This window comes from Chionomys nivalis, chromosome X (assembly GCF_950005125.1).
Source record: "Chionomys nivalis chromosome X, mChiNiv1.1, whole genome shotgun sequence".
NCBI lineage: Eukaryota > Metazoa > Chordata > Mammalia > Rodentia > Cricetidae > Chionomys > Chionomys nivalis.
Window position 1 is genome coordinate 62,837,462 of NC_080112.1, and position 288,358 is coordinate 63,125,819.

General features: G+C 42.1%; 4 protein-coding genes, 2 non-coding genes and 1 pseudogene across 12 annotated transcripts; 4 read left to right on the forward strand and 3 right to left on the reverse strand.

Annotated features, from left to right (window-relative positions):
- The first annotated feature begins 528 nt into the window (after positions 1-528).
- Klhl15 (kelch like family member 15) lies at positions 529-48,611 on the forward strand. Of its 2 annotated transcripts, none has more exons than XM_057759073.1 (4): positions 529-564; positions 1,160-1,368; positions 20,788-21,499; positions 43,435-48,611. In XM_057759073.1, the coding sequence occupies exons 3-4, from the start codon at positions 20,795-20,797 to the stop codon at positions 44,542-44,544; spliced, it is 1,815 nt and encodes a 604-aa protein (XP_057615056.1). In that variant the 5' UTR covers positions 529-564; positions 1,160-1,368; positions 20,788-20,794; the 3' UTR covers positions 44,545-48,611. The 2 variants fall into 2 exon arrangements, with proteins under 2 accessions (XP_057615056.1, XP_057615055.1); XM_057759072.1 differs by lacking the exon at positions 529-564 and adding an exon at positions 845-982.
- Positions 48,612-93,784: 45,173 nt separating this feature from the next.
- LOC130867289 (60S ribosomal protein L17-like) lies at positions 93,785-94,353 on the reverse strand. The gene has a single exon (XM_057759083.1). It carries the CDS (start codon positions 94,337-94,339, stop codon positions 93,785-93,787), a length of 555 nt encoding a protein of 184 aa, XP_057615066.1. The 5' UTR covers positions 94,340-94,353.
- Positions 94,354-98,687: 4,334 nt separating this feature from the next.
- Positions 98,688-128,516, reverse strand: CXHXorf58 (chromosome X CXorf58 homolog). Its single transcript, XM_057759075.1, has 8 exons — positions 128,401-128,516; positions 124,823-124,913; positions 121,553-121,647; positions 120,761-120,872; positions 106,977-107,108; positions 102,269-102,498; positions 100,358-100,514; positions 98,688-98,861 (listed from the first exon to the last, which is right to left on the reverse strand). The coding sequence occupies exons 1-8, from the start codon at positions 128,514-128,516 to the stop codon at positions 98,688-98,690; spliced, it is 1,107 nt and encodes a 368-aa protein (XP_057615058.1).
- Positions 114,897-114,997, forward strand: LOC130868743 (small nucleolar RNA U13). Its single transcript, XR_009056558.1, has one exon. It is a non-coding gene; the product is annotated as a small nucleolar RNA U13 (small nucleolar RNA).
- A 2,445-nt stretch (positions 128,517-130,961) lies between the features above and the next one.
- On the forward strand, positions 130,962-216,056 carry Apoo (apolipoprotein O). Of its 6 annotated transcripts, none has more exons than XM_057759079.1 (19): positions 130,962-131,060; positions 142,856-142,963; positions 145,564-145,683; positions 149,164-149,218; positions 153,415-153,510; positions 160,506-160,597; positions 164,267-164,347; positions 177,790-177,855; positions 181,716-182,917; positions 183,062-183,229; positions 183,698-183,800; positions 187,706-187,824; positions 189,082-189,290; positions 189,549-189,600; positions 201,759-201,847; positions 208,718-208,925; positions 210,865-211,020; positions 211,246-211,446; positions 212,504-216,056. In XM_057759079.1, the coding sequence occupies exons 1-8, from the start codon at positions 131,052-131,054 to the stop codon at positions 177,823-177,825; spliced, it is 597 nt and encodes a 198-aa protein (XP_057615062.1). In that variant the 5' UTR covers positions 130,962-131,051; the 3' UTR covers positions 177,826-177,855; positions 181,716-182,917; positions 183,062-183,229; positions 183,698-183,800; positions 187,706-187,824; positions 189,082-189,290; positions 189,549-189,600; positions 201,759-201,847; positions 208,718-208,925; positions 210,865-211,020; positions 211,246-211,446; positions 212,504-216,056. The 6 variants fall into 6 exon arrangements, with proteins under 6 accessions (XP_057615062.1, XP_057615061.1, XP_057615059.1 ...); XM_057759078.1 differs by lacking the exon at positions 201,759-201,847 and having other exon boundaries at positions 212,504-214,388; positions 214,943-216,056; XM_057759081.1 differs by lacking the exons at positions 130,962-131,060; positions 201,759-201,847 and adding exons at positions 132,686-132,761; positions 133,167-133,230.
- LOC130867290 (60S ribosomal protein L11-like) lies at positions 136,795-137,267 on the reverse strand (annotated as a pseudogene).
- A 16,303-nt stretch (positions 216,057-232,359) lies between the features above and the next one.
- Positions 232,360-232,486, forward strand: LOC130868739 (small nucleolar RNA SNORA11). Its single transcript, XR_009056555.1, has one exon. It is a non-coding gene; the product is annotated as a small nucleolar RNA SNORA11 (small nucleolar RNA).
- The last annotated feature ends 55,872 nt before the right edge of the window (positions 232,487-288,358 follow it).

Consider the following 288,358-nt stretch of genomic DNA (forward strand, 5'->3'; position numbering starts at 1 on the left):
AGTTTTTTCATGTCTGGGAAATGTATCTGTGAAATGTGTAATTACTATGCAATAAGCCGAGTGGAACTGTGACGCAACGACCCATTGCAAATTGCCTTATAGAAATGATGTCATTTAGTGTTGCTCTAGTCACTTTTATAACAGGTACTGTTGGCAAAGCTTCCCCTCATCCCATGGTGTGCAAGATGCGAAAAATGGAATTTTCCGGGTTTTCTATCACTCAACTTGCGCACCCCGCGTTCGCCGCAGCGCCTCAGGGCCCACCTCCCGGGCAGGCGAAGTGACACAGTCGCCGGGGGAGGTGCACCGCCGATCCTCTATAGCTCCGACGGCAGTGCTCCGAAGGGAAGTCTCATCGGCTCCGGACTGCAGCGCCCCGCTACCTCTTTCCCTCGGAGCCCCTCCCCAGTCCCCAATACTGTGACAGGCCCGCCTCAGGGACAAGGCGCGCAGCGGGACAATCCTGCCTCTACCCGGCTCCCACACCCCGCTCCCGCTCCGTGGCGCCGGAAGTGACGCGCTTTGGTTCGAAGATGGCGGCATTGGCGTTCGACCAGGGAGAAGGTAAACACCCGGCAGGCGGCGCGCTGGCCCCTACGGGACACCCTTAGGGTTTCAGGAGACCTCTCTGGCCTCCTCTCGAAGCCGTGGCTTCCCACTCCCGCCCGCTCCCTCGGAGAGGCCGGCTTCCGCGTCCTCGACCCCCGTGGTCCGGGCCCCCTACCAACAGCCCCGCCTCCCTGGGCGGGCCCCGGGCGTCTCCCGCGGCCCGCAGGGGGCACGAGGCCCGGAGCGGCCCCTGGCTCGTGGCCCCGCTCGCCCCGCCCCTTTCCCGCCCCTTTCCCGCTTTCCTCCACCCCCGGCGTGGGTGATCCTGAGGCTCCGCGCGCTTCGGGGCAGAAACCCGGAGACATCGTCGCCGACTTCGCTCCTGCTGCTGGCGTTTCTGCCGTTGCCTTCGACCCCCCTCAGCTCTCTCCCGGTTCGTGGCCCTACGCGGGGTGCTCTTGCCGAACCCTGTTGGGGGGTGCCGCGAGCTTCACCCCCCCTCCCCTCCCCGGTAGCGGCAAGTCTGGGCCCCGGCCCCGACGCCAGCCGTGCGCCTCCCGCCTAGCCCAACTGTCTGGACTCGCTACTCAAGCGCTGTCTTCTTTCCCAGGACTGCTTCTGAGGGGATCTCGGGTTCGCACGCTCGCCCCGCGCCGGAGCGCCCCGGCGCGGCCAGGGAGCGGCCCCTTGTAGAGGTCTAGGGAGCCTCCCGAGGTCCGTGCCGGCGCCCGGCGTCCGACCCTCCCACCGTTCGGCCCACCGGCCCGCTTCTTCCTGATGCAGACTGCCGTCCACTAGAGGCTGGACAGGACCCCCGAGGTGCGTAGCCGCCCCTGGCCGCCGGCCTGCGGAGCCCGGGCTTTGCCCGCGGCCCCGAGGAAGGCACGGGCTCCGTGGCCCTTGCTGCACCGGCCGCGCGCAAACATTTCCTAAGACGCTGGGACCCGATTTGTCTTTGAGTTTACTTAAATTGTTTGAAATGTAAATTTTCTTTTTCCAAGGGACCAGAGAGAGAGGGAGAAACAGAGAGAGAGAGAGAAAAAAAAGGAAGAAGCATAATTCAGCCATTTTTTGCAGCACAGAGCTGCAGGTACCATGGTTATTTTCCCCCTAACCGGTTCCTTTAAAAATCCGAGTTGTGCCTGAAATAGAACTGTGCGGATTGTGAGGCAATAAAGCGTGGAATCAGAACGTCTGGGGCCGCCTGGGTGGCTGAGAAAATCCCGTGCAGAACCTCAGTTTCTTATCTGAAACGCAGTCAGTCAGAGCCACATCAGAAGGTAGTGAGGACTATATGAGGTCATGTATGTAAAAATAATCTATAGCTGCAAAGTGTCGTCGCAAATGTAAGGTCATTTCTTTTTTTTTTAAGTACCCTTTGCTGGAGTGGTTAATGTGGCTAACTGTTGCTGCCTCTTAATTTCTATATTATAAGTAAATAAGTACGGAATAGCAAAACAGTGCTGTGATCGATGGCTGTTTAATAGGCACGTTGGCTGGCTTGCCTCCTACAAAATGCTAGCTGCTTCTTTAAAATAACGGTATTCTTTAATTCAGATCTCATGTCACTATAGGGCTTGTCATCTTTCTAGGCCTCTCAGGCCCTTTTCTGACTCAGAATATTTCTTTTGTTTTTCAGAGTTTCTCTTTGCTATCTGATTTTCCGTTGTCATTTTTAAAAGTGTATATGCTCTAATTGCAATGTTTGCTTTTCATGTCTAGGGAACAGGATGACTGAATGCTTCTACACATTTGAAAAATGTTTTTGAAGAGCTTACAAATGCATGCATATTTCTCTAATGCTTAATAGGTCTAGAAATGTGTAATGAATCTCAACATTTTAGTTTTTAATGTAATATTTGTCTAATTAAATTCTATTTTCAATCACAACACTCAGTAGGTGCCTTGAGTCACAGTATGTCAGTGGTAAAGGATGTTAATTAATGCTCTTTACTACTGGTTAATTTGGCAGAAAAATAAGATAATAATATTTGTGGTTTGAAAATATTTTGCTAGAGTTTCAAAACTGTAGGATGTTTTGACTTAAACTAGTCAATAAAAAGTGAAAGGATCATTTTGGAGTATATTATTTTTAGTTGGTGATAAGTGTTTTTTAATTCCCTAGTCTGATACCAGTTGTCTTTCACAGTATGCTTCTGTGTTTTGTAAAAAGACAGAATAATGTAAGGTGGGCAGGATTAATTTGGAAAAGGAGCAGCCAACTTAAAAGTGGCTGCTTTTATATTTTGGATTTTTCCCTTGTCCTAAAGATAATTTTTTTTTTTTTTTTGGTTTTTTCGAGACAGGGTTTCTCTGTGGCTTTGGAGCCTGTCCTGGAACTAGCTCTGTAGACCAGGCTGGTCTCGAACTGACAGAGATCCGCCTGCCTCTGCCTCCCGAGTGCTGGGATTAAAGGCGTGCGCCACCACCGCCCGGCCTCCTAAAGATAATTTTGACTGATCACTACGTTACCAAAAATTTCAGAGTTTGATCTCTGCCTTGTTGTGGGTTATTTAGAGATGAAATTGTGGAACCAAGACTGGCTTGACTGAATTCATGTGTGTTGAGAAGGGGGGAGTCCCAAACTTGGTTTAATGTGTATAAATTGACATTGTGCAATATAAATGAATAGTAAAATTTGTGTTAATAATTTCAAATCGGAATTTTTCTTTACTTAGGACAACTTATATCAACAAATAAAAATACATCATGACAAGTCGAAAGATGGGAGAAAGGAAAAAGTGCTATATTTTAGTACCTTTAACTTGAATTTCCCCCCCTGATTTTGACCCCTCTCCCTATGATGTTGGTGGCCCACCCTCAGGTTTGAGCTTTCAAATTGCAAATGTTTTATGATTGAATGTTAAGTTAGGACAATGAATCTTAGTCTGGGTTGGGGGCATGTTGTAGATTAATTTATTACCAGACATTTCTTTAGAACTAGAATACCATAGCTCCTTTGGGCTTTTTTAAAAACCGAAGAACAACGAAAGCTGGTCATTGGTGAGGGCTTGCAGTAATGGTAATTAATTAGAAAGGTGTACAACTCGGAGAACTCGGGAGGACACTAGCTACGTAATATCATAACCTTAGTCCAGTAACTTGACCTCATATTTTGGATTTTTTTCATCTTTAAATTGAGAGTGGTTATAGAACATGGAGATTTGTGAAGTAAATTTCTTCATCAAGTATTTATTAAACATTTACTATGTGATACACACTGTTCTAGGTGCTGGGGATTCAAGTTAGTAGTAATAGTTTTAACAATTTTTTGTTTTGGATTTTTTTCCAGACAGTTTTTCACTGTAGCCCAGGTTTGCTTTAAAGTTAGGGTAATTCTCCTGCCTCAGCCTCCCATGTACTGGCATTATAGGCATGTGTAACTAACTATATGTGGCACAAAACAAAATTTTTTGAAGAGAAAATTAAAACTATGGTGGCCCATTTCTGTAGTTTTAGTACTAGGAGGTGGAGGCAAGAGGATCAGTTGAGAATCTTCTTCAATAGAGGCAGCTGGAATATGAGACCCTATCTTAAAAATTTTTACTTCAGCATTAAATATACATTAGGAAAAAAATAAAGCCGAGATGAAGATGTGGATTCTTTGGTTGATGGAATAGAGGGATTTTGTAATTTGTATTTATGTTTTGTTTGTTTGCTTTTTTTAGGATAGGGTCTCTGTAATGTAATCTTGGCTGTCTTGGAACTCACTCTGTAGACCAGGCTGGCCTTGAACCCACAGAGATCCACCTGCCTCTGCCTCCTGAGTGCTGAAAAAAGGTACCACCAAGCCCACTGGGTTCTGTTATTTTAAGAGGGATTTGGTACAAGGTCTCATCTAAAGGGATGAGACTGATCTAAAGGGAGTCATAGATACCTGGATAGAGTAATCCTAGGCAAAAAGGAACAAGTGAGGTGAGGCTAATTTTCTAGGAACAGCAGCAACAAAAGGAAGAGTAGAAGGAGCTTATTGTTGCCATTTTAGGAACCAATAGAAAGGCTCCCATAGGTCATTTCCCATAGGTACACCTTGTATTGCTGTTGGCTCAAAAGTAGATGACCATGGGGCTAGAAAGATGGCTCAGTGATTAAGAGCACTAGTTGCTCTTCTAGAGGATCAGGGTTCAATTCCCAGCATCCACACGTTGGCTCACAACTAAATGCAATTCCAGTTCCAGGTGATCCTAGACTCTTCTGGCTTCCATGGCCACTAGGCACTCTCATGGTACACAGACATATATGCAGCCAAAACACCCATACCACAAAATGAAAAAAAAATTTAGATGACAAGGGGGCCAGGAATGGTTCCCCGGATCTTTAATTCAAGCATGAAGAAGGCAAAGGCAGGTAGGTTTCTGAGTTCAAAGCTCTCCAGGTCTACAAAGTGAAGCCCTGTCTCCAAATAAACAACCTTCTCCCAGTAAAAAAATAAGTAGATGGCCTTTTGTTTTTGTTTTGCTTTGTTTTTCTGAGATAGGGTCTCTACATAGCCCTAGTTGTCCTGGAACTCACTATGTAGACTAGGCTAGCCTCAAATTTACAGAGATCTTCTTGCCTCTGCCTGCAAGTACTGGGATTAAAGTGTGTACCAATGCATGTGGCAGTAGATAATCTTTCAAGTTAGAATTTTTAAAAATTATTTTTTGTCTATGTCTTTGTGTATGTAGCATTGTACATATGAAGGTCAGAGGACAATGCAGGAGTTGGTTCTCATCTTCCACCATTTAGTTCCCAAGAATTGATTGAATTTAGATAGTCGGTCTTGGGGGCAAGTGCCTTTACAAATTGAGCCATCTCAGTAGACCAGAATTATAACTATTTTTGGAAGAGGGTGCTGAGGATTGAACTGCCCAGAGCCTCACATGTACCAGGCTAGTGCTCTTTTTTTTTTTTTTTTTGGTTTTTTCGAGACAGGGTTTCTCTGTGGTTTTGGAGCCTGTCCTGGAACTAGCTCTTGTAGACCAGGCTGGTCTCGAACTCACAGAGATCCTCCTGCCTCTGCCTCCCAAGTGCTGGGATTAAAGGCGTGCGCCACCACCGCCCGGCCAGGCTAGTGCTCTTTGACTGAATGACGTTCTCAGCCCAGAACTTTTAATTTCGGAATAATAAAGAGTGAAAAAGTAAAATATATTCTATTTTTTCTTTTCTTTTTTTTTTTTCTTTCGAAACAGGGTTTCTCTGTAGCTTTGGAGCCTGTCCTGGAACTAGCTCTTATAGACCAGGCTGGCCTCGAACTCACAGAGATACGCCTGCCTCTGCCTCCCGAATGCTGGGATTAAAAGTGTGTGCACCACTACCCAGCTTTTTTCTTCTTTTTAATACTTGGAGGTAGAGGTTGAAGCTAGGGTTTTATGTGTTGGGCAAACACCATACCTTTAAATTATATCCTCAGTCCTTCATATTTTTTTCTCTTTTTTGTATATTCAAATGCACATGGGCTGGGTGATGGTGGTGCACGCCTTTAATCCCAGCACTCGAGAGGCAGAGGCAGGCGGATCTCTGTAAGTTCGAGACCAGCCTGGTCTAGAAGAGCTAGTTCCAGGACAGGCTCCAAAACCACAGAGAAATCCTGTCTCAAAAAAACCAGAAATAAAAAAATGCACATGCATATGAGCCACGGCAAGAATGTGAAGGTCAGATACAACTTGTAGGAGTTGGTTCTCTCCTTCCACCATGTGTAGCGAGGGATCAAGCTCAGATCATCACACTTGGTAGCAGGCTCCTTTACTCACTGAGTCATATCACTGGCCATAAGATGTTTAAAAAATACATTTACTTATTTGCTTATTTATTTATTGTATGTGCATACATGTGCACAGGCTACACAGCATGGATGTGGAGGTTAGAGAACTACTTGTAGGAGTAGGTTCTCTATTACCTTTTCCCTGAGATGGTACTCAGGTCGTCAAGCTGCACCACCTGAGTAAGCTCCTTTCTCTCTTTAATATGAGATACCTAAAGTTCATCAGGCTGGGGGTATATCTCAGTGATAGAGCACTTACATCCCATGTGTGAAGCCCTGGGCTCTTGTCTGCAAGCTGTGGGGGGGGGGAATCTATCTGAATCATTGAAGCAAATAAGGTCAGATAGAAAAAGTATCTTTTGTTCTTGATTATTATCTTTGAATTTAGTTAATATTGCATCATGGACTTATAGGAAATCTGTATCACAAACTCAGGAGCTTCCAAAATACTGTGTTAGTTATATAATTCTTGGGGAGAATGAAAATGCTAACAGTGCACGATTTGTGATTTCATGTTAAAATGCAGCTTTGAAGATTTGGGATTTGATTTCCCAATAGAGACTTTTCCTAGAATTCTCACTGGATCCAATCTCTAAAGACCAGGGAAGCTGTTTTCCATGACATCACTCTTGGACTACTTCTTACAGTAAGGAATAAGTAAAGGAGCATTAGAGATGAAAAAAAATAGCATTGAAATGGTTGAGGTTTTTTTTTTTTTCAGTTTTCTTATAATATAGGGTGACTAGATACTAAACATACCTGTAAACTGAAGTAATTTGGGTATTAGGTGCCAGTCTTGAGGCTGGAGGACCAGATCTTTCTAAATTTGCAATTTAGTACTGAGTTAAAAGAATATTTTGATGATGAGAGTTTCAGTATTAAACAAAAACGCAGTCTTTTCTCCCACATTCAGCTTGCATTCTTTCTCAGCTTGAGTGGTTGTATATATTTGAGGATAAAAGGAATGCCTATTAGAGCTCAAAAAAATAAATTCCCCATTTCTAAATTTTCTTTTACCATCAGTGTACTGAGAAATGGCTAATTTGAGATTGTTGAATTAAAAATTATTGGCTAGATTATAGAAATTGTGTGAGATTTTATGATTTGGAAATCTTATCTTTTAAAAAATGCTAAGCTTTCCAAAGCTACAGAGAAACCCTGTCTCGAAAAACCAAAAAAAAAAAAAAAATGCTAAGCTTTTCATTTTCCTTTCAATATGGAAGTATGGCATTTCTTGCATAGGTGTCATTTTTGTTAGAACAATTTGATAGTGAAGGCAATATGGAATCATTTACATTTTTCATTGAGGGTAAACATTAACCTTTTGAAAGTCTAGCTTTTATACTGAACAGCTTACAGTTTTTTAGTTTTCAGGCAGCTTTGAGAGGAATATAAAAACAATAAATGACTACTTATGTCTTAAACATGGAGGTTAGTTGATTTTGAAACATCTTCTATTTAGTTGTCTAGAATTTTGCCTTCAGATCAGAATGGTAGCCTTCTAACTAAAAGGGAAGCATTTAATTTCTATGCCTTTAATTTCCTTGCAATGTTACCCATCAGACTTCTTTCTTTACTGGTCACTAGAGAGTTTGAACTATTAGAAATTTTTGTGATATAAATAGCTTTAATAGTCTTTGAAGACAGGCGTGTGTGTGTGTGTGTGTTTTGTATGGTCACTTATCTCTATCGTCCCTTAATTGATAGTTGAGATGTCCCATAGCCTTCTCTCTCTCTCTCTCTCTCTCTCTCTCTCTCTCTCTCTCTCTCTCTCTCTTTCTCTATTTTCGAGACAGGGTTTCTCTGTGGTTTTGGAGCCTGTCCTGGAACTAGCTCTTCTAGACCAGGCTGGCCTCGAACTCACAGAGATCCTCCTGCCTCTGCCTCCCGAGTGCTGGGATTAAAGGCGTGCGCCACCACCGCCCTCTTTATATCTCTTAAAATTTATTTGGATTCTAAACAAGTTTGGTTTATGTGTATTGATTTTTGTAGAAACTGATACTATGGAATTTAAAAATATTTGTAATTCTTTTGAAAATTAGCCCTCTTAAAGTTATATAAATTATGGTTTTTAATGAAAAATGAGTATCCTCTAGAAAATTAAGATCTTGAAGTCAGGTGTAGTGGCTCATGCCAATAATCGCAGCACTTGGGAGATTGAAAAAGAATTGCTGAGTTCAAAGTCAGCCTGGACTAGGTTGAATCCCTGTCTCAAAAAACAAAACAAAACAAATATTCTTGATAATTGGATTATTGCTGGCCATATGTTTCCAAATCTTTCTATAACATTTGGTTTTATAAAAAGCATGGCAGGTATTTACTTTCTGTGCATTCTTTTTTTTTTTTTTAATTTATTTATTTATTATGTGTACAACATTCTGCTTCCCACACACCAGAAGAGGGCGCCAGATCTCATTACGGATGGCTGTGAGCCATCATGTGGTTGCTGGGAATTGAACTCAGGACCTCTCAAAGAGCAGTCAGTGCTCTTAACCTCTGAGCCATCTCTCCAGCCCCCCTGTGCATTCTTCTTAAACAAAACCTCTGAAAATCATAGAGGAAAGGTGAAAGAGATAACTTCTTGGGCATTGAATTTCAGAAATTCATGTGTGCTGCTAGGTTAAGTGTGTTACCTCTGAGCTACATATCCTAATTCTTAGAACTACTTTCTCTTAGCCCCAAAGCGTTTGAAATATTTTGAGAATAATTTTGACCTTGACAAGTTCTTTCAGGTAACTCTGACCCCAGTTCTCTCTAGACCATATCATATGCCCAAAGACATGAATCAGTCTGTGTCTGTCTCTCTCCCATCTCCCCCCGCTGGTGTGTATGTGTGTGCATATGTATGGGTATGCACTGGGAATTGAATCCTTAATCCAGGGCCCTCAGTCACCGAGATGTGAACTACATCTTTAGCCTCTTGTAGCCTCTGCAGTGCCAAGTTGATACAGCAAGATACACTAGAAAGTATTTCCTTTCTAGTAGTATAAGCATGCCTTGTAATTTAGTCTAATTTAGGTTCATTCCTCTTTTGGAAAAAAAAATCTATTTTAAATTCTGAAGGCCAAGTATAGAATATGTACACATTGGGTTTATAAGCCATAATTTGCCCTGATCTGAAGATCCATTATGAGAGGTCAGGATATAGAGTTTCTGAACATTTAACATTTTATGTGTTAGTAATATTTTTTCTCAAAAGTCCCTTACTGGATATTTTCCCAGTCCTCATTGATCATAGAATTAAATATTTGGGTTTTGTGCTATACATCTTAGAATTATTACTTCTTTCTAAAATTGGTATAATTATTATAGAGAATTTTTATATAAGGTTTTGTATAGTTCCTTTTTAAAAGTCTTTTGCTTTTCTTAGTTATTTGATTTACTTAAATAATGTGTTTTTGTTTTATAGTTCTCTCTTTTTTTGTTTGTGTTTAAACCTTGCCATTCTGTGCTTTTTTTCCTTTGTAGTGTCCAGTGTATTAATTGTGAACAAGTTGGTTTTATTTCACGTGTTCATTTGTAAGTTTGGCTATTTGATGCTTTAAATGTTGATACTATAAAACCTTGCTGTTTAGTAAAATATGCTAGATACTAATGCATTTTAAAATTTTGTTAGCCATAGTGTTTTTATTACAAGAGAAACAGGTAAAACTGTTTTTAATATATTTTATTCAATATAATAAGTATATCTAAGGTAAATAGCAAGCTCAATATAAAAAGATTCTCTTACATTATTTTTTTATATTCGCTCTTTACTTCTATCATTGTTATATACCCTATCTTTTTAACACTTAACTAGATGTGTGACCTCAAAGTCTGTTCATCCATAAACCTTAGTGTCTTCATCTATCAGGTAAGTTACATTTGGTCTGGGTTCTGAGAAGGTGGGCTATGGTTCAAAATGCTCTTGGTAGGGAGAGGAGAAGGTTTCTATGAGGTTAGCAGGATTAGATTTATTATTCAGCTACTAAATAAAAGTGTCAAGTTTACTATTGGACTTGAGTAGGCACCAAGAGAAAAAGGTGCAGTACTAATAGTGTACTTTAGGTCCATGCACTATGCTAAGTGCTTTATGTGCATTAAAATATTTAATTCTCAGAGCATCCAATATTGTAGATTCTATTACTATTAGTATCCTCATTTTACAGATGAGGACATCAGGCCACGGAGACGCTAAATAGTTTGCTCTAAGTCACAGAGCTAGTAGAAGAATAATCACAGTTTGATCTCTTGAGTGTGACTCTTGATCTAGACTTTGACTCGTGCTTTCATTGAGAGACTGTATGGTGTTATCAGTTCATTATGGAGTATTTTATAGTTTTCTGTTTCCATACATGCTTTCCATAAAAGTGTAAGTTACTGATCCTAATGCTGTTAGTCTTATTTGAAAAGTTCATTGAGTTTCCTAGGTGGAAAAAAATTAATGCATATGCCCCAGCTGTCAGAAATTACTTTAGAAGTTAATTTAGATCAGATAGACTTGATAAAAGTATTGGTGGAACTTTAAAAGTAGCTATAGTTTATTTATTCATTTATTTATTTTGTTTTTCAAAATCTGGCTTCTCTGTGTAGCCCTGGTTGACCAAGAACTTGCTTTGTAGACCAGGCTGGCCTCGAACTCAGAGATCACCTCTGTCTCTAAGTGCTAAAATTAAAGATGTGACCACCCCTGCCCAGCTTTAGTTCGTTGTGTTTTGGGTTTTTTTGTTTTTTGTTTTTTTTCCGAGACAGAGTCTCTCTGTAACAAATCTGGCTCTCCTGGAATTCTCTACATAGACCAGGCTGGCCTCAAACTCAAAGAAATCCACCTGCCTCTGCCTCCCGAGTGCTGGAATTAAAGGCGTGCGCCACCACTGCCTGGCTTAGCTTTAGTTTTAATATGTATATAAGAGCATTGCATATCTATACAGTCATATAAAAGCAGAAAAACAAATGTGAATATTATGCCTCAAAAGTTCAGATATTAGCCGGGCAGTGGTGGCACATGCCTTTAATCCCAGCACTCGGGAGGCAGAGGCAGGCGGATCTCTGTGAGTTCGAGGCCAGCCTGGTCTAGAAGAGCTAGTTCCAGGACAGGCACCAAAACTACAGAGAAACCCTGTCTTGAAAAATCAAAAAAAAAAAAAAAAGTTCAGATATTGTCTAATGCTTTCATTTTTTACAGAGACAGAATGATAAGAAATCTTAAGTAACTAACAGGTATTTCTGTGCTAAGACTTACTTAGGACCCTTGGCTGTAAGTAGAAATCAGCCCAGGTAATAAAAAGTAAAACTTTATTTCAAGATTATAAAGATTCCTTTCAGATCTGGGGCCTGGGAAAGCACTCTTTGTACTCTTGTCTAGGCCTTCTTTCTTAGTTGACTGCTTTTCAGTGATAATTAGGCTACAAGTGGATGCCCACGGCTGCTCTTTAACATGTTTTAATTCTGTCATACATTGTCAATGTACACTCCTTTTTCCTTTCTCCTGTCCCTTGCCTTTCCAGATTTCTTGACAAAGTGGTATTCATCTTGGTTCATATTTCCCAGGTGGGTCTGACCATGTGGGATTGGGGCTAGAACCAAAGTGAAGTTTACCTGCTAGGAATTCTAGACAGGCTTGGCAAGAAGGTACCCATTACCCCAGCACTCAAGACAGGCTTATGTCTTCAGTGGTTTTTTTTCTTTTTTACCAGGAAGTTTCCTATTGCTTCATTGCTATATGATATTTCTGCTGTAGTTAGTTGTTTTGATTATTTTCTTTAAAGAATTATTTATTTATTATGTACACAGTGTTCTGCCTGCACATATGCCTGCAGGTAAGAAGAGGGTACCAGATTTCATTACAGATGGTTGTGAGCCATCATACGGTTGCTGGGAATTGAACTCAGGTAGGAAGAGCGTACAGTACTCTTAACTGCTGAGCCATCTCTACAGTCTCCTTGATTCCTTTTTTTGAGACAAAGTATCACACTATAGGCCAGAATGGTCTGCAACTTGTTGCAGTCCTTCTGCCTCAACTTTCCAAGTAGCTGGGATTATAGGCAAAATCCACATGTGGGTCTGGATTACTTTTTAATATCTCTTCCAAGGGGACAATAAACTTGAGACAGGCCTGAAGTGCATAGCATGACAAAACAAAAAATGCCCCCCAAAGAAAGTGTAATGCCTCTTATTTTTGGTGCATAGGGATTGAACCCAGGAAAGGGATTGAATCTGGGGCCTTGCACATACTGAGTCGTATTGCAGTCCACATATCTACTTTAAAATTTTTCATTTTGAGACAGGCAGTGGTGACACATGCCTTTAATCTCAGCACTTGGGAGGCAGAGGCAGATAGATCTCTGTGAACTTGAGGCCAGCCTGGTCTCAGAGCAAGTTCTAGGACTGGCTCCATAGCTACTGAGAAATACTGTCTCAAAAAACCAAAACAAATAAACATTTTCTTTTAGAGGCTGTGGAGAGGTGGTTCAGTGGTTAAGAGCACTTGTTGCTCTTGCAAAAATTTAAATTGATTCCTAAAACCCACATGGTGGCTCACAAACATCTGTAACTCCAATTCCACCCATGTAGTGCCTTCTTCTGAACCAGCCACGTTCATGATGCACATACATACATTTATGCAGGCACAACACTCATACACATAAAATAAATGAACCTTGAAAAAGGGTCTTTTTCCATTTAAATAATGTTTTTCATAAAGGTGAACATATTTTGAAATCTTTTTATATAGTAGTAACTATTGCATACACTGGATCATTTTTTCCTTTCTTAATTTTTAAGCAGTGTTGAAGATTGATATTAGGACTTTGTGCATGGTAGGCAAGCACTGAACTCTAGCCTTTAAAGATGATCTCTCTGATAGGAAATAAAATATATAATAATTTAGGCAATGTCAATAACAGAAACAGTCTAGCCATAGTATATGAATGGTAATGGCTTCTGTTGTTAAATTCTCATTGAATGTGACTGGTGTATATTGATGAAAGTGATATTTGGTAACCATAACCCCGAGAAAGTAAGGAAAGACCAGAATTTTCATCCAGCTTAATTTGTTACTGTGTTTTACTTGAAAATTAGTGTGGTGGTAGCCTTCTACTAATCAGTGATTGTCCAGACACTGTTTTCTTTGAGGTTACTTTTGTTCCTAGTATTTTATTTTGTACATATACCTTCTATTACTTGAAACTTCTGAGCTAATAAACTTTTTAAAATGATTCAGAAAAGCTTAGCAGGGTTGCATACACCATTGAGCCCAGTACTTGGGAGGCAGAGGCAGGCAGGTCTCTGAGTTTGAGGCCAGTCTGGTCTACAGAGTGAGTTCTAGGACAACCAGAGCAATACAGAGAAAAACCTGTCTCAAAACAACAACAACAAATATATTCAGATAAGACAAAATTGATGAATTATATTAGTAAATAGCCTAGGTTTGCCTTGAACCTTCTGTGGTAACTAGACAAAGCTCAAACTCAATCTTCTTGCCTCAGCCCTCTGAACACTTTACCTGCTTACTTTAATTTTTAATATGCAAATTAAAAGTTCTGATATTACATTGTCTAGAACACCCCCCTGCACACTTAAAAGATAGCCTTCTGGGGCTAGAGAGATGACTCAGTGATTAAGAGCACTGCCTGCTCTTCCAAAGGTCCTGAGTTCAATTCCCAGCAACCATCTGTAATGAGAGCTGGTTCCCTCTTCTGGCCTGCAGGAATACATGCAGGCCGAACACTACAAATAATAAATAAATAAACATTTCATTTTAAAAAAAGGATATCCTTCTGTTGTCCTATGTTTTTCAAACAAAACTTCACATTAAAAAAGCTATTTTTAGCCAGGCATGGTGCATGCCTTTAATCCCCAGCTTTTGGGAGGCAGAGGCAGGAGGCTCTCTGCGACTTTGATGCCAGCCTGGTCTATGTAGCAAGCTTCAGGACAACTGAGGCTACAAAGAGACCCTGTCTCAAAAAGTTTTTGTAAAATTTTTGTTTGTTTTGTTTTTGTTTTTTGAGACAGGGTTTCTCTGTAGCTTTGGAGTCTACAGGAGCTAGCTCTTGTGGACCAGGCTGGTCTCAAACTCACAGAGATCCGCCTGCCTCTGCCTCCCAAGAGCTTGGATTAAAGGTGTGTGCTACCACTGCCCAGCTAAATATTTTTAAAGATTATTTTTGCCTGTTTTTAATTTTTGGATAAGGTCTTACTGCGTAGCCATGTTCAACCAGGAGGCAGAGGCAGGTTCAAGACTAGCCTGGTTTACATAATGAGATGCAGGCCAGCTAGGTCTGTATAGTAAGACCCTGCCTAAAAATAAAAATCTGGGCCGGGCGGTGGTGGCGCAGGCCTTTAATCCCAGCACTCGTGAGGCAGAGGCAGGCGGATCTCTGTGAGTTCGAGACCAGCCTGGTCTACAAGAGCTAGTTCCAGGATAGGCTCCAAAGCCACAGAGAAACCCTGTCTTGAAAAACCAAAAAAAAAAAAAATAATAATAATAATAAAAAAATAAAAATCTGGTTAAATTTGTGTAATTTTTAATTAATGGCATACTAAATAAATATTTTTATCTTAATTTTATTTAGTACTTTTGCTACCTTTGATTAGTGAATATTTAATGTGGTAGAATCAATAGGCCTTAAAGAGTTGAGCATAGTAGTCCATGCCTATAACCATAGCTCTCTGGGGAGGCTGAAACAAGAGAATTGCTGTGAACTTAAGGCCAGTTTGGAGTACATAATGAGTTTCAGGCCAGTCTGGGCTATAAAGTATGACCTTGACTCAGAAAAAAAAAAAGACATGGGAGGTAGGGGGCACCTGCAATATGTCTTTTGATAAGATGGAAGATACAAAGAAAAAAAACGGAGTAGGGGAGGATAGGATTAGGATTCTGTTTTAGATATATTAATATTGAAGTCACAAAATGATACCATCCCAAATAGAGTGTACAGAAGTGTCTGCTATGCAATTGGTTTATTATATGACAGAGTGGAGTAAGGATTGAGATACAGAAAGATTGTCAAGATATTGGTGAAAGTAGACCTTCAAAATCATAGGTTTAGCCGGGCGGTGGTGGCGCACGCCTTTAATCCCAGCACTCGGGAGGCAGAGGCAGGCGGATCTCTGTGAGTTCGAGACCAGCCTGGTCTACAAGAGCTAGTTCCAGGACAGGCTCCAAAACCACAGAGAAACCCTGTCTCGAAAAACCAAAAAAAAAAAAAAAAAAAAAATCATAGGTTTAGGTGAGATTGTTTAGAAAGATACAGTGTTTATTTTTTTTATTTTTTTAAAAATATTTATTTATTATGTGTACAGTATTCTGCTTGCAGCACCAGAAGAGGGCCCCAGATCTCACTACAAATGGTTGGGGGTCCCCATGTGGTTGCTGGGAATTGATCTCAGGGCCTTTAGAAGAGCAGTCAGTGCTCTTAACCTCTGAGCCATCTCCCCAGCCCAAGATACAGTGTTTAGATGAGAGAAATGGGGCAAGAGCTGATTTGCGGATGACACCAGTGCTCAAGGGGTTACTTTGAGAAAAATGACCCCATGAATGAGAATGAAGAATGAGTAGCATAGGAAGAGATTCAGAGTAATGTGCTACTGACAGCCATGAGCCAATGGCCTAAGTCATGCTGCAGAAGAATTTAGGAAAACAGAGACCAGGCAATTAGAGACTTTAAAGATTTTGTTAAAAGGTTTTTGTAAAAGCAGTGATACCTTTTGATCACAGTTATATTGCAAAATAGATTAGCAGTTAGTGGAACTGCCTGACACACCACCATGCCAAGAAAACCATTTTTAAATATTTTTAATATATTATTCTTTCAGACTTTTTTTTTTTTTGATTTTTTAGATAGGGTTTCTCTGTAGTTTTTGGTGCCTGTCCTGGAACTAGCTCTTGTAGACCAGGCTGGCCTCAAACTCACAGAGATCTGCCTGCCTCTGCCTCCTGAATGCTGGGATTAAAGGCATGTGCCACCACTGCCCGGCTTAGACTTTTTTTTTTAGTCAGGGTCTGGTGTAACCAAGGCTAGTTTTGAACTTGGTTTGTAGCCAAGGATGACTTTGAACTACTGACCCTCCTCCTTTTGCTTCCACTGAGATTACAGGTATATGTCACCATACCTAGTTCAGACTTTTTTCTTATTCACATTCTTTTGTTCCATGAGCTCAGGCTGGGTTCAATATTGATTAAACAGGTTAAAAAGTCAAGAAGCTAAAACAACATATTGAAGCAGTAGGAAATCTAATGATCATCTTCTCATGAAAGTGGAGGATTGATGCCTTAGTGTGTCTTGAGCACTGCCTTTTCCTCCTTAACCATATCCAGCGTACAGAGAGGTTTCCTGGTTGGCACATACATCCATATATAATGTGCCTGGCAAACTGGTGTTTTTCCTTTCAGTAAATAAAAGGGAAACTATGGTAATAGAACAGTGAGATTGGCAGGTGTTGTCTCTAGAAGGAGAAGATAGGGCAGGTGACAGGAGTCAGATATGTTGCCAATTGCTCCATTGGAAGGGATCTTGTTCAAAACACCCAAGCAGACGAAAATATTGAGATTGGGTCCCAGCATTGTCACTTGGCAGTGTTTCAGAGCCTCAGATGTTGGCTGCTACATCTTTGAATATGTTCTTCAAGCCTGATGTGTAGGTAATGTTTCAGCAGACAGCTCAAACATATAATTTTAAATCATGAGACATTCTAAACTGTTTTCAAAGTGGCTATATTGTGGGGGAATATGGTGTATATCTATAATTCTCCAGAATACAGAGACAGGGTTTTCTGTGTGACAGTCCTGGCTGTCCTGGAACTCCTTTGTAGACCTGACTGGCCTCAAACTCACAGAGACCCATCTGCCTCTGCCTCCTGAGTCCTGGGACAAAAGGTGTGTGATACCATGCCTGGCTTCATTTCTTAACTATGTGGAGAAGGATTTGGGAGTCTGAGACAGGAAGATGCTATGAGTTCAAGGCCAGCCTGGACTGTAGAGTGAGACTCTTGAAACCCTGTCTCAAAATCACCCCTCCTCCAATGGATATAATATTCCAGAGGTTAGTCCATACCAGTTATGTTTAGTTTGGTAACATATTGTGATTGTGTATCAATACTCACCAGTAGGGAATGACCGTGGTGGCACACGCCTCTAATCCCAGCACTTGGGACGCAGAAGCAGGTGGATCTCTGTGAGTTCAAAGCCAGCTACAGAGTGAGTTCCAGGACAGGCTCCAAAGCTACACAGAGAAACCCTGTGTTGAAAAACAAAAAACAGGGGCTGGAGAGATGGCTCAACAGTTAAGAGCACTGCCTACTGTTCCAGAGGTCCTGAGTTCAATTCCCAGCAACCACATGGTGGCTTACAACCATCTATTGTAAGATTTGGTGTCCTTTTCTGGCCTGCAGAACACTGTATACATAATGAATAAATAAATCTTTAAAAAAAGAAAACAAAAAACAAGCAAAGAAGAAATAACTGTCCACAGACACTTAAGAGTAAAAGACAGATCAGCATGGTTTTTGTTTAGTGGGACAAAGAGGCAAGAAAAATGGAAACCCTGACAGGAGTTGTTGATCTGGTATGGGAAAGTGTAAGATGCAAAAAGAGTGATAAAGTTAAGATATGATATGACAAGTGAAGAAAGAGGAAAGATTGCCTCTAGCTATGGTGGTAGAGGTTTATGATCCTATACTTGAAAAGCAAGCAAGATGTCTGAGTCTTTGTCTGTCTTGGGTTATTTGGGTTTTTTTTTCTCTCTTTTTTTCTTTTTTTCGAGACAGGGTTTCTCTGAGGTTTTGGAGCCTGTCCTGGAACTAGCTCTTGTAGACCAGGCTGGTCTCGAACTCACAGAGATCTGCCTGCCTCTTCCGGAGTGCTGGGATTAAAGGCGCGGCTACCACTGCCCGCCTCCGGTTTCTTTCTTTAAAAGGAGCAGTGTTAATTAGGAAGTTGATAGTTTGGATTTCAGATCACATCTTAAGGATTTGCAATGGAATAAGGGAGGGTATATAGAAGTTAAGGAATACTTGGAGGAACTATGACTCAGTTTTTGTGTGGATTGTCTTTTATGAATGCTGAATGGGTACATATAACTCAGCGAGGTACCAGTTATGTGGGAAAGTGATTGATTAAGAGGTGTGTAATAAGAGATAACAGAGGATGGATTTTTATATTATAAAAAAATTCTGAGTTTTATTTAGGAAAAGGATGATAGGAAGTTAAGGAAAGGATTAAAAATATCTGTATGCCTTGAAAGAGTATTTTTAATAAGATGGGTGAAGGTGGGAATAGAAGAATGATGTCTGGAAGGTGGGAATTTGAGGAAAAATATTTAAATAAGGATGGAGAAGGAACTTTGGACCAACATGTGCATGTAAGGAAGTTTATATGTAATTAAGCAAGGTTCTACCGGGCACAGTGGAAGGAATTGTAAGGACATTTACGAATGGAGAAATCCTTAGGAAGCTAGGAGCTGTGTGAGCATGCAAAGAAATGAACAAGATAGAAGATGACATGAGGTGGATGCTAGTGGGAAGAAGAAAATTACTTCAGTTCATAAGCAGAATCAACTAAATTTACTTTTTTGCTTGGACCTAGTTTATTTTTCTTATTTATATTTTTGTAATACTTGGAATTGAACCCAGGGCTTGCATATTAAATATGCACTCTACCTCTAAGCTATGCCTCTTGCCATAGATCGAATTTGGTTGTTTTATTCTTGTGTTTTGAGACAAAGTCTCATTGTGTAGCTCTGGATAGTTTGGAAGTTGATGTGTAGGCATGACTGATCTTGAATTAAGATCCACCTGCCTCTACTTCCTTGAGTGTTGAGATTAAAGACATGCCTCCATGCCCAGCCTCTACCTCATATCTGATTTTAATTGTACCGTGTTAGCTTAATTTTTTTCTTTCTCTCCCTTCCTCCCTCCCCTCCCACCCTCCCTCCCTCCCTCCCTTTTTTAAAAAAATATTTATTTATTTATTATTTATACAGTATTCTGTCTGCTTGTATGCCTGCAGGCCAGAAGAGGGCACCAGACCTCATTACAGATGGTTGTAAGCCACCATGTGGTTGCTGGGAATTGAACTCAGGACCTTTGGAAGAGCAGGCAGTGCTCTTAACCGCTGAGCCATCTCTCCAGCCCCTTCCCTCCCTTTTTTTGAGACTTCCTTTGAGTAGCATCCCTAGCTGTCCTGGAACTCATTTTATAGACCAGGTCTCACTCTGTAGCTGACCTTGAACTCACAGAGATCCACCTGCCTTTGTCTGCCTTCCAAGTGCTGGGAATAAAGACATTCACCACCATGCCTGGGTTTATTTCTTAGCTATGTGGAAATTTGTTTCCTTTAAAAATTATATATTTTAGATATAAAAGCATTCATCTGTTTTTAAAATAAGGTTAATAAGGTAAGTATAGAAGAAAAAGGTCTCTTAAAACTTATTACCTAGGCTCATCGTTTTAGTATATGTTCTTCCAGACTTTTTCCTCATCTGAACAAATACATATGTATTTTATTTTTGAAGCTATACTCAGTATATCATGGTAGCAGCTAATAAACATCCATTGTCAGAATAAGCAGATTTCTACCACCACTCTTACTGTTACAGTAATCTACCATAAGACTGTACCATATTTATTTACTAATCTGTTGTCAGACTTGTTTTTTGTTTTACACAGTATCTTGTTATGTACCCCTAGCTGGCCAGAACTTAATGCCTCTGCTTCCCGAGTGCCACATGTCCCACAAGTGTCAAGCTTTTGTGTATTTTTTTGTTGACAAGGAAGGTCTGTCTTTGTAGCTCAAGACAGGAGCTGGTCTGGAACTTGCTGTGTAACTCAGGCTGGCTTTGAATTTTCAGCAAGCTTTGTTTATCACTCTCCCTCTGTTCTTCCACTCCTCTCCCTTCTCCTTTTCTCCCTCCTTCATCATGCCCAGGCTAGCCTGGAACTCTGGATTTGAGTGATGTTTTTCTTCCAGCCTCTTGAGGAGCTATAACTGCAAATGCATGTTACTGTGCCAGATACTTTATAATAGTTTATTATAAATCCTAGGAAGAAGAATTTTATCTGTACAACTTGGCATGTTTATTATCTAATTACTTTCTTTGGGTGAATTTCTAGGAATTTTCAAGTTTGGTTTTTTTCTGGATATAATTTATTTTCTGTTTTTTTTTTGCTTTTCCTTAACTACATATTTGCATATGAAATATTTTGTATTCCTAATTTTGGAACATGTGTATATTTGATGGATTATGTAAAGTAAGTCAGATGGGTGTGTGTTGTTTGTAAGTTAATAGGTTACTGTTGCTTGATTAATTAATCTTTAGTAGAGTCTCTTCCCCAGGTAGGAACCCAAAAGTATTAGCTTGGAAACTTTCATAGAAGATTGCCTTCTCTCTAAGGGTTTGTACACTTTTGAGACTGTTCCAGTAGACCTAAGATATTATAAAAACTGTTACAGCTCTTAATAATACCTTCTGAATGCATGGTCATGATTAATACCATTTTCTTTAATTACTTTTTTCCAGGTGATTCATGGCAGGGGACGTGGAAGGTTTCTGTTCTTCTCTCCATGACACCAGTGTCTCTGCTGGGTTCAGAGCACTGTATGAGGAGGGATTGCTTCTCGATGTCACATTGGTTATTGAAGATCATCAGTTCCAGGCCCATAAAGCACTCTTGGCCACCCAAAGTGATTACTTCAGAATTATGTTCACTGCAGACATGAGGGAACGAGATCAGAACAAAATTCATTTAAAAGGTCTAACAGCTACCGGTTTCAGCCACGTTCTTCAGTTTATGTATTATGGAACTATAGAACTGAGTATGAATACTGTTCATGAAATCCTTCAGGCGGCAATGTATGTTCAGCTTATAGAAGTGGTGAAGTTCTGCTGTTCTTTCCTATTAGCCAAAATCTGCTTAGAAAATTGTGCAGAAATTATGAGACTCTTAGATGATTTCGGTGTTAACATCGAGGGAGTCAGGGAGAAGCTGGACGCTTTTCTGCTAGACAACTTTGTGCCACTCATGTCCAGGCCTGACTTCCTGTCCTATCTGAGCTTTGAGAAGCTCATGTCTTATCTGGATAATGATCATCTGAGCAGATTTCCAGAAATTGAGCTGTACGAAGCTGTGCAGTCTTGGCTGAGACATGATAGACGACGATGGAGACATACAGATACCATCATTCAGAACATCAGGTTTTGTTTGATGACTCCATCCAGCGTTTTTGAGAAGGTTGGTGCATTTGAAAACAGTAGACAGGACTCCTCATTTAGTTAAAGATGTTGTTATAGATGAGATTCCCAGAGTTGGTTAGGAGTCAAAGTAGTTTTATAAAAATATTTTATATATAAGAAGCTGACTTTGTTATAGCTTATGTATTTAGTTGTTTTTAAAATACATCTTGTGAGTGAAGGGTGAACCAGGTAGGTAGTAGAATAGTTCCACTTTTGAAGTAGTTTTAAGGTTGGCTTACAGTGTGATACAAATATTACAAATTTGCTTTAGCTTTTTATAATATAAACTGGGTTAAGATTTTTTAAAGTTAATATAAATAATCCATGCTAGAATTGACATAGGGGGTATTTACAATTCTACATGGTACTTATACATTAAATGCATTTTGTTATTTAAAATGCAGTAAGGGCACATATAAATAGCTCTTGATGACCAATAGGCCACAGAGTGATTGTCTTCCATATTCTTACTTATTTCTGTTCCCCATTTCACTGTTGAATACTAACTAAATTTATCCTTGAAAACAGTATATATGTCTAAAAACATTTTGACATTTCCAAATTAGTAGACCATAAATCCTTTATGTATATTCATCAAGCATCCATGTGTACATTTTAACATGTAAATAATTCTATTTTAAAATACTTTCTCTAAAACAGCCTTGGCCTTTTTTGTAAGCATCTTCATTTTTATATCAGAGTCTCACTTGTGATCCATTCTTGCCCAAAGGAGAGAGCAGCTTCAGTAATTGCCTAACTTAATTGGTTTCTAATCACATGGTTACCTCTGGGGCTATGTTTACCTCTTGCATCTTTCCTTTCTAGAAAGCACACAAAACTTATTTGACAGACACCCTTCATGTTAAAATACTCAGCTTTAGCTGCTAACAGATCATGTGGAAAAATATAATCTCTGAAAAGGAAGTTTGTTTATGCCATTTGAAAAATAAACAAATTTGTGCCTTTGAATAACACTCAGCAGACTGGCATGTTTTTCTTTTTTCCCTTCTGAACTGCTATGAAATGTCATTATCTTTAATAGAGAATTTTATGGAATTTTATCTCTATTCTTAGAATGTATTAATATGGCAGAAATAATTGAAACTAAAGAATATACTTGTTCAGTAAGAACCAGCCCCATATCAACTATGTAAGCCATTTGCTGCTTATGTTTTGATTTTTTTCTACCTTTACTATTGTTTTTATTGCTCTCTTTCCCTGGGGATTCATGTTTTGTCTTTATACATTAAATGAGAATGCTTTTTCACTACTAAAACAGAGCCCCCTACTCCCCGCATTTCAATCTAGATTGAAGTAGAAAGTATTTCTGAAATAGAAAATAAAATTTCATCTCTTGTGGGACAGAATAATGATTAACTGAGAGCAGTTAATGATTTGTAAATGCTGAGCTGCTAGACTAGTCTGCATTTCAATGATCACTTTCAAAGTAGGCAATTGTTATAGTGGCTAAAATATAGTATTGGGTAGGTTGTTTAGCAATTGAACTTGCTGATTTCCTTTTGCACCTATCGCATAACAATGGTTATCATCATTGGCTAAGCATGTGGTTTTTTCACGATAAAAATATTATTAAGGCTTCTTTCTGAAATTACTTTCTTAGGTAAACTTAAGACCCAGTTGAGAAGAAATTTTTCATTTTTTTTTGTAATACAAAATCTTTCACTTGAATAATACTAGTAAGATTGCCTTAATAGTGTGTGAGATTTATTAAAACAATCCGTGACTTTTTAAATGTTGAGATGCACTTCAATTATGCAGATTAGAGGCCTTATCTCTAGAAATATAACTTGAAAAACCAAACTATTAGGGAGAATTTGGTTGGCAAATACATATTAGATATGGTTTGGCATGGTGACATACACCTTTGATCCCAGCACTTAGGCAGAGGCCAGCTATAGAGAGACCTTGTCTCAAAGCAAAGAATTTAGACATGTATTTTATATTTTAAGCTCCTTGAAAATAGTATCCATGTATTTTTCTTGCAAGTCCCAAACAAGGCCTGTTTTTTTGTTTTATTTTGTTTTGTTTTGCTTTGCTTTTTGGTTTTTCGAGATAGTTTCTCTGTGTAGCCCTGGATGTCCTGGAACTTACTCTGTAGATCAGGCTGGCCTCTAACTCACAGAGATTTATCTGCCTCTGCCTCACTCCTGAACGCTTGAATTAAAGGCTTGCGTCACCACTGCCCTGCTAAAGGCCATTTATTATTATTTTGGGTTTTTCGAGACAGGGTTTCTCTGTGGAGCTTTGGAGCCTGTCCTGGAACTCACTCTGTAGACCAGGCTGGCCTTGAACTCACAGAGATCTTCCTGCTTCTGCCTCCCCAGTGCTGGGATTAAAGGCACGTGCCACCACCTGCCTTGCTCAAGGCCTTTTTTAAAAAAAATACAAACAAACAAACATTGGTTATGTATACCTAGTCCTAGAGTGGGCATAAAAGTGTAAAGCTAAATCCATGCTGCTCCTTATTAGTAAGAGAGTCTCCAGGAACAAGGAGTATAACTATTTTTGATTTGTGGTTTTTACCCCATTTTCTGAAATTTATAAAAATGGATTTTTTTTTCTTCAAGTAGGGCTTTTTACTCTATCCCAGGCTGGGCTTAAACATGTTATAGAACCCAGGTTGGCCTCACACTCAGGATAATCTTCCTGCCCCAGCCTTCTCAAGTACAGGAATTATATACATGTACCACATCTGGCAGGGAGTGTTGGTATGGCCTTATTTTAGCTTTTATGTGTTTTAAATTTTCTGTTGTAAATTTACTTAAACATACAAAAAAGCTGAAAAAAATAGAATGATCACTCCAAAACAAACATAATATGTAAGTTAATAGCTGCTAACATATTTGTTAGATAGGTAGAGATTATATAGTCTTTAGTATGTGTTCTTTTTTCCTTCCTGAACTGGCTCAATGAATGTTGTTGTAGAGCCAGGCAGTGGTAGCACATGCCTTTAATCCCAGCACTTGGGAGGCAGAGGCAGGTAGATCTCTCAATTCAAGGCCATTATACCAGAACTACACAGAAACCAGGTTTCAAAAAAAAATAAAAGAATGTTGTAGGCATTGTAACCATTCATTCCTAACTGTTTCGTGTATCATCTCCCAAGATTAAGGCTATCATCCTACATAACCAAAATACTATTGTTGTACCCAAGAGAATTAACAATATTTCTTTAGCATCGTGTAACATCCAGGTCATTTTCTGTCAGTTCAAAGGTGTCTGTCTTTTTTGGTTGCTTTTCATGATCTAAAATTTAATCAAGATTTGCACAGTACATTTGGTTGTCTTTGTTTTAATTTTTAATTGCCTTTCCCTTTCCTCATTTGTTCAAACATATGGAAAGTTGAATGAATGGTGTAATGAACACTTGTATCACATGTAGCTGTTGCTTTTCTAGCTTTTGAAAATAACTTGTAACTTGTAATTATCAATATACCTCACTCTTAAATACTTAACTGTATTTCTCTGATGAGTAAGGATTTTTCTTATTTAAACACAATACTATTTTTACCTTAGGGGCAGTAACACTAAGACCCATCATCAAATTGCTAATGCATATTCTAGTTTTTGCAGTTGCTTCCAAAATCTACTAGAATCCAGTGTTTTGTATTGCTTTTTGGCCATCATGTATATCTAAGCTTTCTTCATCTACAGCAACCTCCACCTTTCTTTTCTTTCTTTTTTTTTTTTTTGAGAAAGACTAGAATGTGTTTCACATTCTGGATGTATTCTAGATGTGTCTGATTATTTCCTTGTGTTGTTAATTTAGTTTCTTTATACTCCTTGTTTCCTGTTAACAGCTACATTTTAGCGTCTTGTTTTCTTTTTTTTTTTCTTTTTATGAACAATTACAGGAAAATACTATAATGCCAGAGGAAAAACTTGGAAGACCATTTAGTTCTTCTGATTAGGCTTAGAAAATCATCATTTTTTGGTATTATGTTTCCAAGCAGCCCATATCTGTGACTAAAACCAAAACCAAAAATTTTATTCACTCTGTTCTGTGTTCAGTTTCGTTTAGAGTAATAAAATTTTTTTCCTTAAAGAAAAAGTAGAATACTTTGGTTTATTGGAGTTAAAACTATGTGAAGGGTTAAAATTGAAAGAGTCCTTCTAATAAAGAAGTGAGCCTGAGATTTCAGTTTGTAGTATAAGCTTAGTATGCACTATATTCAGTCTCCAGCACGACCCAAATCAGGTGTAACTGACTTGAGTTCCACTGTTCAAAAGATTAAGACAACAAAAAGCGGGATTGGAGAAATGACTCAGCAGTTAGGAGTACTGGGTGCTCTTCTAGAGGACCTGGGTTCAATTCCCAGCACCCACATGGCAGCTCACAACTGTCTGTAGCTCCAGTTCCAAGGGCTCCATGACACCATGGATGCACATGATACACATAGATATGCATTCAGGCAAAATACCCATACCCATAAAATAAATCTTTTTAAAATGCAACAAAAAGGATGTTTATTATCTCAAATTTACTTTGGAACTAAGAATTTTAAATGTAGGACCTAGTGGATACTAGCTAGCTAGGTGTTCTACTACTGAACTACATCCCTAGACTTAAATAATTTTAAGATTGATTACATATTGAAATTGCACTTTGGTTATATTGAGTTAAATATATCAAAATAAAATTTGACCTTTTGTGCTTTTTAAAATGTGGATAGTAGGGCATGTAAAATTTTGCATCTTTTGGCTTTCATTTGTCATTTGGATTATATTTTTATAGTAGAGTGCTGCTCTAAAGTTAAGGAAGTGAGTTTTCATTAGCAACTCTGAATATGCATATAGTAAACTAATTTTCTCATATTTAGCCCCTTCTCCATAAATTTTCATCCTTTGGTTATGGTTATATACAGTTAGTGTTAAAAAAAAAAAACTCCCAGACCTAAAGATTTATAGTGTGTTTGATGAAGATTAATTGTTAATGAGTGTAGCATCTTTCTTTGTCAGGACCCTTTTTTCTGTCATCAGGAAAATAAGCACCTGTACAAAGCTTTGAGAAGAAACTTCTTCCTGTAGTAGTAGCTGTCAGATATAAGCGATGGCATCTTAAGAAGCAAAAGAATGTTTCTCATTGAAGAAGAGCTCTACCTAATAGGATCTCAGGAATCTGAATAAGGCCCTCTAGCTCTGTCCAAATCACTAGGATTACTAGGTTTATTCTACTGCCTTTTCATTCCCTGTAATCCCTTCTGAATTTCTCTCAGCTCAGCACACTGCCTCAATTTATACTGAGTGCTCTGTGAAGTCACCCTTGGCCAAGCTTTCCAGATTTCCTGAGTTCCTCAAAGGCATCTCTACTGTTTATTGGAACACTGAAACAGACACGCGCGCACCCCCACACACACACACACACTTTGTGTGTGCATATTCATGTGTGTGTTTGCCAGGTTGTATTCACTAAGTGCTTTCTACATAGGTATAGAGTCCAAAAGTTATCCTCATTATGTAGGTAAGAAAACAAGTTCAGAAAGGTAGGGAATCTTATTCCAGAACAAGTGGCACTGTCCAGACTGGAATCCAGGTCTGCTTATTTCTCGTGTCAGCCTCTTTCTTAAAGCTGCAAAACTAATCAGAGCCCCTGGAGGTACATAATACATGCTGTTTACCTGTGATTCACCTTTAGTCATTTAGAAGTTGTTAGAAGAATTGGGAAATTCTAAAGTGATAGCATGAACAACACAAACCTAAGAAATTCATAACCCTGAAAGAATATAAGGTATGAAAACACATTTTTGTTATTATTGTTTAATCAAACCTCACAATTTCAGAGTCTTTTTTAAATTTAGATTTTTATGATGTTGGGTGGGGATTATACCCATGTCTTCACATATTTTAAGAAAGCACTTCACCACTGAGCTACATTCCAAGTTAAATCTTGTCTTTTTGAAACATAGTTGTTTAAGTTATGATTTGTTTTTGTGTCGATTCTTAGTTTTGAAACTAGACTATAATTTCAATTTTTACTTAAGCAGTTATCTTTGGCATGCATTTTTTTTTTTTTTTGGTTTTTCGAGACAGGGTTTCTCTGTAGCTTTGGAGCCTGTCCTGGAACTAGCTCTTGTAGACCAGGCTGGTCTGGAACTCACAGAGATCCGCCTGCCTCTGCCTCCCGAGTGCTGGGATTAAAGGCGTGTGCCACCACCGCCTAGCTTTGGCATGCATTTTTACTAGCTTTGATGGCCTTTGCATCTGTTAACAAGAAATAAGGCCTGTTATCACAACGAATTTCAGTAGAGAGTTAAATCATTTAAATTATGCTTTTTGTTTTATTTTTGTTTCGTGATAGGGTCTCATTGGTAACCTAAGCTTGGCTGGAACTCACCATATAACCTAGGTTAGACTTGAATTTAAGACAGTTCTTCCACCTTAGATTCCTGAGTGCTACCATTATAGTTGTGCAGTTGTGAGCCATTGTATCTGGCTAGTCTTGTTTTGGTTTGCTTTGTGGGTTTTTTTTTTTTTTTTGGTTTTTCGAGACAGGGTTTCTCTGTGGTTTTGGAGCCTGTCTTGGAACTAACTCTTGTAGACCAGGCTGATCTCGAACTCATAGAGATCCGCCTGCCTCTGCTTCCCAAGTGCTGGGATTAAAGGCGTGCGCCACCACCGCCCGGCTTCTTTTTTCTTTTTGAAGCAGAATTTCTCTGTGTAACAGCCCTAGCTATCCTGAAATTTGCTCTGCAGACTAGATTGGCCTCAAACTCAGAGATCCACCTGCCTGCCTCTGCCTCCCAAGTGCTGAGATTAAAGGCATGCACCACCACTGTCTGGCTTAAAAAACAAGAAACAATATGGGTCTGTCAGATGGCTGAGCAGGTCAGGGCACTTGTGACCAAGCCTGACAACCCGAGTTCCATCCCTGGGACCTAAATGGTAGAAGGAGAGAACTGACTTCCAAAAGTTATCCTCTGACCTTCACACATGCCATGACTATACATGGCCACACATACATAAATAGATACAATAAATTATCCAGTAAATGCATATTTGGCAAAATACTTTACACAAAAGGCCTTATTTGTAACATTTTTTAAGATTATATATATAATATATAGTGTATATAGTGTTCTGCCTGCATGTATGCCTGCAGGCCAGAAGAGGGCACTAGATCTCTTTATAGATGGTTGTGAGCCACCATGTGGGTGCTGGGAATTGAACTCAGGCCCTCTAGAAGAGCAGACAATGCTCTTTTTAACCTCTGAGCCCCAACAAAATTGTTAAATTATTGATTAGAACACATTTGTTGATTTCTTTAATATAGTGACATAGCAGGAATGGTGGCTCCTGTAATTCTAATATTTGGAAGGCTAAGATAGAAGGATGGCCTAAGTTTGAGGCCATCCTGAGCTACAGTGTACGTATGATATTGTTTCAAAAACCTAGAAAATAAATAATAAAACATAGTCTAGTGGCATCAACATTTTTTTTTTTAAATTTTGATGCTACTAGGAGGTAAGCCAGGGCCTCACACTTGCTAAGGAAATGTTTTTCCACTTAGCTACAATCTTGAGTCCATATTTTAACATCTTTCTTTGAACAGGAGCATCTTCATAAATCATAAATATGCATAAGGTAATGCTCAGCATGCTGTTGACCCTCTAGATATTAATATGAATTAGCTTCAAAATTATTAAGTCCTGTGAGGATAGAGAAACAAATTAGTTCTGTTCTGTATTTAGGGTTTTATAGTTGATTTGATTGCCTGTTTATTAAGAAAGCAGACTATATCTATATAGTCTGCTTTAAGTGAACCCATCGTTCTTATTTCAGACACATTGTTTTATGAACTACCTCATGATATTCAGACTCTGTAGTGTGGTTTTTTTCCCCCTTATTGGTTAAGCATAATTCACTGTCTTACCTCAAAACTGGATTTATATAAAAATTATTTTTTTTCTGGTTAGAACACCCAAAGGCATCTACTCTACCACTGGGCTTTATGATGGGTCGCTACAGTTTTTTTTAAGTGCAATGCTAATGTTTTTAGGAAGGAAAGGCCATAATGTGTATCTGTTGTGTGTACAGAATTTAGAATAGTACTTTTTCTATCACTGAGAATATATTTGTACTTAATAAATGTTTATTTTGGGACTATTTACTTCTTTGGGCTGGCAAGATGGTTCCATGGGTAAAGGTGCTTGCTGCCAAGCCTGATAACCTGAGTTCAATCTCTGGGACGTACATGGTGGAAGGAGAGTGTTGTCCTCTGATCTTAATCCATACACAATGGCACATACATACCCATGTGTATGTAATATAATATTTACCACTTTGACAATTTTGATAGCTTTAAAATATGTCTTTATTAGTGAAAATTCAAGTCAGTGAAAATAATATTTCAGAAAAGCTTTCTAGCACTTTGATATTTTAAGACAGGATCTCATCTAGCCCAGGATGGCTTAACTTTCTTGCCTCAGCTTTCTGAATGATGGGATTACAGGCCGGTGTCATAATGCTCACCTAGAGTTAATGGCTTTAAAAACTATGAAACTGAAAAACTAAAACCTTTAAACTGAGCCTTTAATCCCAGCACTCAGGAGGCAGAGGCAGGCAAATCTCTGAGTTTGAGGACAACTTGGTCTACATAGTTTCAGGACAGCCAGAGCTACATAATAAGACCTTATCTCAAAAACAACAGCAACAAATCCCAAAACAACAAAAACCTGCAAATGGTGGCACACTCCTTTAATCTCAGCACTGGGGAGGCCGAGGTAGGCTGTTGTAATAAGAGCGGCGGGGCTGCGTCCCCGGCACCCAGCTGTCCACATGGCTAGCTTATGCCCCGAAATAATTACACGGAAACTGTATTCTTTTTATCACTGTCTGGCCCATTAGTTCCAGCCTCTTATTGACTAGCTCTTACATATTGATCTAACCCATTTCTAATATTCTGTGTAGCACCACGAGCTGGCTTACCAGGAAAGATCTTAACCTGCGTCTGTCTGGAGTGGGAGAATCATGGTGACTCCTTGCTTGGCTTTTTTTTTCCAGCATTTTGTTTTGTCTACTCCACCCACCTAAGGGTTGCCCTATTAAATGGGCCTAGGCAGTTTCTTTATTAATTAACCAATGAAAGCAACAGATTAATACAAAACCCACCTCCATTTCCCCTTTTTCTGTTTAAACAAAAAAGAAAGGCTTTTATTTTAACATAGCAAGATTATATATAGCAAAACAGTTATCAAGCAAGAATTACAGTTACAATATTTATATCTATTTTATCTTTTATCATAACTAAGGAAAACTATAATAACTAACCATTCTTTAACTCCATCAAAGACTCCAGAAGGATATAATATTACCTAAGTAAACAAGAAGTAAGAAACTTTAAACTCTAGAAATGACAGAGACATCTCGCTGCCTGGACAGTCACCCAAAGTTCTTTTGTACCGTTGGGGCATCCGTCTTTGGCCTTTAGGCCCATAGTGTTTAGCAGACATTTCCATGAAGCAGGAAATTTTAAAGACAGTTTAGTCACTATCTGCTGTGTCCTGTAGAATGTTTCGTAGACTCTTTTATAAATCAGGAACCCCAAAAGACCATCTCACCTTTAGGAAAGTTTAGCAGTCCTTTTTTTGCAGGTTCTTTGTGTCCAGTTTATGCAACAGTCCAGGCATGAGCAGTTTTTTGCCCAAATGGCTATCAAACTCCATAAGGAGCCTCTTTGATGCCCATCTTTCTCTTGAAGTAGATTGGTGCTGTCAGGAGCAGACGTGTCTCATTGTCATGAAAAGCCCTAAGTTATTAAAACATTAAATGCCATATTTTGTAGTCTTTGAAAGATATGAAGAATGTCTATCTAGCTGAAATATATCTATGTACATCTAGAAAATCTAACATGACTAAAAGTTTGACAATTATTGATGATTATCCATTAACCTATATATATTACATTTTTAAATGAACTATACAATCACAATACCTTAATCAAGATTAGAAATATGTATATACATATAACAAAATTGACCTTTAAATCCACACCAATGTAAATTATTCATATCTATATCATATCCCCCTTTAAATGTAAAAGAACATTTATAAACAATATTTGGGAACATGGGCGTAGTTTTTTTTCCAAACTGTTTTTTGTTGAATGGGGGCGCTGTATTTAGATTTTTTATGGTGTAACCTGTGTGTCAGGGTCATCTCAGTCGGCAGTTGAGTGAAGTAATTTTTTGAAGGTGTTTACAGTAACCTTTTAGGAGGGCGTGGTCTATTATACCATATTGGTATAGACACAATCTATAGAGTCTCATCTTTTGTGAAAACAAAAGAAGACCCTCTCCAAAGCATCATATCCTTAGACCCATATTTTGAAATCATAATACCTTTGTATCCATTTTGGTTTAGCTTGGCAGCCCATATAATGAAATGTCTCTCTGTACTTAGCTCCTTCATAGTTAAAAATTTTAAAGAAAACACAATAATACAAAGAATCCAGACTCTCTGAATTTTTTTATTTTTACGTGGCTTATTTTTTTTTTTATTTTTTTTAATCTACGGGCGGCCGGGTGCCGGGGACGCAGCCCTGCCGCTCATATTACAACAGAAGGCAGATCTTTGAGCCTGGTCTACATAGAGTTCCAGGACAGCCAGGGATACACAGAGAAACCCTGTCTCAAAACAGCAACAACAAAAACCAAACAATAAAATACTCGCCCCCCAGCAAAACCCCTACATTTTGGTTTCTCGGGGAAATAGCTCAATTGGTAAAGCATGAGGCTTCAAGTTTGATTCCTAGAACCCATGCAGGAAAAAAGTCTGCCATGATGTTGCACATTTATAATTTCAGCACAGAGGTGGTAGAGTCCTGGTGACCAGCCTAGCTAAATTTGCCAATTTCAGGCCAGTGGGAAATCCTGTCAGAAAAACAGGTGAACACTAGAAGAATGACATCCAAAATTGACCTCTGTTGACCACATGCATATACACATACACACCTGAAAATCAAAGCTACATTTTAAAACAAGCCTAAAGCATTATGAAGTCACCTAGGAACTAGTAGGATTTATGGATGAGGGTTTGAGTATCTAAAGTATGCCTTAGAATATAGTGGCATCAGTGTTCTTCACCAAGCACTAATCCTCCACACAGTTTCTCCATCAGCATTCACAGTGGACTGTTAACATAGTTACTGTTCTTAATCTCATGCTTGTGGTATGATATTCTCATTAATTGACGTACAGCCCATGGGTAAAGTGTAGATCCTGTTATTATAGGTCTGCAATCCCTTCATGTATGTTTTTGGAACATGCAGTCTGATCCCGATACTTGTAATTTTAGCACTGTTAAGTCAAAACTTCTTGAAAAGACTTTGTTTATATCTAATTACTTCGGTTAGAGCTAAAATAAGTGGAAATTTCCTTGTAACCCTCACAGTTTTAGAAACATATGAGAAAAAGTGCTGTGTTTTTGACAGTAATATTTTGGGTATGTATTTGTTTTATACGTGCACGTGTGTATTAAGTGTTTATGTATGTAGGGTGCTTGTGGTACATGCAAAGAGAGGCTAGAGGAGGATGTTGGAAGTCTTCTGTCACTTTGCACCTTAGTTTTTGAGAAAGAGTTTCTCACTAAACCTAAAGCTTGCTGTTTTAGCGAAGTTGACTAGCCCTTGAGCTCCTGGTATCTGCTTTTCTCTGACCCCCAATTCTGGCCAGCCAGCTCCTGGGTGCTGGGGATTTGAATTCAGGTCCCTTGCTTTCATAGCAAGTGCTCTTTTACCCGTAGAGCCATCTACCTAGCTCTGTAAACATATTTCTAAAGAAAGAAAATTAGACATTTGACCAGAATTTCTGGTAAGCTTGAGTTGTGTTGAAAAGTTTAAAATCCTCTTCAGCTATGAAATAGTATTTATGCAGATAGAACACTAAATTGCTTAAATGAACAGTTAACTCATTTGCTCTTTGGAGTGAAAACAAAAATGGGGGGGGGTTTCTTTTGGGAGCCAGGCCAGCATTAAACATACTCTCAGTTACTTTGGTCTCCTTTTTGCTAATCTTTCCTCTCAGACCCCGTAGACTAAGATGCCCAGCATTAATGCATATGCAGGGTTTTTTTTTCTAAAAAAGCAACCCACAGTGTTTTTTAGGCTTTGAAATCTGCTGTATATACAGAGTACTTTTCCCCCTTACCTCTGACTTGGATTCAGTTTAGGCTTATAGTTTTTTCAAGAATGTCAGAAGCCTAGATGTTGATTGCTGTTAGAACCTTGATAAAGGCAGTCAGGATGTTAGGGGTTAGTTAGTATACAGGAACCTATTGAAAACAGGAATTTGAAAGCTCAATCTTGAGCCAGGCATGGTGGTGCATACCTTTAATCCTATCACTCAGGAAACAGAGGCAGGCAGATCTCTATGGGTGCTAGGCCAGCCAGGACAATATGGTAAGAACATGTTTTCAGAAAAAAAATATTTCAGTGTTCCCCTTTTTAATAAAGAACAAAGTCAAGAGAATAAGGGCCTCTTTGCTGATGTGTAAGAGAAGTAACCCTTTTTAATAAGTTGGGAGAGATAATAGAAAACCAGAAAATTAAAAGGATTAAAGGGAGCTGAATATGTAGAGAGCTTGCGCTAGCATGGATTCATCTCCATCACTTTGAAAGAAAAAAGACTAAATGTTAGTTGGGCAGTGGTGACACATGCCTTGAATACCAGCACTTGGGAGGAATAAGTAGGTAGACCTCTGTGAGTTCGAGGTCATTCTGGTCAACAGAGCGAGTTACAGGACAGTCAGGGCTGTTACACAGAGAAACCCTGTCTCGAAAAGCAGCAACAAAAACATCAAATGTCAGAATGACTGGAGAAAAGGTTAGGAGCAAGAAGGAACAAGGGCAATGTTTAGATTTGAGGCCTTGAAGTATTACTATTTTATTGTGTTTTCATGACAGGGTTTCTCTGTGCAGCCCTGGCCATTCTGGAAATCACTCTGTAGACCATGTTGTCTCAAACTCAGATTCACTTGCCTTTGTCTCCAAGTTCTGGGTTTAAAAATATGTGCCACCTCCTCCTGGCTTGAAGTCTTAATTTTTTAACTTATTACCTGAAAATGAACTACATTTCTGTAAGCACTATTCCATGACTTATTGAGAAATTATTTTTAAAATTAAACCTTTTATTTGGCTTGCTTGCCAAATACATTTATGAATAAAATATACAGTAGAGTATATTTCTGTAAATAGAAAAGGATTCCTCATGAATTCTAGAACTTACTTGTGTTGCTTAAATAAAAATTATTAACTTTATTTTTATTTCTTAACTTTCAGATCGTTTATCTTTAATAATCTGGAAGATTTTATATAGAGAGAGTTTTTCGAGACAGGGTTTCTCTGTAATTTTGGAGCCTGTCCTGGAACTAGCTCTTGTAGACCAGGCTGGCCTCAAACTCATAGAAATCTGCCCATCTCTGCCTCCTGATTGCTGGGATTAAAGGCGTGCGCCACCACCGCCCAGCTCAATTATTCAAATATTAAGAACTATTTTAAAATAATTTCCTACCTTTACCATTTCTGACAATGCTCTGTCATACTGAAGTTGTAAGAAAATTAAGCATTCTAAGCACATTTAGTTTGAATTTTTTATAAGTAATCTAGATATGGCTTAAAGCATGCTGGAACATGTATACCCCCAAATGTTAGCACTGTACCATTTTAAGTAAGAGATTGGAGCATCAGCATAAAGCCCTGAAACCAATCCCTCTCTGATACCAAGAGCTGAGTAATCATAGTATTACTACCAAAAGGATTGGCACCTAGTCTAAACTTATTTTTTATCACCGTATTTTTTAACAAAGGGGTTAATAAAAGGCATTTTGAATCCAGCTTTTTATTTTACATAAATCAGTATAAGCTTTAGTTCTGATAAAGCTCAGGGCCTTATGAATGCTAGGCTAGGACTTGACCACACCCTTATCTTTCAAGCATGATTCCATAAAGACTTTGACATGGTAGTTTTCCAATACAACACATGAAGACTGCCCCACATTTTCCTGACAACCAAAACTTTTATCAAACGAGCCAGGTGTAGTGCCACTTTCTAGCACCTGGGAAGCTGTGGTACAATAATTTCTGACAAGTTCAAAACCAGCCTAAGCTACATAGTGAGTTCCAGGCCAGCCAAGATTACATAGTATGACCTGTCTTATTGCCAACCACCACCAAAAACCCAAAATTAACCAGAATGCAGCTGTGGTTTCTAAAAGTAAGGATTTGTTTTAGCACAAGCCCCATGATAGTACTTTTTTAAAGGTGTTTTTCTTGTGAAGATGGGATCATGGTAGAGAAGTGAGAATGAAACTTAAAACCAAGATACAAGCTTACACTCATCACTCTGAAGCTTAAGTTAGCATTTTTGGATGTAGGAAGAGTCAGAAGTGTCTGCTCATGCAACTAGTGTTCCCTGTAAGGAAGAAAATATCTAAAGGAATGTGGCTCAGCATCTCACACTGAAGGAAATATTAATATAGAAGATATTTTTTTGGTTTAGTGGAAATATATTTGACATTAAAAAAATTATTTCATGACTGAGGATAGTATAGTTCAGTAATAGAGAACTTGCCTAGCGAGTGTGGCCTTGAATTTGATCACTAGGACTATTCAAAACATGAAACAGCTTATAGTATCTTTGTTGCTTAAAAACCTTATTTTTAGACTATAGCTAGCTTTAGTAGATATTCAAAATTTCAGATTTTGAGTTAAATCTAGTAGATTGTAGGGAAATGCCTGTTAATATTACAAGTTCATTTTACTTCTCAAAATTTAAGGTAGTATGAACAAGTTACCTTTAAAATTTGCTTATTTAAGCCTGGCAATGGCAGTGCACACACCTTTAATCCTGGCAGTCAGGACTCAGAGGCAGGCATATCTCTGAGATTGAGACCAGCCTGATCTATAGAGTGAGACTATATAGTGAAACCCTGTCTGGAAAAAAATATGCTTGTTTAGCAAATGGATTGTATAACATTTTGAGAAACAATTTTTGCTCTGCTCTAGTTGCTGTTTTTAACATCTTTAAGGAACCACTGTTAGAATTAATCCTGTGTCATATTTCTTCCTTCCCTAACTGTATGCATATATGTGTGCACACAAATTAAATTGAAAATGTTTGAGGAAGAAATGGCCAACTAATAATTCAGACCACTTTTTTTTTAAGAGATGATATGTATGTCCTAGGATTTTCTTATAAAACAATACCACTTTTATAACAAAATTGTTAATGTATGAAAGCAGGAAAAGTGATAATCTTTCCAAGTGTTAAAACAAGACAGCTTTTTACGTTTATGAAAGGAGAAGGAAAGTAATTCAAAACATGAAGATATGTCATTCTTTCTATATTTGTCTTTTGAGAGCACCTGATACATAGATGGCTAAGCTGTTACATGAAGGATGGATGATGCGAGAAATGCCTTTTTTATGAAAAGATGAGTCACATTTGTTTTTGGATAGCTCTCTTCATGAATACACTTCAAAGGGTTTCTTTCATATGGTTTTACCTCTATGCTTTTTTAAAAGTAGAGTGCATGTGTATGTATAAAATCCCTTAGGCCAAGATTGAAATAAGTAATTGGTTGTGCTTACTGTTACTGTGCAATTTTAGAAAAAGCATAGCAGTTAGAAGCTCTGGGAAAAGAGCAAAGCAGATCTAGAACTTGCTTTGGCCAAAAGCAATTGGAATTAAATTTCTTTGGTTGGAAGGTCTTTGAATTAGCTGTTTCAAAAGGCATATATTCCAGTATTGGAGACTTAGGGGTAGAACAGTTTGATTGGGCTTGAACATAGAATTGAAGTAAATTTTGTAAGCTCTTTAGAACCCAGGTTTCAAAAGAGCACAATAGAATGTATGGGGAAGAGGACAGTGAAACTAGAAGATTAGGTAGAAAATGTAAGACTGGAAAATGATTCCCAAAGCAGGTAAGCTGGGCCAATTTGATGAGATCTGTAAGAAGCAGTGTTAGAATGTGGAAGGGGATGTCAGGTCATCTAGCCTAGTCTTCTGAGACACTGGAATCCCTATTTACTGTTCCTGCTGGTAGTCATTACCTCTAGTATCAGAGGGCTTGTTAACTCCAGAGATCCAGTTGTCTTGATTTGGAGCAAATTAGGTACCTTTTAAAACTGATTATTACAAAAAAAGGCTATGACCCTTGTAAAAAAAATATATTCTAACCCATATAAAATCAAATTGGGGTAGACCTCAGGAACTTGCTGGTAGTTGTGTATTGAACACATGTGGATCCCCCATATGTGCTTCCAAATATAAAATAGTTGATTTTTATTTAAGAATATATGTACTGTTCTTTGGTTTTCCTCATTTAACATTTTGAATATCTGTCAGTACATTTTGGGTTCATTTCACATCATACACAATCATTAAAATGATGGTATATACCATAGTTCATTCAACTTTTTTTCTTTGAGATAGGGTCTCTGGTTGGCCTGGAACTTAGGTTTATCTAAGCTCACATAGATCCATCTACTCTGCCCCCCAAGTTCTGGGATTAAAGGCGTGTGCCACCTGAGGTTTTTTTGTCTCTGTTGTTAGTTTCAGTTTTTCTTCTTATTTTTACTTTAAGATGCTTTTTGTTTAATATCTGGTACTTTGTGAAGATTCAGCATTTTACTGCATTCTCACAGTTTCATTCCACTCTTCATAATACTTGCTCTATGAACTTGTTTCTTAGCATCTGAATTCCACATAACTGCTACATCAGGTTACTTTCTCATTTCTCTCCTCAGGGTGTTTTGCAGTTAAGGAGTTAGTGTTATATTTCACAGAACCTCCAAGCCTTCCTAAGCTTCCTTGCAAAGTTCCTGATTTTTTTTTTTTTTTTTGGAAAACCTTGAGAGCTTCCTGTCTAGGATATGAAGCTTTCTCCTTTCTCAATCTCTGAACAAGGCTGCTTTCTGTAAAGTAGTGTTCTATTAGTATATTAGCAGTCATGTTTCAGTTAGGTCCAAAATAGGTTCCTCTCATTTCTGTCTCTCTCTACAGACTAACTTTTAATGTAACAGCTAATGAATTTTGTACATGGGCACATGACAGACACTAAACTAAATCCTTTGCACTTGGGCTATCTCAGTCATCTTCTGCTCCAAAATTAAGAAGCATAGGTGATATCCCAATAATAACAGATGAGGAAACAGGATTAAAGGTTCAAGGTTGGGGCTGGAAAGATGGTTGAATGGTTAAGAATTCTGGCTGCTCTTCCAGAGGACCCAGGTTCAGTTCCCATATAGCAGTTCATAACTGTAACTCCAGTTCCAGGGGATTTGACACCCTCAGACAGTCATACATGTAGGCCAAACACCAATGCACTTTTAAAAAACAAAAGGTTCAAGGTTGTACAGCTAATGTGTTCCCAAATCAGAAATTGAATCCTTAATCTCCATACTGGATTGGTTGTTTAATTACTATGCTGGACAAAATTCTATTATTTAGGAATTTGTGTGGCACCCAGGCCACTGGTTGTGCATTTTAAACCCTTAAATTTGTAAGTTGAGGTTTGTGGTCCCTGCTAATTTACTTTTTTCTCTCTCCTCCCTACTTTCCTTTTCTTTCTCTCTTTCAAGATAGAGTTTCATGTAGCTCAGGCTAGCATCCATCTTCCTATGTAGCTGAAGATGACCCTGAACACCTGGTCTTTCTGACTGGTAGGATGCTTAATTCTTGTTAGTCCATACTTACAGAGTATGAGCTTTTAGTTCCAACAAATCAATAAGGAAACGATAAATGAATACAGCACACTACTAGACAATTTATAGAAAGAGTGAATAAGAAAGGAAAGTAGAAAAACACTCATTTTTACTCATGAAATTTTAAACTATCATGTCTTCACACCTCCCCCAACAAAACAAAACAATATTTCACTAGGTAATCAGTTCAGCTTCCACTTAACCTACTGTTTACTGAATTCCAGGCATGTGCCACCATGACTGGCTTGAAGTAGAGTTTTGATGGTCTTAACTTCTTTTTTCAGGGTTCTGGGAACCAAATCCAGGGCTTACATAGGCTAGGCAAGTTCTATCTATCTATCTATCTATCTATCTATCTATCTATCTATCTATCTATCTATCTATCTATCTATCTATCTATCTATCTAGTTTTTTCAAGACAGGATTTCTTTGTAGCTTTGGGGCTTGTCCAAAAACTCACCCTGTAGACCAGACTGGTCTTGAACTCACAGAGATCCACCTGCGTCTGCCTCGCAAGTGCTGGAATTAAAAGTGTGCGCCACCATAGCCCGGCCATTTATTTTTTGAAACAGTCTTTTCTCATTTTACATACCAGTTCCCACTCCCTCCCCTTCTCCTGACCCCCAACCTACCCCCATCCACTTTGGGACCCATTTTTAAAATGGAAAGGCTCCTTTTTACTTACAAATATGATACATGATAAAGAACCAAAAATATTCGTGAAATTCCAGAGGTAATCACTACTAATGTAAGTAAGCTTATATAAAAATGTATTTAGTTGGTATAGTGCCAGGGTACTGTTGTTCTTCAGAAAAATGAACAGAACATACTGTGAGGCTTTGGGATATAGCTCATTTGGCAGGATGCTTGCCTGGCATTCAAGACCTAAGTTCAGTAATCAGTACCAATAAAATAACTGACTGATCCAGGTGATGATGGTGCACACCTTTAATCCCAGCAGTTGGGAGGCAGAAGCAGGTGGATCTCTGAGTTCAAGGCCAGCCTGCCTGGTCTACTGAGTGAGTTCCAGGAATGCCAAGGTTACACAGGGAAACCCTGTCTTAAAAAACAAACAATAATAATAATAAAATAAAAATAAACGACTGAATATTCTGTGAACATCTTTCCATGTTAAATATGTGAACTAAAATGATAAAGGATTGGGTCTTTTTCGTATTTTTCTTTATTGCAATCATTTGTTCATAGTTTTTATTTGCTGAATTCTTCTACACTTGTTTTAATAGAAAGAATTGAGCTGAATTTGTAATCATTGTCATCCCAGTAAATGATTTTTTTTATTTCAAGACAGACTTTCAGGTAACCCAGGCTGCTTAAATTTACTATGTAGTCAGAGATGGTCTTGCAGTTCTGGTCCCCATGTCTGTTTTCCAAGTGCTAAAATTGCAAGCATGCACTAACACACCAGGCTATCAGTTTTTGCTAAGGACAGTTATAGTTTATTTTCTTTGAGATGAGTCATTAGGTCCAATCACTTGCTAGGATTTTTATCTTTCTGGTTTTTTGATACAGGGTTTCTTTTTGTAGCTTTGGCCATTATGGAACTCACTCTGTAGACCAGGCTGACCTCGAATTCACACAGTGATCCACCTGCCTCTGCCTCCCTAGCACTGGGATTAAAAATGTGCACCTCCACCACCACCTGGCTAGCTAGGTTTTTTCTTTTTTTTTTTTCTTTTTTCTTTTTTTTTTTTTTTTTTTGGTTTTTCAAGACAGGGTTTCTCTGTGGCTTTGGAGCCTGTCCTGGAACTAGCTCTGTAGACCAGGCTGGTCTCGAACTCACAGAGATCCACCTGCCTCTGCCTCCCGAGTGCTGGGATTAAAGGCGTGCGCCACCATCGCCCGGCTTAGGTTTTTTATTAATGAACATATTATTAAAAATTTTTTCTATCCCTGAAGTGGGAGGAAAGGAGGGGAGCAGAGAAAAATGTGTAGTTCAATTTTTAAAAAAAGCCATGTAAAGATGGAAAATACATTAAAAAAAATTCTATTCATCACTTGGGATGCAGAGGTAGGTGGATCTTTGTGAGTTTGAGGACAGCTTGGTCTACAGAGTGAGTTCCAGGACAGCTATGGCTACACAGAGAAACTCTGTTTTGACAAAAACAAATTCTTTTTTTCTAAAGCAGAATGGAAGCTGTATTCCCAACATACTAGAAATAATATGCACTTTAGAGTAAAATTGTCTTCAGATTCTGGATCTACCAGTTTAGTTTTGTAAATAATTTGAGCGAGTAAGTCACATAATATCCTAAGCCTCAATTTTCTTAGCAGAAAATCAGGGATTGTTATTGTTCTCTTACAGGTGGAATAATTTTAACAAGATCTACACATATGAAGTGCCCAGCACAGCTCTTGGTTACCATCTTCTGGAGTTAGACAAGACATTTTGCCTTTGCTAGTCTAGTGAAGCCCATGGAGGGAACCTCCATATCAAAGTGATGGTCTTATTTGCATAAATGAAATGCCTGGAGTTACAAAGGACAACAATTATATTGAATACAGTTGAAACATTTAACTTTGATATCTTTTTGGACTTACCTGGGAGAATTCATGACAGGATGGATTAATGAAAAACACCTAAGAAGAGAAGAGAGAAAGCTCATATACCTGCTTTTGACTTTTTCTTGAACTATCAGTTTGGATTTCCAACAGGCTCCTAGATATTTCCTCCTTCAGCACCCTGCCAGCAATTTTCCTGCCAGGGAAATAAATGCCTCTCCCAAAGCCTAGCTGCTTTTCTCATATCTATAATCCACCACTCATGTAATATCTTAAGTTTAAGTCCACAAATCACATTAAAGTTTTCGCTTTCCTACTCTGTCAAATTAATCATGGTCATCTGTAGAATTGTTTACATTGCTGAGGAAGGCACCCAGGTCCTTGCCACATGGTAGGCAAGTACTCTACTACATCTCTAGCCCTCATCTTAGAATAGTGAATCCTTGTTATTGAAAACGGGATTTTTTTCTCTGCTGATTTCCAACATCCTCTTTTACAAAGTATTTCTTGGCAAATTTAGGTGTGTGTGTGTGTGTATATATATATATATATATATTATATAACTTTTTTTTTCCTAGACAGGGTTTCTCTATGTAACAGCCCTAGCTGTTCTGGAACTCACTCTGTAGACCAGACTGGCCTTGAACTCAGAGATCCTCCTGCCTCTGCCTCCTAAATGCTAGGATTAAAGGGATTAAAAGCATGGACCACCACAGCCTGACTGATACGTTCTTACACCTATATCTAAAGTGCTACTATACAGAGATGTGCTGTACTACTTCATACCTGTCAACTTGACCAATTTATGTATGCTTTAGTTTTTATAAATATATCCTGAGTTCTTTGAGGAAATAAACCATTTCTTCTTTTTTTTTCTGAGAGAAGGTTTCTCTGTAGCTTTAGAGCCTGTCCTGGAACTTGCTTTGTAGACAAGGCTGGCTTTGAACTCACAGAGATCGCCTGTCTCTGCCTCTTGAGTGCTGCTATTAAAGGCATGCACCACCACTGCCTGGCATAAAATACTTCTTACACTTACCTTTCTATCTCCCAGTAGTGCTTAGTATAGCTCTTAGAAGTACTTCCTAAAATCTTGATAGTAGTCATGTTAAAGTAGTTCTACTTCCAAAAACAAAGGAAAAGTTGACCTATTTTCTGCTGGTTTGTTATTTAATAGGATTTGTTGATGATATACTAAATCTTCATGTCAAAAACCTTCTGGGAATTCTGTGTGTACATAAAATTTTCACTAACTCACTACCCTAGCTCTCCAAATGTTGCACTTGAGGTTGTTTCGTGGTATGTAATATCATTGGTTAAGAAAGCTACAGATGAGATCTTTTTCTAATATGAAGCCCTGTTTATGACCTGATCACCACTTGCAGCCTAGGGCCTAACATATAACAGTGTCTGATAATAGACTTTTTCATAAACCCTGTTCTGTTTAAAAATTAACTTATTCCTTAAAAAGAGATTGTTTACTTTTAAAGGCTTGGGGGAACATATATATGTAATTATAAATGCAAGTTACAGAAACAAATACAATGAAAAAGCTTTGTAGAAAACAAAGTAATTTTTCCAGGAAAGAACAGTTTTAGCAAAGGAGTCTTAAAATATCTTGATCATAGTAGGCATTGATAGTTTGTTTAACATTTATGCCACATCTTTTGGTTAAATTCTTTTACTTGTATTCCTAGGTTAAGACATCAGAATTTTATAGATATTCTCGACAGCTACGCTATGAAGTTGACCAAGCATTGAATTACTTCCAGAACATTCACCAGCAGCCCTTGTTAGACATGAAATCAAGCCGTATTCGTTCTGCCAAACCACAAACTACAGTATTCCGAGGAATGATTGGACATAGCATGGTTAATAGTAAAATACTTCTTCTAAAGAAACCAAGAGTCTGGTGGGAACTGGAAGGCCCCCAAGTACCTCTGAGGCCAGACTGCCTTGCTATTGTCAATAATTTTGTATTCCTGTTAGGTGGAGAAGAACTAGGCCCAGATGGCGAATTCCATGCATCTTCAAAAGTGTTCAGGTATGATCCAAGACAAAATTCTTGGCTGCGCATGGCAGACATGTCTGTACCCCGTTCAGAATTTGCTGTTGGTGTTATTGGGAAATTTATTTATGCTGTAGCAGGAAGAACAAGAGATGAGACTTTCTACTCGACAGAAAGATATGATATCATTAATGATAAATGGGAATTTGTAGATCCTTATCCAGTTAACAAATATGGACATGAGGGGACAGTACTCAATAACAAATTGTTTATCACTGGAGGAATCACTTCATCTTCCACATCTAAACAAGTATGTGTGTTTGATCCCAGTAAAGAAGGGACCATAGAACAGCGGACCAGGAGAACTCAAGTAGTCACCAATTGCTGGGAAAATAAGAGCAAGATGAATTATGCCAGATGCTTTCACAAGATGATATCTTATAATGGCAAGCTTTATGTCTTTGGTGGTGTCTGTGTGATCTTGAGGGCCTCTTTTGAATCTCAGGGCTGCCCTTCCACAGAGGTGTACAACCCAGAAACTGATCAGTGGACCATTTTGGCATCCATGCCAATTGGTAGAAGTGGCCATGGTGTGACTGTGCTCGACAAACAAATAATGGTCCTTGGAGGGCTTTGTTACAATGGTCATTACAGTGATTCCATTCTCACCTTTGACCCAGATGAAAATAAGTGGAAGGAAGACGAATATCCTCGAATGCCCTGCAAGCTGGATGGTTTACAAGTGTGCAACCTACATTTTCCGGACTATATACTGGATGAGGTTAGGCGTTGCAACTGATGTCATCTTTCTCCCTAAAAATAAAAAAGGCAAATAAAGCATTTGTAATAAAATAGTTTAAAAGCATAAAGAAAAACCTCACCAGTTTTCCTATCAAAGCCATTGGTCTAATATTGTAAGTTTTCATTCTGTGCTAGCATCTTTTTCCTTTGAGTGGCCTCAAACTCATGCAATAAGTTCAATTAAAGCACTAGCTCTTGAAACTACTTCCAAAAGCAGTTTATACTTCTCCACTTACCTGGGAAGTGTATTTTTCTGCTTTAAACATTTCTTCCAGATGTTAGTGTAGGATTTGTGCATCTTCTAAGAGAAGACCCAGTGTCACTGGATGTGATTTCAGTCTCTATCTGAACTCGTTTTAGACATTGTTTTAGTCTGCTATATGTTTTGGTTTATTATTTAAAAGTTTAAAACTCTTGACCTTTTTGCATGGCTTTTGCTGAAAATGCAAAAATTTAAATTTTCTACAAAAGTTTTTTATATCAACACTATTTCTAAGCTGCCTTCTCTTATCTGCATTGTGTTAGTGAAAGCATATCCATACTCGCGCACATCCTATAAATATATAAGGCATATCCCTTTTATGCGTGATTAGGATTCTATATTTTTAAGCTAGTGCACTTGCACACACAGTTCGCCATACTTGTTGAAATTTAGATGTAATGTCGTTACTGTATTAATGTTTTTAGAAAGTTAAAATAACTGGAGTCCTCATTCAGTATCAAAGTAGTCTATCTTCAGTCCATACTAGTTCAGTAAAATTTGAACTCATATTTCTGAAACATGTATGGATAAAAAACTTTTACATTTTGTTTTCAAAACTAAACATTAATATTTCATATTAATGTATGTTTTTTCTTGTTTGAAAATGTTTTTCTTTGCAGTCTTTTTAATCTTGGTTACCCTGTTTTAGTGAGAATCAGAGTGCTCTGTGTCAAGCTCTCAGCCTGCAGTGTGCAAGCACTTTTAAAGAAAAGTCAGGTAATACCCGACTCCTAAGTAAAAGCCTCGTAAAAGTAAGTGCAACTCCCATAGTTTCTATTCAGTAAGGCTGCTGCAGGTGGTGAATGTGGGGCAGCAACTCTTACACAGTTTGAGTCAGTTTCGACTGAGAGGTGAGAAAGGAGTTATGATGTTACTGGTTAGATCTGCTTGATCACTTTGTACAAAATATTTAGTGGCACTAGAGAGATATGTTAACCCTCAGCGTCTTTCTAGTTTCCGGAAGCTACTAGCATGAAGGATAGTCACCTGAAAGTTTGAAATGAATCTTGAATAGCTGTTTTAATAGCATTTATAATAAATAGTTTAGGATTAACTGCACATTTCAACTCTTCAAATGCAAAGAAAGAAAATATAGCTGACAAAATTAAGAGTGATCCGTGTGAGTGGGTCATTCAAATTGATGCCATTTTCTCATGAGCAGTCTGTATCTGATTAGATCTTACACCGGCACATCCTGCCAGATCTGTGGATTTTGGTGCAATATTGCGATGCCTTCTATATGGCTGCTGTTGTATAAATTTTTCTAGTTACTTTGTTTTGTTTTATTTTTGCTGCTGGCACCATTGAACATAAAATGGAAGTGTGAAATAATGGAAATGTGAAGATTTTGGGTTTTTCTTCCCCTCCCCCCATGCTGCGAATCAGTGTGAATAAGGCCTGATTTTTTAAAACTGTAAATCCAGGTGTTTGAGTTTTAGAAAGTGTCAGGTACACTTTCTAAAGAAAACCTTTTTTTCTTTCAGGAATCAGAATAGTGGCTTCTTTTGTATGTGATCCTTCCATTTTTATTAGGTGGCCTTTCATTTATTTCTGATTTCTGAAAATAAAATTGATATTTGAGTTTTCCTTAGAATGTGGTTAAAGGTTTTTTTTTATTTTAAAAATAAGTTTAATTATTTTGCTTTTTGAAACTATAGGTTAGCCATCTATTTTTTTCTACTAAGAAGTTTATTTGTGTGTCTTTAAAGAAAATGTCTTCATTATTTTTCTTGATATCTTTTGTTGGAAATGACCAAGAAGAGGATATCAGACAGGGTACCCCTATCAAAGGCTTTACACTCCAGTGGCAATTTTCTTTAATTGCTTTGATACAAACTTCATAGTCCTGTGTAGATCAACATCTTCGTAAACAATTGAATAGTCTTGGTCTTCCATTTGGAATATACAAGGCCAAGGTCAACGATTGTTTCAGAAAATTCATGATATCTTAACTTGAACTAATTCTGGGTTCAGCTTCACGTAAGTCATGTCTGACTATAATCTTAGTAGTAATCAGTTTTGAGCTTTAAGACTAGTTGCTATTGCTTGGGTTCTGAATGTATGAGGAAATCATAGTTCTAATTTAGATTATAAATCCACAAATAACTTACATTCCCTTTTAAAATTATGGTTTAATAGCTGCAAGAGATTTATTTTTGTTATACTAAACTATGAAAAATTTTTCATAGAATTTTTTCAAGCTTTTCTGTGCTTCATTTGGAACCACTTTGTCTATATGCATTGTATATGAACAAGACTGTCATTTTGAAAAACTCAGTAAGTGGTTTGAAACTATATGGTTTAACTGTTAGGATCTTTAAATATGTCATCTTCCACTTTACATTTTAAATGGTAGACGTCACAAAAAATAGTACATTTTCTTTAATTGCCTTTTAGTTGGCACCACTTATTTTCTTACATGTCTTTGACCTAAGTTTTGATGTTAAAGAAAATTCTTGCACTACAGCCTTTTCATAGAATACAAGATTCTCGTGTTGAAGGTTTTGTATTGGAAGAAATGCTACTGGTTTCTAAAAGGCAAAGCATTATAGAATGATTAACTTTCTTTGCTAGCTTTTTCTGTGTCCTCCTCATTGCTCTATCTTGTATGAGTGTTACTCTAATTGTGAAATACTTACTGAGCCCTTCTCGTATCTTTTTTAAAGCAGCACCTTTGGACACCTCATTCTGGGAAGCTTGCTTGAGTCACAATAAAGGACACACACACTTGTGTGGGGAAGAAGTGGTAAAATGGAGAGTTTTGTCTTAATTACATGAAACTAAGCTTTAAAATATTTTATAACAAATTATTTGAGCTGCATAATCTAAACATGTCAAACGTTTTGTGGGACTATTTTTATATATGTATATGTGGGTGTAGGTCATAACATTTCAGTTTATAATATAAATTGTTATTTCAGTTTATAAGCTATCTCTCAAAAGAAACTAGCTCTTTTGAGAATACATAATTTAAAGGTTTTAGATCGAAGTAAAACAACATAGACAATAGTGTAAATTAGAAATATTTGAGGGCTATATGGCAGTGGAACTGCTAGTGCCAGTTTTCTTGTTTGCCTACCATGTTTTCAGTTTGTTTGTTTGTTTGTTTGTTTGTTTGGTATTCTGAACATTTTTGAGAGACCATCCATTTGTTTAATTGCATTTAGAGTCGGTTTGGGAATAAATATCTTCTAAAAAGAGATTTATCTTAAAAATTAAAGTCCTGAAAAATTAGTTTATTGAGAGTTTATTACTTCAGATACCCCATAGACATGAACTGGAATAGATAATTCATGGAAATCCCATTCTTTTACTATATCAGTATAGCTCCCAATATTATGTGAATAACATTGAGAATGCCATTAGCTTTGTTCCCTCTTAAAATCCTTGGGTTTTCTTTTGACTTCTTTGGGAACAACTGCATTAAAAGTTACTAATCAGTATATCAGTAAGGATTGGGTGTTTGCTTTCTGAAGGAATGTTCCTAAGAAGTGATCAGAAAGGTTCTTTTCTACCTAACTTGTTTATGCCCTATACTCTTGGGCATAATTTGTCTATAAAAAATATTTTGACCCTTAGGTACCTTTGGGGCCAGTAGTCAAATAATCCTAGAGCCGATATTAAAATCTTAGGATAATTTAAGGTTTGCCTTTTATACCTGTTTTGAAAGCCTTTACATTTTTTGTCAGGTAATTTTTCCCAAGCCGTGGATATAATCTATTCAACATGTTTATGCTATCCATTCTGTTTTTAAATTGAAAAAAAAGTTAAAAGTGTTTATGAAGAAAAGTTTAAATAAAATATTTTTAATCTTTAAAAGTATGTCTTTATCTGATTATTTAGTCTTTTATTTAATCCTTCACATTCAAGTCATTAATAACTTAATAAATAGTATACTTTGTTATTCTTCAACATGCCAAGACAACTGTGATTTCTACCAATGTTTTCAGAAGATTCAAATGAGAACATTAGAGTGAGATGATTTATATTCTTATATGCAATAGAAATGATATAACAAAGCCAAATTATTAAAGGTCTACTAACAAGACTTTTTCAGTTTTACAGAACAGAAATATGAGAACTGAGAAAAGGCATGTGATCCTCAACTTTAGTTGGTGAGCTTTATGTTTTCTCTGACGTTTCTCTCATGGTTCTTTTTAAAAAATAATTTATTTATTTTATATATATTGGTGTTTTGCCTGCAAGTATCTCTGTATGAGGGAATCAGATCCCCCAGAAGAGGAGTTATAACAGTGGTGAGCTGCCATGTGGGTACTGGGAATTGCAGCTCTGGAAGAACAGCTACTGCTCTTAACCGCTGAGCCATCTCTCCAGCCTCTTTCATTGTTCTTAAAGGTATTCCTTAACTTAGAAAATAGGCAGAAAGTAGTCTTAGGTATGTGTGCATGCACACACACGTGCCTTTCACGTGAACTCCTAAGAAACCTCAGCAGGATTCCAAAGGACCTGACTTAGTCAGATCATTTTCTAGCTTTTCTGTCCACCACTTCCTGCGCTCTGTTCCAGTGGCCTTCTTACATTCTGTTTATCTTTCAGTATATTCGTGTCCAGCTTCAAATTGTATTTCTCTTTCCTTGCAAGTCCACTTAATTTATGAAGCCCTACTGAAATGCTTCTGTGATGATTGAAGGAGAGGTCCCCCAATAATCTCGGGCATTTGAATACTTGGTCCCAAGGGGAGGCTTGGATGTGTGGTCTTGTTGGAGGAAGTGTGTCAGTGGTGGCAGGCTTTTGAGATTTCAAAAGACTTGCCATTTTGAGTGTGCTTTCTGTTTCCTGCTTGTAGATAGAAATGTAAGCCCTCAGCTCTTGGCTTCTACTCCACCCACATGCCTGTTACTTCTGTTCTGCCATCATGGAGCCTAATTCTCTGTGACTGTAAGCTTAAAACTCTCATATGATTTTCTTAGGTCATAGTATTTTATCATGACAATAGAAAAATAATACACCTCCCCTTTGAAACTTGTATTTCTACCCAGTGAATTTATTGCTTCTTCTACACTCCACTCATTTGTAGCTCTTGATTTCATTCAGTTTGCACAACAGCATAGTTCAGAATTCTTTCTCCGTGCTTAGATCATAGTCTCCTTGGATATAAATACCATATCTTACTGCCTTGAATGGAAAGACCCTCAGGACTAGCCTGTGCTATGTTCATAGTAAGTGTTCATTGCAGCATGACAGGTTCCATTGTAGGTTACAGGCAAGTGCTATAGGGAGCTAGATGAGTTAGAGGTAACGGTTTCTGGGCTTTCAGCTTGGTTTTCTTTATGTACACACTTCCTACATAATCTTAGCCACACCTATAGCTTCCTTTCAAACTTTAGTTCTGTCACCTGACAAATCCACATTTCTCAACTTAGGGTTCCAGCCAGTTCCTAAGCATTCCTCATGTGTTTCATTGGCATAGTAAACTGAGCATGTTTATCTTCTGGATTAGTTACTTTTTTATTGCTGTGATAAAATACCATGAGCAAAGACAACTTAAGTTATTTTGGCTTATGGCTCCAGAAGGATGAGAGTCCATGGCAGTAAGCAGGGTCATGGTGGTAGGAGCAGGAAGCAGAGAGCTCATATCTTCAAATGTAAGCATGAAGTAGAAGAGAGCAGGTTAGAAGTAGGATAGGCTTTTACTCTAAAGCCCGCCCCAGGAACAGAATTCCTCCAGCAAGGCCATATCTCCTAAACCTCCCCAAACAGCACCACCAACTGATAGCCAGGTGTTCAAATGCCTGAGCCTGGGGGACATTTATTTTTCTAAGTACTGCACTCCTTCTTATATCTGGCCACAATTTTGCCTGGATTATGTGTGCGGCTCTGCCATTGCCTGTGGTAGTTCAAAGCAGAAATCTGCATTGTCCTTACCCAACATGTGAGTTCTCTTACAATCTCCAGGGTTTTTTAAGTCAGTCTTACTGTGTGTCCTAGGCTGACCTTGAATGCTGGGTGACCCTACCTCAGCCTTCTTTGTGTAGGGAGTACTGGTCTTCTGCCACTTTAAACTCTCATCCATCTTCTTAAGCTTGTTTGGTTCACGCTCTCATGGTTGCTATTAGACTTCCTGAATTGTCTTTCTGATCAGCTTCCATATTCTCTTTTATACACGGCTGCCAGAGAGAGATCTCTAAAGGTAAATCTGCTCCTGAGATAGAACATTCTTCAATAATTGCCTTTCATCTTGTGAGAGTACGGTCCCAAATCACTAGTGTGCCATGTAAAACCTTTTTCTGACCTGCCCTCCATATTGGGGATGGAACCCTGCACTTACTAGACAACAACTCTACTACTGAGCTGTCCCCCCAACTCCCTGTTCAGTGTCTTATATCCTGTACTTTATAGCTATGCAAACCTTATGGCTTTCTGAATAGGCTATGTTTTCTTCAAGCCTCATTGCCTTTTGACCCACACCCCACACCTTATCCTCTCTTGGCTCACCCTTTCTTGGTCTTCATAAACCAGTCTTGGTAACAAACATTTTCTCTTTGTTTTAAAACTTCTGCCCTTTAGTCTTCTAATAGCATCTTGTGTATACTTAGGTCTCACCTTTTCTCATATGTGAGGATAACTCCCTTCCCCATTATACCCCTAACTGTACGTACACTAAGGACAGATACTGTCTTTTTTGTCTTCCAAGAATCTTAGTATCTGGCACATGGTAAATCCTCAATAAAAATAGAACCCAGAAAATTGGAGAAGTACCAACAAAATGCTCCCTTTGAGGAGGGAGAGTTGTATTAGAGAGCTTGTCTGCCGAGATTGACTTCCCTACCACTGCTCTCATGTCTGGAAAGCTGATGTGTGCACACTCATCACAGTTGTTAACAGATACTTCCTGGATATCTCGGGATTCCTGATTCAGGCTAAAAATGCCAAGTAAAACAGACCTAAAAGGTGCTTGGCAGAACATCAGTCTCACAAAATGTGGGGTAAGAAAGTGTTCACTGGTCTCAGTACTACTGGGAAACAGCATATACCATTCCTCTTTCTTAGAGAAATTATCAGATTTAGCATTTTAATTATTAAAGGCTCTGAGAAGTTTGCTCTACTCATTCTGATTTTGTTTATGGCCATATAAACTAAATGTTTGATCACAGAGTATTTTTTAAAAAAGGAAACAAACCTTTTTCATTTTACATACCAATCCCAGTTCCCACTCCCTCCCCTCCTCCCATTCCCTTCACCTTCCCCAGAATATTCTTAAAAGTCTAGCTAAGAGACTGGAATCATGGCTTGGTGCTTCAGAACACTTTTTCTTGCAGAGGACTTGGGTTTGATTTCCAGCACCCATGTGGTGGCTTACAATCATCTATAACTCCAGTTTCAGGTTACACATGATACACAGACATAAATGCAAGAAAAATTCTCATAAATCCTTTAAAATTTTTTCTTAGCTGCAGAGTTGTGAAGACAATGAACATATTATCTAGTGTAGGCACTTTGGGTTACAAAATAGGACGACCCCCTGCAGGCCCAGTCAGATTCTACGTCGTGACACCAATATTTGGCCAAGATGACACCACGTTGAGGGTTTCACTTCACAAGGAGGGTCCCACTTTCTCCCTCTAAGAGAAGAATTTGTATAATTTGTACAACTTAAAAGGAGTAGGACTTCAGAGCAGCCAAACAAAGCTCAGCTAATCTTCTCCAAAAGCTGCTACAATAGATGTGTCAAACATTTAAGTCCCCGCCTTGTAAAATTTTATTAGAAGCAATTTTCTCTGCCTTTAAATTTCTTTGAAAATATTTTTAATGACTGTTTGGTGTTCTGAAATATATACTGCAATTTATCTGACCTTGTCCCTAACAGTACAAGCTATATTTTAAAGTTCTTTGTTTCAAGATTGGTAAGATGGTTCAGTGGAAAATGCTTGCTGCCCCAAGTCTGACAACCTAAGTTTGATCCCTGGATCCCACATGGTGGAAAGAACCTTTGACCTTTGCAGGTGTAGCATATAGGTGTACCATGGCACATGCACACCCCCACACGAATGTCATAAATTTAAAGTTATTTTGATTTGTGTCTATACTTATAGCATCTAAACTTCTGGGCATTTCCTTAAAGTAGTTTTCTGAATATGGAATTTAAAGCATACTACTCTATGTACTTCTTTTTGCAGTGCTGGGGATCAAACTCAGGGCCTTATGCATACCAGATAAGAGTTCTATCACTGAGCCATATCTTCATGGCCCCGAATGAACTCAAGAGTCCCTTACAAATAATTGCTGGATTTGCCTCCAGAAAATTGTGGAGTATTATACCCATATTAGTATTGGATAATAACCTGATTGCTATATCCTCACTGATACTGAATACTGTACTTCAAAAAGAAAAAAATGGATACCAATAGATGAAATTTATATTTTAATTCCAATTCTAATCACTCTCCTCCTCTCCTTCCACCTCTATTTTGAAATAGGGTCTCTCTATGTAGACCTGGATGGCCTAAAATTCGGAGAGATCTGCCTGCCTCTGTATCCTGACTGCTGGGATTAAAGGAGTGACATCAGGTTCAGGGAAAGGGCAACTATGATGATCCCAGGCCTGTGATCTCAGTTACTTGACAAGCTGAGACACGAGGAATGCATGTTCAAGGCCTGACTGGGCAATTTAGTGAGATCCTGTCTGAAAACACAAAAAGGACTGGGGATGTAGCTCAATGGTAAAACACTTGCCTAGCATGAGCAAGGACTTGGGCTCAGTTCCCATTAAAACACCTGCCACCACAACCCAAGTAAGATCCATTTTGCTAATGAGGGTGTGTAAGCAACAACAAATAACTGAAAATAAAAAGTGATAGAAGAAAAAGCAGCCTGCTGTGGGAGCTCGGGTATTTTAATGCTATTGAAGAAAATGAGGACCAGTTTCACGGAAGAATTGACTCTGTCCTTGGTCATGCGGGACTGACTTTCACTAGGTCATGCAGATTAAATGGTATTTCTCAACAGGAAAGATATGGAAAAAAGGACTGCCAAGGGAGGAAGACAAAAATGCATTGGGAAGTCACACAAGGCAGAATGCTCTGATTGAGACATACACCCCAACCCTAACCTTCTTTAGCCTGCTTGGTGAACATTTCAGATTTTGACTCTGCTGGCAGAAACAACATAAAACAGTGCCTAGCAAAATTTGTTCTGAATGAAAAATATGTCTGGGCTCATTTTAACTCAAGTGTTTAAGAATTTAAAAACAAGCCGGGCGATGGTGGCACACACCTTTAATCCCAGCACTCGGGAAGCAGAGGCAGGGGGATCTCTGTGAGTTCGAGGCCAGCCTGGTCTACAAGAGCTAGTTCCAGGACAGGCCCCAAAGCTACAGAGAAACCCTGTCTCAAAAAACCAAAAGAGAAAAAAAAAAAGAAACAAATGACATTAGAGTTGATCAAATCAATACTAGAAAACTGACAGTGCAAGTATATAGTCAAGATACATTGTAAATGTATAAAATTTTCAAATAAAAAAATTAAAATAGACAGTGGCAAAACCTATACAATTACATTTCTAATCTTAGTTTGGACTTCCTTGAAAAGGGATTTAAAATATGGTTAATTGGAGAGACAATTCCAGGAAGCAGAGGTTGGAGGGTGGGACAAGAGATGGTGTTGGAGAGATGGTTCCACCGTTAGGAGAGCTTGCTTTCCCAATCATGAGGACAGGATTTGGGTCAGAGAACTTGCATAACAACCCAAACATTGTGTGCATTCCTGTCACCTCAACTCTGACAGAGGTGTAGACAGGAGGATCTCTGGGGCTTTTAGAAGTGCAAGTCCTAAGTTTAGGGGGAAACTCCACCTCAAATAAGCAAAAGATAATATGGAAGGATATGTGACATCCTCTGACCTCTGCATGAATGCTCACAGCCACATACACCAGCATGTGCATGTACACACATAAAAATAACATGGAAAACTTTATGGATTTATCTCTATGCAGGCCCATATGTGCCATAGTGTGTGTGTAGGACAGAGGTCAACTTTTAGGAGTCAGTACTCCCTTTGCACCATGTAGGTTGTGGGGATCTAACTCAGGTCATCAGTCTTGGGGTGGCGATCACCTTCACTCACTGATCCATCTGGCTAACCTGCAAATAATTTATTTTAAGATGACTATAGGTCCTCTCTCTCTCTGTCTTTCTTTCTTCCCTCCCCTTCTTCTTTCTCTCAATAAACTCCCCACTTAAGCTCTGTTAAAAAGAAAAAGCTAACTATAGGACAGGAATGAAGGCTGCAAGTATATCATCAGACATTATCCTCTGGAGATCAGTTGGATTCAATCCTCCCTCCTTACCTCAGCATCATCCCATCAGAGAGACTAGGAAGCTGGGATGTTTTTCCTCCAACTCTCATGAGTCATTGATTTAGGGTGGTTCCCAGGGACTGTAAGTCCCCAGCACTTCAGGCTGGGGCTGTGGACTGAGGCAATCCTCAAATGAAGAGTTGAAAAGTAGGGCCAGGTGAACAGGGGTATTGAAGGGCTCTCCAACAGACCCCAGTATGGCGAACATGGTGCCGACAGGTTTTGCCTTTTACCATTCCTTGCCTTGTTAAACCATTAGATTACATTCCTAAAGCTAGCCCCCAAAGCCTATTCCCTTATTTGACCCAAAACACCAAGGTCCAACAATCAAATTTCATTATTTGGCTAACATATCAAATCAGGATTTACCAACCCACCCTAGCATAGATCCTGCCCCCCTTTTCTCCCTAAAAACCCACTCCTGCAAAAACACCTGCTTGCTGCTTGCTTGCTTGCTGCTTGCTTGCTTGCTGCTTGCTTGCTTGCTTGCTTGCTTGCTGCTGCCACCACCGCCTTTGCATCAACCCCCTGCTTGCCCCTCTGGAGTAATAAATGTCCTTTGTGCTGAGAACTTGGTGTCTGGGTGTGTCCTGGATTACTCCCAGTGGACCACCCTCCTTTACAGGTATTATAGCACCACCACTGTCCGTTCCATTTTGTCAGGAGTCACTCACAACTTGACAAAATTTAGGCTGACAAGATTTTTCAAATAGAGAAATTTAGACACAGCAAATTAGCTCACTTCTAAGAAGTTTAACAATTAGTTAAAAATAAAATAGTCAGGTGTGTTGGCACACACCTTTAATCCCAGCACTCAGGAGGCAGAAGCAGATGGATCTCTGTGAGTTTGAGGCCAGCTTGGTCTACAGAGTAAGTTCCAGGACGTCCAGGCCTACACAGGGAGACCCTGTCTCAACAAAACAAAACAAACACACAAAAAAACCAAGGCCTTGTTTGGAACTCGCAATGTTCTGAATACAAGAAAAATATGTTGATACTATTTTCAAGGAGCTTGAAATATAAAATGCATGATGTCTGTAACAAAAAAGTATTTGTGCAGGTTCTTTTGGTTTTGTTTTTAAGACAGGGTTTCTCTGTGTAGCCCTGCCTGTCCTGGAACTCTGCCTGGCTCTGCTGAGATCCAAGGTGTGCACTACCACCCCAGGCTCAATTTGGGCAAGTTTTTTTTTTTAAGTATTTATTTATTTTATATGCATTGGTGGTTTGCCTGCATGTATGTCTGTGTGAGGATGTCAGATTTTGGAGTTACAGACAGTTGTGAGCTGCCATGTGGGTGCTGGGAATTGAACCCCGGTCCTTTGGAAGAGCAGCCAGTATTATTAACCACTAAGCCACCAATTGGGCAAGTTTTAAAACATCTCCCCAGCAACATTTATAGGAACAGGAATTTTACAGATTAAAATAACTTTGGAAAATTTTTCAAAGGATACCAAAAAATACTAGAAATAGTTTCCTTGCACTGTATAGATGAAAACTGATATCAACAAATTAAGTGGATTTGAATTTGTGCTGCCTCCTCCCAGCCTCCCATTTCCCTCCCCCTCCCCCAACTCCTCTCCCCCTCCCTCTCCAGTCCGAAGAGCAGTCAGGGTTCCCTACCCTGTGGAAAGTCCAAGGTCCTCCCCCTCCATCCAGGTCTAGGAAGGTGAGCATCCAAACAGACTAGGCTCCCACCAAGCCAGTACATGCAGTAGGATCAAAACCCAGTGCCATTGTCCTTGGCTTCTCATCAGCCCTCTTTGTCTGCCATGTTCAGAGAGTCCGGTTTTATCCCATGCTTTTTTTGGAGACGGGGTCGGTCTCACTATGTAGCTCTGTCTGAACTGGAAACTTGCTCTGTAGATCAGACTAACCTCCATCTCACAGAGATCTGCCTGCCTCTGCCTCCCAAGTGCTGAGATTAAAGGTGTGTGCCCATGCCTTTCAAGAGAATTATATTTTTATAAAATTCCATGTATAGTGGAGCTTAGTGTGGTGGTGCATACCTGTAATCCCAGCATTAAAGAATCTCAGACAGAATTGCCTCACAGCAAGACCCTGGACCAAAAATAAATTCATCATTGTGAGTCAGGCTGGGTGGGATGGTACATGCCCTTTAACCCAACACTCTGGCAACAGAGGCAGTCAGATCTCTGTGAGTTCAGGGTCAGCATGGTCTACATAGAAAGTTCTAAGCTAATCAGGACAACAGAGTGAAACCTTGTCTCAAAAAAAAAAATAGCTCTCAGGCTTAATACAAGGTGGTGTCATCGATAAGTCCTTTCTTGAATTGCTAGAGGCTAAACATGAAGAGAATTTGTGCCAGAGGGAATTGCATGGGTAAATGTGAGTGAAGAAACATATGGATTGCTTGGGGAGTGATGAATTCCTCACCCAAAGAACTATGGGAGCAGATGTCAAACAACAACAAAACATATTCATGAATATTCCATGGAGCTACAGATGACTTGGTTAAAAGAGGATATGAGGAAAATTGGATTTTACAACCTCCACTAAAGCACTTCATAACTTTCATTAAAATATTCCATGACCTTAGAGGAAAAGATTAAAAGCCTCATCAAAATAGTGAGATTGACAGAAGACATTGTGAAATTGTGAGCAGTCTTGAAATGAGGCTGAAGGCAAATGGAGTTAGTTAAATAGAAAAAGAAATCCATACTTCATGTTATGAGGTACATCATGAAAGAAAAGAGGGGGGCACTTTGTAAGGTGTGTCATTCTTGCTCCAACAGTGTTCTGTTTCAGCCTCGCACCTTCCCTGGACAGAGGACTGGACATTTAGAGCCTCATCATTTAGACTGAACACACTAGGAGACATACTATGAGATTTGTCTGTTACTGCACATTACACCTTTTGCCCTTTCATTTTCTTAGTTTTTTAGTTGAATTTTATTTATTTTATGTGTGAGTGTTTTCTCTGCACATATGTGTGCTAGGTGCCTGCAGAGATCAGAAGGGGGCCTTGGATTCCCTGGAACTGGAGTTACAAAGATGGTTGTGAGCCACCATGTGGATGCTGGGACTTGAACCCAGGGTTCTCTGCAAGAGCAGCAAGTGCTCTGATCAGCCATCTATCCAGCTCTACTCACTATCTTTTAGATGGAAATAGAATAATCCCAGTGATAAGCTAGGCAGGAACTGGGAGTCTAGACTGCAGTATAAAGTAGACTGTCTCATAGCTCACTGCTGTTCCACCACTGGATTAGAGAAGATGGTGAAAAGTGCAAGTTGCCACCAGAGTTAAAATTAAGGGGAAGTGCATAGGCAGCAAGAGTGTAGACTGAAAGTGGTGCCCGGCAACGTGGCACTGGGAGCAACTCGGAAGGCTCGGAAAATATTCCTGAAAAGCATTTACTTTTTCAAGCCAGAAAAAGTCAAAACTGCTTCATAGTTTTCAGAGATTGCGGGGGATGGGCATGATGGCACACATCTTTACGCAGGTGGATCTCTGTGAGTTCAAGGCCAGCATGGTCTACGTAGCCCGTTTCAGGGCTACAGAGTGAAATCCTGTCTTTAAGAAAGATTGCTGGGACTGAGCATGTAGCTCAGCTGGTGGAGTATTTGCCTAGCATGTATAAAACCCTGGCTTCGATTCCCTAACATCACATGAACCAGGCCTGCAATCCTAGGCAGGGGATCAGTTCAAGGTTATGCTCAGCTACATAGGTGTTTTAGTTTGGGTCTGAAATATTCTCCAAAGATAAAGTTTGTTACATAGCACGGGGCCCTTGGGAGGTGGTGAACCCTTTCAGAGGTGGGAATTAGTAAGAGAAGGTTAGATTATGGAGGGGTGCTCCCTTCCCCCTTTTCCCTTGTTTACTTCCTGGCTGCAAGCTGCTTTCTGGCATGGAGGACTGTCTCCCACGGGCCCCCAAAAAGCAGAACTACGTCATAGACCAGTTTCCCTGAAGCCATGAAGCAGTGTAAACTTTTTCTAAATGGACTAGCCAAGTGTTTGTGACAGGAACGGAAAGGGGGATAAAAGACAAAATAGTGTAACATATCTCCCCATTACCCATCATGCTACAAATGATTGTGTCTTTTTAAAAATTTTTTTGCTGTTAAAAACAGTACCCTTCTAGGACAGGCGGTTGTGGCGCATGCTTTTAATCCCAGTAGTCAGGAGGCAAAGGCAAGTGGATCTCTGTGAGTTCAAGGCCACCCTGGTCTACAGAGTGAGTTCCAGGACAGCCAGAACTGTTACATAGAGAAACCCAGTCTCAAAAAACAAAAACAACAACAAAATCATACTTTCCTAAAAAAGAAATATCTCATTGATTAGTCCACCCTGAATTTTCTCATCTTCTAAGTGGGAATCTTGGAACCTGCTTCAGGGAATCATGATGGGTTTAAGATGAGGTCAATCAGGCCAGTGCTTTGCAGTGACCAGTGTTCGTCATGAATACTTTCTTCTTATTGGGTAGTATTGACTTGACTCCATACTGGAGAAGAAAAGTTGACCAAGGTTAGCCAGTAGGAACAAAGTGACAAGTATCTTTTAAAAAAAGATTATTTATTATTCTGTCTGCATGTATGCCTGTAGGCCAGAAGAGGGTACCAGGTCTCATTGTGAGCTACCATGTGGTTGCTGGGAATTGATCTCGGGACCTCTGGAAGAACAGCTAGTGCTCTTAACCGCTGAGCCATCTCTCCAGCCCCCTTGACCAGTATCCTAAATCTGGGAAGGTATTCAAACCTGTGGTTCTCATGTATAGAACACACAGAAGCCACTCTGAGCTATAGCAAGTTTGGGAATCCTTATGAATGTGAGGCAAGCCCTGGATGGTATTCAAAGAGGGGTAAAATTCCAATGAAGTCTGAATTGTACATAAAAGACTCCTAGGTGCCTGGCAACGGAGCGGGTTTTCGATAGTACCACCATGTTAGGGGGAATTTCACATGAAAATCGAGAGAGAGAGAGAGAGAGAGAGAGAGAGAGAGAGAGAGAGAGAGAGAGAGAGAGAGAGAGAGAGAGAGAGAGAGAAAGCAGTCCACGATTTGGTCTGCCCAGGCCCTTGGAGATTTTACCGGGAGATAACTGGCTGGGTAGAAAAACAAGGATTAGAAAGGGAAAGTCAAGCAGAGCCTGTGCTCTGGAGCAGATCGCCACACACTTGGATGCTCACAGGGTCCTGGGCCACTGTAAACGGGCCTCTTGGAACCCAGAGGGTCCAGTCTGGGCCTGAGGGTGGGTGTGTCCTTGTAGCCAGCTCCCACAGAGAGGCCCCAGGTAGCTGCTGCTCTGAGCAGCAAGGGGTTCTGGGATCCTGCAGAGTTTGGCTTCTCTCCCACCCCACCAAGCATGGAGGCTTGTCACCGGTGAGTCACACACACTTACCTGCCAGCAGCTGCTGCTACAGAGATAATGGAGGCCTGGAAAGAACCAGAACCCCTTCCCTCATGTGGCCTGGGGCTGCTTAGCTGCCTCGCCTGTGCCACAGAGACCCAGGAATGTTGGGCCTGCACAAGGAGTCCACCACTCTTGTGATGAATACTGTGCCTAGGGCCAAACCCGGAGGAGCTGCAGCCTTCTGAGGCAGAGGGGAGATGGTGATGAAAGAGATGAGCGATGCGGAGAACACCGAGCTGGCGCCGGCATAGATAGGGGCACTTATTGTTCCAGCTCAGAGCGGGAATGGTGGTTTACAAAGAAGAGCGCCCTGAGCTTCAGAAGGTGGTATCTCCAGAATGAAAGACTTGACATTCCAGGGAGACCTGACTGCCTACACGCAGCTGCATTTCACTACCATTTCATTTTTCTTTTTTGGCTTTTTGAGACAGGGTTTCTCTGTGTAGCTTCAGAACCTGGTACTACGTCTTATAGACCAGGCTGGCCTCGAACTCACAGGCCTGCCTCTGCCTCCTGAGTGCTGAGATTAAAGGCGTGCACCACTACCGCCTGGCTATTTTTTTTTTTTTTAAATTGGGCCAGTGAGATGGCTCGGTGCTTGCTATCAAGCTTTCCAACCTGATTTCAATCCCCAGGGTACATGCGGCAGAAGAAGAGCCTCCTGCAAGTTGTCCTCTGGCCTACACACATGTGCCACCTTTTAAATTTTATGTATGTATGTGTGTGTATGGTTGCACATATGATGGCACACATGTGGAGGTCAAAGGACAAGTTGGGGAAGCTGGTTCTCACCTTTCACTGTGGGATCCGGGGATGACAGTCACGATGAGAGAGAACAGCTGCTCTAATGTCACATGGCAGTGAGTCAGGGAGCGAGTATGCAAACGAAGGCAGGTGGCCTCCAACATGCCAAATACCGCTGCTTGACAGTCACTTTCACCTACTTCTCTGCAGCAGAAGCTTCCAGAAAGAAATGGAGTCACATCTTTTGGGAGAAAGATGTTGTCTGGTGCTGATTTGTAAGGCCTGTCAAATTCTCTCTCACAATTTCCTAATAGCTAGCCTGTTTTCAACACGTGTGTGACGGGCACTGATGGGAAGTGTTGATGCATGTACTGAGTCACCCACTCTCAACTTATAACCCTGGCAGACAGGAATTCTTGCTATTCATGTCCTCCTACTGACGAGAAGCCAAAGGCCAGGGAGGTGACATGACTAACTTATCTCAGAGCCACAGGGGAGCTTAGATAGCCTGAGCCTCTGAGCCCTTTGCTTGTCTCTGTTGCCTGGGTTAAAAAAAAAAAACATTGGTTCACATGTCTTGAAAAGAGTCCAACAAAAATATGCTACAATAATGAAGGATCAAAAAAATGGTCAAAACTTGGGGGAAGTCATGAAAACTACAAAGGCACTTTTAAGAGTCCAAATAACTCATCCATTTCTAAATCTAAAGCTTTATTAGCAAAGAGGGAGGGAAGGATATATGAACTCAACTTGGCTGAATAGTAAGGAACTAAAGGCCACTATTTCACTGACAAGCAGGTGATATAGGCTGGGAGATGCTTTTTAAAATTTAACTATTGTTGCTATGAGACTGTGGTATGGCTCTATGGTAGAACTTGTGCTTCAGCATGTGAGGCCCTAGCTTCAATTGCCAGCATCAAAAAATATTGTTGTTCTGATTAAATTTTTTATTTAGCAGTGCCATAAACTTCTCTAAAAGAAAATGGTGGAGTTGTTTTTAAAAAGTAAACAATAAAGGTTCCTTTTTTGGTAATATTATCAACTCACAGATTCCAACTTGATTGTGTCTTGGCCCACTCCAATTATGTACACTAATGTTCCTGTCAGTGCAGCTGCAGCTATAAGAACCTACTAGATCATAGTAGAATGTGTCAGGAGCTGACATAAATAAGTTTCCAACGGCTACAGCTGCACTGGAGGAGGCTGAGGCAGAAGAATTGCAAGATAAAGGGACATTTGGACTACACAGCAACGCTGCTTTAGGAAACCAACTGGAGCTGGAGAGGTACCTCTATGGGTAACACTCATGCTATGCCCAGCCCCCACATGCAGCCAGATGCACATGCGGTGACAGCCAAGAGATTCTGCCTCTGCAGAAGCTATGTGCCTTGTGCTCGTGGCCTTGTTCTCCTATCTGTGTGCAAAAGTGCTACTCTAGACTATCAGTGGGCCAAGAACATCCAAGCTTGCTTCCCCTCTTTGTATTCGTTAGAGCTCGAGGTACTGGAGCAGCACGATATGTTGCATTGTTCAACTCCAATGTCAGTTGGAACAAACCAGGTTCCCATGAGCAATGTAAGTTCTGCTTGGTGAATGTAGACTATAGCAAACTGAAGACGGTCCCAACTTCCAAACTTCAGCTTTCAGCAGCAAACTGTTTATAGTTAAGGGTCTTCTAGAAGCCACTTAACCAAGCAACAATTCTCATCTGAATGCATGATATCATGTTGATTCTTTGGAGTTTATTCTATTGATCAGTAAGTCTTTGAAAATTGAAGAGACAGAGACGAGGGGGGGGGAGAAGAGAGAGAACAAGGAGCGCATGTCTCAAATAAGGTAAAAGATGGGGATCAACATCCAAAGGAGTCATCTTTTAGCCTCCACTAAAACCATGGCACATGCACACCTGCCTTTTACACACACACACACACACACACACACACACACACACACACGCAGCACTCGCACGCGAGTCTATAAATCTTGTATATGTTCCTCCCAGACCCAGAATGCTTGAAGACTGTACTTACTAGCTCCAAAAGGAATTCTCTATGCCCTCCCAAGTAATGAAGATGATTGATAAAAACAACAACAAAACAAAACAAAAAAAACTAATAAGAGAAAAAACCCATCAAACAAAAGGGCTGTGAATCATTTAAAGTAGGAAAGGGATAAAACCTAGTGAACTTGATGTAGTAGTTTTGATGATAAATGTAAATGCAATTTATCTTAAAAATAAATTTAATGCATTTAAAAAACCAAACCTTACAGATTACATTAGAAAAGTCAGTTCTGTGGTATTTTAAGGAATCCACTGTCACACAAAGGCCAATGTAAGAGAATGAGAAAATATACAAAACAGATGCAAATTATATGAAACCAAAGGTCAAAATATTTAAACTAGTAGAATGTGAGACCAAAACAACCCAAGTAAAATGGCACTGGAATGTATAAAGATAATGTAAGATGGGGATTCAGTTAATAATATGGTTCGTCTGTCTTATTTAATAGCTTCCTTGAAAGAAACCCTTCTAGCAGACAATATGCCTCTTTTTCCTGGTGGCCACACTGCATTTACAGAAACCCAATCATGCTGCTTCAGCACTGGCACGTAGAAAGGCTTCAGGACAGGGGGTATAGCTTGGGGACTGAGACTGTGCTCAGCATACACAAGGGTTCAATCCTTGTACTAAAAAGTCAGAATGATCCCTCCCCCAAACCCCACGCTCACAAGCCCTCAAATATCTGTACAAAGAAAGGGCACATTATGGTAAGAAAGTCAGGCTAGGCATCATAGCAGACAACTCCCAGCAGGGTGTCTGGAGGGGCCAGATGCGGGCTCTTCCCAGGCTGCCTATCTGTAAAGGCCAGGCCAAATGTCTCCTGGCTTAGGACCCACTGATGTGTGGAGAGCATCCTCTGCAAGTGGAAGATTCAAATGAAGGCTTTGCTGAGGTTGTTTCTGGGTTGCTGGTCATATAGACAGATTTCCGCTGTGGAACCAGCAGCTCCCCATCTCCGAGGAAGGCGAGGCAAGTGGGCGGCGGGAGTGGGGGGGGGGGCAGAGCTTCAAGCCCAGGTGCAACTCTTCAGTCTCATTGTTATCAATAAACAATGCTGACAAGCTGGGTCGAACTGCCCTGAAATTCTCTGGACTTTGCTTCCACAGAGACACTATTAATCAATACACGTCATGCTTTGACTAGGAGACAGTGTCAAGCAGGAGCTGTAGCTGAACAGCTAATGCTGTGAATGAGGCTAACAACACTGCGGTTAACCCTTGCAGCATGAGAGCAGGGCACTGGCATCTCAATCTTTATCTCCCCGAGGCTGAAATGATTTCCATATTTGAATCATAACCAAAAGGAAGAAAAACTTGAATAAATATGATGAATAATAAGTAATAAAAATGCAAATGAAAGCAAGGTCCCCACAATATAAGACTGATGAAGAAAAATAAGAGTGGTAATCCCCAGTGTGACAAGCATGGGGGGAAGCAGGTTGTTGTGTGCACTGCGCTCAGGAACATAACTCCACAGACGCTCCCTCCAGTACACCTTTGTGATCTCCATCAAAGTCCTTTTTAAAAAACACATTTGATATGCCAGAAATGAAATAATGAGCATCTCAACATGCATAACCGTTATAATTAAGACTGTGAACCAAAGAGGATTTCTACTGTACACTATAAGAAATACCCCACTGTCCAGGAATATGGGGCTGTCTGAGTATTAGTCTAGGTACTGTTACTCCAAACACTTTTGGAGAAGTCAGTGTTGGAGCACAGCCCTGTTCGTGGCATGTCGCACATCCTTCTAGCCCTGTTCATGGCATGTCACACATCCTTTTCTATTTTTCTTTTTTTTTGTTTTTCGGGACAGGGTTTCTCTGTATAACAGCCTTGTCTGTCCTGGAACTCGCTCTTGTAGGCCAGGCTGGCCTCTACAGCACTTGCACTGCAGGAAGGAACGGGAGCCGGGCACTAGGCTGGAGATTTAAAAACATACACACAGACAGAAACACGGGGACATGAGTCATCCTTGATACAAGAATGCCAAGAATGCCCCTTTATTGTGTTCAGGGGCAGCTTATATAGTGCTCTGGCCACACCCCAGCTCTCAGGATCGTTCAGATCGGGCAGGCTCATCAGAACCCACTCCCCTGCCATCAGGGTCTTGTGCTCAGAGCAGCTGCAGGCTGCTCAGAGCAGAGGAAAACAAGTTGTTTCACTCCAGCAGGCCAAGGGTCTGAGGCAGGCCAAGAAAAGTCAAGGGGTCAGGGGTCTGCAGCCCCCAACAGGCCTGGAACTCACAGAGATCTGTTTGCCTCTGCCTCCCGAGTGCTGGGATTAAAGGCGTGTGCCACCACCTCCTGGCCCATCTCTATTTTTCTACACTAGCAGAAGTCAGAGATTGTGCAAGGCAATAGTTTTCACTGTTCCAGGCCCAAATGATGACAATATTCATTCCATTTTTCCAGTTTCTAGCCAAGAGTGACCACAGGGCCCCCTTCTAGTCAAGGAGATATATGAAGTCTATTGGAGGCTTTCTGTGTTCTTTTTTTTAATAAGTGTGAGCCTTTTGCTTATCTTTATTTGCTTTAGTGTGTGTGTGTGTGCATGTGTGTGTTTGCACTCATGCTTGAGCATACATGTGTGTGGAGGTCAGAGGACAATTTACTGGAATCAGTTCTTTCCTTACACCACTCGGAGTCTGGGGGTTGAACTCAAGTTGTTAGCCTTGGTGGTAGGCATATTCACATACAGAATCATATCAAGACAGAGAAAGCATTTTTGTTTTCCTGATCGGAAAAAAAGGGGGATGAAGCAAATTCTCTCTGTGTTCTCTCTCTCTCTCTCTCTCTCTCTCTCTCTCTCTCTCTCCCTCCTCTCTCTCTCTCCTCTCTCTCTCTCTGTCTCTCTCACACACACACATAAACACACACACACATACACATTAATGGAGCTGGGAGGGATGGCTCAGTGGTCGTGAGCACTTGTTACTCTTCCAGAGAACCTAGGAGCATCCCCATGACAGCTCACAGGCATCTGGAACTCCAGCTCCAGGGGAGCTAATGCTAATGCCTTCTTCTGGCCTCCTTGGGCAATAGCACACACATGGTACAGAGACACACATGCATACATGTAAAATAAAAACTAACCTAAAAATTTTGAAAATTACATTTATTTAGTGTGTGCGTGTGTGCGTGTATGTGCGCGCATATGCATGTGTGCACACATGTGTGCTTGCGTATGAGTCGGAAGGGAGCTGGCAGGGGTTGGTTCTTTCCACTGTGTGGATGCCAGGGGTCAGACTTAGATTGCCAGGCTTAGTTGAAAGTCCTTTTACCCGTTGAGCATTGTCACGGATCCAGGCCATACGCTCTTGGTGCCAGCGCTCATCTGCTGCAGATCTTAGAGTCAGTGAGGAAAAGCAACTATGTTAAGTACAACTTGAAGGGACTGTGTTGTTTGGAGCCCAGAGTGTCCCGTCATTCCAGCACAAATGTGTTTTTCTTTCTTTTGTTCATTGTTTCAGATTTTACCCTTGTGGTGCTTCCCACACTCACAAAATTAACCAAACTTTTCTCCCCTCCCCTTGCCAATCAGTGCTTGTATTAATTGGGCTTTGGGGTACAGCCAAAGAGCTCCCATAGAAACTCAAGGGGACAAAAGGAAGCCCCATTCCATCACACGTGAAGGCTGGAAACACAGAATACATCCTAGGGAAGTTCAGCTAATGAAAGCCCATCCCCAAGGAAAGCCAAGCACGTGCCCTCTCCCGGCGGTGTGGACAGATGGAAACCGCAGTCTCTGATGTTCAACATAACCCCCTGCCAAAACCAGCGCAGTCCTTAGGCATACCCAACAGAAAACTACCAGACTGGAAACAGACTGTTTGGAGATACACGTTCTATCGACTTGAAATAATCACCATAAAGTAAATTGCGATTCTAGTGCTGGGAGGTGGAGATGGAAGGTCAGGAGTGGGGGTGGGAGTGCCATTATTGGATATGAAGTGAGTCAAGGCTAGATTGGGCTGCATGAGATTTTTTTTTCATAAAAAAAAGAATGAGAAAAATGAGACAAAAAATAACAAAACTGAACACTGGCTACTTTCTCACCCTACTTAGAATACCAGAGGTCCTGGGGAAAATGTGGAGAAGAAGGAACCTCTTGTACAATTTTGGAGATAATATAAATTTCCACAGCTGCTGGAGAAAACTGTATGGATACCTTAAAAATTAACAGACTGAACTTCCATATAATGGCACAATCCCACTTCTGAGTGTTTCTCTAAATGAAATGAAATCGGTACAATGAAGAGGCCTCTGCTTTGCTGTACTTGGTGTATACAATGGGTAGTAAATAAAAAGAAGCCAGAGAGCCAGTTTTTTATATATGCCTTAACCATTTGAATAACGAATGGATAAAGGAAACATGCTATATTCACGTAATGTTTCTGGGGTAGTAAGAAGGATGAAATCCATCATTTGCTGCACGCTTGGAAAAGGAGGTCATTATGACAAGTGAAATAAGCTAGGCCCAGAGATGCACCACATGATCACACTCATCCATAACTCTAGTCCCAGGGGCCCTGGCACCTCTGAGGGCACTTACACACACCCCCACATGAACAAAAACATGTCTTTAAAAAAACTTAAATAATACAAATTATAATTCAAATTAGAAACTCACAATAATGCTATAAACACGAAAGAGAAAACTTGGAGAGTTAGAAGATAGTTTTAAAAAATATCACCAGAGCCGGGTAGTGGTAGCGCACACCTTTAATCCCAGCACTTGGGGCTAGATTGAGTTTGAGGCTAGCCTGCTCTACAGAATGAGTTCCAGGACAGCTAGGGCTGCTACACAGAGAAACTCAGTCTCAAAAAACAACAAAACAAAACAAAACAAAAACAACAACAAAAAAAATCAACTGAAGACAAAAGACAGAATGATAGAAACCACGAATCAGAGGTTAAGAGAAACGAGCACGGGAGAGAAGCCCAGTGTGTGTTCTAACCGGCACTCCAGGAGGAAGTAACAGCTAGAATAGAGGAAAAGAAAACGAGTTTCAGAAATCAGAAAAGATCTTAGTCGTTGATATTTTAACATTTATTTATTTGTGTGTATGTGTGTGTATGCACGTGTGTGTGTGACCTCCAGCACAAGCATGGAGGTCAGAGAAGACCTTACCGAAGTCAATTCTCTCTTTCACACCATGTGGGCGTCAGGACACAGCCCGAGACGCTAATCTTCGTACGCAGAAACCAAAGCAGTTCAAAGTATGATAAATAAAATGAATTTGTACTCAGAGTGCTAAAACTTCAGAACATCAAAGATAAGCCAATGATACTGAGAGCTGGAAGACAACGAAACAGTATTCTTGAAGCAACAAAAGAAAGAACTGTTGGCCTAGACTTTTATATTCATTAAGTAAGCTTTTATGAATGATTACATAACAAAGATATTTTCAGCCATAAATAGGTATCATCAAAAAAACTTTGGTGCATTTATTTAATTAATTGTGTGTATGTGTGTGCATGTTTGTGTGTGTGCGCACATGAGCACATATGCATGTGGAGGTCAGAGGCCAATGCCAGGTGTTTCCCTCAGGGGCTCATCACCTTAGCCTGTGAGCCAGGAGCTCTCACTGACCCCGAAGCTCACCGACTGAGGTAGACTGGCTGCTTGGCAATCCCCATGGAGCCTCCTGCCTGTGCCCCGCCCCCAGCTCTGAGGTTATAGGCATATGCTACCTCACCCGGCTTTTTATGTGGGTGTCAGGGCTGCAGATTGGGCTCGCATGCTTACATAGCAAGCACCGTAGCAATTCGGCCCCTAAAAGAACTTTCCAGAACCTTATCCCAGAAGGATAAAGGAACTTCTAGAAGAAGCCTCTGGGATGTAAGAAGGAATAGTGGTCAACAGGACACACAGTCCTTGCCTAGAAAACGAAAGGTTTCTTTCTTTTAGTTTTCGTTGAGTAGGCCCAGCCGACTGTGGATGATCCCACCCTGGGCAGGTGGTACTGCGTTTTATGGCACAGCAAGCCATGGGATCAAGCCAGTTAGCAGCATTCCCCCATGGCTTCTGGTATTCAAGTGATAGTATGTGTGTAGAACTGTAAACTGAAACAGACCGTTTCCTCCCCGTGTTGGCTTTTGCTATGGGGATTATCATGGCAATAGAAAGCACGCTGGGCTATCTCCAGGATCTCTCCACCATGTATGTTATGGTGTGTGCAGTGCCCTCACAGGCCGTCATGTGCTCTCGCTCTCTTTCTCTCCTCTCTCTTCTTTCTCCCCCCACCCCTTCGTTTTTTCCAGACAGGGTTTCTCTGTGCAGCAGTCTTGGCTGTCCTGAAACTCACTGTGTAGACCAGGCTGGCCTCGAACTCACTGACATCCGCCTGCCTCTGCCTCCCAAGTGCTGAGATTAAAGGTGTGCGCCACCACACCCACCCAGTGCAACCCGTGCTTTTAGCCACTAGCAAGGTTAACCTTGCTGACAGCTCTAAGAGTTGATCCTTAACTCAGCTCCGGGTGACAACTTGATTGTAACCTTGTGAGCCTAAGATCTTGAGGTAGCAGGCCCTGAACGCTACCCAGATTCCTGAACCATAGGATTTGTGAGCTAAGAAATATGTGATGTTACAGCTACTAAATTTTGAGCTATTTTCTAGTGTAGTAATAGACAATAAAATATCATTTCTCCCAAAACTTATGGAAAGATTGTCAACAACCCAACCCCAGAAAGGCTTTTTGTAAAAATTTTCAAATGAACTCTAAAATGTCTTTGATAAAGCAAAGGGATTGTAATAGTCCAAACAATTTTGGAAAAGCACACAAAGTTGGAGAACTCAGGAACTGGTCTCGGAAATAAGATAGTGAGAGCTCGGCAAAAGAAAAGAAGCAAATGGTCCACAGACTAGAACAGAGAGGATGGTGTAGACCCACAGAACTACAAAGACGATTTTATTGTTTTCATTGAAAAATGTGCTACATTTTAGTGCGTGTGTTTGTGTGTGGGTGTGTGTGCCACGATATGCACACAGAAGTCATACACTTCAGGACAATATGCAGGAGCAGATCTCTCCCGCCTTGTGCGTCCCAGAGTGTCCACTTCTGCTGTCAGACTTGATGGCAGCTGCCTTTTTCCACTGAGTCATCTTGCTGGCCCCAAAGGCATTTTTTAAAAAGATAATCTCTTTAAGGAATGATTCTTGGACTACTGAGTACTCCTATCTCGCAAACCAAAGAGCTTTGTTGCATACAAACACGAGCAAAATGCTTCAACAAAATTTTAGATGCTTGAGTAAGTGTGACAAATGCCTCAGTGGGCCTGGGTGGGGGAATGTAGATATTTTTCAATTTTCATAACTAAAGAGTATGCTTTTTTTTTGTTTTATTGACACAGGGTTTCTCTGTGTCGCCCCGGTTGTCCTGGAACTCACTCTATAGACCAGGCTGGCCTCAAACTCAGAGATTTGTCTACCTCTACCTCATGTGCTGGGATTAAGGGCGTACGCCACCACTGCCACCCAGCCCTAAACAGTATACTTTCAAACTAGAAATAAAGCTTAGAAATTAAACAAAATCATATTAGAATGAAAGTAGTGTAAAAACCTTACGAGTCACTAGAGGGGAAAAAATAAACACTGGAAACTGGATTATCCTAGCAAAAGTCAAAAGAGGAAGTGAAACAACACATGAGACACAGAACACACAAAAAGATGAACTCGAAAACTGAGTTGTCACAATAAAACAAACGGGTAAAACTGCTTAGGGCTGGAGAGATGGCTCATTGGCTAAAGGTGCTTGCTAGTATCCCACAGGTTCCCTGCACCCATGGTGGGCAGCTCACACAGGCCTGAAACTCCAGCCCCAGGTGATCTGATGCCCTCTTCTGGGCATAGCTACACACAGACACACCCAGATAAAAATTTAAACATCTCTTAAAAATGGGTAAAGTTTTTTGTTTCTCCTTTTATACTTTTTGCGATGAAGTCTCATTATGTAGTTCAGGCTGCCTTCAGACTCCCGGGCTTCCTGCCTCTGCCTCTCAAGTGCTGGGGTTTTAGGTGTGCGCACAGTTGTTCCCTCCACACACACAAAAGACTAGATATGGTGGCATATGCTGTGCTCCCAGCACTTAGGAGGTGGAAGCAGGAGTTTAAGGTCATCCTTGGTCTTGTAGTGAATTTGAGGTCAGCTTGGGCTACAGGAGAGTATGGAGAGAGAGAGAGAGAGAGAGAGAGAGAGAGAGAGAGAGAGAGAGAGAGAGAGATTGAGAGAGAGAAAGGAAGAGAGAAAGAAAGAAGAAAAGGACACACATAAGCAACAAGCAAAGGTCACAAGTATAATTTGGGAAGCTAGACTAAGCAGATTCTGGGAAAAGAAAGCATTATGGAAATTCTTTATAATAGACAAATAGAATTCAAAACAGAAAACATTTAATAAAACAAAGAACTGTATTTTATCATCATATAATGTATAATTCATGAACCTTTATGTACCCTCAACAGTAGCAAAACAAAGAGAGAGGATTAGATTGAAACCCAGCGATGAGAAAAGTCGGAAAATGTCCTGCGAGAGCATTTCCACTCGGTTGCTCGCAAGCCCCTCTTGCTCATTCATGCTCCAAGACACCCTCTTAAGGCTTTGATGGTGACAGAGAATTTACATTTTGCCAGAAATTTATGCACATCAAAATGTTTACTGTTCTACCTTATATGTATGTGTGTACGTGTATATATATATCTATATATCTCTGTGTGTGTATATATTGTGTATATATATTATATGTATATATATTTAATTTTTTTCCTTTGCTGGGAATGAAAACCAGGATGTCACTCATGCTAAGCAAGTGTTCTAGCACTGAGCTACATCCCTTGCCTAACAAGTTTCTATTTGAAGTACTTACAGCAATTTTAAGTGTAATCTAAAGATTCTTTCTCTAATAATCAAAGAGCTTTTATGCTTTTTCTCTGTCTCTCACTATGATGACAAACTCATAGAATTAAAATTTTCTTTCCTTTAGAGCCAATCTTAATAGGAAGTGTCAAAAATATTGCAAATCACTCCATGTGCCATAATATAATATAAAATACCAGGAAATTGAAAATTACTGTAAAACAGTTAATTACTGTTAATTGTACTGTAGATATTCAATTTTCTCCATTGTTTTACTGTTTTCTTGAAACAGGGTTGCACGTAGCCCTGGCAGACTTTAAACTTGATATGTAGCCAAGGCTTGTTTTCAACTCCTGATGCCCCTGCCTCCAGAGTGTCGGGATCATAGGCGTATAGCACCAGACTTGGCTTTGTTTTCACCATTTTTAGCCTGCGTTTGTTTGTGTGGATTTGCGAGTACATTTTATCATATGTGTAGCTTTGTGTACTAATCATCACAGTCAAGACACAGACATGTTCCATCATCACTAAGGAATACTATCTCAGAATTTTGCATTTGCATGTAGTTCCCATTCTGGCCTCCTGTTCTTGTTGCCTGGCAACCACTAATTTGTTCTTCTCCTCTATGGTTTTATTATTCCGAGCATATTATACGGATGGAATCATACAGTGTATAACCTTTTGAGGTTAACTTTTTTCACTGTGAATAATGAGCTTGAGGTCCATGCAAGTTGTTGCCAAAATATCAATAATTCATTGCCGTTGATTTCAAAATACTATTCCAATCTACAGATGTACCGAAGTTCGCCCAATCATTCAGCCACTGAGATAGATTTAGGATGTGTCTAGCATTTTGCTATGACAAGTAAAACTGCCGTGAGCATTCATACACAGTATTTTCTCTGAACAAAGTTTTCTTTGGGATAAATGTTAAACAGTGGAAATATTCAGTCACATGGTTAATGCGTGTTTTAGTTTTGACAGTTTTCCAGAGTGGCTGGACCACTTTCCATTTCCCCTAGCTAGTTATGAAGTGACTCAATCCTTTACACCCTTACCAGTATTATTTTATTTTTTGTTAAGATTTTGCTTTTTAAATTTATTTTATTTTATTTTTGTGTGTATCTATATGTGTAGGTGCCAGAGGAGGCCTGAAGCTGGAGCTACAGACACTGTGATCTGCCATGTGGGTGCTGGGAATCGAACCCTAGTCCTTGCAAAGGTAGCACATGTTCTTAACTATTCAACTGTCTCTCCAGGCCCTAAGAATTTTTTGAGCACGATTTTCCTACAACTCCTCCCCAGATCCTCCCCACTAACCCACTAAACCTGATGTTCTCTCTCTTCCTGCCTCCTCAAGAAAACAAAAACAATCTCCCCGAACAAAAACCAAAGCAAACAAATAAACAAAAAACCAACAAACAAAAATCACCCACCGCCCACCCACAAAACAAAACCCCATGGAGTTAGTTTTGTGTTGGGCATGGGGACTGCCCTGAAGTGTGGTTGATATACCAGTGACACGCCATTGGAGAAAGCTGACTTTCCCTTTGCCAGCGAGTATCAATTGCAAAAGGCTTCTTGGCTGGAGGTGGGGCCTAATGTCTACTCCCCCCTCTCATACTGGGACCTTGTCTGCCTGGAACCCGCGCAGGCCTGGTGATGTGCTGCCACAGTCTCTGCGAGCTCATATATGCGCCTCAGAGCATCACTAGGCTTGCTTTCCCTTGAATTGCCCACCACCTCTGGCTCTTAAAGTCTTTCGGCCTCCTCTCCTGCTTAGACCCCTGAGCCTTGAGGGGAGGGATTTTAGGAAGGTATCCCACTTAGGGCTGAGTGCTCCATCTCATTCCCTGCACATTGTCCTGACTAATCCCCATCTGCTGCAAGAAGCAGCTGCTCTGATAAAGGCAGAGGGATGCTCTGGTCTATGGCTAGAACCATATGTTATTAGAAGTTCTTTGTTGCTGTGTTTAGCAGAATAACAGTAGCAGACTTCCCCCTAAACCCGTGACCTTTCTAGTCTCAGGTTCTCGGCCCCCTTAGCAGTGTCAGGTAGAGTTCTATCTCATAGACTGGGCCTTAAATCCAGTTCAAACCGTGCCTGGCTGCTCCCATAATATTTGTGCTACTATAGCACCGGCGTATCTTGCAGGCAGGCAGCTGGTTCATGTTTCAGGGTTTGTAGTTGGGTGATACCGATGGTTACCACACTCTTCCGGTAGCATCCAGAGTACCTTCCAGCACCGTGAACGCTAGTCAGTAGAAGTCAAACTTTTATTTGAGCACCAATCCAATTCTTCCTGTTCAATGACTTAAGTAAGCCACGGTGTCTCCAGCAATAGCTTTACCGTCAGGCTACACAGGATAGTCAATAGTCTTGGTGACAGCCTATGATGTTTGCGGGGGTCATAGAGCCCCTTGAGCCAATGACTCAATAGGCTATAACCCATTCGTGGCACTAGAGTTTGTATTTGGTGGCATAAGATGTCGGGGCCTTGTTTCCCCCATTATATGGTGACTCCATTTAAGTTCATTTCGTTTATGTACATATTTTAGGGGGCTTCTTGAGCAGCAGCTCCCATATGGGTTTATAAGAGGCGTTTAGTGTTAGTTGTTGTCCTCCCCATAGCCTTCCTTTTGTTTACCCTACTCTCGCATCTGCTCCTCACGTAATCCTCCTGTTCTACTTTCCCTTCATCTCTCTGTACCACTCTACCTTACTCCCCTTCTTCTAATCTCTGCGGTGACTTGGATTGTAGCACACATAAGCATTTGGTGCTATCACTTTTTATTTTGCAATTCTGTTGAGTGAACAGTGAGCTCCTCCTCTGCCTCCCTGCTCCTCTCCCCTCTCTCTCTTCCTTCCTCTCCCTCCTCCTTCTTTTATATATTCAGGAAACAAGTCCTTTGTAGCATTGTGGGGGTATCTACCAGAGAAGACTGCTCAGACACGAGTTTAAACTAATAAAAAGTGTTTACTAGCTAACAGAAAACTACAGTGGGATCCCAGTGGAACCCTGAGCCTTTCTCAGGGTGAGCTTTTAAGCACAAAACCATGTTCTGGATTGACATACTCAGTTAACAATGGAGCAGTTAGCTGAAAACAGAACTACAGAAAACCAAAAAACCAAGGTTAGTGTACTTACAGACTTTCCCAGATCTATGAATTTTTGATGGATTAGGCCTTTATTTTAGTTTTGGCAGGTGGTACTGTCTACGTGTTGAGTTTTACATCCTAAATGGCAGTTTCACCATGGAGTCAGTTATGCTAATGTTTGAAGGCCTTCTAAGGAAGGTCTGGGGGCCTGCCTGTTATGTGCAGATATTTTCCCCTAGCATGTAGCTTGTATTTCCATCCTTTTGATAGGGTCTTTCATTGTACAAAAGCTAATTTTCCTAAAGTCCAATCTATTGACTTCTGTGGATTATCCTTTTCATGTCTTGTCTAAGAAACCACTATAACTCTAGTTCTTGATTTTTCTCTTGAACTTCCCTCTTATAAGTTTTGTAAGCACATGTGTGTTTCAAGACAGGGTTTCTCCGTGTAGCACTGGCTGTCCTGGAACTCACTCTGTAGAGCAGGCTGGCCTCAAACTCAGAGATCCCCCTGTTTCTGCCTCCTGAGTCCTGAAATTAAAGGCTTGTGCCACCACTGCCCTGCTCTTCTAAAAAGTTTTTAAGTTTCTGTCTTATGTTAAAATTCATGATTTAATTTCTTTTTTGTGTACTATTAAGTGTAAATTTTTTTGTGTTTTTAATTTTGCTGATGACCGTCCCATCGGTTCAGTGGCATTTGTTGAAAGGACTACTCTTTCTCTATTGAATTGCTTTTGCACCTTTGTAACAAAGGAAATTGATTTGCGTGCTTATTTTAGTCTGTTTGCAGATTCTCCGTTGCTCCATGGATGTCTGTGTATCTTCTTCCCCTGACATCATGCCATCTAGATTCCTGTGGCTGCAGAGAATGTTGTTATCTGGCGACACATTATTCCGGCTCATTATTCTTTGTTATTCTTTTTTGTTGTTCCTCCCCCTCCTCCAGGTAACTGTCCTGGCTGTCCTGGAACTAGCTCTTGTACACAAGGCTGGTCTCAAACTCACAGAGATCCTCCTGCCTCTGCCTCCCGAGTGCTGGGATTAAAGGCGTGCGCCACCACTGCCCAGCCCTTGTTGTTTTTCTTAGTTCATTCCTTTTTTTTTTTTAAATTGATTTCACCATTCTCATTCCTTTGTCTTTTTCGCAGACCTTTTAGAATAAGCTTGTTTAAGTCTACAAAAAAATTCCTGCTGGATTTCTGATAGAACATGTGTTAAACTTCTATATCAGCTCAGGCAGAATTTACATGCTTGCTAAGTCTGCCATTTCTAAACTGGATTCTTTTCGTCAACATTTAAAAAATTCAGTATACAGAACTATGTATATCTTGTTAGATTTATATCTAGGTAGTTTTTTGAAACATAAAAATTTTGAAACAGGATTCTCACTATGTAGTCTTGACCTATCTGGAACTGTCTATGTAGAACAGGCTGCCTTTGAACTCACAGAGATCTGTTTGCCTCTGCCTACCACTTGGTGGGGCTGATGACATGTGCTACAACACATTCCTGGCTTAAATAGCAATTTTAAATGGCATCGTGTTTTTTTATTTTTATTATCATTTTTCTTCTTTTTTTGAGAGAGGGTCTCATATAGCACAGGTTGCCCTTAAACTCATTCTGTAGCTGACCTTGAACTGCTGTTCTGTTCCTCCTGCCTTCCCTCCCACATTCTCCGCCACACCCAGCTGGGCTTTGAATTTTGACAATGAAATTTCCATAAACTGGACGGTGGTGGCACGTGCCTTTAATCCCTGCACTCAGGATGCAGAGGAAGGCAGATCTCTGTGAGTTCAAGGCCAGCCTGGTTTACAGAGTGAGTTCCCAGACAGTCAGGGCTGTCACACAGAGAAACCCTGTCTAGAAAAACAAAGACGTAAAGGAAAAAGAAAAGATAATCTTGCTGAACTCATTATTCTTCAAGTTTTTTTTCCTCTCCAGTAAATTCCTGAGGATTTTCTATGGAGACAATCCTCTCACCTACCATCTTTCTCCTTTCCGATCTATAATCTTTTTATTTCCATCTCTTGCTTTATTGTAACCATTACAACTCTCAGTACTGTGTTGATTAAGAGGAAAGCATTCGTCTTCACCATTGAATATGATGTTAGCTATAGGATTTATCAAGTTAACAAAGTTCCCCTAATTTACAAAGTGTTTATTATGCATGGGTGTTCATTTTTTTTCAAGTAATTTTTCTGAATCAATTCCTTTAGCCCATTAATATGGCTAAAGAATTAGATTGGAGGGTTTTTTAAATTTAGATTAAAAAAATGCCACATGGGAATGTAAACTTGTGCAACCACTTTGGAAAGCAGTGTGGCAGTTTCTCAGGAAGTTTGGGATCAACCTACCCCTGGACCCAGCAATACCACTCTTGGGAATATATCCAAGAGATGCCCTATCATACTACAAAAGTATATGCTCAACTATGTTCATAGCAGCATTGTTTGTAATAGCCAGAACCTGGAAACAACCTAGATGCCCTTCAATGGAAGAATGGATGAAGAAAGTATGGAATATATACATATTAGAGTACTACTCAGCAGTAAAAAACAACGACTTCTTGAATTTTGCATGCAAATGGGCGGAAATAGAAAACACTATCCTGAGTGAGGTAAGCCAGACCCAAAAAGAGGAACATGGGATGTACTCACTCATGCTTGGTTTCTAGCCATAAATAAAGGACATTGAGCCTATAATTCGTGATCCTAGAGAAGCTAAATAAGAAGGTGAACCCAAAGAAAAACATATAGTTATCCTCCTGGATATTAACCTTCATCAGGCGAGGAAAGGAGACAGAGACAGAGACCCACATTGGAGCACCGGACTGAAATCTCAAGGTCCAAATCAGGAGCAGAAGGAGAGAGAACACGAGCAAGGAACTCAGGACCGCGAGGGGTGCACCCACACACTGAGACAATGGGGATGTTCTATCGGGAACTCACCAAGGCCAGCTGGCCTGGTTCTGAAAAAGCATGGGATAAAACCGGACTCGCTGAACAATGAGGACTGCTGAGAAGTCAAGAACAATGGCAATGGGTTTTTGATCCTACTGCACGTACTGGCTTTGTGGGAGCCTAGGCAGTTTGGATGCTCACCTTACTAGACCTGGATGGAGGTGGGTGGCCCTTGGACTTCCCACAGGGCAGGGAACCCTGATTGCTCTTTGGGCTGACGAGGGAGAGGGACTTGATCGGGGGGAGGGGGAGGGAAATGGGAGGCGGTGGAGGGGAAGAGGCAGAAATCTTTAATAAAGAAATAAATAAATAATTTTTAAAAATGCATGTGTATGTTTGTACGGCATGTATGTGTGTGTACCATATGCCGGGTGCCCATGGAGGTCTGAGGAGGGTGACAGATTGCCCTGCAGCTGGAGTTACAGATGGGGATGAGCTGGCATGTGGGTGCTGGGAATCTAGTGCTGTTAAATCGTTGAGCCGTCTCTCCCGTTCAGCTGATTTTTGAATATCAAACACTTATATTCTGAAACACATCTCTAATTGATCATGGTGCATACAGTTCTTTTTCTATATTGTTGAGCTTGATTTGTAACCTTTTCACAGAATCTTGCGTCCAAGTTCATAAACAATCTTGTGTAAGTTTTGTTTTTTTTTTTTCAAACGACCTTTGTCTGCTTTTGCTATTAGGATGACATTGTCTTCATAAAATGAATTGGGAGATATTCTTTCCTCTTCAATTTTATGAGATAGTTTCTGTAGAGTTGGGGATAAAATTCACCGAATTTTAAAGCCGAGTTAACACCCTTGAAATCACTGACTGGAACCTGTGCTTCACTATTGACTCCAGAGACCCAATTTTTTCTCTCCAGGTTGCCAGAACCAATTGTAGATTTGTTTATCTTGAGGGATTAACTGAGGAATAAAATGACTGTTTTTTGACACAGAGTACAAAGAAGACAGATCCAGAGTAGCCGGAAAAGCCATTTCCTAACAAAATTGACATTTGCTCTGCTCACTGCACTGTAAGCCCAGGAAATGACAGATTCAAATGCAGAGGAGAGAACAAAGCAAAGCCGTAGGGCTGCCGAGCCTCGGGCTGCCAGAAGCAGGGGAGTGAATGCAGGCAAGGCAGCTTCTGGCCCTGAGAAGGTGCAAACACACAGCAGAAACAAAATCGACCTTTGTAGGAAAATGAGGAAATCACCAGGGAAGGAAGTCGAGGCAAGGTAGCCAAGAAAGGAGGTGTGTTACATCAGTAACCACTATGGGGGCTTCAACCTACTTTGCTGGAAAATTCTGAGAACCAGCTCTCACACTCTGAGAACAGGCTCTCACACACTCCAGTCACCCCACAAGACAGAAGCAGCTGGGATGTCTCTGCACCAGCTTCTCTCAGCCTCTGAGGGAGAGCAACTCAAGAGCCGAATTGACCTAACCTTTTTTGTTTTTTTTTTTGGCATGCTCGCATAAGCCCTGGTGCAGGAGACTACCCTGAACAAAGATGCCTAGGGATTGACAGACTGGAAGTCCTCTAGGCAGTAAAGGCCAGGATATCCAGGTAGCCCATTTGCAGCATCATCCACAGCAGGGCTGGAAGTTACATTTTGGACACGGTGAGAGAAATCAGTTTCCAGAGAAATATTTGCATGATATTAGAAGGAAACCATGAATAGCATGATTTAATTTGTTGCAAAAATTACTTGAACTATGGAAATGTATTCCACACAAATGACTCTAAAATGTTTTTGTGAGAAATAATGTTCCTGCCAGACACAGTGGCACGTGCCTCAAGTCTTGGCTACTTCTGGAGAGCTGGGACAGGAGAGCCCAGGAACCCAGAGCTGGAGGGCAGTCTGGGCTACAGGACTAGACAGGTCTCAAAACACAATCCCTTTGATGTTGTGCCTTCATAAGTAGCTTGTGATGGGAGAGAGACTGGCAAGGTGCTGTCGCGGCATAGAGCATTTTAATCTGACTGAAATGGAGGCTGACTGGCTGTATTCACTAGAGCGTGCTTAAAGAGTTACATTCATTTGCACAACATGGCAAAGCACCCTGAATCAGAAAACAAAGACAACAAGCTAAGAATAACCTATGGATTAATATTTAAAGTTTCTGAAGAGATGATGTCATAATAAAACTCTTCAGACAGATAGTATAATGACATTACTCATAGATTTCCGGAAATGCTGAGCCAACATCTTTTAACACTGAAAGCTTATTTATAGAAATCTGTAATAATTATTGATCTAAAATAGGCTTAGATTGTATTTGAGTCTCTAAAAGATTCCATAAGGGAGTGATGTTTTTTACCGTGGCCCATCACATCTTTTCATTTTCGTCTTCAGAAGCTTCTCATCTCTGCGAACGTTGGAGAATTGGGGGAGATGTAATTTGACAGGTTAATTTGAATGCCAAAGATTGTCATAATTTCATATCGCCAGGGAGAAATGAATATTCACTTTTCCCAAAATACAGAAGGAAATGATTTACTCTTTGAGAACTTTAAAAAATGATACACTTGAATATTTTAAGCTTAATGCCATTTCTATGAATCATAGCTGAATATAATACTGTAAATTTATAGACTAGGCTCACACAGTTTTGAATTTTGGGCCATATTCACTTTTTCTTACCTTTCTTGGCCAAAGATGTTGGGCCTCTCATGTTGTTTCTAAACAAAGATTTAAGAGGGAAATGGAAAAAATATTCTCCTGTTACTAAAACCTGATTAATTTTGTATACTTACTAAATTACAGTCATCAGTTTGATGTAAAAATAAGCCATAAGCTAATTTTAAATGAAAGGACATGTAAAATAACTTAATGAGCTACAGGTTACAAAATGGAAGTCTTGAAATTTGACTTGATGTGAATTAACATTTCCTCAAGTTATCGATCATATTCTAGGGACAATTAGCACTATTTAGGGGAGCTGCCCTGTGGTATCGCCATAGGAAGAGGTTCTATAGGATGTAAAGTCACTTACTGCACACCCCCTTTTCACTAAGGTTGGGATTATTTAGAAATGTCCATGATATTCCTTCTTCTCTTCAAAAAAGTCCTTGATTACCTCATTACCAAAAACTGCTCCTTAGGCTGGGTGGTGGTGGCGCACGCCTTTAATCCCCGCACTGGGGAGGCAGAGGCAGGAGGATCTCTGTGAGTTCGAGGCCAGCCTGGTTACAGAGAGAGTTCCAGGACAGCACCCCTCCACCAAAATTGCTCCTCAGAAATTTGCAGTCATTGTTAGTGGTACTTGTTAAGTATAGCATTATCGAACCCACCTTGATAAATAGACCGGCAGCTCCCACATAAATGGGCACGTGGTTATTACTGTCTTTAGGAAGGCATTGCTCTATTGCCTCTGTTTGCTTGTCAGGAATGCCTTGTCTGTTACCGGTTTCACGCAGAAACTCTGACCATTTTCTTTTTCCTTTGCTGGAATAGAGACTTGTTCTGCAGCCCAGGATGTCCTGGAACTCACTCAGGAACTCAGGCTGGCCTAAAATTCAGAGCAGCCCTCCAACCTGGGCATCCGAAGTGCTGAGGTTGCAGGTGTGGGCCACTACATCTGGCTGGAGTTGTCCTCTGAGCTGGAGACCATTATGGTTTGGAGATATTCCCCAAAGGGCCGTATTGTTAAAGGTTTGCCCCCCAGCTGGTTGCACTACTGGGAAGTGGGGCCCAGTGGGAGTAGGAGAAAGCTGATGCACTGGGGGAGGGATATCGGGACCCTGGCACCTTCCTGTCTTTCTTTGTTTCGTGATTGCAATGAGGTAAACAGACCTTTTTTGTCCCACAGTCCTGCCACAGTGCACTGTGCCACCAAGGCCCAGAAGGACAGTGCCAAACAACCTTGGCCTGAAACCTCTGTATCAAAATAACTTTTTCCTTTTTATAAGTTGACCAGTTCTGGCATCTTGTCACAGCAATGAAAAACTGACTAATACAGAGACAGGCTAATGTTATAATGTGAACCACAACAACTAATTCCTAAATCAGTCTTATCAAGTTGCTTGAAATGATGAAAACAGTTTGAAATTATTTCATACCTTTATCCTTTTCAGATATGTAATAAATATTGAATCCATATTTATTCAAATGTGTAATAAATATTGACTGTATACTCAAATATGTAACAAATATTAAATATATATTCAGCAAATATATTTCTGATATCATTTTCCTGGTTGTTTTCATTGCTTTTTTTCTTTTTCTTTTTGTTCTTTTGAGACAGGGTTTCTTTGCATAGCACCATCTGTCCTGGAACTCACTCTGTAGACCAGGCTGGCCTCAAACTCACACAAAGATCCGCCTGCCTCTGCCTCCCCAGTGCTGGAATTAAAGGTGCACAAGGCTATTGCTGTTTTTAATGATGCCGAGGGGTTGGAGAAACGGCTCAGTGGTTACCAGCACTGGCTGCTGAAGCAGAGCACCCAGGGTTGAGTTCCAGCTTCCACATGGGGTTCACAACTGACTGTAACTCTAGCTGCAGGGCATCTGACATCTCTGATCTCCGTGACATCAGGCATGCGGATGATCAGACAAAACACTCATGCACATAATATTTTAGCCACACTGTGGATATTCAAAAAAAAAGTCCAGATTCTAGCAGGGTATGGTGGTGCACATCTTTGATCCCAGCACTGGGGAGGCAGCAGCAGGTGAACTCTGAGTTTGAGGCCAGCTTGATCTAAATAGTGAGTTCCAGGACAACCAGGACTGTGTAGAGAGACCCTGGCTCGATTCTCCTCCCTAGATCCTGGGAGATGCAGCCAGTTAAATCAACAAATTGTAAGGATGAAAAAGAGGTAGGCAGGTGGCACCCGGAGATATGAACACTTGCTGCTCTTTCAGATGACCTGGATTTGGTCGCCAGTACAAGGTACATGGCATCTAACAAGTGTCTGTAACTCCAGTTCCAGGGGATCTGGTGCCCTCTTCTGGCCTCTGCAGGTAGTGCATGCACGTAGTATATTGACATACATGCAAGCAAAATCACTCACTCATACATACAATACACATCTGGCCCGAGAGAGGACTCCAGCAACACCGCCACACCAACCAGGAGTCTGTGTAGTCTGTGTATGCCTGCAGGCCAGAAGAGGGCACCAGACCCCATTACAGATGGTTGTGAGCCACCATGTAGGTGCTGGGACCTTTGGAAGAGCAGGCAATGCTCTTAACCTCTGAGCCATCTCTCCAGCCCCCACCATCCAGGAGTCTGCCGTCGTGCTATTATGATCTCTTTATGACAAGGAAACGTGGTCCTGCTCAGGGCCACGATGGACTGAGAGGGACAAGAAGAGCTACACGCGGGCCTGGGGCAGTGTGGTCCATAAATGAAGGCAAAACCTTCATACACAGAAAATAAAAACAAAATCTTAAAAAGAAAAGCAAGCTGGGCATGGTGGTGTATGGCTTCAGTTCCAGCATTTTGGTGGCAGAGGCAAAATCAGTGGCATGTGGATCTGTGAGTTCGAATCCAGCCTGTTCTACATAGATTCAGGCCAGCCAGGGCTACACAGAGAAACCTTGCCCCCCCCAAGTAAAACAAAACAAAACAAAACAAAAACAATAAGTAAGTAAATAAATAAATTAATAAATAAATTTTAAGAGGTATGCAGGGAACGTCTAGATGAAAAGGAAGTGAAGGCCATATTAAAAAAAAGCTGAAATTAGAGAGCATGTTTGTTATGTATTTATTTTTATGTGTATGGGTGTTTTGCCTGCACATATGCCTGTGTGCCTGGTGTCCTTGGAGGTCAGAAGAGGGCATCAGATTCCCTGAGACGGGAGTTACAGACTATTGTGAGCTGCCACGTGGGCTCAGCGAACTGAAATCTGATCCTCTGTTCTTCATGCAAGAGCCACTCTTAGTCCTAGATACATGCTTTTTGAAACTTCAGGGAAGGGGCTGGAGAGATGGCTCAGTGGTTAAGAGCACTGACTGCTCTTCCGGAGGACCTGAATTCAGTTCCCAGCTCCCGTGTGGCAGTGCACAATTGTCTGTAACTCCAGTTGGGAGGGGTCTGTCGCCCTCTTCTGGCTGCTGAAGGCACTACATGTGTGTGATATACAGACATGCAAACAGGCAAAACGTTCATACACATAAATATAAAATTAATAAATTATTAAAAACTTTTATTTTAAAATATATGTGTGTTCTGGGTGTGGCATCATTGCTTGTCTTAATCCCAGCACTCAGGAGGCAGAGGCAGATGGGTCTCTGTGAGTCTGAGGCCAGCCTGCTCTACAGAGTGAGTTCTAGGACAGTTAGGGATGTTACACAAGGAAACCCTGTCTCAAAAAAGAATGTCTGGCTGGGCCGTTGTGGCACAAGCCTTTAATCCCAGCACTCGGGAGGCAGAGGCAGGTGAATCCCTGTGAGTTCGAGGCCAGCCTGGTCTACAAGAGCTAGTTCCAGGACAGCTAGGGCTTTAACACATGGAAACCCTGTCTCGAAAAAAAAAAAAAAAATGTCTGTAGGTGCCTGGAGAGATGGCTCAGAGGTTAAGAACACTGACTATTCTTCCAGAGGTCCTGAGTTCAATTCCCAGCAACCACATGGTGGCTCACAACCTCTTCTGGTTACAAGTATACACCCAGGCAAAACACTGTATACATAATAAATAAATAAATTAAAAAAATGTCTGTAGAAAGCTATATAAAACAAATGTACAGTTTAAAGATATCTTTTAAATGTCATAACAACCCTTGGCTTTGAAACTTACCTTTTCATGAATTGATTTGATTGGTTTGCTTTTCAGGACTTGATTTGTTCACTGCCTTGTACCCCCAGCCCTTCTTTGGAGAAGAAGCTAGTTTAATGGGCAGTAGCAGCCCCAGGGACAACTTCATACTTGCCCTTCATACATAGGCACAGTCGTGTCTACTAAGGGCCTGAGCAACACTGTGTCGCACCAGGTTTCCTTACCCTCCTCCTCTAGGGCTCCTGCTCCATTCTCGGCTTCTCTCAGAAGCGTGCCTCAGAGACCCCATCAGGCAAGAGCAGAACTGAGTGTAAAAAGATGTGTGGGCATATAGTTTCCAACACGACATCAAACATAGGAAAGAGGTGTCTTGTGTTTTCCCAGCATACCACACTACTGTCATACATTGAAAGTACTTATTAATAACACTAAGTGCAAAGGCCATCATAAACACACAATCATTTAATTTTTTTTTATTTTGTGTGTATGGGTGTAATACTGTATGTGTGCTTGTGCCCCTTGTGTGTAGTGCCCTCAGAGGCCAGAATAAGGTGTCGGATCCCCTGTAACTGGAATTGTACGTGGCTGTTATCCATCACGTGGGTGCTAGAAACCAAACCCGGGCCCTCGGCACGCATGACAAGCGTTCTTAACTGCTGAGCTGTCTTTCCAACCACTGTCTCAAAGGCAAGAATTTGAACAATGCATTTCCATCTGGGAACACAGTGGCTGCGATGGGGAACATGTTTAGTGTGGCTGAGGTTCTGGTTTTATTTTCCATCACCAAAAAAGTGGTGGCTTTTAAGGCATTGAAATCTTTTTACTTATTTATTTTTGTTTTATGTGCATTGGTGTTTTGCGTGCATGTATGTTTGTGTGAGGATGTCAAATCCCTTGGAGCTGGATTACAGCCAGTTTTGAGCTGCCATATGAATGCTGGGAATTGAACCCCAGTCCTCTAGGAAGAGAAGCCGGGGCTCTTAACCCTTGAATTATCTCTCCAGTCCCGAAATCTGTTTCCTGTATAGTTTACTTGGTTACAAGATTTGCAGATTAGTCTGCTAATAATGCCTGTAGTTAATAACTAGCTCACAGAATTCCTGAAAATATAACAACTACCTAACAATGCTAATCATTCTACTTTCTTGTATTTTTTTTTGAGACAGTGTTTCTCTGTGTGTCCCTGGCTGTCCTAGAACAGCCCTAGCCTGGCCTTGAACTCAGAGAGATCTGCTGTGTCTGCCTCCCAAACTCTGGGATTAAAGATGTGCGCCCTGCCACCACCTGGCCTTTGTTGTATTTTTTAAATTTAGTATTTAAATCAAACACATACATATGCAGGAGTGACTGGTGTGTGTGTCTGAGAGAGAGAGAGAGAGAGAGAGAGAGAGAGAGAGAGAGAGAGAGAGAGAGAGAGAGCCACAGCACATGTATGGAGGTCAGAAGGCACCTTTTGAGAGTTGATTTTCTCCTTCCATTATATGAGCCCTGGGAGTCAAACTCAGGTTGTCAGACTTTTTGCTGCAAGTACTTTTTTTTCTGTTGTCTCATCTTGATAAGCCATCATACAGAACTTACACACACACACACACACACACACACACACAAAATGTCGATTTTTTTTTTTTTTTGAGAAAAAGGACTCCTGAGAGATCATGTGCCCCTTTCTGGTCTGTGAGAACCCAGAGAAAAGACATTCTTCAAAGACTGCACACAAGTCCCCCTCCCAGACGCGGAGTCTGTTGGTGCCTTGATCCCTGACTTTGCGGTTTCCACAATCGCAGGAAATCAACGGCTGCTGCTTGTAAGCTACCTGGTTTCTGGTGTCTGTTAGAGCAGCCAGCAAACCAAGTGGAAAGGTCACCTGCATTTTCCCCCTAAGGGGGATAAGGGTCAAACTCTCCTTCCTCCTGGACCTTCCCAACTGTACTGTACACACTTGCCAGCTCTCCAGGTTTCCCATGCGATCATATTCGAATTTCTGTTACAGCAGTGTGGGAATGTTACTTAATGCTCAAACATGTGCTACCATTAGCCCTCCTTTTCTTTGAAACCTTTTCATTTTTTTTCTGAAGTCATTCATTGTCCTATTTTTTTTCATGAGTTTGGTATGTATGCTCTGACTTTCGGTTAGGAAAACTTTTCATAATTAAGACTCCTTAGATTCATGTTTTTGTCTTCCTAAGAAGTTTCTGGAGTCATCTGATTGGCCCAGTGGCATTGTTTTCCCAGCTCGGGGGGGCCCATAGCTCCTATGTTGAGGCTTCTTCCATTATCTCGAGTATTTCCTTCACTTCTCTTGTGTTAGATACCCTAGTTCTTGGATTCCAAGTTCATCTTTCTTTCTTTGTGCTCTGCGGTTGCTGTACCATATCCTCTAGGGTTGTTCGAGAAAAGCAACTGGGGGGTGAAATTGCTCTAATCTTGCACAAGTGGGAAAAATTGCCCTTATTCTATCTTCCCTGAAGTGAGGAGCTGGCTTGCTTTGAAGATTTAGGGGAAATTCTTCTCCTCGGGATTTTCAAGGTCTCTCTTCACCGTCTTGGAGCCTCTAGGGCTACTGGTGAGAGGCCTGCCTCAACTTCTTTGGGTTTCTCCTTCCTGGAAATTTAGGAGGCTGCTATTTGTCTTTTTGTCTGTAGTATCCTAAAATATTACAATGAAACTTTCTGGTTGTTCTCACTGGGTGGTGGCAGCGCAAGCCTTTAATACCAGCATTCCTGAGGGAGACAGAGGCAGACGGATCTCTGTGACATCCCTGTGAATTAGGGGTTACTTGGTCTAAAAAATAGAGTTCCCGGATGGCCAGGGCTACATAGAGGAACCCTGTCTCCAAAAAACAAAGATAAATAAATATAATAAAAACAAAAAATAAATAAAACAAAAAAAATCTAGGTCTTGTTCAGTAATTTACATTGAACTCAAACTTACAATCCTCCTGCCCCAGACTCCCAAGTGCTAGGATTACAGGTTTGAGGCACCATTGCTTTGCTTGAAATTTTGCAGTTTCAATTGCTCCTTACAGAGTTCTCTTTGATTTTAAAATCGTGAAAAAAATTTATTACATTAAAAGATTTATTTTGTGTGCATGCGTGTTGGCATGTGCACACCACAGCCTTGAACTCAGAGATCCACCTGCCTCTGCTTCCTGAGTGCTAGGATTAAAGATGTGTGCCACCACTGCTCAGCAAATACATTTGTTTTAAAGTTTTTCAAGGCAAGGTCTCTCTGTAAAACAGCTCTGACTGTTGTGGAATTAGCTCTGTAGCCCTGGCTGTCCTGGAATTAGCTCTGTAGACCAGGCTGGCTGCGAACTCACAGAGATCTGCCTGCCTCTGCCTCTCAAGTGCTGTGATTAAAGGGGTGCACCACCACTGGCTTGCGGTTATATTTTTCTTAAAGGTTTCTGTATTCAGAGGTTCTATTCTCTCCCAAGTCTCCCCCCCCACACACTGTTTGTCATCACGTTAGATGTTCAATGCCCATTGGCCCGAATGTGACTCAGGATGGTTATGAAGGGGGCCCACAATAAATTGTAAATTTACTAATATTATGAGTTCTTTTGTGGTTTGTATTTGTGATTTGGCCATGTGGTTCTTGAGTGTGAACTCTGTAGATCAGGCCAGAATATCACGCACTAGAAGCTTTCTTTGTCTCCAGCTGTCCAAGGATGCCCGGTTCTTGTGTTTACTTAAGAAGCAGGTCCTCGAAAGCCAGAGCCAAGGCTCTGTGCAGAGTAGAACTTGCTACTGCGTCCTCCCTGGCTGCTTGAGCCATTAGCTGTAGGACTGTCTTTCCTCACACCAGTATTTTGAAGGCTCTTTCCCCTTTCTTCAGGCTTTCTAGAAAAGTCTCTTCTAAACTTCCTAGAGAGTTTAAGTCTAACTCCCAGATTCATGAGTGTCTGTCTGGTCAGAGCAGAGAGCAGGGTATTTATCTGTCTGTCTGTCTGTCTGTCTGTCTATCTATCTATCTATCTATCTATCTATTTATTTATTTATTTTGGTTTTTCGAGACAGGGTTTCTCTGTGGTTTTGGAGCCTGTCCTGGAACTAGCTCTTCTAGACCAGGCTGGTCTCGAACTCACAGAGATCCGCCTGCCTCTGCCTCCCGAGTGCTGGGATTAAAGGCGTGCGCCGCCACCGCCCGGCGAGCAGGGTTTTTTAAAGTTCAGTGAGTGAGCATGGGCTTGATCCGCATCTGATATGGTCCCCTCACTTTAGCCGTACCTTGTCTCTTAAGCCCTCTTGCAGGCAAAAAGTCTATTCTCATGCCCACAGGCTGGACGGCGCGCTGCCTGTCTCAGGATAAATATATTGGTTCCCCAGAGAGGATGTGACTGAGTTCTCCAAATTAGGTGGTTTGCGGTTACAGAAATGAATCAGTCGTGCTTTTTACCTGTGTAAAATCCCAGCTCCGGGAAACTGAGGCAGAAAAGTAGTGAGTTTCCAGCCAGCCTGGGTTACCCTGTAAGAGACCTTGTCTCGAACAACAGCAACAAACGGCAGGCTCTGCAACAACCCCTCAACAGAAGCCACCACCACCAAACCAAACCAAACAACAGAGAAGCAGACTGCGGTAGTTCCGGAGGCTGCAACTGGAAGGTGGGGGCTCCCTCTGGTGGTTTGCGGACGACTGTGAGGACGCTCCAACTGCTACTAATGGAGAATGGATTTGATATTCTTAATTCCTCCTCCTCCCGCTGCTGCTCCTCCCCCTCTTCTCCTTTGCTGCGGAGCGTGAAGCCAAGGGCTGCCAGCAAGTACTCTACTGCTGAGAACCAGCTCCAGCCCTGCAACTCGCTCTTTCTTCTTTTCTGTATCTTTTTGAGACGGGGGCTTTCTATGTAGGCCAGGCTGGCCTTGAACTCACGGAAATACGCCTGCCTCTGCCTCCCAAGTGCTAGGATTAATGGTGTGTGACACCACAACAGGTTCTTCTGTTTATGTACAAAATTAGAATTTTTGTTTTATTTTTTATTTTTTTTTTTACTCGATCTTTTGGCCTTTATTTTTGAGACAGGGTTTCTCTGTGTAACATCCCTGGCTGACCTGGAAACTCATTTGTAGACCAGGCTGGCCATGAATTCACCTCTGTCTCTGGAGGGCTGGGATTCAAGGTATGTGCCACCATGTCTGGTTGATTTATTTCTTTTTATCTTATATGTATGGGTGTTCGTTTTGCCTTCTTGCATTTCTGTGCTCCACATGCGTACAGTGCCCATGGACATCAGAAGAGGGTGTCAGGTCCCCTGGCACTGGAGTGACAGACCTTGCTTGGCTGCCATGTGGGTGTTGAGAAGCAAACTGGGGTCCTTTACCTGCTTGAACCATCTCTCTGCTCCCCAAACTACAACTTTAAAAAGTGATTTATTTTAGTGCTGGCCGTGGTGGCAGGCTTACTTCTGTGCGTTCAGCTCCAGGACAGCCAGGGTTACGCAGAGAGATTCTGTCTCAAGAAATAAAAAATAAAAAAAAATGGTTTGTATTAGATGATTTGTGTGTGTGTGTCTGCATGGGGGTGTGTGTACTTGAGTGCAGGTGTGTGAGGGAGCCAGAGATAGTGTCAGGTCAACCTGGAGCTGGAATCGCAGGTGGTTGTGAGCCTCATGACAGGAGGTCAGGTCCTCTGGAAGAGGGGTACATGCTCTTAATCCCTGAACCACTTCTCCAGCCCCTAAAATACGAGATGTTTAAAAATTAAAATGTTAGGTTAGTATACCAAGTCATGGGTATCAGTGTGGCATTTTCTGGTTGACTTCTGCTTTCATGTCACTTGAATTTCATCACCCTCTCTCCTGACCCCATCGCCACCATTTGAATATTTGTTGCTCATTAGTATTTCTTTTATTCTTTTTTCCTTCTCTTTTCTTCTCTCCCTCCCTCCCTCCCTCCCTCCCTCCCTCCCTCCCTCCTTCCTTCCTTCCTTTCTTTTTTCGAGACAGGGTTTCTCTGTGGTTTTGGAGCCTGTCCTGGAACTAGCTCTTGTAGACCAGGCTGGTCTTGAACTCACAGAGATCCACCTGCCTCTGCCTCCCGAGTGCTGGGATTAAAGGCGTGCGCCACCACTGCCCAGCTCTCTCTCTCTTTCTCTCTCTCTCTCTCTCTCTCTCTCTCTCTCTCTCTCTTTCTAGAACTGTTGGCTAACTATATTAGTCCATTTACTACTTGTTTGATTTTGACTTTTTGGTGTTTAACTTAAGATTCTATTTTTTATTAGTGTGTGTGATTCGTGTGTGCATGCATACGTGTGAGTGTGATGTGTGCATTCCCATGTAGGTGTGGCCATACCATGATGCATGTGTGGAGGTTAAAGGCTAATTATCAGGAGTCAGTTCTCGGATTCTGGGGATCAAACTCAGTTCTCGGATTCTGGGGATCAAACTCAGGTTGTAGGTTTCTGTGGCAAGTGTTTTACACCCTGATCTGTCTTGCCAACCTGATACTTGATTTTTTTTTTTTAGAGTTCTTCATGTGTTTTGCATATCAATTCACTGGTAACTCATTGGCAAAGATATTTTTCCCAGTCGATAGACTTTCTCTTTTCTCTGCTGAGTGTTTTCTTTGCTGAAACTTGTTCGCTTTGTGTAATCCCATCTGTCAGTTGTTGGGATTATTCCTTGCCTGGGCTTGTATTTTAAAGTGTTTAATATGTTTTCCTCTGGTAGTTTCAAGATTTCAAATTTTACATTTAAGATCTATGATCTATTTGAATTGATTTGTGTGAAAGATGAGAGACAGAGACCCAATTTCATTGTTCTATGTGTGGACATTCAACGTTCTCAGCATCATTTGTTGAAGATGCTGGTGTTCTGTTTCTTTTCTTTAACTGAATGAATGATTTTGACACCTTTGTCAAAATAAAGCATCTGTACCTGTTTGTGTTTATTTCTATTCTAGTTTATCCTCTATTCTAGTCCATTTGTTTACATGTCTGTTTTTATCACTATGACTTTGTAGGATGGCGTGAGGTAAGATACAGAGTTAACTGTTCTGGAAACAACCTAGATGCCCCTCAATGGAGGAATGGATAAAGAAAGGGTGGAATATGTACGCATTAGAGTACTACTCAGCGGTAAAAAAAAAAAAAAAAGACAATGACATCTTGAATTTTGCATGCAAATGGATGGAAATACAGAACACTATCCTGAGTGAGGTAACCCAGACCTCAAAAGATAAATATGGGATGTACTCACTCATTAGTGGATTCTAGCCATAAATAAAGGACATTGAGCCTATAATTCATGATCCTAGAGAAGCTAAATAGGAAGGTGAACCCCTCCCCCCCAAAAAAACCATGTGGTTATCCGCCTGGATATGGGAAGTAGACAAGATTGCCGGGCAAAAATTGGGAACTTGGGGGTGGGGTGGGATGGAGGTAAGGGGAGATGGGGAGAGAGAAGTGAGAAGGGGAGGATGGGGAGAGCTCCAGGGAATGGGACAGTTGGGATAAAGGAAGGGTGGATATGGGAGCAGGGAAGTAGATATCTTAATTAAGGGAGCCATTTTAGGGTTGGCAAGAGACTTGACTCTAGAGGGGTTCCCAGGTGTCCAGGGAGATGTCCCCAGTTAGTTACTTGGGCAGCTGATGAGAGGGAGCCTAAAATGGCCCGATCCTATAGACATACTGATGAATATCTTGCATATCACCATAGAACCTTCATCTGGCAATGGATGGAGATAGAGACAGAGACCCACACTGGAGCACTGGACTGAGCTCCCAAGGTCCAAATGAGGAGCAGAAGGAGGGAGAACATGAGCAAGGAAGTCAGGACCGCAAGGGGTGCACCCACCCACTAAGACCTTGTGACTGATCTAATGGGAGCTCACCAAGGCCAGCTGGACTGGGATCAAACCGGACTCACTGAACATGGCAGACAATGAGTGCTGACTGAGAAGCCAAGGACACTGGCACTGGGTTTTGATTCTACTGCATGCACTGGCTTTGTGGGAGCCTAGACTGTTTGGATGCTCACCTTCCTGGACCTGGATGGAGCGGGGAGGACCTTGGACTTCCCACGGGGCAGGGAACCCTGACTGCTCTTTGGACTGGAGAGGGAGGGAGAAGGGGGATGGGGGGAGAGGGAGGGAAATGGGAGGAGGTGAAAATTTGTAATAATAATAATAATAAAATAAAAAAAGAAAAAATATTCTTCTGCTATAGAGAGTCTTTTGTGCTTTCATCTGAATCTTAGCATTATTTTTAGTTCTGTGAAAATGTCACTGGAATTTTGATAAGGTTTGTGTTAGATCTTGGGTTGCCTTTGGTAAAATAGTCATTTAGGAAGTATTAATTCATGGTAAGTCTTTTCCATCTTCTAGTGTCTTCTTTAAATTTTTTTGTTCAGTATCTTAAAATTTCTTTTTAGAAGTCTTTTACTTTTTTGATTAGATTCATTATTAGATAATTTTTGAAGTGATTGCAAATGAATTCTTTTTCCTAATTCCTTTCATGGAAACTTCATTGTTAGCACACAGAAAAGCTACTGTCCTTTTGGAGACTGGGGTCTTACTATGTAGGCCCGGCTCGTCTGGAACTTGCTATGTTCATCAGGCTGGCCTTAAACTCACAGATTCACCCGTCTTTGTCTCCTGAGTCATGGAATTAAAGTCATGTGCCACCACACTGACCTAAAGCTTCTTATTTCTGTGTGCTGATTTAGTATCCTGCTATTTTGCTGAAAGTGCATCATATCTGTTTTTTTGGTGGAGTCTTTGGGATATTTTAAATTTGTGATTATGTCTTATGCAAATACGAAAAATAATTCAACTTCTTCCTTTCCTATTTGGATCCCTTTTATTTCTCTATATTTTTTTTTTTACTTTTATCTGCATTTATTTCATGCTGAATTTATTCCCGTGCCATAAGTTTTTGTTTCTTTAGTTTCTTCTGGGATATCTTTTTCTTCTGTGCAACCTCCTCTTCTGGCTTTGGAACAATCTGTTCCTTTTCAGTGAGGATCATCTCGATGTGGCAGGGGGAGCTCATGTATGGGTTAATCCGGCCATGAGCTCTGTAAGTTCGTCGGCGCATCTTAGGTGCTTTGTTCACCTGGATGTGCTCAATGACCAGAGAGTCCACATCTAAACCCTTCAGTTCAGCATTGCTCTCTGCATTTTTCAGCGTGTGCAGCAAAAATTCCGCACTCTTTTTTGGCCACCGACCCTGTGTCCAGCCCCACTGTTTGGCCTGGGCGCACCTACCGACTCCACCATTGTACCGTCGGAATGGCACACACTGCTTCTTCAAAGTGACATCTTTCAGATACTTGGTGGCTTTTCGGATATGCATACCCTTGATGGCCTGGGCCGTTTCACGGGTGTTCTTAAAGTGAACCCGAAGGTTTGATCCTCTCGATTTGCATGATTTTGTAGGGTTTTCTGGGTCAAGAGAGTAGCGAACCATCTCCACGGGTCACCTCTGGCCGCTTACAGGAAGAGCTTTCTCTATATTTTTTAAACTAATTGCTCTGACTAAGACTTCGAGCACAATACACCCAATTTGTCAGTTCTTGGGATTATTTCCTGTGCCACTGAAGTCCTGTTCAAAAAGTTCTTGTCTCTAGCATATCTTGAAATGTTTTGCTTAAAGTTTCCTGACTCTAAAAAAGATGAAAAATTATTTTAGATATTCCAGGAAGACTAACCCCAAACCCCAAAGCTAGATAAAGTAGGCTTTATTCATATTTAATTCTGAAATTATATATGTATTTAACCACATCCTCAAATAGCATAACGCAAAACCAACAGAATGTGTCAGTCAGCTTTCCGTCTCTGTAATAAGTGCCCACTATAACCAACTGATCAAGATAGAGTTTATTTTAGAAATGTCTGTCTACTGTTAATTATCCCGCTTGTTTGGGGCCTATGGTGGCATATCACAGCAACAGATCACAATGAAATAAAACTGAATCACCTCATGGTCTAGAAAAGAGACAAAGAAGAAGCCAGAGGTCACACCATTTCCTTTAAGCCACTCACCAAATGACCTGAAAACCTTCCCTAGGCCCCACCTGACTATGCAGTTGGGAGGCTTAGGCAGGAAGGTCAGTAGTTTATATAGTGAGTTCAAACCCAGCCTCATCTACATTAGACACCATTTGAAAACTCCAAGAAGCAGGAGAGATGGTGCAGTCGCTAAGAGCATGTACTACTCTTTTTTTTTTTTTTCCAAGACAGGGTTTTTCTGTGTAATGGCCCTAACTGCCCTAGAACTCGCTGTGTAGACCAGGCTGGCCTAGAACTCACAGAGATCTGCCTGCCTCTGCTGCCAAGTGCTGGGATTAAAGGTTTGTGCCGCCACTGCCCCGGCTCATGTACTGCTCTTGCAGAGGGTATTTATTACTCAGCTTCCAGCACCCGGGTTGGGAGGTTCGTAACTGCCTGTAATTGTAGCTCTAAGGGCATCCATCTCCTTCTGCCTCACCTCTGCGCACTCACATGCACAGACAGACACATACGTGTAACTAAAACCACGAAACCAAATACCCACAGTCCCAAAACAGGGCCTAGAGGGATGGCTCAGTGGGTAAGAACACTTACTGCGCTTCTAGAAGAACTGAATAGGCTTTCTAGACCCAAGTCTGAGGCTCACAGATGCCTTTAACTTCCAGCCTTTCAGAATTTGATGCCCTTTTCTGGTCTCTGTAGGAACCACACACACATATACAACCCCCCCCCCACAGACACGCATAATTAAAAATAAAAAAAATATTAAACCCCTAAACAAAACAACAAAAAAAAAAACTAAAATAAGCTGGGCGGTGGTGGCGCACTCAGTTAATCCCAGCAATCGGGAGGCAGAGGCAGGTGGACTTCTGTGAGTGCAAGGCCAGCCTGGTCTACAAGAGCTAGTTCCAGGACAGGCTCCAAAGTTACAGAGAAAACAAAAATAAATTTCAAAAAAATATGGGGGTGGAGAGATGACTCAGTGGGGTAAATGCTTTCTGTGCAAGCCTGAGTACCAGAGTTCAAATCCTCAGTGCCTATGGAAAAGCCTTAGTCATGGCTGGAAATCTCTGTAATTCTAGCACAGTGTGTGTGTGTGTGTGTGTGTGTGTGTGTGTGTGTGTGTAGGTGGAAGGACGGCAGAGACAGGCAAACACGTGGAATTCTCTGGCCAGCCAGCGCCCCCAAATGGTGAGCTCTAGGTTGAGTGACAAAACCCTCTCTCAAAAAACTCAGATGGAGAGTGCTTGAGAAAGACACGTGACATCAACCTCTCCTCCACACACGCACACACGCACACACACAGGAGCATGTCCGCATGCACACTGAAAGGACTGGAGCCCGGGCAGGACACCCCCAGGTCAAGTTCTCAGCGCAAACGAGATATATTTGTCCCAGAGGAACAGAGGGCAGGGAATAAGAGACAAGGACAGGAGAAAGAGGACAAGGGAGAAGGAGAAAGGAACAAGGGGGATGGGGAAAGGATGCTTGCCACAGAGGGTCAAAGGGCTGGGAGGAGACAGATGTAACCCATAGGCGGAGGGCAGTTTGTTTATTTTTTAAAATTTTGTTATTTGTTTATTTTAGTTTTTACATCCCACCTGCAGTATCCCCCTCCTTTCTCTCCTTCCAGTCCCTCCCCCTCCTCCCCTCCTCCCTCCCAACCCCACTCACTCCTGTTTCTCAAATGGCAGTTTATAAAGGGAAAAGGAGAAACCCCATGTTAGGATGAGTTGGTTCATTTTGATTTGACATGTTCACTAGGGCAGCCAAAAGAGGGCTTTTGCTTGCTGAACTTTATTACTTGGATAGCTGGACCTTGGTGTAGCACGAATTCTAATTATTCTTAATACAAACCCGGAGTCAGATATTAGGGGGTGAAAGCTGGGCGATCAGAGAAGCAGTGCAGCCAGCCACTAGAGAGACCTTCGACCTCTACTGAATCCTCAGACCAAAGGGACGATCCTGTCCTCAGACTGACCAACTACTTCAGACTGCACCGCGGGCTGCATCCTCAGACTGCACTGAGCCCTCTGCCTTATACTCCTCTCTCAGCCCAGCCATCTCCCTTCCTGTCTCCACCTCCCCAGTGCTAGGATTAAAGGTGTAGGATCACCTCTCCATGAGCTCTATTTCTCTTATAGACTTGATCAGTTTTGTGTAACCCAGGGTGGCCTTGAACTAGCAAAGATCCCTCTGCCTCTGCCTCCTGAGTTTTGGGATTAAAGGTGCGTGCCACCACTCCCTGGCTTCTCTAGTGGCCTAGCTCTGCACTCTGATCTTCAGGCAAGCTTTATTTGTTAGATTGCAAACAAAGTATCACTACAATAATTTATCCAATGAAATACCAATACAGGCACTCCCACAGATAGAAAGGTACAGGGAAATGAAAGCGGCCATTGCTGAGACTGGACTGTGTGCAGCTCTGCTTTGGAAAGGGTTTCTATGATATGGCTGCAATGGCGTGTGCTCTGGAAAGGCAGAAGTTACATCTAAAGAAATAGGAGGAATGGGTTCTTTGAGGCATAAAGAGTGTGGCCTCTGTCCTGTTTCTCATCTTTCTATGTGACAACTTCCTTAGCTTTGCTATTGCAGGTACTGGGGCTGGATTGAATCTCGTATGCGTTTGACCAGACAAGAGGCTGCTTCCTAAGTTAATGAATGAGTCTATGAGGGATTCAGGAGGACAAATAGCTGTGTTTTATTTGATCAGTGTCAGGACAAATTCTAAAGAGAAGAGATTATGCTTCTTTTGTGGATATCAAATGAGGCTATTTATTAATATTAAAAATACATGCTTATGTTAAATATACTCTAGTGTGACTCATATACATTTCTTCCAATATTTATAATTTAAAAGAGTCTTTTAATAGAGAATGAGATCCTTGCCATGCCCGAGTAGCTTTAACAACCAACCTGTGCATTTGAAATCCTAAGCAAAGTAAGATATTCTATTTTAAGAGTTCCATAAACAACTGGATTCAGTTTAGCTATTGCAGTCTCTAGTAATATTTGATATGATTCAGTAGCTTGGATCACAGACGAAATCAATAATTTGCTCTTATCAGGAAGGCAAATTTGTCAATTCAAAATGAAATGGAGAATTATCGCTCAAAACAGTCTTTATATTTGAAAACTCTCCAAAGCAGACGCTACATTGTGCCCCAGATGCTTGCAGTGTGCAGTAATGATTAGGTATGCTGTGTCATAACAGATTTATCATCATTTTATTATAATTCACAATAGGTCATTCCAGAACCATTCAGTAAAAAACAACGGTAATGGAGGCCGACTCGAGATTAGCCCTTGACATACATGGATCTAATCTACATGGGAAGTATAAAAAGACAAGATCTCCTGAGTAAATTGGGAGCATGGGGACCTTGGGAGAGGGTTGAAGGGGAGAGGAGAGGCAGGGAAGGGAGCAGAGAAAAATGTAGAGCTCAATAAAAATCAATAATAAATAAGATTAGCCCTTTATTCTGTGAATTCAAATATTTGTGGTAAGCATGGCCTGTTCAAATAATTGTAATGAAAAAGATCAACGGTGAATCAAACACTTAGGCATTAATTTGCTTCTCATTTCTTGGACAAAACTGTATATTGCTAGTTTCAGGATCTCTAATGGAAGTAATCAATTCAGGTTAAAAACCATTCCCACCTATGATAATACAAAGGGGCTTCCAAATACATCAGCCATCTGGTTAAGAAAGCATGCCAAAGACTTTTTTCTACTTGGGCTGTTCTTTATTTATAGATAGCCAACAACATTGTCAAACAACTGTGGCTTTGGGTCCACTAGTGTTTCAAAACAATGAAGACTGTTTAACATACAGGTCTTGATACCAGGCAAAGAGTTCCCTTTCTTCTTTATCCAGTTCGGTGTCTGATGAGGAGTCTTCAATTGCCAGGATTTCAAAAGACGGGCTGCTGAAGATGACCTTCCTCTCCTTCCCTTCGAACCTGTCTGCCTGTGCTTCCTGGGTGGAATTACAAATAAAAGCAGACTGTTTCCCATTTGGCTTTCACTACTTTGTATTCCCTATTTTTTACTTAGCTTCACCCTCCACAAATTTTGAGCAGAATTAAGAATATTTTCATGTATTTATTTAATATGTGTGAACGTGAAAACACACAAGTGCCATGGCACAAGTGTGAAAGCCAGAGGCAACTTTTGGGGAGTTGGTTCTCTCCTTCCATCATGTGGAGTCTGGCTCAAACTCAGGTTATTAGCTTTGGTAGCAAGTGCCTTTAGTTGCTGAGTATCTTGCCAGCCCGGCAAAATTTTTAAAAATCACATGGTAGTGCATCAAAACATGTTCATTATAAATATCCCTTCAATGTGGAAGTATAGAGGCAGATTTTATATAGCATAGCTCTTTTATGGTTAAAGAGAACGTCTCCAGCCTATAGCTCCAGCTACTCAGCAGGCTAAAGCGAGACCTGTCATTCGAGCTCAGAAGGAGAGGCCATCTTGGACAACACAGAAAGACCCTATGTCTCAAAAATGACAGAGGTAGGGATAGAGGTCAGTGTATAGCACCTGGGAAGCTCTGCTTTAGTTTTGAGCACACACATCAGAAGGCTTTCATTCTGAGAAAAGCACCCACAGAGACACACTGGATCGAACCTGTGAGACAATAAGTCACTCTTTCCTTTTTGCCAGCTTTTGCTTATGTGGAATTCAAATGGCAGGTGCTTAATAGAATAGTTACCAATATTGTGCAAGAATTCTTTTTGTATATATATATAAAAAGCTTTAGCCTTCGTTTTTATTTAATGTGCCTTGGTGTTTTGTCTGCAAACGTGTCTGTGTACCATGTGCGTGCAGTGACCTTGGAGACCAGAGTGGGGCGCCAGATCCCCTGGAACTGCAGTCAAAGATAGCTGTGAACCACACTGTGGGCACCGGGAATTGAAACAGAGTCCTGTGGAAGAGAACGCCAGTACTCTCGACTGCTGAGCTCTCTCTCCAGGTTGCTTCCCCCACCTTTTTTTTTTTTTTCTGTTTTGAAATAGTCTTGCTATGCAGCTCAGGTGGGTGTTGAGCTCAGTAATATAATCCAGCTGGCCTTGAACTCAGGCTCTCCCTGCCTCTTCCTCCCCAGGACTAGAAAGTGTGTGGATATTTAAGAGCCGAAAATGCAGCTGGGTGTGGTAGTGCATGCTTTTCATTTCCACTCTCAGGAGGCAGAGGATCTCCGTGAGTTCGAAGCCAGTCTGCTTTATACAGACTTCCAGGGCAGGCAGGGATACACAGTCAAACAAACAAACAAACAAACAAACAAACAAACAAACATATAATAAAAGAAAACGGGTGTTACCAGAAAGTAGCTTCCCACTCCCCAGGTATTGGTATGCCAAAGGTGTTTCAGCCTTGAACTTGCATTTCTTTGTGCAAACAAAGTTACGTGTAGGCAGTTTGAAGGTTGTCCAAGCTAGCGAGTGAGTTCCCTGCTAGTTAAATTTGAGTTACCTTGGGGGAAGCCTTGTCTTGTTTAGCTGCCATATAGGCTTTTTTCATTTTTTCAACCTTCTTTTGTGCCTGCTTGGATCGACGGCCTAGATGTTTCGCTTTACCTTGCTCTTCCCAAGGCTGGTAAAAAGGACGGATGGTTGTAATGCATGGGCACCTAGAAGACATTTGAATTAGACACAGAAACAAAAAGAAAGAAAAGAACACAAAGCTCCAGGTAGCTCCAGTGGTGACTCTTGCTAACACACAGGCTTTCGTTTCTATGGTACTGCCCTAACCCTCAGCAGGTCCCAAAGAAACTGCTCCGACTCAATTCCTGCTCTTGGGGGTTTACTTCTGGGAGATCCCAGACTAGGACTTTATCCAAAGATGCTCTTATGAAAATATTTTTCTTCTTCAGTTGATTTAAAATTTGGCTAGCTGTCTGGCTTCCAAATGACTCATTCTTGGATAATCAGTAGCATGCATCCAAATAGCAGGGAGATCAAGGTTATGTATGGCAGTGAGGAAAATGACATCATTTATTTGACCTTGGTGGTAATAGGGTTAAGTTCTATATTCAATGCTCATATGCATGAGCTAGAGAAAATCTATTTCATGATGACAGACTGCGTCTTGAGCCAGGCTATCTGTCTGGAAAGTGCACAGCCTTGACTGTAAAATAAAGGAGCTAAATTACATTGTCGGGCCAACACCTTTCATCTCTGCTCTCGAGAGTCCCCAGTGTGTTTCCTTGCCAGTGTCTTCTTTGTGGTCTAAGGACCATTTCTCATTGCAAGTATATGTGTGAAGACATATTGCCACCAAGTCCCCTTCAGCCTTAGCATCGCTTTCTCTTTCTTAAGAAAGACAGATTAACTTGTAAATAAGCTGGGCCGAGTGAGTCTTAGTAACGGACATTAAAAGCAATCTGATTGGAATAATAGCGTTCTGTCCCTGTCGTTTCAGCTTCTAATCCATATATTTTGTTACAACATGGTCGTCCAAAATATGAATCGGTTTGCTTGTTATTGGTAAGGAAGGGAATAATGCCACTGCAATTTATATACAACTGATCCTAGGCAATGGGAGCCAGGAGAGTGAGAGTCCAATTCGAGCTTTCTTTTCTTTTTTTTTTTTTTTTTTTTTTGGTTTTTTCGAGACAGGGTTTCTCTGTGGTTTTGGAGCCTGTCCTGGAACTAGCTCTTGTAGACCAGGCTGGCCTCGAACTCACAAAGATCCTCCTGCCTCTGCCTCCCGAGTGCTGGGATTAAAGGCGTGCGCCACCACCGCCTGGCCAATTTGAGCTTTCAACAGGAATGAAAAAAGCCTTCAGCTCTGTGCCGCACAGAGGAAAAAGCCTTCAGCTCTGTGCCGCACGGAGAATGCGAGCCTTTTTGGCTGTACTTAGGAAAACAAAAATATCAACAGTTGCATGCAGGCCCCTCTCCCCAGAGAGGCACACTTAGCCCCGGACTCACGCTACTGTGGCCCACCACTTCCTGACCCAGGTTGCACCAAGTCTTATGTTCTCTTGAAAGCAAGCGGTGCTGGCCTGAGGCTTCTCTTCCAGCAGCGGCTGCGGCTGCGGTGGCGGCGGCGGCGGCGGCAGCAGGAGCAGCAGCAGCAGTAGCATCTCCGTGTGTGCCTGCTTCAGTGACAGCGTCACCAGCAGCTCCTTACCACTGCACTGCCTTCACATTTGCCGGGGCATCCCGAGGCGCCCGCCTGGTGGCACAAGTCACCACCTCAGTACCAACTGGCCTTTCTGTTAGTGTTCTGCTTACAAAGCTGCATACATTTGGGACCATCTTCCCTAACTCAGGCTTTTCCATGTGCCCTGTGGTTCTCTTTAGATCTACTGTGTTTCAGCAAAGGAACATTTTCAGGAATGCTTTTAGTACTGTAAGCTCTAGAGAAATGGTCTCTTACCTAACTTTAGAAACAACCTCTAGCTGGTGCTGGCGCATCGCCTCTGTTAGTGGCTTCTGCACCAAATATTTCATTTCTTTTTGTAAACGGTTCGAGATGACTCCGGACTCTGCGTAATCAATGATGTCGTACATCATCATTGTCTTGGGAATGCTTCCGAGGTTTAATCTTCGCCACTGGTTATTCTTGCCGCCAGATGATGCAGGGGTATCATCCAGAAGACTGCAGTACTACATGGGGAAAAATGCAGAATGTGCAGTGGTTAGAGCTCATCTCCAAACGCTGCCGACAGCTCTCTCCTATGGCTTTTATCCCAGCGGGACATTTCCGTTATCTGTGTGTACCTTAACTCCCTTACTGGAAGGCAGGCCCCATGCCGTGAAGCTTCCGTTCCCCCAGCCCCACGTTCTCTAGATATTTCCCTAACACAGCAACACCGGCACACACTGTTTTAGGGATAATGAGCTAATCTCTGGTGCTAAGTGGAGAATTTCATCATCTTTATTTGTAATACTTGTAGGAATCTCGCTTTGCTTTTTTTCCAATTTAAAATGATATCAAGCAAACAATTTAAAAACACAATTTATATATTCAATTCAACAATATAAATGTGTGTTTAAGAGATAGGTATAGGGGATTAGGAGCTAGAGTGCTAGGATAAGGCTTTTAGGGCCTACTACATACTCTCAAACTTTCGTGTGCACCCACTTTCACATGCACTCGAATGCACACACACACACACACACACACACACACACGTACCCATGTGGCATCATGCAGAAGTGTCCTCTGCCACCATTTTGTTAAGTCATACCAGGCTCTCCCCAAGAAGCAGCCGATTCCAATTCTCACTGCAAACCTTTGCATAAAGCAGACTCTGCAGCTGGATCTTCAGTTCACAGCCTACTGCACTGGTGACAAGTGCGCAATCATCCTTAGTGACAAGTCATGCCCTGTCTCTAAAAATATCAGTGTTTGCTCACTGTGAGTCCAGTAACGAGTTCACATACAGACAGCAAGTACGCAGTTCCGTGGCCTTTTTGTCTCACGATATTTAAGCCCATGTGACATTTTACAAAAATGGATAATCACAAGAGGGAATTGGGGGCCGGAGAGCCGACTCAGCGGTTAAGAGTATATGCTGCTCTTGGAAAGGACCGGAGTTAGGTTCCTAGCGCTCGCTGGTGCCAATTGGCTCACGACCATCTGTAACTCCAGCGCCCTCTTCTGGCCTCCGCGGACACCTGCACGTACGTGCACACAATCTTGCCCCACACACGATTAAAATAAAAATGACCTTTTTCTTTTCAAAGACAGACTTGGCCAGCAGAGAAACCAAACGTGGTATCCCTGGAAGAGAAACTGGAATCCAGTGCAAAGTGAGTTGGAGAAGAAACGGGTGGCTCTAAGAGGCCGCTAGGGCTTAGGGAACTGGAGATGTTGCATCGCCAGAGGGGCTTGGAGAGGGTGAACCACCAACATAAATGGTTGTGATCAAATGAATGCAGTGGCTCTGGCAGAAAAAGCTTCGTTCTTGGGAGAAATCTAACAGAGTTTGCAACATATACAAGACGAAGACTAAAATGTCAGCAGCCGAGTCAAACTTAGGAGTGTGAGAACTGACAAAGACACAGCAAAGACAGTTTGGACCCCACTGCAACTTCCACGAGAACAAGGTCAGCATCCTTCCAAGGGCTCTTTAGGTGGGCTGAGGGTAGAACTTAGGGCCGTGTGCATAGTGCTCTACCCTTCGACCTCTACATTTTTTTAAATTTATTTTTGAACACTAATTTTTAAAAATATTTATTTTTTTTATTATGGATACAGTGTTCTGCCTGCATGCTTGGATGCCAGAAGAGGGCGCCGGATGGTTGTGAGCCACCATGTGGTTGCTGGGAATTGAACTCGGGACCCCTGGAAGAGCAGGCAGTGTCATCTCTCCAGCCAGTTTTTAAAAATTTGATACCATCTTGGTAAGTTACTTAGGTTGGCCTTGCACTTACTCTGTACCTCAGGCGGGCTTCGAACTTGTAATCCTTCTGCATCAGCTTCCTAAACATCTAGGATAATAGGCCTGAGCCACAGGTTTCATGTTTTTTTTTTGATTATGCTTTTTCCCCAATGGCTTTTCTTTGTTTTGACTGAGGTAGGGATCAAACTCAGGGCACCGTACCATTGAGCTACACCCCCAATCTGTTATACTCGCAGCTTTATTGAGGTTCATGTATCATATACTTCACCCACTTAAAGTTGTCAATTCATTGTTTTTTAGTGTCTTCTCAGCTGATTAGTGTATACAAAGAAATGAAACTTTCACTCTCAAGGTTTTTAGATGTATCAAATAATACCATAGTGAACATTTTGAGGCTTTCATTTCTATTGTAAGAGAGCTTTTAAATGCTTGTTTTTATTTTGGTTTTGAGACTGGATCTTTCTATGTAACTCAGGGCTGCTTTGGAGCTCTCTATGTAGCCCAGGCTGGCCTCGAATTCGAAATCCTCTTTGCCTCAACTTTCTGAGTGCCGAGTTTACAGCCACGCACCAGCACACCTAGCTGTTTTTAATGTGCCAACAGATTTTCTCTATTGATTATTAAGTTTGCTTTGTATGGGGCTGGGGACATGGTTTAGGGATAGCGTGCTTGCCTGTCATGCAAGGAACCCTGGATTCAAGCTCCTGTGCTGAAAAAAATCAGATCTGCATACACTGGAAATCAAACAGCCAGGAGAGGTGGCACAAGAAGACTTGGGATGTGGTGACTAGAAGATTAGAAGTTCAAGGTCATCCTTTGGCTATATAGCCAACCTGAGGTCAGCCTGGACTACATGAGACCTTGTCTCAAAACAATAAAAAGATGTGAGCTGTGCTTTGTATAGTTTCAGCTCGTATCCTCGGTTATTTTAGCCCTACACCACATGAACAGTGAGAATGCCTGTGTTTTCTATTTGTCTCAGACCTGTCAACGGGCTCACTCACTGTGTGACCTTGGGTGAGTCTTTAGAACTCACTAAAGCTTCATTGCTCTCATCCCTACAGAGGGTCGCAGAATTTACAGACTTAAAGAGCAAAGGAAATGACAAGCCCGGAAAGGTCTTTCCAAATGCCATTCATGCCCACAAATAATCTTATCTCTTTTCCAGTGTAAATATTTGGGGCCTTCTGTCTGGGACCCCAATCCTTGACATATTCACAACCTGTGAGTTCGTGACTCATGTCCTTGGCAAAGATAGCTGGCATCTCTAGCTTCGTTTAGTTTCTGATCTAATTCCCTAGTCTCAGAGGCTAAGCCTCTTAGAAGAAAGAAAACACAATCAAGAGTCTCTAAGGCTCTATATTAACTTCAGATGGCAACATGAGGCTGAGGCTTCCAAATGAAGAAGCTAAGGTCACATAGTTACTACATTAGGAGTCAGAGTACTGGTAGTTTTCGTATTGCCAATGTTTACCTCTTTGGATTGTCAGTAGAAAAATGGGAGGGAGCGTTTCAAAAACATTTATTATTATTATTAATTATGATTATTTTATTAGTATTCAGGTATGCTGCTTAAGTGCCCCAGTTCAGCATTTCTCTGTCCAGCTATGCAAACCAGAAACCCAGGAGTCATGCCAGATGTATTCCTTCAGTTTCTCTCCCTGTCTGTCGCCAAGGCCTTTACTCTGAATCTCACATCTGTAGACATATATCCTTAAACCAAGCACCCACCATTTCCCCTGGAATATCAAGAGCCTTTGAACAGAACTCTTGCTGGTTCCTAATTCTTTCTGTACCCTGCAGCCAGAGGTAGCTTTTCATTCATTGGCTTAAAAAATGACATTTTGTGGGGGCCGGAGAGATGGTTCAGTGGTCAAGAGCACTGACTGCTCTTTCAGAGGACCTGGGTTCCCAGCAACCACATGGTGATTTGCAACCATATATAATGAGATCTGGTGCCCTTTTCTGGCCTGCAGGAATACATACAGGCAGGACATTGTATATATAACAAACAAATAAATCTTTTTAAAAATTACATTTTGTTCAGTGTGTGTGTGTGTGTGTGTGTGTGTGCTCAAGCATGCGTGAGCATGTGTATGCTGTACTTCCAGAGGCCAGAAGAGAGCAGCATTGGGTCTTGTCAGGCTGCTGTTAAAAGCAGTTGTGAACTGTCTGGTGTGGGTACTAGGAACTGAACTCAGGTCCTCTGGAAGCACAGCAAGCACTCTCAACCTCTGAGCCATCTCTCTGGCTCCCCAAATGCTAGTTTTTTAAAAAACTATTTTATGTGCATTGGTGTGAGGATGTCAGATCCTCTGGAACCAGAGTTACAGACAGGTGTGAACTGCTATGGGGCGCTGGGAATTAAACCTGGGTCCTCTGGGAGAGCAGCTGGTGCTCTTAACCACTGAGCCATCTCTCCAGTCCTCCAAATGGGAAATTTTATGTTGCATGTATTTTACCACAATTAAAATATTATGAACCAGGTGGAGTTGGCGCACACCTTTAATCCCAGCACTTGGGAGGCGGAGGCAGGCAGATCTCTGTGAGTTCGAGGACAGCTACAAAGTGAGGCCTGGTCTACAAAGTGAGTTCCAGGACAGTCAGGGTTGTTACACAGAGAAACCCTGTATTAAAAAACAAAACAAAACAAAAATTATGATTCTTTCTTGTTAGAGGATAGGATCAGGAAAGACTTTTTTGTTGATTTTTCAATATCTATATCTAATTCCTTACTTGCATGTAATCTTTCACTGTGACAACATCCATACGATCAGCTATTTTGAATTTCTGGAAAAGGTGCTCATCTTCCATAATTTGTTGATAAAATTTTCTTTCCCCCATTATCTTGTAAGCATCAGTCACTGCCTATAAAGAAAGCAGATTTTCAAAATAATATACTTTAAATCACTGGCACACATTTTCTATATTTTCTGACAAATACTGCAAATATTGTTCCTGTCTTTTACAGTCTTGCTAGTAATAGAAAGGCTACGTTTACAAAAAGGAAATTATATAGCTGCCTTTGGTAGGGAGGAAGGGAAGGGGTTAAAATAACGTTTCACTATGTAGCCCAGGTTAGCCAAGCACTTACTAGTAATCCTCCTGCCTTAGCTCCCTGAATGCTGGGGCTATAGGCATGAGCCACCATGTCCAGCTATATAAGGATTTGTTCTGAGACGTGGTCTCGTGTAACCCAGGCTGGCCTTGAATTTGCTCTGTAGTCAGGGATGAGTTTATACTTCTTCTTGCCTCCACCTCTCGAGTGCTGGGATTATAGGGATGGATCTTCACGTCAGGCTTATATAGGCATTTTAAAACCATTTGAAATTTGTCCACATAGATACTGATGCATAGTTTTAAAATAAAACTACAGGTATAGTTGAGTTTACAGTCCTGAAGGGACCACATTTTCTAAAAAGGTTTTAATTTGGGGCTGGAGAGATAGTTTAGCAATCAAGAGCCTTTGTTTTTCTTCCAGAGGACTCACGTGACAGTTCACAACCAGGGGAATCTGATGCCCTCTTCTGACCTCTGTGGGCACTGCACACAGGCAGTGAACAGACATACATGCAAACAACACACCAAATATTAAGAAAGATTTTATGTTTATATTTGATTATGTGTATATGCATGTGAATTTTGCAATATGAATCTAGTGCCCACGGAGGTAAGAAGAGGGCCTCTGATCTGCTGGGGTTGCAGGTACAGTCCGTTGTAAGCTGCACGATGTGCCTGCTGGGAACTGAGCTAGTGTCCTCCACAGGAACACTACGTGCTCTTAACCATTAAGCTTTCTCTCCAGCCTGGACCATAGTTTTTAAGATTTTTTTCTTTTACGAAACATTCTTTTTACCTAGGCGGTGGTGGTGGCACACACCTTTAATCCCAGCCCTTGGGATGCAGAGACAGGTGGATTTCTGTGAGTTCAAGGCCAGCCTGGTCTACAGGGCTAGTTCCAGGACAGGCTCCGTAGCTACACAGAGAAATCTTGTCTCGAAAACAAAACAAAAGAAAAGAAAGCATTCTTTTCATTTAAATGAAAACAAAAGACACCATACTCTCATTTGTGCATCAGAGAAAAGAAACAGGGTGCCCGAGGACCGAGAAGACAATGTGCTGCTGGAATTCACAATCTTTTCTGTTAGCTAACTCGTTGTTTCAAATGGAAATGGCAGACGTGTCGCCTTGCTTATACCTCCCTTGCCTTCAGCTTTCATTTTCAGTAGTCAAAGAAAAGCAAATAAAGGATTTTTCCTTCTTTCTAAAATGTCAACAGTTTGCATTCAAGGAAAATGTCTGAGAGGCCAGTGAGAGAAAATTCATAGACAGCACAGAGGCTGAAGTTCTTTGTCTTGGCTCTAGTCACACCAACTCCTCCCACATGAATCTGTCCTGCTGATACTAGCTGGCCACACTGGGAGAGACTTAAATACTGCCAGGCCTCCAGAAGTATGTGCAGAATCATCTAACACCGTTTCTTTTTTTTTTTTTTTTTTTTTTTTTGGTTTTTTTGAGACAGGGTTTCTCTGTGGTTTTGGAGCCTTTCCTGGAACTAGCTCTTCTAGACCAGGCTGGTCTCGAACTCACAGAGATCCGCCTGCCTCTGCCTCCCAAGTGCTGGGATTAAAGGCGTGCGCCACCACCGCCCGGCTCTAACACCGTTTCTAAGGTGAATCTGTGCTTCTGGCCACAAAGGGTCTGCTTATGTGGAGGAAGGCTCGCAGAGGAAAACTCGAGTCTCTTTCTATTCCAGATCAGTTTCGTTCTCTGGACCTCAGAATGTGCTATTGGCAGAGAACAGAGGCTGTTCCCCACCACCACCAGGAGGCCATAAGAGAGCGGTCAGTCAGAGTCAAAAGCCAGAGCTTCTGTTCCTTTCACTAAAGCACAACACAATAGCTTGCCTTCACATATCTTCCTCTCTAATTCTCTTTTATTATCCAAAATAGTCCCTTTGTATTTTGTTTTGACTTCCGAAGCTTTGGTAATGCATATGGAAGATGAAATGGGGAGAAAATGTTTCAGTGGTCATATTTTATTCTTTTTTTAAAAAAATATTTATTTATTATGTGTACAGTATTCTGCTTGCAGCACCAGAAGAGGGCCCCAGATCTCACTACAAATGGTTGGGGGTCCCCATGTGGTTGCTGGGAATTGAACTCAGGACCTTTGGAAGAGCAGTCAGTGCTCTTAACCTCTGAGCCATCTCTCCAGCCCCATATTTTATCCATAATGCACCAAAGTGAACAGTTTAATGAAAATTGGAGGAGCTTTTCCATGGGTGGATTATTTTTGCTTTTCATTTCACCAATTTCTTTGTACATCATAGACCTGAAGAAAAGATGATATTGGTGCATCTCTCTAATGTGTTTTATTACAATGTTTTGCGGATTTTAATTAACCAGTCCAACCGTACTAAAGGTAAAAACAAATCCTGGCACACTGAACAGATATAAAACCATGCAATTTCTGCTTTTGTGATTTCTTTAGGAATAACTATAGATTACTTCAGCTCAGATTACCTAGAGAAGGCATATGTATTATCAGCTCTTCCCTCCACCGCTATACTCAGCCACTACCACTGAGCTTTCCAAGACCCAGTTTTCTCATCCATATATTGCCTGAGATGCACTGGGTCTATTCTAGTCTCGTGGGCAAAGAAAACCAGGCCCAGAAGCATTGGACAAGCTCTCTGTCTACTTGTGAAAGAGCGTATTAGTAACGTTTCTGTTGCTGTGGAAAATACCATGATCAAAAGCAACTTATGGAAGAGTTTCCTTTGGCTTACAGCTCCAGAGGGCCACTCCACAAATACCAGGGGAAACATGGCATCAGGTGCCTGGAGCAGGAAGCTAAGAGATCACATCTTCAATAGGAACCTCGAACCAGGGACCAGGTACTTAAACATGTCATCTTATTGTCTGTGTGTCTCTGTCCCCCAGCAGGGAGTTTCAGATGTATGCCACAATGGATACTGTGATTTATCTTACATGGATGCTGGTGGTCAGGACTCAGGTCCTCATGCTCATGTAAACAAGCCCAGAGGTGTTTGAAAAAAAATAAAGAGTGCTGCCCAATAGTCAAAATGTTCTTTGTCAGAAATTGGCCACATACAGCCAGTTGCTCATTTTTTGCTGGAATCACTTATGGAAGTAGTGAAAAGTGGTACCCTTGCACTTGACTTGGAATAATTCAGTATAGGCAGATGCAGAATAAATAATAGCTTACTAACTGCTGGGATTGTTTCAGCTTTGAAAAGTATGCAGTATGGTAGAAACAGATTAGCATTCAAATCTCATTTATATATCTCCAAGTCTCTCTTCAAAAGCTAACCTCTCTCTCTCTCTCTCTCTCTCTCTCTCTCTCTCTCTCTCTCTCTCTCTCTTTCCTTTTTTTGAGACAGGGTTTCTCTGTGTAGCCCTGGCTGTCCTGGAACTTGCTCTGTAGACCAAGCTGCCTCTGCCTCCTGAGTGTGGGATTAAAGGCATGCACCACCATGCCCAGCTTCAAATTCCAGCTTTTTCCACAAAGTGGGAACAGTGTTTCTCAGCATAGAGAATGGGAGGAGGGCCATGTGAGAGAACATGTATAGTGTCATCCCAGACCTCCGGAGTGGTTAAGAACATGGACTTTGGTCTCAATTCTTTCACTCTCTAATTGTGAGATTTTAAGTCAGTTACTTGGTCTTTTTATTTATTTACTTTTGCATGTGTGCTTTTATTTTTCATTTTTAGGCATTATGGCATTTTAATAACATATATATTTCCCTCCTACTCCCACTTCTCCATTAGTCTCTTTTCTACTTTCATATACATTTTAAGGAGTAAAGATAGATTAACAAAACGTACAGACTAGTTTTTATGGGAATTAAATGAAATAATGCACATTCGAGATTACAGTTGATAGAAACTGATCAAGTTGAGCCAGAGGGACCAAGGAGATGGCTTAGTTGGTAAAGTGCTTGCTGCCTAAGTGGGAGGACCCAAGTTCTGATCACCAGCACCCATGTAAGATATCCTACAGTATCCATTGTTGATGGAGGAAGGTCATTGGTTAAATAATAAAGAAACTGCCTAGGCCCATTTATAGGCCAGCCCTTAGGTGGGTGGAGTAAACAGACAGGATGCTGGGAGAAAGAAGCCGAGTCAGGAGTCGCCATGATTCTCCCACTCCAGACTGACGCAGGTTAAGATCTTTCCTGGTAAGCCAGCTCGTGGTACTACACAGAATATTAGAAATGGGTTAGATCAATATGTAAGAGCTAGCCAATAAGAGGCTGGAACTAATGGGCCAGGCAGTGATTAAAAGAATGCAGTTTCCATGTAATTATTTCGGGGCATAAGCTAGCCACGTGGGCGGCTGGGTGCCGGGGACGCAGCCCCGCCGCTCATACTTCAACAGAGTGGCACCCAACGTGCTAATGAACTCCACGTAAAACCTGAGAGGGCTTGAAAAGGAGAGAGAGAGAATTTAAGACAGTTTTTTGCTGTTTGTGGGTTGCGTGCCGCAAAGAAATTGTCCTGACTCAGCAGCAGGAAAAAACTGGCTGTTTTAAAATGCCGGCTTTCTGGGCTGTGCCGCCATTACGATCTTTGTCTGGCTCCTGCGGGAGAAAGAGTCTTTGAATGGAGCATTTGGAATAAAGTGCTACGATTTGTTTGATGGCAACTAGACTCGCTGTGTGCCTAAAAGGAAGTCATTGCATGCTGTGGCTCAGGGGCACCAAATGGCTCTGAGGCAGGAGCTGCTCAGCTCCACCATGCTGAACTATGCTGGTCTCAGGCAGGAACTACCATAATTACTGTAATAACAGCGCAGTTAAGGTTTAGACTGGGCAGGACACAGGTGGTACCATATTATCTGTATATGGTGCAACTTAAGTTTTTAAGAAGTGCTTAACATTTTAAGAAATGCTCCTGGATAGTAAAAAAATTACAGATTCACAATAGAACTGATTCAGACACTGTTAGATGAATGTACGTAGGCTTGAGAGAAAAAATATATAAATAGAGAGAATAAAGTTAATGCCCTTAAAAAGGGGGAATAAAGTCTTTAAAGAGACAGAGTACAGATAGTTATAGATTAAAAGAAATAAAGAAAAATAAGCCACGTAAAAATGGAAAATTCACAGAGAGTCTGGATTTTTTGTATTATTGTGCTTTCTTTAAAATTTTTGACTATAAAGGAGCTAAGTGCAGAGAGACATTTCATTACATGGGCTGCCAAGCTAAACCAGAATGGATATAAGGGTGTTATGGTTTCAGAATATGGGTCTAAGGATATGATGCTTTGGAGAGGGTCTTCTTTTGTTTTCACAGAGGACGAGACCCTGTTAATTGCTTCTATCCCAATATGGTATGATAGACCACGCCCTCCTGAAAGGTTGCTGTGAACACCCTCAAAAAATTGCTTCACTCAACTGCCCACTGAGATGAACCTGGAACACAGGTTATACCGTGAAAGACCTGAATAACAGCGCCCCCATACAGCAGGAAACAGTTTGGAGAGAAAAAAACTGCGCCCATATTCCCAAATATTGTTTATAAATGTTCTTTTACATTTAAAGGGGGAAATGATATAGGTATGAATAATTTGCATTGGTTTGGATTTTAAGGTCAATTTTGTTATGTGTATATGTATTTCTGATCTTGATTACTGTATTGTGATTGTATAGTTCATTTAAAATGTAATGTATAATTAGGAAATATAGGTTGCTAATGGATAATCATCAATAATAGTCAAACTTGTAGTCATGTTAGTTAGATTTTCTAGATATATAGAGATATATTTCAATTAGATAGGCATTCTTCATATCTTTCAAAGACTACAGAACATGGCATTTAAAATATTTTAATAACTTAGGGCTTTTCATGACAATGAGACACGTCTGCTCCTGGCAGTACCAATCTACTTCAAGAGGAAGATGGGTACCGAAGAGGCTCCTTAAGGAGTTTGATAGTCATTTGGACAAGAAACTGCTCTTGCATGGACTGATGCATAAACTGGACACAAAGAACCCGCAGAGAGAGGACTGCTGAACTTGCCTAAAGGTGAGATGGTCTTTCGGGGTTCCTGATTCATGAAAGAGTCTGCGAGACGTTCTGCAGGACACAGCAGAAAGTGACTGAACTGTCTTTGGAATTTCCTGCTTCATGAAAATGTCTGCTGGATACTATGGGCCTGTAGGCCGAAGATGGATACCCCAACGGTACAAAAGAACTTTGGGTGACTGTACAGGCAGCAAGATGTCTCTGTCATTTCTAGAGTTTGAAGTTTCTTATTTCTTGTTTACTTAGGTAATATTGTATCCTTCTGGAGTCTTTGATGGAGTTGAAGAATGATTAGTTATAGTTATAGTTTTCCTTAGTTATGATAAAAGATAAAATAGATATAAATATTGTAACTGTAATTCTTGCTTGATAACTGTTTTGCTATATGTAATCTTACTATGTTAAAATGAAAGCCTTTTTTTTGTTTAAACAGAAAAAGGGGAAATGATGGAGGAAGGTCATTGGTTAAATAATAAAGAAACTGCCTAGGCCCATTTATAGGCCAGCCCTTAGGTGGGTGGAGTAAACAGACAGGATGCTGGGAGAAAGAAGCCGAGTCAGGAGTCGCCATGATTCTCCCACTCCAGACAGATGCAGGTTAAGATCTTTCCTGGTAAGCCAGCTCGTGGTACTACACAGAATATTAGAAATGGGTTAGATCAATATGTAAGAGCTAGCCAATAAGAGGCTGGAGCTAATGGGCCAGGCAGTGTTTAAAAGAATACAGTTTCCGTGTAATTATTTCGGGGCATAAGATAGCCATGTGGGCGGCTGGGTGCCGGGGACGCAGCCCAGCCGCTCCGTATTACAACACATTGTGGCATACATCTGAAACCCCACTGCTGTGGGACAGAGACAGGCAGATCCCTGAATCTTACTGCCTAGTTAGCTTGGTTAGATTGGTGAGCCCAGCCGGGCAGTGGTGATGCCTTTAATCCCAGCACTGGGGAGGTAGAGGCAGTCGAATCTCTGTGAGTTCAAGGCCAGCCTGGTCTACAGGAGCTAGTTCCAGGATAGGCTCCAAAGCTATACAGAGAAACCCTGTCTTGAAAAACAAACAAACAAAAAATTGGTGAGCCCATGTTCAATGACAGATCCTGTCTCAAAAATCAACATGGAATACAAATGGGGAGGACTTCCTCAACGTTAACCTCCAGCGTGGGTACTCCTTCACCCCTAAGTGATCAAGCAGGACTGACAAAAGATGGCAAGGCTGGCAGAACACTTGCCTAGCATGCATGGAGCCCTGAGTTTGATCCTCCGAATTTACTGCACAAATCAGATATCGTGGTGGACACCTGTATTAACAGCATAGGAAAGCAGAAGAAGGAGAATCAGAAGTTCCAGTTTGGTTACAGGAATTCGAGGCCAGCCTAGTATATATGAATCTTGCCACAAAGAGGGGAAAAGAGCAGGAGGTGGGGAGGGGAAGAGAGCGAGGGAGACAGAGAGAGAGTGAGAGAGAGAGAGAGAATAATCAAGTAACAAGGGTAGCTATTAATGTTTTTCTTATATGAAAAAAGTTGAAAAGGACAGGCCTTTTTCAATGTAAAACAACGGTTGCTATATGTTAACACTGAAGACTTGGCAGTTGGATGCATGGATCCTTTTGTAGCCTGTAAGTGTAGTAACTGGGTTTTAACACCGTTACGTGAGATGTGCCTCCTTTAACGCCATTACATGTAGGCACAATACTGTCTGACATGAAAAAAAAATGCCAGTTACCTAGTGGTGCTCCGGGCCATGGAATAGGAGGTTTTTTAGGGTAAATGATTTCTTGTCAAAGATCACTGTGTGAGGGGCTTGTTAAAATGTATATGCTGGGCCTGGGGGTCTGGTGTGGGACAGGTGCATCTGCATTTTTTTCTTTAAAATACTTATTTTTTATTCTTTTTTTTCCGAGACAGGGTTTCTTTTCTTTTTTTTAAACTTTCTTCTTTTTTTAAAAAAAAAAGATTATTTATTATATATACAGTGTTCTGTCTGTATGCTTGCTGGCCAGAAGAGGGCACCAGATCTCATTACAGATTGCTGTGAGCCACCATGCTGTTGCTGGGAATTGAACTGAGAACCTCTGGAAGAGTAGTCAGTGCTCCTAACCTTTGAGCCATCTCTCGAGCCCTGAGACAGGGTTTCTCTGTAGCTTTGCAGCCTGTCCTGGAACTAGCTCTTGTAGACCAGGCTGGCCTTGAACTCACGGAAATCCACCTGCCTCTGCTTCCCAAGTCCTGGGATTAAAGGCGTGTGTCACCACCGCCCGGCTTATTTTTATTCTTTAGTTATGTGTGCACATATGCACATGCATGTATGTGCTCAAGGAGGCCAGAGAAGACCCAAGATCCCCTGAAGCTGGAGTTACAGGTGGTTGTGAGCCACCTGATATGGGTGTTGAGAACCAAACTTGGGTCCTCTGCAGGAGTGCGCATACTTTTGATTGTTCAGCTGTCTCTCCAGTCTCGAGGTTCTACGTTTTAAAATGGCCCAGTGGATGCCCGTGTGTAAGACATGCTTTGGGTAGCAAGGTTTTAGAAAATTCTCTGGTGGACCAACAATAATGAGAACCTCTTGTAAATTACCAATGCTGAGAGAATAGATCGTCAAAGTTGAAAAAAAACCGAGAGAGCATGCGTGCATGTGTGCGCACGCAGCACGCGCAAATGCACACGCACACACATATGTGCACGCATGCGCAAATGCGCACACAGCACGCGCAAATGCACACGCACGCACGTACATATGTGCACGCATGCGCAAATGTGCACACAGCACGCGCAAATGCACACGCACGCACATATGTGCACGCATGCGCAAATGCGCGCGCACGCACAAATCATTATCCTATTCTACAACAGCGAAACTCAGCCTGTGGGTTGCGATCCTTTGGGGGAAGGGTCAAAAGACCCTTTAACAGGGGTCTCCTAAGACCACTGGAAAACACGTTTATGTTACGATTCATAACAGTAGCAAAATTACAGATATGAAGGAGCAACGAAAATAATTTTACGGTTGGGGGTCACCACAGCAAGAGGAACTGAATTAAAGGGTCGCAGCATTTGGAAGGTTGAGAACCACTGCTCTAGAGCTATTTGACCTGCCTTGGCGCCTTTGGAAAGAACACTCATCATCTATATATAGATGCAGTTCTATTTTTTTCTGGAGGATCCTATGTGTGTCTTTATGCCACATTTTTCTGTCTTGATTACAGTAGCTTTGCCTAACTTCCTTTGTTCCTCCTCTTTCACTTGCTGTGCCTACTGGGAACACCTGAGAGAGGCGGCTGGGAAACGACGAGGACATGCAACGAGAAATGGAGATTCGGAGGGGAATTCTGCAGCAAAGTGTTCTGAATTCCTCTTCCCTTAGAAGTGAAATTACAGGGGCTGGAGAGAGGGCTCAGTAGTTATGAGAATTGGTTGCTCCTCCAGGGAACCCGGGTTCAATTCCCATTACCCGCCTGGAGGCCCATGACTGTCTGTAAATCCAGTTCCCGGGGATCCGATGCCCTTTTCTGGCCTCCCCAGGCACCAGGCAGGCACGTAGTGCGCAGACATGCAGGCAGCAGGCAGGCACGTAGTGCGAAGACATGCAGGCAGCAGGCAGGCATGTAGTGCGCAGACATGCAGGCAAACACTTCCAACACATAAGAATAATAAAAGTATTTTCAAAGATAAGTGGATTTAGACTAGACATTTGGACAAACTAAAACTGGCTACTTATATAAAGAAATAAATGAGGGCCTGGAAAGATGGCTTAGCAGTTAAGAGCACTGATTTCTCCTACGAAGCATAGGAGTTCGATTTCCAGCACTCACATGGTGGCTCACGACCATTTCCAGTTCCAGTTCAAAGGCATCTTACATCCTCCTCTGACCTCCTCTGACATCAGACTGGAATGTGGCATGCAGATATATATTCAGGCAGAACACCCATATTCATAATAAAATGAAAGGGTAAATGAACTTAAGGCTAGGGAGGTAGCTCATTTGGTACAGTGCTCACTTGGTGCCCAGCACACATGAAGAAGCCCCGCCACTGCACACACCAGATGTGCCGGCATACCTGTTATCCTCGCACTCTGGAAGTGGAGGCAGTGCAAGCAGAAGCTCAAGAAGTTCAAGAGTCGGGTGTGGTGATGCACATTTCTGATCCCAGAGCTCTAGGGGGAGAGGCAGGCAGATCTCTGAGAGTTCAAGGCCAGCCTAGTATATGTAGTAACTTCCGGGGATAGTCAGGGCTACAAAGAGAAACCTTTTCACAAACAAACAAACACCGAAAAGAAATAAGTAAACAGAAAAGTTGGATCAATTTGATACCAAAAATTTTATTCAAAGAGCAAAAATGTAAACTTAGAATAAGAACAATCCCCCCCCCCCCATTGCAAACTTCAAAAGAAGTCTGTTTTGAAGAGGAATGAAAGGGACAAGGCAGTCCAAACTGTCCTCTTCAAGCTGGGTATGTTCTGCTCATTAAAAGACCATTATAGTGTTAACTGAAACAGTCAGGCTGAATATTATGATAACATCTTAATAACAAGAACAAACACAATTCTAAAATTTCATTATAAAATGAAGGCAACACCATGAACTATTAGGGCTGACTACTCCCAGAGAGTGACCGCTGCAGCACTTTAGGGCAGGCATAACAGTGAGTGCATTTTCTTTCTTCTTTGGTACAGTTTATAGAACTTTAATAAAATAACACTGAAACGTATTTCTAAAACATATTTACAAGTCATATAAGAACCTGTGTGAGTGCAGGAGAGCTTTCTTCACGCCGGCTTTCGCCTACACACGTGATAGCCAAGAGTGCCTTTCCAACGTCAGGATGAAGATGTAAGTCCTCCAACCATCCAGACTTTCTACTAATACACACACTTGGATGCTAAACAGCTTAATTCTGGCTTCGACTTATGTGTGAATAAACACATGTACATACCAACTCAAGTTCTTACAGATTTCATGTGAGACTCCTTAACATTTTCCCTCCGCAAACTCCATTTGAAGTGCAGTTTTTTATGCTCTGAATGATACTTCCGTTGTTCAGTTGATGGGATTCCCCCAGTTCCTATGCTTCACGGTCCCAAGGACCTCACTCAGCTGGCTCAGTCAGCTTCCTCTACTCTCTCCTCCTTCCAACAGTCCTCCACAAGTCCTCTGAGACTGGAGAGAGTTTCTTCTGATGTGATCTCCTCATTTCCTCTCCTCAAAGGAGAGGCTGGAAGGGTATTTATGAAGATGCTTGGTGGGACCCAGGAGTATGTATGATCCTTCAGAGTGCTTCAGGGAAGGCGAGATCCTATCCGGAGACATTTTCTTTTCAGGAGGATGGGATGAGGAAGCTCCCAAGATCTTGGAGCTCCAGTAGCCGGTTCTCGATCTAGTGAAGATCATTCGGACAGGTTCGACTGGAACGTGGTTGGACTTTGTACAACAGGACTCAGTGAAAGAGTGGGGGAAATTCAGGAAAGCTCCGCCGGGTGGAGGCTCTTGTCCAACACTGCTCACTTGAGGTGACCCTTTTGGGTCAATTTGACTGGCACTAGAACATGGCACATCATGAAAAGCCTCCAACATAGACTTCTGCTGTTTCTGATATAAGCTTATTTGCCATTTCTCTTGAGGATTTTGGATAATCTGGCTGGGGAACTGGAGATTTCCTTCATGGGTTGCCTTGAGGCTGAGTTCAGCATGCTGACTATCTGGATGTGCAGTGGAGTACACACAGGGGTGTTTATCTTCGTCGGAATACTGGGCTGGTGACTGGGTGTTCAGCATGTGGCCCATCTCCTGCACTTTGAAAGCAGCCTGGGGAACTCGATGGAAGCAATCCTTTGTGCTTTGGTCTGCTGGATTCTCACTGAAAGCTGGGTTCTCACCACTGTGCCCAAATGCTGTTTGTGGCATGTTAGGGACTTCCAAGGTCTGACATTTCTCTTCCTTAAGAGGTAAGATATTAGTGTCTTCTGTGGAAGGTGCTGTATCACACACATGTTCCTCATCAGATTTCTTGACTGATGGCAGATCAGTTTGAGTGGACTTCGTGGATGATCTCCTCCTCATATGGATAATCGTTGGTCTGTTTGGACGCCTCAGATGGTTACCAAAAGGTGCCAAATCCTTCCAACACGGCGTCCTCCTCTTTGGGGGCTTCTTGGGAAATTTAAGCAGGAGAGCCTCCCTTTGCTTCTCTTGTCTTTCTCTGTCTTTTCTCTCTCTCTCTGTCTCATTCCTTGGGTCAGGACCCCAAGGATTCTTTGGCTTTCGTGGGTTCTGGTTCTCCTTTTCCTTCTTAAAGCCCAAGGGCAGTGGGACCATGGCACCATCCCAAGTCTTCATAGGGCACTTCCTGCTTTTTAAAGTGTGTCCAAAGGCCCCACAGTTCTTACATTTCATCCCGGGATTCTCTACTGGTGGGGGGACATTCTGTACCCTTGGTATTCTCGGATTCTGTAAATTTTGAATTTCAATGTTTTTGTTAGGAAAAGTTTTCATGTAAGGGTTTACCACTTGAGCCATCATTTTGGAGTCTTGTCAGTCTTCCTCGGGTGCTGATTTGGGGTTTTCTAAAACCCAGATGTCTTCCTAACAGACAGGTGGATGGCGGAGACACAGCAAGGCATGTGATGAAGCTTACAGGATGCTGGAGAAAAGGGAAGCCACATTTTCTTTTTTATATCACTGGGTTATTTCCTCCCCCTCCAACATTTACTTCAGGAATAAACAAAAAAAAAATAATGGAGTTATTATACCATGTTTTAATGTTTAAATACTATTTTTGAGTGACTTCTTCCTTTTGAGGTTGTTATTTTCTTAACCCTAACAACGGGGACAGTGGGATTGACCCAGGAGAATTTCAGTTCCTGGAAAAGTCTGATTATATAATCTTACAATAGAAACGATCGATGGTATTTTATAGAAACAATCTCATCTTAATCTAACGATGAACATGACATGAATTCATCCTTCAAGAGTAAGATGAAAATATACTTCTCATGCCTGAAGTGATGGTGCACACTTTTAATCCCAGCACTTGGGAGACAGAGGCAGGGAGATCTCTTTGAGTTCGAGGCCAGCCTGGTCTACAAGAGCTAGTTCCAGGACAGCCAGGGCTACACAGAGAAACCCTGTCTCAATAAACCAATATGTATTATACTGTAATATTTGGTTTTTGGAACTTGCTCTGTAGACCAGACTGGCCTTGAACTCACAGGTGTGCCTGCCTCTGCCTCACCAGAATTTAAGGTTTTAATGCAAAGAAAACCGATAAGGTATTTTTCTGGAGCTCCATATAAGTAATATATTTCATGTTTGTTTTTAGTGGAGACACATTGAAATATGGTGCTTAGGAATAAGCTTGGTGGGCTGACTAATAGCAAAATAATGTAGCCTGTATACCTGGAATGCAATTTAGATATCATATAGATGTTACAAAGCAATATTAATATAAAACATCCATCATGAAACATCACCTTACTTGACGGCTTTAGTAAATCTTTCCCACTGAAATACTTGTAACCATGGCCATCGTTTTTAAAAAAAATTTTGAACACGATAAAAGGTGGAAACGTTTCACCACCAAATCTGAAATAAAGATAAAAAATTAGTGATATGACATCAGTTGTGGGGATCCATTGCTTCTTCCTCATGTACTTAGCACAGCTCATACAGTTTTTCAAATATAGGGCATAGAAAGAATATATAAATGCTGTGGGATGGTCTCTCTGTATGCTGTGAATATATGTTGCCCACATTGGTTGATAAATAAAGCTGTTTGGCCTATGGCAAGGCAGAATAGAGCCAGGCAGGAAATCCAATCAGAACTACAGGAGAAAAAGGGCGGAGTTTTGGAGACATCAGCCTTGCACGGAGGAAGCAAGATACGTAAAAAATGAGGTAGCAAGCCACAAACCACATGGCAAAGCATAGATTAAAAAATACGGGTTAATTTAAATGTAAGAGCTAATAATAAGCCTTAGCCATCAGTCAAGCATTTATAAGCAATATTAAGCCTTTGAGTGTTATTTGGGAACTGGTGGGTGGGAGAGAAATGGCCATTTGCATATAAAGATCAAGCAAAGGAATGAACACATGGTGGTGAGACCTTATGTCAATTCATAGCCAGAGTCATGTCTTAGCCTTTTTACATAACAAATGCAAACAGGGAAATACTTACTTTTAAACTTTGTCGTGAAAAATAATCAGTATTAAAAAATCATTTCTATTATTTCTTCTCTGAAAATAAATCAGCATAGTTACATTACCTGAATCTGACTTTACACTTCATGCTAGGATCTTTAACAAGTGCAGCCTCTACGGGGCTCACTCTCGTCAGCAGTTCGTGTGCCACACAATATTCCTGAAATAAAGGACAACACTGTAAACAGAAAGTGGTATCCTGTCCAGATGTCATTTATTGATTACGAGAATGGAAGCAGCCTCGTGGTGGAGGCACACACCTTTAATCCCAGCACTTAAAGAGGCAGAGGCAGGTGGATCTCTGTGACTTAGAGGCTAGCCTGGTCTACAGAGTAAGCTCCAGAAGAGCCCAGAAAACAAAATAAAACAACAACAACAAAAACATTGGAAGCATAATGAAATGAAGCCTGAGCTCAGGGCTCTAAAGAGGTGAATTTCTACTCTTGACTCCTCAATTTCTCGTCTGTTATTTCAACTCAGGGGTCTCCATGCCTTTTGAGATTGCAGGCATTTGAGATCCCTACGAAAATACTTTCCTGCAATCTACTGAATTTATCTATAGACTTATCCGTTATCTCCAACTAGATTATAAGCATCACGTAGGTAGAGACAGCATCTTTCTTCTTTGTTATTATTCCTAGCATCTAATACAGTACCCTGAAACACACAAGAAACTTAAAAAGTGTTTAATGTTAAATGAATCATGGTAATATGGGGATGATAATGGTATTAAGTGACTAATTTTTAAGTACCTTTTATTTACCATTATAATATGGTGGTATCACAGTCCTATCTATCTATCTATCTATCTATCTATCTATCTATCTATCTATCTATCTATCTATCTATCTATCATCTATCTATCATTTATTATCTATCTATCTATCATTTATTATCTATCATTTATTATCTATCTATCTATCTATCTATCTATCATTTATTATCTATCTATCTATCTATCTATCATTTATTATCTATCTATCTATCTATCTATCATTTATTATCTATCTATCTATTTATCTATCTATCTATCTATCATTTATTATTTATCTATCTATCTATCTATCATTTATTATCTATCTATCTATCATTTATTATCTATCTATCTATCATTTATTATCTATCTATCTATCTATCTATCTATCTATCTATCTATCTATCAATCATTTATTATCTATCTATCTATCTATCTATCATTTATTATCTATCTATCTATCAATCATTTATTATCTATCTATCTATCATTTATTATCTATCTATCTATCTATCTATCTATCTATCTATCTATCTATCTATCTCCTCATTTAATCCTAAGAACACCACAAGTAGAACATTATCACTCAGTTCATAGATGAGAAAGCGAGGTCTCAAATTTAGATTTTTTTGACACTAAAATTGCCATTCTTTTCCTTAAATGACTCTATTCAATTTTATGCCTGTGATAATTCCATAAAATGTACAATAATAATATTTTTAACAAGATAAAGCATTTTTCCTTGTTTTTATTTTTTGAGACAGGATTTCTCTGTGTAGCCCTGGCCATCCTGGAACTCACTCTGTAGACCAGGCTGGCCTTGAACTTAGAGATCTCCCTGTCTATGCCTCCAGAGGGCTGGGATTAAAGGCGTGTACTACTACAGCCCAGCTAGGATAAGGCATTATTAATGTGAAGTATTACTGTGAAGCACTGGAACAAAGATGTAAAAAAAAATAGCTGATTAACTTCATTTATTTACTGAAATTATGAGAAATCAGTAACATAATAATTAAAAATGAGTTCTGTATAGTAATACATATAGGTCTGTGGGTAAGGTAGTGAAGAAGTATACATATTGCTCAAACTTTCTCAGGGCTGCAAAACTCCTCTAATGAGAATATCAGAAGATAGCAGACTACTTTAAGCAAGGCTTAATACTCTGCTGAGTTTCCAGGGTTGTTTTTTTTTTTCAGGGAAGGAGGATGGGCATCTGTGATTTTTATTTAAATAGGATTATATCCCTCATACCACTTTGACTTGCCCTTTTCACTAACAAGCTGTCTTGGTTATCTTTGTATTGTAGACTCGAGTTAATACTGCAAGCTCTACACGTGAAGGCAGAGGCATTTCCTTTCTTCCATGAACCAATGCTGCAATGAAATGATATTGTAGAATGTGCTCCTAGAAGTGAAACTGCTGGTGATGGCTCAGTGCTTTGCTTCCCAGCACTCACCCAGCGGGTCACAATTGCTTGTAACTGCCAGGCGGTGGTGGCGCACGCCTTTAATCCCAGCACTCGGGAGGCAGAGGCAGGCGGATCTCTGGGAGTTCGAGGCCAGCCTGGTCTACAAGAGCTAGTTCCAGGACAAGCACCAAAGCTACAGAGAAACCCTGTCTCAAAAAACCAAAAAAAAAAAAAAACAAAAAAAAAAACAAAAAAACAATTGCTTGTAACTCCAGTTCCAGGGGATCTTACTTCCTCTTCTGACCTCTGCAGACTCTTCCATGCACATAAACTCACTCAGGCTCATGTACATACACACGTATAATAAATAAATTCTTTAAAAAAAAAGAAGTGAAACTGCTGGGTAAAAGTGCGTTTTTAAATTCAGGTTTTTTTTCCCCCTGAAGTGTTGGGGATTAAACCTAGGGCTTCACACATGATAATACACATTCTACCACTGAGCTACACCCCTAGTTCTTCTTCTTCTTTTTTTTTCTTTCTCTGAAACAGGGTTTCTCTGTAGCCCTGGCTGTCCTGGAACTCACTCTGTAGATCAGGCTGTTCTCAAACTTGGCGATCTGCCTGCCTCTGTCTCCAGAGTGCTGGGATTAAAGGTGTGCGCCACCATTGCCTGGTTTATATCCCCAGTTCTTAATTCAGAGATTTAATGGTTAGATTTGAATTAAAAACAACTAAAATACAACTGTAATAATTTCAGAAAAATAGTAACACTCATTCATATTGAAAATAAATCCAGAGGGCTGGAGAGAAGGCTCAGAAGTTAAACATCCTGACTGACTGATCTTTCAGAGGACCCAGATTTGATTCCTAATGCTCACATTACAACTGTCTTTAACTCCCCAGTCCCGGGGAATCCAATGCCCTCTCTGGTCTCCGCAGGCATTGCATGCCTAGGTGCACAGATGAACCTGAAGGCATCCATACACATAAATAACATAAAAATAAATAGATCTAAAACAATCAACCGGAAATATTCATTAAGATTAATGAAAGAAGCAATTTTATAACTTTACATAATATTACTATATCTAAGTCAAAGAGATAACTAGGGTTATTTGTTCTCTCTGTAATTAGTTAAGAAATAGCTGCCAGAGGAAAAAAAAAACCACCTACCGCTGCACAAACTGTGTGTTTTAGGAGTTTAAACAATGTTTTGTCCGCATAAATGAACCAGGCCTTCTGTATTATTTTTGCTGAAATATTTCTATTAATTATAAGAGGGAAAAGAGGTTAGCAATTTATGAAGTGCTTTTCATTTTCCTAAAATCTTCAACAAGTTTCAACGTATGCATACTCTTATATTTCCCCATTACCAAGACTGACCTAATAAGGAACATTTGGATGGAGCAATTGGAACTAGTTTTTGTAGTCTCTAATCAGAATGAGAATATGGAATAGTTAATATTTCCCCTGAGATTAAAAAAAAATCAGCTTAAATTTTATCAAGACACATACATAAAGCCAGTCATGGTGGTTTATTCTTATATTCCCAGCAGTTAGCAGGTGGAGGCAGGAGGATCAAGAATTCAAGACCAACTTTGGGCCAGGTGGCACTCGGGAGGCAGAGGCAGGTGGATCTCTGTGAGTTCGAGACCAGATTGGCCTACAAGAGCTAGTTCCAAGACAGGCTCCAAAGCTACAGAGAAACGTAGCTTTGACTACACAGTGAATTTGGGTTGAGGCTACAGTCCTTGTGTGTGAGACATTTTCTCTCTTCCTCCCTTCCTCTCTCCCCCAGTCTTTCCTTTCTCCTCTCTCTTCTCTCTCTGAGACAGTGTCTCCTGACTCTGAAGAGGTTGATACACAACTGAGTATGACCTTAAACTTCTGATCCTCCTGCCTCTAACTTCTTAGAGCTGGGATTATACCAGGCCTGGGTTTATGTGGTGAAGGAATTTGAGTCAGAGACTTGTACACACTACGTAAGAACTCTACTATGTATATCCTTAGTCAGAGATCCTGGGGTTTAACTCCTACTACTATTGGGGAGTTGGGGGTGGAAGAGAGAGGGAAGGGAGGAAGAGGGAGGGGTGCGAGGATAGAAGGGAAAGGGATGGAGAGAGGATACGAATAAATAGAAGGTGTGAGAAGGCAAATTTGCCTCCTAAAAGCATTCATGGGGCTGGTGAAATAGGTTTGTGGGTAAAGAATGAGAACCTGAGTTTGGTAGCCCGAAACCATATAAAATGATAGATGTGTTTGCAAATGCTTGTAATCCCAGCACTGGGGAAGTGGAAGCAGGTGGATCCCCGAGGCTTCTAGGCAAGTCAGCCTAGCCTTGTTAGTGAATTCCAGTTCAATGAGAGAGTGTCTCTCAAAAACTAAGGTAAAGGGGCTTGGGAAATGGCTCAGTTGGTAAAGATTGCTGGGCAAGCCCGAGTCCCCATGTAAAAGGTGGGTGCTGTGGTGCACTTCCGTAATCAGGGCACTGGGTGGGGTGGGTGTAGGCAGGATTCCAGCTGAAGCTGTACACTCCAGATTCAGTGTGCGACCCTATGTAGAGAAACAAATACACGAAGTGGAGAGTGACAGAAGAAGACACTCGGTGTCTACTTCTGACTTCTGTCTGTATGTGTGCAGGGCAGGTGGGTGCTCCTGTGCACACGTGTACACACCCTCCCACCCCGCCCCCACCTAGAGGCATAGGAAGATCTCTGACCTTCACACGCACACATCCAAGTGCATGCACATCTGCACAAACTTGCACGCACCCACACGAGCATGCACATGCACTACAGCAATCCGCTACTTTATAGTCAGGCTCTTGAAAAAGTTCAGACAGGGTCTCACTATGTACTGCATACTGACTGGGAACTTAGTCCAGGCTGGCCTCAGACTCAAGATCCTCCTGCCTCAGGTCCTTTGTGCTGGAATTACAGGCAGTTAGTTACTAAAAGCATGGTCTAGCTGACTGAAGTGCATCGAAAATGTAACCTAGGATAGTTGAATTGACACGAGGCCCCATTGCTTTTCTAGGGGCTTATGAGTGTGACCTCGAGAAAGAAATTCCCTTTTCTGATCTTTGCTCCAGCGAGGCTCTCTCCAGTGCAGCTAGAGAAAGAATTTCCTTTAGATAATGTTCCAGTAGCAACTGATTCACAGGGCTCTCCTCCAGCGCTCCCCCGCCCAGTCAGTGTCTCCTGTAGGGCTATCAGCAAAGACAAGGACATCTGTCCAATCTCCCCACCGGCTGGCAAGATTTAGAGAAAAAAAGGCCTGAGGAGGGCTGGGAAAAGAACTCAGCTGCTAAAAGCCTACCATGCACACGTGAGGACCCGAGTTTGCTCCTTAGAGCCCACATAAAAATGCCTGGCATGGTGGCATGTGCTTGCCATCCCAGTGCTGGGGATGTGGAAACAGGAGGACCCCTGAGCTTGCTGGTTAGCTTAGTCTAATTGACAAACTGTAGGCCAATGAGAGAGTGTATCGCAAAGGAGTTGAACGGCATTCTTAGAGATGACACTCAAGGTTGTCACATGCACACACACATATAAACAACCAAAAATAGAAAAGGGCTTGGTGGTGCCAGTGCATGTCTTTAATCTCAGCATTTAGGAAGCAGAGGCACGCAGATCTCTGTGAGTTCAAAGCCTGCCTGGTTCACAGAGTGAGCTCCAGGACTGCCGGGGTTGTTTCACAGAGAAATCCTGTCTGAAAAAAAAAAAAGAAAATCCCATGGATGGTGGTGCATGTCTTTAATCCCAGCATTTAAGAAGCAGAGGTAGGGAGGTCTCTGTGAGTACGAGGCCAACCTGGTTCACAGTGTGAGTTCCAGGACTGCCGGGGTTGTTTTACAGAGAAACCCTGACTCAAAAAAAAAAAAAAAAAAAATTAAAAAAAAAAGAAACAAAGAAAAGCATCCAGCACCTGAGAACAGAGGCAGGCAAATCTCTGTGAATTCCAGGCCAGTCATCCCTCTTAAAAAAAAAAAAAAAGGAAAGAAAAAGACCCAAAGTAAAGAAATAAACCTTTTGAATTCTAGCTGATGCCATTTATTAACTGGTTTAACTTTCTTCCCAGTTGTGTTTTTTCTCCCTTTTTTGAAGATTTAAAAATATTTTAATTACATGGATGTATGTGTCTGTGCCTGGGATTGGGCATGTCAGTGCAGGTCCTCAGAGGCCAAAGGTATTACATCCTGTGGAACTGGAATTTCAGGTAGTTGTAAGGCTCCTAACGTGAGGGGTCCTAATCACTGAGCCATCTCCCCAGTGCTCTTTTACTTACTTACAATGTGCACTAACAAAACTGTTTCAGAAGGCTGCAGTATTAGCAAGCAGGCGTGTGACTACACTTTGCAAATTATAAAATTCTAAAGCTATAATATTGAACTTGAAGGGATTTTTTTTTAAACCACCAAAATTTTAATTTACACATTAATGAATGTTTAAAGTTATCTGAGTAAACTCGGGCAAGTTTAGCTCGGGGTGGTGGGGCACACCTTTAGTCCTAGCCCTCAGCAGGTAGAGGCAGATGAATCTCTGTGAGTTCGAGGCCAGCCTGGTTTATAGAGGGAGTTCCAGTACAGCCAGGGCTACGCAGAGAAACCCTGTCACGTAAACAAACAAACAAATAAATAAACAAAAACACAGAAAGCATACAAACAAACAAGCAAAAAAAAAAACCCAGGTAAGTTTGTAATTTGTCTAGTTGTGGAAAAAACGTCAAAAGGCAAAAAGATGACTTCTTACTCTTTTCTTGCCTTTATCTTTGCAGCACGTGCCGATTGTGTCTTGTGGCTTTTTTCTGAGAGCTGACTATCTGATTTTGGAGCACCAGTAACTGCTGTGTTTGAGGACTTTTTCATTTTCCCTACAAAGAAGTAATCTGAACACACATACATTAAGCTATTAAAATCATAATCCTCACATTATTACACTTGAACTAGACTTAAATGTCATATGATTGTTGTGTTAATTTTAGAATCCCTTTAAAAAGAAAGCATTGTGCGTCTAGTGTCGCTTACAGTTTATGTTCTTTTATTAAACTGTCATGTGGTTGTGGGAAAGAAAGTGAATCTATGCATACCCTCCTAATTGGCCCCCTCTCTCCTAGCTTTTTCCTCCTATTCATCCTACAGTGGAAGCGAATGTTTCTTCTTGTGCGGCAGTGTCTCCTGTAGCTGAGGCTGGCCTCAATCTCATTATGCAGTAGAGGAGAACCTTAAACTGATCCTCCTGTCCCAGCGTTCCACGTGCTGGGATTTGCAGCCGCTCACCACCACACCTGACTCTGGAAGCTAACCCTTTGGAGCAGTAATTCAGGGATATTCATTCTCACAAAGTGGCAGGAGGTACTTTGCTGACTATGGAAACCGGGCAGAGGGTTTTTACACATTTCTGTCGAGTTTTTGGTCCAGTTTTTATGAGCCATCTCCCCAGTCCTCTTTTAGTTGCTTATTTGTAAGACTTTGCGCAAAATTACTCAATCCCCCCCCCCCCCGTCCCCCTCGGCTCAGTGCCCCTTTGGTGATGTGAGCAGGTACGTATGAAATTATTTGAAGCTGCCTGTATTTTTTTTTTTTTTTTACTGTTTTGAAGGATTACGTTCCAGTTTGGATGAAGCTCTCAAAATCTTAGTTATATCTTCAAAATACCCTTTAAAAATGAAATTGCAGTACGATGTGTCTTTTTTATGCATAAAACAAAAATTTAATAACCACTGTACTTTTGTAGTAATGAGCACAAGTGATATTTTTAGTTGGCTGCCGTGACTGTAGGCGGTGTGAAAATATCTCCGCTTTCTATTGGTGACACTCACAGGTACTGCTAATAATACTGGAGGCTTGTTGCCTCCACTGTACTTGGAAGAAATGCTGAAGTTCAGGTAGAGTTTAGTGGAGGCGAAACTGTCAGTTCCCTCTTTCCCTGGTTCACGTACCCCGGCACTAAGAGCTCCCGCTGTGATTTCTCACTGTACTTTGCACTTCTAAGATATTACCTTACTGATGCAGAGCCTTCGGGATCTAGTCAGTATTTCTCCTTTGGGATCGGAGATGGGGTGGCTTGGAACATACAATTCTGTTGAGAAGGAAAAAAGCTGCCCTTAACATTTGGGGGTTGCTCTGGCACTCGGTCGAGCCTTAGCGTTTTTCCCACCCTGAAGCTTGCTAACACTTCCAAGTCCTGCTTTAAAAAATACTTAACCACATATCACCAAGTCAAAACTCAAATATTACGACAAACTTAACACTTTCTTACTGGAATGCTCCAGTTTGCCCCAGATGGGCGTTTTTGTTGTTGTTTTGTGTTTTTTTTTTTTTTTCCGCAGAAAAAAAAACCCTAATTTCTTCAAGGGCAGGTGGTTTCTAGCACTATCTTTGGATAAGAGGACAGTGACCTTCCATTGAACAACTCTCCAAATCTTCAGGATGCCCATGTGGCTTCCATTTTCTGTCAAATTAGGACAGAAAGGCAGAACGAAATACGAACTACACCGTCTTTCTGGTTCGGGCTAGCGTTTGCCGAGACTAGCGCAGAGATTTAAAAGGCAGACTACCTGGAATTGGATCCTAGCTTTAGATTTTCCGCAGCGCAGCCTTGGACACTCGGCAATGAGAACAGTGCCTATCGGCTTGTGTGGGAGGAATAAAATTACGTCCTTAATAATGCTTGTTTTTCTTGCAAATAGTTAAATACCATCACTTACCGTCTACAGGTATTAAATGGGACAAATATTTGATTATCAGATTTACACTTTAGTACTTTTCTTTTTAAAAAGGTCAATTTTTCGCGATTAAATGACGTGGGGCATTTAGTTTAACCTAAACATTTAAGGAACATTCAGTATACGGTACATTTTTTAGGGAAAAAACCTTATGTGAGGTAACTCGAAGCCCCACCGTCGATCTGCAGCTTCTCCCTAAGAGGCTGGTGCAGCCTTCCCGGGTCCGTCGGGCGCCACCGCCTGGCTACTTCAGTTCACAGGGCTGCCATCTGGCACAGCCTAGTGCCCAATGGTGTTGGTGGAGGCGAAAGTAGGTTCGCGGCACGGCAGAGTGCCAAGGAGCCACCCTCTTACCACAGCTTGCCGCCTACACGGAGCTCCTGCCTTTTGCCGCCTAGCAACAGCCCTCAGGGAGGCAAAACCGCCAAGAAGGCGGGGCTTGCGTTCGTCTGGCTCCCGCGCGCGGGCGATGTCGGTTGCTAAGCAACGTAACGCGCCGTCTAGCGGTGTTTGATTGGCGCTTTTGAACGGGAGGCGGGGAGCAACAGCACCTCGTGCGCCCCAGCCTGCTCGCGGTCAAGGGAATCAGGATCTAACCCGGCCACCGTAGTCGCTTTTCTCTATTGGGCGGGACCAAGAGAGGGGTGACCCTGCCGGAGCAGCGGCTGCCAGCGACATGTTCAAGGTGAGAGAGTGGAGCCGGGTCACGGTTGTCATCTCCCCCTCTCCGGCGCCGGGAGCCCTTCCCACGCTCCCGTGGGGCCTTTTTTTGTGGATCAGACTCGGTTCCCCCCGAGGCTTTTCCCACCTCCGGGCTGGCTAAGTCCTGGCCCGGCGATTCATTCACTGCTTGGTACCAGCACCTGTGAGGTTGAGGCTTGGAACCCTAGATGGGTGGGATTGGCCTTGGGCTAGTTCTTTCGCGAATGAAACACTTACAACGCCGCTATAGTACCCACTTCCCCGGCTAATGCCCTTTTGGGTTCGTGGGTAGGATGAGGCCAGGTCCCGACGCTGCAGCCTTTATGGCTTTGGTTGCTTGGCAGGATCGGGTTTCAGAACCTGGCGTGTGGGTGGGGGAGGGTCAGCCTCCGAAGACGTCAGGGGGGCTGAGGAAGGAAAGGCTACGTGTGGGAAGCGTCGCTTACGCTCTAGTGAGCATCAGTGTGGAGAAGTCGACTCTTTCCCCTTCCTTACAGGTGTTTTTTTTTTAACACCTGCCCACCATAAGGTAGGCATTTACAGTGAAGACTTTCGAAAACCTGTATTTTAGCATTAAGTTATTCTTTCGTAAAGTCACTTATATTTTGCCATAAAAAATATCACAGGCCTCGCACTCTTTAATCCCAGCACTCAGGAGGCGGAGGCAGGTGAGTTCGAGGCCAATCTGGTTTACATAGCGATTTCCAGGACAACCAGGCCTACAAAAAGAGACCCTTTCTAAAACAAAACAAAACACACATAAGCAGCCCTAAATCTGTAAATCAGCCCTCCAAGAAACGTAATATTCACAGAATAGTGCCAATATAACCTCAAAATTGTGCTCCCCATTTTAAAGTTTCTTGCAGCTGTAGTGTTCGGGGCGCATTAATAAGGGCTGCAAAATCAGATCATGGTCTCTGCCTTCCAGTGCTGTGGTATTGCCAGTGCCTAGCTATGTGATAGTGGGCATGTCACGTAACTCCTCCATGACTGTTTTTTTTTTCTATTGGTTGAAGTTAGGGTAATAAACGTCTAATTGTTAACTACTGAGGAGAATTAACTCCCTAAACCCAGAGGAAGGATGGACACTGAATGCATTGATTTGTTGGCTCACTGTCATCAAAGACGTGGCTCCTGGGTTTACTATGACATTGTCGATTTTCCTTATGGTCGCAAGCTGACTGTCAGTAACAATACTTTGTCATTTACTAGGGGAAGAGGAGAGGATAAAACTTCCACACTTGGATTATGTTTTTCCTTCAGGTCTGATTGGACCAACATGGGTCAGGTATCTGTCCCTAGCCCCATAACAGTTACCAGGGGAATGTTGGGCTCTGGTTAGTTTAAGTTAACCAGGATCACTTTGCTTAAACACGTGGGAAAGGAATGGCTTCATGACCACAGTGTGGTTCTTCAGGGAGGAAGAGGTGTAGTGGGAAGTGGAACCACAAGCAGCAGTGCCCACGTCGGGTATATTCATGAGTCTGTGAACGTGTTCATTGACTAGGGTCTTTGAAACTCTTTCGTGATCGTCATACATGTAAGTTAATTGATGGAAATGAAAGATTGACACAGATGGATGACTCAGAAAAGTTTTTTTTTACAGGAGTGAGAAAGAGGGAAGGAAAAGAATGTTGTGATTGTAGAACAGTGGTTCTCAGCTGACTGGTACCACCCCCTTTGGGTATGTTTTGGAAATTCCAGGGGTTGTTTTTTGTGTCTTTAGTTGTGTTGAACATTTGTTTTAGTTTTAATTTTTTTTATCTTATGTGTATTAATGTTTTGCTTGCATGTATGTCTGTGTACCACACACGTGCCTGGTGCTCACAGAGGCCAGAAGAGGGCACATGATCCCCTGGAACTGGAGTTACAGATGGTTGTCAGAGGTCATATGGGTGCTGGGGATGGAACCTGGGTCCGCTTCTCTCAGCGTTGTGTGCCGTCTGGTGCAGACCCGTGCAGGCTCTGTGCATGCTGCAACAGTTTCTGTGAATCCATCTGTGTCTGTTATGCTGTGTCTAGAAGGCCTTGTTTCTTTGGTGTCCTTCATCCCCCTTTGGCTTTTATAATCTTTCCTCCTCTTCCACAGGGTTCCCTGACCCTGAGGGGAGGGATTTGATGGAGACATCCCATTTAGGACTGAGTGTTCCAAGGTCTGTCACTCTCTGAATATTGTCCATTTATGGGTCTCTGTGTTTGTTCCCATCTGCTGCAGGAGGAAGCTTCTCTGGTGATGGTTGAGGAAGGCACTGATGTATGAGTACAGCAGACTATTAGGAGTTATTTTATCGTTACATTCTTTAGCAGAACAGTAGTGTTTAGTTTTCCCCTATGTCCCTGGGCCTAGCAAGCCTCAGGCTCTTGGGTACGTGGGCAGTGCCAGGCATGGGTTCATTTTTATGATATGGGGCCTTAGTTCCAATCAAATAGTGATTGGTTACTTCCACAATTTTTGACACTTTTGCACCAACGTATGTTTCAGGCAGGTCACCATTGTAGATCACAGGTTTGTAGCTGGGTTGGTGTTTACCATTCTCCGCTGGTAGTATACCTCCAGTACTATATTATGCGTAAAAATAAGTATGTACTATATAGAAATAAAATCGTGTATGTCAGTGAATGAAAAAAATTTTATTGTGTTACCAGGTAATAGCAGTTGAGAGCCACAGTCCATCAAACTTTAATGTGCGTGTGACTCTTGTTAAAATTTAGAGTGGTATGGCCCTTCAGATGCTCCTGTTTATTTTAGCATCTCAGTGTCATTGATGCTGCTGGTCATCACACTTTGAATAGTTAAGAATTTATTTAGTAAGATCCTTAGTGCGTGTTCCCTGTGCTATTGAAGTTGATGATTTCATGAATAGGGTAAGATTTGGAAGAGGCACTGACCAGAGAACCAAAAAAAGGGGGGTTGCAAAGGCTCTGCTGAGAGGTTTGCTACTATAAGTCTCTACATAGAGGGGACAGAATAAATGGTAGGGACTGGTCTGGCTTTGGGAATTGCCAGCTCGGAAGGTACTGGGCTAGATAGTATCGGTGTTGTACTATAGTATAAGGAAGTTCAATGTGTGTAACTTGTTATGGGTAATGTTTAAACTCTGATCATTGTTTCCTTTTTATTTTATTTTTTTGGAGTTATAAAAGCCCATTTTTTATTGATTTTTTTTTTTCATTGAGCTTTACATTTTTTCTCTGCTCCCCTCCCTGCCTCTCCCCTCCCCGCTTCAACCTTCCCACAAGGTCCCTATGCTCCCAATTTACTCAGGAGATCTTGTCTTTTTCTACTTTATACTTCCCATGTAGATTAGATTTTTTTCCTGCTTGTTACACAAGTTTTTTTTTTTTTTTTTTGGAGCCTGTCCTGGAACTAGCTCTTGTAGACCAGGTTGGCTTCGAACTCACAGAGATTCACCTGCCTCTGCTTCCCAAGTGCTGGGATTAAAGGTGTGCGCCACCACTGCCAGGCTTACACAAGTTTCTTACTTTTCTATGTCTATTTGACAGAATCAGATAGCTGTTTTTACAGGGTTAAAAAAATGGAACAATTACAGATGAAATGTATTTTCTTTGCTTTATTGGTGTAATTTTGTAGTGATATTTGCCCCTGCCCCCAAAGAAAATAAAATGGTTTTCTGTGAGGAAAAGATGTTAACATCTTTTTTTAAGCCTCATTTTTTTGTTTTCTTTTAAGACTTATGGTCTTTATAGTAGATACAGAAGAACTAGGAAATATCAGCTACTTTGGCACAAAACTGCAGAATTGAAAGCTTCTCATAAATAGTTCTGTTTGCAAAACCAAAAAGTACCTTTTTTCCTCTTTTCCTTTTCTTTTTTTGGTTTAGGCAGGTCTCAAATAGCCCAGAGCAGCTTCAGTCTTTCTGCATAGCTATGACTAACTGTCCTTGAATGATTAAATTATTTTAGACTTATTTATATTATTTTATGTGTATGAGTATTCTGCCTGCGTGTAGCTACCCGCACCATGTGCAAGATTAGTGCTCGTGGCGGTTGGAGGAGGGTACTGAATCTCCTGGAACTGGAATCATGGGCACCTCTGAACCACCATGTGGTGCTAGACACTGAACCCAGGTTCTCTACAAGGGCAGCAAGAGCTCTTAACCACTGAGACCTCTCTCCAGCTTTTGGCCTTGAACTGTTTTGAGTTTCCTGCCTTCACCTCCTAAATGGTAGGATTATAGTCAGGTGTCACTCACTGTGCCTAGAAGGTATTTTTTCTTTTTGGGGTTTATAGTGTAAACTTTTCCTATTTTTTTTTATTTATTTTATTTATTTTTTTTAGTTTTTTTCGAGACAGGTTTTCTCTATAGCTTTTGGAGCCTGTCCTGGAACTAGCTCTTGTAGACCAGGTTGTCCTCAAACTCAGATCTTCCTGCCTCTGTCTCCTGAGTGCTGGGATTAAAGGCGTGCGCCGCCACCACCACCCGGCAAAACTTTTCCTATTTCTTTCTTCTCTCGTTTCCTCCCTTCCTGTTGTGTTGTGTTCTGTTCTGTTCGGTTCTTTCTGTTGGGAGTCTTACTCTTTAGCCCAGACTATCCTGGAATTCATTGTCTTACAGTTCCAGGTTGACCTGTAACTGATGCGGTTCATAGTGTGAACATTGCCTATTTCTTTCCCCTTTCTTCCTCCCCTGGTCTGGAATTCACTGTGTAACCCAGGCTGGTCTGTAACTGGTCCTTCTCAGACTCCAAGTGCCACCACACCTTTGAAGTATTGGCTTTGTTGGTGTTAATGGTGTATATCTGGGTCTCCAGTACTAGGGAAGATGTTGCCGGAAGACCCGCCTGGCCTATACTGTGAACCTGAGCTTTATAGTCCCCAGTGCTGTGAGTTAGACTGAAGTGATTGTGGTCTGTATTTGTACATCCAAATAGTGTCTATCAAAACAGACATCTTGAGAACATGGATTTAATTACCTTCTCAATATATTTAATTCCTAAAGCTCTGTCACTGATTAATGTATTTATAAAGTAATTATTATCCTTCATTTGGAAGGATCTTCATACTTTGTGGTATATTCTTTAGAATATCTTCAGGAGTCAGCTAGTTTTATTCCTTTCTGTGTTGTAAACAAATCAGTACTCACCTCAAAACTTCAAGACATATAGATAATGCTAAAGAATCACCATTAATAGCCCCACTCCTAGGCAACCATGGGGTGCATCTTTCTATGCTCGTTCCTTAGTATACCTATATATGCCCTTGGCGTGACCTTTTAAAAACATCCATGGAATTATACTACAGTCTACCTCCACTACTTTTTAAGACAAATGTCATTTTACGATAGGCTTTTGTTCTTTTTTTAAGGATTTATTTATAATTTCCTGTGTTAGAGTATTTGCTTGGATGTGTGTATGTACACTATGTGGAAACCCGAAGAGGGCATCCAGTCCCCTGGAACTGGAGTTACAAACAATTGTGAGCTGTTCTGGAAATCAAACCTGGGTCCTGTGGAAGAGCAACTAGTGCTCTTAACCACTGAGCCATCTCTCCAGCTCTGCTTTTTTTGTCATTTTAAATAGATGGAAAATGAATTTCTTATAGGCTTACATTTTGATCAGAGGCATTTAGAAATGGAAGCTGTGATTACATATAAAAAGTAAGTTTCATTTTTTTATATGCTGTATAAATGGTGGCGATAAATTCTGGCTGTATATGATTTATCAACATCACTTAGAAAATAACGTATTTTTTTCTGAGAAAAATTTTATTGGCCTTTTGGATAAAATTTATTTGCCAGGAAGGATGATCCCATCATACTTCTGCTGGAACCAGCGCATGGCTTCCTCTTTGCTGATTCTGTGTTTGGCCTTGGGTCATATTTGATGCCCAGGTCAATGTGTTCTTGAATCCCAAAGCCAAAGTTCCCAGTATCTGAGAAGTTATTTTTCCGCAACTCATCCTCCTGCACCTTCAGGCCTTTCTCCAGAATTTTTTCTGCCTTGGCTCCACGGACAGTGCAGTGAACAGCAATCTTTTCATTTCTCCTGATGCCGAAGGACCTGATGGTGTGTACCTAGCTTTGGAAAAGACAGATGTCTGACCTGTGAGCTGCTCCAAAACCTTGACTGCCCGGGTCAGTCTGTCCTCGCTCTCCCCAACACAGATATTGAGGCAGAGCTTGTGGATGCGAAGTTCCCACATGGGGTTCTCCTTTTCACCTTGATCTTGCTGAATGGGCTGCGACAGGCGGTGTCACGGTCCCCCTCGGCCAGCAAGGAGGACGCACGACACACCGGAGCTCTTCTTGCTAAGCAGTTTATTTCAGGACTTTATTCACAGCAGTCTTTTCCCTTCTCTTTCTCTCCCTCTCTCACTCACTCACTCTCACTCTCTCCCTCTCTTTTCCTCTCTTCCTCTCTCTTTTCCTCTTTCCCAGGGCAAACCTCTCCCAGCCCTTAAGTAGGCATGGGCTACCAATCCTGGATTGCCAGGTGGGCACTGCTCATAGGTCCACGCATATGCAAGCAGCTGACAATCATTGCGTGATAATAGCATAAGTCAGGCCTAGTTGATATTAGGAGTTGATTATCACAGAGAGCACTTGCTTTCGGGATCGCGGAGGGCTGGAGCCAGCACCATGAGACTCCACGCAGCTCTCTACACATCGCCATCAGGTGTGACTCCACACGGCTTTCTACAAGGCGGGCGGGCAAGCCCTGCGTCTGCGGGCCTCACAACCCTGTCTGTCTCAGTACCACCAGCATCGCAGGCTCTGACCTCCTCCACCCACCGGCAAGAGCGCCCTCATTGGCCCCGCCGGCTGTGGATGGGGGTGGATGAAAGGGAGGTAAAGCAAAGTCTCGAAAATACGTATTTTTTAAAAAATTTTATAACCAATACTGAAATATTTCCTTTCAAAAGTCCAAAAGGTACAGATAGCAACCACATGTCTATTGTCTACCCCCCTTTCACCCCCTACCCAGAGCGAGTCTCTCTTGTGTTGGATGTGTGCCCATCATAGAAAAGCTGGGCAGGGATAGAGGTAGATATAGCTCAGTGGTAGAACAGAACATTTGTTTGCATACAGAGCTGGTGGGGAGCACTGTGTGACACAGACATCCCCATTGAGCTCCTGTTATAGGGAGAGGTAGTCTGTTTTTGATGCTTCTAGAGTTGTGAGTGGATTTGAAATCTCTCTCTCTCTCTCCCTCTCTCTCTCTCTCTTTTGGTTTTTCGAGACAAGGTTTTCCTGTAGCTTTGAAGCCTGTCCTGGAACTAGCTCTTGTAGACTAGGCTGGCCTCGAACTCACAGAGATCTGCCTGCCTCTGCCTCCCGAGTGCGCCACCAGCGCCCAGCTGAAATGTTTCTCTTTATTTTTAATTCAGATTAAAGAAATTGTTAATATGTTTTGACGGATACCTGTGTAATGTTATTTGGACCAGATTGTTGATTATTTTTATTAGTTTGTTTTACCTTAAAAATTCACATTTTATCTTTTGACTTTATGTTAATTATTTAGAACAAGAATAGCCTTGAAAGTGTGGTCAGTTTTCATAGACTTGAAAAAAGTCCATTTCACATGTTAAAAATTGTGTTATGCCTGCTTGCATGTCTGTGCTCTTATGTGTGTGCCTGGTGTCCGGAGAGCAGAAGAGACCGTTAGATCCCTGAAACTAGTTATAGACAGTTGTGAGCTGCTGCCTGGGAGCTTGGAATGGAACCTGGATCCTCTGGAAGAACATCCTGTGCTCTTAGTCACTGCGCCATCTCTCCAGCTCCCTCATTTCAGATTTTTACCTCTTAAGACTGGAAAGTCAAAAGAACAGGTTTTTAGTGTGTGTGGTGCAGAAGATGGAACCTAGGGTCTTGAAGCATACTGGGCATGTACCCTACTACTACTGAACTATATTGCACCCTTAGTCATAGGAGCATTCTATTTCAAATGGATAAATGCTTTGAGAATGGAAGCTATTGGAGACAAGACGAATAATCAAAGAATTGGTATAACATTTTTGGGAAAAACATGGGTATGCCTCCTTTTGTAAATATAAGAATATCTAATTTTAAATGACATTTACTTTTATTTATTTTTTTATTTTTATTTTTATTTTTTTTTTTGGTTTTTCGAGACAAAGACATTTACTTTTAAAATGTTCAGGTAATATTTATTTCCCACAGGGATTTAATATGCTTTTATATAACTTTGGAAAGAGCTGTGCATTTTAGTGTACAGGTTATGTGACAGTCAGCCAAGTGATAAAATAGCTAGAATGCAATAATTAAGGCAATAGAACCAGGTATGATGATGGTACATGCTCATAATCTTAGCACTCAGGATCTAGAGGCAGGAGGATGGAGCTTTCAAGGCCAGTTTGGGCCAAATAGGGAGATACTTGAAAATAAAAATGAAACATTATAGATTTGCTCATACAAGTTTTGCAATCAAATTGCTTATAATCGATTAGGTTATAGTTGCCACACAGTGGTGGCGTATGCCTTTAATCCCAGCACTTGGGAAGCAGAGATAGGTAGATCTCTGAGTTCGAGGCCAGCCCAGTCTACAAGAGCTAGTTCCAGGACAGGCTCCAAAGCTACAGAGAAAGCCTGTCTCGAAAAACCAAAAAAAAAAAAAAAAAAAAAAAAAAAAAAAAAAAAAAATCAAAACCAACAAAAAACTTGATTGAAATTATTTTTAATATTACAAAATAACAGCTGTTAAATGGAATCCCATATAGTTTCTGTAGATAAAGCTGCAAAGATTGTGATGTGTTTAAAAAATCATCCTCATGTTTTAAACCTTTGGTTTCTTTTACTCTCTTTACAGAGGCTATTCCCATTAACACTGACTCCAAACATCAAGTCTGTTGGGTGACTTTGCTAAATAAAAGCTATACATACTTTTGTGATTTCTGCTTATTTTAAAATAAAGTTAGGGACTGGAAATATAATCCAGTTGGCCGAGTATTTTGTCTTTTATGTGCAAAGGCCTAGATTCTTTTTTTTTTGTTCTTTTTGGTTTTTTTTCTTTTGTTTTGTTTTTGAGACAAGGTTTTTCTGTAGCTTTGTAGCCTGTCCTGGCACTCGCTCTGTAGACCAGACTGGCCTTAAACTCCCAGAGATCCACCTGCCTCTTCCTCCTGAGTGCTGGGATTAAAGGCGTGCGCCACCACCGCCCGGCTAAAGCCCTAGATTCTTATAAACTGGGTAGAGAGTTTCCCTAGCGAGCCTGAGGGCCTGAGGTCTAGTCTCAGTATCACCACCACCATAAAACAAAACTCCAGAAATTGTTACAAAAAGAACAAAGGAAAGAAAAAGTGCTGAAGAGGGGCTCAGCAGTTAAAAGCACGTGCTGTTCTTTCAGAAGATCAGAGTTTGGTGCCCAGAACCCACATCAGGTGACTTGCAAGAGCCTGTAACTCCCTCACAACAAAGAAATCAGTCTTAGAAAGCTAAACCAGATTTGTTCCTGGCGGGAGGTAGAAGGCTGTTAGAGGTTAAGGTAGTCATTGAGTATTAGAGTGGAGTGTCGGTCAGGGCTGGGGATGCACTCTAGTGCTGCATAGAGCACTTTCTAGCATGCACAAGCCCCTGGCCGTAATCCCTAGTACTCCCTCCACCCCCAGGAAAGGAGGAGAAGGAAGAGGACAAAATTAGTTGTACCTTGATTAAGATGGGAGAGTTTTTGGGAGTATAAATTAATCATGCTATTGTTTTTAATGTTTTGGGCAATTTTCATTTCAGTTCATTGTCTTTAAAATGTTCTTAAAAATAAGTGCACTTGATTGTGCAGCCCAGCTTATGGTGAGTGTCTGTTCCCTAAGCATCTTGTAGAATGGTGGTTTCTGAAACTTGGCTTGTGGTGGGAATATGTTAATGGGTTCCTTTAGATTTACTGAGTCAGACTCTTTAGGGGAAGGTGCTGGAATCTTTGCTTTTAAAACAGTCCTCCAATGATTCTGAAACCCCACCTGTCCATAGGCACACAAAAAGGCCTTCTGTTGAAAAGGATAGAGCAACACAATTTAAATGGAAAGCCTAGTAAGATGAAAGGTATGCATCTGGGAGAATAAATAAAGGGCCTTGTCTTCCTTAGAGTTATCATTGTGCTGAAGCAGTGCGATCTAAAGCAAGGTGGGGAGGAAAGGGTTTATTAGGCTTACACTTCCACACTGTGGTCTGTCACTGAAGGAAGCCAGGGCAGGAACCTGGAGGCTGGAGCTGATGCAGTGGTCATGGGGGGGTGCTGCTTACTGGCGTGTTCTCCATAGTGTACTCAGCCTGTTTTCTTAGAGAGCCTAGGGGTGGCCCCATGGGCTGGGCCCATCCACAGTAGTCACTAATTAAGAAAATGCCCCACAGGCTAAACTGCAGCCTGATCTTCTGGACACATTTTATCAGTTGAGGCTCCCATCTCTTAAATGACTGTAGCTTGTATCAAATTAACATGAAACCAGCACAGGTCCCCTACTTAAAAATGGAAGAGTCTATCCATTGGATACTCCAGAGAGTTAGAAGGCAAGTTGTCTGGGCTTTGGGAAATTGGAGGCATCCTATTTAACTTGAGTTTTCGATTTTTTTTCAAAGCAATTTTACTGGGTTGTAGTGTCCCCAAGTTGCTGAATTCTGGACAGTACTCTTTAACTTGAGAAGCAGCAAAAATAGCTTAGTTTTCTGTGTACCTATTATGATCTGAATGCTTATGACCTTGCCAGATTCATTATCTTGGCTGACTTCCAGAAATCTACTCTTGTGGCAAGAGCTGAAGAGTTAATCTGTGCCTGAGTCTTTTTGGTTTTTGTTAGAGCCAGGGCCTGGCTTGGAGGCCTAGGCTGACCTTGATCATACTCTGTAGCCCAGGATTGACCTTGTACTCAAGAAGTCTGTGTTGTTGGTAGTGACGATGACCTTGGGATTTAATTTTAATTTATTTTTGTTTTTTTCTAGTTTTTTAAGAGAGGGTTTTACTATGTAGCCCTGACTGTGTTGGAACTCATTCTGTAGACCAGGCTGGCCTTGAACTCATATCTGCCTCTATCTCCTGAGTGCTGGGATTAAAAGTGTGGGCTACCACCAGCTGCTTATTTTTAATTTTAAATGGGGAAAAGGCATGTATTTAATATATATGTATATATATGATGCTTTGAAATATGTATTATAGTGTGTCTAAATGGAAGTAACTTGTTCATTATTTCATATTTTCCCTTTATTTAAATGTAATCTAAAAATACTGAACTGATAGAAGCAGATAGGAGAATGGTAGCAACCAGTGTCTGGGATTTGGATTGAGGAAGGTTATCTATCAGTCAAATAATACAAAATTTTAGGAAGATACAGTTGGAAAGATCTATTGCATAGCATAATGATTGTAGTTAATGTTGAGCTATTACATTTTGGGAGTGAATTTCAAATGAGCTCAGTTTTTCTGGTGAGGTTGTCACTATTCCTGAGACACGCTGTAGAGAAAGAAAGGCAGGTGTGTGTGATAAAATGATGAGTTAGATGTTTTTCAGAGATGTAATATATTGAATATAGATTGGTATCAATTTGCCTAGCTTTTGCCTGGTGTCTTTTTTAATTTTTTAGTTGAAGGCTTTAGAACTTTTATCTTTGGGAAATTAAGATAAAATCTTGAAACTTGACCTCTTAGAATATATGCTTAAGTTTTGACGTCTTCTAAATTTCAGAAATGCATTTACGTTTCAGAAAGGACAGTAAGCTTTTCTGAGTGGGAATGTCTGAGGTTATCGGCCTGCTTACCTTGTAGTGCTTTGTATGTACCATGGACAAAAGATTTAAAATTGCTTTTGTATTTCAGGTAATTCAGAGATGTGTGGGGCCAGCCAGCCTGAGCCTGCTCACCTTCAGAGTCTATGCAGCACCGAAAAAGGACTCAGCTCACAAAAATTACATGAAGGTTGATGAGGTAATGTGCTGATACTGTCTGGTACATAATTAACATCAGATTTAGTTAGGAGAATTTTTGTAAATTATGTATCAAGATGATAAAAGGTTTGTAGTTTATTCTACTCTTTGAGGTACTGGATATTAACATATACCCTTAGCATACTTAGACAATATTTGAAAGGAAGACATACATTTCCTGAGAGTTTGTTTTCTCTGTGGAAAACTTCTGAACTCTGATTTTTCCATAGATGATAGTTGAATGTTGCTAGGAATAGCTCATAGATATAGTTTTTAGTGGAGAGCTTACTCTATCCCAGATTGTAAGCAAAGCTCACTTTTCCATTTTCTTAGTAAGTACTTATTATTTTATTGACTTTTTTTCGTACAATATATTCTATTCACTGTTTTCCCTCCCCCAACTCCTCCCAGATCCTTTCCTCCTTCCCACCCATCCAACTCTACACTTCTCTTTCTTGAGAAGACAGGTAGGCAAACAAAAAAATCCAAGCAAGCTATAATTAAAAACAGCAAAGAAAAACCATTCTCTCTACATTAAAAACAAAATCAGAAACCATAATATACAAGCAAAAGTAAAAAAAAATGACCAAATGAAACAATATGGGACAAAAGTCTATAAAAATATCATTGAATTTATTTTGTGTTGGTCATCCACTGCAAGGCATGGGACCTGCCCTTAAGTGTATTTAATCCTCAGTGAGACTCCATTGGAGAGAACTAATTTTTTCTTTGCAAGAGGTAGTCAGTTGGAGATAGCTTCTTGATTAGGGATGGGGGCCTGTGTCTACTTCCTTCTCTCAGCTTGAACCTGTGCAGGCCCTATGTGTAATGGATTATTAAAAATGTTGCAGGTTCCCAAGCAGCAGTGGCAGGCAGGGGGCAGCGGGTCCCAAGATGAGATCCCAGGCAGGGACTGCGTGTGCACAAGACCACGTGGCAGATCTCCGAAGGTGGCTGGTCCCTGGCAGCGGGCAAGAGACAGATGGATAGGCACGCCATTGGATATTTATTTAGTGGTTATGGAAAGGAGGGGAGAAAGGGAGAAGAACAGAGAGAGGGGGAGAGAGAGAAAGAGAGAGAGAGAGAGAGAGAGAGAGAGAGAGAGAGAGAGAGAGAGAAAGAGAGAGAGAGAGAGAGGAGAGAGAGAGAGGAAGAGAAGAGAGAAGGCAGAGACGGAAGCTGCCTCTTTGAGAGAGAACTCTGGAAGCTGAAGATGAGCCTGTCTCAGCTGATGGGGGAGGGAGTGGGTGTGGTTTGTGTCTTAAAGAGACAGAACAATCATTACACTATGCATGCTGAGTTCATGTGTGCTTCAGCCATACAGTGTCTGAAAGACACTGTTTCTTGGAATCTTCCATCCCCTCTGGCTCTTACAGCTCTCCTCTTCTGTATGCTTCCCAGAGCACTGAGAGGAGGGTTTGGAGAAGACATCCTATTTGGACTCAGGTTCCCAAAATCTTTCACTCTCTGCACATTGTCCAGGTGGGGCTCTGGACGACTCACTTTTCAGAGGGGCCTGCCTGAGTCTGGACTGCTTATCAAGCTAAGAAAACTTTTCACATTTTTCTTTCAAAGTATTTAAATGCCTGGGTTCTTCCTGGTTCCTAGCAAGATTAGAGATGCTTAAATAAATATTTGTATATAATAGATCAATGAACTAAGACATCTTCTCTTCGTATTTATATTCTTTTTTTTTGTCTGTACCTCACAGAAATTATTTGGATTTTTTTTATTTTATTCAATTTCTGTTACCTTGTAATAAAATGTTGTACAGAAGTCAGTAGTGGCCCGGCAAGGTTTCCTGAATGGTGTTTATGTGAAGCTTGTTATCGGCCCTTTTCCTTTCCTCTCCTCTCAGGCTTTAGAACTAGTAGTACCTACTGAAAAGACTCTTCTAGGTAGACAATGGATTTGCTCACCTGCTTTGATCAGTAGCATTCTGATATTTGATCCAGGTAGCCAGTTTTTCTTCAATTCCTCTCAGCTTTTTTCTTAACAAAACAAAACAAAACTCAACGGCTGGTAATATGACTCAGTTATAATAAAAACATTTGCTGCCAAGCTGGATGACTTAGTTCGATCCCTGAGACCCAGACGGTAGGAGAAACCTGACTCAGAAAGTTGTCTTCAGACTGCCACAGTGCGCCCTGACTTCCAGAAAGCTGTTTCAGGGTTCTACATATGCACCATGACCTGTGCCCTCCCCGCAAATAAACCTCCGTTCACTCTTTAGAGCAGTAGAATGTTTTCCACTTTAAGTTTGAGGTAAAATACCAGTTACCACTCTGTAAAGTGTATCGAGGGGACTGGAGGTGCTTGCCTTGCGTGCCTGAGGCCCTAGGTTCAATAATTACCCCACACTACCAAAACAAAACAATAGATAGAGTAGATAGGGAGAAGACAGGGCCCTTTGTAGTCCTGCCCTCTTGTCCTTATCCTTACTGAGGGAACAAGGTACAAAGATCATCTGAAGTAAAGTTAGAGGTTGCGTACAACCCTGAATGTAACCGTAATTTATAAGTTATTAGTGATGCTAACCTATAAAATTGATCATGTTGCATGATCTCATAGCATATACTTTTTTGTTTTTAATATGTGTAGCTTTCACTCTACTCAGTTCCTGAGGGTCAATCTAAATATGTGGAGGAGCCAAGGACTCAACTTGAAGAAAACTTCTCGCAACTCCGACATCATTGTGAGCCATATACAAGTTGGTGTCAGGTACAGCTGTTTAACAGTTAATAGTGAAAAGTCTATATTGATTGTATGTTTTAATTTTTAGTTTCATTATTTACTAATTAATTTCTATTTATTTATTTATTTGAGGTTCTTAGGATCTCACTCTGTAGGGTTGGCCTGGAATTTACTGTGTTGTCCTCAGACTGGCTGGTGATCTTCCTGCCTTACTGACCAGCATAGGTGCTAGAATTACAGATGTAAGCTATCATGCCCAGCCCTGACTGCATGTTTTTAGAAAAAGGTGTAATAGTGAGTCCTAAGTTAAGAATGTCTAATTTATAAGTGTTCTTCAGTTCTAACCAGAGAGCAGATACAGTGAAATCCGGCATCCTGGTGGCAGCAAGAGGAATTTCCCTCTCACCAGAAGGGTTGTGGCACCTTGACTGGAGAGCAGAGGGCAAATAATTACCTTGTTGGTTTGTAGTATAAAGTAATAACATGGGACATTAATTGAAAGAAATGAAAATAACAAAAAAATGTATATCGAAATTGTAATGATGGCCTGGTGAGATGACTCAGTTACTGAGTGAGGACCTGAGTTCAGGCCCCAGTATCCACTAAAAGGTAGGTTGTGATGGCATATACTTGCAATCTCAGTGATAGGGTAACAGTTTGGTAGATCCCTGGAGCTCACTGGCCAGCTAGCCTAGCCTAATCAGCAAGACCCAGATCCCAGTGAGAGATTCCATCTTAATAAAACAAGGTAGATGGCTCCAGAGGAAAGAAACCCACGGCTGACTGTAGTGGGGGTGGAGGGCTGCGTTCCTGTCACCCGGCTCCTGGCCGCCTGGCTAGCTTATACCCCGAAATAATTACACAGAAACTGTATTCTTTTTTTTTAAATATTTATTTATTTATTATGTATACAATATTCTGTCTGTGTGTATGCCTGAAGGCCAGAAGAGGGCGCCAGACCTCTTTACAGATGGTTGTGAGCCACCATGTGGTTGCTGGGAATTGAACTCAGGACCTTTGGAAGAGCAGGCAATGCTCTTAACCACTGAGCCATCTCTCCAGCCCCCGAAACTGTATTCTTTTAAACAGTGCTTGGCCCATTAGTTCTAGCCTCTTAATGGCTAATTCTCACATTTTGCCTAACCCATATTTAGTAATCTGTGTAGCACCAGTCTTACTGGGAAAGATTCAGCATGTCTGACCTGGCAGCTTGCTTCATCGCGTCTGTCCTGTTGCTGAACACAGCTGAGGACAAAAAGCCCAGGAGCTCCATCACCAATGCTGCACACACACCTTACCGCTGAGCTAGTCCCCAGCCTAGTTCTGTAATGAAAGCAATTTGTCAGCTGGCTGTGGTGGCACATGCCTGTGACCCCAACACTAAAGATGCTGAAGCAGGATGGTTGCTGCAAGGTTGAAGCCTGCCTGGGCTATGTAAGGAGACCCTGTCTTAGAAAAAAAGGACTTTGTTTGTTTGCCTTTCAACCTGAGGTTTTTTTTTTAGTACTTTTTTTCTGTGATACTCAGTGCAACAAAATGTCTGTCGACATCATATGCTAGTTATCAACATGCTTATTTTAGTACTGATAAACGGGGAAAATTTTTTGTAATTAGGATGGCTTTATTAGGTACGTTGATTTCTTCATGAAAAGAAATATTTCTAATTCCTGGCCTTTTTTTAAATTTTTAGATCAGAAAATTTCTTGTTCTTTCTTGAAAATGGCAAAATAATTAGTCCAGCAAAAGAAATAGACTGTTCCTCTAGACTTTGATGTGTAGTTTTTTTCTGTTTTTAAAGATTCATTTATTATTTGTGTGTGTGTGTGTGAGCATATTATGTGCACCTGTGAGAGTGTCTGCACGCGTGGAGGCTAGAAGAGAGCATCAGATTGCTCAGAGCTGGAGTTACAGGTGTTTTGGGGATAGCTGACTTGTTATGTGGGAGCTGGGATCTGAACTCCAGACTTCATGCCTGTACCACAAGTGTTCTTAACAACTGAGCCATATCTCTAGCCCTCTTTTTTTTCTTCTTATAGATGGAAAAAGGTATAGTCAAACTTAAAACATAGTTGATTTTTTTTATTGTTTTTATTGAGTTATATATTTTTCTTCGCTTCCCTCCCTTCCTCTCCCCATCTCTTCTACCCTCTTCCATGGTCTCCATGCTCCCAATTTACTTAGGAGATCTTGTCTAAAAAATAGTTGATTTATAATGAAGTGATGTTAGTTCTTTACATCCTCCTCCACACTCAACATTTGGGACTGTACTTACAGATAGCTGTGAGCCACCGCGCAGGTCCTGGCAATCAAACCCATTGCTCCAGCCTATGTTTAATCCATTTTATTATTTACAATTTTATTTTGTTTGGGGGTGGGGACTTATATATTTGTTTGCTGGCCAGAGCTAGTGATGAAACTCAGTTCCTTACTCATGCTAGGTAAGCACTTTGCCACTGAGGTACGTCTCTAGCTCCTCAAAACCATTGTATTGTTAGGAGAATGATGATAAGTTTGTTTACTTTAGAATTGGGATGTATTTTTAAAATTGAGTTATCAACTCATTGGTCTCAGTAAAGCTGTCCATTCCTGCTTCAAAGAAGCATTTTCCAAATGTAGGCTCTAAAAGTATTGCAAATCATAAAATAAACTTAATTTGAAAGATGGTGTTAATAACCTAATGGGGAAATGATCACCTCTGATTACCAAGAATATCAATTTTGTCTTATTTTAGGATTTTTAAAAAAGGTTTATTTATTATGTATACAATGTTCTGCCTGCATGTGTCCCTCAGGCCAGAAGTTGGTACCAAATCTTATTAGAGATAGTTGTAAGCCACCATTTGGTTGCTGGGAATTGAACTCAGGACCTCTGGTAGAACAATCAGTGCTCTTAACTGCTGAACCATCTCTCCAGCCCCTTATTTTAGGATTTTTTTGTCATTTTTAAATGTGTGTGTCTGTGTCTACGTGTGTGGCTATGTGCACCTGCCTTCAGGTGCCTGCGAGGAACAGAGGCATTGCATCCTCCTGGTGCTTGAATTACGTAGTTGTCAGCCACTTGACATGGCTGTTGGGAATTGAACCCTTGACTCTGCAAAACAAGTGTGTTCTCTTAACCATTGAGCTCTCTAGCCACTCAATTTTCTGTCTTCTTATTTCCTTCAGTCTCAGGAGTGAGAAGAGTAGGTTGTCAAACCATTTTACTTCAAGTCTTTGCTTCCCATGACAGTAGTAAAGCATGCTGATGACCAGGCTACTAGTGAAAGGGAAATTACAGAAGAGAAAAGAAAGCAATAAAACTGAAACGGGATCCCTTAGTTTAAAAACTTAATAGCTGGAGGTGTAGCTCAGTGGTAGTGTATATGCTTAGCCTACTGGAGGCCCCAGATTTATCCCTCGTACTGAACAGTGTTAATAATGGTAATTTATTCAGTAAAGACAAGTATATTTACTCTGCTGCTTTCCAATTGACAAACCCTTTTCATTCTATTTCTTTTTATCTTCTTAGGAAATATACTCCCACACTAAACCCAAGGTGGAACGCTTCGTCCAGTGGGGAATAGGTAAGCTGAGTTTTAATTAGGCATACTCAGTTACTTCATCCTATTGAAGTACTGAACTGGGTTTTCGTGAATAGGTGCTGGAGACCATAGAGTCATTGAAATTGTATGAAGAATTTAGAGCTATGTAGATGTTTTCTGAAGACAATCTATGTTTGAATCTGGTTTCATAGTAGTAGTTCATGATTCTCTAAACCGTTATTAGGATTGTTGGGTTAGCAAGTACTTGTGCCCTGAATTAAAAAAAAAATGTTCAGGGCTTGGGATGTAGTTCAGTAGCAGAATGTTTTCTTAGCATCTGTGAGGTCCAGTGCTAAAAAAAAAATTGCAATGCAATACAGTGTGCTTACTCCTCACGAGATTTTCTGAATCATGGTAATTCATTAGCTGTCATTAATCAATGTTGCATAGGCCAGGCGTGGTAGTGCATGCCTTTAATCCCAGTACTCAGGAGGCAGAGGCAGATGGAACTCTGCAATTTCAAGGGAGCCTTTTCTACATAGTGAGCTTTAGAGCAGCTAGAACTATATATAGAGATCCTGTCATGCCCGCCCCCCCCCCCCCCAAAAAAAAACCAAAAAGCAAAAAACAAAGACAAAAAACTTTAAAAAGAGGGTGTACAAATCTAGATGCAGGAAGGAATTGAGCTTCTATTCTCTTTAGGGCATCTCAGCATATCAGGGTCTTGCTTTCCCAGGGGTTTGCTCTCACAGTGGAATAAGACTGAGGAGTTACTCTTACTGATAACCTGTCATTTCCCACTGATCAATGGCAGCTGGCATTATTTGAGATATTCGTTTTTCGCCTCCTGAACACAGAGTTACTACAAAGATTCTTAGGAAGAAGCATTTCATTATGCCAAGACAGTGAGTCCGTTTTCCAGCAGTCACAGCTAAGGCACGTAGTCAGAAGACGCTAGGCTTTGGCTTTAGGTGCAGTCTTAAAACATGCCTAAGCAATCCACCATGAGGGGACATATGTTCCATGTGGGGAGAATATACTCACATGAATGCTGAAATACAAGGTGCCCGAGGATGAGATAGCAAGGGTGGTACGGAGAATGACATCTGATGGTACTTCAGAGGAGGCAGGGTCTGTGCCAGTGAGCTTAGGATGAGCTTTCCAGAGGAGACAGTGCCTAAGCAGGCTCTAATTCGCTGTGAGACTGGCTCCATAGAGAGGAGAGGAGAGGAGACATCATGCAATCCAAGTCTGAAGACGTACTCAGGCATGGCAAATAAGGTCTTGTGTTGTCTTATTTATTACATGAGTAGGCCTACTGCTGTGTTTATTATTCAGTTATTAAATTCTGTCACCACCAAGAGTGGCTATTTCCAGCATCAGCTTTGTTCTGATTTGCTTTTTTTTAGTGTTTTTTAAATTTTATTGTGTTTATTTAAGACATTTTTTATAATAATGCAAATTAACATATATCATAAAAAATTCTAATCGGCTTTATTTTTCTGTGGAAAGAATAGCTCAAATCTACTCATTTAGCATGAATCCCCCCAAACAGAGCAATTCTATTACCTGCACCCCTGGCATGATACATTCAATCTCTAGACTTCTTTATTCTCCTTGTTTATGCATCCTCTGATCTACATCTCCCAACTTCCTGCTATGTTGGTTCAGGTTTTTTGTCAACTCTACACAAGCTAGAGTCATCTGGGAAGAGGTAACCACAGCTGAGAAAATACCTCCATCAGATGGGCAAGTCTATGGGGCATTTTCTTTATTCATGATTGATGTCAGAGGGTCCAGCCCACTGTGGGTGGTACTTCTTTTAGGCAGGTAGTCTTGGGATGTATAAAAACATCAAGGTGAGCAAGCTATGGAGAGAAAAATGTAGTATTCCTCCATGGTCTCCTTCAGTTCCTGTAGCACGAATAATAAAAACCCAGAGACAGAAACTGGGGTTCAACCTCAAAACCAGAAAAGCACAGCAGCCAAGCCACTAGAGAAGTCTTAACCTCTACCAAGGCTGGGTGACCTCAAAACTAAGCAGGCTAAGCATACTGAGCCTCTCTCTCCTCCCATTTTATATTCCCTCTAGTACTGGATTTAAGGGCATATGACTCCCTAGTACTAGGATTAAAGGTATGAGCAACTACCACCTGGGTTTATTTCTACATTGATCTTATGTAGCCCAGGGTGGCCTTGACTCACAGAGATTTTTAATTTTTATTAAAAATTTCCGCCTCCTCCCCACCTCCCATTTCCCTCCCCCTCCCCCCACTCCCCTCCCCCTCCCTCTCCAGTCCAAAGAGCAGTCAGGGTTCCCTGCCCTGTGGGAAGTCCAAGGTCCTCCCCCCTCCATCCAGATCTAGGAAGGTGAGCATCCAAACTGCCTAGGCTCCCACAAAGCCAGTACATGCAGTAGGATCAAAACCCAGTGCCACTGTCCTTGGCTTCTCATCAGCCCTCATTGTCCGCCACATTCAGAGAGGCCGGTTTGATCCCATGCTTTTTCAGTCCCAGTCCAGCTGGCCTTGGTGAGCTCCCATTAGATCAGCCCCACCGTCTCAGTGGGTGGGCGCACCCCTCACAGTCCTGACTTCCTTGCTCATGTTCTCCCTTCCTCCTTCAGCTCCTCATTTGGGCCTTGGGAGCTCAGTCCAGCGGTCCAGTGTGGGTCTCTGTCTCTATCTCCATCCATCGCCAGATGAAGGTTCTATGGTGATATGCAAGATATTCATCAGTGTGGCTAGAGGAAAGGGCCGTTTCAGGCTCCCTCTCCTTATCTGATTTGCTTTTTATTACTGTGACAAAACACCATGACCAAAGCAAGCTGGGGAGGAAGGGTTTATTCCAGCTTAGAGTTTATATTGCAGCCCATTGTGGAGGAAGTCAGGACAGAAACTGAAGCAGAGACCATAGAGGAATGTTACTTACTGGCTTGTTCCCCATGGCTTGCCCAGCCTGCTTTTCTTTTCTTTTTCTTTTTCACACTAATGCAATTTTTTCTTTTGTTGAAAATAGATTTTTTTTCACATAATATGTCATATCTCTTCCCATCTGTATCCACTCCCTTTCTGTCTAATTAGAAAACAAAAAGTCTTCTGAGAGATATTAAAATATAATATAATAAGATAAAATGAAAACACACTGAAACTTGACAAAACAAACAGAAGGAAAAGTGCCCAAAAGAAGGCACACGAATCAGAGACTCACGTGTTTGCACACTTAGGAATCCCATAAAAACACTAAACTGGAAGCCATAATATATGCACAAAGCACCTGGTGCAGACCCGTGCAGGCCCTGTGCATGCTGCTTCCATCTCTGTGGGTCCATGTGAGCTTTGCTCATGCTCATTTAGAGAACCTTGTTTCCTTGATGTCCTCCATCCTTTCTGGCTTTTATATTCATTATGCCTCTCTTCTGTGGGACTCTCTGAGCCTTGAGAGGAGGGATTTGATAGAGACTTCCCATTTAGGACTGTGTGTTCCAAGGTTTCTCATTCAGTTTGCTTTCTTATAGCACCCAGGACCACTTTCCCATGGGTTGCTCCACCCCCAATGAGATGGGCCCTCCCACATGATCAGCCATCAATCAAGAAAATGCCATATAGACCTGCCTACAAGCCATTCTGATTGAGTCATTTTCTCAATTGAGGTTCCTCTTGCCAGATGACCCTTGCTTTGTCAAGTTGACAAGAACCTAACCAGTACAAAATTTCCTTAATTATCCAAATATATTGTTCTTGAGTTCAAATAACGAGTTCAGATGCCAAAGGATGCTTGCTTTTCTGAGTTGAATGTGTTTGGTTCATGAAAGAATGTGCTGCAAAGAAGCATATTGGCACATTTGGCCCTGGTGGTGTGTATTCATAATCCCATTACTCAGAAGGTGAAGCAGGATTGTCAGTTCCAGGCCTGTTTGGGATACAAAGCAAGTTTAAATTCGGTGTGTGCCACATAGCAAGACTGTCTTTAAAATGTGTGGTCTGGGCTTGCTAAAACATACCTCTAATTCCAACACTTTGGAGGTGTGGTTGGATGATCATGAATCATGAGTTCAAGGCCACTCCATACTAAATGAAACCAGACTTAAATAAAAAAACAGATCTTGGTTAGCAGAAAGTATAGGGTGTGTGGTTGGGAAACATTGGGTACTATATTTTCTAGTTATGTATGAGACTTTTGTTTTTGGTTTTAATGAGTAATTTATGGAGTTATTTCCTAATTTGATTCTATTGTAGACAACTATGAATATCTCCAAAACGCACCTCCTGGATTTTTCCCAAGACTTGGTGTTATTGGTTTTGCTGGTTTTGTTGGACTCCTTTTTGCTAGAGGTAGGTGCAGTTTATGTAGGTTTATTCCCCAGTCAGTTTATATGGGATATATGTTAGGTTCTTTATCTATATTAATAGTTTTCTGATTAGTTGGTTCCTGAATGTGGACTTCTTAACATATAATTCATTTCCTTGTTCATTCCATTTCATTTGATTTTAAACATATGTAGAAATTGTATACTCTTGGTAAGAAAAATAAATTAGTTATACTTAATAAGCACATCTGCCAGTTCAAATACCTGTTGCTCTTTGCTACAGAAAGAGTAAACAAAGTGTTTCACGCCTGACAAACTGTAAATGTTTCAGCTGTTGCGGCCAGGCTGTTAATCACATCACAGCAAGTAGACAGTGATTTAGGAGTTTATTAACAGGTATCACACCTTCAGTTAGTGATGATATAAAAACTTTAAAAATGCTTAAAATGAAAGAACCTAGTAAGTATCCCCGAATATTACTGTAGGGGCTGGGACATCTAGCTCTGGCAGAATGCTTGCCTGGCATGCTTGAGGCCCTAGGCTCCATCCCAAGCACAGGAAAATACCACTCTGTTCTACTGTTGCATCACAAAATGGTAATAAAAGGCTTCTCTATGAAGAGATTATTTTTTATGATCTATATGAAATTTTACTAGTTATAAAATAAATGTTTATGGCATAAAATGTAGATATTAGGAAAATTTCAGTTAGAAGCCTGGTGTGATAGTTCACACCTGTAATTCCAGCAGTCAGGAGGCTGAGGCAAGATTGCTTTACGACCAGTCTGGGCTACATAGTGAGTTCCAGGCCAGCCTGGCCTACAGAATGAGATTCTCTCTCAAACAAACACAACAAACAAAAATTCAAAATAGAAATATCCATTGAATGGAGATAGAGACAGAGACCCACACTGGAGCACCGGACTGAGCTCCCAAGGTCCTAATGAGGAGCAGAAGGAGGGAGAACATGAACAATGAAGTCAGGACCACGAGGAGTGCACCCACCCACTGAGACAGTCGGACCTATCTATGGGGAGCTCACCAAGGCCAGCTGGACTGTGACTGAAAAAGCATGGGATAAAACCGGACTCTCTGAACATGGCGGACAATGAGAGCTGACGAGAGGCCAAGGACAATGGCATGGGGTTTTGATCCTACTTCAGGTTCTCGCATTTTGGGAGCCTAGACAGTTTGGATGTTCACCTTCCTAGATCTGGATGGATGGGGGAGGACCTTGGACTTTCCACAGGGCAGGGAACTCTGACTGCTCCTGGGACTGGAGAGGGAGGAGAAGAGGAGTGGGGGGAGGGGAAGAGGGGCGGGAGGATGGGGAGGGAAATGGGAGGCGGGGAGGAGGCGGAAAATTTTTTTTTTCAAAAAAAAAAAAATAAATATCCATTGAAAGAGCTCTAATCTGACCACCATAAAAGAGAGAGAGACCTAGTTTTCCAGCGGTTGCTCTAATTTGAGACCGCTTCCCTCTGTGCATCCGGTGTATCTTAGAGTCAGGACGGTGAGGAGAAAAGTCCTGCGCATTTTCCTGACTCATCCTCTTCCAGTTTGTGTCCACTTCGTTGTTAGGTTTCTCCAAACCTTGTATCCTGCTGATTGTTGTATGTAGTGCACTTTCCCCCTAGTTCTATATCAGCCTGTAACCTGGCCTGAGACTAACACACGGTTGTCATGGACTTTTCATGCTCAGTATGGAACCCTGTTTTCTGGGCTTCTATGTCACCTTCTCCTTGGTGTATTCAGCCATGGTGTTGAAGTACGTGCCTAAGTTGATTTAAAATAATTACATGTGAAAGGCAAACTTTTAACACCTTATATTTCTGTTCCTCATGCTGACAGTTTAGATAGCTTGGAGTTTTCTTGTTTTTTCTTTTTCAGTTTTTATTTCCCTTTGGTCATTTCCATGAGGTCTTGTTCTCTGGATGTTTGTTTTTATGTTGAACTTTGTTTTCTGATAGTGTAGTAGCTTCTTCTGTTGATTTCATGACACCTAACAGGTTTAGCTTTCTTTGTAAAGTTTTGTTTCCTGTTGGGTCATTTTTGTTTTCTTCTTGCTTGTCTTGGTCTTTCTCTTTTATGTTGCAGGCACTCCTCCAATGTCTGCTGATCCCTGGTTGTCCAGTCATGTTTCTGAATGAGGCAATTGAAATGCTAGTAAGAATTCTGTGTATAGATTTGGCTTGCTGGTAGGCAGGTTCTATGTTAGGGTAAGCTGGATGGGAGTTGGCTTTGTATAGAGAAGGTCTTTATTCTTTTTTTTTAATCTTTATTTTTTTTATTTATTTATTAAAGATTTCTGCCTCCTCCCCGCCACCGCCTCCCATTTCCCTCCCCCTCCCCCAATCAAGTCCCCCTCCCTCATCAGCTCGAAGAGCAGTCAGGGTTCCCTGCCCTTTGGGAAGTCCAAGGACCACCCACCTCCTTCCAGGTCTAGTAAGGTGAGCATCCAAACTGCCTAGGCTCCCACAAAGCCAGTACGTGCAGTAGGATCAAAACCCAGTGCCATTGTTCTTGACTTCTAGGCAGCCCTCATTGTCCGCTATGTTCAGCGAGTCCAGTTTTATCCCATGCTTTTTCAGACCCAGGCCAGCTGGCCTTGGTGAGTTCCCGAAAGATCATCCCCATTGTCTCAGTATGTGGGTGCACCCCTCGCAGTCCTGAATTCCTTGCTCGTGTTCTCTCTCCTTCTGCTCCTGATTTGGACCTTGGGATTTCAGTCCAGTGCTCCAATGTGGGTCTCTGTCTCTGTCTGTTTTCATCGCCTGATGAAGGTTAATATCCAGGAGGATGCCTATATGTTTTTCTTTGGGTTTACCTTCTTATTTAACTTCTCTAGGATCACGAATTATAGGCTCAATGTCCTTTATTTATGGCAAGAAACCAATTATGAGTGAGTACAACCCATGTTCCTCTTTTTGGGTCTGGCTCACCTCACTCAGGGTAGTGTTTTCTATTTCCATCCATTTGCATGCAAAATTCAAGAAGTCATTGTTTTTTACTGCTGAGTAGTACTCTAATATGTATATATTCCATACTTTCTTCATCCATTCTTCCATTGAATGGCATCTAGGTTGTTTCCAGGTTCTGGCTATTACAAACAATGCTGCTATGAACATAGTTGAGCATATACTTTTGTTGTATGATAGGGCATCTCTTGGGTATATTCCCAAGAGTGGTATTGCTGGGTCCAGGGGTAGGATGATCCTGAATTTCCTTAGAAACCGCTACACTGCTTTCCAAAGTGGTTGCACAAGTTTGCATTCCTACCAGCAATGGATGAGTGTACCCCTTTACTCCACAACCTCTCCAGCAAAGGCTGTCATTGGTGTTTTTGATTTTAGCCAGTCTGACAGGTGTAACATGGTAACTTAAAGTTGTCTTGATTTGCATTTCCCTGATCGCTAAGGAGGTTGAGCATGACCTTAAGTGTCTTTTGACTGTTTGAACTTCTTCTGTTGAGAATTCTCTGTTCAGCTCAGTGCCCCATTTTATAATTGGGTTGATTAGTTTTTTACAGTCTAATTTCTTGAGTTCTCTATATATTTTGGAGATCAGACCTTTGTCAATTGCGGGGTTGGTGAAGATCTTCTCCCAGTCAGTGGGTTGCCTTTTTGTCTTAGTGACAGTGTCCTTTGCTTTACAGAAGCTTCTCAGTTTCAGGAGGTCCCATTTATTCAATGTTGCCCTTAATGTCTGTGCTGCTGGGGTTATACGTAGGAAGTGGTCTCCTGTGCCCATGTGTTGTAGAGTACTTCCCACTTTCTCTTCTATCAGGTTCAGTGTGTTCGAACTGATATTGAGGTCTTTAATCCATTTGGACTTGAGTTTTGTGCATAGTGATAGATATGGATCTATTTTCATTCTTCTGATGTGGGAGTGATTTCTTTCTAATCTGTTGCTTTCATTGGTTAATTAATAAAAAAAAACTGCCTAGGCCCATTTGATAGGCCAACCCTTAGGTGGGTGGAGTAAACAGAACAGAATGCTGGGAGAAAGAAGCTGAGTCAGTGAGTCGCCATGATTCTCCCACTCCAGACAGACGCAGGTTAAGATCTTTCCTGGTAAGCCAGCTCGTGGTGCTACACAGATTATTAAAAATGGGTTAATCGAGATGTAAAAATTAACCAATAAGAGGCTGGAAATAATGGGCCAGACAGTGTTTAAAAAAATACAGTTTCCGTGTAATTATTTCAGGTATAAAGCTAGCCGTGCGGGCGGCCGAGTGCCAGGAACTTAGCCCGCCGCTCTTATTACAACAATTCTTCTACAGATTGACATCCATTTATGCCAGCACCATTTGTTGAAGATGCTTTCTTTTTTCCATTGTATACTTTTAGCTCCTTTATCGAAAATGAGGTGTTCATAGGTTTGTGGGTTAAAGTCCGGGTCTTCTATTTGATTCCATTGGTCAACTTCTCTGTTTTTATGCCAATACCAAGCTGTTTTCAATACTGTAGCTCTGTAATAGAGTTTGAAGTCAGGGATGGTAATGCCTCTGGGCGGTCCTTTATTGTATAAGATTGTTTTGGCTATCCTGGGTTTTTTGTTTTTCCATATAAAGTTGATTATTGTCTTCTCCAGATCTGTGCAGAATTTTGATGGGATTTTGATGGGGATTGCATTGAATCTATAGATTGCTTTTGGTAGAATTGCCATTTTTACTATGTTGATCCTCCCAATCCAAGAGCAAGGGAGATCCTTCCATTTTCTGGTGTCCTCTTCAATTTCTTTCTTCAAAGACTTAAAGTTCTTGTCAAATAGATCTTTCACTTCTTTGTTCAGAGTTACCTCAAGATATTTTATGCTATTTGTGGCTATCGTGAAAGGTGATGTTTCTCTGATTTCCCTCTCTGCTTCCTTATCCTTAGTGTATAGGAAGGCAACTTATTTTTTGGAGTTGATCTTGTATCCTGCCACATTACTAAAGGTATTTATCAGCTATAGGAGTTCTTTGGTAGAGTTTTTGGGGTCGCTTATGTATACTATCATATCATCTGCAAATAACGAAAGCTTAACTTCTTCCTTTCCAATACGAATTCCCTTGATCCCCTTATGTTGTCTTATTGCTATTGCTAGAACTTCAAGCACTATATTGAAGAGGTATGGAGAGAGTGAACATCCTTGTCGTGTTCCTGATTTTAGTGGGATGGCTTTGAGTTTATCTCCGTTTAATTTAATGCTAGCTGTCGGCTTGCTGTAAATAGCTATTATTATATTTAGGTATGACCCTTGTATCCCTAATCTCTCCAAGAGAAGGTCTTTATTCTTAAGCACTAACATTGGTGTGTGTGTGTGTGTGCGTGCAGTATTGGTTCTCAGCATAAAATTCATGATTTTTTTTTTTAGTGAGACTTTGCCTCTGTTTTTAAAATTGTCTGTCATGACACCCAGGAGCAAGTTTGGACTGGGATGACATGGAGGGAAAGGCCAGGACTTGTATTTGTCTTCCTGTCTTGCTTCCTGGTTGCCCACTCTATTGCCCATAGTCATTCCCATCTGTATCTGTGGAAGATATGCTCTCGCCTTTGCCACAGATCCCTTCTTCAAGACAATATCAGCTGGTCTTTCATTTCCATTCATACTTTTTTAAATTGTGTGTGTGTGTGTGTGTGTGTGTGTGTGTGTGTGTGTGTGTGTGGTCAACCTGGGACCTCATGCATGCCAGACAATTTCTCTGCCAACTGTGCTATATTCTTAGAAGTTAATACCTTTTTGTGGTTTGTGGTCCTGGAAATGAAACCAAGGGCTTTCCTTAGGCTAAGCAAGTAATCTACCACTGTTCTCCATCCCCATCCTGGATAATGTAGATGCCAGTGCCCCTCTAACACTTTTTCTCTTCTTTACAGGATTTCTGATCTGTGTCTTATTTTCTTGCTGCTTTAGTGAAATCTCAGGAAGGAGAAGAAAGGAATAATTGTCTTTCGTGTTTAAATAGGAAGATGATCAGTTTCTTTAAAATAATCAAACCCTAGAAGCAAAATTTCTGGTTTTTTTTTTTATTTTTTTTTCCAGTTTCCTTAGAAATGATGTTCTCAAGTTGGGTGTGCAGGTAGTCTTAACACTGTAATGTAATCTCCACACCTGTGATCCTACCATATAGGAGGCAGAGACCGAAATATCACAAGTTTAAGACTAGTCTGGGCTACATAGTGAGACTGTCTCAAAAAGCAAAATGAATCCAGAAAAGCAAGGCAGCACAAACAAACAAAACCTGGAAAAAAGGCAGAGCAGTACATACCTGTAGGCCAACTTAGACTACCTTGCCTTAATAATTATTTTTTTGATTATTTTTGAGACAGGGTTTCTCTATGTAGCTCTGTAGACCAGGCTGGCCTCAAACTCAGAGTTCCACCTGCTTCTGCCTTCCAAGTGCTGGGATTAGAGGTGTGTATCTGCCACCACCACCTGACACCTTAGTAATTAATAAATGGTGACTCTCTAAAAATACTTGTTGAGTGAAGGAAGTCAGTCACAAACATTCACACTTTATATGACTCTGTGTATATGAAATTGCCAGAGTAGGCAAATCATAGAGATTGAAAATAGATTTCTCTCAGCCTTAGGTGGTTGTTGGTAGGGATGGGGGATATTGCTGGCTGGCTGGCTTCTGCCAGCTCCCTCCCTCCCTCTCCCTCCCTCGCCCTCCCTCTCTCCTCCTTTTCTTCTACCTTCCTTTCATTGTGTCTTGCTGTTGGGGATTTCAGGGCCTTGTGCATGCTAAGCATGTGTTTTACCATCAAAGGTGGGTGTTTCTTTTGAGAATATCAGAGTGGATTGTGATGATGGTTACATAGCTTTGTGAATATACTAAGTCATTATAGTTTGTACTTTAAATTGGCAAAATGTATAATTATGTCACAAAGCCGTAAAGAAGTAGTGATACATTTTGTTGTATGTACTATTAAGTAACATTTCAATTTATGGTCAGAGATATCTTGTTTGGCATTAAAAGTATAACGTAAATTGTGTATCAAATCAGCTGATAGTGTACCACTTTTTAATCGATCAGGTTCAAAACTAAAGAAGCTGGTGTACCCTCCTTTTTTCATGGGATTAGGTGCCTCTGTCTATTACCCACAACAAGCCATCACCTTTGCCCAGGTAAGTGAGACCCAGGAAGCAAGGATGCTCTTCATTCCTGCTTCTGTGCGCCTGAGACCTCCACTGGCTTAGTTTATTTTGCAGTTCTTTTTACACCAAACTGAGAATTATTTCTTTAGCAACTTAAAATTTGTTTCTCCTCACTATTTTCCTCAGTATCAGCCTTCCTTCCAGTAATGTCAATCTTCAGAGAATGTATCCTAATTTGAATAGTAATCCAAGAAAATTTAAGATGCCATTTGTATACTTACGCAGAAGTCTAAAAGACTCAGTGTCTCAGTGTGATACTTACAGGCCCCTTTCAGCCTGCCCTTCCTGGCATTGTCAGCACTGACTGTGCTCTGGCCTCCATGCTCTTCCCTGGTATTGCTGCCCTACCCACTTTCCCTATGACAACATGAGGTGCCCTATTTGGGGTTTTCAATTATTTAACTGTCTTTTTTCTTACCCTTCAGACCTCAGTTTGATGATATCGTATCAAGTAGATAATAGTTGACTGAAAACTTGGGTAAAGATAGACCACAGGTTCTCCAAGCATGACCTTAGAGGATCAGTAACATCAGCATCTCCTGGGGACTTGTCAGAGATGCAAATTCTCAGGTCTCATCCCAGACTAATTGAACCCGGCAGTGTAAGGGTGTGGATTAGCTATTTCCGTTTTAGCAGGGCTTCCAGGCGATTCACATGCCAAGATATTTGAGAAGCACTGATTTACACAGACAGGCTTTAGATGCTGGTTTGAAATCAGTGGTACTGTAAACACATAATTCATGGAAGACAGGCTTTAGGTTTTGAGGTCCCCAACAGCTTAGGGACATAGGGACCCACTGGCCCGAACTTCCATATCACATGGAAATGCTGTCCTAGGAAGAGACAGCGGGTATAGTCCTCAGAATCAGGCCAGCTTGACACTGGGCCTTTGGATTCCTCGTGACAGACGTTCCAGTTCCCAGACAGGGCTGCAGTTGTAGTTGGGAATCTAGTGGCCACATCAGTGGGAAATTGATGGGTTTCGTTCTGGAAGTAGAAAGTTAATGTTCCTGTCCCTGCTCTTGCTCCAACTCAGGAAGAAGGAATAATGTATGCCTTGCCGAGATAAAAGATAAAAACTAGACATCATTTAGTCTCTTACAGTTTAAGAAGTAGCTGGTAGGCAGGGGCTCGCTGCTGGTCGTGAAGCAGCTGTGGTTGTCCTTGGAGAGAGGCACTTATTTTACAGCCCTCTGTGCCTCAGCATTTGTTGCAGAACATTTTCTGTATTCACCCCTAAGGGAGTAGGATGTGATGAAAAGGATCTGAACGTGGGTAGTGGTGGAGCAGTAAGGATATCCTCAGTGCCCCACCGCCACTGAGCTATACTCCTGAACAGTGCAGGCGATAAACTTTGTGCTGTATATCATTTCCTCTTTTTAATTTTACTATTAAAAATCATGTCCCGTATATTTTACTACAAGAAAACCAAGCCAGAAGAGCAGCAGCTTTGAAAGAGATTCTCCAATCTTATATCATGTTGTTTAGTTTCTTTTTTTACAGTTTCAGTTTTCTTTTTGAGAAACCTCAAACTTGGACAGACCACTTAGCCACTTAAATCCTGCTCTGTTCTGTAGTTTGTAGCTAAAAATAACATCCCACAGATTGGGGCAGGGGAAGCAGTAGCTCAGTGGTAGAGCACTTGTCCAGCATATGTCAGATTCCATGCCCAAACCACAAAAAAGGAAAGAAAATCCCCTCATCTCGATGGCAAATGTTATTTTCCTTTCAGAAAAGTGAAACACCAACAACAGCCGTGTCATATATGGTAAATGCTCCCCATATCTAACAAGAGTCCAGATTGTTAGCATATCATACATTTTAAGAACAGTACATTCAGCTGAGGAATGTGACATGCAGAAATCAGCATGTTACAGAGCCTCTCTTTTGGGAGTTTAGACAAGTCACTTAGCCTTTGAGTGTCGGTCTTCCTGTCCTTACTGTTCTGTAAGATAGGGATAACACATGTGAAAGTGTTTTATAAAATAGCACTATGCAAAGATTAATTACAAAAATCAAGAAGAGAATTTTAAGTGGTGGCATACACCTTTAATCCGAGCACTCGGGAGGCAGAGGCAAGCAGCTCTCTGAGTTCAAGGTCAGCCTGGTCTACAATGTGAGTTCCAGGATAGTCAGGACTGTTACACAGAGAAATCATGTCTCCTCTAAAACCAAAAAAGAAAAAAGTGTTAGGGCTAGATAGATGGCCCCAGGGTGGAGAGCTGTCACTGCTCATCCAGAGGAAGTGCTTGGTTCCCAGCACCCACGTGAGGCAACTCACAGCCAGTCTAAGGGATCTGAGGCTCTCTTTTGGTCTTCAAGTGTAGCTGCGTATGCTTGACAGGCACACATATGCCTGTGTGCACTTGAGCATGCACACCAAATAAAAACAGTTTGAAGTATTATCATGGAGTAGATCAATCAGTGTTCTTTGTTAGAAGTAGAACCAATGAATAAATTATTAGAAACATTGTTTGAAGACCCAATACTTGGAAAAAATTTTCAGTGGTTAAGAGCACTTGTTCTTTTTGCAGAGGACCCAGGTTTCCTATTGTCCTCATGGCAGCTCACAACTGTTTGTAGTTCCTGTCCCAGATGCTCTGATGCCCTCTTCTGACCTCCACAGGCACCAGACACGTGTGGTATGCTACATACATGCAAGGAAAACACTGAAGCACACACAAATTCTAGTAATTCAAGTCAGCTCGCCAAAGATAGGCAAAACATTTTAAAGTCATGACCTCTCTCAGGCTCAGGCCTCATCAGATGTTGGAAGGATGATTATGGATCATGCTACCTACAAAATCCCTATGTTAATCAAAAGACTTTATCATGACTGTGCCTGGGAAAATTGGACATATCTTTATTGGGGTCACATATTTTACATCTAAGTCATTAAAATTAATGATTTTTTTTTTTTTACTTTACCTTGACTTGGTTGATTGTTCTATACCAGACTGGGTACTAGATGGGTTAGGTAATTGCTTCTTCTTCTATATGAGTTTAGGAATTCCCCATCTCATCAGAGGTCTCCTACGTTTAGTTTAGAAGATATACCTTTTGGGAGCTGGGATGTAGGTATCAGTAACATGTATAATGCCCCAGGTTTGATCATTAGCACCAGTAATAAAAGATGTATTCTTATAATTTATAGCAAGTCATTTAAAGAGATAACTAAATGTAACCAGACTATTTCTTCTTGCCTTTTTTCCTTAACTTTGGTTTTTCATTTTATTTTTATCTTTTACTTGTTTCTGTTTTATAATGTTTTGCCTTTGAGACAGGATTTCACTGTGGTGTTCAGGCTGGCCTTGAATTTGCACTAATCTGCCTGTCTCAGCCTCCTGGGTGCTGAGATTATAGGTGTGAGCCACCATACTGAGATAGGAGTGTCTTTTCTTCTTCTTTTGTGGTACTAGAGAATGAAGCTGAAATTTTTCTTGGGCACATGCTCTACCATTGAACTGTATCCCCGGCATTTATGCAGGTCTAATGGACATGTCTCAAGACTTCCTGTGTAGCTACACACGCACACACAAAGTAGTCAAATGCAGTACTTTTGGAAACAGGCCAAAAGAAATTCTCTTGTTTATCATTCACAAATGAAATGTTCATCAGTCTTTCTATTTGCGCTTCAAGGTCAGCGGGGAGAAGTTGTATGACTGGGGATTACAAGGATACATAATTGCAGAAGATTTGTGGAAGCAGCATTTTCAGAAGGTGAGAGACCTTTCATTATTTTCCCTTTGGTTTAAGTATGTGATTCTTCTAAAGTTTTGTAAAATACTTAAACGATCTTATTCCTTTAATTGCTTCTTTTGTTGGCTTTTAGTTTCCTACTCAGATTTTCAAGTGTTCATTTTGGGAGAGTAGTAGAATGTCTGAGTATTTGGTTATTATCAATAGGTCAAAAATAGTGACTAAAATGCATTCCAGTGTAGCTTAGACTGTAATTTCTATTCTGTTCTATATGTAGTTTCTTCAGAGTGTAGCATATTGTATAAAGGTTGTACCATAAATGGATTCAAGGCCAGTGAGATCGCTCAGTGGGTAGAGGTGCTACCTGCCAGATGACCTGGGTTTGGTCCTGGGAACCCCACATGGTGGAAGGAGAAAACTCACGCCCACAAGTCCACTCACTCACACACATGTAAATAAATGTGATTAAAAATACTTGGGGCTGGAGAGATGGCTCAGCAGTTGAGAGCACTGGCTGTTCTTCTAGAGGCCCTGGGTTAGATTTTTATCACCCATACAGTGGGTTTATAACTGTCTGTCACACCATTCCTGGGGAATCTGCCTCTTCTGACCTCCAAAGGCACCAGGCACATACATGGTGCGTATGCATATGTGCAAACAAAACATCTACACATATAAAGTAATTAAGTAATGTAAAAAGGCCTTGGGTTTGCCGGACAGTGGTAGCACTGTTAGTCCCAGCACTCTGGAGCAGAGGCAGGCAAATCTCTGTGAATTTGAGGTCAACTCTGCAAAATGAGTTCCGGGACAGCCAGGGCTGTTACACAGAGAAACCCTGTCTTTGAAAAAAAAAGCCCTGGATTCAAGTGGATCCATTTATAGGTCTTCTATGTCTGAATCTGTCCTATTGTGAATCTGCAATTTTTTTTTTTACTGTCCAGGAGCACTTCTTAAAATGCTAAGCACGTCTTAAAAACTTAAGTTGCACCATGTAGAGGTAATATGGTACCACCAGTGTCCTGCCTAGTCTAAACCTTAACTGCGCTTTTATTACGGTAATTACGATAGTTCCTGCCTGAGATCAGCACAGTTCAGAGTGGAGCAGCCACTCCTGCCTCAGAGCCATTTGGTGCCCCTGAACTGAGCACAGTTCCAGGCACACAGCAAGTCTACATTGGAGCCACACTCAGCAGTTTAATTCTGAGACTGAGTGTGCAGCACAGAAACTCTTTTCATCCAAGTTACAGCCAAATCTGACACGCAGAGCATTGCACAACCTGCAAACATCTCTCTGTATGGTGTCAGAAATCCACCATGTTCTTCCATCTGCCTAAGCCTGATTCCTCTGTCTGCCAAGGCAGGAAGAGCTGAGCCAAGGGCATGATCTCAGCTACTTTCCTCCCGATCCCGAGCGGGAACACAAACATCCAGTCCCATAAAAGCCATTGAAATGCTTTAAAGCCAGAGTTTGCAGTGGCGGCACAGCCCCAGGAAGCTGCGCTTTAAAATGACATGGCTTTTTTTCTGCTGCTATTGCTGAAACAGGAAATCTCTCTACGGCACGCCACCAACAAACAGCAAAAATCTGCGTTAAACTCTGTTTTTTCTGTTTAAAATTAAGCTCTCTCAGTTTTACATGGAGTTTGTTACCACATTGGGCAGCCACTCTGTAGTAGGGAGTGGTGGGCTGCGTCCCGCCACCCGGCTAGCTTTACCCGAAATAATTACATGGAAACTGTATTCTTTTAAACACTGCCTGGCCCATTAGCTCTAGCCTCTTACTGGCTAACTCTCACATCTTGATTAACCCATTTCTAATAATCTGTGTAGCGCCATGAGGTGGTGGCTTACGAGGAAAGATCTTAACCTTCATCCATCTCAGAGAGGAGAGGCATGGCGACTGCCTGACTCGGCTTCTTTCTCCCAGCATTCTGTTCTGTCTACTCCGCCTACCTAACTTTCTGTCCCATTAAAGGGCCAAGGCAGTTTCTTTATTAACCAATGAAAGTAACAATAGACAAATGACCTTACTCCATCACTAACCTAATGAATCCATAACTCGGTTATGTATCCTAGTGAACCTTAGATTGTTTTCTGAGGTTTTTCCACACTTTTTTTTGAGACAGGATTTCTCTGTAGCTTTGGAACCTGTCCTGGAACTAGCTCTTGTAGACCAGGCTGGCTTCGAACTCACAGAAATCTGCCTGCCTCTGCTTCCCAAGTGCTGGGATTAAAGGTATGTGCCACCACAGCCCAGTGGGTTTTTCATCTTTAAGCTATTATCAAAGTATATGATGTAACCTGAAGTTATTTTAAAGCTTTGTTTCAGCTAATGATGTACCCCAGGGCTCCTCCCAATGGCTGTCCTCAACAAGAGAGAATAAAATTGATGTTGACTATGTTCGATGTTTACTGCAAGTTTCCAGTGAAAAGTAGTAGGAAGTCATGTTAGCTCAAGGTTTGATAGGCGTAGACTTCAGACAGTATTTGACAATGAAGTACCCTTTTCTCTGATGACATATTGTGATCCCCCATAGTACCTTGTTGGGTTTCATGGTTTTCAGAGTTCTTTGAATTTTTTTTTAAACCACAGGTACATTTTAATTCACTACTTAATCAAATGCTAATTCAAACCCAGTAGAAAGACATCATGGTTCAAAGCTCTTTGTAGTTGGAAAGCAGGAAAAAATGGTTTAGCCTTTAGTTGATTACTTTTTTATAGGGGTACTGCCTTTCTTCTCTTTCTTTTCTTTTTTTTTAAACTTAAAAAAATATCTATTCTTATTTTATGTGCATTGCTGTTTTGCCTGCACATACGTCTTTGTGAAGGTACTGAACTCCCTGGAACTGGAGTTACAGACAGTTTTGAGCTCTTATGTGAGTGCTGGGAATTGGGAATTGAGCCCAGGTCTTCTGGAAGCACACCCAGTTCTTTCAACCACTGAGCCATCTCTCCAGCCCCCTTATTTTTATTTTCATGTGTTTATTTTTTATTGTGCATATTAATCATATGGTTAAGCTCCATTTGTTTTTTAATTGAGAGCAAAGAGTTAAGCTATGTTGGAACAGAAATCTTTGGGGGCCTTGAAGCTGAGTGTATTCTCTTCACTGAATATCAAAACAATTACATATATATCAGCTTACAATATAGTTAAGGGGATGAAGCATACAACTGAAAATCCAAACAAGCAGAAGCACTCAAGAAAGGCACAGACAAGGCCTTCTGAAGGGACACTGGGGTAGGTGGGCACTTCATAAAGGGAGACTTGTTTGGAAGTTAGTTTTCCTTTTTTTCCCTTGTTTTTTTGAGGTAGGGTTTCTTTGTGTAGCTCTGCCTGGAACTTACTCTGTAGATCAGGCTGGCCTCAAACTCAAAGGTTGGTCTGCTTCTGTCTTCCAGGTGCTGGGATTAAAGGTGTGTGGCACCACTGCCCTCAAGTCAAGTGTCTTACCAGTCTCAATTAGTGTCTTCTAATTTGGAATTTTTTGTACTGTAGTTATGTAGTACATATTTTTGGTTGTGTCCAGTCAAAGAAATTAATGGACATTATGGTTAAAGCAGGAACCTAAAGTCTTAAATGCAGGCTGGGAGACAACCTAGTAAAGTGCTTGCCTTGCAAGCATGAGGACCTGAGTCTGAACCCTAGAGTCCACATAAGAAAAGTTAATGCATGCTGGCACGCGCTTATAATCCGAACCCTGTGGAGGTAGAGGGAGGTGGATCCCAGGGTCTCTCTAGACAACTGCCCTTGCCTAACAGGAGAGCTCCAGGCCAGTGAGGCCCCTTCTTCAAAACGAGCAGGTGGCGCCTGATGACATCTGACATTGTGCTCTCTCTCTCTCTCTCTCACACACACACAGACACACACACACCTACCTGATGACATCTGATGTTGTACTCTGGCCTACACAGACACACACACACACACACACACACACCTGATTGTAGGGATATAGCCCCACCCATTGGGGGCGTGTTCACCTTGGGCTAATGTTTACTGATAAATCTGCCGGGCGTGATCCCAGCAGCCCCCTTTTTTTGCTCTGCCTTTCCTGTTCTCCGCAGGAACCTGTGGTCCTGTAAGTCTATTTCCTTATTAAAGCTGTATATATTTTTATAATCTTTCTGCATTCATTTACGCCGCCACACCTGATGACATCTAATGTTGTGGCCTACACACACACACACATACACACACACACGATGACATCTAATGTTGTGCTCTGGCCTACACACACCTACACACACACATGCACACACACACCTGATGACATCTAATGTGCTCTGGCCTACACACACATACATGCAAGCATGCACGCATATATATATATACACACATGTGCATGCACATACACACGCAGGTATACTATGCATGTGTGTTTGTACACATAGACATACACAAATTAAAATGGTGTGAATTATGGCCAGGATTTTTTTTGTTTTTTTGAGACCGTCTTCCTATGTAGGAGAGTCGAACACCTCAAACACTGTTCTCCTGCCTTAGTTGCTTAAGTAGCTTGGATTCCAGGTATGTGCTGCCTGTCAGTGGCTCAGTTCTTAGCTGTATTCTCTTCCATGTAACTATAGCACTCTCAAGTACCTACAACAAATCTGTGGCAATTTGCTGCTCTGCCGTATGCCATCTCCTTTTAGGAATTGATTCTAAACATTTGCATTTTGTCTTCTAGTAGTTATTAGGATAAAGGCACATTTTATTTTGTCATTGTCATTGGTCACTTAAAGTTCTTTGCTTCAGCTAAAATTTAAATGTCTAAAATGTAAAGATAGGTGCATCACAACATGGTTTGTGTTTTCTTTTTTGTATAAGTGCAATTTCAAGCTGGAGAGATGGCTCAGAGGTTAAGAGCACTGGCTATTCTTCCAAAGGTCCTGAGTTCAATTTCCAGCAACCACATAGTGACTCACAGCCATCTGTAATGAGATCTTGTGCCCTCTTCTGACCTGCAGGTGTACATGCATATAAAACACTGTATTTATAAAAAATAAATTTGAAAAGTATTGAAGTACAGTTTCAAACCCAACAGTAAAGCCACACATCTACCCACCTTCAAAACGAGGAAGTTACCCAGGCCCCTCCTATCTCCCAGAGGGAGTCACTAACTGAAATGTGTTTCTTTAATCCTTGTTTTTCTTTCAAGTTTTATATTTTGTTTAACCATGTAAGTATATATTATAAAACACTGTGGTTCTTCCATGTTCTTTTTTGTTTGTTTGTTTTAGCCATAGTCTCGTGCTGTTCTGACTGACCTTGAATTCACTATATAGCTGAGGGTGACTTTGAACTCCCGAACCTCCTCCCTCAGCCTTTTGAGTGCTAGGATTACAAGTGTGGGCCCTCACATCCAGTTCAGCTTTTGTAATTTTTCTTTATCTTGGCTTATAAACATATAAGCTCTCTCAGTTGAGACTTATCTGTACTTTAATATTATGATTATAAGCAATATAAGGCAGTAGCTTATTTATTTTAACTTCTGTAGACTATATTTTTGTGTGGAAAAATATATCCATTGATGGCTAATTGGGTAGTTTTCAGCATACTGTTGGCAGTATACAGAACTATGGGCGTTTTGTTTGTTTGTTTTTGTTTTTTGACTTGCTTTGTACACCAGGCTGGCCTTGAATTCAAGAGAACTGCTTGCCTCTACCTCCTGAGTGCTGGATTAAAGGAGTGTGCCAGCACATCTAACTCTGGGGGGGGGGGAGACAGAGAGAGAGACAGACAGACAGATTGAGAATGAGAATATATTTACCAGTGTCTATTTTGGAAGAGGTTTTTTTTTTTTCTCTTTTGGAGACGGTCTCTCTTTATGTAACTCTGATTGTATAGAACAGGCTGACCTCAGAGTTACAAAGACCCACCTGTCTGTCTTTCCCGAATTTGATACTAAAGGCATGAGCCACCAGCTGGAAAAGCTTTAAGCCTACAGGAGAGTTGTAAAACCCATTAGCACCTGCTATTTTGTCTTACCATCTTTTAATATATGCAATTTGATCATATACACACGTATGTATATTCTTCTATGGAACCATTAGAAAGTTCTAAATATTTATTGCACTCTCCATACATCATCTATAATTCAATATGTATTTCCAAAGAACATGTAGGTTCGTTTATATGAACAGCAATGGTAACATCATACCCAGGAAAGCTCTTTCATTATTGATAGTAATATTACTTAATATATATCCCACACTCAAGATTTCTCTAGTTTCCCCCACTGAACTGCTTTTAACCTTCTATAAACTTTTACAGCTGTGCATTATTAAAAGGCAAATACTTGTTGACTATGGCCTAAGATGAAAATAGATCAGTCAGCTTTCCACTTAACCCTCTGGGTAGGTAGCTGATACAAGGCACAGCCTTCCCCACCTCTTCAAAATCAGCTGCTGTCTTGCATTTTATTGTGATAGCTTTCTCATTTGTTTATGAGACAGGCTCTTACTGTGTAACTCAGGTGATCCCCAACTTTTAGTGATCTTCCTACCTCTGCCTCACCAGTGCTGGGCTTATAGGCGTGAGTCACCATATATGCATACACGGCGACCTTTCTTCATGGGTTCAGCACTTTAGTACTTAGCCTATCACTTTAGGGTTCTCTCTCTCTCTGTCTGTCTCTCTCTGTCTGTCTCTCTTTCTCTGTCTCTCTTTCTCTGTCTCTCTCTCTCTGTGTATGTGTGCGTGCACGCGTGCGCCTGCCTGCCTGCCCGCATCTCTCCCCAAAGTGTTGCCATGTAACCCTCTCAGGCTAGAACTCCCTCTGTGGACCAGATTGGCCTTGAACTCAAAAGATGTGCCTGCCTCTGCCTGCTGAGTGCTAGGATTAAAGGTGCGCACCACCGTGCCAAGTTTTTATGACTTCTAGCTAATCCAGAGGCTGCTTCCTTCCTATTTGATCATTTGAAAGCTCTATGTAGGCACAGAAGTCTGGCTTGTTTGTTTTTGTAAGGAGAGTCTCACTGTGTACTTCAGATTGGCTTTGAAGGTAGGGTCCTGCTTCATTCTTAGGAGTGCTGGGGTTCCAGCTGTGCATCAGCAAACGTGGCTGCTGTCTTTTACTGACAGCCGGAAATTCTTTATACAGTTGATTTACTGATCTTCTCCAGAATTCTTTTACTTTAGAAACTTAATTAGAACATGAGTATTCTAAAACCTTTTCGGAATAATGCCAACCTCAGATCTTTTTTTTTTTAAGATTTATTTTAGTGTTCTGTCTGCGTGTATGCCTGCAGGCCAGAAGAGGGCGCCAGATAAAGATTTATTTTTTATGTATACCGTGTTCTGTCTGCATGTGTGCCTGCAGGCCAGAAGAGGGCGCCAGATCTCATTACAGATGTTTGTGAGCCAGCATGCAGATATTGGGGATTGAACTCAGGACCTCTGAGCCATCTCTCCAGCCCCCAAATAGCTCTTTTTTAAAGACACAGCCTTCTTTTGTAATCTGGGCTAGGCTGGAACATGTGGCTGTCTTTGTGTTTGTTGGGAGGATTGCATGCATGCCTACCATTGGCAGCTTCACAGGGCTCAAGTTCTCTTACAATTAGCTAAACACAACTGTCTCCCAGTAAATGGCAGATTTTTCTTTTTACTAGGTTTTTAAAATCTGCAGAAAGTTACTTTCAAATGACTGCTAAAAGCCAAAAATAATTATTTAAAGGTCAGAAAAACACAGAAATACAAACTTTTCTCAACATGAGAACTGGGTAGAACCTCTCATGCTGAGCTTTTAATAGTTTTAGTCTGGCCTTTGCTGGCTCAACAGGAAAATGCAAGAGAAACAGCAGCCACCACCCTAAGTAAACATTGTGCACTCTCTTCCTGCATTCTAGATTTCTTAGCTCTTTAAACACAAGTTTAGTTGAGAGTAACTTACATGATCATCGAAGATTTGCCTTTGGGTATACAAGAGGAGGTTTGTGAGGTTCAGTGATAATGGTGTGTCAGAGGCTGGAGGCCGTGAACCAGACCAGTTGCAATGAACGTTTTTGGGCGGGACTGATTGTGCCACACTGACACTCCCAGTGCCAGCGGGATGAATGAAGAGGTGTTGGAGAGGCAGGAAAATGGAAGAGGAGCAAGGTGGTTTTTTGTTTGTTTTGTTTTGTTTCTAATTAATTTTTTGGGGGGTGGTTTCTTTTGGGAAGGATGATACAGGGGTAATGGGTAGATATGGAGGGAGGTGAACAGGATTTGGGTGCTTGGTGTGAAATTCCCAGAGAAGTCAATAAAGAGTTATGTTATATATAAAAAATTTGCCTTTGAAATAATCCAGTCATATACCATTTGATTCCATGTATGTGAGGTATATGGAGTTACTAAACGCACAAAAGGAAAGATTGACTGGCTGTAGTTGCTAGGGGCTGGAGGAGGGAGGAATGGGAAGTTGCTAATTGATGGGTAGAAAGTTTCAGACAAGGTGAATAAGTTCTGAAGGTCTGCTCTTCAACCTTATTTTAAAAAAGAGAAAAATTATTACCTAGTTCCTTTATTTATAATAGTCTTGTATAAGAGAAATGACATACATCCAGAACAACTTTAGCTTTCTGGAAAATCTACCATGCTGCCCTTACCTTCTTTTTCATTTTCTAAGGTGGGAAGAGTAACGCTCTCTGCTCTTAACAGCTTTGGAAGTTTACAGCACAACCTTGTCTTCGTTGTCCCTGAACCAATGAATGTACTCAGGCTGAACACGATGCCGACTTACTATCTTTGCCCAGTAGGTCAGAAGTCCATTGCTAACCCAAGATGTTAGGAGGGCCACATTCCTCTCCAGAGGTCCTAGAACAGAATTCCTGTGGACTTAGGTTATTGACAGAATTTCGTTCCTTTCTGTTGTAAACCTAGGTCTGTTTTGCTGCCTGGCAACTGAGGCTGACCCAGTTTCTGGAGACTTTCCTTGGCAGTCCCCTTCCTTTGCCTTCAAAACCAACAGCATAGGTCTTCTTTTTCAAGGTGCTCTCTCTGACCCCCTTGTTTTGCTTCCATCTTAGCCTCTATTAGCTCTTCAAGGTCAACTGGACCCATTCGCATAAGCCAAGGTAATTCTGATGAGTGTGCCATCTGAAGGTGTCGCAGAAAGTAGCAGGTCTCAGATACAGACATCTGTGGAGTCACTATCCTGCCTATCATGTTCCAGTGAACTGAAATTTTGCTAGGCTCTTTAACAGGTCATCTGTCCTCACCGATTTATTTTATACTTTGCATTGTTTTCTTACATTTGCATACAAAAGAATGGATTTTCTCTGGTATTTCCACACATACTTTGTTCTTGTTGATCCTGCTCCCTCATACCTCTTATCCCCATGTCCTTTTAGTCTTTCTCTATATAATAACCCCTGTATTTAATGTCAGACATGTTTAGTCCCCCCCTGCTCCAAGGACCCCTTCTTCACCTCTCATGGCTTACTTTCTAGTTTCACATACACTCACACCCATACTGACACGTATCTATGTGTAAGTGTGTGTGTGTGTGTGTGTGTGTGTATACATATACAAATTAAAATCTAGGAGCCATACAGTGTTTGTCTTTCCAAGTCTGGCTTACCTTGCTTAACATAATAATCTTTAGTTGTATCCATTTCATTTTTTTACAAATACGTTTTTTTTTTGCAAATATGACAAAAATTTTGTTATTTATAATCTATTAAGGGATACATAGTACATTTACTTTGTCCATTCATCTACCGATAGACATTTAGGATGGTTTCATTTATTAACTACTTTTTTATTAAAAAGAAGTGACCTATCATACAGTAGGTTATATCCATTGAGCCTAGCTCAGAGTGCTCTTTACTCAGGAGCCTGACAGGGCACGTTTTTGTTACCTTCATTTTACAAGTAAAGAAATTGCATTTTTGAGGAGTTAAGCAATTGCTGAAAGTAGTTCAGGACTCTAGAGTGTGTGTGTGTGTGTGTGTATACGCGCATGCACTTGAGGGATGTGTGTTTGTGTGTCTGTTTGCTGTGCACTCACACGTGGGAGTGGAGTTCGGAGGGCAATGTCATCCTCAAGTGCTGTTCATCTGGGTTCTTTTGTTTTGAGAGTTGGTTTTTTTACTGACCTGGGATTTCCCTAGTCTAGGCTGGCTGGCTTCTGAGCCCAAGGGATTCTCCTGTTGTCACCTTCTCACTTCTGAGATTACAAGAATGTGCCACCATACCTGCATTTTTTTTTTCAATCATGGATTTTGGGAGTCAAAGTCACAAATTCCTGTCTAGTTCTAGGACTCACAGATTTTAGGAGAATGCAAAGCTTCTAATATTTGGCTGGCCATATTAGTTACTTATTACTGAGATTGAGTACCTGATAAGGGGACCTTAAGAGAGGGAGAGCTTATTTGGGGTCTTGCTATGAAGGCACCGTCCTCATGGCTGGAAAGGCATGGTGATGGCATGGCTCTTGTGGTGACTCTTATTTCCTCACATCTTTTTTTTTTAATATTTATTTATTATTTATTATGTATACAATAGTCTATCTGTATGTATGCCTGAAGGCCAGAAGAGGGCACCAGACCTCATTACAGATGGTTGTGAGCCACCATGTGGTTGCTGGGAATTGAACTCAGGACCTTTGGAAGAGCAGGCAATGCTCTTAAACCACTGAGCCATCTCTCCAGCCCCATTTCCTCACATCTTAACAGAAGAGTGCAAGGAATGTTGGCGCTCCACTTGCTTTCCTGTATGCTTAGTCTGCGACCAGAGACCATGACCATGGGATGATGCCCCCACACTTGGGGGAGGGCTTCCTGCCTCAGTTTAACCTCTTTGGCAACACTTTTACAGACACAACTCTGCATCCTATTCCAAATCCAGTTAAAATGACAGTGAAGATTAACCACCACACTGACAATCCACCTTGACATAGCAGTGCATAATAATTAGAAACCAATGTGTTGATGTTTCGAGCTTTTCAGAAACCATTTAAGTTTGGGTAACATAAATTGTTATTTGTGTTCATAGACATGGTAGTAAAACATTGAAAAACAAATATGCATTACTGTTGAAGGAGCTGCGGGCTGTGTTCCTGCCCCTGGCCACCTGGCTAGCTTATGCCCCGAAATAACAACACACAAACTGTATTCTTTTAAACACTGCCTGGCCCATTATATCTAGCCTCTTCTAGGCTAATTCTCACGTATTAATTTAGCCCATTTCTAATAATCTGCCTAGCACCACTAGGTGTGCTTACCAGGAGAGATTCAGCATGTCTGACCTGGCGGCTGACTACATTGCGTCTGGCTCTGAGAGGAGCTGCCCTGCATCTGAGCTCACTTCCTCTTCTTCCCAGCATTCTGTTCTGTTTACTCCACCCACCTAAAGGCTGGCCAATCAAATGGACCAAGGCAGTTTCTTTATTAGCCAATGACCTTCCTGCATCACATTACAATCACATAAGGAAAATATTTTTTTAAAGAAAACTTGTTCTGAAAATACAGTAGATTTTTTTGCTTATTCTTAAATCACAAACTGCTTTTTGAAGTGAGAATGTTGTTTCCTTTGAGAACATGGTGCTGTCTCAAGAGAGCTCTTAATTTGTAACATGGTCATGGGTGGGTAGGTCCAGTATTTTTTTAGTGAGATATTGGTTCTGATTTGTATTATTATAAGTGTTGTATATCGGAACAAGGCCATGTTCTTAGCAACAGATTATTTTTTTCAATCAGTAGAATGGAATGCTTTGCCTGTTTATTTTCTTCATCTGAATTATTTTTGAGAAGCTTGAAAATTTGGCACCTTATTTTTTGAGGTTGAGACATTGGTAGGTATAGATAGAATGTGTCTAAAGAATATCATTAAATATACTTGGCAAGTAGTAAATAAATTTAATTAGGTGGGAAGCCACATTACTTTAGGGCCGCCCCAGTAGTTAGCCATGATTGTGTTACTTTCTTAACTTTCTTTTTCTATCTTTCTCTTTGGATTTTTGAGACAGGGTTTCTCTGTGTAGCCCTGACTATCCTGGAACTCTCTCTGTAGACCAAGCTGGCCTCGAACTCACAGAGATCTGTCTGCTTCTGCTTCCCAAGTGCTGGGATTAAAGGTGTGCACCATCACACCTGACTTATCTCTTATTTTTTAATGAATCGCTCCCCCCTTGAGACTCTGTGTGTAGACTAGACTGGCCATAAGCTCTCAGTCTTCCTTCCTCTGCCTTCCAAGTGCTTAGATGATAGGTCTGCAGCGCTAGACCCCTAAGCTCTCTCCTATTCCATTTGTACATGCAACAAATATTTGAATGCGGTGTGCACACATATGGACACACACATGGGATGGAGGTGGGAAGTGACTGTGCAGGGAGGGCTTAGCACTAATAATAGGTCCTTTAGAGTTCCATCGGGCCAGTTTCTGTATTTTGTGTTGAATCAGCAGGCAGTGCATATGGTCTTGTTCCACAGAACTCCTCTATAAAGTGCTATGGTGTGTAGATGGGTATCCATGTTATCATCAAAACTTGGATGCTCCTGTGAATGAGAGAGGACAGTGTTCATTATGCTGGTATGATGGGCATAAAGCAACACATAGAGAACTGTTCTAAACCGCTCGAGGAGACTTTAGAATTGCCCAGAAGCTATGCTGTGCACTGACAGTCGGTCACATGCTCTTGCTTTCGCAAGCCCCCTTCACTCATTAGTGCTGATGAGAGAGAGGGCCACCTGCACCAAGTCTAGTCTCCCGAAGCATGGCCTCACGGCCTGCCCAGCTGCAACCCAGAGTTGTTCAGACTGGCAGTTCATGAGTTTTGATCTTTGATATCCAAGCAGGTCTTATTAATAGGATTTCAGAATCTAAGCCTTAAAAAATACAGAAAAGGAAAGCCTGAACTTAAGCACATGAATTTTCCCCACTAGAACCTTTTCTACATATCTTCCCATGGATATGACCTAATTAATTATATGTTCCCCAAGGATAGTCAGGCAGAATGGTTGTGGCTCAATTTAAAAAGCTCTTTGAGAGTGTACGTTTAATGAATTGACCTTGTGGATAATGTAAGAAGCTCTCTTAACATCTGTCAAGCCTTCTACGTCAGTGATAGTGGCATGTAGTAATAAATCCAACTTTTAAGAAATAAATCTTTTGAATATTGATTTGATTTTACTTTTATGGAATCAACTGTTTACCTGGATCTATAGAATAAGAATTCCTATAGCCTTTTTTTCTATTCTCTGTACCTAAGCTACTCTTCCCAACAGGACACTGAAGGAAACAGACTAATCTCTTCAGTCTCCTGAGAAATGGGTCATCCTGTATTATATCCTCCTTTAACATGTCTCACTGCAGTCCTAGTTGGTAATTCGGGGTCTCAAGCCTTTCTTTGACACCCCACCTCAGACCTTCAACAAAATGACTTGACCACCTTACAAAGAAATAATAATAATTCATGTTTATTTTCAGCCAAATACTGAAGACATCTTGACATTAAAGCTTTCTATTTTCTTTCACAAGCCAGGAAATGTGAAGAACTCACCTGGAAATAAATAGAAAACTCCATGTTCTGTCCATTTTAATCAGGTAAAGAATAAAACAAAGAAACAAAGACCTGGTTATTTTCAGCATTGTTAGTGCTAGCTAAAATGATTTCTTGTTAATTAATTAATTATAGCACTTTCACCTTGATGTGGAAACATAAGGGTCATATTTTATTCTGTCTTTAATTTCTGGCTTTAAATGCCATGACTTAGATAAACTAGAACCAGACAGAGGTTAGAAACTCAATGCAAGGCCAGGTGATGGTGGCACACGCCTTTAATCCCAGCACTCGGGAGTCAGAGGCAGGCAGATCTCTGTGAGTTCGAGACCAGCCTGGTCTACAGAGCTAGTTCCAGGACAGGCTCCAAAGCCACAGAGAAACCCTGTCTCGAAAAACAAAAAAAAAAAAAAGAAACTCATATTCAACTCACTATTACTCATGTTTGTTTAATATTTACTTACCAAGCACCTGCTAAGTATAAAAGTATTAATTCTATTAGTATTTTGTGTATATGTTAAAATTATATAATACATCTTGTCATTTCCTGATAATTAGCAAATTATAAGGAATTAAAATCTAACCTAGGTATCCAGCTGCATGAAATTAGCTTAGTTATGATAGATCTATAAAGAGGATTACTATTGTTTCAATTATACTTAATTGCATGGGAGCATGCACAATTTTTTGTGGCACTGGGGTTGAACCCAAGGTGTCACACATGCTGGGCAAGCACTCTCTCTCTACCCCTGAGCTATACCCATAGCCCTCATGTTCCCTTTTATTTTCTAGACATTTTTTCCATAAAGTTGCCTGGACTGGGCTTGAATTTACGATCTTTAAGTCTCAGCTTCCTGTGTAGCTAGGATGACAGACCCAGAGCTACAATTATTAATTAGAGAAGAAAGGTGGTATATTTTGTTAGATCAGGAGGTATATAGAAAATTTAAATGTGCATTTTTATTTGAGCTTTATTTTTTTCATATTTCCTGCCATGAATATGAGTTTTCTTTTATGATCAGTTGTGTGTGTGGTACTGAGATTGAACCCAAGGCTTCACACATGCCAGGCAAGCATTCTACCAGTGAGTCAAAAGTCAACTCATCTTAAAAAGTTGTGTTATATTGTTGTTTATCACAGTTACTGTTTAAAATGCCCCAAACTCTGCATTTGAGGCTTTCCTTTCTCAACTATCTCTATGTTCTTAGAGAGCCAGAGAGTCATATCACTTGGAATTTGAGAGGTCATGCAGTGCAACCCCCAGCCCCAAGCAGAATCCTCTGTTACTCTGCTCTTCACCCCCTTTTACGCTTCCATTGGTAGGAAACACGTCACAGGGCAGTTGTCTTTGGACACTCATGACAGTTTAGGAAGCTGCTGCTTATAGTAAGGGAAAAGATATTGTCTTGTGACTCCTGAACAGCGGTCCTGATCCTGGTTGATGTGTCGCAGCAATCTAGTTCCCCTTTGACACTGATACTAATGCAAAGTCAGTAGTTCTCTGCTGTTAGACAAATAATTTAATAACTGCCCCGAGCTCTTGTTAAAGGGTAGAGGCCCAGGCTCCACCCCAGAATCAGCATTTCTGTGGATATGGCGGCAGAAGGGAGACTAGAGAGTGAGCTTCCAGAGGGCCATACAAGTCCTTAGATACTTTATATAGAATGTGTTTGTATTTCTCTATAGGGATGAGATCTAACAAAGAAAAAGTTGGTAATAAGCCATTTCAGTGTTCAGAGGGTTCTAGACCAGGGTTCAACTTAACCCGTATACAACCTTGATTTTTTTTAGTCCTGAATTTTTAGAACTTTATTGGTGGTTTAGTTTTTAATTATAAGAGCAGTAGGGGGCTAGGTAGATGACTTAATCAGCCAAGTGCTTGCCATGTAAACATGATGACCTAAGATTGGATTCCCAGCACCCACATAAACAGCTAGGTGTGGTGGCATGTTCCTGTGGTCCCAGCACTGGAGAGGTGGAGACAGATGGATTCCTGGAGCATGACGGCTGGAATCTAGCTGATTCGGTGAGCTCCAGGTTCACTGAGAGAGTCTGTCTCAAAAATAAGGTATACAGTGTTGAGAAAGATCCCCAATGTCAACCTCTGGCCACCAGGCACATGTGCACCTGCATGCACATGCATACACATACACACACACTATGCACACATAAAATAAAATGACAGTATATGTTGGTTGTAGCTATTGTTTTGGAAGCTAGGGATGGAACCTGGGACTTTATACATGGTAGACAAGCACTCTATCTCTGAGTATACCCCAGCCCCAGATAAAAATTTTAAAAGCTTTCTTGTCATTATTCCTGTCCCAGAGATAGTTTCTGCTCATAATTTGGTACACTATAGACATTTAAGTATGCATGGATTTAAATAGATAATACACATTTGTATGCTTTTGGTTTTTTTGACTGCAAGTACACAAAAAACTCCAAAAAGGTATGTATAATTTTATCATCATACCAAAAGAAACTAACAATAATTCCTTAATACCCTCTAATATCTAGTTAGTGTATAGATTTTCCTGTTTGTGTGAGTCATAACTTCAGTGTTGTTATTTTGAGATACATCCTCATTACATCGTTCAGGACTTGTGATCCTTCCGCCTCAGCCTTCTGAGTGCTGGGGATACAGTCTTGTTCAGCCATACTGGCCTTTCATAATAATTTTTTAGTTGGTTTATCAAATATTATGTCCTTCACATTTTAGTGAATAAATCTCTTATTTGTCTTTTAAATGTAATAGTTTCTTGTTCCTCATTTATTCATTGAGAAACTTGGCTTTTTGGGTCTTAAATTTGCCATGTTCAAATGGTGGCTAAATATATCCATTTAGTGCCAACTCTCCTTTTCTCTTCATTTCCTTCTTTTCTTCTTTTCCCATGTAGCAACAGTTGGATCTGAAAGCTTTATCAGATTTAGGCTTCATTTTTTTCTTACTATATCTCATAGATAGCACTGTGCTTAGGTGTGTTAAATAAGGAATTTGCTTCTTCAACTGGGTTTATTGTGTATATTCTCCATCAGTATTTGTAGGCCTACTTTGCCCCTTCTTTATTTACATAGTTCCTGGTCTATACTTTACCATAGCTTACTTAATCCTTGTTAATATAGGTTGCTTCCAGAATTTAACAAAACAGTGAATCAATTATATTCTTAGGATGTCACTAAAAGGTGAATAAACTGAGAGAGACCAATTAGCTAGTTGTTTGCATGTTTAAGAAATTTTGATTTTACATTAAAAGCTCAAGTGAATAGTCAGTCATTGGCTTCTCAGATGTTGGGCTGTATGCTCAGTGCTAGAGTGCTTGCTTAACGTGTGTCAGGCCCCAGGTTCAATCCCCAGCACATAAAAGATTTAGAAACTTCTAGAGCTGTGCAGTCTCATCATATATGAAGGAAAAGACAGTCTGGAGAAGATTAAGCTTGGCTTTGGTGTGCGTTTGTGTGTGTTTCATCCCTGGAAGGAAGGGTGTGAGGGAAAGGAAGGTATGAGGAGAGGCATTCAACTGTCTGAGGATGATGGGATTGAACTCTCCTTCAGTGATACATGGAAGTATGTCCTGGTCCTCAGAGGGCAAGAGTTGCATGTATTCGCTGTGCCATTTAGGTATGTACTTGGCATCATCCACATACCTCAGTATGCTCGGGTACTCAGCCAGTTGAAAGTCTGGATATAGTATGGATGGAGCACAGTCTGAGTTTTGGCTCACTCTTCTGCAAAATGAGACTAGGTACTGTGTTTTCTAGCTCATTCTTTTTATGGTGATAAAATAGTAATGTAAAAACTTATACTGCTTATTAATTTAAACCTAAATACATTTCAAAATGCGTAATTTTAGTCATTTTTGTTTTCCTGTGTACAGTTAACTTATATTTTTCTTTCTTTTAGTTATAGGTAAACATTGAAAACTCCAGACGGTAAATCAGTATTTCTACAGACAAATGGCAGAGAGTCAGTATTGGATATAGTAAACTGGCTTTCTTCAGGAAAAACAACACTAAGCCTCTTTGCTATCTTGGGTGATGCCATATTATAGGCCAACTAATCAGCAGTCCTTCACATGGAAATAATGTACAAGCCTTAGAACTCCTCATTCTTCTATCACTATTTATGTACATAATTAAAATCCAGATTCAAACAGAGCTGGCCTGCTTTCTTTACTGATCTGAGTAACAGCTTCAGTGAGCATCTCCAGTGCTGTATCTGTGTGGTTTATGTGTACATGTGGTTAGTGTGCAAGGCTCATTCCTCTGTGTGTGTCTCTGTGTGTATCTGTTTGTCTGCATGCACACATGTGCAGTGTATGGAGGATGTGTGTGAGCATGAGCATGTGTGCTCAAGGCAATGTTTTTACTCTTTTTTTTTTAAAGGGTTGGCTTTTATTTGCCTCACTTTGAGATTTTGGTTTTTGCTTATTTTTGAGATTTATTTTAATTACACCATTTCCTGCTTCCCTTTGTTCCCTTCAAACATTCACATACACCCCTCCATTATATTTTTTACATCCTTGGCGTCTTTTGCCATCAATTGTTATTGCATGCATATATATGTATACACACACACATATATACATATTTACACACATACATATACATTCCTAACTATAACCTCTTCAGTCCATACAATGTTACTTGTATTATGTTTTCAGGGCTGACTGGCACTGGATAACCAACTAGTGTGCTCTTCCCTGACAATATTTACTCTTTAGGGCCGCACCAGTTGGCAGTCAGCAGACTGGACCCTACAACTCAGAAATGAGGAGGAGAACGTAGAGGTGATGCTTCAGAAATCAACAGAAGTACCAGATTCCTACCTGCGGCGGTTTGAATGAGAGTGGCCCCCATAGGCTTATATATTTAAATGCTTGGTCCACAGTTAAAGGGACTGTTTGGGAAACATTAGGAGGTGTGGCTTTTGTTGGAGGAGGTGTTTCACTAGGGGTGGGCTTTGCAGTTTCAAAAGCCTATGCCAGGTCCAGTCTTGTTCACCCTCTCTGTCTGTGGATCAGGATATAAAGCTCTCAAGCACTACTCCGGAGCCATGCCTGTTTGCTTCCTGCCAGGATGATCATGGACTAACCCTCTGAAATGGTAAGCAAGTCCCCAGTTAAATGCTTTCTTTTGAAGGGGTTATCTTGGTTGTGGTATCTCTTTACAGCAATACAACAGTAACTCAGACACTGGCACATTCCGAAACCAGTAACGATAACCCTCGTTGTCTTGGTTGCCTCCTAGTTTGTATAGGTCTTCAGTTCTTGAATGCCTGGGAGAAATGCATGATGAAGTAGCGCATGCTCTTACCTGCTGGGGCGATGAAGATACTGCTGTGTACTGGCTCCCTGTCTGTGGCTTCCTCTCTCATGGTTCTTCAGCTCACAGCTCATGGAATTCTGAATAACCAAGGTGAGGGGGACCAACAGGAACCTCTTTTGACTGGTCAGCCAGCCCAGAAGGTTAGCATGTGTACAGCATGTGAAAATGAATGTAGAATTTCCAAATTTCATTAAGATTTGGAAACTAATCCTTTTGTATTCCTGTGCTGTCCGTTTAGTTGACCTTCCAGAAGATAGCAACTGGAAAGACAATAAACACACAAATAGGTGTGTACTTATTAAATTAATATTGGATACTTTTAATAGGGCCAAGTGACAGGAAAAGTGCTGGTATTGTTACCTGATTAATGAACTGAAACAAATTTGATGCTATAAGAATTCTCCTGGCCACCCAGAAGCCTTTTGTTTTCTTTTATGTTGAAGTACTTTTGTTTTGCTGTACCAGTACTCTGTGTGTATTTAAGCTTCGTCAAAATTACAGCTATGTTCTTGTTATTTTAGGCTTTCTTCATTTGGCTCATCTTTGTCACCTCTGCAGGGTAGAGAGTCCACAAGTTTCTTCACTGAGATTACTTGATTTACACCTCAGCTCACTCCGGAGATTATTAATCAATAGTACTCGACTGTCTCCTAACTGAAAGGTATTGGCTTCCCACTGCTGTCTTCTTAGTCATGATTGAAAGCTATACTAAGACTTACCTTCTCTGTGGGGGGATAGGATTGAGTCTTACTGAAAGACCCTCGGGGAGGACCTTCCCTCAGGAGATGACCCTGAGACCCAAGGAACAGTCCAAGACCACTGGCTGCAAATAGCAAGAGGTTTATTGGGTGTACATAGGTACCTGCGGGCGGCAAAGTCTTTCGGAGGACTTGTGCGCCCTGCAGTCTGGGAGAAGGTCTTTTTATAGGGAAAAGGGCGGCAGAAGCAGGCATACAGAAGCAGATGCATGGTTACAGGGATCTCATTGGTCGGTTGGAATGAGGCGATGGGTTCACTTGGGGACAAGCTCCTCGGGGACATGAAGATCTGATAATAGCTGACTTGGCTCTATCTAGGGCACATGTGGATTTTCCCAGAACTTTTCATTCCCCTCCTAGGCCTGATGTCTGACCACAGATATCCTGTTTGGCAGCCTAGGAGTACTGACTTTACCTTGAACTAATACTAGTTTGTGTGAAAGCCTTGCAAAATGGCGTTACAGCAGCTAAGGTGGGGTCTTTCATTACAGAGCTGTTCCATGTTTGGTGCCACACAGAAGTTACTGCTCAACCATGATAGATCAGTTGCCTTTGGACTATTTTTTGATCATGGCTAGTGGACAAAAAGATCTTGTTTTTTTTGTGCTGTTTTCTTCCTATATTTAACACATTTTTCATTGGATCCTGAACTGTTGGCAATATAAAATATATTTATTTGAAGGCTTTGGGTTGTGGCTAATGCTAGATTGCATGCTTAGCATGCATGAAACCCTTGGCTCAGTCCCTGGCATGACAAACAAAACCAAAACCCATATTTGAATACATTGTATTTCTCTTTCCACTTACTTCCTTGGCATATTCCTCACGTTAGCACATGTGTGTTGTTTTTTCAGTCCCATGTCATAAATTCTTTTTACTTTTCATGTGTGTGCATGTGTATAGCGTATGTGCATGCTAGTGTGGCACTGGGGATTGAATCCAGAGCCTTTTCTTGTGTGTGTTTTGATAGGTGTTCAAGTATAGTAACATATCATTATATGCACTTTTTTACACAGATGCCAAGTGCCAAGAGCAAACATATGCTGGTGCATATGTGTGTACTGATATGTGGTACTTCTAAGGGAGGTCACATGTCAGAACATATATATATTCACATGTGTGCATTTTGAGTAGACACATATCTTGTAAATGTGTTTACATGCGTGCTACTCTAAGCATGGTCACACATCATCATGTATGAGCATTTTGATATCTGTGGAAGTTCTGATCCTGATCACATTGGCATATATGTGCATGCTGACACACACATGGCAATTCCAAGTATGGTCATATGTTGGCACATATGCACATTTTAACATGTATACAAAGTTCTGAGAGTGAGCACATGCTGGCACATATGCATGTGTTGACAGGTATGTAACTTCCAAAAGGCATCACCCGGTGCTTATGTGCGTGTTTCCACATGTGCAGTTCTGAGTGTGGTCACATGCCTGCAAATTGGTGTTTACAAGCATTAAGTTCTGAGACGATTCACATGCATGTGCTTACATTCACTTGTGTGAAGTTCCCAGTGTGGTACATATCAGCACATATGTGCATGCTCACATACATGCAAGTTACAAGTGTGGTCACATGTTGGTATATAATCATGTGTTCACATGTGCATTTGCTGAACATGATCATGCCAACATATATATGCATGTTCACATGTGTATACTTTTCCTAGCATAGTCACGTTTGTGATATATGTTTGTTTACCTGTGTACAGTTCCATATGTGGTCATATGTCAGTATTTATGTACATGTTCACATTCATGTAGTTCTCAAATATATTAGTGTGTATACACATGTTCACTTGTGTGCAGTTGGGTTTTTTTGTTTTGTTTTGTTTGTTTGAGACAGGGTTTCTCTGTGTAGCTCTGGCTGTCCTGGAGCTTGCTCTGTAGCCCATGCTGGCCTAGAACTTAGACATCTGCCTACTTCTGCCTCCTGAGTGCTGGGAATAAAAGTGTGTGCCACCATGCCCATCGTGTTGTGTGCAGTTCTGGGTGATGGGAATATGTTGGGTCACATTGTGAGTGTTCACATGCAGGCAGTCCTAGGTGTTACTTATTACATGTTAACACATACGTGCTATTCACACCTATATGCTTTGTGAGTACAGTAAGATGCCAGTGCATATGATTGTGTCCACACAAGTGCATTTCCCAAGCATGGCCACATGGTGGTGTATGTGCATGGTTACACACTGGCAGTTCCTGAGCAAGGTCATATGTTGACACATGGTGTATTCACATGCATGAAAATCCCGAGTCCTGGCATATGTTGGTACATATGCATGTGGTCACTTGTGTAGTTCTGAGCATGAGTGGTCATATGTTAGTGCATATGTGCGTGTTCACATTTGTACTGTTCCTGATCATTGGAATAGGTTGTTGCATATGCAAATGTTCACATATGTGGAGTCCCCTGTGGTTGCATGTGGGTGCATATGTAGTGTTCATATGTGTACAGTTCGCAAGTGCAGTCACATATTGGTGTACATGTGTATGCTCACCTACATGCAGTCCTATATAAGGCCATGTCAGTGAATGTATATAGTGTTCACATATGTGTATTTCCTGACCATGTTTATATGTTGACACATATGCACATGTTCAGATGTGTGCACTTCTTGGGTTTGCCGGCTAGTATTTTGGTGTGTGTGTGTGTGTTTCTTTCAACTGGACGTGTGCTAGAGTTATTTAAGAGGAAGGAACCTCAATTGAGAAAATGCTCCCATAAGATTGGGCTGTAGTCAGGTCTGTAGTGCATTTTTTAAATTAGTGATTGATGAGGGAGTGTCCAACCAGTTGTGGGTGGTGTAGTCCCTGGACCGGAGGTCCTGGGTTCTGTAAGAAAGCAGACTGAGCAAGCCAGTAAGCAGCACCTGTCCATGGCGTCTGCATCAGCTCCTGTCTCCAACTTCCTCCAGTTTGAGGTCCTGCCTTGGCTTCCCTCAAGGGACAGTGACTCAGGAGATGTAAGTAACCAAATCAGCCCTTTCCTCCCCAACTGGTTTTTGGTCATGGTGTTTATCTCAGCAGGAAAAAAACTAAGACACTAGACAGAGTTACATGCATATATATGCATATATTGGCATATATATGCATGTTCACATGTATGTACTTTCCCGGTATGGTCACACATCAATGCATCTATGCGTGTTCACATATATGGTCATATGTCAGTGTATATATGTGTTTTCATGTGTATGCAATTCCTGACTATTATTATGTGTCAATGCATAAGGACATGTCCATATGTGTGCAGTTCCTCAGCATGGTCACATGTCAGTACAGATGCATGTTTTCTCTTGTTTACAGTTACTGAGCATGAACATATACAGACACATGCAGTTTCCAAGCATGGTCATATGTAAGTGCATGTGTGCCGTTCCTGTTTGTGGTCATGTACGTGAATATGTGTATGTTACAAGGCATAAAGGTAAAATGCATTAATAGTTTTTTATTCTTAACCCAATTTAAATTATTTGTTAAAGACTTGAGGCATAACATATATCTGCTTCTGTCTCCACTCCTGGCTTAAGCATTTCCTTTTTTGAATGTTTGTGAGGCATCAAAAGTAGGGTAAAACGTCCAGAGCAAGATGAAGTTTGGCATTTATGACTCAGATGATTATTTTTAAATATGTCATTATGATGTAACACATTAAGATTATCTGTAAACTCTTAAAATGTCTTGGTCATCCTTAAAGTATTTTTTGTTTGTTTATTTTTGCTGCCACATGGAAGAATGATTTATTAGAACAAATTTCATGACAAATCATATAAAATAACTATTTTCAGAAAGACATCCACAAGACCACCTGAGAACAATGTACAGCGATACCTTCCAGAAGCCAGGCAATTTAGGATACCAACGCCAGGTCGAAGGCTGGAGGGACAACGGAGCTAAATATGAGGAGGTACACCAATTTATGCATTGAAAAAACAATTGTACAGTGCTGACCAGGGCTGGGAGGCTGGATAGCCATTTACTATGGGAGCAGGCTGTGGGCAATGTGTGGGACATGTGGGGGAGCAGCCAACAGGCTGGGCTGGCACCTCCTCCAGACAAATGCATGTAATCATCAGGTGGGCTAGGCAGAGGCCACAGGGCCCGTGCATGACACTCTATCAGCTAAGTGTAAACAGAGACCCATGCTACCCCCGAGGGCTCTGGGTCTCCCACTGCAGCTACCTCTCCCCCAGCAGACAGTCCTGATCAGAAGCAACACCCCCAGCACATCTGGCAGGACATAGAGCACACCCACGCCAGCCTGGTTGATATGGGACATTCTTCATCCCATCCCAGCCAACGGGCTCTTTGGCTTAGTGCCTCCAGAAACATCAGCAAGGGACAGCAGCTGGGCAGCAGCCACACTCTGCTCACCTGGCAGGCCCCAGCCTAACAAATCCTGAGAAAGCAGAACCAGTAGTGGGCCTGTCCCTGCCAGGCCCCCACAGAGGATCAGGCCACAGGAATCTCCTGCAGTCACCACTTTGTGCCCACACACAAAGCCAGGAGCTTCCAAATCTTTTTTGAAGTGTTTTTTTTCTAAATGACAATAAAAAATATGTTTAGGGTTTTCTCTTACATAGGCTTGGCTAAGACATGGCTCTTGAAAAACTCATTTGTTTTTTAAAAGGCAGTAGTTGTGTAAATATTCTTAAAACCTTTTAAAAGATTTTTAGTGTTTTAAAATGTATTTGTATGCATATTCACATACAAAACATATCTAAAGGCACAGAGGTGAGTTATTCTCTTAATCTTTGGAATAAGAAGTTTGGTATTTCAAATGAGGACAGTTAATAGGTAAGAAAACATATCCTAGAGTATGAGAAATCTTCTCTTAAAGTTAATTTTTACCCTCAATTAGTAGGGACCTTGTTGTAGAACCAGAATTGAGATAAGGATCAAGGAACTAACGTCTTTATCAGAATTGTATGATTATGTATATATTGTTTTTTTAAAAAAATAAATTTAAAGACTCATTCTAATTGTTCCAAAGAAATGTTTAAGACCATTGGCCATCTCTGTAAATGTATTCCTTTGTATTTTGTCATTTTGTTCCTAAAATTTTAACTTTACTAAAAGCCAAAATGAAGTTGGGCCAAGTTAATAACTTTATTTTTGTTTTTATTTATTCTCTCTTACAATATATTCTTACTATTCCTCCCAGTCCTTCCCCCACCTCCCTGCTCCCCAGATCCAGGTCTTCCGTCTTCCCCCAGAAAAGACTAGGCCTCCCAGGGACATCAACCGAATGTGGCACAACAAGATACAATAAAACTAGGCACAAGCTCTCACATCAAAGCTGGAGTGGAGGAAAAGGATCCCGAGAGCAGACAGAAGAGTCAGAGACACCACTGCTCCCACAAAACCACTAAGGTAGCAGCCATAACATACTCAGAGGACCTAGCACAGACCTGTGCAGGCTTTGTGATCTCTGTAATTCCCCATGACCTCTTCTTAGTTGTTTCTGTGGGCCATGTTCTCCTGGTGTCCTCGGTCCCTCTGACACCCGCTACTCCTCCCCATCTTCTGTGGTTTCTCGAACTTCAAGGGAGGGACCTTATGGAGAGCTCTCATTTGGGCTCTCTCTCTGTCTAATGTTTGACTGTGGGTCTCTGCATTTGCTCCCTTCAGCTGCTGGGTGAAGCCTTTCTGATGACAACTGAACTATGAACCAATCTGATCTGTGAGTATAGCAGAATATCATTCGAAATCATTTCACTGATTTTTTTTTGTCCAGTCACATTTGGGAACACTTATAAACCAATCTTGTATTGAGTAAATTATGTTGAAAAAAATCACACTTAGTGTATATATTTATAACCATACATAAGATATTTTTATCCAAGATTTTAAACATTATTGTTTGTTGGGTTTACACTTCTTTTTTCCTTTCCTGTCTCTGGTCCAATCCTTCCTTCATCTCTTCCCTCTCACCATAACTTCCAAAATTTTCTATAATTTTCTGCTACTATTGATGGTACACAGCCAATAAGTTCCTCAATTTCTGTGGGAGCTTTTTCCCACTGTGGTCCTTTGATGGCCGATCATTATGAAACATCTCTCTAGAGACCAAATGTTTTCATCTTCATGTTTCGTAATATTGAGAGATGGAAGGAAAATCCTTGTTCTTTACTATCTCCTCCAAAATATCATGTACACACACGTGTGTACAAGCAAACACACACACACACACACACATAGGATCATGTAAATTGGATATTCCTTTTTTCTATACTTTGACCATCATATTCTGAGGTACTTTGATTTCATTTTCTATCTGGCTCTGTCTCTCATTTCTACCCAAAAGGTAGATCCTAGTTTCATTTTTGTTTTTGTGAGAAAATATCCTGAGAAAAATTGAGGCAGAGAAAGGGTGACTCCGCTCACAATTCTGGGTTCCAGTCTAGCATGGCAGGCAAGTCACAGGGGCAGGAGCTTGGCACATCCAACATGTATGATTGCTTATGCTCAATTTGATTTTTCCACACTATACAGTTCAGGACTATCTGAAGTATATTGTAATCCATGTAAATTTTATAACACAGTGAGCTGGGCAATATCATACCAAGTTACAGGTGTAGGAGAATATGTTACAGTTGTAGAGTTGGAGAGATATCCTGACTTATCGGGAAGCCAGGTTATACTTCAAGCCACAATAGGACAGCTCAGCCCTGGAGGAAAGGTGTCCTGACTATCAGGAAGTCAGGCTACCTGGAGCTGGGGTGCAATGGGGAATGGTCTCCTGGCAGGATATAGTGATCCTACTCTTCTCCTGGAGAGCATCTATAGCTGAGCTCTGCTCTGCTCCCTTAAGGGAGCATCCTAGCAGGGCTATTTGCTTCTTCTCCTTCTCCCGCCCAAGATGTTTCTTCTCTTGCTAACACTCTGCTAAAGGGGAAGCCCCTACTCCTTTGAAAAGTTGTTACTTTTTTCTGCCCAGCCTTGCTCAGCCCCCTTAAGGAGTGTCCCAGCAAGGTTCTTCTGTGCTGCTCCACCTTGCTGAGGCCCCCAAGGGGGCATCTCAGCAAGATTTTTTAGCTCAGTCCCCTAAGGGACATTCCAGCCAGGTTCTTCTAGTCTGCGCAGGCAAATGAAGGTCGTCACCCAAGACTCTTTGGAGAAAGAAATTTATTTGGGAAGGAGGAGTCCAGGAGAGTGGCTGCCTCTGCCAGGGAGGGATAAATGGTGGCCTTTAACTGAAAGGGCAGAGAGGCTTATACAGGGCTTCTTAGGAGCGTAGTTTTCCCAGGGAGAAGAGGAATTGGTTAGTTTTTCCCTGCTCAGGGATTGGTAAGTTTAGTTTGGTCAGGGGCAGAGATGGCTCTGACTTTATGGCCAAACTGTTTCTTTCACTGGTCCTTTTTAGCTTTTTGACTCTTAGGACCAGGGCATATTTCTCTCACTAACTCTTATCCTAGGGACAAAGTGTGTTTCTTTCTTTGACACTAGTTTCAAAGTCAGGGCATGTTTCTTTGGTTCTGGGCTCAGGGATAAAGATGTTTCTTTCCCTGGCTCAGGTCTCAGATCCAGAGTGTGTTTCTGTCACTGGCTCTGGGTTCAGAGTCAGGGTGCCCAGTGATTAGTCAGTTTCCTGCCCTGCAATTGGTTGGTGCAGTTGGTCAGGGGCAGAGATGACTCTGACTTCATGGCCAAACTGTGTTTCTTTCCCTGGTTCTTTTTAGCTTTTTGACTCTAACCTTAGGACCAGGGCACATTTCTCTCACTGGCTCTGATTCTAGGGACAGAGTGTGTTTCTGTGACACTAGTTTCAGAGCCAGGGCACACGTCCTTAGTTCTGAGTGCAGGGATGAAGATGCTTCTCTCCCTGGCCCATGTCTCAAATACAGCATGTGTTTCTTTCTCAGACTCTGGGTTCAGCATCAGGGTGCTCAGTGCTTGATTGATTTCCTACTCCAGTTGTCCCTTTCACCCTACAACAGGTCTGAAGACATGAGACAGAGTGGTTAAATGAGTTTTTCTGTGTCATAGCCTAAAAGTAGCAAACCTGTTCAATGGAATTATTTTAAAGCACAGAGCTGCAGCCCTTGCTCTGTGTTACTTGTTCTCTCTAGAATATTCTCCTATACTCATTTTGTTCCATTGATTTCTTTTTACAGAAAGTGCTAGGAATGTGTTTAGATTCTGCCGTATCCAAATCCACCTTGTCCTCTTGGTCTAGGCCAATATTATCTCTGGCCTGGGTTGATCTAGTAACATCTCTCATACTCCATGCATCAATCCTTGCTGGTTTCATGCTTGTTGTAAATACTCCTATTTGCAAATAAATCATTTAAGAACAATATCAGTACTTAATATCTTTCATCATATTGTGTTCCTATGTATTTTAATACGCATGCATATTTTTAAGGCTGTACTGTATAGGACACATATGAAATAGCCAAGAGTTTCTACAAAGAGATCCACAGGTTATCATGGTAACCCAGAACACAGTTTTATTTTTTTATTAAATCCTTCTCATTTTAATTGTTTGGATAGGAAAATGCTATACATTTTCCCCACTCCCCTTCCACCCTCTGCCTTCCCACCCCTCTCCCCCTGTCCTTCATGCTCCCAATTTACTAAGGAGATCTTGTCTTTTTTCCCCTTCCTAGACAGATCCATGTATGTCTCTCTTAGGGTCCTCTTTGTTACCTAGGTTCTCTGGTTGTCCTTTGCTTTATGTCTATTATCTACTTATGAGTGAGTACATATTATATTTGTCTTTCAGGGTCTGGGTTACCTCACTCAGGATGGCTTTTTCCTAGTTCCATTTGCCTGCAAATTTCAAGATGTCATTGTTTTCAGAACACAGAACATTTATCTATGCATCCCTAGATGTTGTGATAGTGGTACAGTGAACAGGGGGCACTAGACATTCATCTGCAATATTGATTGCATTTCTTTCAATACATGCCCAGAAGTGGTATTGCTGGATCATAGGTTAGTTCTATTGTTCCTTTTGTAAAGAAACTTTATAGTGCTTTATATAATACTCCCACCTACAAAACGTAACAGGGTGCGTTGGTATTCCATATAATTAAGCACACTATCTGTGATACTGGCAGGGTAAGGCCTTTGTATAAAATCATAAGGAAAAATGACTGCTCTCTAAAAGTCATCATGGATGTGGAAATGGCATTTAGCCTGGCAGGGTCAGGTGGTAGGGATTATAATTTATCTTTTGCTCTTTTTTCCAAATCTTATTTTGCATTTATTTATGGGCGAATGCATGCCACAGTCCATGACGTGTAGCAGTCATGTGCTTCCGTCATGTGTGGTGTGGGGATTAAACGTGAATCATCAAGCTTGTCCACAGGCACTTTGCCCTGTTCAGCCATCTCGTAGGGCCTCAGTTAGTCTCTAAATCCCATAATGACGTACAAACTGTCTTTTTCTTTTTTGTCTCTTGTTAATTCATCTGTGCTGATAACAAAGTTTTATAGTCAAAACTAGTATCTCTTATTAATAGTTAATAAAGGAGAAACAAATTCTTGTATCCTCAAGAGGCTGGCATAATTGAATTTAGTTTGAAGCCTAGAAGTTCTATTAGTAAGAATCAGAGACGATCAGACATATAAGTGGCACATTGCTCCAAGATGAATCTAGATTTGGGTAAAAACAACATTCCAGGGAAGTATAGAAAGGACAAAGGTTTCGAAGGGTTAAATAACACTGGGAATTTTTATTTTTATCCTAAACGGGGAAAAATCAAACAGGCTCTGACAATGCATGTCTCTGACTTTCTTTTGTTTTACCTACAAGCCTATATCTGAGAACACTGCCTATATCTGAGAACACTGCCTATATCTGAGAGCACTGCCTATATCTGAGAGCACTGCCTATATCTGAGAGCACTGCCTATATCTGAGAGCACTGCCTATATCTGAGAGCACTGCCTATATCTGAGAGCACTGCCTATATCTGAGAGCACTGCCTATATCTGAGAGCACTGCCTATATCTGAGAACCCTGATGGCTGCCAGTTTGTTCGTGGCTTTAAGGATGGTAAAGGCCATTTGGAACATGAGTCTCCCACCGCATTCCAACATCTGGTTCTTTCAGTTCTTGCTAAAGACACAAATAGAGCTTTCGTTTTTTTATTTTAGTTTTCCCTTTTATTGAAAATAGATTTTTTTTCTCACATAATATATCCTGATTACAGTTTCCTCTCCCTCTATTCCTCCAGGTTCTTCCCAGTTTCTAACCCATTTGGATCTGATTAGAAAAGAACAGGCTTCTAAGAGATAATACTCAAATATAACATAAAATATAATAAGATAAAACAAAAACTATCACTTTAGAATCTGACAAACAAGCAGAAGGAAAAGAGCCCACGAGAAGGCATAAGAATCATATCCACTCACTTGCCCACTTTGGAATCCTATAAAAACACTACACTGGAAGCCATAATATATATGCAGAGGACCTGGTGTAGACCCGTGCAGGCCACAGCTGTGTGTGCTACTTGAGTCTCCAGTTGCTTTAGAGGGCCTTCTTCTCCCAGGGTTCTCTAACTCCTCTGACTCTTACACTCTTTTTGGGTCCTTAGGCTTGTCTGCAAGTTCCTTTACCTACTGAGCCATCTCACCGCTCCTCAGTTTTTTTCTGAACCTCATAATGATGTATGAACCATCATTTTCTGAGCCCTGAGGGGAGGGATTTGATGGATATATCCTATTTAGGACTGAGTGTTGTAAGGTCTCTCACTTTCTGTATAATGTCTGGCCGTGACTCTGTATTTGTTCCCTTCTGCTGCAGGAGGAAGCTTCTCTGATGATGGCTGAACGAGGCAATGATTTATAAGTATGCAGAATGTCATTAGGAGTCCTTTTGTCACCACCTCTCCTCCCTTCTTTTAGACAAGTAGTATTTGATTTTACCTTAGTCCCTGGGCTATCTAGTCTCTGGTTCTTGGTTACCCTAGTAGTATTGTATCGGTAGTAAGGGTTCAATCTCATGGAGTGGGCCTTAAGTCTAATCAGAATTTGGTTTGTTACTCCCACAAGCTTTGCAAACACTACTGTAGATCAGAGGGTTTATGGCTAGGTTGGTGTTTAGGTTTCTCTTTTGTTAGTCTGCAGAGTACCTTCCCATAGCCAAGACACTAGAACATAGGAATGGAAGGTCTATGCAGGCACCAGCTGGACCTGTCCATGTTCAGTGAGTTGTGTGGGTGTTGTGTTCAGCAATAGGGCCTTGTCCTCAGTTTGTGGAGAGCAACCTATTGTCTTAGCAACAGCCTGGGTTTGGGGGTTCCCATGGGACCCCTTTGGCCAACAACTCAACTCGATGTAATCCATTCCTGGTACTGGAAACTTCATTGGTGACAAGAGATGGCTAGTTGGGGCTCTGCCTCCCCCATGATTTAGCAGTTTCATTTAAATCACCTATAATGTATGTGTATATGTGGAAGTTTCTACTGTATTAGGTTTCCATACCACCCCTTAGATGCTCCTTCATTTTATCTGTCTTTCCTCATGCTCCCTTCCTCAATCCCTTTTTCCACTCTCCCCACTTGCTTCTCCAGTTCCAGCCCACCCCATCTATCCTTAATGATCTAGTCTATTTCCCTTCCCTGTCTGTTTCTCTAGTCCCTTAATGTCTCTATACTTACCCTCTGAGGTTCTGTGTGGTAGCGTGGTTGTCATTGATTTAACAGCTAATATCCAGATCTAAGTGAATACAGTCGATATTTGTTTTCTGGGTCTGGGATACTTCACTCAGGATTATTTTTCCTAGTTGTACACATTTGCTTGTTGTTGTTGTTGTTTTTTTAATGGCTGTGTAAGTGTACCACATTTTCTTTCCCCTTTCTCCTCTTTCTCTCCTTAGTTAGCTGACAGTGAAGGGGCTTTTTTATTGTGCACCAGGCTGCTTTACTAGGAGGTAAGAAAGTGACTTAGGATGTGCAGGTGATAAGGAATTTGGAGGTCACAATTTGTACCAAATCAGATCTGGTCACTCTTCCTCAACAAGGCAATTAAAAGAGTCAAACTAAAAGTGAAAAGCAGAAAAGGGAATTTATTCAATGGAGTCACATTGGAAAGGGGGACAAAGAAATACAGAAACCTCTTCATGTCCATTTTTAGGGCCTCCAAGTAAGGTCAAGGTTTAAAGAGAAGGCCAAGCATGTGCACATCTGAGCAGTCCTGGCCAGTGCGTGGTCAAAGCCACTTGTGGCGGCTTCAGTCTCCTCCTGTAAGGTGGTCTGACAAGTTTTTAGAACTGTGAAAATAATCTCTTTCCTAAGACAAGTTCCTTCTCTGCCTGGTGCCCTTTTCTTCTCCCAGCATGAGATTTCTGAGGAATTTTTCATATTTTTAGGGTCTGTGTTCAACAGTCTAATAGCCAGATTGTGTCTCTTTATAATATCTTTATTTCTGCCAGACCAGTTACATAGGGAATCAGGTTTTATGATGTTACCTCCAAACTAACCCCCCCAAATGTGCTATTACATATGACCCAGGAGCAGAATTCTAGGCAATGTCTATTTCTAGTGGGTGTATCATTCAGACATTTAGTAGGTTTCTGGGTAGAAAAACAGAAGCCAAGGAACCCAGAACCCACGTTTAACAGGATCCATCAGACACATGACAGACAAGAACCCCCGCCCCCCAACTTTTAGGATGAATTTCCAGGAATGTTGTGGTGGGGACACAGACCTAGCTTCACTTGGTTATCTTTAACAGTCTGAGCAGTTCCCCTAAGCTAGGGGCCTCCACTCAGGCCAGAGACTTTTGGTTTAAGACTGGAAGGAATTTTAGTACTTGTTTGTACAAAAACGTCACTTTAATGTAAACAGGGAAATTGAAAGGAGAAAAAAGCTGCTCAAGGAAAACTGTAAGACACATAAGACACAAAGAAACAAGGGCAGAGAAAGAGATGAGTATTATGCCCAGTCCTTGGGGACCCCAAAAGGCCACCAGGGAGACTGACTCACCGAAATGCAAGGATAAGGTTTATTGTGTCCACATACAAGCTGGCAGGGACCTCATCAGCATAGCAGTGGCAAGAGCAGGTACCCTGCTCTACCAGAGGGCATTATTTAAAAGGTAAAAGCCAGAAAAGTTACATTAGCAGAGTGTGGTGATGGGTTCACTCCTGATTGGCTGGTGTCTAAGGACTTCTCAGAAATTTTATTTTCAAACCTCACCTGTTGCTTGTCAAGTGTTCTTATCATCTGACCTTTGGGTGGGGACATTCTGCTGTTATTTGTACTTTCTGGATGGCTACCCTGTTACGTTTGCCCCTAGCCATTTCTGAGGACTGGAATGTTTTATAGAAAATAGCTTACACAAGACACAAGATGGAGCGTAGGACAAAATGGAGGAACTTTGGTTCTTCAATGAGCAGGGAGCTGTTTTAGAATTTATCTTTAGTTTTGATATAAACTCAAATCTTAATTTGTTTTAGCATCTAATTTAACTCATGTAGTTATCTGAAAAGCTCCTTATTATAGATTAGCAGTTTTATCAGTATTTTACATTTGAATTAAAGCGGGCTATTTGTGTTTTTAGAAATTTTTATTACCTAGGACTTTGTGTAAGCATACGAGATAAAACCAGTTTGGAGGTAGTAAATGTTATTTTATCTTTACTTCAACCTCTGTAGTTTCCAAATATTTGCGAGTTAGTAAGTAGTTATATAAATTGACTAGAATACCAGATGATGGTTTATCTTTAAGCGTTCAAACACTTCCTCACTTTTGGAGAGAGAGAAAGAGTGGTGGAAGAAGAGAAAGGGAGAGAGGAGAGAGGTGGCAAAGTATCTCTTATGTGTAAAAGACTGGAACTTTTGCTGGACCTCACAGCTCGAGTTAATAATATACTTTGAGGTTACTTAAAACTTAAGACTGCTATCCTGCCCTGTACTCAGCCTGTTTGCTTAGCCTGCCTTTAAGAAAAGAGTGTAACCACCAACCTTGCTTGCCTTGGATTTTCCATGTAATCAACTTTTACAGCCTAAGCTAATGTATAGCCATAATCTTAAAATACACAGTTTTTCCATGCCCCTGACCTAGAGTAATATATGTGTACCATTTGCTGAAAGCAGCAAAAGTAGAGGTTAGAAGTCCTTTCTAAAATGAATAGCTACAATGGACATAACATTTGGACTGTCCAATAATGGTGCTTGTAATACTGTTGGTTCTCTGAGCTTGTTGACTTTGTGATTTAATCCCTTGTAAAACACCTGTAAGGATTCCTGTAAAGTGCCCCTCATTCCCTCCTCGTGAGGTATTTCTGTCAGAGCTTCCACCAGCCCAAAAGCTAAGAATTTCAGCTGATAGTAGCTGAGACAGACAGTGCAGAATGCCCCTGCTTTGCTATAATGTGCTGTTCTGCCAAAGTATTTGAGAAATGTTCTGATTTATGACTTTATTTTGTTCCGTAACTAAAAACAGCGTTGGATTCAGAGTGCCCTGACTGAGTACTATAGCCCCAGGCCATGAGTACTTAGGTTTTGCTTAAGAGAGAACTATCTCATATTTGTTTTGAGGTGAGCACTGTGTGTTTTGTGTGGACACTTTACAGATCTAAAAAGCCCAAGGGGCAGTCACCCCCAAACACAAAACAGAACATAATACTAAGAATGAAAGGAAAAGGGGTCATGAACTTGAGACAGAGTGGACAGTGGGAATGAGAGGAAAGGGAATGAGAGATATGATATAATTATATTTTAATTTAAAAAATTAAGATACATAAATGGATGGTGGGAGTGTAGCATGATTTTTTAATATTAGGTGTAGAACTCAAGTACTTGATCATGCTCCACTGCTCTGTGTGTGTGTGTGTGTGTGTGACATGTCTGAACTCTTGATCCTCCTACCTCAAAGGTTCCACCTACTAGTTGAAAGGATGTTAGGTCAGAGGCAGAAGGGAGGCACTGATGGCTATTTAAGGGGACTGAGATAGTTTTGGCTATGGGTTTATAACATTTCAGCTCTCCACAGTCATGAATTCAAACCATTCAGCCTTGCACAAGTTATTTCTTCCCAGCAATTTTAGTTTACCGGGAGTTCAAGGTTGGCTGGGCCACATAGCTGAGGATAATTTGAACTCATGATCCTTTTGCTATCACCTCCCAAGTGCTGGGATTACAGGTGCATGTCACTATGTTCAGCTTAAATATGTAAGATTTCATGTAAGAGACTATGATTTTTAGAGTGAGTACTTTGTGACTGGGGATGTAGTTTCAACATCCGGGCGTATACGTGGAATGGGGAGGCCTTGGCATCAATCTCTGGCACTAGGGAACGTGATGAAAGAAAGACGTTCTCAGGATCATTCTGGCAGTCAGAAACTTTCCAGTATCTTTAACCGCTTTCAAAAGCTGAGACTCTTCACAGTTGCATGCCGTACTCCTTCCCTAAGTAAATTTCCACCCTGCGTCAGCCCTGGTGTGGTCTTGCCTCACTGTCCTCTTTGCTGTGCGTCAGATGAATAGCCCTTAAACTTGAGTCACTCCGTTTTTCCCTTTGACATGACACCTTGCCCTGGATGACCTGAACAATCTGTCCACACTAAAATGTAAGACAACGGCAGAGCCTTCTGGAGCGCCACTGTCAGCTCACAACATAAGGCCTCCCCCTCACTCTGTTCTGGTGTCTCCCTGCATCCCGAAGCATGTAAGCTTTGGTTCTTAGAAGTACATATTCAACCCTTAGTCACATGATGGTATAGTGGGTAAGATTATTTTTAAGCCCTGGAATCGGGAGAGTTTCTCTGCATCTTCAAACATGCAAGCAAAGGGTCCTGCAACAAAACAATTTTTAACATTTGAGTAGGAATTACACATGGGAAAAATATGATGAGCTATTTGGAAAAATGTGTATACACACAGATGAAACAATGTGAAAATATATTCATATTTTTAAAACTAACAAAACAGGACTGAAATTTCTATGAAACTTAGTTTTCAATGATGCACTTCTGTAGTTGCTTCTGTGAGCCACAGGCTATTTTGCAGGCAGCAAATGAGATTTTTAAAAGGTTGACGTTTCCTTACAAATCATTGCTTAAGTCAAAGGGTGGTGCAGTAGCTTGTCAGTGCTGTGGATTGGAGCTTAGAGGTTAAGTTGGGGTGACTAGTACGCCTAAGGAATGCTAACTTTACTCGGTTTCCTAATTTCCTTTGTCTTCCCAGCTTCCTTTGCTTTCTGGAGCACTGAACACAGAGAAAAGCTTAGAGATCATATAGGCCAGGGGATGCAACCTCTTTTGTTTATATAAGCAATGCTTTCTTAGGGGCAGGCCTCCCGCCCAGCTCAGATGCGTGCTGGCGACTGGCCACTCCTGGACAGCACAGAAAAGCACTGTCTCCTGTGCTGCCCAGGGCCCGGTTGCAGGTGGGGAGACTTTAGAATGGATAAGCAGAAGGCCCTTGAAAAGGAAAGACTGCAGTGGCAGCCTGCCCACTCACGTGGGCTCAGAGGTAGGTTGTTAGGGTCTAGAAGTGAGGGCTGATGCTCACGACCTCACATCCGATCATTGTGCAGACCCAAAGCCCACCAATCCAGTGTCTTGCTGGCTTGTGTACTTCCTGTGTTTCTGGCATGGCCTGCTGCTGTTGCTATAGCTCCAAGGGCGGGACTAAAGGCTGCGTTTCCAGGCATGTTCTCCAGGCCGGAGCACTTAGTGCATGAGATCTTGTAGTCTCCGACCCCCTCATTTATGCCGCCTGTCTGCCACATCCTTTCTCACTTGGGCAGTGGGTCGAAGAAGGAAGAAAAGTTAGATTTTCGTTCCCTGTGGTTGGATCTGGTTTTTTTCTTTCTCGCCGGTAGATGGTAGTGCTGCTCCTTGCTGCCGCCTGCTGCCTGCCTTCTCCCCCGCCCTTTGTGCTTGAAAAAAAATGCGACGAAGTGACGCTGTCTTTCTTTTTACCTGTTTCCTTTTGCCGCCCCCCCCACACTTCTTTTTCTTCTCCCTTAAATGCTATAGATTCCATGGGATTTTCATGAGGGTTTTTTCAGGGTTCTTTTACTAAAACGCAATATCTGGTTTTGGGTAACTTCAACTACTCATATTTTCTCTTTATTAGTTGTCTTGGCATGTAAGGATCTGATTTTGTATTGAGGCCATATACTGTTTGATTCATAGACATCAGTTAGCATCACTGTATAAAATTTGAAATCCAGATAAGGTATCCAGTCACCATGACCATAGTATCTTATAATTTTCCTTACAAGTTTTTCATTCCTAATGGTACATTTTATTTTTCTTGAACTGTATTTTTCATACTTTGAAATCAATATTGAATATATTTATTAGGTGTGTGAAATTTTGTTTATTCATTTATTATGTAATACTCAGTGAAATATCTATCCATTATCCATTATCACCACAAAAACATAACTCTTACCTCTAAGGGAAGAAGAGAGTTTATTATGGAGATGAGTAACCCTGACCCTGGAACATAGATTTGGGTTACCCTAAATACCATGTTAAGATGTGGTGATGGTTTCATGAAATTTTATAGTAACAGACAAAGGAAATCCTAATTGAGGACCCTTTTTCAAATGCATTCAGATAGCCAGATGTGAGAATTCTTTGAAGAAGCCTAGTCTGCAAAGGCTTATTGACTGTTTAAAACCTTGTGGGGTATAGTGGTGTCCGCCTTAATTCCAGCAATTGTAGGCATATCTCTGTGAGTTGGAGGCCAGCCTAGTCTACATAGTGAGTTCCAGGACTGTGAAGAGAACCCTGTCTCAAACAAACAAAGAAACAAAACAACCTACCTCAATGATGTGGAGAGGCTGGAATGTTGCCATTCCAGGGCCTAATTACAGTTTATCTTGGGTGATCTTTAGCCTACTAAATGGCCTTTTCTTTCCCCTCTGTAGACCCACCATCCTGACAAACAGATAAAGCCAACCAAAGGGTGAGCAGTATTGTTCGGTGAGCAGTATTGTTCGGTGAGCAGTATTGTTCGGTAAGCAGTATTGTTCAGTGGGCAGTATTGTTAGGTGGGCAGTATTGTTCGGTGAGCAGTATTGTTAGGTGGGCAGTATTGTTCGGTGAGCAGTATTGTTCTGTGAGCAGTATTGTTCGGTGGGCAGTATTGTTAGGTGGGCAGTATTGTTCGGTGAGCAATATTGTTAGGTGGGCAGTATTGTTAGGTGGGCAGTATTGTTCGGTGGGCAGTATTGTTCGCTGAGCAGTATTGTTAGGTGGGCAGTATTGTTCGGTGGGCAGTATTGTTCGCTGAGCAGTATTGTTAGGTGGGCAGTATTGTTCGGTGGCATCGAAGGCCTACAGCAGGGGTCTTTCAATCTCGCTGTAACCTATCTGCCTTATGTGCCCACTGATGTATTTGGAAAAGTATCTTGATTTATGGATTTCTTCTGTCACTATAAAGTGATAAAGTGTATGAAACTGCTACCTCATTAGAACATGGTATTTTGGGGAGATCTAAATCTCTGTTCCTGTGCCATGGCAACTCATATTTGACTCCAGAAAAACCACACACTTTTTTTTTTTTTAACTTTGAGGTGAGACCGGTTTCTTTCCTTGGCAGTGGTTATAGTGAGGGAGTGGAGAGGGAGTGGGTGGGGAGCTCTACTCTAGACCTCGGGTACTGTTCTTAGCTTTGGGATTTACCTACTGGTCACAAGGATGTTGAATCACATCTATTGGGTGGAACTCTGTTTAGGAGTTGTGGTAGCCCAAGATAATTTGGCTTTGGTCCTGCAACATTCCAACTGTCCTTAGCTTTGTAGAGTGTTTAAAGTAGATGTGGATTTTCCCCTGAGCGCTTTAGTTCACACCATTTATTATGGCTTTAGGGTAGAAAAGTTGCAAATAATTTAAAAACAAAAGTGCATGTTAAACACAGTGAAATTCATATTGCATAGTGATTTCAGCTTTTTTTTTTTAAATGAGGTTGGTAACACGAGATACTTTTCCTGTTTTATTTTTAAAAATATATGGTTGCACTATGTAGCCCTGGATTGCCTGAAACTCATTTTACAGTCCAGGCCTTGAATTCTTAGTTCTGGGAATAAATGCATGTACCGCCATGCCCTGCTTATCTGCCTTTTGAAACACAGTCATTGGCCGTTACTCACTTACTTTAGTTAAGGCGTCATCTATTATAGAAGAGTAGATGAACAGCACACTACTGAGAGACTGGTCAGTACCGTTCTGAGGGGACAGGAAGTGGCCTCCTCCTTTGACAGATTGAAAGAGAGACAGATTCAGATTCCTAAACCTGGAGTTATGGAGATGGGGGCAAGGAGGCATCCAGTGTGGTCATAGACCCGATGACGGAGAATCGCATGGAACTCTGGAGTGGGTACACTCATACAGAGACAAGTCATACCTTGCAAAGCAGTGTGGTTCTAGCAGCATCCATGTTGTGCCAGGCCAGACACATGTGTACAGCAGTTCTCTGAAGTGCACAGCCTCTGGCATGTTTGAAAACGAGAGAAAACAAGAATAGTAGGTATTTCCAATGCTTTTTGAAATGACCCTGAACACAATGCTGCCACACTTACACTTTGATGTATACCTCTAGAAAAGTAATATCTTTGTGTCTAACTTATTTGATTACTATAGTGATTCTTTATATAATTATGAAGTACCTTTCAGTGCCATGTAAATACCAAGAAATCCACTAGTGATTTTGTAGCAATATTGACTTTTCTTAGAATAAAATGACAAACATTCAAAGGGAGATGTTCTTTCCTTCACAGAGATAATATAAATGCCGCAGTTCAACTTCCTTTCAGTTTGGTGTTGTTTGTACTTTTCACCGGTAATTTAATTCCTTGATGCCTTACATTAAGTTACCACTGTACCTCTGCCTTGACAGGCTGGTCATTATCATAGCTTTCAGGGTTTGCAGCTGGGTAGGGCTGTTAACAGCTTCTCTTTCCCAGAAGCCTGTGCAGTAGCTTTCATTAGTATGAAAGCTAGCCAGTAGGGGGGAAGCTCCCTACTCAGTACCAACTTGATTACTTGGAATCCTGTGGCTTTTTAGCTATTAGGCTCCAAATCTGCAGTCTTCAGCACTTAGGCTCCTACCACCAAGTTCTAGTGGGCAACCAAGAGCTATCGCAGCAACCTGTATTGTTTGAGAGATATCTGGAACAATCCAGACAAATGGCTTGAGGGCAGGAATTTCATGCCTGGGACTGTGGGATTTTATTTGGCAACCTCTGGCTTCTGGGAGAGACATTCATTTCTGCAGGGCAACTCCAGTTAAACTATTTTACTCTTGCTTCTATCAGTTTGCACAGCAGTTAGTGAGGCCTCAACTTTTCTCACATCCTCACCAACCTTTGTTGTCACTTGTTTTCTTAGCCATTTCTGAATAGGATAGATTAAATCTAAATGTAATTTTAAGTTGCATTTCCCTGATGGCTAAGTGTATTAAATACTTTAAAAAATATTCTCAACTATTTGTGTTTGTTCTTTAGATAGTGTTCTGTTCAGTTCCATAGCCAATTTTAAAATTGAGTTTGCTTTTTTGGTGTTTAATATTCTGAGTTCTTTATGTACCTTAGATACTAACTCTCTGTAACATGTACTTTTGAAGACTCATGCCTCTGTCCTCAGATTCTGTATGACTCCAGTTAATTGAAAGTTTATCTTGCAGTATAGACACCTGTTAAGTTGATGAAGTCCAACTTGTTGGTTGTTGCTTCTGTTTTGTGAGAGTCCTTGTCTGAGCCTATCCTGAAGTGTGGATGCTCCCAGAAGTTTCAGAGTCTCGGGGCTCAGGTGTCACGTTAACATCTTTGATCCATTTGGAGTTGATTTTTGCACACGCTGACAGATAAGTAGTAAATTTTAGCTACATTTAGATGCCCAATTTTCACAACACCATTTGGTAAGGATGCTGTCTTTTCTCCAATGTCTAGTTTTGACATTTGTCAAAAATCAGGTGGCTGGGCTAGGGAGCCTGCATGGGGCTGGACTAGGCCTTCTGCATGTGTGTGTCGGTTGTGCAGCTTGGTCTACTTGTAGGACTCCTGGCAGTGGATACGGGGCCTGTTTCTGATGCTGCGTTGTCTTGCTTAGCCTTAATACAAAGGGAGGAGCTTAAAGTCCTACCTGAACTTGATATGCCCTGCTTTGTTGGCACCAATGGGAGGCCTGCCCTTTTCTGAACAGAGGTGGTGGAGGGAAGGAGTTAAAGGAGAGATGGACAGAAGGAATGGAGGGAGGGGGAGGGGAAACTTGTCAGGATACAAAATAAATGAAAACATTCAGTTAATAAACAAATCGAAGAAAATCAGATGGCTGTAGGTGTATGTTCTTTCATCTAGTCTTCAGTTTGCCCGTTTATGTGTCAAGTACAATACTGTTTTCTTTACTGTGGCTCTGAAATCTTTGAAATCAGGCATGGTTATACCTCCAGTAGTGTGTGTATTGCTCAGGATTATTTGTGCTACTCAAGGTCATTTGTACTTCCATATGAAATTCAGATTGCATTTTCATTATCCATGAACAATTCCTCTGAAATTTTGGTGGCGATTACAATGAATTTGTAGATTGCTTTTGGTAGGATGGCCAATTTTTTGTTTTATAATATTAACCCTATTAATCAGTCCATATTCATGGAGGTCTCTCCATCTTCTGTTATCTTTTTTAATTTCTTCATTGTTTTAAAGTTTTCATCTTATAGATCTTTCATTTCCTTGATGTATTAGTTATTTTTCTGTTGCTGTGATTAAATACTACTCCTTAAAGTAATTTATGGAAGAAAGAATTTATTTTGGGTTTATGGTTCCACGGGGATAAAGAATCCATCATGGCAGGGAGGCATAACAGCATCATGCATGGCAGCTGGAGCAGGAAGCTCACATCCTAGCGATAAGCAAGAGTCAGAGAGCAATTTGGAAGCAGGCCAAGACTTTAAGCTCTCAAAGCCTTACCACAGTAACATACTTTCTCCAACTAGGCCATACTTCTTCAACCTCCCTAAATAGTGTCACCAACTAGGGACCAAGTATTCAAAATTCAGAGCCTATGGGGGACATTTCTTACTTAAACAGACGCAATTGGTTAGGTTTATTCCATGGTATTTTATTTATATAAGTTAAGGATATTGTGAAGGTATGTTTGCCTTTGGTATATAGCAAGGGCATTGATTTGTGTATGTTGATTTTTGTGACCTGCCACCTTGCTGAAAGTGTTTGTCAGATCTAGGGGAGTCTTTAGGGTCTTTCAGTTGCAGAAAAAAAAATATGCAAATAGGGATACTTGGACTTCTTTTCAATTCCTTCATTTGTCTTAATGCTCTAGCTAGTACTTTAAGTACTATGTAGAATTTGAGTGAGGAGCATGGATACCCTTGTTTTGTACTGATTTCAGTTGAACTTAGTCCAACTTTCATCCATTTAGCTTTATGATGAATAACATATTATGTTGAGAAACAGTCCCTTCACCAAGTTTCTCCAGGGTGATTAGTGTTAGTTTTTTTTTTTTAATTTGTTCTTTTTTTTTTTTTATTGAAAGAAAAAAAAATTTTCCGCCTCCTCCCCGCCTCCCATTTCCCTCCCCCTCCTCCCGCCCCTCTCCCCCTCCCCCCACTCCTCTTCTCCTCCCTCTCCAGTCCCAGGAGCAGTCAGGGTTCCCTGCCCTGTGGAAAGTCCAAGGTCCTCCCCCCTCCATCCAGATCTAGGAAGTTGAACATCCAAACTGTCTAGGCTCCCACAAAGCCAGAACCTGAAGTAGGATCAACACCCCGTGCCATTGTCCTTGGCCTCTTGTCAGCTCTCATTGTCCGCCATGTTCAGAGAGTCCGGTTTTATCCCATGCTTTTTCAGTCACAGTCCAGCTGGCCTTGGTGAGCTCCCAATAGATCGGTCCGACTGTCTCAGTGGGTGGGTGCACCCCTCGTGGTCCTGACTTCGTTGTACATGTTCTCCCTCCTTCTGCTCCTCATTAGGACCTTGGGAGCTCAGTCCGGTGCTCCAGTGTGGGTCTCTGTCTCTATCTCCATCCATCGCTAGATGAAGGTTCTATGGTGATATGCAAGATATTCATCAGTATGGCTATAGGATAGGATCATTTCAGGTTCCCTATCCTCAGGTGTCCAAGGAACTAACTGGGGACATTGCCCTGGGCATCTGGTAGCCACACCAAGTTCAAGTCTCTTGCCAACCCTTAGGTGGTTCCCTTAACTAAGATATGAGTTTCCCTGCTCCCCTATCCAACCTTCCTATATCCCCAATAATCCCGTTTCCCCATAGTGTTAGTTTTTGTACCAATTGAAACCATCATATATGTCTACAGAAATGTATTTTATGGAATTTTAGGTAAGTACAGCATAATATGATTCACTATTAATTTTCCAAATATTTGATGTTATTTGTGCCCTCTCCTTCTGCATTGTTTTTCCTCCTCCTTCCTCAATGAAAACTCTGCTCCTCGTTTTTCCAATTTCCCTCTACATAGCACTCATGCCGTGCTATTTCCCTCTGTAGGGATCGTCCGCCACCACATGTGCTTCTTAAAATTCCCGGTTACTGCAATTACTCAAGGTTACATAGTCACATCTGAAGATTTGGATCTAGGAATCACAGATAACAGAGAACACGCAGCATGCGTCTTTCTGGTCTGAGTTACTCCTCTCAATATAATATTTTATAGTTCCATTTGCTGCAAATTTCACGATTTAATTTTTCATTACATATAGTGTCTACATTTTCATTATTCATTCATCAGTTACATACATTTAGGATTTCCTACCTGTCTTAGTTAGGGTTTCTATTGCTGTGAATAGATACAATATCCACAGCAACTCTAATAAAGGAAAACATTTAATTGGGGCTGGCTTATAGTTTCAGAGGTTTAGACCATTATCTTCGTGATGGAGTACAAGCAGACATGGTGCTGGAGAAGGAGCTGAGAGTTCTAGATCTTGATCCATAGGCAGCAGAATCAACTGTGTCCCACACTGGGCATAGCTTGAGTATATGAGACTTTAAGTTCAACCTCCACAGTGAGACACTTCCTCCAACAAGGCCACACCTCCTAATGCCACTCCCTTTGGGCCAATTATTCAAAGACATGAGTCTATGGGGGCATACCTATTCAAATCATTACCCTAGCTATTGTGTATAGAGCGACAGTGAACAAAGCTGAGCAAGCATTTATGGACCAGGATGTTGAGGTTTTTGGACATATGCCAAGGGGTGCTGTAGTTTTATAATATGTTAGACTTATTTTTAGACTTGTGAGAATTCTTAAAATTGTTTCCAGAGTGGCTTTACCAGTTTCAAATCCCCCCAACTGTGAATGAGGGTTCCCTTTTCTTAAATTCCTCAAAGGTATTTGTTGTTGGTTGTTTTGTTGATTCTAACTATTCTGACTGGGGTAAGATGAAATCTGACCTGTAATTTGAATTCCCCTAGTTACTAAGATTGTGAACATTTTAAGCCATATTCATTCATTGTGAGAATTCTGTTCAGATTCATAGTCTATCTTAATTGCTCATTTGTTTTGGTAACTCTTTAAGTTCTTTATGTATTTGGGGTATTAATCCTCGGTCAGATGTTTAGCTGAGTTTCTTTTCCACCCAATTGGTTATTTTCATAACTGTACAGAATCTCTTTAGTTTTATGAGGTGCTACTTGTCAATTTTGGGCCTTCATTTCTGGGCAAAGGGAATCCTTTTCAGAAAGTCATTTCCTGCACCTAGCTCTTGTAGGATACGCCCCAACTTTCTTCTATATGTTTCAGCATTTCAGGTTTCATATTGAGTTCTTTGATTCACTTGGAACTTTTTTTTTTTTTTTTGACCAGGGTGATAGATACGAGTCTAATCTCATTCTTCTGCATGTTTTTCCAGCACCATTTGTTGAAGAGGCCGTCTTTGTCCAGGGTGTTTCTGGCATCTTTGTCGTAATGGAGATGTGACAGCTGTCTAGGGGATTGATGAATTTGCTCCCTGACACGAACAAAGAATTGAATGACTAGGAAGACAGAAGACACAACTTTATCCTGTCAAGATGGGAGAAGTCTAAAGCTGGAAGTCCATTAAACAGAGGCTGACTTGGGTACTTAGCAGTTCCTCTTCTTTCCCCTATTGGTCCTGTATAGATACCTGTCCCCTTCCCCGACTTTCTAGTCATTTCTCCTCATGGAGTCCTCTGGGAACAAAAAGTAGCCATCTCACAGAGCCTGCTTTTGTTTTTCTTGTCCCTCTAACTATGCTTAATACCCTGTGGTTTGAATAAGAATGGTCCCCATAAGCTCATATTTGAAAGCTTAATCACCAGGGAGTGGCAACTATTCAAAAGGATTATAAGGATTAGGAAGTGTGGCCTTGTTGGAAGAAGTGTGTCACTGGGGGTGGGTGTTGAGGTTTCAAAGGCCCATGCCAGGCCCAGTATCCCTTTTTCTGCCTACAGATAAGGATATTGCTCTCAGGTACTGCTCCAATGTTGTTTGTATGGTGTCTTGCTCCCTACTATGGTGACTTTGGACTAAATCTCTCAAACTATAAAGGAGCTTCCAACTAAATGCCTTCCCTTCTAAGAGTTGCCTTGGTCATGGTGTCCCTGGATAGCAATAGAGCAATAACTAAGACATACCACCCCCTCAAAGATTGATACTGCCTGCTGTTGGAGGAGTGGGTATTGACTGTTCTACTTACTTTCTGCTCAGAGGAGGTGGAATCTAGGGGTGTCAGTGTAATGGAAAAATTAAAAATGCTGCAGATCCCCTGTTGCGTCAAGCAGCAGAAATGCTGCAGATCCCCAAGCGGTGGCAGTGGGCCCTGGGAGCAGCCAGTCCCAGGTAGGGACAGATGCAGGTCCCTGAGCTGTGGCTGGTCCTGAGCAGGGAGACACGCGGTGGCGGGCGACAGAGACATGGATAGACACACCATGCAGAGTGAGGTTGGATATTTATTTGGGGGTTATGGAAGGGAAGAGGAAGAAGGGGAGGAGAGAGAGGAGAGAAGAAAGAGGGGAGAGATAGAAGGGGGAAGGGGAGAAGTGGGGAGAGGCAGAAGCTGTCTCTTCGAGAGGGAGACTGGAAAGAGAGAAGGAACTCAGGCTGGAAGCTGAAGATCAGCCTGTCTCAGCAGACAGGGGAGGGAGTGGGCGTGGCTTGTCTCTTAAAGAGACAGAACAGATGATTACAGTCAGTCCAAGTGAGGAGTGGTCCAGGGTGCTGTGGCCAAATTCTAGTGGGCAGTGTATCTGGGGCTTCATCTGTAGGACCTCTGTCTTCATCTGCAGCCGGTATATGTGTCTATATATGTGAATAATTTCAGTGAAGTTATATCACTTGGGGTACTAATTGTTTGGGTTAAAGCCTCATCCTAGTCCCTGGCAGATTATCCCTATACTCAAAGAGTCTGGGATGTTCGGGTGGAAGCCTTACCCCAGCCTCTGGCATCCGTATATCCAAAGAGTCTAGAATGTTTGTGTTAAGGCTTCACCCCAGCCCCTGGCATCCATATACCCAAAGAGTCTGGAATGTCTGGGTGGAAGTTTCATCCCAAGCCTCCTCCCCTGGGAGTTGCCTTAGCCCAAACTCCACCTCCAAGACAGCCTGCCAAATGATGACCCCTCCCCAGAGATTCTCCAGACCACTCCCACTGGGTATTTAAACTGCCCCCCAGAGAACAAACACATGGTTTTCCAGTCTTCCTTCCCCGGCTCCTCTCTAGGAGGATGGAAATCCATCTTGGAGCATTGGTATCCGTTAAACCTGGGTCTTTTCTAGTTCAGTTTGATTTGGTCTGATTCGGATTATTGCATTAGCAGAGAGAGACTTATCGGGGTGCAGAAACTTTTCACTAATGCTTCCTCGAAGAATCATAGACCAAAAACCCCCACCCCCAGTACAAAGTCTGAGAAATCTCCTTTCCTGTTGTTGTTCAGGGAAGTCCAAGATACTCCCAAAACAATATAGGCTATTGCTAGTTGTCTTTGCCCCCGAGAAGTAAATTCCTAGTGTTGACGACTCTTTGCTCTTCACACACAGGACTTAGAGGATTTGAGCTGAAGCTGACCTGAAAGCCTCTTCCCTGAGGACTAGCTTTCCCAGTAATGGAAGGCGCTGTACAAGCTGCTGGAAGAGGGAAGCCGTCAACTGTCCTACCAGTCTGTGAGGCCTATGACCAAAGCATGAGCAGCATTGGTAAGATCTAGAAATAGTGACAGTTATATTTTGGTGGCAGCCAGCGGCTGTCTAATTGGACTTATGGCTCCGATAAACAGTGGGAAATCATGCCTGGTACTGGAAACCCAACCAACTACCTGTTGCTAATGAGCTCGTGGATCTTCAAGTAGAACCTACTGATGCCATGTCTGGTAACAGTAATTAACCTAACTGCATTCTGAATATTTGTCCTTATACCCACAGATATGTGTAGCTCTCACCCCTCATCAAAGGCGCTTCCCTTTGCAAAAGACAGAGACAATCCAGAAAACCCCAAGTGGTCACAATGCAGAGAACGAGTAATGGTAGGTGCCAACCTGAACTGATCCATCTACCTAGAACCCCGAACTCTAAAGTTCATGGGACATCAGAGAAGGCACAGAAATTTCAAGAGCCTGAGGACAGGTAAGTTTGCTGTGAGATTGTGTCTACTAGAAGTGACAGGGAAGTTACAACCATGATACCAGCAAAAATATGGCTGCCCAAATGAACCTGAATAATGACTACACCAATAGGCATGCTTATTTTGAAGGGGGAAATCTCATGGGACCGTACCCCTAGACAAAGAACTGCAGGCACCTGAGAATGCTAAAAACGGGAGAATTAGTCTCCCCAGGACTGAACCTCCCAATCTCTTATCCACAAGGGGTCAACCCTGAAAATCATATATATACAAGTAACATTACATAGACTCAGAAGATTTATTTATATATGTACACATACATGTACATATGTAAATATATATTTATGTATATAAAAGAATAATAAAGAAAAAAGGCCATGAATTTGAGAGTTAGGGACAGACATGAGAGGGGCTGGAGAGAGGAGGAGGAAATGATGTCATTATATTAGATTTTTAAAACTTGCAAAAAAAAACCAAAAAGAAAGAAAAAGCATGATAGAGATGAAGCTCATCTCATGACCCTGTCTCTCGCATCACTTTGTGGTCTGCCTTAGGGGCCAGATAGAGTTAAATAGTCCTTTGTATGCCTATAGATTTAGAACTTGTGTAGTTATTGGTGTTTATAAACATACAAAGTTTTGCTTGTATGTGAACTTTACATAAAAGGAACTAAGGAAAAATGAAACAGAATTCAGAACAATATATCTTAAACAATTTCAATTATTAAACTGCCTCTTTTCTGTCCATCCTTTCCACCTCCCTTCCTTCCTCTCCTTTTCTCTGTGCATCCATACTTTCCCCCATTCTCAATTTCTTGCTGCCTTACTCTTTGCTTAGTGATGTGGAAATAGTTGTGTGGTTGTTCACCTGTTTTCTTCATTGGTACCATCTTGTGCCAATGGAACACTTCTGTGCCAAATCCCTGTGACTTAGGAAAAGGCACTGGCAGCAGCATAGAAGTTTGCTGGAATGTTTGCATATGCCAAAGATCCTGACATTTACTTAAGAGATACTGACTGACTTTGGACAGGATCCTGTTGCATTTTCCCATTTTCCCAGGGTTGAAGCGTGCATCTTGACTGTCTCTTGAGAGTGTGTTGGCATCAGGAAAGGTATGAGCATCGGTCTCTGCAAGGCTCGGAATATCTAACGGAGATAGTGCCTACAGAAAGCAGGTATGCTCTGGCGCTGGCTGCTTACTGTTGCTGCCCTGTCTAAATGGATCTCGTGATGTGGAGATGGAGTCATAGCGCTTGAGTGGGGTATGTTTGTGTTTTTGAGGTGAGCAAGGACATGTCTTTGGTCCAGTACAAAATAGCCCATTGAGCAGCACGTGACAGTGAGAAGGTTGAGGTCAGTGCTTACCTTTGTTGAGCTGTGCATCCTTCCTTATCCCATATGTAGAACTGGAGTCAAGTCACTATGGGGGAGCAGGTGTCCAGAAAATAGGGTTTGCTGAGCTAATTTTGGGCAGTTGAAAGTGCCACATTATTGCTGCAATGAGTGGAGACTTTGGGGCAGTGGATTGTGGCTTTCTGTCTGCTTTCAGCTCTCTCTTTCAGGTGATCCTGCTTTTTTGCTGCGGTACCAGCAAGAGTGAAGAAGGAGTAATGTCTGGCCTTCCAGTGGGACAGATTGGAAGCAATAGAGATACAGCAATCTAAAACATATTAGAAGACACTTTCTGAGAGCAGTTTTAGGTTATTCTTAAAGATACTCACTAGAAAATTCATTGGTGTACATTTCTATTTGACTTATTTTGCTGCTGTAATTAAGAAAAATTTCTAACAGCAGGTATACAGTGATGTCAAACAGAAACCCTTTTGATATTACCAAACGAAAGTCAAAGAAATGGTCCTCCTTCACCTGGACTTCTTGATTCCCTTTGGTGTGTTCCACCCTAGGGTAACATGGCACCAAACAGACAGTTCCGTGGCATCCAGGAATTTTATGTTCTATTATGTGTGTGTGTGTGTCTATTTATAGATCAGTATACAGTTGGTGGGAATTTTATACATAGCTACAATGAAAGATAATTATATGTGATCCTCAGTTTCCCTCTCCAACTTCTGTCACGTTCCCCCAGCTCCTAGCATGCCCCCTCTTAACTTCATGTCTTCTTTTTTGTAACCCTCTCAGCACAGTTATTGCTCCCTAAAGGAAACCCTCAAAAAGCAACGATTCTCTCTCTTCCTGCAGCTGTTGGCTGTCAATAGCATTTCTTCTTTAAGGAGAGAATCCAGAAGAGCACCCCTCTCTGAGTGTGGGCTGACTTGATCTTCTGCAGGTACACACAGCTTATGTCAATTCATGACTCTGCTCACCACATCATGTCCAGAAGACAGCACATTTTGCAGTGGCAGCAGTCAATGTGGAGATGCAAGATCGGTCAGAGTGCTCAGAGGAAGACTGTTCTGTTTCAGAGAGGTGGTGAGATGCAGTTTGGGTGAGCAGAATCAGTAGCCAATGATGGTGGGCCTGCTGAGGATGATGAGAGATGTTTACTAGCATACATGCTTGTATATAGTTGGCTCCTCGTACAGTTGACGTGTGTGTGTGTGTGTGTGTAAAATAACAGTTAACAAAAAGCAGATCATGAATTTTAAAGAGAACTATACAGGAAGGTTTGGAAGGAGGAAAGTGAATACGAAAATGTTGGAGTTCTATTATCTCAAATATAAAAGAAAAAAGGAAACTAATAACAATTAACTTAAGAAGACATTAAAAGGTGAAAACAGTAAAGCAGGCTGGGCAGGCCATGACGAGCAAGCACATCGGTGGGCAGCACTACTCCATGTTCTCTGCTTCAGTTCCTGCCTCCAGGTTTCTACCTTGACTTCCATGGATGGTAGACTACAAGCTAAGAAGAAGGAAACGACTTCCTCCTCCCAGGTCGCTCTTGGTCATGGTGTTTTATCATGGCAGTGCAGACCTGCTGTTCCACGTATGTAATTCTTCCCATGGATAGAATCCAGAGTTGGGTAAGGGCATTGATGGCTTTTCCCCACAACCTGCATGGGGCCTTCCAGCACTGTGCACACCAGCCAGCAGAGTAGAAGCTTCCAGCTTAGCGCTAGCTTCCTTCAGTGATGTAGTCTTCCCATCTAGTTCTGGCGGCTGACCTAACAATGGCAGTGCCCTCCATTGTTTGGGAGCCTCTAGCCAACAACTCAGAAGGAAATAACCCACAACTGGCGTTGAGATTTTTGTTTCAAAATCTATGGTTTTTGTGAGCAGCATTATTCGTTCATTTAGGGTATCACCATTTAAAAATTTCAGCTCTCTAATTGGACTTAAGGCCTGCTTAATAGGAGAGAAACCACGGCTGGTACTGAAAACCTAGCCAACTACCCAGGGCTAGTGAAGTCATGGATCTTGGAGGGGAGCCCACAACCACCACTCTACTAAACCATCACAATCCCTAACTATGCTCTTAACTCCTTGTATTCACAGATAGTAGAGTCCTCTCTCATCATTTTTTTTTTCTCTTTGCAACAGACAGAGACTACTACAGAAAACAACAACCCATCAAGCTGCGGAGTTGCGGAGCCCGTCCCAATGGATACATCTGCAAAACAACTGCATCTAAGGCTCTGGGAATATTTTAGAATAGGAGGCAGAAAGATTCTGAGAACTAGAGGATCAGGGAACAAGCTGTGAGGCTCTGTCTCCTAGTAATGCCATGAGTTACCCATAATATGTCAGCAGTATGACTGCCCAAACATAAGCTGAACAAGGACAAAAACAGACATGCCCAACTGGACAGGGGAAGCCCGCTAGGCCTCAGCCCTATACAAAGAACAATGAGGCAACTAAGGAATACTGAGAGCTGGAGAAACAGTCTTCCCCAGAGAAGAGCACAGCAATTGTTTGTCCCATACCAAATGATCAGTCCTAGAAGCATACGTACAAGTAACATGATAAACACTGAGGGGCTATATTTAGAAATAGATATGTATATACATAAACGCACACGCATGAAACCAGTTCATGAAAAAAGAGGCCATAAATTTGAAAGAGAACAAGGAGGGGTATATGTGCGTCTTTAGAGGGAGGAAAAGAAAGGGAGGAAAGGTGGAATTATAATGACAAGAAGAAAACAAAGCTTTAGTTACCATCTAAATTTAGGAAGTTTCTGCGTGGCTGTTGCCTATGTCCTAAGTATCGGTTGACCCTTTTCTCAACCCTATTGCCCCTGACACCGTCCCTGTTTAAGCCTTTCTAGTCCTTGTGTTCCTCCAATGGCACTTCCATGTCACAAGCATTTTACTGCCCCTTCCCTCAAGACCGACTCTTGCTCCCTGACTTCTACAGAAAGTAACTCCTATTTAAACACAGAAATGTAAAACTGTGAAGCTAGGGCCCACATGTGACATAACATGTGGCTGCTGTGGCCATTGTAACAAAGATGCTGAACCATACATTAGAGAACAGGCAGGCATCCTCATTGATGTGGAGTTGTGGGAAAATAGATAGACACATGTAGAAGACTATAATTGAATTCCTGACATTATCCTGAAGAAAAATCAGTTCTAAAGACATGAAAGAACTTAATAAGAGACCTGAAATTCTGAACATGTCAGAGGAAGGTAGAGGGAAAATTACACACCAGAGGGTACAGCCAAGAACTTTCTTTTTTTTTGGTTTTTTTTTTTTTTTTTTTTTTTTTTTTCTCGAGACAGGGTTTCTCTGTGGCTTTGGAACCTGTCCTGGAACTAGCTCTTGTAGACCAGGCTGGTCTCAAACTCACAGAGATCCGCCTGCCTCTGCCTCCAAAGTGCTGGGATTAAAGGCGTGCGCCACCACCGCCCGGCAAGAACTTTCTTAAAAGGTTCAATAGCTCAGGAAATGTTCTACATATTTGGTGGGTGGCGTTAGATTAATAAACAGCTTTCTCCACAGCAAAAGCTAGCGCACCACTGGAGTGAAGAGACAGCATTCGGAATGGGTGGAAAATATTTGCTACATATCCAGCAGGCAGAAAATTAATGAATACGCAGATAATCCTACGTTTCAACTACAAAAGAACCAAACAACGTAAACACATTTCTCATGCATAATATATGACCTGCATATTAACAAGAGGAGATTGTGATAGGGCAGAATAAGGAGACAAAGAGGAGGGGGGAGAATGTGGATGAGGAGAAAAGTCAGTGTGATGCGGCTTGGAAATGGTTAAGGCACACTTGATATTTGAGCATAGAGTGCATTAGACTCCTTGCTGTTTTCAGTGTGTGCACAGCAATTTAAAATGGATGAACAGGTCTGTCTCTCGTCCTGAGATCATGTGGGTGTCCAAGAGCCACGCTGCAGCAGGTTAACATGACCCGGGAACGAGCTGTTGGAGACGGCAATGTCTGGGTCCACGGTCGTGCTGTAGCCAAGGTCTGTGGGAATGCCCATGGCTCATGTTGCCCCCAAAGGTGGCACGGATACACAGGTCGGGGTTGCCACCTCCAGTCACATTGGTGCCTGAGGGCCCTGCTGCCTCTGATTCCATGTGGGTCTGCGTGACCTGAGCTTGCCAAACAAGGTCATGATGACATCTGGGTCTGAGCTACACCTGGGGGCCAGATCTGGGTCTGTGGGCTTGCAAAAACCAGGGTCTGCGTTGACACCCTGGGTGGCTCCAGTTGTGACTGAAGTCCCCGCAGGTGCCTGGGGTGCAGGCCACCACCTGAGGGGATGATGCTGTCTGCAGACCATGCTGCAGATGGGCCATGCAGATCTGAGTGGGCTGCCCAGCTACCAAGTGTCATGGTGACATCTGTGTCAGAGCCGCAGCTGAGGGCTATGTCTGGGGCCATGGTCCTGCTGCAGCTGGGGTCTGTGTTACTATCTGTGGCCTGGGTTACCACAGGGGACCATAAGAACCATGCACCATGAAATCCAGGGGCGAGGCTAAGCCGGCCCTGCCATTATCTAGCCCCTGGGAAAGCTGACTCTGACCCTTGCTGGACACTACAGCAAGACAGCTGGCCCCAATGACCTGGGAACCAGTGAGCCGCCCCTGCACTTGGGAGAGGTAGCCCAACTCCTCCTGGCCCTGATGGCATGGGCATAGGAGAGCTGGCTCTGTCCCACACCTGAGTGGGGCAGCCCTAGCGCCCAGGTCTGACAAGCTCAGCTACAACTGGGGCCCATTCAGGGCCTTAGCTTGGCCCACCCTACATCTGCCCAATCTATGACCTGCTAGACCACATGAAGGAACTGGTCCTGTGGAACTAGAATCACAGCATCTCCATGACTCAGGGAGCCCTCCGGATTGCTGAGAGGAGTTTCAGAGAGGGTCTAGTGATGATGATAGACCAGAAACCAGAGGCTTTGAACCAGACCATGGCAATGAACATTGCACATAAAGCTGATAGGACAAAAGGGGATACGTTCTGCCTATGTGACACACCTTGGCTCCCAATGTTACTAAGACAACTGTAGAGGTGTTTGAGAGGCAGGAAGTACAGAGAGCAAAGTCTTTTTTTGTTATTTTTTTGTCCCAACCTCAGTTTCTCCTCCCTTCTCTTCTCTAAGGCCCTCCCCCATTACCTCCCCTCTGTTTGCTCCCCATCTACCCTTTCTCCTTTCCTTTCCTATGCAGAAGAGGACAGGCCACCATGGATATCAACAAAACACGGCATATCAAGTTGTAGTAAAGACTTAGCACCTCCCCATATATGAAAGCTGGGCAGGTGACCCAGTATGAGGAGTAGGGTCCCAACGGGAGCAAGACTCAGAGACAGCCCCTGCTTCCACTGTTAGAAGAGCCACAAGAGAAGCAAGCTACACAACTGTCACACATGCAGAGGGCCCAGGTCAGTCCCATGCAGGCTGCCTGGTTGTCGGTTCAGTGTCTGTGAGTTCCTGTGAGCCAGGTTCGCTGTTTCAGTGTGTTGTGTTGTGTGGTCCTTGAGTCATGTGACTCCTACAGTCCTTCCGTTCTCTCTTCAGTTGGACTCCCTGGGATCAGTCTAAGGTTTGACTGTGGGTCTCTGCATCTGTCTCCAGAAGTTGCTGGATGAAGCCCCTCTTATGACTTTTGATCTAGGCACCAATCTAGGAGTAGAGCAGAATATCATTAGTTCACGTATATACACAAGGGCAAGCATTCATACACAGAAATAAAAAGCATCATTACACTGACATGTTTCATTGGGGGCGGGGAGGGTTGTCCAGTGGTGTTTGGGTCAATCCTAGGGCCCTGGGATATCCAAACCCTGCATTCTGGGACAGTGTCGGGTGGGCTCCCTCTTGTAGAATTGTTTGGTTTGGTTTTCATTTATTCAAATTTTCTTTTTGGTGGGGGATGCTAACAGGGTGAAGGGCAGATATGGAGGGACTGGGAAATGAGTGGAATTGGGTGGATGATGGGACATTCCCAAAGGATCAATAAGGAAATCACCTGTTAAAATATCCAACAAACAAACTCTGGGCACAGCCCTCAACGTGACCCCAGGAGGTACAATATAAATAAAACATGATGGTGAAAAATTTGTTTTAAAACATGAGAGAATACCATCTGAAGACGTGGCTCAGAAGTTGAGGGTACCTTTTTTTTCCTGCATAGGTTTTATTCTCAGCAACACAAGACAGTTCACAATCTTATGTAACTCCAGCTCCAGGGGATCTGACCTCCTCTTCTGGCCTCTGATGCTACAGGCACTTATGAGTTCACATATAAACACAGGGGCAAGCATTCATACACAGAAATAAAAATCAACAAATCACTAAGAATGATACCCCAGTGGTTTTCTAAAGAAGGTTTATGTATGCCCAGGCACAAGGTGCTGTTGCCGTTCAGCAAGCCTGCGTTTGTGTTGTTTGAACTAAACACAGTGCTTGATGTAGGAACTGACAGATGTACACGGTGCGTACATTCACAGTGGGAAAATGAATCTCCTCCTAGAGGAGAAAACATGAGAAAGGGAGAGGTGGGAATAAAAAGTCACTTTTGCGTGCACAAGAACACAAGACGTGTGGAGAAGCAGCACAGGAAGATGTGCTCAGGCCCCGGGAGCTGCTGTGGTCGTCATAGTCCGTGCTAACGAGAGCACAGAATGGTCAGAACGGCAGTGTCTGGAGTGCTCTTATGCAAGCTGCCAGGATCATGAAGTAAAGATGTCTGGAGCCCAGAAGGGGATGCAGGACACTTGGGAGGCAAATGGGGAGGAGGAAGGCTGACAACTGATCAGCTTAGCAGAAACACTTGGCAAAAAGGGCAGCAAAGAGCACGACAGAGAAGCATCTAACCTAAAATCGAGAGGGAACAACTGCAGGCTAATGGGGAAAAAAGCAAACACTGGTGAGAGGGACTGAGAGGTGCCAGAGTAGTGGAGGTCGCTTGCATGCTGTAACCTTTGGAAGAGAGAGAGAGATCAGGGACAGTAGGAAGGCTACCTGCTGAAACCCTACTTAAAAAGAAATACTGACAACCCCGTTTCTGCATGTGGCCACACTGAGGATGAAGCTTAGTGGAGCCAGAGATGCATGGAGCTGAGGACTGAGGTTCGAATCTACGAGATCTGGAATGATTAACACGGGGTAAACCGGAGTGGCAGGGTGAGATAAGACATGCATTCGCTGGGGGATAATCCCCGGTCCCGGAAGCACGTGTTTCTGCTCCCCTAAGTCCATATGCTTGGATCTAGAGGAAGGCGAGGTTGATGGCCTGTTGAGAGAACAAGGAGGTTTGGCAGTACGGTCCAGTGTTGGAGGGGGTCTTTCTCCTCAGCAGAGAGAGAAAGGGGGATTCTCCAGACACAGCAGGGAAGCTGTGGTCCTGGACTGACTGAAAATGGAGTCTCTCCTGAGGGCTAGCATTCCTGTAGTGAGCAGAGGATGGCTGCTTGGTCTTGGCCTCCGAGAACACACACACATAGCCATCACTTTCTCGCCATTTGGTTTAATCACGCTGGCCACTTCCCACTGTTTGCTGAGGTCTGTTTCCCACATAGAGCTTGAACTCCTGGGAGGGTTGTCTTGTATTTGGGGGCGGCGTTATGAAGCAGCACAGACAAGGTAAGCTTTGCCCTCCTGGATGCCGTTCCTCCCTGGGATCTTCTCCAAAGGAGCCACAGACCTGGAGTCACTCAGTGGCTGTGAAACATGAAGGTGTTGGTGGCACATGGTATCTTGGGAGTGCATAAGATGGATGCAGACACCCATTGTGAATACTGATTAGAAACCTCACAAAGAACCCAAAGGTCGAAATGGTGACAAGCCTTGGCGTGGCCCCCTTGTGTGAAGGGCATAGCCAGGGATGTAGGTGGCTCAACTAGAATGAGTTTCTTGGTCTTTGGGAGCCCAAGTCCACGCTGAGGGAAGTGTCTGGTGGGCAGTCGAAAGCCAGGCAAGCACAGTGTGGCTGGACAAATGGACGTCCAGACAGATACCGGAATCATGGGAGCAAAGGGAAGAGAAACCAGGGACTCGGCTCAGCTTCGGTGCCCTGTCTCGTGACAAATTCAAGCTGTCAGGCCTCTCATGCTGACCAGGCTCTGAAATGGTGCAAGAAGACCAAGGTCAAAGTTGTCCCCTCAGGACAAGATGGTAGGGGGTGAGGAGGCGCTGAAACAGTTGGCGCGTTTTCCACAGGGGGTGAATAGCAGGCTCCCCCTCATGTCTGTCTCTGTAAAGCCCAGGAACTAGGAGTAGGCAGGAAGTGAGAGCCTTACAGATTGATCCCCTCATCTGGACATTAGGTCTCTCAGGCAGGAGAGGAGAGGAGAGACAACGCTCATGTCCTTCATGACACCGTGGCGGGGACTGAAGACCACCTCTGGGGGAAAATGCCGAAACTAGGCTGGGATGTAGGTTTTCGTCCTAAAACTGACTGGAAGCCCCAACAATATGGCAGAGGCTAGAGGATGTGGAGAGGGGGGAGCAGTTTGAGACAGGCAAGAGGGCTAGGGGTGACGGCCATAGTTTGGGGGTAGAAGCCACTGTTGGTAAGGGGGAGTCAGGGATGAGGTCTGCAAAACGTTCTGCCGCAGTGTGCGGATGGAGAAATTCACCTCAGGGCTCTGTACCTTCTTGTCTGCCCCCACTAAGCAGCGATGGGAGGGCAGGGTGGAATTGCGCAAGCTTCCATTTTCTCCTGTAATAGAGGCTTGTTGTGCACCGCAGAGGAGCAGAGAACACAGGCACTTCTCCGCTTCCTTTTGTCTCATATTTAGTCCCTACATCATGAGCCTCAGTTGCCATGGGAACTGAAGCTAAGTGTGTGATGCATTCGCTGGGCTGTGGGAGAAAAGCAGAGCTGGTCCTTGAAATAAAGCCCTCTGGGAATAGAGATTTTAGCAAAGTGTTCCCGTTAAAAGAATTAGTAATTTCTAGAATTCTATCGATCTCTGAGACCAACAACAGCTAGGAGGGGTGGAGGGAGGGAGAACAGGAGGGACGCAGAGAGGGAAGTAAGGGAGGTGGGAGAGAGGAGAGACAGGAAGAGGGATAATGGAAAGGAGGGAGGGAGGGACACACACACACACAGAGACAGAGACAGACAGAGAGAGAGAGAGCCCTCCACATTGGGTGCACCTTTGTGGTGTGCCCCTCTGACACTACCTGGACCACAGGATTCTAGTGGGTTAGGCTACCATGAGAAGTCATGGGGAATTGAATTAGAACCAGTGTTGTCAGGGGTCCCCTGAAACTTGCTGCTTCCAGCTCTATGTGCAGAGGAAGCAAGGACTAAGCCTAGCCAAGACACGGTAATGTGTCCTGCTAACAGTCATGGCGAGCTGTAATGTGACAGGGGCAGCAGGGAACAAGAAGGCATCTCATGTCCCTTCCCCTTGGCTTCAGTGTCTGCTTTCAGAGGATCTTTGCAAAGAGACCCAGGCTGGACCTAGATTGAAAGTCTCCTGTGTTGTTTGTCGCCAGCAAAATGAAACTCCAACCCATAGTTCACAAGAATTGAATCTCTGCAACACAAACACCGGCAATGTAACAGTAAACAGATAAGCCATTTGAACCTGTCTCCATGGCAACCTGAGAAAAGATGCACAGGCGGGCAGGAGAAGAGGCTGGGGTCAAGCTCACCAACGCATTGGCAGAGCTGGGTCAGTGATCTCTGCCAGCTCATGCCCGCCTCTGTTTTGATTTTCTCCTTTCAGTCATGAAGGCAGGCAGGAGCAGAGAACATTGGTGAGAATGAGATGTAATTAGGAGTGCGTGCTTAGGTAGATGGGGGAGGTTGGAGTGAGAACACAGAGGGATGCGTGGGTGGGAGGCTTTGCCTGCTGGACCCTATGGCTTCCACCATGGAGGCGACAATACGCTGCAAGGTCCATGGCAGGCATCCTGTCCTCAGAGGGTTTTAGGTTTGAGTCCTCACACTGCTACCCCTGACAACGGGCCATCAGACTGAGGGGCCTCCGTCTCGTCCACACTGCTACCCTCTGACTACGGGCCATCAGACAGAGGGGCCTCCGTCTCGTCCACACTGCTACCCTCTGACTACGGGCCATCAGACAGAGGGGCCTCCCTCTCAGGCCTTCCGTTTCCTCATCTACAGGATGGAGGAAATGGATCGCTCCCCTCTCTCTGCAGTGCAGATACATGAAACACAGGCCCGACGATAAATTGCATATGAACAGACAAATCAAAGTCCTCCAAAGCCAGTGAGCCCTGGACATGCGTGAACCCACACTTTTGAAAATGGGATAGAGCTGGAGCAGGGGTGTGAAGGGGAGCTCTGTTTGGCATGTAAAATGGTTAAAAAATTAAAAAGCAAGTGACGAGGGGTCAGGGGAGCAGACCAGTGTGGAGGAAGAAGCCGTGTGGGAGTAGTCAAGCATCTTAGGTATTGCTGCCTGAGACCTGGCACCCCCAGACATCTGACCAGAACCGGGTGCCATTGTGGGAGTGGTGGTGATGGCTCAGAGCAGCAGGCGCGTGGGGGTCCTCTGTCCCCTGCTGATGATGAGAGGGAGGAATGGAGGCCTCCCTCCACATGACCTGTCTGCCTTTCCTATGGGACTCATCGTCTTAGTCAGGGTTTCTATTCCTGTCCTGATCACCATGAACTTGAGCAACTTGAAGACGGATGGCTTATTTCATCTGAGTTTGTAGTGCGTCTTTGAGGTACTCATGGAAGGCAGCTGGAGGCGGGAGCTGAAGCAGAAGGCATGGAGAAAGGCTGCTTACTGGCTTGCTCATCATGGCTTCCTAGTCCTGCTTTCTTAAAGCACTCCGGATCTCCAACCTAGGGATGCTACCACCCACAATGATGTGGGCCCCTTCACATCAACCATTTATCAAGAGAAAAACCAGAGGTATTTTCCCATAGAGTTTCACAGAGGCCAAAATTCTGGGGGAATTTTCTCAATTGAGGTTCCTTGGTCCCAAGTAACTCTAGTTTGTCTCAAGTTGAAATAAAACTAGCCAGCAATCCACTCTCTGAACACTTGCCATGGTTATCTCATTACACTTTCTCTGCCTGCCCTGGCTGCTCCCCTTCTCCTTGTCCTGCTTGCTCTCAGCTCCACTCCCTGGAGAGTACTGGCAGGTGTGCATGCCTGGTGAGGCCTTCCTGGAAAGGTGTCCTGGGAGGAAGATTGGTAGGAGCATCCAGGACGGGGTGTACCAGCTTCTTGGAGCTGTTTCTTCCTCCTTTCCGCATGTGCTGTCCTATCTCAAGCATCCTCTGTACACGATGTTCACACTCAAGGCTTTTGGTTAATGTTGTTGTCCTGTTGCCGGAGAAGACATGGACCGACTCATTTCAAGAATGTGTCAGGCGATCCTAGTCATCATGAGTACAACGGAACACACCTAGCCTGGGGTCCCAGGCATCCCTCCTGTCTGTCACAGTCCCGAAAAAAGGTGAGGACACTGAATGGCAAGGCTCCGTTCCTATGTGTACGTGTCTCTGCATGTGTTTATACCAAACATTGCAAACCAGTGATTGTCAGAGCCCCACCATGTCCAAGTGGCCAAATGCCAAGCCTAACACTAGAGAATCAGCACAGGTCACCAAGGAGGGTTTCATCCCAACCTCAAAATTTGTTGGAAAAAACCACAGTTGGGTCCTAGGTGTGGGACCTATGCAAGTCCACTCCACCCCTGCCAAACTCTAAAGGGCTCTGGGCTGGTATACTGCTCTCCTATCAAATTCATAACCATATTCTTGCCAACAGACCTGAGGTTCACTTTCCACTAGGCCTTGCAATTTATACAGACACGCTTCCTCTTGAGAAGCAATGTGGAGGCAGGGACCCTGGAGCTACTGGATCCCTTGTGGCCAAGTGGGGTTCTGTCCAGCTAGGCTGTGGACATTCTTGAGACAGTTCAGGAATCTCTGGACACTGTCCCTGCTTGCTACTTAACCCTTCCCAGGAGATCAATCTGTCTCTTCCCTCGCGGCCTTGTACCTGGACAACCTGCTTCCCTACAGCCATCCTTGGCAGTTATCCTGTAGCCCTGGAGATACCAGCATCAAGGCCTGGCCTTGGCCTCACCAGGAGACACCACCATCCAGGAAGAGCATCCGAGTCCCTAGCCACGTGAAAACTGAGTTTGTAGTGCGTCTTTGAGGCACTCATGGAAGGCAGCTGGAGGCGGGAGCTGAAGCAGAAGGCATGGAGGAAGGCTGCTTACTGGCTTGCTCATCATGGCTTCCTAGTCCTGCTTTCTTAAAGCACTCCAGAACACCAACAGAGCAGCCTGCCATTTTCCCCTGGGATGTGAAAGTCCAAATCACTTCTTTTCATAGCCGTGTTTGCCCCCAAATCCTCCAGTGCAGGGTAGCGGGGACAATCGTCCCTCTTCCCCACGGCTTACCCTAGCAGATACTCAAACACTGGTAGTTCCTGGCGAGTCCAGCAGGCACCAGGAAGGCCCAGTCGACAGCATGATGGTGTCAGTCCTAGGGACGTGGTCCAGTGGTAATGCAGAGTGGGCCCCTAAGGTGTGGGTCCCACACCGAGCAGAATTACATATAGCATCCTGGGGTGAGACTGAGTTTCTCTGTCTGAGTCCTGGATGTGAAACATAAACTTAAATCTCCAGGAAGGTGAATCCTGCTCATTTGGGACAGATATTGTGATATGGCTGACCTGTCACCCCGTGGGAGGAACAAAGGGACAACCAGACACACTGCCCACTCCCATAGCCCTCTGGATTGAAAAAAGGCCAGCACACTGTCATCTAGAGTCCTATAAACTACACAGTCTAGATGGAAGCCCCTGCCTGCTCTCCCACGCGGCGATCAGATCCAGGCATAATATCTGAGCCTTCTGTTGCCAGAGTCCAAGTCTCCAACCCCTATAGCCAATGGCGTCTGAGTTCCTAGCCCCCACTTCCTTTAGATTACTCCAGGCAAACAGACTGCTTGTTGCTTACCCAGATCTTGAACTTAAGCTCCCCCTCCAGGCCTCTTAATCCAAGCCCCCATTAGTGTTTCAGTCCCAGCCTCAGCTCAGACTGAGTCAGCTGAGTTTCCCCTTCCCCCTTCGCTCCACCAGCTCCACGTATCTCCTCCTGACTTTGGCCAGAGTGGCTCCTTGAGACCGGGTTTTCAGAGCTGTCCTCTGCCCCTGTTGTCTGAGCACTGATCCACTGTGTGTTAGCGTGACTCTGCGTGTCTGTGCACGTGCCTCTGCGTGTGTGTGCGTGTGTGTGTGTGTGTGTCTGCATCTGGGTATCTGTATCTGTGTGTGTTTTCTTCCAGCCCCTGCGTTTCAGTTTCAAGCCCCACCCCCACCCTCTTTCTGTGCATTCCACGTAGAATTTTTGTGATTGCTTCCTCCAGTTCAAATACTAATCAAATCTAGACATCCAGACGCCCCCTCTAAAGTTCCTTTTCATCATGGTGTCTCCTCTATGATTACCTTAGCCAGGTCTTTGTCACGGATGGACCAGCTTCTCACACACAGCCTCCTGTCCTGTCATGCCTATGCCCTGCATAGCTACCTACCTGATGAATGCTGGCCCCTCACCTCGCCAGAGGCCCTGCTTCCACCCCATCATCCCCTGTTCTCACTCTCAGACTGAGCTCTCTCCTCAGGATGGCTGGGGCATGCTTCATTGTGGAACCAGAATACTGCTAGGCTAAAGACATGGACAGAACTTGAGACCATGCCAGGGGGAAGTGAAGGAGACAATGGCTATGAAGAATTTGGTGTTCTTGGTGGTGTTATCGTCTCCAACAGCTTTGACATCCATCTCCTCAGAGCCTTTGGTAGCTGGCGTCAAAGCTTTCAGATGTTTTTGGTGAGCCTCGCTCCTTGTCCACCTGATCATTCTGGTCTTCTTCCCTGCTCTAGTGGCACAGATGCAAGGGAGGCAAGAGTGGCGTAGGCTTGTACAGGTTCCCCAAAGCTTTCCTGCCCTACCGGGGAAGGTCTTAGGGGCACCAGGCAGTCACAAGCTTCCTAGAGCCCCAAACTAGGTGCTGGAAAAAGACTGGGTTTTCCAGGGAGCGTGATGCTTGGCCCTCCCCTCACTTCCCATGGCTTCTGACTTGGCAGAATGAGCCCTGAGAACTGAAAAAGCCCTGTGCTGGTCCAGACACTGGTGCAGGCACTCCAGCTGGATTCTGAAACCCTGGATGGTGGCAGGGGCACCAGGGCCTATGCTTCCAATAGAGCCTCGACCTCTAGCCCAGCTGCATAGGCTGCTGCAGCTGCTGTTTGTAGGTCCTTCAATCGGATGGGTCACCAGCCATCAGGTGACTCCACAGCAGGCCCCAGGAGGCAATGCTTAGCCTTGGTAGCGGACACCCCTAAGGTAATCTTTGTCTTCTTGTAGGTGTCCCAGGGGTTAGTGGGTAGCGGCACAGCTGCCCCTGGGACACCAGAAACAGCTGCATAATCCCACAACACCTCTAGCCCAGGAGGTTGCTGCCAAGGGGCCAAGTAGGGCCTGTGATTTCTCTCAGCCTCCAAGAGTCAAAGAGGTAGATGTCACCCAGCCTCAGCAGCCTTCCTGAACCAGAATTAAATCTTTGATATCCCTCAGTCAGAAGTTATCAGTGCAATGGCCTTTCCATGTTTCATGAGGTCTACAGGGCCCAAGAGGCCATGCCGGAGAGGCCCAGTGCTGCTTCTAGAATGCCCCAGACATCCCCTGCCAGGAAGGAAAAGACCACCAAGTCTGGGGAGGCTCTGGCTCAGACAGGAAGGGTGGAGCCTCAGAATGTTGTGGCCATAACTGCTGCCAAGGCCAAAACAATCACAAGCACCCTAGAGTGTGAGGGCAGCCACCGTTGCCCAGCACAGAGCTGAACCCTGACTCAGGATGGGAGGCAAGGGAACCAAAAAGGCAAAAGACTTCCCGTCATTTGGAATCTCTCGTCCCTCTTTTCTTTCTCTCTTCTCCTGTCCATTGCCTTCTTCCTCTGCTCTTCTTTCCCATCCCTCCCCCTCCTCCCCTCCTCACGCCTTTCTCTTGTGTGCCCATGTTCCTCCACTACACATTTTTAGCATGTTTCGGTGACTCCATGTAGCTCTTATTCTCTGGTCTGGTTGGAGAGCACACCAGTCAGTGCTTGTACTTCTCTTGCGGCCAAGAGCCTGCGTGGGTAAGGGATGCATGGGGCCCTCTTGAATAGAGCATCTGGAAACCTTGCATGTGGCTGGCATTTCTGACATAGTCCAAGCATCTGATAAAGGACATGAGAGCAGTGAAGAAGAAAGAGATCCTGCTCTGGTTCCCTTTACCTGTATGGTATCTCAGCCCCCACTGGCACCTTGGGCTCTATTAGCACCTAGGTCCCCAGCGGCCCCAAGTTCACAGATAAATCAAGGCAAGTGTTGGGCCGGCCCCTGTGCACCATGACCCTTCTGCCAAAGAGTAAGGAGCCCATCCCTCCTGTCTTTTTTGCTCCTTCCCCATGGGCTAGCACTCTGTGGCTACCCATGCCTTGATTTCCTCTGGTGTAACTTCTCCTACTCCAGGCAAGTAAGCTGGTGAAATACCTGATGATTAAGGACTACAAAGAGGTACCCATCAGGCAGGCAGCTAGACAGTCTGTGCCTCTATAAACATCCCTTTAACATCTCTATAAACATGTACCCCATGTTCATGCTGCAGTGGTTTCTGTCTCTCAGCATGGTGCTCAGAATGGCTTCCTTCAGCCGGAATGGCCAAAACGCTGAGTCTCTGAGGCCCTACTCAGAGCAGCTGCATTTGCTGAGCATTCTGTCATCCCATCCCTGCAAACATGCTGGAGGATGTCATCAGAGAATATGATTAACATTTGCCTAAGGACATTGCAAGACACATCTACCTCTGGAAAAGCAGGTAATGAGGGGAGAAACTCCAAGCTATCAGAACCTTCGGCAAGGCTGTGGCCTGATTGCTCTAGAAGCCTCCTCTAGCCCTCACTGCTTGAGCTTCTACTATACCAGCAGTGCAGTGGGAACATGTCCCCCCTAGTGTCCCCCCTGCCCTCTGAGAGTCTCTGTCTCCTAAGGCAGATGCTACTCATTGTCCCTGCTTGCTCCAGTTTCTCTTAGATTCTCACCCAGGTGTGGACTCCTGACTGGGAGCTGAGGAAATGTCCTGACCAGGGCTTGACTGAGTGCATCAATTCCCAGCATAGGGCTTGACTTCACTGGCTTCTCTTCAGGTAGAACTTTGGGATCCACCTGAAGAAAAAAGACAAGAACATCCTTTCTTGTCTACATGAGGGATTCTTCTGCTGCTTTTGGGGGAAGTAAGGAAGGGAAAGGCAATGCTGTGTCCCGTCCCTGCCCGAAAGCTCTCAGGGAAACAGGAGTGCAGGACTAAGGGGCCCAGTAAGTCAGTCAGCCTCTCTCTCTCTCTCTCTCTCTCTCTCTCTCTCTCAACAGCACGCAACAACTGCAGGTGGAAAGGAAGCATGCTGGGTTCAGGCCTGTCTGCATTTTGGGTTTTGCAGGCATGCACCCATGCAGGTGCACACCTACACACATAGCTTGGAGGAAAAGCAGCTTGTTCTTTGGTCCAGAATTGACAGGTCAGTCCTCCGTGGAGATGCTCGCATGTAGATCTTGAGGCAGACAGGACCAACAAACCTTGCATCTGTATTTGTACACCTTATGGCCTTCTGCAAAGTTTCTGCTTCCAGCCCTGTAACATTGGGGCATCCATCTTCAGCCTACAGAACCCATAGTATCTGGAAGACTTTTCAATGAAGCAGGAAATTTCAAAGATAGTTCTGCCTATATTGGCAGGGTGTCAGCCACTTTCTTCTGTGTCCTGAAGAATGTCTGGAAGACTCTTTCATAAAGCAGAAATGCTGAAGGACTGTCTCACCTTTAGGCAAGTTCAGCAGTCCTTTTTCTGTGGGTCCTGCATGTCCATGTTTATACAGCATAACATCAAGTATTCCAGGCCAGAGCAGTTTCTTTCCCAAATGGCTAATCAACTCCATAAGGAGCCTCTTCAATATCCATCATCCTCTTGAAGTAGATTGGTGTTGGGAACTGCGGACCACCAGATCCTCAATTTCCTGTAAACAACTTGTTTTCCTCTGCTCTGAGCAGCCTGCAGCTGCTCTGAGCACAAGACCCTGATGGCAGGGGAGTGATTTCTGGTGGACCTGCAGCTGAAAGATCCCCAGAGCTGGGGTGTGGCCAGAGCACTATATAAGCTGCCCCTGAACACAATAAAGGGGGCATTCTTGGGGAATTCAAGGATGACCTGTGTGTGTCTCTCTCTCATTCCCTGTTTGTGTATGTGTGTGTGAGAGTGAGTGAGTGAGTGTGTGTGTGTGTGTATCTTCAGGCCCTTGCTTGACTCTTGAACTCTCTTGTAGAGTAGGTGGTATGCTACAGGCTTAGTAACATAGTACACATAGTACAGGTGCTACAGGACTGTAGTACACATAGTAGCACGGACACTACAGATTGGTGCTGCCAGGAGCAGATGAGTCTCATTGTCATGAAAAGTCCTAAGTTCTTAGAACATTTTAAATGTCATATTCTGTTAGTCTTTGAAAGGTTTGAAGAATACCTATCCATCTGAAATATATCTCTGTACATCTAGAATACCTAATTAACATGACTGTTATAGATAACTATTAACCTGTATTTCTTAATTATATATTACATTTCTAAATGAGCTGCACAAACACAATACTTTAATCAAGAACAGATATATATATACACACAAAATTGACCTTAAATTTGTATCTCTATACAGAGATGTTCCTGTTCCCTGCCTTATCTCACACCATGAAGAACCCAGGGAAGAGAGGATCAGCTCGGCCCTCTTAGGGATGAGGCAATTCAATCTCAGGTTGTAGAAGTATGAATTTTCTTGGATGGGAAAGAGGACCCTTCATGTGGTGGGGAAGAATTGTCCTTCTGTGGGAAGAGGCTATTGGAGAGCTAGCTGGCTACAGTGTGGGGGAAGCTGCGTCCAGACAGTGTCACTCCCTCTTCTTCTTCCTCCTCCTCATTAGAACCAAGGACACTCTGGTTAGAACCAAGTTTCCTCTTGGTGATTTTGGGCATCACTTTCATGAATGGCAACTGAGGTGGCAAAACTGAGTCCTCAGTCTGTTGATGGTGTTCTGCCCATCCCGTGCTGTCATCCACAATTGTCAAACCATTGTTCCCCAACTTTCTTTGCTGCTGTCCTTGGGGAGTTACTCCTCAAAATGGGACAGTTCCTGTGCCTCAGTACTCTCAAAGGAATAGGCTCCAGGACTGGAATAGCCTGAAATAGGACTCTGGTTCCCTGAGCTAGAAAGACAGCAGAGGGGTCTCACCACAATAGAAGGGTAACTTCCTGGAACTCCCAGCCCCTTCATAGACCATTGTGCCCAGATGAGATCTCAGACAGTGCGAGTTGGGGGCAGTGGCCATCCTTTCTGTTGGGTGCCTTGGCCTAGCATTCATGTGGTGTCTGCTGTGAGGGTGTGGTCTTCTGTTGAGGTGCTCTCCTGCAGGGAGTGCTCTGCACACATCTCTCACTGCCACTCCCAGCAGGCATGCTCTTTTCTTGCCCTCAGAATCAAGTGCCCATTTCTTTGTGATCTGAAAAATGTCATTGTGATGGCTTTGTAAAGCAGAAGTAAGGATTCATGAGCTTGTTGCACTCATGTGGAATCCTTGGTTCTGGTCAGGTGGGGAAAACCATTCCCTAGGTCAAAGTGCAAAGTGTAGGAACTCTGGCCTCTGGTGTGGACATGTATGGTAACCAAATACATGCTGGTGTCTCAGTTAGGGTCTCGATAGTTGTAAAGAGACACCATAACCACGGCAACTCTTGTAAAGGAAAACGTTTTATTGGGGCTGAGTCCTAGTTCAGAGGATTAGTCCATTATCATAATGGCGGGAAGCATGGCAGCATGCAGGCAGACATGGTGCTGGAGAGGTAGCTGAGAGTTCTATATCTGGATCCACAGGCAGCAGGAAGAGAGTGTGAGCCACTGGGTCTCACCTGAGCTTCTGAAACCTCCAAGTCCACCCCTAATGACATCCTCCAACAAGACTGTATCTACTCCAACGAAGCCACACCACCCAATAATGCCACTCCCTATGAGTCTATGGGAGTCATTTTCATTCAGACCACCACAGCTGGCATGTGGGGGGAAGAAATTCAGGGGCATTCTTGGAGGGGGAAAGGGAGCACCAATTGGCTGAGAACACTCTGCAGGAGCCGAGTGTGATAGACCACCAGATCACTAAGCACTTGCCCTGCAGACTCACATACAGAATTCCCCTATCTTACATGTGAGGAGACTTGGGCTCTGGAATCCGAAGGCTCTGAGCATGTTCCATAGTGGAAAAAAGGCAGGGCACACCCTTTCTTTGGTACTTAGAGAATGCACAAGTGCAAACACAGGCAAGTGTGTGTACGTGCCATAGTGCACAAAGTCACACAGTCACGGGTGCTTGTGTCCACACAGAGAAGTACAGGGATTTAAGAGCTCCAGATTCTTCCTTTCTAGTCATTGTCTGTATGGCTTAGCCAGGGACCCTTGCACCCGGGTGTTCTTGGAGCAAAGGGCTTAAAGAATGACTCTTCTGTTTACAACGCTTTCGACAGAAATCTGGAGCCTCTGTGGTAAGAAGCAAAAATTGTGGCTTTCCTGTGAGCAAATATCCTACCCAAATTCTGAGTTAGCCCACTGGCGTAAGGTCACGAAGCTCTTACTCTTGGATGCTGAGGTGTTGGGAGAGGGAGAGGCAGTGTAGACCCCCTTCTGCTAACTGAGGAATATCACCAAGGTAGAAGAGGTCTGCTTGGCTAGAAGAAAGGGATGTTTTCTTCTTGCACCAATAAACCTGGAATACCATCAGATTCCCCAACATCACCTTATTGCAGTATGAGATCCTCGGCAGTCTTTGAGCCTGCCATGAGACCAGCAAGATGGGGGCCTAAGGCTCAGTGCACAGGTACAGGAGATCTTCTGTGCCTTGTGGTCCTTGGCTGAAAGCTCATACAGTGACCCTATCACAAAAGAAGCTCTCAGAGGAATGAAGAATTTACCCAGAAATTCATAGATGTCATCCGATGTGTTCTGGGAGCAGGGGGATTCCCAGTCCTGGCATAGAACAGTAGAGGCTTGATTTATTATGCCTAACACAGGAGGGCATGGCAGACAGCAGTTGCTCCCTGAATGTGGGATGTTCTGTCTTTAAATTTCTGCTTCCCATATCAGTACCATAACCAGGATCCTTGGGAATGGAAGGCTCGTTTCTTGGAAGCAGTGGATAATGCTTTCCAGAACATAAATGTGGATATGATCAAGCAATATGCTAGGGCCCAGATGAGGACCCAGATAAATATTGGGGATGAAGCTTGGATTGGGCCATAGAACTCAAACAATATCCAGGCAAAGCTGCTAACCTGCGATGAAGACAAAGATTTTAGTGATGCTTGGGCCAGGATCCCTTTTGTATTCTGGGCCAGGTATCATCAGTGCACCCTAAATAGCAACCATGCCAATGGGAGAGCCATATGGAGAACTGGTACCAGAGGCAGCACCAAAGGTGTGGCAAACACTAACATCCTAGTTAGCCCCAGCGCCTGCTCTACCATCTTGACCAGAGATGCCACCAGAGGTGGCACCAGCTTCTCCTATATTCAGTAATATCATCAAAGGGACATGATGCTCTAAGGAAGGACTGAAAAGCTGGTTAGGGATGTTCATGGAGGTGAAGGGTAGCCCCGATGGTGGGGAAGCACACATGTTTATTGTTTGTGTCTCTCCCTTGTTGCTATGGAGTCCATCTATGTTCTTCTCTTTGCTCTCTGTGTTCCTGGCAGCATTGAGGACATGAAGCCATCTTCCATACCCAGCTACACTGTGTCACTCAGAGTTCCTCTCACATAGCACCCTGGTCTTTCTCCCTGTGGGTCAGAGGTCATGTGTGAGGAAGGCTATTTTGCCTCTGTGTTTTTCTTGTGTATTTGTGATTTTGGTATTAGTGTTACACTGAAGTTGCAGAACTAGTGTGGACGCCTTGCTTTACCCACGTGTGAGTTGTAGCAGGCCTGTGGATGGCTGAGCTCCTGACTAGGACACTTGTACAGGCCACCCAGAGTCAGGGGCTCCACTGTGACAAAGGACCTTGGGTGTGTGTGGGATGGCGTGTGGTACGGAAGTTCAAGCTGAGTGGGGAGAACTTGAGTTCAGAGAGGAGTCTAGATGAAATCATGCCAGGGTTCTCTGGAGCACTGCCTAGATGCTAAGAACACAAAGAAAAAACAGCACGGAGGGCCAGAGGTCGGGACCACTGCCCCGTCTCCAGCGACAGAATGCACAAGCAGTCAACACAAAGCCTACTTGTCCCCAGACCCCTCTTTGTGGGGACAAGGGTCTGCAAGCTTTCACTCATCTCTCTGAGAGTGAGTCAAGTCTTCCTAGATGGGACAGGATCTTAAGACAAATGAGGCCAGCCCACAGCCATGCATGGTATTCTTCTGCATGCAGTAAGAGGGCTGGGTACTGTTGACAAAGAAAGATACGATGAGAGCAACACATTCTGAGCACCCACCCAGCCCAGTTTTCACGTGGCTAGGGACTCGGATGCTCTTCCTGGATGGTGGTGTCTCCTGGTGAGGCCAAGGCCAGGCCTTGATGCTGGTATCTCCAGGGCTACAGGATACCTGCCAAGGATGGCTGTAGGGAAGCAGGTTGTCCAGGTACAAGGCCGCGAGGGAAGAGACAGATTGATCTCCTGGGAAGGGTTAAGTAGCAAGCAGGGACAGTGTCCAGAGATTCCTGAACTGTCTCAAGAATGTCCACAGCCTAGCTGGACAGAACCCCACTTGGCCACAAGGGATCCAGTAGCTCCAGGGTCCCTGCCTCCACATTGCTTCTCAAGAGGAAGCGTGTCTGTATAAATTGCAAGGCCTAGTGGAAAGTGAACCTCAGGTCTGTTGGCAAGAATATGGTTATGAATTTGATAGGAGAGCAGTATACCAGCCCAGAGCCCTTTAGAGTTTGGCAGGGGTGGAGTGGACTTGCATAGGTCCCACACCTAGGACCCAACTGTGTTTTTTTCCAACAAATTTTGAGGTTGGGATGAAACCCTCCTTGGTGACCTGTGCTGATTCTCTAGTGTTAGGCTTGGCATTTGGCCACTTGGACATGGTGGGGCTCTGACAATCACTGGTTTGCAATGTTTGGTATAAACACATGCAGAGACACGTACACATAGGAACGGAGCCTTGCCGTTCAGTGTCCTCACCTTTTTTCGGGACTGTGACAGACAGGAGGGATGCCTGGGACCCCAGGCTAGGTGTGTTCCGTTGTACTCATGATGACTAGGATCGCCTGACACATTCTTGAAAAGAGTCGGTCCATGTCTTCTCCGGCAACAGGACAACAACATTAACCAAAAGCCTTGAGTGTGAACATCGTGTACAGAGGATGCTTGAGATAGGACAGCACATGCGGAAAGGAGGAAGAAACAGCTCCAAGAAGCTGGTACACCCCGTCCTGGATGCTCCTACCAATCTTCCTCCCAGGACACCTTTCCAGGAAGGCCTCACCAGGCATGCACACCTGCCAGTACTCTCCAGGGAGTGGAGCTGAGAGCAAGCAGGACAAGGAGAAGGGGAGCAGCCAGGGCAGGCAGAGAAAGTGTAATGAGATAACCATGGCAAGTGTTCAGAGAGTGGATTGCTGGCTAGTTTTATTTCAACTTGAGACAAACTAGAGTTACTTGGGACCAAGGAACCTCAATTGAGAAAATTCCCCCAGAATTTTGGCCTCTGTGAAACTCTATGGGAAAATACCTCTGGTTTTTCTCTTGATAAATGGTTGATGTGAAGGGGCCCACATCATTGTGGGTGGTAGCATCCCTAGGTTGGAGATCCGGAGTGCTTTAAGAAAGCAGGACTAGGAAGCCATGATGAGCAAGCCAGTAAGCAGCCTTTCTCCATGCCTTCTGCTTCAGCTCCCGCCTCCAGCTGCCTTCCATGAGTGCCTCAAAGACGCACTACAAACTCAGATGAAATAAGCCATCCGTCTTCAAGTTGCTCAAGTTCATGGTGATCAGGACAGGAATAGAAACCCTGACTAAGACGATGAGTCCCATAGGAAGGGCAGACAGGTCATGTGGAGGGAGGCCTCCATTCCTCCCTCTCATCATCAGCAGGGGACAGAGGACCCCCACGCGCCTGCTGCTCTGAGCCATCACCACCACTCCCACAATGGCACCCGGTTCTGGTCAGATGTCTGGGGGTGCCAGGTCTCAGGCAGCAATACCTAAGATGCTTGACTACTCCCACACGGCTTCTTCCTCCACACTGGTCTGCTCCCCTGACCCCTCGTCACTTGCTTTTTAATTTTTTAACCATTTTACATGCCAAACAGAGCTCCCCTTCACACCCCTGCTCCAGCTCTATCCCATTTTCAAAAGTGTGGGTTCACGCATGTCCAGGGCTCACTGGCTTTGGAGGACTTTGATTTGTCTGTTCATATGCAATTTATCGTCAGGCCTGTGTTTCATGTATCTGCACTGCAGAGAGAGGGGAGCGATCCATTTCCTCCATCCTGTAGATGAGGAAACAGAAGGCCTGAGAGGGAGGCCCCTCTGTCTGATGGCCCGTAGTCAGAGGGTAGCAGTGTGAACGAGACGGAGGCCCCTCTGTCTGATGGCCCGTTGTCAGGGGTAGCGGTGTGAGGACTCAAACCTAAAACCCTCTGAGGACAGGATGCCTGCCATGGACCTTGCAGCGTATTGTCGCCTCCATGGTGGAAGCCATAGGGTCCAGCAGGCAAAGCCTCCCACCCACGCATCCCTCTGTGTTCTCACTCCAACCTCCCCCATCTACCTAAGCACGCACTCCTAATTACATCTCATTCTCACCAATGTTCTCTGCTCCTGCCTGCCTTCATGACTGAAAGGAGAAAATCAAAACAGAGGCGGGCATGAGCTGGCGGAGATCACTGACCCAGCTCTGCCAATGCGTTGGTGAGCTTGACCCCAGCCTCTTCTCCTGCCCGCCTGTGCATCTTTTCTCAGGTTGCCATGGAGACAGGTTCAAATGGCTTATCTGTTTACTGTTACATTGCCGGTGTTTGTGTTGCAGAGATTCAATTCTTGTGAACTATGGGTTGGAGTTTCATTTTGCTGGCGACAAACAACACAGGAGACTTTCAATCTAGGTCCAGCCTGGGTCTCTTTGCAAAGATCCTCTGAAAGCAGACACTGAAGCCAAGGGGAAGAGACATGAGATGCCTTCTTGTTCCCTGCTGCCCCTGTCACATTACAGCTCGCCATGACTGTTAGCAGGACACATTACCGTGTCTTGGCTAGGCTTAGTCCTTGCTTCCTCTGCACATAGAGCTGGAAGCAGCAAGTTTCAGGGGACCCCTGACAACACTGGTTCTAATTCAATTCCCCATGACTTCTCATGGTAGCCTAACCCACTAGAATCCTGTGGTCCAGGTAGTGTCAGAGGGGCACACCACAAAGGTGCACCCAATGTGGAGGGCTCTCTCTCTCTCTGTCTGTCTCTGTCTCTGTGTGTGTGTGTGTCCCTCCCTCCCTCCCTCCTTTCCATTATCCCTCTTCCTGTCTCTCCTCTCTCCCACCTCCCTTACTTCCCTCTCTGCGTCCCTCCTGTTCTCCCTCCCTCCACCCCTCCTAGCTGTTGTTGGTCTCAGAGATCGATAGAATTCTAGAAATTACTAATTCTTTTAACGGGAACACTTTGCTAAAATCTCTATTCCCAGAGGGCTTTATTTCAAGGACCAGCTCTGCTTTTCTCCCACAGCCCAGCGAATGCATCACACACTTAGCTTCAGTTCCCATGGCAACTGAGGCTCATGATGTAGGGACTAAATATGAGACAAAAGGAAGCGGAGAAGTGCCTGTGTTCTCTGCTCCTCTGCGGTGCACAACAAGCCTCTATTACAGGAGAAAATGGAAGCTTGCGCAATTCCACCCTGCCCTCCCATCGCTGCTTAGTGGGGGCAGACAAGAAGGTACAGAGCCCTGAGGTGAATTTCTCCATCCGCACACTGCGGCAGAACGTTTTGCAGACCTCATCCCTGACTCCCCCTTACCAACAGTGGCTTCTACCCCCAAACTATGGCCGTCACCCCTAGCCCTCTTGCCTGTCTCAAACTGCTCCCCCCTCTCCACATCCTCTAGCCTCTGCCATATTGTTGGGGCTTCCAGTCAGTTTTAGGACGAAAACCTACATCCCAGCCTAGTTTCGGCATTTTCCCCCAGAGGTGGTCTTCAGTCCCCGCCACGGTGTCATGAAGGACATGAGCGTTGTCTCTCCTCTCCTCTCCTGCCTGAGAGACCTAATGTCCAGATGAGGGGATCAATCTGTAAGGCTCTCACTTCCTGCCTACTCCTAGTTCCTGGGCTTTACAGAGACAGACATGAGGGGGGAGCCTGCTACTCACCCCCTGTGGAAAACGGGCCAACTGTTTCAGCGCCCTCCTCACCCCCTACCATCTTGTCCTGAGGGGACAACTTTGACCTTGGTCTTCTTGCACCATTTCAGAGCCTGGTCAGCATGAGAGGCCTGACAGCTTGAATTTGTCACGAGACAGGGCACCAAAGCTGAGCCGAGTCCCTGGTTTCTCTTCCCTTTGCTCCCATGATTCCGGTATCTGTCTGGACGTCCATTTGTCCAGCCACACTGTGCTTGCCTGGCTTTCGACTGCCCACCAGACACTTCCCTCAGCGTGGACTTGGGCTCCCAAAGACCAAGAAACTCATTCTAGTTGAGCCACCTACATCCCTGGCTATGCCCTTCACACAAGGGGGCCACGCCAAGGCTTGTCACCATTTCGACCTTTCGGTTCTTTGTGAGGTTTCTAATCAGTATTCACAATGGGTGTTTGCATCCATCTTATGCACTCCCAAGATACCATGTGCCACCAACACCTTCATGTTTCACAGCCACTGAGTGACTCCAGGTCTGTGGCTCCTTTGGAGAAGATCCCAGGGAGGAACGGCATCCAGGAGGGCAAAGCTTACCTTGTCTGTGCTGCTTCATAACGCCGCCCCCAAATACAAGACAACCCTCCCAGGAGTTCAAGCTCTATGTGGGAAACAGACCTCAGCAAACAGTGGGAAGTGGCCAGGGTGATTAAACCAAATGGCGAGAAAGTGATGGCTATGTGTGTGTGTTCTCGGAGGCCAAGACCAAGCAGCCATCCTCTGCTCACTACAGGAATGCTAGCCCTCAGGAGAGACTCCATTTTCAGTCAGTCCAGGACCACAGCTTCCCTGCTGTGTCTGGAGAATCCTCCTTTCTCTCTCTGCTGAGGAGAAAGACCCCCTACAACACTGGACCGTACTGCGAAACCTCCTTGTTCTCTCAAGAGGCCATCTACCTCGCCTTCCTCTAGATCCAAGCATATGGACTTAGGGGGCAGAAACACGTGTTTCCGGGACCGGGGATTATCCCCCAGCGAATGCATGTCTTTTTTTTTTTTTTTTTTTTTTTTTTTTTTTGGTTTTTCGAGACAGGGTTTCTCTGTGGTTTTGGAGCCTGTCCTGGAACTAGCTCTTGTAGACCAGGCTGGTCTCGAACTCACAGAGATCCGCCTGCCTCTGCCTCCCGAGTGCTGGGATTAAAGGCATGAGCCACCATCGCCCGGCTGTGAATGCATGTCTTATCTCACCCTGCCACTCCGGTTTACCCCGTGTTAATCATTCCAGATCTCGTAGATTCGAACCTCAGTCCTCAGCTCCATGCATCTCTGGCTCCACTAAGCTTCATCCTCAGTGTGGCCACATGCAGAAACGGGGTTGTCAGTATTTCTTTTTAAGTAGGGTTTCAGCAGGTAGCCTTCCTACTGTCCCTGATCTCTCTCTCTTCCAAAGGTTACAGCATGCAAGCGACCTCCACTACTCTGGCACCTCTCAGTCCCTCTCACCAGTGTTTGCTTTTTTCCCCATTAGCCTGCAGTTGTTCCCTCTCGATTTTAGGTTAGATGCTTCTCTGTCGTGTTCTTTGCTGCCCTTTTTGCCAAGTTTTTCTGCTAAGCTGATCAGTTGTCAGCCTTCCTCCTCCCCATTTGCCTCCCAAGTGTCCTGCATCCCCTTCTGGGCTCCAGACATCTTTACTTCATGATCCTGGCAGCTTGCATAAGAGCACTCCAGACACTGCCGGTCTGACCATTCTGTGCTCTCGTTAGCACGGACTATGATGACCACCGCAGCTCCCGGGGCCTGAGCACATCTTCCTGTGCTGCTTCTCCACACGTCTTGTGTTCTTGTGCACGCAAAAGTGACTTTTTATTCCCACCTCTCCCTTTCTCATGTTTTCTCCTCTAGGAGATTCATTTTCCCACTGTGAATGTACGCACCGTGTACATCTGTCAGTTCCTACATCAAGCACTGTGTTTAGTTCAAACAACACAAACGCAGGCTTGCTGAACGGCAACAGCACCTTGTGCCTGGGCATACATAAACCTTCTTTAGAAAACCACTGGGGTATCATTCTTAGTGATTTGTTGATTTTTATTTCTGTGTATGAATGCTTGCCCCTGTGTTTATATGTGAACTCATAAGTGCCTGTAGCATCAGAGGCCAGAAGAGGAGGTCAGATCCCCTGGAGCTGGAGTTACATAAGATTGTGAACTGTCTTGTGTTGCTGAGAATAAAACCTATGCAGGAAAAAAAAGGTACCCTCAACTTCTGAGCCACGTCTTCAGATGGTATTCTCTCATGTTTTAAAACAAATTTTTCACCATCATGTTTTATTTATATTGTACCTCCTGGGGTCACGTTGAGGGCTGTGCCCAGAGTTTGTTTGTTGGATATTTTAACAGGTGATTTCCTTATTGATCCTTTGGGAATGTCCCATCATCCACCCAATTCCACTCATTTCCCAGTCCCTCCATATCTGCCCTTCACCCTGTTAGCATCCCCCACCAAAAAGAAAATTTGAATAAATGAAAACCAAACCAAACAATTCTACAAGAGGGAGCCCACCCGACACTGTCCCAGAATGCAGGGTTTGGATATCCCAGGGCCCTAGGATTGACCCAAACACCACTGGACAACCCTCCCCGCCCCCAATGAAACATGTCAGTGTAATGATGCTTTTTATTTCTGTGTATGAATGCTTGCCCTTGTGTATATACGTGAACTAATGATATTCTGCTCTACTCCTAGATTGGTGCCTAGATCAAAAGTCATAAGAGGGGCTTCATCCAGCAACTTCTGGAGACAGATGCAGAGACCCACAGTCAAACCTTAGACTGATCCCAGGGAGTCCAACTGAAGAGAGAACGGAAGGACTGTAGGAGTCACATGACTCAAGGACCACACAACACAACACACTGAAACAGCGAACCTGGCTCACAGGAACTCACAGACACTGAACCGACAACCAGGCAGCCTGCATGGGACTGACCTGGGCCCTCTGCATGTGTGACAGTTGTGTAGCTTGCTTCTCTTGTGGCTCTTCTAACAGTGGAAGCAGGGGCTGTCTCTGAGTCTTGCTCCCGTTGGGACCCTACTCCTCATACTGGGTCACCTGCCCAGCTTTCATATATGGGGAGGTGCTAAGTCTTTACTACAACTTGATATGCCGTGTTTTGTTGATATCCATGGTGGCCTGTCCTCTTCTGCATAGGAAAGGAAAGGAGAAAGGGTAGATGGGGAGCAAACAGAGGGGAGGTAATGGGGGAGGGCCTTAGAGAAGAGAAGGGAGGAGAAACTGAGGTTGGGACAAAAAAATAACAAAAAAAGACTTTGCTCTCTGTACTTCCTGCCTCTCAAACACCTCTACAGTTGTCTTAGTAACATTGGGAGCCAAGGTGTGTCACATAGGCAGAACGTATCCCCTTTTGTCCTATCAGCTTTATGTGCAATGTTCATTGCCATGGTCTGGTTCAAAGCCTCTGGTTTCTGGTCTATCATCATCACTAGACCCTCTCTGAAACTCCTCTCAGCAATCCGGAGGGCTCCCTGAGTCATGGAGATGCTGTGATTCTAGTTCCACAGGACCAGTTCCTTCATGTGGTCTAGCAGGTCATAGATTGGGCAGATGTAGGGTGGGCCAAGCTAAGGCCCTGAATGGGCCCCAGTTGTAGCTGAGCTTGTCAGACCTGGGCGCTAGGGCTGCCCCACTCAGGTGTGGGACAGAGCCAGCTCTCCTATGCCCATGCCATCAGGGCCAGGAGGAGTTGGGCTACCTCTCCCAAGTGCAGGGGCGGCTCACTGGTTCCCAGGTCATTGGGGCCAGCTGTCTTGCTGTAGTGTCCAGCAAGGGTCAGAGTCAGCTTTCCCAGGGGCTAGATAATGGCAGGGCCGGCTTAGCCTCGCCCCTGGATTTCATGGTGCATGGTTCTTATGGTCCCCTGTGGTAACCCAGGCCACAGATAGTAACACAGACCCCAGCTGCAGCAGGACCATGGCCCCAGACATAGCCCTCAGCTGCGGCTCTGACACAGATGTCACCATGACACTTGGTAGCTGGGCAGCCCACTCAGATCTGCATGGCCCATCTGCAGCATGGTCTGCAGACAGCATCATCCCCTCAGGTGGTGGCCTGCACCCCAGGCACCTGCGGGGACTTCAGTCACAACTGGAGCCACCCAGGGTGTCAACGCAGACCCTGGTTTTTGCAAGCCCACAGACCCAGATCTGGCCCCCAGGTGTAGCTCAGACCCAGATGTCATCATGACCTTGTTTGGCAAGCTCAGGTCACGCAGACCCACATGGAATCAGAGGCAGCAGGGCCCTCAGGCACCAATGTGACTGGAGGTGGCAACCCCGACCTGTGTATCCGTGCCACCTTTGGGGGCAACATGAGCCATGGGCATTCCCACAGACCTTGGCTACAGCACGACCGTGGACCCAGACATTGCTGTCTCCAACAGCTCGTTCCCGGGTCATCTTAACCTGCTGCAGCGTGGCTCTTGGACACCCACATGATCTCAGGACGAGAGACAGACCTGTTCATCCATTTTAAATTGCTGTGCACACACTGAAAACAGCAAGGAGTCTAATGCACTCTATGCTCAAATATCAAGTGTGCCTTAACCATTTCCAAGCCGCATACACTGACTTTTCTCCTCATCCACATTCTCCCCCCTCCTCCTTGTCTCCTTATTCTGCCCTATCACAATCTCCTCTTGTTTATATGCAGGTCATATATTATGCATGAGAAATGTATTTGCTTTAGTGACTCATTTTTACGTTGTTTGGTTCTTTTGTAGTTGGTAGGATTATCTGCGTATTCATTAATTTTCTGCCTGCTGGATATGTAGCAAATATTTTCCACCCATTCCGAATGCTGTCTCTTCACTCTGGCGGTGCACTAGCTTTTGCTGTGGAGAAAGCTGTTAATTAATCTAACGCCCTCCACCAAATATGTAGAACATTCCCTGAGCTATTGAACCTTTCAAGAAAGTTCTTGGCTGTACCCTCTCTTGAGGAATTTTCCCTAAATATTTCTCTGATATGATGAGGAGGACATCAGGGGCCAGATACCTAGTTACAGAGCAAGCCATAGACAAAGAATTAAAGAAAGGTCCACAGAAAAAGAGAAAGATAAAAGCCCAGAGGGAAAAGATATTCGGGATAGTTTAAGTTAAGAAAAGCTGGCAAGAACAAGCTAAGCTAAGACTGGGCATTCAGAACTAAGAATAAGCTCCTGTGTCTGATCTATTTGGGAGCTGAGTGGTGCACCCACCAAAAAGCCAAAAGAGCAAAAGATCGTACAATAACTAGGTAACTAAAAGATATAATGAATTTATTATTTTTATCAGAGGCACCTTCCATGAATGGAAATGCTACTGCAGAAAACCCCAATGGAGGATATTTCCACTGGCCTAGTAACCCATCAGATCTAGACGGTAAGACCCTATTACTGAAGAAGCCACAGACATTTGATGCAGCACATAGATAAATCAAGCTAGACCTAAGCTGAAAGCTTCTACTCTGCTGGCTGGTGTTCATAGTGCTGGAAGGTACCATGTAGGCTGTGGCAAAATAGAAACAAAACAAAAACAAAAACAAGGCCTCAATGGCCTTACCCAGCTCTGATTTCTGTGTAATCCCCACAGCCTACAATTTCTGTGTGTACCCCACCAGGCAAGATGCTATCATTCTGCAATAGTGACACAGTTGCTTTTGAAGTAACCAACTATTTCATGAGCGAATTTGAGGTTATGTCTGTTGTAATGAGGAGCTGAGGACTGTGTCCTGTCGCCTGACTGGCTTACACCTGGGCTGGTGGGCTGCTTGTCATCCCAGCCACCTGGCTAGCCTATGCTCGAAATAATCACATGGAAATCTGTATTAATGAAATTGCTGCCTGGCCCATTAGCTCTAGCCTCTTATTGGCTAACTCTCACATCTTGATTCAACCCATTTCTAATAATCTGTATGTCACCACGAGGCCATGGCTTACCGGGAAAGATTCAGCATGTCTGACCTGGTAGCTTCATGGTGGGCGGCTCTCTGCCTGCCTTCTTCCTCCCAGAATTCTGTTCTGTCTACTTCACCTACCTAAGGGCTGCCCTATCGAAAGGCCTAGGCAGTTTCTTTATTTGACCAATGAAAGCAACACATAGAAAGAAGAACCTCCTACACCATATGTCAATGGGAAAAATTACATACCTTGAATTTTAGGTTCTCTCTTGCTGCCATAATACACCAAAACCAAAAGTGACTTTGGGAGGAAACTGTTTCATCTTACATCCAGTGAAACCAGAATAGGAACCTGGAGACAGGAGCTGGTGCAAAGATCATAGAGGAATGCTTCTTATTGGCTTGCTCATCATGGCTTGCTCAGTCTGCTTTTTTATGTGACCAGAACTACCTGCCCAGGATTGGAACATCCAGCAGTAGGCTTGGACCTCCTATATCAGTAATTAATTAAGACAACACCCCAGAAACCTGCCCTAGGCCAATCTTCTGAGGACTTTTTCTCAGTTAAGATTCACTCTTCTCAAATATGTTTAGGTTTATGTCAGGAAGACAAAAAAATTTTCACAACCTACCCTTTGAAAACTTGTCACCAAAACACTTCACTTTTTTGACTTATCAGGTTGCATTTATATATTTATGCATTTTATATGTAACAATAACAATGAAATGACCATAAATTTTTTATTTTTCTTTTTTTGTTGTTTATTTATTTATTTTTGTTTTTACATCCCAATTAAGGTTTATCTTCCTTCCCCTCTTCCCAGTTCCTTCCCCCTTCCCTCTCCCCAACTCATCCATTCCTTCTCCTCTGTTTCTCTTCAGATATAAGTGGGCATCCCATGGATATCAGCCGGCTATGGTAGAGCAAGTTGCAGTGAGGCTTGGCACCTCCTCTTCTATTAAGGTTGGATGAGGCAATCTGGTAGGAAGAAATGGGTCCCAAAAGCAGGTGACAGAGTCCGAGACAGTTCCTACTTTGACTGTTAAGAGTCTAACGTGAAGACCAAGCTACACAACTGTTAACATATGTGCAGAAGGCCTAGAGAAGTCCCAAGGAGCTCCTTGGTTGCTGGTTCAGTCTCTGTGAGACCCTTTGAGGCCAAGGTAATTGATTTTGTGAGTTTTCCTGCTTGACACCACTGGGTCTTACAATTCTTCCTCCCTCTTTTCCACAGGATTTCTCGAGACCCACCTAATGTTTCACCGTGGGTCTCTGCATCTTTTTCCATCAGTTGCTGGGTGAAGAGGCCATGAATTTGAGAGGGAGAAATGCAGAGGATAGGAAGGGTAGGTGGGAGGAAAGGGGAGCATAAAATGATATAAATATATATGTAAATATATTTATTGAAATACATTTTTATTGAAAATAGGTTATTTTCTCATGCAATATATCCTGGTTATGGATTCCCCTCCCTCTACTCCTCCCAGCTCCTCCCCACCTCTCTTCCTATCTGGATCCATTCTCTTTCCATCTCTCATTAGAAAACAACAAGCTTTTAAGAGTTAGCAACAAAACATAACAAAATAAAACGTACTATGATAACACAAAGTCCAACACATCAAAGTTGGACAGGGCAAACCAACAGAAGGAAATATCCCAAGAGAAGGCCCAAGAATCAGAGACCCACTGGTTCATACACTCAGGAATCCCACAAGAACACTAAACTGGAAGTCACAACATAAGGGCAGAAGACCTGGCGCAGACCCGGGAAAGCCCTGTGCATGCTGCTTCAGGCTTTGTGAGTTCGTATGAGCTTTGCTCATGTTGATTTAGGGGCCTTTGTTTCCTTAGTGTCCTCCATTCCTTCTGGCTCTTCTATTCTCCATGCCTCCTCTTCCGCAGGGTTCTTTGAACTATGAGGGGAGGGATTTAATGGAGACCTCCCATCTAGAGCTGTGCAAACACACCAGTTTTAAGCAATAACCTTTCCTTTCTTGTTTATCTCCTTGATTTCACATCAATATCACTATCCCAATAGAAAACATTCATATCACTATCCCAATAGAAAACATTCAAACTTTTACAAGTTCCACACTCTTTAAAAATTTCAACATTTTGTCCAAAGTCTTTTAAAAATATTCCAAGTCTCTAAAAATACAAAGTCTAACAGTATAAAGCTAGGCGCTTAGTGTATGAAAGGTACTCATGATCCTCTTGGTTCCAGAGACTTGGCAACAGCACTTCTCTGGTCCCGCCACCCCCAACACAGCAAGTCTCAGGCTCAGGCCGGCTCCACCCCCTGGTTGTCGCTGCCCTTTTATTCCTTTACTGAAACTTTCCATTGAGGTTTTGCTTGTTGACTTGTTTCTTTCTCTTTCTTTTTTATACAATATACTTTGCTCCTGCTTTTCCCTTCCTCAATTCCTCCCAGACCTTAATTTTATTGAAATTAAAGTCTTTTATGTATCCCTGGCTGTCCTGGAACTTGTCATGTAGACCAGGTTGGCCTTAAACACACAGAAATCACTTGCCTCAGCCTGCACCCCCTATGCTGGGATTAAATGTAGGTGCCTGGCGAGTTTTATTTTAATTTGTTTTGCTGAGCTACTCTTTTAAAAATTTCAGTTTTACTTTTTCCTGTTTCTATCTCCTTATTGAATTCCTCTTTCATATCCTGTATTAAATTCCTGATTACATTCAATGATTTGTTTGTATTCTCTTTGAGTTCATTTTGAAGTTTGTGTCCTCTGATTGTATTGACCACTCATCATTTCAAATTCTTTCTTTTTGCAGAGTAATTGGTCATTTTGGAAGCAGTCATGTTGCTGGATATTTTTGTGTATTTTTCTTATATTTATGTGATGGAACTTGATCAATTTTAGATTTTTTTGATTACTTATTTTCTTTAAGTTCAAAAACTTTCAGTTTCTAAATGAGACTATGTTGTAGCAGATACGAGGTTTCTTCTCCAGTGGACGAGGGGTGAGGCTCGGTAGCTAAACCTTCAGCCCATATACTCAGGGCACAAACCCTAGACTAAGAGGAGAATGCTAGCTGCGGAAATGACCAAAACTGATGGGCAAGCTAGATATGAAAATACATTAACTCCAGTAATCTTTGTGCAATGTAGGAACCATGTCCTAAAATATAAGTTGATGAAAGTTTAAAAATTAAAAAACAAACATAATAATAGTGATTTCTATTAAAGCAACAGAGAAAAATGCAAGAATGTAAAGGAAATAGAGACAGGAAGCAATATAGAAGAAGAAAATGAGTTTAAGGTTAGTCTCAACAGAGAAACGCAGTTACTCAGCCTCAGTACTTGGAGCATGAGGCAGGCAACTCCCAGACCAGGCTATATAGAAAGGCTGCATTACAAAAACAGAAAAGAAAAGGGAAGGAAAGAAACGAAAGGAAGAAGAGTATAAGACAAAGCTTTCCACAGAATTCAATTTAGATATGATACAATATCTCTATGCAGTGACTCTCCTGAGCCTAGGTGCAGACTTTTTTATGTGGTCATTTGCCTGAGCACAGGTACAATATGTCTTTATGTGGCCACGTGCATGAGCTCAGGTGTGTCTGTGGCCACACATCTGATCTTATGTGTAGACTCTCTCACACTTAGGCGTGACTGGGTACAGACTCCATGTGGTCATTTACCCGAGTATACGTACAGATGTCTATGTAGCTGATAGCCTGAAACAAGGGGGGTAGATCTTGCTTCTTCACCATCTTGCTTATCTTTAAAAGTCTGGCAACTCACAGAGCTTTGTGCAATTATCGTTCCTATGCCCATCTCTTTGTTTCTTGCCTTGCAACCAAAGGGTATATAGTTCATGCACCATACAGAGAGTATTATAACTGAGGATGTTCTTTCAGACTATATTAACTGGATAGGGCTCTCAGATTCAGAGGTTTCTCTGTGGCCAGAGGCATTCTGTATGCTTTCCAGAGCCCAGAGACTAGTCTCATGGTGGTTACTTTTGACTGTCCACTTAACGCCATATAGATTCACCTGGGAAGGGAATCTCAATGACAAACTGCCCAGATTAGGTTGGCCTATGGATATGGTTGTGAAGGATTTTCTTAGTTGAGTTAATGGAAGTAGGAAGGTTCTTTCTGAATTTGGGAGGTGTTGTTTCATGGGCTTGGACCTTGAGTGGACTGAAACTAGAGAGACAGATGACCATACTTGTGACCATTGCTCTTTTCCTACTATAAATGTAATGAGAGCAGTTCTTTCAAGCTTTGGCTTGCTGTGATGGACCTGGAATGACTAGCCAAATAAACTTTCTCCATTAAGTTGCTTTTGTGAGTGTATTTTATCACAGTAATGGGAAAGGGATATGGGATAAGTGCCCTGACATTTGCCTTGATTCCCAGAGTGGATTGTGTAGGCAGGGATCTTTGCTTCTTTGAATGCCTAGCCACTGACTCTGAAGGGGTTTTATTAAATGACTTCTTGCTCCCGATACTATTAAATGCTGAGAAGACAGGATGTCACCAGAACCTGTATAGTATGCAGACCCAATGTTACTATTGTCTCCATGTACTGCGAATCTGCTAAGTGATCATTTTGGTTCTGCTTTATTTATTTGCATTCATTCATTCGTCCGTATATTTATTTGAGGCAGACTCTCATGTGTTTCAGGATGGCCCCCTACTTTGAACTTCCTGTGATCTTCACTTACTTGCTGGGATGGCAGTCATGGGTCTTCTTGCTTAGTGTAGTGCATCCTAGGCAAAACGCTGTGCTAGCTGAGCTATAAATTCACCTGGTTGTTGTGCTTTTGGAGTCTTTTGCTTTTGATTTTGTTTGCTCTGAATATGTCTTTCTGCTGCCAGTTGTAGTTCCATGGAGCTGTGTGACAAGACTTTTGCCTAGGAAGATGCAGCATATATGTCTACCTAGCCCATATAGGAAGCCTGTGACAGGCCAAAGTACAGAAGCCACTAAAGTCCAACTGTTAATCCACGAATTTTATTGGGGTTATTTACAGGAATATGCGTGAGGGTTACTTACAGGAGCATAAACAACTCAATGACAACTTCATCACCAAAGCCCACCTGAGATGAATGACCGCTCACCGAAGCTGGGAACCCAGAACACATTGCATAGCTTGCAGGCAACTCAACAGGCTGCTGAGTGTCCTTTCTAATTTGGTCTAAACCTCTTCTAGGCGTCTCTGCTGGTTTCTGCTTCTTTCAGGCAACTGGTTTGGTCTTCTTTGCATCATGTATCATCTTAGAGAGACTCTCAGTAGTCTTCATTGTTTACTCTTGTGTAGACAATGAATCTACCCAAGGGGCCTATGAATCAGGTCATTTTCAGGGACTTACTGAAGCTATCTAGAGTTATTCACCTTCTTGTTAATGGAGCGTTCCTGAAGGATAGAATGTTCCTTTTTAAAAAATGATTTTTTAAATGATTTATTTTTAGTTCATGTGCATGGTATTTTACCAGCATATATTTCTGTATAAGGGTGTTGGATCCCCTGGAATTGAACTTATAGATAGTTGTGAGTCATCATGTGGGTGCTGGAAATTGAACTCAGATCCTCTGGAAGAGCAGCCAGTGCTCTTAATCATTGAGTCATCTCTCCAACCACAGGATGGAATGTTTCAATCTCAAAGGAAAAACTTTGTGTAACTCACGGCACTTTTGCCCCTCCTACAATCATTCATTCAGTCAGTCAGTCAATCAATCAGTCAATCAATCAATCAATCAATCAATCAATCAATCAATCAATCAGTTTTCCTCTCTTTTCTCTCCCCATCTCTTCCCATCCATCCCTTCTGCTCACTCTCCACTTTCTTTCTGCCTCCTCTCTTTCTGTAAATTATCTGGTACTGAAAGTAAAGTATGCATTTTCTTGAGCCCCTTGCTTTGTATTAAGCCATGATTCCAAACTTCCACATTTGTGGTCACTTTGTACTAAGACCACGTCTCTCCCCAGGTGGCTTTGACCCATATGGAACGGACTCTGAACTCCCTTGTTCTGATTTCTAATGTACTCGCCCTTTTTTCTGTTTTGTTACTGAAACTAGTGTTTTCTCCCATTTCAAAGAATAGCTTTGTCAAACTACCCCTGATTTAGTCCCTATAAATGTAAGCAGTAAAGATACAGGGGGCCACCTTCCAGGCCATCCTGTACCATTTAATTTCCAAATTGAAGCCTCCATATTTCTTTGTTTTGTAATAATTCAGTTATCCCCTCTGACTTGTAGGCTAACATATTTGCACATGCATATGCATGTTAGTTTTAGTAATAATTGATGGGTGTTTGAGATTCCTTTGGATTCTTTTTTACTTATTACAATTTTTCTTTCTTGCTGGGTGTTGGAGATGAGGCATGCTTTTTTTTTTTTTTTTTTTTCAGCACAGGCAGACAGATGTCTGAGTTCGAGGACAACATGGTCTATAGAACAAGTTTCAGGACATCCAGAGCTACACAGAAAAACCCTGTTTTGGAAAACAAAAGCAAAATGCAACTCAATAACCACAAAACCCACTCTTTAAAAAGATGGCTTCATCAGAGGCCATGCCTATTGCTGGAACTCTGGGTAGGCCACTTACCCACAGAGTCCCCCATTCTTTCCATACATGCCAACCTTACTCCCGATCATCCTCCCCTCTTTGCTGTGTCCCTGTCTCAGACTCAGACAGAAGCCTCTGCTTGATCAGAGTCCATGCTGGCCACCAGAAGTCCAGGTAGACTGGTTACCCATGAACCCACTCACTCTCTTTATGACTCCCCAGTCCCCAATTTCACTACTCCTCCTTGTCACTGTGTCCGAACCCCCACCTCTAGTGGAGACACCTGCCCAACCATAGGCCACACCGGCCAGAAGACCAGAGAGGAAACAGAGACCATGGAACAAAACATGCACCCAATAAAGACAAACTCAGAAGTTGGCACCTAGGCCTATAGTCACCCCCAAACCAGATGCCTAGAGACCACTATAAGAACATAATCAACAGCCAGGGTGATACGTCACCACCAGAGAGCCCAGCATATTCCATAACAGCTGAAACACAAGAAAAAGACCTTAAAGCCAATTTTATGAAGAGGATAGAGGTCCTTAAGGCAGAAATGGATAAATTCCTGAAAGAAATTGAGGAAATGACAAAAAATTGGAGGAAATGAATGAATCCCTTAAAGAAAGCCAAGAAAAAAAATGAAACAGTTGAATTCTAGAAGTGGATAATCTAGGTAAGCAAACAGGAGCTACAGACACAAACATCACCAACAGAATACAAGAGATGGAAGAGAGAATTGCAGGCATTGAAGGTATGATAGAAAAAATGGATTCATCAGCCAAAGAAAATGTTAAATCTAAAAAAATTCCCGACACAAAACATCCAGGAAACCTGGGACACTAGTGGCTGGCTGCTCTGCTTCTCTGATTTTTCAGCTTTCACCGCCTAATATCTGACTCTGGGTTTTTATTAATAAGACTAATTAGAATTCGAGCTACATACGCTGATAGTGGGAGACTTCAATACCCTGCTCTCACCAATGGACAAGTCACCCAGAAAAAAAACTAAACAAAGAAATACTGGAGCTAACAGATGTTATAAACTAAATGGACCTAACAGATAGCTATACAATGTTTCACCCTAACTCAAAAGAATATACCTTCTTCTCAACACCACACAGACTTTTCTCAAAAACTGACCATATTCTCAGTCACAAAGCACATCTCAACAGATACAGGGCAATTGAAATAGCCACCTACATCCTATCAGACTGCAAAGAATTAAAGGTGGATATCAACAACAGAAAACTGACAAACTCATGGAAACTGAACAATTCTATACTGAATGATTATTGGGTCAAGACAGAAAGAAATTAAGAGACTTTCTAGAACTCAGTGAAAACGAATACACAACATACCTAAACTTATGAGACACAATGAAAATGGTGCTAAGAGGAAAGTTCATAGCATTAATTGCCTTTAAAAAATTGGAGAGATCTCATACTAGCAACTTAACAGTATACATGCAAACTCCCGAAGAAGAAGAAGTACACCTATGTCGAATAGGTGGCAGAGAGTAATCAAACTGAGGGCTGAAATCAATAAAATTAAAAACAAGTAGACCAATACAAAGAATGAAACAAGTTAGTTCTTTGAGAAAATCAACAATATAAACAAACCCTTATCCAAATTAACTAAAAGGTGGAGAGAGAATACCCAAATTAACAAAATCAGAAACCAAAGGGGGGACATAACAACAGATAACAGACACTGAGAAAATCCAAAGAATCATTGGGTCATACTTTAAAAATATGTACTCCAGATTCATTGTGGTCAGATTAATATTGAGGTCTTCAATCCATTTGGACTTGAGTTTTGTGCATGGTGATAGATATGAATCTATTTTCATTCTTCTACAGGTTGACATCCAGTTATGCCAGCACCATTTGTTAAAGATGCTTTCTTTCTTCCATTGTATGATTTTAGCTCCTTTGTCGAAAATCAGGTGTTCATAGGTTTGTGGGTTAATATCCGGGTCTTCGATTCGATGGAGGAGTGGAAGGAGAGGAAACTGTGGTTGGGGTGTATTTATTGTATGAGGGAAGAATAAAAAAAGGAAAAAAGATGGAGTGCAATGATCTTTGGTATGTTCAATGAGTTGTACACTCCCCCAGTAGGACTTTATTTAATTATTTAATTTGGTTTTCAGAAATTTTCTTGTCTTGTGGTGTTTCTTATGAAATTTAGGGCTGCACAATGAGTCAGTAAGTACTTTAATACTTAGCTACGCTGGAGTGGCTTTGTAGTCTGAGTGTTGTTCTACTTGTCTAATTTTAATTGTCTTACTTACGTTTTTCGCTCATATCTAGGAATTCATTGCAAAGCTCAAAGTCCACAAAACTTTGAGGGCATCCCTGCGGGTGTCATGGCAGGCAGGGAAACAATCTACGAAGTGAGAATGAAAACTCAGTTCAGCTTGACTTGGGCTGGACCAAACTTTGAAAGTCTGATACCAGGCCGTTTATTGCCAGCATATTTAAACAATATATTTGGAAAAAATTTCCTGGTGTAATACAATCTTAACTCAAAATACACGTCATTTCTTCCAAGATGGGGTCTAGAGATAGGCTACCTTTAATAGCTTAAGGGCCTAGGGAAGGATTTTGGAGTGATCTCAGTCATACGGATAGTGTAGAGATCATTTGGGCTATTCTCCATATCCAGTCTTGATTGTGGTAGCTTGGGGGAGCCCCTGGCTGTCCAGATAATGTGAGGGTCATATAAATTACTAGCCATCTCCAGTCTTGGTTGTGGAGGCTTGATATTGTCTGGCTCAACAGGTAGCAAAGATCACCCAGCTGTTAATCACCTCCAATTCCCAGTCTTTTCTACAGGTATTAATTTCTTCCTTTGCGGAGAAACTCCTGTGTGATTAACATTCCTGGTTTCCTTGGAGATCTGTGGGTGCAAGGACCTTCATACCTCCCAACCAAACTTTCCACCCATGTTTTCTGGAAAATCCTTTCAAACAATATATTATCCAGGATTAACATACAAAATACTTAATGAATTCTTACAACTTAATACAACAACAATTCGACAAATAAACTGATTTGAAAATAAGAAAGGACTCAAATAGGATTTTCCTTTCCAAAGAAAACTAATGTAAATCTACCAGATATATTAGCAGTTAATCGTTATGACTAATCAGCATGGAAATGCAAATTAAAACCACAATGAAATATCATTCCACATTCATTAGGAGGAAAGTTCTGAAAATAAAAAAAAGAAGACAGCAAATGTTGGGGAAGATGTCACACAACTGGAACCATGGCACACTGCTAGTAGCAATGTGAGATGACACAGCCACTTTTGAACAGAGGGTGATGACTTCTCACACAAAATCGCTCTTGTGGGGAGCTACCCCTAAGAATTGAAATCACTGTCTTAAAGTGGTATACATATCCCTACTTTGTCTCAGCATTATTCCTAATAGCTAAGATATAGAAACTATATGAAAAATTCTCTAAACGCCCAATGGCAGGTGGATGGATAAAAAGGAACTCACCAAGGCCAGCTGGCCTGGGTCTGAAAGAGCATGGGATAAAACCGGACTCGCTGAACATAGTGGACAATGAGGACTACTGAGAACTCAAGAACAATGGCAATGGGTTTTTGATCCTACTGCACGTACTGGCTTTGTGGGAGCCTAGGCAGTTCGGATGCTCACCTTACTAGACCTGGATGGAGGTACGTGGTCCTTGGACTTCCCACAGGGCAGGGAACCCTGATTGCTCTTAGGGTTGACGAGGGAGGGGGACTTGATTGGGGGAGGGGGAGGGAAATGGGAGGCGGTGGCGGGGAGGAGGCAGAAATCTTTAATAAATAAATAAATAAATTAATTAATTAAAAAAAAGAAAAAAAAAGCCATGAGGTTTGAGCAGCCTTTGGCGTGAGCCTCATGTTTGGAACTTGAATCTGTCTGAGCAGCAAATATGCTCAGCAGAGGCGAAATTGACACAAGAACCTAGCTATAATATCAGAAGTACCTCTGTAAGTATGTTAGTTTTGATTTATTTTAAAGAAATTAACACCAAGATTTTATTACACCATTTAATAAAGGTCCCTTTTCCTCTTTAAAGGAAAAAAAAACCCTGTGGTCATGCACTCAATGGGATGTAATTCAGAGTTAGTGAAGAATATCATCGCCACATGTGATAACACAGATGAACTGAAAAGACAGCAATTTGAAAAGAACACTTCTGAGAGCGTTCAGCAAAATCGAGGGGGATACAAACAAACTCCCGAATGAACTCAAACGCAGTGCAAGTAAGCAGATGTAAGAAGGAAGTCAGTCGTTAGCAAGCTTAACTCTGAGGATTATTTTGACACCCTAAGTTTTCATTTCCAGTTAGAGTTCTCTTCAGTGATTCTATTTCTTTGTTAAATTCTACTTTCATGTCTGGGGTTGTTGTCATTGTTTCTCTTAACTATTGTGCTTTCACGGTCTTCATTAAGGCATTTATTCAAATCCCCTTTAGGGTCCTTGAATGTATTCATAATTACGATGTTGAAGTCCTTGTCTTGTGCTTCAGCTCCATTGCCTTTCCCAGGGCATGTTGCAATAGGGGTTCTGGCTTCTGGAGGAGGTGTATTGTCTTGGTTTTTCTTGTTGAAGTTTTGTACTGGGATCTAGGCATTAGGAGTTACGTTTGAAGTGTTTCTTGGTGTGGATAATCTGGTCTCACTTTTGTTAGGTGGGTGTTCCACTCTTTGCTTGTCCTTGTCCATTCTGGGCTCTAGCCAAGTGTGGCAGCTGTGGGGTCCCTGAGTCTCAATCAAGTGTGGTGTCTGTGGGGTCTCTGGTAGGGAGCTATTCTATTTGTCTGTGGGAGTCTCAGAGGAATCGAGATGGGCTATAAGGAAAGGCTGAAAGGGCAGCAGGGAAGAATTAAAGGGGATCTTGGATCTTCACCAAGAGGCAGAGCCCCTAAGGAGATGGAGGCAGGCTCGGGGGAGGAATTCAGATAGGTGGGCAGCAGGAGCAGGTCTAAGAGTAAGTCTAGGGAGTCCAGAATGGAATATCGGAGGGGGCACAGGGGATAAAGTCCCAGCCAAGTGTGTTGCCTGTAAGTCTCTGATAGACAGTGGTTCTGCAGGTTGCCGGGGAGTTAGAAAGCAATGGAGATGGGCTACAAGGAATGGCTGAAAGGAGCACTGGGGAAGAACTCGGGGGTCCAAAGGTGATGGAGGTGACCTAGAAGGTGACAGGCTCATGTTCTGACACGTGCTTACCGCCTCTATATAGTCACATCGTGTAGTTTTCAGTTCAAGGACTTGTTTGCTTTTTAAAGTGCTTCTGTGCCTTTATTGTTTTCTTTAGAATGCTGAACTTTTTCTTTAATTACAATTTATTTTAACATTTTAGTTTAAAAGACTCATTGTGCTGTATGATGTGTGTGAGAGAATTCATGTCACACTGGCAGAGGTCTGAAGACAGCGTCGTGGAGCTGGTTCTCTCCTTCTGCCTTTATGGGTTTCCAGGCATTCACACTCAGGCCACAGGGCTTATGTGGCAAACACATTTGCCACCTCCCCAGCCTTATTTGTGTCTTCTTTAGTTCATTGTTTTCTTTCTTCTTTTCAAATTATGATTTTTTAAAAATGTATTTATTTTTATTTCATGTGCATTGGTGTTTTGCCATGGGTGTCAGAAGCCCTGGAACTGGAGTTGCAGACAGTTGTGAGCTGCCATGTGGGTGCTGAGAACTGAACCCGGGTCCTTTGGAAGAGCAGCCAGTGCTGAGCCCCCTCGTTGTTTTCCTGCAACAACTCTTTTAACTTTTTTGAGACTTGTGATTATTATCTAGCCAGTGTCTGGCACCTTAATTTAACTGATGGGTGAGGTCATGGCTTCTTAAAAAAAACCCACATTTTTTGTTTGTATGTAGTATTTTCTGCATATCATAAGATCAGCTATTATTCTAGCCTTCCTAATTTGAGTCTGTGGCTGTTTCTCTAGAAATTCTAAGCAAGCATCTGTCTTTCCTAAGGCTGTCATTACTTCTACTATTTGGGGCTTAGGAAGCACCTACCCTAGGTTACGCTTTGCCCTGACTCTATTACTGTGTTGCCATCATTTCGGCACTAGAGAGCAGTCTGAGCTTAAGATAGCCCACAATCTGTAGCTAGTCTGCTTCAACAAGAATTAGGGGGAGTCAGGGCTCCCTGCCCTGTGGGAAATCCAAAGTCCTACCCCCTCCATCCAGGTCTAGGAAGGTGAGCATCCAAACAGCCTAGGCTCCCACAAAGCCAGTTCATGCAGTAGGATCAAAACCCAGTGCCATTATTCTTGACTTCTCAGTAGTCCTCATTGTCTGCCATGTTCAGAGAGTCCGGTTTTATCCCATGCTTTTTCAGTCACAGTCCAGCTGGCCTTGGTGGGCTCCCATTAGATCAGCCCCACCATCTCAGTGGGTGGGTTCACCCCTCGCGGTCTTGACTTCCTTGGTCATGTTCTCCCTCCTTCTGCTCCTCATTTGGACCTTGGGAGCTCAGTCTTATTGCTATTTTAATTGTTTTCTATATTTTTGTTTATCTTGGTTATCTTCTGGCTGTTTTTGAAGTTTGATGATATTTTATAGTGGTACACTTTCGTTATTTTTACTTTATTTACCATTTTTTTGTGGTTGCCCTGAAGTTTGGATAAAGCTTTTGATAGTTCTTATATCCTATTTGTAACTGGTAAGTATTTCAATCCTTTATGAAACTATGCACATCATACTCTATACTGTGGATCGAACCAATTTTATGTATACATCAGAAACGGTATTCTATTAATATTTGGATTCCCTCTCTATCATATCGTGTATTCAATAACCTAGTTTTGATGTTAAGGTTATTTTGTTAGTAGGGTTTCGTTGTGATGACACACATCTGAAGGTCTATTTAAAGCGACATTTATTTTGGCTCACAGTTTCAGATCAGCACTTATTGGTTTGTAAGCCTATTTTAAGAAGAAATATAAACTGGGTACTGCTACTGCATGTTTTTTATCCCAGCACTTGGGAGGCAGAGGCAGAGGCTGGCGGATCCGAGTTCAAGGCCAGCCTGGTCTACAGCGAGCATTCCAGGACAGCCAGGGCTACACAGAGAAACTCTGTCTTGAAAAACCAAAGAACCAAGAAAACAAAGACAAAACAAAATGAAAAAAAAAAAACCCATCATGGTGAAAGGGCATGACCAAGGGAGATGATAGAAAAGAGAAACTGTGAAAAAACGTCTGGGTAAACCCACTGACTGGGAGAAGATCTTCACCAACCCTGCAACTGACAAAGGTCTGATATCCAAAATATACGAAGAACTCAAGAAATTAGATCGTAAAAGTTTAATCAATCCAATTATAAAATGGGGCACTGAGCTGAACAGAGACTTTTCAACAGAAGAAGTTCAAATGGCCAAAAGACACTTAAGATCGTGCTCAACTTCCTTAGCAATCAGGGAAATGCAAATCAAGACAACATTAAGATACCATCTTACACCTGTCAGAATGGCTAAAATCAAAAACACCAATGATAGCCTCTGCTGGAGAGGTTGTGGAGAAAGGGGCACACTCATCCATTGCTGGTGGGAATGCAAACTTGTGCAACCACTTTGGAAAGCAGTGTGGCGGTTTCTCAGGAAAGTCGGGTTCAACCTACCTCTCGACCCAGCAATACCACTATTGGGAATATCCCCAAGAGATGCCCAAACATACAACAAAAGTATATGCTCAACTATGTTCATAGCAGCATTGTTTGTAATAGCCAGAACCTGGAAACAACCTAGATGTCCTTCAATGGAAGAATGGATGAAGAAAGTATGGAATATATACATATTAGAGTACTACTCAGCAGTAAAAAACAATGACTTCTTGAATTTTGTATACAAATGGACGGAAATTGAAAACACTATCCTGAGTGAGGTAAGCCAGACCCAAAAAGAGGAACATGGGATGTACTCACTCATATTTGGTTTCTAGCCATAAATAAAGGACATTGAGACTATAATTCGTGATTCTAGAGAAGCTAAATAAGAAGGTGAACCCAAAGAAAAACATATAAGCATCCCCCTGAATATTAACCTTCATCAGGCGATGAAAGAAGACAGAGACAGAGACCAACATTGGAGCACTGGACTGAAGTCTCACGATCCAAAGGAGGAGCAGAAGGAGAGTGAGCACGAGCAAGGAACTCAGGACTGCGAGGGGTGCACCCACACACTGAGGCAATGGGGATGTTCTATCGGGAACTCACCAAGGCCAGCTGGCCGGGGACTGAAAAAGCATGGGACAAAACCGGTCTCGCTGAACATAATGGACAATGAGGACTACTGAGAACTGAAGAACAATGGCAATGGGTTCTTGATCCTATTGCACGTAATGGCTTTGTGGGAGCCCAGGTAGTTTGGATGCTCACCTTAATAGACCTGGATGGAGGTGGGTGGTCCTTGGACCTCCCACAGGGCAGAGAAACCTGCTTGCTATTTGGGCTGAGGAGGAAGGAAGACTTGATTGGGGGAGGGGGAGGAAATGGGAGGTGGTGGCGGGGAAGAGGCAGAAATCTTTAATAATTAAATTAATTAATTAATAAAAAAAAAAGAAATTAAAAAAAAAAAAAAACGTCTGGGTAGAGACCTTGAGGTAAACGTTCTAGCATAGCTGCCACCACCCCATCTAATAAATAGAAAACCCAAAAATGTCTGAGCAAGATTTCTGTGAGTTCGAGGCCAGCCTGGTCTACAAGAGCTAGTTCCAGGACAGGAACCAAAAGCTACGGAGAAACCCTGTCTCGAAAAACCAAAAAAAAAAAAAAAAAAAAGTCTGAGCAAGATATATCTTTTAAGAGTTTGCTCCCAGGATACTGTCTCCTCAAAGCAGACCCCCACCCTGTAGCTTTGATTATTTCACAATAAAGCCAACAGATTATGAGTCCGATGAGAGAGCAATGCATTGCTCAGTTCACAGCCTGCATTGTCCATAGTCTCACTTCTGAACACTACCTCAGAGAAGAAGCCTTCAGCACTTGAGCTCATAGTTCAACCTGTGACAGTTATTGCCAATACTTTTGTATGTTGATGATTACACTTGGACTTTATTATATTTATTTATATTATTTATTGTTATTCATATTTATTTATATATTTATTCATTATTTATATTTATTTATATTTACTTATATTTATTTATTATTTATATTATTTATTATATTTATTTATATTATTTATTATATTTATTTATATTTTATACCACCATTGCAGTATCACATTATTCTCTATTTTCTGTATATTTACACCTTCCAACTAGGTTTTATAGTTTTATGTACCTTTCTTTTACTGTTTAGCCTCTTTTCACTTTAACTTGAAAAAAAAAATCCTCTTTGCACTTCTTATGTCTAGTGGATCAATTCTATTTTGTATGTCTAGGAATCACATAAGCATTCATGCTTATAGTTTTCGTAACTATAGTGTACTTGGTTCATGGGTTTTAGTTTTATTTTCTACAGGCATTTTAAATACACCATCTCACTCACTCCTTGTATTTAAGTTTTCTGTAGAGAAATTGACTAACAGTCTTATGACAGATTTTGCTGCCTGTCTCCTCCTCTCGGTGCTTACAAGGGTGTGACACCGTGATGCCTAACATTTTTATGTAAATTTTGGGAAATCAAACTCGGGTCCTCATGTGTACAATGCAAATACTTAACTTTGCTGAACTATCACCATGCTCTTCAAGTATGTATTATCAAAAGTCACATATATATATATATATATATATATATATATCCTCTTCATCATTATTTTCATTTTATCAATACTTGACCTTTTAAACATGATATTTAGTTGTTACATTACATGTATTAATAAGGAGAGCATAGTAGCTAACTCCAGCACTCAGGAGGCAAAGCCAGGAAGATCTAAAGTTCAAGGCCATCTTCAGCTACATAGTGAATTCCATGGCACCCTGTGGTACACAGACTCAGCTCAGAAATGTGTGAACAATTTTCAGTTGTTTTTCTTCTTTCTCCTGTTTTCCCTTTTCTCATTTAAAACTTGTAAATTTTTTATTAAAATATAATTACATAATTTCCCTTCTCTTCCCTCCACCCCTCCCATATCCTTCTTCTTCTTAAATTCAAGACCTCTTTTGCCTTAAGAATATATATGAATAAATATATAAATTGGACCCACTGACTGCATTCAGTGTCACTGTGTGTATGTGTTCTTATGGGTGATCAGTTGGTGAAGGCGAAGGCGTAAGTCACAAACACCAGTTTGGAATTATCATTAATAAAATGGTTATTTATTTAAAAGGGAAAAAACTTACAGATCACCGTCCCAGACAACAGCCCTCTGTGCAATCAGGAAGGGAGTCTAGTCGCCGGAAGCGGAGCAGGAAGTAAGAGAGAGCGAGGAGGGAAGTGGCCACTTTTTTTAAAAGGAGAGAGACCAAGCTCCAAAGGGCTGGTATCTCAGCGGCTATTGGCGGGAGGAGTGGAAGGACCTCTCGCAACACCTCCCCCTTTTGTTTAAGTAAGAGAGTTCTAAACCTACTATGAAATTATATACAATAAGTACAAATATCCTATTCTAACTAGCTTAGGTCTTGTATAATAAATAGCTTGGCCAAGTCATGAGTGGAAAGTAACTACATTTATATAGTCTTCAACCCCATTGAAGATCTGAGAAGGGAAATAATGTTACCTGAGTAATTAGGAAGTGCAATCAAACAACTTCCAAAACATGCAACAAATCACAGAGACAATTAGCTACCTGGGCAATCACCCAAGGTCACGTTTGCAGCATTGAAGCAACCAACTTTGGCTAAGGCCTAACATAACTGACATACCATTTTCAAAGGCAAGAAACTTGTCAAAACTATCTTACCCTGTCTTGGCAGGATATGACAGTCCTGTTTTTTCCATTCACGGATATTCTGTATTTCTGTCAGTGGTTGAGGTATGGGCATTTATTTGCCCAAAGGCCAGTTCAGCCAAGAAGAAAGGCTCCAGGCGGAGTGTCTTTGGTGCTCAACAGTCTCTTGAGAATAGAGCGGTGTTGCCAGGAACAATTGTGTCTCACTACCACAAAACTCTGAGTTAGATTAAAGGCCATTTTCTACAGCTCTTTGAAAAGGTTGAAGATTATCTATCTACACTGAGGATAATCTCTATGTATCTAAAGAACCTGATTAGTCTAATTATAAATGACAAACTTAGAATACTATTGATCTATATAATTCTCAATACCTATCTAACTTAAAGACTAAGACAATAAACGACTGTGAAACAAATGAGGACAATGACCTCCAAATATAAACAATGTACAAATATACATTGCAGTATGGTAAATATATATCAATACACAAACAATATATAAGTATCTTAATCAGAGGTAGAAATGAACAATGCAATATGGTAAATATATACAATATATATCAATACAATATTTGTCAATACATAAAAATGTTTTAAACAGAGGTAGAAACATGCATGCATACAATAGTCAATATAATTTCACTTTGTATCAATATATAAGAATCGATACCAATATATTTATCTCAAAACAATAACTCACAAGTACCAACAAGTACCAATCTATTATCCCATCATCCCATTACATGTTGGGCGCCAGATGAAGGCGAAGGCATAAGTCACAAACACCAGTTTGGAATTATCATTAATAAAATGGTTATTTATTTAAAAGGGAAAAAACTTACAGATCACCATCACAGACAACAGCCCTCTGTGCAATCAGGAAGGGAATCTAGTCGCTGGAAGTGGAGCAGGAAGTAAGAGAGAGCAAGGAGGGAAGTGGCCACTTTTTTAAAGGGAGAGAGACCACGCCCCAATGGGCTGGTATCTCAGCGGCTATTGGCGGGAGGAGCGGAAGGACCTCCCGCAACAAGTTGGTATTGGATAAACAGTTAGGATGTTCATCCCTGGTGAAGACTAGCTCTCCATCTTCCCATAGTCATTAGTCGCTCATCGCCCTGCTTGTAGGGGTGAGTCCCCTTGATATTTCTCCCACCCATGTTGGTATGTCAGTTGGCATTGGAATTGTTTAGGTCTCGTTTAGGCGGTTTTATTGTTGAGCTTTCATGGGTGTAGCTGTCCTGTCATATCTAGAAGGCACACCCCAACACCAGACTTTCTGGCTCTTACTTAGCCTTTCCACCCCCTTACAAGCTGTAGATGTAAGAAGGTGTGCAGCCGGTGTATCAGCTGTGATTGGGCACATTCCAGTTAGTTGTTCTCTACATTTTGACCAGCTGTGACTTTCTTTAATTGTCTCCACGTGAAGCTTCTTTGATGAGGGGTGAGAGCTACACTTCTGTGGGTATCAGGATAGTATTCACTGGCCCAGCCATTTAAAGGTTAAGCACCTTTACAAATTCTTTTAAATTTTAATTTAAGTTTGACAATTTCAAGCCTGTATACAACATAGTTTGGCATATTAACACTCCTACACTTCTCTTATCCCCCAAACCTCCCTTCTAGTTCCCCTCCTAATTTCCATGTCTTTTTTTCCTTATATTTTGTATGTGCAGGTAGCCATAGCTGTTGTGTGTTCATGATTGTAACAGCCACACAATAATCTAAAAGAACAGCATTTCAAAGCATTTGGTACTATCCTCTGATACTTAAATTCTTCCGCCCCCTCTTCTGTGATGCTCCCTGAACCTCAGAAGGGGTGATATTGAATGTCCCATTAGGACTGAGAAGGTATTTCTTTTATCACTTTGACCACCTATGGGTCTCTGGTTTAGCTTCTGCACACAGCAGCACAGCTGAGAGCAGTAGTCTAAGTAAAACCTTAAGCAATTAGAAGACAGTTGGGCTACGTGTCTATTCAGCAGTAATTCCCCACCTGGGACCTGTAACCAGCCGGGCCATATGGCTTTGACCTGGTCTGCACGCATTCTCGTAAATATAGTCAGAAAGCAGTTGATTACCCCCAAATAGCCAAGCCATTGCTGCAGCAGTGGGCACTTCTGCTTCTAGGTCAGTATTGTAGCATTTGGGTCCACAGCTCAGCAATAGCTTTGTAGATTTTCTTCTACATCAGCCTGAGTAGTATTCTCGCACTGCAGACACCAAACAGCAGAGAGGAAGCTTCACGTCAGTTCTAGCCTGATTTCTCTCTGTCCTCTATCCAAAATGGGTGATGTCTTCACCAATAAGGTGTTATCATCTAGTTCCGGTGGGCGACCAAGAACAATGACAATTTTACTAATTTTACAATTTTATTGGCAAACAACACATAGGGAGGTATTCTGTACCCGCTATTGGGATTTTTCTCTAAAAGTTTATGGCTTCTGGGAGTCCCAGCATCACCCATGTGGGGTACTTCTACTCAAACTCTCTTTTAAAAGATTGTATGTTTTAATTATTTTTATATTAATAACTTCTGCTTGGGTTGTTTCCCATATCCTGACTTTTGGTTAACCCTCATCCCTAAGCCGCCATCCCTCCTTGGACCTTCCCACCCGCATCACCCCTCCCCACTCGCTTAGGCAGCACAGGTTTCCCTACCCAACTCCTCTCCATCTGCATACCTCGTGACTTCTGTTTTGCTCCCTGCTCCAGACTTGAACATGGAAATTAAAGCATTTGAAATAAAAATCTACATACGAGAGATAACAGATGTTTTTGTCTTTCTGGGTCTGTGTACCTTCCTCAGTAAACTTTTCAGTTTTATACCTTTCCCCATAAACTTAAGAGTTCACTTTTCTTTGTGCTGAGCAGAATTCTGTTGTGTTTATGTATAGTATTGCCATTATCCATTCTTCAGTTCATGGATATATAAGCTAATTATTACATTTTTTTTCTTTTTCTTTTCTTTTCTTTTCTTTTTTTTTTCTTTTTTTTTTTCTTTTGAGACGGAGTTTCGTTGTACCTATCAACCCTGTCCATGGACCTAGCTCTTGTAGACCAGGCTGGCCTTAAACTCACAGAGATGCCTCTGCCTCCCGAATCCTGGGATTAAAGGTGTGCACCACCACCGCCTGGTTGCTAATTATATTTCTTAACTATTGTGAATATAGTATCAGCAAACATGGATTTGATTTGCATTTATTCATAGACTTTTGGAATGTATTCAGATAAGTTCCAGCTCTATAGACCAGGCAGCCTTGAACTCACAGAGATCCCCCTGCCTCTGTCTCCTGAGTGCTGGGATTAAAGGCGTGCACCACCACTGTCCGACCAAAAGACAGGGTTTCTCTGTGTAGCCCTGACTGTCCCGGAACTCACTCTATATACCAGGCTGGCCTCGAACTCAGAGATCTACCTGCCTCTGACTTCCAATTGTTGGGATTCAAGATGTGCACCACCACTGTCTGGCTCAGTTTATCTCTAAGACTGTATTCCCTGTACCTCAGGTTTTGTCACATTGGGTTTCATTTTCATTCAGTTCTAGGAACATTTTAAATTTCCTTCCTGATTTCTTAAATAGCTAATTCATCAGTCGAGAATATGCTTTTAAATTTCCAAGGGTTTGCATATTTTCTGTAGTTTCTCTTGTTGGTTTCCAGCATTATTCCATTGTGGTCAGATAAAATACAAAGAGCTATTTCAGTTTCCCTATATTAATTGTCTTGCTTTGTGCCCCGGTATGTGATCTTTTGAGTAAGTTCCATTGGGTGTGGAGAAGGTTGAGTCGTCTGTAGTGCTTGGTTGAAATGTTCTGTAGATTATCATTAGGTCTATTTGACCTGTGGCATCATTTAACTCCAATGTTTCTGTTATTTTTTTGTCTAGATGACCTGCCCACTGGCAAGATGGGGTTTTGAAACACCCACTATTACTGTATTTGTACTAAGCTGTGACTCTGTATTTTAGAGTGTTTCTTTTAGGAAATTGGGTGGACCTGTGTTTTCTTCAGATGTTATAAGATGAATTAGTCTTTGATCAATATGAAATGAACTTCTGCATCTCTCTCGTCTAATTTTGGTTTGACAGACATTACGATAGTAACACCTGCTTGTTTCCTGGTTCCATTGTGTGAAATAACTTTTTATACTATGCCACACTAAGGCAGTGTCTATCTTTGATGGTGAAGTGTGTTTCTTATGGACAGAAAAAAAGACAGACCCTATTTTCTGACCCAGTATGTCTGTTTCTTTTGATTGAGAAATTGAAACCATTAACATTCAGTTATTACTGAAATGTGTGTTGATTCCTATAATTTTGTTGACTTTGTAGTATTAAGTATTCTCTTAGTCATCATTTGCTTAATATCTATTTTAGCATCATTTGTTTTCTGACAACCTCTTGGGTGTGTTTATCTTCTTTCTTACTCTAAAAGCATTCCTTCCAGTCTCTTGGTCTCTGTACATTGACTAGTTAGGGGTCTCTCTGTTAGTTTCCTGTGAGAGGAAGCATCCTTGAGGGTTGGTAGATGCACTGATGATCTGTGGATAAGGCAATATGCCATCAGGAATCATTTTCAGTGTGCTGCATTGTTTTCACGAGGTTGTGTACTCTCTGTCATTTCTCTTGCTAATATCCAGCTCTATTTCTTTGTTGTCATATGGGATGTGTGGTGTTATTTCAGTTTTTATATGTTTGTTGAGACTAGCTTTGTGTTCTGATGTGTGGTAAATTATGGAGAAAGTTCCATGGGTTTCTGAGAAGAGATTATATTTTTCACTGTTTGGATGTAACGTTTAATAAATGTAAATTAGATCTATTTTATTCACGATATGATTTAACTGAGGAGTTTCTGTATTTGTCTATTGGTAAATTAAAGTATTAAAGTTACTCATCATTATGTAAGGGCTGAGATCCGATAGTAGGTCTGTTGTGGTTTTTTTTTTTTTTATGAAATTGGGTGCCCCTATGTTTGGTACATAAATATTTAAAATTGTTAGATTCTCTTTGCTAATTTTCCTTTTAATTAGTATAATGTGTCCTTCCCTGTCTCTCTGACTAGTTTTGGTTAGAAGTATATTGTATCTGAAATTAGAATAGCTACATCTGCTTTCCTCCTCAGTTTCAATTGCTTAGAATATTCTTTTTTATCTATTGCTGATGATGAGGTGTGCCTCTTGGAGGCTTCAAAAATATAGATCCTCACCTCTCTTCCCCTCCCAGGGCAGTCTCTGGGGACATAGTGAATCCAGATCCGTCTGTGCTGCCTGGACTCCTCAACCCATCATAAACACATTTTTCACTCTGCTATGGTGATGCTTCCTACCTGAGCAGAATGTTCCAGAATTCCAGATCCAGGTCCCCCATACTGTGGGATTTCCCTATCTCTTCTGATGTTTCCGAAGGTGTAGGGAGGCAGAACAAATGTGTCAGTGTGGTTCTGTATAGGCTGATGGAGAACGAGTCAGCTATGGTATGGGCCTTCCTTTCTGATGGAATTTGGGAGACCTGAGATCAAATTATTGGATTTAGCATACAAGAGCCCAGGAGGCAAGCCACTAACCACTTCAGTTATTCTGGTGCTACACCCACTCATACTCCAGAGGCTCAGAAGTGGAAGTGATGGACAGGAGGCACCAAAGCCTCTAAACTGCAGAATCTCCTCCTAGGAGCTAAAAGATCATCTCTGGCATAGGAGGAATCCCCGACATCATGTTTGCTTCTCAGCTCTCCTGCTGATGGGGCTGTCGGGCTCTCCCTCTCAAGGAAAAAGCTTTTATTTGTCTTTCAAAATAATGCTGTATAATTAAAAAGTACAGAGAGAGAGAGAGAGAGAGAGAGAGAGAGAGATCTTCTTTTCTAATCCAAACTTTTAGTCTATGTCTTTTTACCAGGGAATCTGGGACCTTTAGGGAGGTGGTGGTGCTCACCTTTAATCCCAGAACTAGAGAGGAATCTAAAACAGGAGAGACAGGTCTCACTCTCAGTCTCAATTTGAGGATTCATGGAGTCAGGATTGCCCATTTTCGGTCTGAGGTAGAGGAAAGAGCCAGTGGTTGGTTGCTTTGCTTTTCTAATTTTCAGGTTGAATCCCAACATCTGTCTCTAGGTTTTTATTCTTTGTGCTACAACCTAACCTCAGCAGGACTGGTGTCTTCATACTGCCCCGTAGGTCCTGTGTGTTCTGTTCCTCAGTTGGTTTGGAATTAGCATTTTCTTTGACTAAGTACTCCATTTCTTCCATCTAGTTTTCCAGACTGTATTCTGCCTTTCACTTGATCCAATTTATTGGTGAGGGTTTCCTCTGAGCTTTTTGTCTGTCTTCTTAGTTTTTAATTTTGAGCTTTACTTCAGTTTGGCTTTCCCCCAGAGATTCTCTTTATTAAATTCTACTTTCATATCTTGAATTGTTTTTTATCATTTCATTCATATATTTGTGTTTTGAACTCCAGAAATGTATTCATATTATTTAGTTTCTTAAAAATATTTATAATTGCTCTTTTGAAGTCATTGTCTTATGCATCAACTAAATTGTTTTTCTCTGGGAATATTATGATGGATGTGCTAATTTCTGGAGAAGACTTATGGCCTTGATTACTCATGTTGTTTGTATTTTGTGATGGATCTAGGCATCTAGAGTTAAGATGTTTGTGGGGTTTTTTGTATGGATATCTGGCCTTGCCTTGTTGCATGAGTGTTTGGTCATGGCTGTTACTCCACTTGTCAAGATTTTCAGTCTTGGGACCATTTTGGGGTTCTGGGTCACATTCCACACAGTTCTACTGCGTTGTATTTGAATATTGATAAATTATAAAAATTTCAAGTATTTTCTCCAATTTCATAGCTTGCCATTTCATTTCACTGACCAGTTCTTTTGCTGCTGTAGATTTTACATCTCTGCAGTCCCATTTATTACTTTTGTTTTTGTTTTCCATGAATTTAGAGTCACATATAAAATGTAAGACAAAAGTTTTCTTTAAAGACGTTTAGAATTTCAGGTATGTTTAATTGTTTCATTTATTTTCAGTTGAATTGTGTGTGTGTGTGTTTAGTATAAGAATTTATTTTTATTTTTTGTACCAGTTTCCCCAACAGTGTTTATTAAACACAGTTCCTGATCATATATTTTTGATAATCCTGTAAAAACATTAGTCTAAAGCTGGGCAGTGGTGGTGTAGACCTTTAATCACAGAACTTTGGAGGTAGAGACAGGAAGAGCTCCAAGTTTAAGGTCAACCTGGTCTACAGAGTGAGTTTCAGGATAGCCAGGGTTACACAGAGAAATCTTGTTTTGAAAAATCAATCAACCAACCACCATCACCAATAACAACAACAAAACATTAGTCTAATGTATACCCTTTGTTTTATTTCTTGACTCTCTAATCTCTTTTATTATTCTGTCTATTTTCCTGGGAATATCATATCATTTGGATTCCTATAGCTTACTGGTATATATTTTTTTCTGTTTTTGCTTTCTTTTGTTTTGAGACAAGATCTCACTGTGCAGATCAGGACAACCTCAAACTCTCATTTTTCCTTCTTCACTTTCTTTAGCGCTAGGATGAGCTGGTATGTGGCTTAATTAAAATGAGAAAATGCAATGTCAAGTTGACCACGGTGTTCTTACAGTCCCAGCTGAAGATACACCACTTCATTCCAGGAACTTGAGGTCATCCTGGGCAACATAGCAAGACTCAGACTCACAAAGAAAAGAAAAAAGTGAAAAAAAAAGAAAATTAAAATAATAAAAAAAATGTTGGCTAGCTGCAGATCCAGGGTCCACAAACCCTCTTTGTTCACAGGTCGTCATCTCTTCTAACCCTCCTCCAACCCTCTGCCATCTGTTGGCTCACAAACCTGCAGTCCTCTAAGTGAGCACCTCCTTTCTCGGGTAGGCAATGCCTTCCTTTTCCCTATGTATACCCCAACCTTGTTGCAATCTGCAAACTCACAATCCTAGTTCCAGACCTGTGGCCATGAACTCTCTACTTTTGTACACTCATGTTGCTTGGACTAGCTCTAGACCATGGTCTAGGAGGCATCTTTCCATGAGCCGATTAAACAGTGCACCCACCAGCTTTTCCTGAGATAGTTCAGTCCCACACCTCCTGCACCGGCTCAGTCTAAGGAAGACCAGTTTATTGCATGAGACACACAACCAAAGAAAGAATTCTGCATGTCCAAGCCAAACGGCCCAAACAAAACCAACATGAATGGCTAAAACAGCATGCCTGCCATCTAACACACTAGTCCTCTGGAAGTGTTCTCTAACGAGAACTAACTAGATAAACCCCAAGACACAGAATTTAAGAGACCAATAGTAAATTTTATCAAATAATTGAAGGAATATAAAGAAGGCATGAACAAACACTTCACTGAATACAAATAAGACTACAATAAATGCTTGAGCGATGCCAAAGAAAACACAGTTGCACACTGAACAAAATGCAATGATAACTGAGAATTTGAAAATTGAATTCAATAAAGAGATCGAAATATCGAAGAGAACACAAACTGAAATGAAAATGGAATTAAAAACTCAATATCTCAATTAGAAAGATTCAAGCAGAATACAGAATATCAAGACTGGAAGATAAAGTAGAGAATCTAGATGAAATAATCAAAAAAAAAAAGAAAAAAAGAAAGAAAAGAAAAAAGAAAATAAAGAGGAAAAATTACAAGGACAGAATAGGGAACATACAGGAAATGTGGAGTACCATTAACAGACCAAATCTTTAAATTACAGACCTAGCAGAGGGAGGAAAAATTCCAGGGTAATAGCATAGGATCTTGGCAGGATTCAAGAAGAAAACTGCCTCAAAGTAAAGAAATACACATCCATGTACATCCAAGAAGCACACACTAGATAAGACCAAAAAAGAAAAAGTACCCTGGCATATCATACTGAAAACACTAAATATACAGAATACAGAAAAATATAGAAAGGTGGAGGGAAAAAGTTATATGCAAAGGAAAACACATGATAATAACACCTGGTAATAATAATACCTGACTTGTAGACATTTGCTTCTTTGTATAATTTTCTTTATTTCCATTTAATTGATTTTTGCTCTGATTTTCCTTGAAAGTTTGGTAGACCAGCATGGCATGACAACTTTGAGGGTGCAGTAGTGATATACATCCCTGGGTAATAACCAACAGCTCTCTACTTGGGCATAAGACCTGTTCAACTCTTTTCCTTTATAGAACAACAAGATAATTATGTTTGTACCGTGCCTAAACATGTTCATTAAGAACTTAGTGCTTGTCCCAAATATATTTTTCTCTCTTGGATTTTATGGTGGGGAAACATATGAACAATCAACATAAAAAGGAATTGAAGCATATAATACATTTCTAAATAAAAGTTTTAAGGGAAAAAGAAAATAGAGAAAAGAGAATCAGGTTAGTATGGGATGCTCACTTGAGTAAAAACTGCACTGCAAGGGCATTAGTCGTGAAGCTGTATCATAAGAGTATTCTTAGCCAGGCAAGGTGGTGCACATCTTTAATCCCAGCACTCAGGAGACAGAGGCAGACATATCTCTGTTAGTTTGAGGACAGCCTGATCTACAGAGCGAGTTCCAGGGCAGCCAGGGCTACACAGAGAAACCCTGTCTCAAAAATGAAAACAAACAAACAAACAAACAAACAAGAGTATTCTTGGCATCAGAATCAGCTAAGCAAACACCTGCAGTGGAAGTGTGATGTAGATATGTTTAAACGTCTATGAGGAAGTCAATATGACTGCAATGAGCCAATGAAGCCAGATACGTGATTAATGAATTGTTTTTTATTTCATGGACCAACATAAGAATTGTGATATTAGTTTGAGTTTTATAAGAAATGTGGAAGAGTTGTGAGAAGAGGAGTGCATTAATCAGGGTACTCTAGAGGAACAGATCCAATAGGAAGAATGAATATGTATGAATAAATAAATACATATATTCATACATACACTAGGAAGAATAAGAATATGTGTGTGAAGAATATGTATGTATGTATAAATAATGTATTTAATAATAATGCTTTGAAATAGCAACAACTAAATCACATCTGAGAGGCTGAGAACCTGGTAGTTTCCTGATCCTTGAGACTCAAGGTCTCAATGGTCAGAGTGGTCCTGCAGTGGCTGTCTCACTCGGGCGAGGCTGAGAACCTGGCAGTTGAGAACACGGTCCACAATAGTCCCAAGGTGGTGCTGCAAACTAATGTTATCACAATCCATGTTATATTGCATGATAAAGACATAGAAGAAAACACAAATCTATTTAATGTATACTTAAGTATATTCTTTTTTATTGATTTTTATTGAGTTCTACAGTTTTCTCTGCTCCCGTCCCTGCCTCTCCCCTCCCCTTAAACCCTCTTTCAAGGTCCCCATGCTCCCAATTTACTCAGGAGATCTTGTCTTTTTCTACTTCCCATGTAGATTAGATCCATGTATGTCTCTCTTAGGGTCCTCATTGTTGTCTAAGTTCTCTGAGATTGTGATTTGTGGGCTGGTTTTCTTTGCTTTCTGTTTAAAAAACCACCTATGAGTGAGTACATGTGATAATTGTCTTTCTGGGTCTGAGTTACCTCACTCAAAATGATGTTTTCTAGTTCCATCCATTTGCCTGCAAAATTCAAGCTGTTTTTATTTTTTTCTGCTGTGTAGTACTCCATTATGTGTGCCACATTTTCCTTATCCATTCTTCGGTTGAGGGGCATTTAGGTTGTTTCCAGGTTCTGGTATAGTTCAGCACACGGTCAACAATCCTTGTGGCATGATTGAGCATCCTTTGGATATATACCCAAAAGTGGCATTACTGCTTCTTGAGGAAGGTTGTTTCCTAATTTTCTGAGAAATTGCCACACTGACATCCAAAGGGGTTGTACCAGTTTGCATTCCCACCAGCAATGCAGAAGTGTTCCCTTTACCCCATAACCTCTCCAGCATAAGTTGTCATCAGTGTTTTTGATCTTGGTCATCCTTACAGGTATAAGATGGAATCTTAGAATTGTTTTGATTTACATTTCTCTGATGACTCAGGATGTTGAACATTTCCTTAGGTGTCTTTCAGCCATTTTAGATTTTTTTGTTGAGGGTTCTCTGTTTAGGTCTGTACTCCATTTTTTATTGGATTTTTTATTCTTTTGGTGACCAATTTCTTGAGTTCCTTGTATATTTTGGAGATCAGACCTCTGTCTGATGTGGGTTAGTGAAGATCTTTTCCCATTCTATAGGCTGCCGTTTTTGTCTGTTGACCATATCCTTTGTTTTACAGAAGCTTTTTAGTTTCAGGAGGTCCCATTTATTAATTGTTTCTCCCAGTGTCTGTGTTGCTGGGGTTATATTTAGGAAGTGGTCTCCTGTGCCAATGTGTTCAAGGGTACTTCCCACTTTCTCTTCTATAAGGTTCAGTGTGGTTGGTTTTATGTTGAGGTCTCTGATCCATTTGGACTTGAGTTTTGTGCATGGTGTTAGATATGGGTCTATTTTCATTCTTCTACATGTTGATATCCAGTTATGCCTGCACCATTTGTTAAATATGCTTTTCTTTTATATTTTATATTTTTTGCTTCTTTATCAAAATTAGGTGTTCATAGGTGTGTGGATTAATATCCGGGTCTTTGATTCTGTTTCACTGGTTCTCCTATGCAAATACCAGACTGTTTTCAGTATTGTAGCTCTGTAGTAGAGTTTGAAGTCAGGGATTGTGATGCCTCCAGAAGTTCTTTTATTGTACAGGATTGTTTTGGCTATCCTGGGTTTATGCTTTCCCATGTGAAGTTGAGTACTGTTCTTTCAAGGTCTGTGAAGAATTTTGTTGGGATTTTGATGGGCATTGCATTAAATCTGTAGATTGCTTTCAGTAAGATTGCCATTTTTACTATGTTAATTCTACTTACCCAAGAGCATGGGAGATCTTTCCACTTTCTGGTGTCTTCTTCAATTTCTCTCCCTTGAAGGTCCCAGATTCACATCCAGACCCTCAGTGGTCTCTGGCTCTGGCTCACTCACTCAGCAGTTGCTTCCCTGTACCTGTTCCTTTAGAGTTCTCTGTCTCAGGTCTGCTCTGGCCCAGGTTGCTGGCTCAGTCCTCTTAAGTATATTCTTAAGTAGGACAAAAGCACTGTCGTTAAATTCTCAGTTCTCTAACTGGCAGCATGGCCTTAGCTGGTGTTTACAACTTCCTCCTTTTACTCCTCGTTCTACATGTCCTCCATCCTCAGTCAGTATTTGATTCTTTACCTGGAGGGATGACCTATACCTCCATTCCCGAAGGCACTGGGTTGTTGTTACTGTTTACCATAAACTGTAAACACAGGACATGGTAATACCAGCAGATGCTCTGTGCTGGTTAGTTTCCATTACCTCTACACAAACTAACCTGGGAACAGGGAACGTCAATAAGGAAACTGATTCCATCAGATTGGCCTGTAGGGGTGTCTGTGGGGCATTTTCTTGGTTGATGATTGATGTGGGAGGGCCCAGCCTATAGTGAGCAGGGCCACCATGAGGCAGTTTGGTTCTGGGCTACATAAGAAAGCAAATGGAGCAAGTTATGGAAAGCAAGCCAGTAAATAGAATTTCTTCATAGTCTCTGCTTTAGTTGAGGTCTTGAGTTCCTGACTTGTCTTCCCTTGCTGATGGGCTGTAACATGTAAGCCAAATAAATTCTTTCCCCCAAGTTGCTTTTGGCAATGGTGTTTATCAGACTAGAACACACTGGAAGGGAACTGCCTTCCAGACAATTCTTTCTTACTTCTATTGGGGAGAAGCAGACTAATTTCTTCTTGGTAGTCTGGTTCAATTACACTTGCTAACACTGTTATTTCTTTCTTATTCAGTTGATTCCAAAATCTAAAGTGGCCAGACGGAAGTCTGAGCTTCTAGTTCAATGGAATGTTTGTTGTGCCTCCTGGCAGAAGCATCCTTCATTCTAAGGACAAAACTTCTAGACTTAGAAAGCACAAGATCACTGGAACAGGAAGCAAACACTTTCCTAATAGGTCACAAGGGGTGGTCGTGAATGGGATCATTCTCATTTCCACCCCCTGGTTCTTGAACCTGTGAATCCTGGTTATGGTTACGGAAGAAACTATTTATTTAATTGGATACCGATGCAAAGCATATACAGGCTTCTGGAGAACCCCGACCCATCCCTCCAGGCTATTGGAACTCAATTTATTCCTTAGCTGGGTCTTTAAGGGGCTGTTCTACCACCCTACTAAGGCAGCTGCTTAGGTAAGACCAGGGAATTCCATGAGTAGGGGCTTACAGCCCCACTTCCTTAGTTGGGAAATGGGTTGGGTCAGAAGGAATACTGTGTGCAGTTCTGTGGCAGGATCTCTCTGGTTGTGCTATAAATTGCTTGTCCAGGACAAGGTGGAAATGTTGGTACAAATGAAAGTTTAATTGTAATGATCGACAATGCATAATAATAGTGTTTAGAACAGAGAGATAACTCTGACACGGGCAAGAAGTGGTCACATTTTAAACATATTTTGAATCTAGAACCTAAATACTTGCCTGACAGATTAGCTGTATGTAGAATGTGAAAGAAAGGAGCCAAAGGGAAATAAATAAAACAGATTATATTAAAAATGACAATAGTTTTTATGTTGATGGGCTACTACTGTAGGCTGTTTTATTTTTATTTCTTCTTTATCTTATGTGTCTTCCAATTTCTTGCGAAAGGTATATTTCTTTTCTAATTAAAAAAGGAAGACAGTTTAAAAAGAAGCCTATTTAACTCAACTACTTTTCAAATCTAAGCAAAATTTAAGTGCAGTCATTCTAAAGAGAAATACCCAGAGGGCTTTAGAAATGTTCATATAAACACATATCAACAATTGATTACTGAGAAATTCATTCTAAGGAAATGACAAGAGATTTGCTGTAATGTTTAGTACCAAATCTATTTACTTTTTCATATATAATTTGAAAACTGGAAAATATTTAAACATTAAAAATATGGGCTTTCTTTTTCTTTTCTTTTTGTTATATTTATTATTTAAAACAATATTTAAATTTAAAAATATATATACATATATGTGCTAGGATTAAAGGCATACACCACTACAGCCTGGTTGAATTTAAATATATTTTGACTATATTTTTCCCTCCCCCAAGTACTTTCAGATCTTCTCCCCTACCTGTTTAAGTTCTTTCTCAAAAATAAACAAACAAAAATGCAGTACAATAGTGAAACCAAGAAAACAAAATAAAATGACTCCTCCCCCTAAAAAAAAAAAAAAAAAACCTCACCAAACCATAACCAAAGAAAAGTACACCAAAAAACTGTGGAGTCCGTTATATGTTGGTGAACTACTCCTGAACATGAGGCCTGCCCTGAAGTGGTCGATAAACCCCGTGTTAATCCATTGGAGAAAACTGAATTTCCCTTTCCCAGCAGGTAGAAGAGACAGTTCAGTTGCTAATCTTTACCTAGTAGCTAGGTTTTCATTTATTCCTTTTAAAAAGATAAAAAATAATATAATAAGATAAAAACAAAATGCTACTGTATCGAAGTTGGACATGGCAAGCCAACAGAAGGAAAAGAGCCCAAGAAAGGATCCAGGTATCGGAGAGCCACTCATTCTCATCTTCAGGAACCCATGAAAACACTGGAAGCCATAATATACATGCAGAGGACCTGGTGCGGACCCGTGTAGGTCCTGTGAATTCTGCTTCCATTTCTGTGAGCTCATGTGAGTGTTTACCATGGTTTAGAGGTGTCCTCCATCTTCTCCGGCTCTTACACTCTTTCTGCCACTTCTTCTGTAGGGGCCCTGAGCTCTGAGGGAAGGGATTTGATAGAGACTGAGTCTTCTGAGGTCTCCCACTCTCTGCATAATGTCTGGCTGGGGGTCTCTGTGTTTGTTCCCGTCTGCTGCAGGAGGAAGCTTCTCTGATGATGGCTGAGCAAGGCACTGATCTCTGAGTATAGCAGAATATCATTAGGAGTCATTTCAATTACTACACCCCAGTATGGTTTGGTTTTTACCCTATGTCCCTGAGCTATCTAGTCTCAGGTTCTTGGTCACCTAAGTAGTGTCAGGTATGGGTTCCTCTTGTAGAGTAGGCGTTAAGTCAAATCAGATATTGGTTAGCTAATCTCACAAGCTTTGTAATCACCATTGCCCTAGCGTATCTTGCAGGCAGGACACTGTTGTAGATCAAAGGGTTTGTGACTGGGTTGGTGTTTATGGTTTTCTTTTGTAGGGTGGAGTGTAACTTTCTGTAGCAAAGATGCTAGAACATAGGAATGAAGGCTCTATGGTGGCACCGGCTTGACTTCTCCATGTTTGAAGAGTTGTGTGTGTATTGTTTTAAGCAGTGGGGTCTTGCCATCAGTTTTTAGACAGCAACATATAGTCTTGGCAACAGCCTAGATTGTTTAGTGATCTCCATGGGACTCCTTTGACCAACAACTAAATTAGATGTAACTCAATCCTGGTACTGGAAGCTTTGGTAACAAGAGCTGGCCAGCTGGAGCTCTGTCTTCTCCCTTATTTGATGATTTCAGTTAGATGTATATATATGTATATATATATGTGTGTGTATGTGTGTATATGTGTATGACATTTCTACTGTATTAGGTTTCCACGCTACCTCTCAAATGCCCCTAAGTTTTAGTTGTCTTTCCCTGTATTTCCTCTCATGACCCCTTATCCCCTTCCCATAATAGTCTGCTGGGAAGCACAATGAGATGCAGAACTAGAAATTCCCTAAAACAGCCATCTGCAAGAATTTGAGGCACTGCAATGAACAGCCAGCTCCTCTCACTCACGAGCCAAGGCCTCCAGCTTCTCCACGACTGCTTTTCTTGATGACGTTAGAAGGTGCACACTGGTCAGCACAGCCACCGGAATGAGCTGATAGGAAACCCTCGGCTTCTGTTCCCTGAGTCTGCTTGTCATGGCTGAGTCTGCCGAGATTGGGCCTGTGCGGAGTGTTCACATCCTGAAACGTGGTGACTAATAGGACTGGCCGGCGGGGTGGGGGTAAGGGTCATTTAAGAAACCAGCTGCCTTTCTACCATACATCTCTGAGCGTTTCTAACCAGACGGGACCACTGCTACACTAAATACCTACCGAGCGCCTTGTCAGCTCCAGGTTTGAGATAAGGAAAGCTGGAAAAAGATAACACATTAATGAGGACGGGTGCCTCTTTGACCACTAACTGAATGAACCCCCCACTCATGAGTTGACTATGTCCTCTTTGCTTTTGCCTGAATCTAGTCATAGACTCCTTTTGTGTATGTTGGAGGAATATGGGAAGTGAGAGACGGAGGGAGGGAGGAAGAAAGGGAGAGAGGGAAGGAGAGTGCAACTTGCATATTGCATATTGCGGGATAATCTGTACTGGGGTTTGCTGCTCTCTCACAGGAACCCCAAAAGGTAGACATCAGCACTCCCATTTTACGTGCTAAGAAGCTAAGTCACAAATACACTGTATCACCCACCCCAGAGGCCACTGAACCACTAAGCAGAAAAGACAAAATGGGAGTTTGGATCTTTTGGCCTACGGTTCACATATTCTACTAGTGCTGGTCTGGGGACTAAGATACCCTCACTCACCACTCTATTGAAGCCACAGATTCCCTTACCCCAACATGTGCTCAAGTAAATCTGATTTTTGTTTTAGGGGGTCTAACCCATGCTGTGAGATGTATGTGGGCCCATCAAGTTGCCAGACTCCTCCTTTCGGATCTATTCTGCTCCCACTGACTGACATCTTTCTGAGGAGCGAGAGTGTCACGCTGCCTCTTAGGACTTCCGGGTGCTTTCTGAAGAATCACCAGGTGGTTGTGTCTCTGACACGGCAATCTCTGAGTCAGAGTAATTATCTGTCTACGCTCCCTTCAGCTCCTATGCCTGAGGCAGCAATAGACAGGAGTTAGCTGGGCTTCCAAGTTCCAGGGACAGAATGCATGTCTTATCTGTCAACTTGTTTGCTCAAGTCATTTGCCTTTTCTGAGCCGGGGTTATTCCCTACACAAAGTAAGAATCACAGAAGGTGGGTCCTGTCCAAGGACACAGGACCTGCTGTGTTTCCAAGATGGCTGAAGGAACAAACGCAGAAAAAAATGACACCCAGATACAAAGTGACTCAAACGAAACCCATACGTTTCCCAAATCCAATGCAGCTTTGAGCGCATTTCCCATTTATTCTGGCGTCAGCTCCTGCAAGGAGCCTGCATATGAAAGAGGGCTAATGCTAGGAAGGACTGCAGCATTTAGTCCCCAAGGGCCAACATCAATTCTGCCAGGCTGGATGACTTCCCTCATCTGTTGCATAGCAACCTCCTCTGTCAGCTGCCTGTTTTTCCTCAGCACTTCCTCTGTAAAGCGTCTGCAGTGGGACGTGATCAGACTCGGGAAAGGAGGTCTGAGGTGCCATTTTAGAGAGTATCTGCTTTCGTGTCTGTATCTTCAGTCATGACCCAGACTCTGACTTTTACACTCCTCTCCCACTGCCCCCTCCCCTCTCCAGCTGGATATCTCCCAGTTCTCTGCAAATTAGCATCTTAAACTGTCATTTCATAATGTATTCTTTTTACAAACGTCATGCCTTCTCTCGCTTGATTTTTTTCCACCTTGGTAAATACTACTAATATATATTCTGATTTTTGAGTCAGAAACTTCTGAGTCATTCATCACTGCCCCCTCTTCTTCCTTTTCTAGTCTGAAAGCACCACACTCCTGAATATGCTACCTCACTGTATCCCAACATCTTTCCCCAGCATCACTGCTTTGTCTACTATTGCCTCCCTCCCAGTGCACCGATGATGGTCTGGCCTCCCTCTTCAGATCTTTCTCCCACTACAGTAAGCTCTCGATGACTACTAAACTAATCTGAAAGTCTACATCAAGTCGTCCTACCTCTCCACTTGTCTCGCCCATGTCTTTGAATGACGTTAGAATCAGAGTCATCCTCTTGACCCTGGTCAAGTATGACTTGACCAGAACTTTGACTAATTGTTTTCTTCCTTTCCTTCCCTCACTGTTACTTTATTCAAACACTGTTAACATTATTGTGGAAATGAGTTAATGTTCTTGAGTAGTCATAAGCATCTTTGTGAAGCAGTGATATTTTGTTGGCCTTTAACGTGCATTTATAAATGAAATATGTATGCTTGCTTATAAAAATAGAAATATATTGCTGCGAATGATCTAGTACAACCATGCCAATATAAATATAAGGCCTCATCCCAGCATCCCTTGGTCACATCAGAAATTCTGGAAACCTGCATATTTGATACCTGCCTCGATCCGAATCCTCTCTACCAACCCTTCCATCCTCGAACCAGTCTCCCTTCTCCAGTGACTAGAAACTTCTCTCCTCTCCTTTAACAGCCTCTGTATTCTGAGTAATTTTGCCTGTCACTTGATTTTTCTTACTCCTCACCTAGCCAACTCAACCATCCCACAGAAGTAAACCTAATGGCGCTTGAGCAGAGTGGTCGCCCTTGCCCATGGTGACCTGTTTACACTGGGACCTTTTCTTAGCTAGAGTGACGCATTTCCCAGTTTTTCTAGATAGCACTGGTCTGTGCTTAGGTCATTAGCAAAACCACAAGGTTAGCACTTCAATTTCTCTCCACAGTGACAGGTCTAATGGAGGTCCTTTGTGTTCCAGAGAGCAGGAGACATGAGCAAACAATAGGAGGAAAGGAAATGACAGAACAGGGCAAGACGACACAAAAGTAGGAAAAGTGGAAGAATCTAGGCAGAGAAGTGATTATCAAAGATAACGATTGCGAAGCTGAGAGAATAGGTTAAAATGTAGAGAAAAAAAATGAGTTAGTTACTTTTCTATTGCTGTGCTAAGACACCATGACCGACAAAGGCAAATTACAAAAGGGAGGGTTTATTTAGGCTTGCTGTTCTGGAAGGATAAGCGGCTCCCATGGCTGGGAAGTGTGGCAGCAGGCATAGTGGCTGAACAGCTGAGAGCTCATGTCTCAAATGACAAGGAGGAAGCTAAGACATGCACTGGGAATGACACAGGGCTTGGAAACCTCAAAGCCCACTCAAAAGGCATACTTCCCCCAGCAAGGCCACACCGCCTATGCCTCCCAAACATTGGCTCTATCAGTTGGTAACCAATTATTCAAATGCCCAAGACTATGGGCAACATTTCATTCGAACCACCACAGCAAGGCTGAGAAACAAGCGTAACCATAGGGAAGAGGAATAGCAGTTGAGGAAATTATATCTTTTATTTAAATTTCTAAAATTTTGCATACTTGTCCCAGTTCCCCTCTCCCTCACCTTCTCCCACTTACCTTCTCCCATCCCACCCCTCATCCACTCCTCAGAGGAGGTAAGGCCTCCCTTGGGGAGTCAACGAAGTCTGGTATACCAAGTTCAGTCAGTACCAAGTCCCTTCTCCCTATATCAAGACTGAGCAAAGTATCTCACCATAGGGCTCCAAAAAGCCAGCTCATGCACCCGGGATAAGTCCTGGCCGCACTGCTAGGGGCCCCCCAACAGACCAGGCGACACAACTGTTGCCTGCATGCAGAGGGCCTAGTTTGGTCCCATGCAGGTTCCCCAGCTGTCAGTCCAGTCTGTGAGCTCGCACTAGCTTGGCTCAGCTGTCTCTGTGGTTTTCCCCATCACGATCTTGACCCTCCCTTTGCTCATATGATCCCTCCTCCCTCTCGTCAACTGGACTCCAGGAGCTCAGCCCAGTGCTTGGCTGTGGATCTCTGCATCTGCTTCCATCAGTTACTGGATGAAGGTTCTATGATGACAGTTAGGGTAGTCACTAATCTGATTACAGGAGAAGGCCCCTCAGGCACCCTCTCCACTATTGCTAGGAGTCTTAGCTGGGGTCATCCTTGTGGATTCCTGGGAATTTCCCTAGCACCCGGTTTCTCCCTAACCCTGTAATGGCTCCCTCTATCAAGATCTCTTTCATTGCTCCCCTTCTCTGTCCCTCCCAAAACTCGGCCATCTTGAGCCCTCATAGACCTGTCCCCCCATCCCCTTCCCAGTTTACCCAGAGATATTAACTATTTCCCTTTCCTGGGCCCTCCATGTGTATCACCCTTAGGGTCCTCCTTTTTATGTAGCTTCTCTGGGGTTGTGAATTGTAGCCTGATTATCCTTTGCTTATGTCTAATATCCACTTATGGGTAAGTACACCATGTTTGTCTTTCTGGGTCCGGGTTTCCTCACTCAGGATGTTTTTCTCTAGTTCCATCCATTTGCCTGCAAATTTCAAGATGTCATTGTTTTTACCTCTGAGTAATACTCCATTATATAAACGTACCACACTTTATCCATTCTTCAGCTGAGGGGCATCTAGGTTGTTTCCAGGCTCTGGCTATGACAAATAATGCTGTTATGATCATAGCTGAGCACATGTCTTTGTGGTATGATCAGAGGATGCCACATCTTAACTGCAGTGATTCCATTAAGGATTTACAGTCCATTGGAAAGCAATCACAAGTATAATAGAAATAAGGCACCGTCCAGGACCTTAAGAGAAAATCACAGCCATAAGTTGGCAAAGAACAATTCTGAATTGATGTGCGTGTTAAGCGGAGAAGACAATTTTTATTTACTTATTTTGATTTTTGAGACGGAGTCTCACTACGTAGCTCCAGTTGTCCTGGAACTCCCTGTAGACCAGGTTGTCCTTGAAGCCCCATAGATCTGCGGTGGGAAGGTTTAGAGCTAGCAACCACCCGCCTACTGGGGCGTGGCCTCATAGACTATTTACCTGGATGTGGAAGCACGTCCAACAGTCTGTCAGGCCTCTTCCTCTCTGCTTCCCCCGGGCTCCGTTTGCTGTTCAGTTTGCTTTGGATCTGATCCTCATCCATCGTTGAAGCAGAGAATCCTGACTTTTTCTTTAAAAAGTATCAAGGCTGCCTGCCTCTGCCTCCTGGATGCTAGGGATAAAGGTGCTCATCACACCCCCCTTGCAGAGCTGAAGCTAACCCTTAGGAGGACAGAGATGAGCTGTTATGGAAATTCGGTGAGGATACAGAAAGTTTTTGTTATTTTTGTCCTATTGTTTCCCATCCCTCCCCTCCCAGGTTCTCCCCACCTCCTGACCTATCCAACTTTATGTTCTTGTTCACTCTCTCTTTTAAAAGAAAAACAAACATGAAAATCAAAACAAACTTAAAAAAAACAAGACAAAAAAATACTAAAACAAGACAAAGGAAGCCGGGCAGTGGTGGCGCACACCTTTAATCCCAGCACTCGGGAGGCAGAGGCAGGTGGATCTCTGTGAGTTCGAGACCACCCTGGTCTACAAGAGCTAGTTCCAGGACAGGAACCAAAAAAAGCTACGGAGAAACCCTGTCTCGAAAATCCAAAAAATAAATAAATAAATAAATAAATAAATAAATAAATAAAAATAAAAAAAAACAAGACAAAGGAAAAAGAGTGTGCACAATCATGCACACACACACACACACACACACACACACACACACACACACACAAAACCCATGAAGTCTATTTTATGTTGGCCGACAACTTCTGGTCATGGCCTGGCCTGGAGTGTGGTTGATATAGCCAGTGACACTCCACTGGAAGAAACCAAATTCTCTTTCCCAGTGGGTATCAATTGCGAGTAACTTCTTGGCTAGGGGTGGGACTTTATGTCCAGTCCTGTCTCAGATTCTGTCTGGATCGAGGCCAGCCTAGTCTACAAGAGCTAATTCCAGGACAGGAACCAAAAGCTACGGAGAAACCCTGTCTCGAAAAAATACAAAAAAAAAAAAAAAAAAAAAAAAAAAAGAAAAGAAAAGCACTGTGGGTCTTGGGCCTGCTGCCACGGTCTCTGTAAGTTCATAAGAACACAGAAATTTTTTTAATCTTTATTTTATCTAAATAACATTTTTCACTTATTTTACGTTCTAACCGCAGTTTCCCCTCCCTCCTCCCCTCCCAGTACCTCCCACTTCCCATCTTCCACTCTCTCCTTCCGCTCCTTCTCCGTCTCCACTCAGAACAAGGCAGGCCTCCTGTGGGTTTGAGCAAAGCATGGCACGTTAGGTTTGAAAAGCCACATTTTATTTTTCTATAGGATATGTTTATATTTTATACACATATTACTATATACAATAATGGGTTTCATTATGACATTTTAATACATATATATGTATTAAATTTAAAACTATATATATACATATATAAAATGGACTTTGATCACATTCTCCCCACTGTTACCCTCTCTTGTCCCCCTCCCACTCTGGCTGATCTTCTTCTTTCCAAGTAGTCCCTTGCTGAAGAACGAATATTTGCACAAAACTAATACTGACGGCACCATAGGAACAGACAACAGTAGTAAAGGCCTCCTTTCTCATGTAGTGAATAACAAACTACCGCACTTGTCACTGCCAAAATGTTTCTGTTGGGAATTATTTTCAATATCATGATGACGTATCCATGCCCTTTTCTGAGATGCTGCCATGTCTGCTAATCCTCCCTCTTAGAAAACTATTTATGCTTATATTTTAATTCATTAAAAAAGGAATGCATTACACGGGGAATTTAGATGTAGGAATAATGAAAACGCTACACTTCTGGCACAAATATGTACTTACCACTCTGCTCTTTGAATGAGATGACCTGGACACAAGGCTGAAAGGTGGCATTATGTTTGCATGTTGTGTTATAATTCAGCATGATCTACTATTATGTACACAGACTGGTAAGTTTCAAAACTAAAAATTTCAGTATTCAAATGAATTAAAATGGAAAAGTGCCTCCCATCCTGAATCCATTTTACTTCATCAAATTTAACTGTGCCATGAGGTTTTTTTTAATTCCCTTTCCCCTTTTCTAAGTGTGTACGAAGGAATTCTTACTTTTTGGTCATTCCAGTAGGGCTCATTTTGAATGATAGTACGATGTGATGTGGGGTTTGGTCTTAACATCTGGGGATGACAGAGGAATACAACTTTACTAGAGCTTATGGGAACACAGACTTAATTTGTTATATAAAGAAAATTTTATAGAACAAATAGTTGAAGAGTGATTACTGGACTATAAAGTAGACTACCTGCTCATAGGGGGTATATTTGGAAACTGATCACCAAATATAAATTTAATAATCCCTTTTGATTGTGCTTATAATGTACATGACTTTCATGTGTGAGAAAAACAGGACAGCAGTGTTACAGGACAGAATTGGAAATAGATGACCTATTAGAAGATGAAAGGCCCCTTTTTTCCAAGAAGTTAGTAGATAGTACTTATTTTAATGAAACTATAAAATACGACATATATAAAATAACATCGTGTGCAAGAAAAGCCAGTAATTAGGTAGATGATACTAATTATGAAAGATGAACTACAATGACCAATTATAACTGCCAGACAAATAGGGAATGGCAGAAATCAGCAGTTTTCTCTGGCATGTACTCAGTGATTTGGATGCTTGTCAAGGTCAAATTTGCAAGAGATAAAATGATATCTAAATGAATACAAATTGCTCACTGAAAGAACAGGATAGAAGTAGAAACTAGTTTCAGAAACTGGTGTCAAGATACGAAGTTCCAAGAAACACAAAAGGAAAAACACAGAGTTGGAAAGCTGCAAGAATTAGGAAGGCTTCCTGTTAATCAACAGCTCATCCCTCTTTCTACCTACCTTGCTAGGAGATTGTTTTGGGGTCATTATAAACAAGGCATAGAACAATAGATTACTTCCTGATATGAAATCAAAAAGCCCAGAATGGTCAAAGAGTACAGAACTCCTAATGAATGAATGAGCAAGAAGCAGAAAACTAAGAAAGGAAAGATGATTCTGCATATAGGTGAAACAATTAAGAAACCTAGAAACTTTCGTCAGTATACAGAATCCACTAATCATGCTTGCAAACATTCAGTGCTAATTTTGGATAGGGACTTGTCAAAACCTCAGATTACATTTATCTGAATCTGTACTAAGAGAGTTGTCAGTATTTGTAGTATTAGTAATGGGAGCCTAGCGGTGCTGGGTTAACATTTATCTAGAGGTTCCAAGAATGCCTCACTCCTGCCTCACACAGTTCCGTCACTCTGATTTCTCCAAGAACTTTCCATAAAGGATACATATACACAGGAAACATATTGATCATATTCTCAGCCGATTTTCAGTACCCCTTCAATATAGAGGCCTCGGGTCTAGCTGGGTTGAAGCACAGGCTGAGGCAGGAGAATGAAACAGTCTCTGATTTAGGACAGAGCTTCAAATCCCCAGTGAGAAGAATAAAAGGCGTGCCAAAGTCTTGGCTTAACATATCATATAATTTTGTATATTCCTTGTACCATTATTCTCATTATCCCCAAAATGGTTATTTCATTGTTATATATACAAAGGAGATGAAATTTCCACCTTCAAAAGATATCTGCACTCCTCCTTGTACCTTTATTCTCATTATCCAAACTTGTTATGTCATTTAAGTAGCTGACAACAGTCAAATGCATAAGGAAATGCATATAAACAGTAGCACTAATACACATGTAAATTTATATAAACCTCAACACCTCACAAACTGTGCTGTCTTGCCAAAAAAAATAGTAACAGAAAATCAAATGGAAATATACCCATGCTTGAAAATTAAACAGCATAATTTTATACAGTCTGTGAATCTAAGAAGATATCTTAAATGAAGGAAAATGAAGTTAAAATATTCTAATGGGTGTGCAATACAAAACAGTGATGAAAGAAATGTTCATAAAAATAAATTCTTGTTTAAAAAAGTAAAGATCTAAACCAGTTATCTAAGTTACTGTCTTAAGTAAGTAGAAAAATAGATCAAAGCAAAGAAAACAATAGAAATAAGGAAACAAAGATAGGAAAACTATAATATTGAAAATAAGAAATGATCTAGAAAGTCAATGCAATAACTTATTTTTAATATTAATTTTATTCACATTTATACTAATTTTTATATCAATTAAATTGATAAAAGTATAATATATATGTAAACTGATAAAAGTACATATAAAATATAATTATAGCTTCTTCATAAAATATAACAAAGAATGTGATAAGTTAAAGTTCATTAAATCTATACCTTAGGGAGAAATGGGTCCGATTTGGGAAACACAAGTCACCAAAAATCCAACTAAGATGAGAGAAATAGATAACTATTTGTAAAAGTGATTGTAACTTAAAGGCTTTTTAAAGAGACATCTATGGGCCCAGATGGCTTCAAATGAGGTTATAACTATCTTTTCAAACAATTAATGCACATTTTACACAATCTCCTTTAGATCATGTAAGAATAGAAACCACTTTCAAACTAACGATATGAGCCAACCATTTCTTTTAAGATCAGGAATAATGTACTTATGAGTGAGTACATACCATATTCCTCATTTTGGGTCTGGGTTATCTCACTCAGTAAAGTGTTTTCTATTTCCATTGAGCCTATAGTTTGTGATCCTAGAGAAGCTAAATAAGAAGGTGAACCCAAAGGAAAACATACAGTTATCCTCCTGGATATTGGAAGTGGACAAGATTGCCGGGCAAAAGTTGGGAGCAGGGGAGTGGGGGTGGATTGGGGGGAAGGGGAGATAGGGAGAGAGAAGGGAGAAGGGGAGGACTGGGGAGAGCTTGGGGGAATAGGATAATTGAGATGGAGGAAAGGTGGATATGGGAGCAGGGAAGAAGTTATCCTAACCAAGGGAGCCATTTTAGGGTTGGCTAGAGTCTTGGCTCTAGAAGGGTTCCCAGGTGTCCAAGGGGATATCCCCAACTAGTTCTGTGGGCAGCAGAGAAGAGGGTGCCTGAACTGGCCCTATCCCATAGCCACACTGATGAATATCTTGCATATCACCATAGAACCTTCATCTAGCAATGGATGGAGATAGAGACAGAGACCCACATTGGAGCACTGGACTGAGCTCCCAAGGACCAAATGAGGAGGAGAAGGAGGGAGAACATGAGCAAGGAAGTCAGGACCGCGAGGGGCGCGTCCATCCACTGAGACGATGGGACTGATCTAATGGGAACTCACCAAGGCCAGCTGGACTGGGACTGAAGGAGCATGTGATCAAACCGGACTCTGAATGTGGCTGACAATGAGAGGTGACTGAGAAGCCAAGGACAATGGCACTGAGTTTTGATTCTACTGCATGGTCTGGCCTTGTGGGAGCCTAGTCTGTTTGGATGCTCACCTTCCTAGACCTGGATGGAGGGGGGAGGACCTTGGACTTCCCACAGGGCAGGGAACCCTGACTGCCCTTAGTACTGGAGAGGGAGGGGAAGGGGGAATGGGGGGAGTGGGAGGGAAATGGGAGGAGGTGGAAATTTTTAATAAAAAAAAATCAGGAATAAGTCAAAAATACCTCCTCCTCCAATCCAACATCTTCAACACGGTGTTAAAAATACTAACCAGGGCAACCAGGTAAAACAAAACCCAAACAAAAAGTAAAAGGCATCGGTACTGGAAATCAACAGAAATATCTTCCTTTACATGAGGATTCTAATATGCAGAAAATCCTAAGGATCACACACACATGAGAGAGAGAGAGACAGAGTCAGAGACAGAGACAGAAAGACAGAGAGAAGAGAGACAGAGAGACACACAGAGAGAGACCTGTTGGGGGTCAGAAATGTAGAGCGTTTAGTAGTGCGTGCCTAGCATACACAGAGTCCTAGCTTGAATTCCCAGCATTGCATTAACCAGGCATGGTGGCACAGCCTGGAATTCCAGCACTTGGGAGGTACAGGCAGGTGCATCAGAAATTCAAGGCTAAGGCTGTCTTCAGCTACAGAGAGACTTGGAGGCTTGTTTTTGCCTATATGAGACCCTGGGTCACA

Excerpts from the sequence above, each read along its gene's own strand:
- Klhl15 (XM_057759073.1), top strand. The coding sequence starts at position 20,795 with ATGGCAGGGGACGTGGAAGGTTTCTGTTCTTCTCTCCATGACACCAGT. Across the intron at positions 21,500-43,434 it reads CATCCAGCGTTTTTGAGAAG|GTTAAGACATCAGAATTTTA; the intron begins GTTGGTGCATTT and ends TTGTATTCCTAG.
- LOC130867289 (XM_057759083.1), bottom strand. The coding sequence starts at position 94,339 with ATGGTTCGCTACTCTCTTGACCCAGAAAACCCTACAAAATCATGCAAA.
- CXHXorf58 (XM_057759075.1), bottom strand. The coding sequence starts at position 128,516 with ATGAAAAAGTCCTCAAACACAGCAGTTACTGGTGCTCCAAAATCAGAT. Across the intron at positions 124,914-128,400 it reads AAGATAAAGGCAAGAAAAGA|AAATATTTCAGCAAAAATAA; the intron begins GTAAGAAGTCAT and ends TATAATTAATAG. Across the intron at positions 100,515-102,268 it reads GAGGTTGTTTCTAAAGTTAG|GTGCCCATGCATTACAACCA; the intron begins GTAAGAGACCAT and ends AATGTCTTCTAG.
- Apoo (XM_057759079.1), top strand. Across the intron at positions 142,964-145,563 it reads ATTACATGAAGGTTGATGAG|CTTTCACTCTACTCAGTTCC; the intron begins GTAATGTGCTGA and ends TAATATGTGTAG. Across the intron at positions 153,511-160,505 it reads TGGACTCCTTTTTGCTAGAG|GTTCAAAACTAAAGAAGCTG; the intron begins GTAGGTGCAGTT and ends TTAATCGATCAG.